Below are 247,804 nucleotides of genomic sequence, written 5' to 3'. Positions count from 1 at the left end.
CATGCTATAAAATTTATCTTTCTGGGGCACCTGGCTGCTCTATCAGAGGAGCCTGTGACTCTTGATCTTGGGGTCATAAGTTTGAGCCCCATGTTGAGTGTAGAGATTACTTAAGTAAATAAAATAAATAAACTTTAAAAAATAAGATAAAGTTGGCCTTTCTGTGCTTGAGATGCAATTTTTTTTCCAGGTTGTCATTTGTTTCTTTACTTCCCATGATTATATTTTATTTTCATGAAGTCATACGTATCAATCTTTTCCTTTAAGTCTTCTAAATTTTGTGTTATAGTCAAAAGGGTCTTCTCTACTTCTCTCAGAAATTCTTTTGGTACTTTTATGGTTTCCCTCTCGCCAGTTAAATCCTTGATCCATTTGGCATTTTTCCAGGTGTAAGATACGAAGTATGGATTTAACTCTTTTTTCCCTACAGATGCTTTGTAGTTGTCCCATATCATTTATTGCATGAAATCTGCTTATCTTCACCAATTTGAAATACCAGCTTTATTGAATACTAAATGCCTACCTGTTTTTGGGTCTACTTGGGAATTTCTCTTCTGCTGATTTGTGGAACTAATTAGACACTAGTACCTAACAGTTTTGTTTTGTTTTGTTTTGTTTTAAGGTAAACTCTGCGCTCATTGTCGGGCTTACATTCATGATCCAGAGGTCAAGAGTCTTATGCTCTACTGAGTAAGCCAGCCAGGCACCCCTGTAACTACTACGACATGATAGTATGTTTATTACTGGGGCAGGCACTTTCAGAAATGTTTTCTTGTTAGTTTTTCCACAAGAATTTTAGACTTGGCTCATCTGGTTCCAAAATAAAATCTCGCTTGTTCTTTTATTAGGATCTCAATAGCGGCACCTGGGTGGCTCAGTCAGTTAAGTGTCTGCTTCAGCTCAGGTTATGATCCCAGGGTCCTGGGACCGAGCCCCACATCAGGCTCCCTGCTCATCAGGGAGCCTGCTTTTCCCTCTCCCTCTGTAACTCCCCCTGCTTATGCTCACTCTTGCTTGCTCTCTCTCTGTCAAATAAATAAAATCTTTTTTTTTAAAAAAAGGATCTCAACAGATGTCTGATCTTAATGATGCAGTCTTGCTAGTCAAGAACATAGCTTATATTTCTATTTGTTGAAGTCTTTTTCTGCATCCTTCTGTAGAATTTAAATCTTCTCTTCATATAGATTGTGCATTGTTATTGTGAAATTTATTCCTAGGAATTTTCGTTTTTTAATTGATTTGTAAAGTCTTTTTTTGACAAAAAATGGTGTCATGATGTCAAGATGTCATCATGATGTCATGATGCGAAGATGTAATGATGTCATTCCATCTTCTAAGATATAATGCTCTCCCTCTAAGATGCTGAAATAGCCCCAGGAGAGCAGTCTACCTCAAATAATCCTGAGAATTACTCATCTAGACCAGCAAGTAGTTCTCAACCATGTTTGCCCTTGCAACATATACTATGGGTGATTTTGACATACACCAATCAAACCTACAGGTGTTCCTTGTTTTTTTAGGGACTCCAAAGAGATGAGAGGCTGTGGTTCTTCAGTGGTTGATGGAAATGTATGTGTACCAGGCACTGTTTTAGGGGCCAGGGACACCATGATGATCAAGACAGCCTGAGTCCCTGCCGTCATGGAAGTTGATCACATAGTCCTAGCCAAACAGAGCAAATCAGCAGGTAATCAAATAAATATAAGGGTGCAAAGTTCCGCCAAGGGGCTGTGAGAGTGGAGCAGGGGTAATTCATCAGGTGTTAACATCCACTAACATCCACACCTGAGGGTTCAATTAACTCTCAAATGCTACCCACTCACACATTACGTCTCTGGTTCTGATTCTCCTTTGAGCTCCAGACCTGCCATTTGCACTTGCCCAATAGGAGGTAGAGTCTAATCCCCCTTCCTTTCGATCTGGACAGGCTTACATCTCATTTGTAGCCAGGGCACTACAGTGGACGCAACTCTATATGATGTCCGAGGCTAGGTCACGTAAGGCAAGTGCAGCTCTGCCTTGCTCTCTGGGACCCTCACTCTTGAAGCCTTCAGCCACTGTGTAAACAGTCTGACAGCCCTGAGGCTGCCATGCTGTGAGGAAGCCCAGAGCAGCCCATGCAGAGACCCTGTGGACAATCTCTAAGGCTCCATGAAGAGGGAGAGGCCCAGCCTGCCCCCCAGTGTTCTATCACCCAGTGGTCCAACTTTACATTAGAAACCCAAGTTAAGGGGCGCCTGGGTGGCACAGCGGTTGGGCGTCTGCCTTCGGCTCAGGGCGTGATCCTGGCGTTGTGGGATCGAGCCCCACGTCAGGCTCCTCTGCTGTGAGCCTGCTTCTTCCTCTCCCACTCCCCCTGCTTGTGTTCCCTCTCTCGCTGGCTGTCTCTATCTCTGTCGAATAAATAAATAAAATCTTTAAAAAAAAAAAAAAAAAAAAGAAACCCAAGTTAAAGAGCCTAGCCAAACTCTTTCCAAATTCCCGACCCGTAGATCTACGAGAGATGATACAATGATCACTGTTCTCTTAAGCCACTGCATTTGTAAATGTGATTTGTTTTGTAGCAATAGTAACTAGCATCTGGCCACATGGTTTTGTACATCTTTTCCTCCTACTTGGAACCCTTCCTGCACCCCTTTTGCCTAGTTACCCTGGACATATCCTTCAGATCTCTGCTGGAGCTACTACAGTGCTTCAGCATGCACTGTCCCTAAACCCTGAAACCTGGGTTCGTAGCGCCTTCATGATACCATGGACTTTTCTTTCCTGTACTCATCACAGTTGCACTTGGAGATTCTTTCTTTGACCAGGGTCTGTCCTCCTGACAAGTCTTCAGCTCCACAGAAAAGCATGCAGTTACACAGTAGGCCAGGCATGGCAAACTTAAATGTCAACAGGAACAGGAAAATAACATAAACGAGAGACATGGGTAGGGTGGGGGCTGCAGTGACATGACAAGAATGTGCCCTCCTGTAGGGTGTAGCTGCCACTCTGCACAGGCTCTATACAGCCAAATCTGCCTCATTTTTAAAGAGATGATAAAAACCCAGATTATTATTACTATTATTTTTTATTTTATTTTATTATTTTTTTCTCAAATATTTTCTCAAATATATTTTCTCAAAATATAATTCTCAAATTATATTTGAGAGAGAGCACACAAGCAGGGGCAGTAGTAGGTAGAGGGAGAAGCAGGCTCCCTGCTGAGCAGGGAGCCTGACGCGGGACTCTATCCTAGGACCCTGAAATCATGACCTGAGCAGAAGGTAGGTGCTTAACTGACTGAGCCACCCAGGCAGCCCCCAAACCCAGATTATTATGTAAGTGTTAGAATGGTAGCAACTAGGGGCGCCTGGGTGGCACAGCAGTTAAGCGTCTGCCTTCGGCTCAGGGCGTGATCCCGGCGTTATGGGATCGAGCCCCACATCAGGCTCCTCCGCTATGAGCCTGCTTTTTCCTCTCCCACTCCCCCTGCTTGTGTTCCCTCTCTCGCTGGCTGTCTCTATCTCTGTCAAATGAATAAATAAAATCTTTAAAAAAAAAAAGAATGGTAGCAACTAATTAAAACTAAAACACAGATGAAAGAAAAAGGAGGAGAAACAACAGCAAGCTGAAGATTTAATACTCCTTGGGGTTTTTTTGGGGGGGGATTGTTTTTGTTTTTCCATCAGGTGAGCACAGATGAAGCACAGGGCTACAGATTGGTCAGACAATACATATGACCCCTTCAGGTTCAGGTGGTCCCCAGCCACTTGACCCCAGGGCTGTTCTCAACACTCCTCGTTTTTTTGAGAATGACAACTCACTTTGTGTAATCAAGGAATTGTATTTAGCTGAGGCATAGGTTAGCTGTGGGGCTGGCTGGGGTCAGGAGGGGGTCACTTAGATTTGTTTTCTCTCTTGTACTGTGAGTTAAATTCTCTTCTAAGGGCCTGCAGACTTCTTGACCCTTGCGAAATAATAAAGGAATTATTTATTTTTCTTAGAGATGAAGGTGGAAATAAGAAACTGTGACCATTAAGTAAATTACACTAAATTCTCTGTATTCCTTCCTAGAAGGCAAATTATATGCATTTATAATAAGGAATGGTAACATGCAATCACATAAAAACCCCGTGAGAGGTTTATTTTTATCTAAAAATTACACTTCGTGTTATCTATGTATCTATTAAAAAGTGGGAAAAGAGGTATCAAGCTGTGAAAAAACATGGAGGAAACTTCGCACATTACTAAGTGGAAGAAGCCAATCTGAAAAGGCTACAGACTGCACGAGTCCAACTATACGACATTTCTGGGAAAGGCAAAAATATGGAGTTGGTAAAAAGATCAGTGATTGCTAGGGTTTGAGGGGAGGAAGGGGGAGGCAGTACCCTAACTCACGTGATCCCTGGAATGACACGTGATTGGTCACGAGCATCGTGGCTTAGGCTGCTCACAACAGCACACTTAGAACTTCACAACTCTAAACAGAGTCCTATCACTCTTAAGATAGGGAAGATGAGACAAGGTGTCAAGCTATACTGATTCTCATGTCCACTGGGTAAGATAGGAAATTGTTCCTATTTAACTAAGGGGGAAAGTGAGGCCTAGCTGTATCAGGATCCAAATCGTGGAATAAAATCCAAAATTGAGATTAGGGGGAAAAACATAGAGGGATCTCCCCCCTCAATATATGGAAGGAGGGAAATAAGTTGATACTGGAAGTCATCTGCCCATCACGTGGGTCCCCACAGGTGATAGTAAAATGGGTCAGAATATCCCCTTCTACCTTTACACTTTTGAAGAGATTGTCTGATTGTGCAGGGACCTCAGCTTTGAGTTTGGAGAAACCCCTCTGTGTCTGCTCCTTTACCCAAGTGAGCTGTGGGATCCAGACTGCTTAGGACTTAGAGAAAACAATTCTGCTTTAGCAGAGGGCTGGACGATATCTGTTGCTTACCACTGTCTTGGACTGGCACTAACTGGACAGTGAAAGTCCTTTGACTGTTTTTGATGTCCTGAAATTCAATCTCCTTGCATTTTACAAGAAGCAGAGTAAGGAGGCCTGGTCTAGAGAAAAGTGTCCTCTGGGCTGGGGGCAAGGTCCCAAAGCCGTTTGGAGAGGCCCCTTCAGCCACAAGACCTCGTATCATGAATTTATGCAAATTAAACTACATTGCCTTGTCAAGAGAGATTGAGCAATGGCTAGATTGAAAGATACTGAGAAAGACAGGCAGAGGGAGAAAATAACCATTTTTAAATAGTGGCGAAGTAGTCTCAGAAAGAGGACGCCTGGGCATCTGTAGCTCTTCCCCTCACTGTTTCCTGGACCTCTCACAATGCCCGCATTATCTTTGCTGAGTGTGATTCTAGAGGTCCAAAATTCCCCACCATTAACCCACACCCCCCTATAAGTTTGCTGCTAACACCACTTAATTTATCCAGAACTGCGAGAAAGCAATAGCAATCTGGCACTTCTTGCCCTTTAACTGACTATAAAAATTACTGATTTTATTTATTATGTGCTTCACCTCACTAGAACGTAAGCTCTATGAGGGCAGGGATTTTTGTTCACTTCTATATCCTCAACTCTTGCAGCAGTACCTTGCACACAGCGGGCGTTTAATAAACATTTACGGAAGGAGAAACTAAGGGAAGGAGCGAAAGAAGGCACGGAGGCGGGAGAAAAGGAAGGGCAGAGACGAAAACGGGAAGAACGAAGGGAGGGGGCGGCGTTAAGAAGGCCGGCCCAGCCTCATTGCGGGTCCCAGGGCCGCCCTCCACTCCCAGCAGAACTACAACTCCCAGCTTGCCCCGGGAGTCAGGGCGGGCCGCCGCGACCCAGGCCAGACCAGGCCCCAGCCCGCCAGGCTCCCGGAGTGCCTTGCGAGAGCAGGCGCCGTCGCAGCGCCCGCTGGGACTTGTGGTTCAGGCAGCGGGTGGGGGGTGGGGCCGGGCATGGAGGCGGGCGGGGGCCGGGGGCGGGCGCAGGCCCCTCCCCCGTCACTTCCTGCCGGGCTGCGGGCGCCGGAGCGGCTCTTCAGCGTTTGCGCCGGCGGCCGCCGCGTCTGGCTCGGGTTCCCCCTTCCTCTGACCCCCCGGCCCGGCGGCGCCCGCCTCCTCAGCGGCCACTCCGCCTCTTCCCTCTGCCGTTCCCTTCCTCCTCTCCCTTCTTCCTTCCTCCTTCCCTTTCTCGCCGCCCCCGCCGCCGCCGCCGCCCAGGACCGCCGGCCGGGGGACGAGCTCGGGGCAGCAGCCAGGTGAGGCGGCCGGGCCGGGCCTGGCGGGGCCCGCGCGGGCGCCGCGGCCGCGGCGGCGGGGAGGGGGGCGGCGGGTGGGGCCTAGGCCTCGGCGGGCCCGCGCGCCTGGCCTTCTTCCCCGGGCCTCTGTCCCGCCCGCGGGGCCTGCCCGGAGGAGGCGGGTCCTCCCCGCCTCGGGGCGCCCCGCGGCCTGGACCCCAGGCGCTCCAGCTCCTCCACCCCTTGCTGGGGCCAGAAACAGGTGCCACGCCGCCTTTCCTAATTCCTCCTCGTGCGCGGGGATGCCGAAGTTATTCCTGGGGCGGGGGGTGGGGTGGGGGTCCCCGCTTCAAGTCCCTGAGACCCAGAGCGTCTAAATCTCCGCAGCCGGATCTGGAGCGTAGTGGTTACGAGTACAGCCCAGGTGTCCAGCACGGGTACAAATCCCAGCTCTACTCCCTTAAGCAAGTCACTTAAACTCTTTGTGTCTTGGTTGGAAAAGGGGGCTAATGCGGTTCCTGCCTCTTCAGGCTGTTAAGGTTCCGTGAAATGGGGCGTGTGAAGCGCTTATCAGAGTGCCAGACCCACAGCGTGTCCCAATAAACCGTCTGCATAATTTATTAGCATGATATTAAGGTATAGCTTAATGGGCAAAGTGGGCTAGAAGTTGACCTACCTACCCATTTGGGTTTTCTTTGAGGCAGAAATGTTTAACGTGCCCACCGCCGGCGCCGGGGCTTTGTTTTGGGTTGTTAACATCTGAAAGGGGCGTACGTTTAATTGGGACACTCTGGAAGTAGGCAGTCTGTAAAAGATGCTGTTATTTCCATCTCCCTCCGCTGAGCCAGCTACAAGATTTTCACCAGCTCCCTCAGTATGAGCAACCTGTCCATTTTTCTGCCATCATCCGGCTTCTTGTTGTTATTTCATTTCTGGGAAAGTTGCTGGCAGCAGCTTTCCTTGAGTTCAGCAAACCTTTCTGGAGCGCTTGCTCTGTGTCAGGCTTTGTGGGGGGGGCGGTGTATGAAGTTGCAAAAAATATGTCTGTCCTTTCTTGCGCTACATCTCTAACTTCTAACTTTTTTTCACTGCAGCTTTGCTTTTATTCCCTCCGTCCCTGTTGGCCGACTTTCCTTTTAAGCCCTTGCCCCACCTCCGTGTTGCAGTATTGCTTATGTGGAAGTTTTCTTCTGTTCCGGCGAAGATGTGTGCTTCAGTCTGTTCTGCCTCTGTTCTCTGGCTGTGGGGACGTTTTTAAGGTCACTCTTCCCTTCTGCTTGTCGCTTTAATTGTTTAGAGGGTGGTGGAAAGAGAGTTAATCCGGGTTTTTGATTGATCTTGGCCTTTCAGGAATCAGTGTGCTTACCAAATATAAATTACATTGCTGCTTGTTGAAGTAAAAACTAAAAATACAGTTGGATTGTAGAGGGAGCAGTTTCGGCCCTCCTGGTGACAGGTGGGATTTTTAAAACAGCAACTTTATTTAAAGATACTGAGTTTCTTTTAATTCTTTACTTAGTTGTGTATGTGTACCTTTCCTTAAGGAAATGCAACTCATGGAGGTTCAAATTTACAAAAAAGTAGTGTGTGTGTGTTCGCTCAACCGAATGATCCTCCTGTGTCCTAGGGTTGTTTTAGGTAGTAAATTTCTTTACTGAATTTAAAGCTGTTTTGATTTACACCTGTCTCTCAGTAACATGTAATGTAAAGTGGCTCCCCGGTTTTTGGCATTTTCCTGTAATTTTCTGACAGTCTTGCCGACATTTCTAGCTTTAAAATCTTTGTTTGGCTGACTCTTCAAAAACACCTAAGAAATAGTTGTACAACACGCATGTCTTCTGCCACCTTGGAAATTGTAGTGTTGGGGAAAGGATGTTTTAATATTGCAGTCTATAACCTTTTTTAAAAACTTTATTATGGAAAACATGCAAAAATTGGATAACTGTAGAGAACCCCCGTGTATCGGTCACTTACTCTGACAATAATTAACTTGTAGCCAAGGTCATCTTGTTTCATGAAGTACCTCCTCCTCCAAACTGGGTTATTTCGAAACAAATCCTAAACATCCTATAATTTTACAAGATTGTCCCAGACTGTTAATCTGTCACAAAATTTACTTTTAGTGGAATCACAGTTCTCATTGTATTTATTGGTCTTCTCATCTCTGTTTACACGATTACTATACAGCAGAAAAAAATGAGCAGCCAAATTAGCTCTTGGTTCAGTGCTTATCCCACTCAGTCATGTCCAAAATACTGCCTTGCTTTGTTTTGTGTACAAAAGCAACAGTTCTTGAGCGGTTAGTGGCTATAACTGAAAAGCAATCAGAAATACAGATAACCCTAAACCTGTTTTGGTGGAGACCTACCTGTTAAACCACTTATAATGGAGAATAACTTTGTGTCAAAGTTAACCTACAGTTAATAATTCATAATGAAATTTTCAAAGTTTCTTTACAGTAGTTGTGTAAATATGCCGCTATCACGTTAGGTTAAGAATTAAGCAAAGGGTATTTGATTGCGAAACTCTGTTGTGGAATTATTTTTAGTAAGTATGAATGAATTTCAGAGCCTAGATGCTCATGTTTTTTTTTTCTTGTCTAAAAAGAGAATCCTCCTAAAATTAAAGTTGACAGGAGTATTACATTTGTCATTGTTACTTAATTTTTAGATTTCTGGTCATGGACCGTTCACAGCTTTTTGGCAGTTGTAATTTGCTTTTAGATTATTGTAATTTCAGTTATGTAGGTTTACTTTGCACTTGATCAGGTGTAGTGAAAACGTATGTTATGTTTTAGTTATTACAGTCTGGGAGATGGAGAGGGATGTGCATACCTCTTAAAATTAGAAAAAAAAGATCTGTTATCTAAGAAGGGGCACAAAATGTGCTTTATTTAAAAAAATGCTTAGTGCTTCCCAGGAGGCTTAAAGTCAAACTTTTTTAAGTATTTGGAATTGTTACCATAAATACAGTTTGTTCAGACTAAATTGCTCTCTTTTAAGATTCAGCCAGAAAACCCATTTATATACAGATTATTTTAAGTTTAGAGATGAGTATGACTCATAGAACTTTCCCCCCTCATTTCTGAAGTCTTATCCATTAACATAATTCTGAGTGTAATCGTTAAATGTTGGCCTATGCTGTGCTGCTTCATCCAGTCTCCCCTCAGTAAGACAATGAAGATATTTAATACAGGAGGCACAGAGCGGCTCTCAGCTTGCAGGGCAGCTTTCTCTCTTGCCCTTTTACTGGATGGAGTGAGAGTGGAATTCACCAGCATAAAAATCAGACTTTAATGAAAAAGGCATCTTTTCGTTGGATGTCATAAGGCAGTTCCAGGGACCCTTTTCTTTTTTTTTTTTTTTTTAAAGATTTTATTTATTTATTTGACAGAGAGAGAGACAGCCAGCGAGAGAGGGAACACAGGCAGGGGGAGTGGGAGAGGAAGAAGCAGGCTCCCATCGGAGAAGCCCGATGTGGGGCTCGATCCCAGGACCCTGGGATCACGCCCTGAGCCAAAGGCAGACACTTAACGACTGAGCCACCCAGGCGCCCCAGGGACCTTGTTTTTATGAGCCTCCACACTGGATCGTCTTACTCGCTGTCATATTTGGTGGCACAGAATTGCTCAGTTTGGGGAAATGTAAATTCTTTCCCCTTAAATGAGAGCTTTTGAGGTTGCTTTCTCTCTCTCTCAGAATGGGATTCTGGAGTGTTCAGAAATGTTTAGAGAATTTTATGACAGATTTTGTTTCACACTAAACCTATAACAGGTTGTTTTAAATTGTAAACTTTTGGTGAAAGAGACCTTTGTAGCTAACATGCTTCTGGTGAAATTTCTAGATGAGCTTTTCCTTAAATAAAACCTCATTAAAATCAAGGTTTAGCATTTATGCTGTTCCAAAAAGTATCATTTACGAGTTAGAGATTGAACTAGAAGACATGTTATTCGCTATCCTTATTTTTCCCCAACCTTTTATTATGAAAACTTTCAAACATAAAACAAAGTTAAAAGAATTTTACTCTATGCCTCTGTATCTACCACCTGCTTTCTGCCATTGACATTTGACTCCGTTTTATCTCGTCTGTTCTGTTTGTCTGTCTCTTCGAATTCATTAATCCATTTTATTTTTCAGTACATTTCAAAATAAATTGCAGCATCAGCACACTAAATACTTGAGCATACATAGCGACCATGGTGAATTTTAAATTGAGGCAGCTCTGTAAGGTGTTTCTAGACCTTTAAAAGCCAAGGGCTTTGTTGATTTTTGTTTCCAGTTTTGCTTTGACTCCAGAACTTTTTGTTTTTTTTGAAGAAATGTTTAATGAATTTTTGCAACAAGGTGTGCTTATGTATAAATCAGGTATTACAAAGCTTGAGTAATATTAGCCAAATCCTTTGTTCTCACCTACTAGGGAGATAATAGGATTACAAATATACAGCTGTGTTGATCTTAACAAATAGTACTAGATGGATGGCTTGGAGATCTGTTTTGCTGACAGTTTAATGCTCTGAAGTAGAAAACCTTACCAAAGAAAATTACTTATTATTTAAAAAATGGTAAAATGGGGAAATTACTGCAAAGAGCTTAATTTTTTAAGTATGTTTATTCCCATAGTAGTGAATAAGGTTGATGTAAAAGTGATTTTTGTCACCAGATAAGAGGAGGTAGAAACAAATTTTCTGCAAACTTAATTTTATGTTTTCTGGAATTACACATGTTCATTTATTTGTTAAAGGAGTATATTCAAGGGGCTTCTTCAAAGTATATTTACTGAAAGCAAAAGTAAGAAAATCTATCCAAGAAAGTATTTGCTTTCGATTAAAAATTAGTCTTCTGAATATTAAATTTGTAGCCCATCTGCTTCTGTTTAATGTGGAATCTAATTTGGGGGAGAAGTGTGATGACTTTGTGAGTTTATAACAGTAATGAAGCAAACCAGGCTATTTTATTATAATATGATACGGAGATCATAATTGTTCTAGAAGATTTTTGTTATGTCTACCAGACTACAAAATCTAAAACAAATTTAAGTGCCCTGGGGTCTTTGCCTCAATGAAAAGGATTGTTCATGAGATTGTCTCTATATTTGATGTAGCTTTAGATCTGGTTGCCCAGTGAGTGGGTTGATTTTAGTCAGCTTGTTCTCTGTTCCCATTTAAAATGTTTTTTACAAGTGGTGTGTATCTATAAGTTTATATTTATAGATGTTTATGTGGCTGAGGCCAGGATTAGTAAATTTGCCGGATAATAATACTTGCTACTATTTATTGAGCTCTTAACCATGTGCTGGGTAGGTTAGGATTACAGGGTGAGGGTTACTTGATGCAGGAAAGGAATCTGAAGGGTCAGATTGAATTTATCTAATGATGTACAAGCTGCTGTTCAGAGAGCTCTTCCTTGGTGCTAAGAGTTGAAGTAGACGCTTTATGTTGTATTTCTGATACTGGAAAATGTCTTTGCAGACGTCAGTTCGTAGTGGCTGAGGCCTGTCTGGGAGGCCAGGTAACTGGAGTGGGGTCCTGAGCTCTTTCTACTGAACCACACTTTGTCTCTAATTATGCTCGGGTGCTTTTTGTTTAGGGCGGTTTTTTTCTGTGTGTCACCAGTGCTTCACCATAGCTAGGATGATTTTTCGTTCACTAGAACTTCAGACCAATTTGGAAAAAAGGCCAATTGGAAAAAATACCAATTTGGTATTGTGGGGTGGGGGGAATTTGTTTAGAAAAGTCTGTTTCAGTAATACATAGTCTGTTTATTAAAATTTATTTAGAAAAATTTATTAGAATTTAGAAGAATTTATTAGAAAAGTAATACTTAGTCTGTTAATTAGAATCAGTAATACTTAGTCTGTTTATTTAGAATTTATTTAGAAAAGTCTGTTTCAGGGGCGCCTGGGTGGCTCAGTTGTTAAGCGTCTGCCTTCGGCTCAGGGCGTGATCCTGGCGTTCTGGGGTCGAGCCCCACATCAGGCTCCTCCACTGGAAGCCTGCTTCTTCCTCTCCCACTCCCCCTGCTTGTGTTCCCTCTCTCACTGGCTGTCTCTCTCTGTCAAATAAATAAATAAAATCTTAAAAAAAAAAAGAAAAGTCTGTTTCAGTAATACTTAGTTTTTAAAATGAACTCTATTCATCATTCCCTTGAAATAGACTTACGGTGTACTTTTGTTTGTTGTGATAGATTGCTACAGCCACATTAACCTAAAACTTGTAGGTTGATTCAGAGGTTTGTGGGGTGGGGGGAATTTATTTAGAAATAAATGGGGAGGAGGATATTTCATTAACCTGTGTGTTGTAGGAGGCTCTCCGCTAAATTATTGCTGTAATCCTTCATGACGTTCATGAAAAATGATTTATGAACTATAGACAAGGTTGTTGCTAAGAAAATTAGTTTCTTTAGAATTATAATTTTCCACTTTATTGGATATGCATTAACTAAACTTCCAGTTAACTTTATAGGGCTCCGTAGTTGTTGCCCTCTTTGCCATGTCTAACATCCGTTTCCTTGCTGATGGTATTGGAAATATTTCATGTAACTTTCTGTTTGGTATTAAACTGCCTCCTGAATAGTTTCATCTTTACTTTCTTTGAATCAATGATCTCCTGAATAGGAAGCCTCTTTGGTTCTCCACCCAGGCAGTAGTCCTCTCTTAATGGCTAGTTTTAAAAAGCTAGATCAGTGAAATTAAACCTGCCCATTGGATTTGGGGTTTTCATGAGATAGTGTGTGAGTTTCCATTCTGTTTCAACCTCAACTGAGGTGACCGTGTAGTCTGTAATGACATACATGTATCTCATTAATCATGAAAAGGTGTCAGAAATGTGTCTTTTCTGGGGATGAAGTGAGCACATGCTGCTTCTTAAATTGTCTATATTGGCTCCCTTCAGGCACGAGCTTTTTGATCTAACTAGATCTTGTCTGATTCTCTCACAGTTTTGCTTTTTGAAGTCCATGCTTTCTATAGATTAAAATTAACTGAGGCATGAATTTTCTACTCTTGCAGATTCCACCCTGATACAAACAGGGCCATTGTCTGCTGATGCCATTGTGATTTTGTACAAAATGCTAGGCAGTCCTTTCCTCTGTCAGAAAGAAGATAATTTATATGTAATGATAAGTCTGATTATGCCTGGAGGCTTATGTTCTTTGTTGCACAATTTAACCAACCTGCTCATTGAAGCTCTATGACCCTTCACCTAGATGACAGTCAAATAGAGTTAGGTAAATAAATTCCCTTTTTGTTTGGAGTATAGTGAACCTTTATCGTCTGGAACATTTGGAGTATGATTACTGCTGGGTACTGATTTCCCTGTTAACAGAATTTACCTACTTAAGCACCAAACATAAAAAAAAGAATAAAGTAAAAAAATTTTTTTTGGATAAAGTTCTTTCTAATTTTGCTGTTTTTGTTTCTTTCTTAAATAGTGTGTTTCGAACATGACTTAAACGTCGTTTTATAGTATCAGTTACAGTGTACCCTAAGAAAGTGACGTTTAACAGCTAAGTTTGGTATGGAATGTCATACTTTACAATCATTTCACCTGTATTACCAGCTAATCCATCCAAGGAGTACAGTTATTATTTTATTAATCATATGCAGTTGGTGGTGGTAACCCCATTTAATATAATAAGGTTGAAGCCTCTTAACATATTAAATGAAGCATGTATTATTCAGCTCAGCACCAGAGTTGGACCCAAACTTGGATCTCCAGCCAAGACTTTCCTCCACCATAACCAGACAGCCCTGTGCTAGCTGGTTTGCCCTTATCCTACGAGTTAAAATGCCACTGTGAATTATTTACTTAAATTTGTGTTAGGTTCAGGGTTATTCTTGTACCAATGTGAATTCCACAAGGACAGGGACTGTATCTTATTTATGAACTCCCTTCTCCCCAGTGTCTAAAATACTGCCTGCAAGTAGTAGGTGTTCACTAATTATTTGTTGAGTGAATAAAGCAATGAATGTAATCCGTTCATTTGCGTTCTAATATGTTTTGAGTGGGAAAGGAAGGGAGTTGGGCTTAACCCCCAGTCTGTCTTCTCTACCACTGCTTGGAGAAAGTAAGTGCTATATAGTTACACTGGTAGTAATCATGACAGTTTCAGATGATCATTTTGAAAATGGTTGGAGGATCTCAAAAACTGCGTTTGGTCACAGAAGTGTGAATGTGTACGTGAGTGTCAGCTATCCTTGTCTTGTGTGAAGATATCTGAAATCCAGATGGTTACAAGCTGCTGTATTTCTCCCCCCTCGTCCTTTCCCCTTTGGTGTAAAGTTGTTGGTGGTTGTTTCTTACCGTTGTCATTGTCTGGCTGTAGCAGCTTCCTTTTTCCATTCTTATTTATTTATTTATTGTATTAAAAATTTTTAAACTCCTGGGTTGGGCTAAAAAAACGTAGATACCCAAACCTAACCATAATCGTTCAGTACAGATGGACTTGAATTGAGGGAAGCCCCCAGGAGTAGAAGGCATGAGCTCTCCTAGGTCGTCTGAGAAATGTCTGTGGGCTGCTCAGAGGCCTTTTCCAGTTTCCATTTATGCTAGTCTTGTGAATGGGTGAGATTATGGAGTAACAGGCCTCTAGATTGGAAAGTTACTGGTATAACATACTAGCTATGAAAAGAACTTGAGTTGTTTAAAATATCGTAAAACAAATTAGAGTTTATTGTTTTATTTCTGAAATTGTTTGGACAGTGAACAGCTACTTTTATCTTCTGTTAACTCACAGTAGCAGTGAGAAATTGAAATGAGTGAAATTATGTTGTAAAAATGCAAAAGGCATCTCAAGGTAAGGAATCGTCTTTGTTGCTGACTACAGTTGACCTGTGAACAACACAGGTTTGACCTGCATGTGTCCATTTATATGTGGATTTTTAAAATAAATACAGTACAGTATTGTATATGTATTTTCTCTTTATGATTTTGTTAATATCTTCTTTTCTCTAGCTTTATTGGAAGAATACTGTATATAATACAATATAACATATAAAATATGTGTTAATCAACTGTTTATGTTATCGGTAAGGCTTCCGGTTACCATCTTGGCTATAAGTGATTAAGTCTTTGGGGAGTGAAAAGTTATACGTCGATTTTCAACTGTGTGGGGTGGGGGGTCAGCACCCCTAACTCCCGCGTTGTTCAAGGATCACCTGTACTACCCTTTAAAAAGGAAGATGCCTTTAGATAAATCAGATCTGAGAGTTTGAGAATTAAACTCTTATGTCGCCTGAAATCCAGTTCTAAAGAGTGATTATGGTTTGGATTTACTAGAGGTAATGTGCTTTTTGTATTTTGCAATTTAATATCAGAATGTTTATGTACAAAGTGCGTTTTTGTAAGTTTTCCTATGCGGCTGTATTTGCATGACCAAGCATATGGTAAGGACGTTTATGAATAAAATATTTAGCTGGTAGTTAAAAGGGGGAAAACCCCATAAGTTTAAAAACCACGCTTGTGTGATCAGACAGTATATGATGCCCAGTTTCTTTCTTTAAAATTAGTTTCGAGGTGTTCACCTCTCTGTCACGGTCATGTCTCCACGAAGTGCTCAACCCAGTTCCCAGGCAGTTGTGTCTTCTGTGGACTCTAGTGTGCTGCCTCGAGCCATGACCTCATGTTTTCAGAAACTTCCCTACTTGTAAATTTTAGGTTTCCCCCAAACTTGAGCAGTATATCTATATCTTCATTGTCAGAAATGACCTACTCTAGTAAATTATTGTTGTTTCTTATTTTCTAGGAGTTTCCTAACCACATAACCTCTCAGAACTGAACCAAAACAGCATTATTCCCGGAGCACCTCTTTTTAAGGTACACATAATTTGGCTCTGTAATTTCAGGCCTGTTCATAATCTGTAATATTTTTGAATTCTTGAATGACTTGTGTGGAAAATGACTTTTACTTCTGGCTGTAATGTTAGGGAAACAGAAGAAATTGTATGCAGCCTGAATTTCTTTTTACTCTTGAGATTTAATTAGAAAGTAAATGCAGGGAAGATTGTTGGCAAGAATGTAAAACCCTTTAGCCAGCACTGCCATGTACTTTAAATGTCGAGACGTGAAAATTGGCCACTAACGTTGTGATTAGACACGACTTGGTTGGTAAGCATCCTACTCATAGCAGCTTTTGTAGCTTGCCTTTGATTTCTCAGACTGTTTACGTAGAACTTACTTTTCAAACTTGTGGAAATAATCCAGCGTTGTTTTCTGTCATGAGATAGGGTTTTGAATCCAGTTCCATTTACTGCTGGCTGCTGGTGATCATCTAGACCACAAGTTTTGTAAGAGTTGAGGGTTTTACAGTTTATATCAAGGCTCTGCAAAATACACTGCGTGCGTCAGTACCGCCTGGTACTTTAGCACTTTCCCTCTGAGAGCTGAACGCACAGCATCATACCATCACTGAGGTAGTGATTAGTAGACAAGTCAAACCCAACTTTCTTTGGGAATGAGCAAATTGAAGCATAAGGAAATCAGGGAAGTTGTATCAGGCTCAGTGAATGGATTTACACTGGGTTTATTTAATGCTTTTCTTTTCAAAGGACTAAACTGTTACCAAACATACCATGCCTCAGGATTTCTCCATCATTTTAGCGCTCCAGTTGCTACAGCTGAGGCTTTGCCGAACATCCTGTTACAGAGTGTTTTGGGGAGACTGAGGCACCGGGCAGTGGATTGCCAAGAACTGGGTGGATAATTGCTGTCTTATTGGGAGTAGAACTGAAAGCCACAACTCAGAAGTTTGATCAGATTTAACGTTGTTGGTTGCTACTTAGCAGCAAGGCTGGTTTCTTAGAAACTGGGTCTTGGCTCTGGTCTGTTTTGCATGAAGATGATGGTAAATGCAGTTGTGTTTCTAGGTAGATGGCACATAGCTCCAGAGTACAATTTCCCTTTTCTGAAAGGAAAAGCCAGTTAACTGCTACGTTGAACTAAGTCCCTTCTTATTGAAGAATAGGTTACACAGTGCTACTCTGAAAAATCTCCAGCAAATCGTGAGTAGTCACTCATTTTGGTTGGTTGAAGACATTTCTCTGTGTTTTTATAAGTTTAGGTTTAAAAGACACTTAGATGTTTGCAAAAAATAGTATATGTTTGACTTTAGTTATTTTTAAGAGTTCCTCCTAGGGAATGGAAGAGGGGAGCTTGATAAGGTTGCAAAGCTAGAAAAGAAAGGAAGGTTTGCAGCTCGTTAGGCTGCAGAGGTAAAGTTTTTTTCACTTTAGTGTATGGTTTGGTATGATGGTTTTTCCAAGATGAACAATTAATAATGAATTCTCTTTTAGGAAGTGTTTCTTTAAATGGACCACCCAGTGGTTACATTTGTGTGGAAAGAAAATCCTCCGTTGCCCACTTGGCACGGAGCCAAGTGTGAGACAGGGCCACATTCAGTCACTGGGATGCAAAGATCTCAAGCAGCCTGGGTTGTTTCAAGGCATTATTTTTGGCTGATTTTATTGTCTTACAAGTGATTGTGCCTCCTCAGGACTACTTGTCCTGTCTTTCGTTTGAGCACCAAGTACATAGCGGTCTTTATTTTTTTTAAAAAAGATTTTATTTATTTATTTGACAGAGAGACAGCCAGCGAGAGAGGAAACACAGACAGGGGGAGTGGGAGAGGAAGAAGCAGGCTCCCAGCGGAGGAGCCTGATGTGGGGCTCGATCCCAGGACTCTGGGATCACGCCCTGAGCCGAAGGCAGAAGCTTAACGACTGAGCCACCCAGGCGCCCCCATAGTGGTCTTTTTGTTTTGTTTTTCCCTCTGTCTTAAGTAGTTTGGTCATCTTTCTTTTAAAGAACCTTTTTATTATTGGGTAATTTGATATGTGGGCCTGCTATTGGATATTGTTTGCTTGACATTGCCGTTGTTATTTGGAAATGGTTATGTAGGAGTATAGCGATTGCCATGTTTCTGTATTTGTTACCGTCCTGCCTATGGGTGTTTAGATAATGTTCGGAGTCAATGAATTGCTGTTCTGGGGATCAGAGCCAGGATGGTGGGTGCTGGTAGGGGGTGAAAGAAGGGAGATGTGGTGGTGGTTGTGGGGGTGGAGTGAGTTTATTTGTAGGAAATATAAAACCACATTGCAACCAGAAAGATGTGTGCAAAAACGATCTTAGAAATAACTGTTGAATGTTAAGGAATGCTGTGGGCATTTTAGGTGTATTTCAAGGCTATAGTAGGAAAAATGGTTTATTCCTTAGCTTTTTTATTGTTGTTGATAAAGTTTCTCTGAGAGTGGAGCCTCTCAAAACCTAGAGAATGGATTAATAGATTTATAGTTGGTTGCTTAAAGATCTCTTTTTGTGTCTTTGAGGGAAAGTTTAACAAATAGCTTTTTTTCAATTTACCGTATAAGGGTTCACATGTAGTAGATGCTTAATAAATTTTTGTTGAATATTGAATGTATATACTATCCTGAAATTGCTCTTCATACAACTGATGCTTTATCCTGGCCAGGAACTGGAGTGCTCTTGTGTCTGAGTACCCATATTACATAAGATTTGATGGGGGACTTGTAAGGGAGAGATTTTTGGTAGAATGTTTGTGGCTATCTTAGTTTGTCCAGAATTGGGGTGACTTTGCCTTTTCTTTTTCTCTTTCTTGTCCTTCTTTTTCTTTTTCTTTCTAACATATCTCGTTTGGAAACATTACTTACTGCAAAGGGAAATGTTATATGTTGAACGTAAAAGTTAGCTACTTCATTATAAGTCATGTGATACTCTAGTTACAAACTGGATATTAAAAATGAGGTTTTTCCATGATTGCTGAAGTAGTTGTTTCATATTACAGTGATATAACAATCTGTTAGTTGAAAGTGAGTAAGACTAAGCACTCTTGCAGATCTTGCAGATAGGTCTGTAAACTATTTCTAGAAGAACCCGCCTTTTTGTATATTAAACAGATCACTGAGATGGTGCACTCAGTATGGCCTACTCTTGGTCAGTCACTGCTGAGTGAGGAAGTTGCATTTGTGTCTCATCACTTTTTTTTCTTTTCTGGAGAGAGAGCGCACGAGAGAGGGGGAGGGAGAGAGAGAATCCCAAGCAGGCTCCACGCCCAGCACAGAGCCCACATGGGGCTTGATCTCAAGACCCCGAGATCACGACCTGAGCCAAAGTCAAGAGTTGGACGGACGCTCAATCGACAGAGCCACCCAGACACCCCTGTGCCTGATCATTTTTTAACACATTATGTATAATTTTTAAAAATGCTTAGGGGTACCTGGGTGGCTCATTTGGTTAAGCGTCTGACTTGATCTCTGCTCAGGTCTTGATCTTAGGGTCATGAGTTTGAGCTCCACACTGGGCTCCATGCTGGGCATGGAAAATAACCTTTAAAAAAATGCTTTTGTAGCATTCGTGTGCCCACATTCCCCTTCCCACAACCCATTAAAAAGTATGTGACACTTGTGAAATGGAAGCTGCCAGCCAAGGTCAGACTATTTTTATGAGAAGATTTTTGTGTCACCAAACCAAACTTGGGACTTGGAATTAGGAGTCTTAACAAAATAAAAAGGTTCTCTATCCTGTCACCTCTCTTTGTGTTCTAGTGCTTGTGTATCTTAATATAAAGATTTGAGAATAAGATGAACATGTTTTGAGAATAAGATGAACATGTTTTCCTGAGTTGGTGTCTAAAGCTCTTGAGATAAAAGAAACCAAAAGCCCTGTCTGTGCTGGAGGCAGGAGGCTGGAGGCAAATAGCCTCACGACACAGGCTTAACAGTTAAAGGTGCTTCCGGTGCTGAGGAAAGCTGAAGTCTTTGTGTTTTCAGTTTTCCACCTAATTTTACTGTGTGTAAAATGTTGTTCTTTTATAAGAAGACTGATAAATCATTTTAATCTCTTTGGAGTGCCTAACTTATCTGGTAGCAAGTAATTCTTAAAGATAGGCTCAAAAGAAAGGCACATTTTCATGTAAGCATTTAGTCTTCAGGACAGGGGTAGTACCGTTGAGCCACAGGAGCTAAATTCGTACAGAAGTAGTATCTCCAGAATTCCGTGGTTCCCCTGAATGCTGCTGTGCACTCTGTAAGTAGCAGTAGTAAAAAGCTTTATTTGTTGTTCACATTTGTGTGGGTAAATAATATATTTTACCCCATTTATAACTATGTCAGCTGCCTGGCTTCTCTTTGGGAGAGGAGCGTCTGTTTGGGTAAAATATTAGCCTCAATTTTTTAGAGCCTTTTGAGATGAAAAGGGGATTTTCTTTTCCTAAGAATATAAGCTACTTATTAGTGAGATTTTATTTTGTGGTTTAGTATATGTGTACTCGAAACAGCATCCTTGGCCCCTCTGTCCACTAGATACCAGTAATTCCTCCCATCCTCCGGTTGTCGACAGCCAAATAATGTATCCAGACCTTGTAAGATGTCTTTGAAGAACTGAATTGTCCCCTCTTTAGAACCACTGCATTAGAATAGATTCTCTTTTCAGGCTTAAAGACACATAGGAGCGTTCATGTGCTAATGGGTACTGTTTGTTGAATTTTAGTATTGGTCATGGTGGACATTCGAAATCTATGGACGTGTACAGCCTTATTAGGGTTTTAGAAAATTTTTATTTGCAGTTTTGAACTACTTGTTTCAACCAGTTGTTATACAGACACAACTCCAGGTGAACTTAAGGTAACATTTTTGGGGCAGTCTTAATTAAAGGCCATTTGTTCCCTTTTTCAACTTCTAGAAAATCGGTATATTTGTGTCTGTGACTGGAGGTGCTGGCTGTGGGCCTGCTGTAGGCAGCATTAGCCAAAAAAGATCTCTTTGGGCCCCACCCTTTCTAAATTTAGTTCATTCATTCAGTCTCATACTCTCAGAGCAACCCAGGACAGGACTGGGTTGGTGCTTCTGGGATGCAGGTAGGCTCTGGAGCAGACACTGTTTTGGCTTATTTTTTGACCTGTGACTAGTGGTCGTGTGAAGTTGTGAGTACACTATAAATAGGTTTTGGTTTTTTGTTTTTTGGTTTTTTTTTTTTTTTTTTGTAGAAGAAAATGCCCTCAAGACAGTTTAGAAAGAGAAGGGGAAAGGGAGTTTGGGGGGGTTGGGGGGCATTGAGAGAGAAGTATTTCTATTTTGGCAGCTGAAGGAAATCAAAACAATGAAACAAGGGCCTAGCTGATTTCTGGATGGTTCTGGACTTGTTTCTTAATGTTGGCAACTTGTCTACCAGGACAGTTATCTAGTCTTTAGTGGATCTCCTCTGTCCTTTGTTCTGAGTCCAAAAGTAAACAAGAAACATTGGTGGGATTTTGGTGAATAAGGTAATGCTTCTGTCTCTATATCCAAAGTCATGTTTGAGCTGAGGTGTTTGGGTGGTGGTTTTTAGTTTTGCAGTTCTTTTTGTTCTCAATAAGAGAGAATGTGCCAGAACTCAAGTAACTTAATTGCTCTGGTCGTTCATCTCTTTCTAAAGGTCCAGCTTTAATTAAAAATTATTCTGAGACTTTTTAAAAAATTAAGTAACAATTACTCTGTAATAGAACTTCGGATTTGTTTGCTGATTTCTGTTTTAGTTGGCTTTTTCTACTCTTTGTTGCTACTGGTCATTTTGGGGGTACTTTTGACTTGCTTAAAAACATTTTCAGCTTTTTGGAGGATGACCGTGAACATAAGCAGAACTGTCCTTATTTTTGACTTATGAAGAAATTTAAATGTATTTAGAAATAATGCCTTTGGAACTTAGAAGATGAAGTAAACCGTCTCCTCTGCTCCCCGGGTTCCACTCGCCAGCCACACCAGTGAAATTACCAGTCTGAAGTCTGTTCCTCTCTTCTTCATCTTCCCCCACTTTTGCTTTTAATCATACAAACACTATAGAGTGTTCTTTACTATTCAAATGATTTCTCAGGATCCTGCATATTGATGTAGATGCAAGTTTTGTTTGGGGTCTGTAACTAAATGAGACCATCTCAACAAACCTCATAGGAAAAAGATTTTTTTACTGTCATAAGCAAAAAGAAACAGCAACAGTGACAAATTCCTGTCTTTCTTCAGTCAGCTTAAAGGAAAACTGTAAGGGTGCCAGTCTGAGCACACGGCCCTTTGGTGAAAGCAGTGTTGACATTCACCCATTAATGGTCTTAGGAACCTAGGATGCTTTCAGCTTCTGATAATTTTGAAGCCAGAAATCTTTACCGTAGCTCATAGAGGATGGAAAGCCTCTCCCTGTTTTTTTTAATTGGCCATTTTGAATATAGGCTGCAGTTTGTAATTCTTAATATTCAACAGTGAATATCATTAAACCCTACTGATGCTCTTTATAAAATAAACATGCAGAGCAGACGGGTATTGCAAGTCATTTAAAAGCAGTGTCAGAAAGTCACACGGCCAGGAACCTCACTGTGTACCAAGGGGAAACCCACTTCTAAGACATCAGCGGAGCTACAGGCTCAGTGGGACTATTTTCATTCTTGAGTAGGTGACACCGATTTTGACTGAATATTGGCAATTACAGATCTCCTCTATAATTTACCTTTTTATTTTCTTTCCCTTACAACCTTTAGGTAGAACTTTAGACTTCATAGCACTGAATTAACCTGCACTGAAAGCTGTTTACCTGCAGTTGCTCACTTTTGTTGAAAGTGACCATGTCTCAAGTTCAAGTGCAAGTTCAGAACCCATCTGCTGCTCTGTCAGGGAGCCAAATACTGAGCAAGAACCAGTCTCTTCTCTCCCAGCCTTTGATGAGTATTCCTTCTACTACTAGCTCTCTGCCCTCTGAAAATGCAGGTAGACCTATTCAAAACTCTGCTTTACCCTCTGCATCTCTTACACCCACCAGTGCAGCTGCAGGTAAGCGTATAAATCCAAGTGTCTTCTTTTTTCAAATGTTTTCTTAGCCTGTTTTTTGATCTGATAAGTAGATTGCAGATATAGGGAGCTCTCACATTACCTTCAAGAAGCAGAAGAAAGTATTAACACCCATGCTTCTTTATTCCAGATGTAAAACACTCGGTTGTATACTGGGTTTTTGGAGGCCTGAGTTGACAGACCATTTCAAAGTATAAGAAAGGGAATTGAAAACTAAACTATAAAACCTAGCTTATTATAAAGTGGTAGCCAGCAGAAAGAATTGAATAGTAAATACCACTTTGGATTTGTGTTGCTGTATGGGAAAATTCTGCTTTTAAAATTATTTCCCAGAACTGACAAAAAATTCTTGTATGTGTAAGCCCTTGTTTTAGATGTCTGTAAGATTATATCCCAAGCAAGGGAGCAGCCAGATTTACTGGAAAGCAAGAGAGTGCATTGGCATTTGTTAATTTTTATCTCGAACAAGTAAGTTTAAGTTGAGGCTCCAGAGGTAGTTCAGAAATCACAGTGAGGACCAATTAGAAATTGAACAAAGAAGCAGAGGTTTTTGAAGAGGAAATAATTTCAGAAGCATTTAAATCTGACTGTTAGGAAAATAAAGATGAACTAAATATTAAATATGTCCGTTGATGGGGCACGTGGCTGGCTCAGTCTGAGCATGCGACCCTTGATCTCGGGGTTGTAGTAAGTTCAAGCCCCACATTGGGTGTAGAGAGTACTTTAAAAAAAAGTTATAAATGAATGTGTTCATTGATGAGAAAAGACTTGAAACACCTGAAAAATAATCCTGAAAACAATATTCTGCTTCCCAACCCTTCCCCAAAGTGGCAAAACCAAGTAAATGGGGTGCCAGCATGGGTGTCTCCATTAGCAGAGTCACCTTCTAACAAATTCTTTCAACCCCTTGTGCCTGACAATTTCCTTTGCATTTCCTCCTTCGTTTCTCATTTCCTTTACTTTGTAAATCTGTTCTTACAGTGTTGGCTCGTCCCGCTCTCAGCTGCATGGCATCTGTCACCCTACCTTTAGGCTTCCTTGGACCGGCTCGCCAGAGAGCCATCTTGACTTGTCGTAATACCCAACAGATTTCAGTTTTCCCCAAATTTGCCATTGGAGACCATCTTCAAAGGAAATGTCACGGGCTGTTTTCAGTCCTCCGGGATTAACTGCTTTTTCTTCTAATGTGTTCTTACATCCACATCCTACTGACTTTGTAAAACGCCTGCCCACCAAGGCCATTTATTTTACTTGTACAATTCTCAGAAGTAGGTAAGGTCTGAGGATGGCAGCCTCTGGAGATAAGACTAGGGGATGCCCCAGGAACGAGAAGGTAGCCGTGTGGAACACGACAGTCGTTGTTTGAGAAATGGCATTGGCACGTTGAGTTTTGTGCAATAACCGACAGGGTCCAGCTGACGGCTGTTGTGGTAACCAGTGTGTCTGTGCTCACAAGACCTCCGTGTTATTCCCGTGGTTGGTGATAATAACAGTGCTTCATCTGATTTCACATCTTGCTTGCTGCCATGGTTTAGTTATCCCCCTGACCTCAGTTCTCTCTCTTGGGAAGACACACTCCTAGGTTCCCTGGCTTCGGCCAGTTCAGAGCAGACCCCAGCTGTCCTTCAGGCAGGCGCCCCCGCGTGGTTTGCACTTGCGGAACACTGCTGCTCTGACTCCTTAGACCTTCTATTTTCCCTCTTTTCTCATGTCCCTGGGACAGCAGCAGTCCTGTATACTGCTAGTTGACTTCATTGCTCTGACGTTATTTTTCAGTTCCTTCTAGCATGGCACACCCCAAAGAGAAAACCCCAATGTGTCTTGTGAATGAGTTAGCCCGTTTCAACAAGATTCAGCCTGAGTATAAGCTTTTGCGTGAGCAAGGTCCAGCTCACTGTAAGGTAAATATTGTCCATACTGCTTATGCATTTATAACCCACCAGGAATGTTTTCTGTCTTTTTATGCTGCTCCAAGTGGTGCTGTGGTTCAGAATATGTACTTTCCAACCACTGAGGCTGTCTTCAAGAGATGCAAAAGTATAGATTTTTGGCAAGTCACTTCTCTTCATCCTTGCAGAATGGGTCAAAGAAAAGACATGCTTCTTTTTGGGATATATGGCTTTTAAAATTCCGATTAGTGTGTGGTTGTGTTTAGGACTCCTAATAGAGACAATTCCCAAGCACCTGTGAATGATTTCCTGTGAGTTTTCCAGGCTCTGGGCCTCCTGGCTGCAGCCTGCCTCTGGCTCCTTTCCTGCTTGTTTGCACGTGTGCCTTAGACTGGGCAGGGAGAGAGGGGAACAGGAAATCCATTTTGCTGCTTGTTAGCAATCCAGCTAAAAGGTTTGAAGATGAGGGGTAGAAATTAGTCTCAGAGTGAGTCCTTTGGATTGTCTCTGATTTCACTTGTCCTTGTCTTTCTCCGTATCTTAGAGAATGGAAGACTGACTGTAATTTAAATTTTGACTATTTGTTATTCAGGAATTCAGTCTTTGAAGCTTGTGTGATATCTGTGCTAATGTAAATCTTGGAACTTGAATGTGTACATATCTGGCTTTATTTTTGCAGCTGCAGCGTGAGAGAGGGTATGGTATCAGACAGAAGGAATCGGGTCTCCTATTTCTGATCCTAGCTTTGCAGTAAAGATAATATAATTAAGGATGAATTTTTGGTCTCTTTATGCCTCATTTTTCTTCACATGCAAACCTCAAGCCTTGAATGATACCAAGTTTCCCTTTTCATTTGACTAAAAGTAACATCAGCCACAACTCTAGGCACCATAGCGTGGTGAGGTGAGTCGCCTTTGGTGTGAGACCAATCTGGGTTTAAATCTCAGCTGCTTCTAGCTGTGTGACCTTGGGCAAGCTGCTACTTTTTTTGAACCTCAGTCTCCTCATCTGTAAAATGTGGATAATACCTACCCAAATAGGTCTACTGTGAGAATTAAATGAGAGACTGTATGTTAAAATGTGGAGCACGATCCGTGGCAGGCAGTAAGTGCTTCAGAAATGGTAGCTATTATTTTTATGCATTTAAGAAACACAGAAATTTCTATGCACGTGAAGCTAGTTTTAAAGCTTCACTCTAGTTTTAAAGCTTCACTTCATTCTAAAGCATAATCATATCTGAAATGTTTCTTTACTTTTGGAAGCAATTAGTGATTTTCTATAACTGTTCTGTTTCTTCTACAGGATTTTTTTTGCAGACCTTAACTTTGGGATTCCCTTTATTAACTGTTTTTGGTACTTTTTGAAATATATACTTTCTCACTTAAACTTTAGTGGTACTGTAGGAAGTTTGGCTGTGTGTTCAATCTGTAACTACCACCCCTCTTTTTTTTAAGCTTCAAGTTATTCAAAGAGGAAAAGTTATTCCCTCTTAGGTGACTGTTAGACTCTTTAAAAAGTCAGTGGTGTGGTATCCTTTTAATTCTGTTAAAACCTAGATTCTAACCTTGCTACCACCCTTCCACGAGGGAGGCAGCAGAGCAGATGGGGAAAGTGCTGGAGAAAGGCAAGACTGTTGGTAAAATAACTGTTTATTTTTTAGCTTTTTCCCCTTCAGCGTCTTTCCATGGAAGGGTCATGAAATGCCCCGGGGACTGCGCAGCGCTGTAAGCTCCTGCTGGTCGGCTGCTCAGACCAGCCACCGTTTTGAGTCCGTGCTATCGGTGCTAAATGCGTAACCTTCTGAACTGCAGCATTAATTCAGGGGACCCCCTGATGGTTCCAGTGGGGTGAGGATTTTATAATTTTTCCCCTTTAGTGGAAGCTGTGTACTGAGGGAATCCCGAAGTTAAGACCTACAAGAAAAATCGGCTGTGAAGGCAAGTCGCACCCATCCCTGTAGGCACCAAATTTCAATGATCTGGACGTTTCAGATGACGTAGATGCATTCACATCAGCGTTTCTCGTGTAAATTATTTGTAGATGAAACAGAGTGATACCCAGTGATAAAGAAAAGCAGAAAAATAAAAGCTGCAGTTGGTTTTGCTAAATTCCAAAGTAGTGAGTCTCAAACTTCACAGTGTGTCGGAATCACTAGGGGAGCTTATTAAAGATATACTTGCCCCGGTCTCCGCTTTTGCTCCTCAGTCAAAATCCACGGGCATGTGTATTTTAGCAAGCTTCTTGGATGAGCACCAAAGTTAGAGAATCACTGTGGTGTGATGGCTCATATTGTTTCACGGAGTATTAATTCAGTTCTGATAAGATTAACATAACCTAATTTTAAGAATGGAGTGTGTATTTGGGTTACCTTTATACTTACAAAGGGATAAAGAGGCTTGCCATTGTCAGCATTTGCTGAGGACAAAATTAGCTATTTTGGATGCCTCCTTGAGTTCAGAAACGTTTCTAGATCTTTGCTTGCTGTGGGTCAGATTTTTTTCTGAAGGTGGAGATCGTGTCTGAATAGTATAGTCTTAGGAGAGTAGAAGGCAGAGTTTTAGAGTCTGGCTGACATTCCCAAATTTATTCAAGTTTTTGTCCTTCTGGGATTGTGTTTACAGACAAGAGACCACAAACGCCTGAGAACATCAAAACGAACGTCTTAATTTTTTATGATCCTACTACGTGTCTAAAACAAGTTTGCTATATTTCTTCCACGAGAAGTAATTGGAAGACAGGTTCTGTTTGGATGACTTCCAAATAGTCAATGTCTACTATTTAATGGAAGACATTTCTTAATCTCTATGCTTACCCTCATTTTTCAAAGTTTTGTCATAGAGTGCTGTTCAATGCTAGTCAATGATATATATATCTTTTGGTGTTCATAAAAACAACAAAAAATGGGAATGAAGGAATAAATTGCCAAGATAATGATCAGGCCTTTTAAACCATGGCCATAAAAAATGTTCAAGGTCCAAGTGACATACTGTAGTCAACATCAGGTATCATGAATTGAGAGCTCACAATTTTCATTTGTAGGTGTTTACAGTACAGCTAACACTTGGAGATCAGCACTGGGAAGCTGAAGGAACTAGTATTAAAAAAGCCCAGCACACAGCTGCTGCCAAAGCTTTGGAAGGAACAAAATTTCCTAAACCCATAGTCCGCCCTTTTCGTAGCGAAGGAAGGAATCCAGGTATTATGCGTGGGCCAAGACAGGTTCCTTTCAAAAGTGTGTTTAGAGGTACCCATTCAGTATGTATATGAATTCTTTCTTAACTAACTTGTTGATTTTGAAAGCACAGTTTCTACACTACCAGTGGCAAACGCTTACCTTTTCAGAATCCTTAACCATACTCTAAATCTAAAGTATTGGTTCCCAATCTCTGGTCCCGTGACTCCTGAGGATCTGGAAAGTAGGTCCTGAGAGGTGGGGGATGTCACCAAACAATTTCCAAGGTTTCAGAAAAGTTTAGCGAAAATACCTTTTGTTCCTTGATAAAGTTGTACAGATTGCCAAGAAGATAGGCCTTATCTGGAATCACTTCAACCCAGTGTGGAAATATCAATTATAACACGTTGATCAGAAGCCCAGATTGTCAGTTACATGTCCCCAGATCATTAAACAGAATGAGAAAATAATTTAAATATTTATTAAATACTATTAGTAGATAATTTTTCTTCAAACAAGGGACCCAAGCGGGGAGAACACTAATAGAGAAGAGTGTCTGGTAAAAGCTTGGGAACCACTGACCTGCCACTGTGGGTGGGAGTGGCTCCATTGTAGCCACGTCACCTGCCAGGCACACACAAGCCATCCCAGTCCCTTTGTATGTAGGAAGGAATCTGAGGGATCTCAGCCACAGCTTTCTTGTTGCTTTTAATTTCTTTGTGGTGTTTCAGATTCATTCTCTACTGTAGGTAAATTTTATGGGTCAGAATTGCTCTTAAGATGATTCAGGTTATATTAAAATGCAACTGTATGAATCATATAAAAAATAAAATTCTTAGGAAGAGAGAAGCTGGTTACTTCTGTGACCCTCTGATTTTGCAAACCCAAAAGATACTCTGATAGATTTCATGCATGCACGAAATTTAGTTGGACCAGTTATAGTACAGAATCAAGTAATTTTTAAATTTTCCTCTACATACACCCTAACGAGGCATTTTAAAGTGGATTTTTGTGTGCATTTAAGTTGAACTTTGCCATTGCTAGTGTTGTTCTGTGTTTGATGTGAAAGTGTTGTTTTCAAATGTGATTGTGCACTGACACTACTTTTTCCAGCCTGGTTTTCCTTTTACATGTTTTTAATGGTTTATGAACTGGGTGAAAAAAATCGGGAAATGAACAGTGTGTATTTTCTATAGTTAATAATTCTGAGATAACTCAACTTGTTCTTGCTCTTGTTTATATGGAAACAGAACTCATTTTCCTAACAAGTATTCTCACAGGTCAAATCCCAATGTAAATACCAAGATTGGAGATATCTGAATATTTTCGGTCCTCATCTGACTTCTCCAGATACAATTTACTTGCCTCCCCCTCAGTGATTCCACACCTTTCCTTGTAGCACACATCTGTTGTATAGTCGTTCTTTGAGAGTGTCTGTGTTATTTGAGTCCTCTGGGGCAAGAATTGTATCCCTTAGCACGGTGCTTTGCATCCAGTTAGTACTTAGTGCAGCATTCTGTGAAATAGCATGCATAAACATACTTCCGAGTGTAAGCCAATAATCCAGCAGGTCAGTACAACCGGAGTTATGTTGGCTAAGGATTCCCAAACAGTAAAATGATTTGGACAGTCGCGAGGGGTTTTTTTAATCATGGAATTTGATATGTGTAGGAACTGATTTCTAATAACTGAAATGAGTGGCTTTCACTGATAACATCTTGTGCTAGTTGTGGCCCCTCTAATAGCTCTTACAGTGTATTTTGTGCTGTTGACTGTGAATTAATATGTAGAAATCACAGCAAATTCTTGGATTTCCTGACCTGATGCCTAGCAGTGAAGTACTTAGGTCCTTTCATGAAATGCATTATGAATCCAGTTAGTAGAAAGCATGTTAGTCTTTCTGATTTTAGTAACTGTCATTCTCAGAAAAAACCAGTTCTCTGTGTTGATTCTGTGTTGCAGAGAGCATAACCCCTACTGTAGAGCTAAATGCACTGTGCATGAAACTTGGGAAAAAACCAATGTATAAGCCTGTCGACCCTTACTCTCGGATGCAGTCCACCTACAACTACAATATGAGAGGAGGTGCTTATCCCCCAAGGTATGTGTCTGTTTTAAATACAGGTAAAAATATATCTCATTTTTGACATGGAAGAATAAAATGTGTAGATTGAGGAGCACGTAATGATCCGGTCATCTTTAGGCTTGCCAGCTGTTGCAGTCGGTCTTAATTGTGCTGGTACTTCTGGACGTGTGTCTTGGTACTCCTGTAACTCCTGTCACTAGCAAGGGCCTGAGCATATCCTCCCTGGCACTGTGGCTATCCCCTGAGAAAATCACCTTTCTAACTGCTTTGTGTAACTGAGTCATATTTGAGCATGATTCCCACAACACCAAGATTCTCAGCATCCATAGATTGGTGGTTTTTTCCTTTTTTTTTTTTAAAGATTTTATTTATTTATTTGAGAGAGAGAGAGCATGAGTGGGGGAAGGGGCAGAGGGAGGAGAAGCATACTTCCCGCTGAGCACGGAGCCTGACTCAGGGCTCAATCCCAGGACCCCGAGACTGTGACCTGAGCAGAAGGCAGATGCCCAACCGACTGAGCCACGCAGACATCCCTAGATTTGTTAATTATTGCTTATTGGGTACTTTTTGACTTCGAAATTATGTGCTTTGTAATAGCCTTGGAGTACAGATGCAGTAAAATACTAATTGAAACCCGAAAACATCTTGTATTAAAAACCTCCTGTTGGCAGTCCTGAGGCATTAGTGGATAGACTGATGGTTGGAATGGAAGTCTTCCTTTCCTTGCCTGACTTGGATGGAGGCAGAGCCATTTAAAAAATACAAGCTCTGAAATGTAAGAAGCCAGGCTCTGCCAGGCTATAGGCTTGTTGAGGTTTCCAGAAATGAGGAGCCTTTCTAAAAAAACAAAAACAAAAAAACCCCAAAAAAACAGAAAACGAAAAAAAAAAAACCTTTTTTCAAAAAATCCCCAGCCTTTTCTGGAGACAGGCAAGTGTGACTCTCAGATACGAGAAAGTGGAGCAAGATTAAGTTTTCTACCTCAGCCAAAGCCTAATTCATTTTAGATTTTATAAATTCGGGTTAGTATTATAAACTGAACTCATGTCATCTGTAAGCTAGTCCATTCTGTGGAACATAAGGTTGCTAACTGAACAGTATTTGCTCATGCCGTGTGCCAGTTCTAATCCAGCATAAGCCTACAAAATCTCTGTGTATATTGATGAGGAGTCCTTATTGGCAAGGAAGCCCTGATGTGATTTAGGACCCATGATGAAGGAAAGACCCAGAATTTGCCAGAGAATGTACAGGTGGCTTACTGATCTGAGATTATAACTCTGCTAACCCCCTTTTTACTTTTCAGGTACTTTTACCCATTTCCAGTACCACCTTTACTTTATCAAGTTGAGCTTTCAGTGGGAGGACAGCAATTTAATGGGAAAGGCAAGACGAGACAGGCCGCTAAACACGACGCCGCTGCGAAAGCCTTGCGGACCCTGCAGAGCGAGCCCCTGCCCGACAGGCCAGAGGGGAGGCGGCCGGGCGAGCAGGTGGGTGCGGAGAGGCATCCTCTCGGGGGCTTTTTCTGAGACGATGCATTGAGAGCTGTCCATAATGTTTGTGATTTGGTAGCTTACATGATTTTGTGCTCTGTAGCTTTCTGGCCTCCTTAAATTTTAGCAAGAAGGATGCCTTCTTTTTTCCTCTGTGGTATAGTTTTGAGTGAACTTGGTAGGAAGATTGTGACTCAGTTGAATTGTGAAGCACATGCATGGATGAATTCTTCGGTGCAAAAGATTATGCTTGTTAGAATCTACTGTGATTTATGGTACCAGCTTAGAGAATGTTCTGAAGCCATTTTGACCAGCTACTCTTTGTTACATCAAAGTGCCGGTTACCTATTGCTGCATAACCATTACAAAACCTAGTGGCTTAACCACCTCTAGGCATTTATTTTGCTCACACATTTGCAGTTTAGGTAGGGCTTGGCATGGGAGGTGGTCTCTGCTCCACAGAGCTTTGGCTAAGGTGGTTCCGCAGGCAGAGGATCCACTTTCAAGATGGCTCCCTCACATGCCTGGAAGTTGGTGCTGGCTGTCAGCTGAGGGCTCGGCAGAGGCTCTGGCCCGAGCACCTCTGTTGCTCTTAGCTAACCCATGCAGAGGCTGCTTCCCCATCCTCATGGTAGGGTGCTGGGTTCCAAGAGTGAGTATCCTAGAAGACAGGAAAGGAAGCAGCTTTCAGTTTCTTAAGGGCTAGGCCCAGAAAGCCCCACAGCATTGCTTCTGCTGTGTTCTACAGGTCAAGCAGCACAGAGCCCAGATTCAAAAGAAGGAAATACAGAACCTCCCTTTTTATTAATAGGTAAAATTCACACAACATAAATTCATTTTAACCGTTTTAATTTAATTAATTAAATTAAATTAATTTAATTCATTTATTATCTCAGTTCAGTTGATTTTAGTACAGTGACAATGTTAAGAACCCCACTTCTGAATGAGAAGAGTGTGAAAGAATTTGGGGGCTAGGTTTTAAAAATCTCACGGTAGGAATAGGTTTTTAACTCCTAGTGACTAAATAGGAGCCTAGGTCTCAGGAAGTCAGTGACTGTTTTTCGTGGTGGTATGTTTCCATTTTCCAGTGTAATCACACATTTTAAAATAGAGATGATCTGTTTTCAGGGTCCACTGAGGACCAAATAAAAGAAGGGACTGTAATTTAGAAGAGGGGGATTTCATGAAGTTGAAGGGATGAGCTTCTCACTGGCGAGATTTGTTAGAGGCAGGAGGTAGTGTAATCTGAGTCATTTTGGAGGCTTTTCATTTTTTGACTTCACTTTGGTGCTAATGTAATCGGAGTCAGATGGGGTAGTTATTTCTCAGTTTTTTGTAGCCAGCAGTTGTTAAACGATCGCTGAACACTGGTATGTGGGCTGTCTGCTTCAGAACCATTTGAGAAGTTTAAAAAAAAATTCCTTGGTCCAACCCACACGATTCTAATAGGAGTCTGTCTTTTGCTTTCTTTTTCTTTTTTTCTCTTTTTAAATGTGCTCTTGGAGTAGCTCTAAAGCTCGATCAGGCTTTGGAAACATCGGTCCTAGGTATTATCAGGGCTTCCCCTTCAGGCAGCTGCCCCACTTTGAATCCTGCTTGGAAGTACTCCTCATATTGTTGAAAAGGGAAGGTGCCCATTGGTGTCTGTAGTCTGACCCCATGGCCCTAGAGCAGCGTGATTGGCTCTAGCCTGAGGGCAGAGGCTGGAGTGGACGTGCTGTCCTGAGCTGAATTTCATGGGCTCATCTGCCGTCTATTCAGAGCTTTGCTGAGAGTAATGTTAAATCTCCTTGTGCCCCTGTTCTAGTTCTGTATGGTTTGAAGTAGAGACAGTGCCCTTCAGAAATGGCTCAGAGACTGGCTTAACCATTGCTGCAGAAATCATTGAGTTGGGAAAGACTTTCTTTGAGATAATAAATGAAACGCTTAGCCTCCTGCCTCAGTGAGCTGCCCTCCGATTTACCAGACCTCCTGGGTAGGTGGGTAGTAGGACGCAAAGAGAGACATTTTTATTTTTTATTTTAATTAACTAATTCATTTTAAGAGAGAGTGAGTTGGGAGGGGCAGAGGGAAAGGGGAAGAGAGAACCCCAAGCAGGCTCCACACCTGGTGCAAAGCCCAACGTGGGGCTTGATCTCAGGACCCTGAGATCATGACCTGAGCTGAAATCAAGAGTTGCAACCCCAGGTGCCTCAAGAGAGACATTTTTAGAAGGTATCTTTAGGTTTTTTTTACTTATAGTTAATGCATGCAAACTATAAATATTTAAAAATTAAATGTTTTGGTGGATGTCAGTGCATATATAAATACATGCACCTGTCTGTTTTACAAAAGTGGTGGAGTGGTATCATATAGTAACCACTTTTTTCACAGAACTGCTTATCATGAATACATTGTCATGCCATTTACTTATAATTCCTTGGAGGACTCAAGTTTAACTGGCATCTAAGCGCTTTTTAATGGCTACAGAGTGTTTCGTTGTATGAAATAGCAGTTTATTTTTTCAACAGAGCCTTAGTTATTTGGGTTGTTTACTGTGTTTCCTTTTAGAAAATAGGTAGTGAAGAACATTGTAGTAGTTAAATCTTTGTGCATGTCTATGACTGTTTTATGAGCCACAGAAATGGAGAGGAATTGCATGGCAGTGTATGTGGCCAAGTTCTCCACTAGAAAGATGGCACCATTTTAGACCTCTGCCAACAGGGTGTGAGTGGCGTGTTTGCCCCTGGCCTGCCAGGATTGGAAATCAGAATTTTAAACAAACTGTTCATTTTGCTTTTGACCATTTGTGGAGCATGTGATTGTGTGGTGGATCAATTCGTCTTCTCTAGAACATGGCCAATAAAGACAGCAATTTCTGCCTACAAGGCAGATATAGTCTGGTCCCTTGATGATAGGCATCGTGGTGGGCCTGAGGAAAAACCACAGCCCTGTGCCTTCCCTGGTGGGGTTTCATTGAACAGCTGACAGAGGTTAGCAGTAGAATCATCAGAGTGCAGCGTGTGCCAGGGTGGACAGTAGCAAGTATTATGAGAGCGTCAGATGTCTTACTTATTTAGTATTTGAGAGAGAGAGAGCACGCGCAGGAGGAGCGGGGGGGGGGAGAGCATCTCAAGCGGACTCCGTGCTGAGTGTTGAGCCCAGTGTGGGGCTTGATCCCATGACCCCAAGGTCATGACCTGAGCCGAAACCAGGAATCGGACACTTAACTGACTGTGCCACCCTGGCACCCCAGATGGTCCCCTTTAGATTGGAGTGATGGTGATGCATTCGGAGAAGTCCTTTCTGAGGAAGTGTCATTGAAGCAGAGACCAGACAGAAGCAGAAGAGCGGGAGCAGCTTGTTCAAGGGCCTGCGTTGGGAACGTGCCTTTTGTTTTTGTTTTTAAATCTAAGGTTTGTGGTAATAAAGAATGACTTATTCAGTGTCTGAGCTGCTAGGAGCAAGATGGCTGATAACTATAGTATTTGTAATAGATAAAACAGGAGCTAGCTTAATGTCCACTAGTAGGGAAGTGGTTAAATAAACAGCTACATTTGAGGGAGGCCCAGGGTGTGGTAGATCTGTATGCACGGGCGGGAAAGCAGGCCCATAACAAATGGGTGGGGGGGCATCGAGAACCAGAGCTATAATCTTGTAGATCGTGTGATCCTGTTTGTGTGTAAGTAAATAAAAGTGCCAACTGTGTGTAGGTATGTATGCATATATGTGTTTGCACATTTTCCTTCTTGAAGGCTGTATCGAGCTTTAAAAATAGTCTTCTCTTGGTGGTAGTGGTAGGAGACAGACTTTAAAAAAAAATTGTACTGTTTGAAGGTTTTTTTTAATACTACTTGTGTAAAAATAAATACATGCAGCTCTTTTGGTCTTGAGTCTGATCTTCACATGGGCCAGGGATGTATTTAGGTGGGGCTTAAACTAAAAGTGGAGACTTTGATTTTCATTATTCTGTCCGGGTCCTTTGGACCTGATTTTCATTTTTGAGCTGCTTTTTCAAGCTCTGTAAGGAGTGATATCGCATGACTTATATTCTTTTCTGGAGATCTTACAAAGAACAAAGAGAAAACATACTTACCTTTTAAAATAGAATAAAGCTCATTCTGTCTTACACTGATCACGCAGGTCCTCTGAACCCTTTTGTAAATCTTCACCTTAGGGAATCTGAATTTTCCTTTGTCTCGAGACGTTCTGCTGTTCGTCATCCTGCATGTCGTTTCAGCACTCTTTGTCTTCCCTTCCTAAACATGCTGAGCAAGGCTCAGATAAAAGCACATGGAATTACGGTGCGATCCCAGGGTGGCTGCTACGGTAGCGGAGTAACTCACCATCTCATCGTCCTCTGCTGGGCCTGCCACACTGCCCGCTGCAGTGCGTCCTCCTTCCGAGAAGATGCAGAAAACTGGAGACACCATCTTTTTCCTGTGCTCTTAGCTTTCCTTGAACTCAGGTGGGAAGTTAGAATTTTTCTTTGCCTCTAATGGCAAAAAGAAGAAAGTTGACAGAGGAAGACCTTCCCGTTATTAGGCAAGTGAGAAGATGAAAGCAGAAGGACGGCAGTGCCCTAGACTCCAGTGGTGATGATGGGATTGAGAGTTTAAGTGAATCTCACACTGTGAGTCTTCAGACGGTATCTTAGTAAGCTCTCCCAAACTCAATTGGCGAGTGAACAGTATATTTCTATGGTGTATGAAAAGGAAATGTGTGTTCTCTTCTGGCCATTCAACAGGAAGGACTTCGTCACACATTATTTTGTGACAAGAACCTGGAACATCCTGTTTTGGTTTTTGAAAAAGTGTGTGTGACAACATTCTTTCAATTTCTATGATGTTCGGCTGCCAGAATTTATTTCTCACCACTTATGGTCCACAAAATAAAAATGAAAAAGGAGATGTGTGTACAAAGGTCATTGGGAGGATATAGATGATAAGACAAGGAAAAAACTCATTCAATCCTTCTTTGGGGGTTGACTGATCTAGAAATGAAAGCATTTTGTAGCTAGGGAGCGAAGGAGATGGCTGCTCTCCCTTCAATACAGTTTTACGAGTAGCGTGTTCTGACGATAGCGCTACCAGAAGAATCAGAAGTCACGATAAGCTAGAACCCACGGGATGGATTTGAAAAGTGGCGCTGCTACAGGTGGGCTGTGCTCTAGGTTCAGACATGCCAGCCGATGAGCAGTTAGGTGCGTTTACAGGACCGAGCCCGTTTGGGTACATAGATGCCTTCCAGGCTACAAACCTGGAATGAAAATTTGGATTTGCTCTTTCAATTTCTTTCTTTCTTTTTTTTTAGATTTATTTATTTTAGAGAGAGCAAGTGGGGGTGGGGGGGAGGGCAGAGGGAGAGAGAGAATCTCAAGCAGACTCCCCACCCAGTGAGGAGCCCAACGTGGGCCTCCATCCCTTGACCCTGAGATCAGGACCTGAGCCAAACTCAAAGAGTCAGACACCTAACCGACTGAGCCACCCAGGTGTCCTGTGTTTTAATTTCTTGTTAAAATCTCTAAGGAAAAGATTCTTGTCCTTTTATTCTGTATGTTATTTGTAAAATGACTAAATATAGAAAAATAGTCTGTTGGAGCCAGATAGTGAATGGTGAGATGACTCTCTTTTTCTGGCATGCTGAGGGTTAAGCATGGTTCAGAGTGTTTTTTTCTTTTCTTAATGTTGCCTAGATTTTATTGCTCAACCATATACTATGGAATTGATGTTAACAGTAAGTCCCACTTCATGAAGGTAAGACTAAGGCTCCACTGTACTTTCCCCATCTTACTGGGAATGGTATTTGTGGATTTGTTTTTGACTCATTTTGCTGCTTTCCCATTGCAACATTTTGTTCGCTACAGATAACATCAAAATTATTTATGTAAAAGAGCAACATAATCTCACTTCCAAGTAAATGTATATCTTTGTTTCCCGTTTTGCATTTTGATTTTACTGACTGCTTTGTCCCCTTTAAAATGCCTTGAGAAACAATGGCTTAGAGCAGCGAATCTCCACTCTGCTTGTAAAATCAGCTGGAGTCTTTTTTAAAAAATAAGCATCTGTCCTTGCAAAGCTCCCAGGTGAGCCTGCTGCTGCTTTGGCTAAGAAACACTGGCTTACGGGTTCTGTTTTTGCAGTAGGTGGTTGTTTTCCATCAGACTTATGTGGAAGCTCGATATGTAAAATAGGAAAGTAGCATATTTGATTAGTATAAACGTCTAAGTTTGAATTTTATAGTATTTGTGAAGGCAGTCACCGAAAACGATTTCTGTGAATTTTCAAAACACAAAATTATACCATATGTTATTTTCGTCCATTAAAAAAACAAGGCTGAGAAAGATACATTCCCATGTTAAAATCATGGCTAAGCCTGCCATGGAAAGGAGAGTGAGAAGAGCTTCGTTGTTTTCCTTAAAAAAAAAAAAAAAAAAAATTGTCAGTAGTTCTTAATGTTGGGCATTTGTTAAATCCAGCGCAGTTGCCTGTTACGTTATCTTCCTGTACTTTTCTGAATGTTTGAAATAGGTCATAATTAGAAGTTAAAACTAACTGGGCTGGTAAAATGAACAACAGATTTGAAAATTGGAGTATATGCATGGCAGCTGAAGTCTTATTTTAGCCGCTGCACCCAGTTTATTTCTAAATTTTGTTCTGGTTGCATGAACGTTAGCATCAGAGTGGAGCCTTTGTTTTAACAGCTCATCTGCTTAAGAAACCTCTGGATATCCTTCATATAAACAGTTATCAGAAACCTTAATTGTGGACAAAAATGAGTTAACCTGTTAGCATAAGTTTAATGCATTGACAGTCTCTAGTATGTTATTATTTGGTACGAAACATACTTTTTTAAGTTGCTTTTTAAAGATAAACAACATAAAGGTTACCATTATAACCATTTTTGAAGTGCACAGTTCTGCAAGCATTGAATATATTCTCAGTGTTGTGCAGCGCTCACTACTGTCCATTTCTGGAACTTTTTTATCATCTCACTTTGAAACTGCGCATTAAACAATAACTTCCCCCCATTTCCAACCCCCTGCCCCCCGGGAACATCTGTTCTACTTCCGTCTCTATGCATTTGCCCATTCTAGATACCTAATATAAGTGGATACTCATCCCTTCTTGTTGGGCTTATTTATCATATTTTCAAGGTCCACCCGTGTTGTAGCATGGGTCAGCATTTCCTTTCTCTTTCAGGCTGAGTGATGCTCCACTGTGTGACCGTTGAACGTTTTGTGTATCCATTCATCTGTTGGTGGATGTTTGGGTTGTTTTCACTTTTTGGCAGCTGTGAATAATGCTGCTGTAAGCGTAGGTGTCCAAGTATCTGTTTGAGTCCCTACTTTTAGTTCTTTTGAGTACATATCTGCTGGTGTCATTGCTGGATCATCCTGTAAATCTATGTTTAACTTTTTGAGGAATCACCACACTGTGTTGCACAGAGGCTGGGCTGTTTTATATTCCCACCAGGAATGCCCTAGGGTTCCCACTGCTCCATGTCCTCGCTAACACTTGCTGCTTTCTGTGGCCATTCTTAAAGGGGTGCGAAGTGGTGTCTCATTGTGGTTTGGACTTGCATTTCCCGAATGATGAGTGATGCTGAGCTCATGTAACTCACTGGCCTTCTTCAGAAAATGTCTGTTCAAGTCCTTTTCCCATTTTTAAATTGGGTTGTTTGTTGCTGAGTTGTTGATATATTCTGGATATTAATTCTTCATCAGATCTATGATCTGCATGTACTTTCTCCTGTCTGTGGGTCGTCTTTACTTTCTCGAGAGCATCTTTTGATGCACAGAAGTGTTTAATTTTGATGCAGTCCAGTTTATTGGCTTTTTCTTTTGCCTGTTTTCCGTCTCCTATCTGAGAAGTCACTGCCACGCCCAGCGTCATGAAGCTTTTTCCTGATATTTTCTTCTAAGAGTTTTATGATTTTAGCCCTTATGTTTAGGTCTTTGATCCATTTTGAGATAATTATTTTATATAATATAAGGTGGGTTTTTTTGTTTTTGTTGTTTGCATGTGGAAATTTGTTTTTCTAAGCACCATTTGTTGAACATGCTAAAATACAGGATGGTTGTTTGTTTGAAGTTTAAAACTTGTTTAAAAATATATTTCAAACCAAACCTCCACAGAGCTCTAAGGCATCTTGCTTGAAGATTTCTGGCTTTAAAGATTCACTCAGGCCCTCTTTCTGCTTAGGATTTAAACAAGAATAAAGTATTTTTAAGTTAATAAAGCCACCAGAAATGCTATGCAAACAGTTCTGACTGAGGCAGAGAGTGAAGTGAAACCTGACTGGAGAGAGAGCGCCGCCCCCGTGGCAGGAGAGAGAAGTAGAGTGTGTCTGGGATGAAGTTACTGGTATAGGATTATATTCTTGATGGTATTAATATTTTTAACTTAAGGGTTTTATTTCTTTTCACTATAGTGTGAGATACTGATCCACGGAGGTTTAAGATCTATCTGGTGAACGTATAGAAATGCACAATCGATAAAATCCTGGCTAGTCCTGCATTTTGCCTATTCAGCGATTTTAGCTGTGGGGTCTCGTCAGGAAGTTCTAGTCTTGGAAATAGGATTTTACAGATTCTTTGATAAAAGAGTCCAATAATATGAAGAGAAATGCAGCTCTTTTGCCACGATTTGCAGGGAGGGGGGCATTGCTATTACTGAGCTTATCTGGATTCTCATTGTCACTGCAGCGGCTGGAAGTCCCCGTTATCAGCTCGCTCGGAGGAGATCTCTGCCCTCCCTAATCCCAGCCCTGGCTGGAGGACTGTAAATGAACCTTGTTATAAAGATAGAGTCTCAGCCTTTATTGAGCAGACTTGATTAGTCTGCACTTGGATTTTTGCCAACAGCAGTAAGGGCAAGATTTTGTACACAATTTCATAATTTGTTCCATTACATCCTTTTTAAAAAAAAGTGGGTTTCCAGGGACTTTATGTCCAAATGAGAAACCTGCATACTTAGATGGAGAGATTTCTGTGAACTTGCTGTGTCCCACACACAGCTGTCTGTATTGACTTTTTCCAAAATGGGGCTTGCCGGTCCTCAAGGAAGGCTTTAGGAGTCAGTCACTCCTCCCGAGCAGCTGTGGGCGTGTGGTTGCGCCATGATGAGCCGGATTCAGATCCCCAAGTCTGTTAGGTGTGGGGTAGGTGTGGGGTTGTTTATGGTGGATTTAGGAAGTACAAGCTGACCCAAGTGTGAAATCATACTTTTATTTATTTTTTAACCTTGTCATTCACTGCCACGTGGCACACCGGTTATCTTGCTCCCTGGGTAGTGCTCACTCCATGAAGCCAAGGTTCAGTGCGTACGGTTTATCGCAGCTGGGATGTTGACAGTTTTTCATAAGCGTTAACTACTGAACAATTACTCTTTCTTCAGGTGAATGGAAGAGAATCAGAAGAAGAAAATCTCAATAAATCGGAAATAAGTCAAGTGTTTGAGATTGCACTTAAACGAAACTTGCCTGTGAATTTTGAGGTAAGCTTGCTTTACATGTGGGACTCTACTGTGAAATACTGCTGGCATTCGTCATCGTAATGAGTTTTTTCCTAAATGACATTGGACTTACCATCACAAACCTGTGAACCTTCAGGTCTAAGACTCAGACTTAATATTTAGCAAAGCAATAGCGATTCTCTTCTTTGGGGCTCCTAATTTAGGGGCAGCCATGCCCCTCCAGACAGTCCATGGATGGCCTTGGTAGGTCTGTGAGCCTCCCAGAATGGTTTTGAAGAAGATTGTGTTTGTGTTCTCATGATTTTTCTGGAAAGAGGGTCCATCGTTTTCATAAGACTCTCAAAAGACTCTGTGACTCCCAAAACATTAATCTCCTTAACAGTCCCTAGGAATCGTACAGTGGAGTGAAAAGGACCTTAGTGTCGTCCTTGCCCCGCATTTGCCCTGTAAGTCACCTCTCTGATAACTTCATTTGTTGTTGGAGACTTTATGGTCTTAAAAACCATAACTAATGGGTTGTTATTCAAAATGGAAAATAAAGTACATTTTGTGCATGTTTCCTTCAAAGACCCAGTGAGTCCAGATAGACGGGGCAGGTGAGGGAGGTTAATAAGTTTCCCGTAATGGTCTGACACCTGAAGAATTCTTTGCAAATCCTTTTGGTTTCCGTACTTGGTTATGCAAGTGTTTTACTGTACAGTGCAGATTTCTTTATCAATTCTTTGGTCTTTCAGAGGTGATTTTTTGTTTGTTTTTTTTTGAGAGAGTGTGGTGAGAGTGGGGAAGGGCAGAGGGAGAAGGAGAGAGGGAGAGAATCTTGTAGAGCTGGATCTCATGGCCCGGAGGTCATGACCTGAGCCGAAATCAAGAGTCGAATGCCTAGGGGCACCTGGGTGGCTCAGTCGGTTAAGCTTCTGCCTTTGGCTCAGGTCCTGATCGGGGGATCCGAGCATCGAGCCCCACATTGGTCTCCATGCTCAATGGGGAGTCTGCTTCTCCCTCTCCCTCTGCTGCTCTGCCCCCCACTCGTGCTCTTAATATCTCTCTCTCTCTCTCTCTCTCTCTCTCTCTCTGTCTCAAATAAATAAATAAATAAATAAACCAAAAGACAAAAGAAAGAAGTCAGACGCCTAACGGACTGCGCCCTCTGAGGCGCCCCAGAACTTCAGAGTTGTAAAGACTAGCCTTTCAGAATGCTTTATGCTTCTACTTCGTTACTTAGGCAAATGTAATTTGAGGTGGGGCATTTGCTTAAAACAATTTTAAGTGGTCCATAAATTTCTTTTTTTTTTTTTTTTTTAAATATTTTATTTATTTATTTATTTGACAGAGGGAGGCAGTAAGAGAGGGAACACCAGCAGGGGGAGCGGGAGAGGGAGAGGTAGGCTTCCCACTGAGCAGGGAGCCCGATGCGGGGCTTGATCATGGGGATCATGGGATCATGACCTAAGCCGAAGGCAGACGCTTACCAACTGAGCCACCCAGGCGCCCCGTGGTCCATAAATTTCTTTTGGCCTGTTTTCTTTTTTTAAAAATTCCCCCTAATGGGGCACCTGGGTGGCTCAGTTGGTAAGCGTCTGCCTTCGGCTTAGGTCATGATCCCATGATCCCCATGATCAAGCCCCGCATCGGGCTCCCTGCTCAGTGGGAAGCCTACCTCTCCCTCTCCCGCTCCCCCTGCTGGTGTTCCCTCTCTTACTGCCTCCCTCTGTCAAATAAATAAAATCTTATAAAAAAATAAAAATAAATAAAAAGTCCCCGTGCGGGGCACCTGGATGGCTCAGTTGGTTAAAAAGTCCCCCTGAAGCTTATTATCCTGTAAAACACTAATTTTGTAGCATTTTTGCAGTTACAAGTGATCCCCAAACTTCATGTCTGACCTTTATAAAATGTATGCCTTCCCTTAATGTGCTAGCGCCCTAAGCTGACTCCTGAGTTCAGTCCTTAGTCCGTCAGCTGTGTGCTGCTGATTTCTGACCTGTGGCCAGCTCTGCTTCCCTGCCTGCCATGGGGTACAGGTGGGCTGGGAAGTTACACTTGCATCGTGGGGCCACCCTGCATCCCCCCACAGCATCCCTGTCCCACCCTGGCAGGTAGGACCAGGGTTATACTGTCCCCTCCTCCCAGAGCGCAGAGCCCTGGACAGACTAGGGCTGTATCTTCTCACCTGGCTCTACGTCCCTTCCAGCCCTTCTCCCTCTGTTGGGATTTGGGGAGGGAGGCCATGAGACAGGAGACATACGGAATGACAGTTAGGGCTAGTTGCTGGGTGGGAACTAGGGAGCTGTTCTCCGAAAAGCCACGAGGTCTTCCTGGGTACTTGTTGCAGGAAGGGGAAGAAGTCCTCCTTTTCTCCTCGTGCTGTGGGAGTGGTAGCGCATGAAAATGGATTTTTAGAGATTAGAGGGATGCCAAGATTGTGGGAGTGGGAGGTGCCTGGTTTCCCGTGTCACCTCAGGGTTACAGAGGTGTGACTGCTGGCGCCAGGGTCCTGGATCGCTGTGAAGCTTGCCACCTGTTCCTCCTAGTTGTTGCCCTGCCTGAGAGTCACAGAGCTTTCTGGAACCTTAGTGAAGGAATGCCATTTTGTTTTTGCTCTGTGGGATTTGGGGACCAGATTGCTTCGGTCCCACTTCCCCTTTGTTTAGATTTCAGATTTAGGTTTCAAGCTTGTGTTCAGGAATATGTAACACATAGCTGGTCACCTGAAGGAAGTTTTGGGAGTGCCCTCTGGTGGGTGAATATCTTTAAGTTAATCATTTAAGACATTCCAGTTCTGCGTTGGTGGGGGCGTTGAGTTAATGTGAGTACTTACGTTAAATAGCTCATCTGTCAAAGGGTCCTGTTACTTCCATTATTAGCTGGAACAAGGGCTTTCATTTTTTCCCCCACAGTTCTGTCACTTGCACCTGGAAGATCACCTGGCACATACTGGATGCTCAGGAAATGTTTGTTGAATAAATGAATGGAAGTTATTTTTTTTACTGTTTTTTATAGTAAAATCTGTCACATAGAAATCTGGGTGAGAAGTGTTTAATAGGAGAAGGCAGGAGCCTTTCCTATGGTTCTTCTGAAAAAAAATGTATATAGCTTGACTGGATAAAATACATAGTTTTAGTTAAAAAGCGTGATGGTGCGGATAAAGTCACTGGGAGGCAGTTGTGACCTCTAAGTGACCTTGCACTAAATCCATCGTGGGTGGGCCTCCACGTTTAGATCTGTGGGCTCTTGATGTGAGTAGGTGATGGAATCATATCCGAGAGGCCGGGTGGGGCTGAGTGTTCGGAGAGCAGGCTGTCAGGGTGGGAGGTGGTGTGTGAGGGGCACCTGGGAGCCCCGCAGTCCGTGTGCGGGGGCCCGAGTCAGCTGGGCCCTCCCAGCCGACCTCTTCCTCTGGGGGGCAGTGAAGGCCGCTCTCCGAGGGGCTGCTGGTTCTCACCTGGGGAGCACAGCACTGCTGTTCTGGGGCTCATTTGGTTTTTCTAGCCATTTTTTGAATATTTTATTTTTAAAAATTTAAAACCTGTGGAAAAGTTGGAAGAATAGGACATGAATTTCTCCTTCACTGGGATGTACTTAGTGATTAACATTTTACATTTGCTTTTTCTCTCTGTGAACGTACATGTTATTTTCTGTCTCTTCTTACTCTTGCTTGGTCATTTGAGACTAAGTGGCAAGTATCAGTATTCCTAATATTTCAGCATGTATCGTTTAAGGACAGGACATGATCTTAAATAAGCACAATCTAATGATCGAATACAGGAAGCTGAGCCTCCCCAGTTCTTATGTAACGTACAGCCTAGATTCACATTTTGCCGTCCGGCCCTCCCCTGTCCTTTCTGGTGTGTATCGTTCTGGCGGCAGCACAGGGTCACACCCGCAGAAGCCGCTCTCCTTTTGTCTGTTAACAGTTCGCAGCCTCTTGACATTTTTTAAAAGGTACTTTGTAGAATGGCCCTCAGTTTGGTCTGATTGTTTCCTCATGATTAGTTTCAGATCATGCATTTTCCCCTCAGGACACCACAGAAGTGGTGTTGGCTCTTCGGAGCCTCACATGAGGCCATTTTTCCTGTGGCCGTGACCTTGGTTTCCTTGGTCTGTAAACCAGCTTCACCTTAAGGAGACTTTCTTTCTCTGTATGATGAACCCATACCCTGCACGGAGATGGGTGAAGGTTATGCCCTAAGAGGTTTCCGCAGTGATTCTCCTAGTCACTGATGGTCCTCCCCAGCATCAGTCACTGCCGTGGTGGGTTTTCTGCCTTCCCGAGCTGCCCCTCCCCAGGAAACACCCCACCTCCGGACACAGATTTTTATTTAGCATAGGTCCACAGCTGCTTTTTTATTCCAGGTGTCCCTTCATTATTGTTGTCAGTTACTGGGGGGGCGCCTGGCTGGCGTAGTCGGTGGAGCAGTGTGACTCTTGATCTTGGGGTCATGAGTTCAAGCCCCATATTAGGTGTAGAGCTTACATTAAAAAAAAAAAAAAGAAAGCAAGAAAAAGAGCCATGGTTCATTATTACGGTCATTCATTTTGATGTTCAGATCGCCATGCAGCTGGCTCCCGTGTCCTTTGATATCCCCCTGTGGGGGTGGTTTTGGAAGGGGGTGGTAGTTTTTTTTGAGGCATAACTTATATAAAGTAAAATCCACCCTATCCAGGTCTGTGATTTGATATGTTTTGATGAATGTATACAGTTGTGGAACCACCACTGCAGTCAAGACCTAAAACTTCTCTAACCCCATAAAGTTGCCCTGAGGCCCTTTGCAGCCAGTCCTTTTCCTCCATCCTCAGCCTCAGGCAACCACTGAGCCGATTTCCACCCCTACGGTTTTTCTCTTTTCAGAACGTTACAGAAATGGAATTCGAGTTTATAGCCTTTAGTCCGGCTGCTTGAACTCAACGTCACGCGAGTGTTGAGGTGTCCATGTTGTCCCGAGCGGTAGTTCCGGTCTTTTTTTTTTTTTTTATAAAGGTTTTATTTATCTGGGGCGCCTGGGTGGCGCAGTCATTGAGCTTCTGCCTTCGGCTCAGGGCGTGATCCCGGAGTCCTGGAATCGAGCCCCACATCAGGCTCCTCCGCTAGGAGCCTGCTTCTTCCTCTCCCACTCCCCTGCTTGTGTTCCCTCTCTCGCTGGCTGAAGCCCACAACCCAGGCGCCTGGGTGGCGCAGTCATTGAGCTTCTGCCTTCGGCTCAGGGCGTGATCCCGGAGTCCTGGAATCGAGCCCCACATCAGGCTCCTCCGCTAGGAGCCTGCTTCTTCCTCTCCCACTCCCCTGCTTGTGTTCCCTCTCTCGCTGGCTGCCTCTCTCTCTGTCAAATAAATAAAATCTTAAAAAAAAAAAAAAGATTTTATCTGACAGAGGGCGCACAAGTGTGGGGGGGGGCAGAGGGAGAAGCAGACTCCCCACTGAGCAGGGAGCCCGACCTGGGGCTCGAGCTCAAGCACTGAGATCGCGCGCTCTGCGCTGCGGCCGCCCCTCATGCCCTGCGCATGCGCCCGAGCGCCTTTTCTGCCCCGCCTCAGCCTCAGCCCCGCGCCGCGTCTTGGGCGCCGGTCTGTTCACAGCTTCGGTCAGTTTTGTTACTGGGTTGTTTTATTACTGAGTTTCGAGGGTTATGTATATATTCTGAATACAGTGCTTTTACCAGATACGTATTTTCTAAATACTTTCTCCCAGTGTGTGGCTTGTCTTTTCATTTTTTGCATAGCATCTTCCAGAGAGCAGAGAGGCTTTTAGTGAGGTTGAATGAGCCTACTTTTTCTCTTATGTTTCGTGGTGGTTGTATGTAACCTAAGACACCTTTGTCCCCCGTAAGGTCATTCTCTTCCTTCCTTCTCTTTCCTTCTAGAAGCTCTGTGGTTCATTTTGAGTGCCGGGTTCTCTGTGTGCCGTGAGGTGTTTTTTGTCCTCCTCTGTCTGTGCTCAGTACCCTGCTCGCTCGCTTCTCACCGCCCCTCTTCAGCTTTTGAGTGAACTTCTTTCAATGAAATGGAAGGTCGTGCAGGGAGATGGTTTAGCCCTCCTTTGACCTTTCCCTGCTCGTGTTTTGGCCCCAGGAGAAATGGGAATCTCACAGAAATGGCCTTAGCCGGTGCGGCAAGGAGCCGGATCCCCCGCACGGAGAGCAGCATGTGGGGGCCGGGCCGCCAGGCATGCTTGGTGCTGCTGGAAGGAGGCTCACTGCTTCTAGGCCTTGTAGGCAGGAAGCCCTGGAAAATACCTGTATTTTCAAAATATCAGTTTATACCTCTGATTTCAATCTAGCCTCACAAGGGTCTTCCTCTCCGTTCCTGATTCCCTGCTTAGACCTCCTGCTGTCCGTCTGTCGAGATGTGCTTCCTGCGCAGGAGAAGGTGCATGTCTTCAGGGCACAGCCCGTACAAGCCCGTGGCTCCCCACCCAGATCCAGATCTAGAGCGTTCCCATAAATCGCCAGCAGTGCCTGGGCCCCTTTCAAGCTAACACCTGACCAGAAGAAACTTTTCTGAAATCACTGTCGCTTCATGTTCTTTGTTCTTAGACTTCATGTAAATGGAATGATGTAATGTGGATTGTTCGGTGTCAGGTCTCTCATCCTCAACGTCTCATCCTGTACGGCAGTAGCTAAGTGCTGCGTGGTATTCCAGTGTGTGAATGTGAAGCTGTGCTTTATCCATTGTCCTGTTGATGGACATGTGAGTTGTTTCCACTTTGGAAACTTTTATGAATAAAGCTGCTAAGGCTCCTTGTGTTACACATATACCCAGAATTGCCAAGTCAAGGGTAGGTGTTTAATAAAAATTGTCACGCTGGGGGTGCCTGAGTGGCTCAGTCAGTTAAGCGTCTGCCTTCCACTCAGGTCATGATCAGGGTTGTGGGATCAAGTCCCACATCAGGCTCCCTGCTTAGCGGGGAGTCTGCGTCTCCCTCTGCTTCTCCCCACTGCACATGCGTGTGTGCTTGCGCGCTCTCGCTCTCTCTCAAATAAATAAAATCTTAAAAAAAAAAAAAAATGTCAAGCTGTTTCCCAAAGTGATTGTACTAGCTAATACTCTGACCAGTTGTTCCACATCCTTGTCAACACTTGATACTGTCAGTTGTTTTACTTTTAGCCATTTTGGGGTATTGTGTATATTGCAGTATTTCATTGTGGTTTCAATTTGCATTTCCTTGATCACAAGTTATCATTTTTTCATATGCTTATTGGCCATTTAGAGATCTTGTTTGGTAAAGTACCTGTTCAAGTCTTTTTTTTAATTGGGTAGTTGACTTACAGGGGTTCTTTCAGTATTCTGGATATAAACCCTCAGATACATATATTGCGAATATTCTCCCCCCATTCTGTGGACTCCCTGTATTTTCTACATGTTGTCTTTTGATGAGAGCAATTTTTAATTTCGAGGAGCTCCAATTTTGTTTTCTTTATGGCTGGTACCTTGTGTTTTCAAGAGCTCTTTGCCAACTGCATGCTCCGGGTCTGAGAGAGAGAGAGCTCGCTTGCGAGAGCGTATAAGAGGGGAGAGGGTCAGAGGGGGAAGCAGATTCCCTGCTCAGCAGGGAGCCTGATGCGGGACTTGATCCTGGGACTCCAGGATCATGACCTGAGCTGAAGACAGTGGCTTAACCAACTGAGCCACCCAGGCGCCCCACTCCTGTGTGTTCTTCTGAGAGCGTTAGAGTTTTAGCTTTCACATTTAGGTCTGGGTTCTGGCTCCAGTTACCTGTTGTTTGTGGTGGAGTTTGAGACTGTGGTTCAGCTTTTCTTCCACGTAGGTATCTAGTTGCTTTTTTTTTTTTTTTTAAGACTTGATTAAAAAAAAAAAAGCCTTTTGGAGCGCCTGGGTGGCACAGCGGTTAAGCGTCTGCCTTCAGCTTAGGGCGTGATCCCGGCGTTATGGGATCGAGCCCCACATCAGGCTCCTCCACTATGAGCCTGCTTCTTCCTCTCCCACTCCCCCTGCTGTGTTCCCTCTCTCGCTGGCTGTCTCTATCTCTGTTAAATAAATAAATAAAATCTTTAAAAAATAAATAAAAATAAAAAATAAAAAAAAATTAAAAAAGCCTTTTGATGTGCTTTGGTATGTTTGCCAGAAATCACTAGACCAAATGTGTGCAGGTCTGTTTCTGCATTCTGTTCTGATTTATTGATCTCTTTGTTTGCCTTTAAAGAATCCCATGAGGACATTGTTGATATAACTTTATAGGAAGTCTTGAAATTTGGTAGTGTGAGTCCTCTTAGTTGTTCTTTTCAAGAGTGTCTTAGCTAAACTAAGTTGGGTTCAATTTTTATTTTCCTTCTGTGTGATCCATTAAGAACTTTACTTAGGTTTCTGTTCATATTCAGTTTTAGTGTTTTTCTCCCATCTTTGTTGACTTTCTGTATTTTTAATATATAAAACACTAAATGCTTCTAGAAGTCAAAACTGTACAAAAAGATACATTCAGAAGTGTCATCCTGTCCCTGCTCTCCCCAGTCCCTCCCACATGCTGTAGGGAACTAATTCTCTCGGTTTCTGCTTTATCCATCCTGTGTTTCTTTTTGCAAAAATAAGCATATAAACACACACATGTGTGTAATGTATGGGTATATATAAATCTTTCTTTTAACACAAAAGTTAGGGTACTGTACAAACTCTTTTTCAGTTTGCTTTTTTTAACTTAGCGTGTATTGGAAATCACTGTCAGTGCTTAGAAATTTCTCATTCTTATAGCTTCATAGCAACCAGTGTTTCATAAGCTCAGGCTTGGCTGGAGGCTCAGAGCAAATACTAAACTTGAACTCTTTGTGTTGCAATTATTTCTGGACTTCACTGGAACAGCTTCCTTTCTGCCGTTTGCTATGGATAACCCAAACTCAGGACGCTCTGTGACCCTGGGGAGACAGGAGCAGTTCTGCTAGGAGGGTGGGAGCAGAACTCGTTTCCCTCTTTATTCCATGCTAACTGTGTGGGGGACTGACCAGACCCAAGAACATTAACAAGTCTGAGAAATAAGGGAAGAAGAGCATTCAGGATTATCACTGTTTACTTTTGCTGACCTTTACGCTGCCTGCATTGATCAGGTCTTGTCCATACCTCCCTCTTCCCTGTGGTTCCTGGGAGGTCGTGTGCTAAGCAGTGTGTCCTGCCGCTGGCAGTAAGTGTCTGTCACGCTTTCACTCAGTCTTTCCCTCTGAAACAGGTTGCCCGGGAGAGTGGCCCCCCCCATATGAAGAGCTTTGTGACCCGGGTGTCAGTTGGGGAGTTTGTGGGGGAAGGTGAAGGGAAGAGCAAGAAGATCTCAAAGAAAAATGCTGCTATTGCTGTCCTCGAGGAGCTGAAGAAGCTACCACCCCTGCCTACAGTTGAGCGAGTGAAGCCCAGAATCAAAAAGAAAACAAAATCCATAGTCAGGGTAAGAACCTTCTCGATCGAGGAGGGTATTTCCATTGCCTGTAGACAACTGGTGGGGGTGGAGGGAACGTTAAAAGGTTTACTAGGTTGCTGACCCTAGTGACGGGATGATCGGTGCTGACGTGCCACCTGCCGGGCCTGGTGTGGGGGCCACCTTGTGTAGTTCCTCCCTGGAGCCCCCAGTTAGGCAATGATGTGGACACCAAGGGGGATCGGCAGAGGCACCTGCAGCTGTGCGCACACATCGTGGGTGAGGGGTGATCACGAGAGCTGTGTGCACCTGCAGCGCCCTTCTGCAGAGAGAATGGCTGAAGTGTCCTTCCTCCATCTCATTCACCACTGCACTGGTGCGAGTGTGAAGCAGATTTGTGGGAGGAAAGACGTCTGGGGGCAGGTGTAGGAGTGAGACATTTCACCCAACACCTCCTTATTCTTTAGAATTTTTTAAGCCATGTCAATGGACTGTCAAAAATTATGCTAGCCCCTTGTTCCCCCACCCAGAGAAGGGACAGGAGTCCATTTGGGCATATTGAGGAATACTAGAGTCTGTTCTATTATGATTGTCAATACACAGTTTTGACCCTTGAACAGCACGGGGGTTAGGGTTGCTGACACCCCCAACCCAACCCCACGATGGGAAGCCTGGATTTAACTTTCGGCTCCCCGAACACTTAACCACTGATGGCCCACTGCTGACCAGAAGCTTTACCAATAACATAAACAGTCAATTAATCCGTTATATATATTATACATTGTGTTATATGTGCGTGTATTAAATGCTGTATTTGCACAGTAATCTGGAGGAAAGTGAACATTATTAAGGAAGTCATAAGGAGGAGAAAATATACCATAGCGTAGTTACCAAAAAAATCCACTTCTAGGTGGACGTGCACAGTTCAGACCCTGTTGTTCGAGGGCTAGCTGCAGTTTCCCGCCTTGTCAGGACCCCGTGCCCGGGGTGAGCGCGCTCTGTCCCGCGGCAGCTCCCTTTTGCTCTCAGCAGATCCCAGAAACCACCCCACATGAGTCGGGGGCCACGGGTCCCTTGGTGCTGAAGGTGGCCACTGGGAAGGAACCAAGGGATTCTTAGGTTCTTTCCACATGGTGTCAGCTTGAGGGTTTATGTTTTGTGTGTGGTTTTTTAAAAAATAGTTTCTGGATTTTGAGTCCTTGTTAAGAAATCTGGGGACCAGTTTTAAAACACAGACTTTTGGGGGAATTTTAGGAATAGTGTTCTGTATTTTTTTCTCTCTTCATTGTCAAGCTGAAATTTATTGTTAAAAAGCAGACCTTTCGGGGTTGCTCGCCTGCCCATAGTGGGATATTGATATTGGTTTGCCATGAAGACCTTTTAAAGTCACCTCAGAGCAGTCCTAGGAAATCATTTAAGCATCTCTTAATTTTAAGAAGGTTTAAGAAAGATCTGATTAATTCTGGGCACTTAGATCAACATAAGAGTAAGGTTGTGTCGTGTCCTGATCTCTGAATTGGGGAGGTCCTTTCTGTGGCTCACGTGGCCCACGGTTTCTGCATTCATCGTTCTCAGCTACAGGGCAGCACAGACTGCAGCCAGGGGATGAACCCGATTAGCAGACTGGCCCAGATCCAGCAGGCGAAAAAGGAGAAGGAGCCAGAGTACCTGCTGCTCACAGAGCGAGGCCTCCCGCGGCGCAGAGAGTTTGTGATGCAGGTAGGTCCGCGCGCGGTGGGCGGCCCTTCTGTGACCACGCCCCCCTCGTGGCCAGACAGGGTCCGGGCGCTGCATGCTGTCCCGAGGAGACCAGGTCCAGTGCCCTGGCCCGGTGGGCCCCGCTCCCTGCCGTCAGACATTAGCAGTATTAAGACCATATTGCTTGTAGTAATTTGATGCCTTAAAACGTGTACTTGTGTGCACATCCCCCGGGCTGCTGAATCTGCAGGTAGCGCAGACGCATGCTCCAGGTCGTGAGTGCTAGGGCAGTGGGGTTGCGGGTGAACATTTCTCATCATTACATCTCCTTGAAGGTTTGTATTGTTCTTTTCAGAAGGTAAATTTTGTAGGTTCTATCAAAGGATCTGTTACTGTTTCTCCTAATCCGTCTGTAGAATCTGGAGTCTAGGATTGGTCCTCCGTAGATTGGGATTACACTTTGGATTAGTGCAGAATGGTTTCCCTGTATTTATGAAACAGTTACTCATATGGGCAGCCTACGTTGTGATTTGAATTTAATGGTGTTTTCTGATGAAAAACCCAATACTTAACTCTCGTGTAGCAGTTTATGACTTTGGAAGCACCATTACTTAGCCCGGTGTGTTCCCCCTACCCAGTCAGAAGGCAGGAAGGGTCATGGTCCTTCCGGGCTACAAAGGAAGATGGCAGCGTGCTGAGAGTAATTTGGCCAGAATCAAAGCTGGTAGATGGCAAGGCCAGGACTCACCCCCAGAGCCCTCTTCACAGGCCGGGGAAGGGTTCCTTGAATCTCAGTTCTGTGACATGGGGCTTTTGGTCTGGTTGGAAGAGGACTGTAAGCAGTGGTGTGTGCTGGAATATGTGTGACATTCAGCTCTCTCTGAGGGGGAGTGGCTGGCGGGAAGGGGCGGGGTGTGTGTGTGTAGACGTGTTACGCACGTAAACTACAGGTTGGGTACCGTACAACTGTCGCCGACAGGATGGGTAGCACACAGTTGACAAATAATATATAAAATACATAACGTTCTTTGCTGTCGCCTTCTGTCTGGCACGTCAGTGTAGCTGTCGCCGACAGCGTGAGGGCCGTGCGCACAAACGCCGACCGCGCGGTTCTGGCCGGCAGGCGCACGTGCTGTCGGCAGAGGAGCGTGGTTTGTCGGAGAGCCACTTGGTGCTTTTGTTTACGTAAACGAGATGAAAGTAAAACACAAAGACATGTTAGAACTTCATTTGTGAACAGTGAGTGACTTTGTTGAATCGGATCGTCTTCAAAGATGGGACGAAGGCTCCCGTTTCTGGTGCGGCTCTGGGGCCCTGCTGTGGACCCGGCGCGCTCGCCAGCTTCGTTTGCAGCCACGCGTCCGCATCAGCCTTTCCTCCCTCTCGTAGGTCTAGAGAGACAGCCAAAGCCCCGGAGGCGCGCGTGCCGCCGCCAGGTGCCCGCAGGTTTCCTGGGGTCCCGGGCCGGGCAGCGCGCGAGGAAGCTCGGTAGCACAGATGCGCGTCGGGTGGCATCCCCTTAGGAAGCGAGGAGCTTTTAGAACGCCTCACGGCGGTCTGTCAGAGTGCTGCTGAGCTTCTGTGATGTCGCGGCAGACCGCAGCGCTCCAAGGTGCCGCGCATCTGTGGCGGCCTCCGCGGGCGCCCCTGGGAAGCTTCTGGCCACTGTTGGGTTCCTGTGCCCGCACGCCGCTGCCTGACCAGTCTTTACTCTAAAGGTGTGAGCACTGCTCTGAGTCCTGACTTCGTCTTCATGCAGGTGAAGGTGGGAAACCATACCGCAGAAGGAACAGGCACCAATAAGAAGGTGGCCAAACGCAACGCCGCTGAGAACATGCTGGAGATCCTTGGTTTCAAAGTCCCACAGGCTCAGCCCACCAAACCAGCCCTCAAATCAGAGGAGAAGGTGACTGCTCGGGGCTCTGTGTCCTTGCTGTCTAATGGCAAGATGACGTCCTCGCCTCATCTAGGGGACTCTGGCAACCTGCAGGGCCAAGCTTCAGGGCGAGGCTTCATCCTCCTGGCAGGAGAACAGCCCTGCTGAGCGGCGTCCTATCCGTTTGGAGCATTATAATGTGGTCAGAAGGGGAGTTGCATGTCCGTGGCTCCGAGCGTGGCTCTGGGTTAAGTCGTTCTTGTTTCCATATCTTTGTGGTCGGGGACGCTTTACTGGAGGGCAGCTCGCTCCTTTCCCCTTGGAGGAGGATGGGCGACGGGGCTGCAGATGAACGTGTCTGGTTCTGTCCTTGTGCTCTCACAGTGAGGCCCGCCAGCCTCAGGCGTCTGCGAGTTGGGGAACAGGCTTTGGGTTTTCTGGGACACCGACAGAGTGTGATTTATGGAACAGAACTCGTAGTTTAGATTCAGGACTCTTTTTTTCTTTATAAATTGAACACTAGATAAAAATGTTCTGCCAAGATTGGTAAGAGTACCCTCAAGCAAGTTCTTGACTGAGCTTGTTGCCCCTGAGCGATCCCGGGATGGAGCCCCTCCCTGTGCCAGCCGTGCCGGCAGCGGGCCGGGACGGCGATCAGACGTCGGCACAGAGCCTGGACTTGGTTTTTGAGTTTTTCGTTCCAAAATCTGGTAGAGGATTCGTAACATTTACCTTCTCGGAAAGGAGACCCGCGTTTGACAAAATTGTTCTCTCCTAACATTTCCCCCGTGTTTGTTATCTTTGAGAAAGTCACCTTTTCTTGAATTGGATATTAGTTCCAGAAGAGTCTTTTAGCTTCTAAAAGCTTCTTTCCCCACCTTGGGCTCTACCAGTCTAGCATCCCTGGCTCTCTCTGGTCAAGCGTTCCCCGGTCCTCCTGTGAGTGCCGAGCGGAGTTCAGCCCCAGGTTCAGGGGCATCGTTAGCTTCCCCTGGTCGAGGATAGGCCGTGGGGGCAGGGTAGCTCTGGGGGAGGGCAGGGGGCTGCCGGGTGGTCCGGTGTGGGGCTAGGGCTTCTCTGCTGATTACCTCTTCATATTTCAAAAGGTTACAAAGCACAGATTAATGCTGGTTGGAGTTTGTATAGTTTCAGAGAGTAGGAACTAAATTTGCAACGGTTTGATTTACGCTCATGGCCGCCGCCTTCTTTTTTTTTTTTTCTTTAAGACTCCAATAAAAAAACCAGGGGATGGAAGAAAAGTAACCTTTTTTGAACCTGGCTCTGGGGATGAAAATGGGACTAGTAAGTGTGATGTTAATACTGTCTTGGTCTGAATGTGATTCTGGGCTTTGCGTGGTTCCTGGAATGACGAGCAGTGCTGAGCTTGTGTCCTCCCCGTGCCGTCGAGCGCCCCGAGGGAGGGCCAGCGGGTTGGAAAATGTCTTTCCCAGCAGCGCATGTGGCCTCGTGTTGATCTGTCTGCGTGTCCCTCCCTAGGCAATAAAGAGGATGAGTTTAGGCTGCCTTATCTTAGTCATCAGCAGCTGCCTGCTGGGATTCTTCCCATGGTGCCCGAGGTCGCCCAGGCCGTAGGAGTCAGTCAAGGACACCACACCAAAGATTTCACCAGGGTAGCTCCGAATCCTGCCAAGGCCACGGTAACTGCCATGATAGCCCGTGAATTGTTGTATGGGGGCACCTCGCCCACAGCCGAGACCATTTTAAAGAATAACATCTCTTCAGGCCACGTACCCCATGGACCTCTCACAAGACCCTCTGAGCAGTTGGACTATCTTTCCAGAGTCCAGGGATTCCAGGTAACTATTAGTCCAGAGCTGCGCGGTCTGGACCTCAGTGCAGTCATCTTTTTTGGGTTTCTCTCAGAAAATGAGCCTTGCACCTCCTTTATTAAATCCAGGTCTTTATGTGGAGGAAGGGGGTGGAGGGCACGTGGTACCCGGTGGTCCTGAGGTGGGTGGAGGGAGTTCGGGAAGTGTAGGACAAGCCTCGATGGTAACAGAATAACCTCGTCCTTCACTAATAAACTTTTAAAAAACCCAAGCTAACCATAATAACAAAGCTTCTCATCTTAGTGATAGTTACAGCAAGAATAGATTCAGTGTTTCTGCCTAGTAGGAAAGGACATGGCTTCTTTCAGACCAGGTGTTTGGTACCTCCTCCCCCCAGACGAGGGTTTTTGGGTAGACATCTAGGTTCCTGGAAGATTTTGGAAGCTGGGGCCTGGGTCTGCTGCCTGCAGCCCTCGGTGCCCCTAGCAGCAGCCCCTCTGATGGTCTTGCTGACCGAGCAGAAGTCGGTGGGGCCGTGTCAGGCTGAGAGCAGGGAGAAAGAGAGGTCCTCTCCCTGTTTGCTGGGCCCCGTGCGTATTCGCCGCTTCCCTACCTGGCCTCAGTTTTCTTTTCCCTTCAGGTTGAATACAAAGACTTCCCCAAAAACAACAAGAACGAATTTGTATCTCTTATCAATTGCTCCTCTCAGCCACCTCTGATCAGCCACGGCATTGGAAAGGATGTGGAGTCCTGCCATGACATGGTACGTTCCCCAGTGCTCCTGGCTCCTGCCTGTTGCTGGCCTTGGGAAGACAGGAAAAGGGTTATCCCGTAGACTTTGGTTGTTTTAGAGATTTCTTATTTTTGAAGGTTTCTTCCTTAGTTTATTGGATTGGTTTTTCATTGTTTATCAGAATTCGTCAGCTTTGACACTCCTTCCCGTCCCTGTGCTGACCTGGGGGGTGGACTTGGATCTCCACGAGCTGTGTCCACTCATGTCCTCCCAGAACAGACCACAGGCCCAAGTTCGGGCAGCTATAGAAAGCCCCTTACTTCGGTCTTTTGTTCAGGCGAAACTACCATTAACAAGAAGTACAAAAAACCTGAGAAAACTGAGAAAAGGAACTGATTAATCTAGGCGAACTGTGGGATGATACCCACCTGATGGAATGTAATGCATCCGCCAAATTAGCGTCTTTAAAGATAATGTATTCTAACAAGGCAGCACGACAGGTTTTTGTTTCCGTGCAGGATACAGAATGTGTAGTCTAGTACCATAAAGTTAAAAATATTAGCAGAAAATATAAAATTAACAGAAGTTGTGATTCAGTGAGGTAAACATAGATAATTTATATTTCACACTGAAAGTTCAAATATTAAGGGAAAGTGTGACTTAGTGGGACTACCTGTTTTGGCCCTCGCCTCCTTGTTCAAACAGCATCTTGTGCTGTGGCCCCGGGTGGCAGTCGTGCTCTGACTCTTCTTTTTTTCCCTGCCAGGCTGCACTGAACATCTTAAAGTTGCTGTCTGAGTTGGACCAGCCGAGTACAGAGATGCCAAGAACAGGAAATGGACCAATGTCTGTGTGAGTGAGCTGATTTACTGGGAAAGGCAGTTCTGTTTCTCATTTGCATTAAATTCAAACCCTCTGCTCAGCTCAGTAGAGAGACACTCCCCTCTATCACTTTTTGTCCCTTTCCCTGAAAGGTTTCCAAGTCGTGGGCGGAGCTCTACTTTTTCAAAAAAAAAAAAAAAAAACTTGAATAGGTAATAGATTCACAGTGTTCAAACCCCACAGTGATTTTTCAGAGATGCCCGGTGGTCAGTCTTGCCCCCTACGCAGCCCTCACCCATCTCACTCTCCCTGCCCCCACTCAGAGATCACGTGTTTATTAGTTTCTTTTGTATCTTTCCTGTGTGTTTCTCTATGCAAATACAATCCTGTATTTCTTGCATTGTTCCTTTCCCCCGGAGTTCACGTACTGCACACACATTCCCCTCATTGCTTTTTTCACTTGGCGGTCTGTCCGGAGAAAACCGGAACCCAGTGGTCATAAACTGGGGCCTGTGCTAGTGGACTTTAGTGTCTGCTGATTTCTTCTCGTTTTTAACATGGGTTAAACTTTCTTACATTTCAAAACTGGCATCATTTTCATTTTTTTCTTCCTTGAAGGTGTGGGAGGTGCTGAACCTTTTCTGGCCACGAACCGTTGTAAAACCCCAACATATATACTGAAAAACTGCTTTGAGAATTTGGAATTTCTGATACCTCCAGTGGGCTGAGAGACGTGCTGGGTAAAGAACCAGAGGCGGCAGTGGTGACGAAAGCGGGAACACAAGGAGGCGGCCGTGGCTGCACTCGCGGGTGCTGTTTTGTCCCCACACACAGGCAGCTGCTGGGGGGCACAGCGGGGCCTGCCAAGTGGCCCTGGGCCCCTCGGTGCTCAGCTGTGGCCGCTGCTGTTTGGGCTGTGTGAAGGAAACTGGAAACAGAGCACGACCCTTTCTCAGAGTGGCTCACTCAAACCCTTGGGACACACCCTGGACACTCACGCCGGGGAGCAGGGGCCTTCGACCAGCCCCAGAGCAGAAAGCACCAGAGAAAATCAAATGCTTCCTACTCAGCGCCAACTAACCGTTCTAGCGTGCTATGGCCCCCCCTCCCGTGGCACCCACACCATCACCACTGCTTTCTCTCCCAAAAGAGATACATATTCTTAGTTTTATTATTTTCTTTTGATTGAAATGACACTATATAAATTTTCATCTGAGAGTTTCTCAATTGTATCTAGTTACATAGCACAGTTTAGAAACTTGTCTGAGACTGACTCCACCAGTAATCTAATCAGCAAAGATCATATCCATGTGTATGTGGTTATACGTTTGGACTTTATTGGACTAACCCAGGACCATCTCAGTGATGCAAATTCGTGTGCCCTCTGGTTTAGCTGAACCCGTCCTGGACTTCTCAGAGTCCTCGATGAAGTCTCCCACGGTTGTATAAATTGGACAATTTAGGAATTTTAAACTTTAATGATCATTTGGTTCCTTTTCTATTTTATTTTTGTTAATGCAACAGGACTTAAACAAATGAACTTGCATCTTTGTTTTAAAGATTATTAAAAAAAATTGTATATACATACAGCTCTTGAAGACACGTAGCTTTCACTACACTACAGGATGTGGTCTCCACGTAGTACGTATAAACCCGCAGATGGATTTCCTTGAGTGCTTGGTACTGTTGATTACATCTCCATGTAGGGCTGAAAAGAATGACCCGTGTTTATCTCTGAAACTGTGTTGCTTTTGATGTTGTGTTACTGTGCACAGAAGTGTGTGCGGTTAAGGTCCTGCATATGGTCCAGATGAAAAGCAACGTAGCCTTGCGAGTTAAGTACCGCTTCGATTCATTGTTTACGCTGGAATTTTTTCTCCCCATGGAATGTAAGTAAAACTTAGTGTTTGTCACCAATAAATGGTAATACTAAATTTTTTTTTGTTAATTTATTCTCAAATGCCACTACTGCCAGGTTGGTTCCCTCCCAACCTGCCTCCTACCCTTTTTTTAAGGAAGAAAGAAAAAACTTTGTAATGCTTGTGACTTCTGTTTGGGCAAAATTCTGAAGACCTGAAATAACTTTATATCAAACCATTGATCAATAAACAGCTACTAATGAATTTTTGGTCCTTTCGAGCAGTAACTAAAGAAGTGAGGGAAGAGGTGAGTGAGGGTGTGGAAGTGCGGTGTGTGGGCACCCAGGCGAGGGGAGGTGCCTCTCCTCCAGACTAGACGCTGTCACCCAAAGAAATGAGCCCGAGGAGGAGAGATTCCCGACACTTCCGGCAGGTGCTCTCGCGCTCCGAGGAGTCAAGGTGAGGCATTGCGGTCAGGCCTGGCTGAGGAGTGGGCTGGTGGCTTCTGGTGTGTAGCTGTGGCAGGTGCTCATACAGATGGTTCACACTTACAAACCGGCCTGTGGGCGGGGCCGCCAGAACGACAGCATTGTCAGGACGTTTGTCAACGCTTCCCCAGTCCTGGAGTCAGCCATTTCTCCAAGGCGCTCTGGTCCCGTTTAATGACGACAGCATCTAAACACCAAGGTGGGGGGGGGGGCGCCTGGCTGGGCTCAGTCCATACAGCATGTGACACTTGATCTGGGAGCTGTGAGTCTGAGCCCCACGCTGGGTATAAAAGATGACTTAAAAAAAAAAAAAAAAGCCAAAGAAACCACCAAGGTCTGGGCACTCAGAGCACTCACTGCTACTTGGGTGTTTTCTAGGCCTTCTGAACAGACGGCGAGCAGAGAGGTCTGTATCAGTGCACACGCGTGCGTGTCCGTGTGTACGCATGTTCGTCTGGTTAGCGTATGTGTATCTGGAAGCCCTGCGTTTACACTGATGCCAGCACCCTGGGGTTCTTCACAGCCCTCCTGGTTTTAGTACCTTCCCTAATTTTGAGATTGTAGCCGATCTCCCAGCCTCTGCAGCCACCTCCTCCGCACTTGCCCCCGCCACTCGTGCCCAGTGTCTCGCTGGCGACCTCCACGCTGCAGAAGGACGATGGGAGAGGATGGTGCAGTCTTTGAAGTAAATCACGACTTCTAGTTGGCTCTTTGGCCCTGACTGCCAAAACTCTAGCAAGGGGCATTTTCCCCCTGATCTCAAGGATGGCCTAAGGATTTCTGGTTTCTTGGAAAGGCTGGTTTTCAAGGGTGATGCACCTTTGGCTTTTTTGGAAGGATGTCCTTGAACGTTCATAGAGTGTAAACTCTCACACCAGTCTGGCCTCTTGGAAGGCCACCCTCTGCTGCAAGGGTTCCCTGCAGCACGCACCCCCCCCCCCCACGCCGCCCTGGTCTAAACAGGCTTGGACAGAGCTGCCCGGGAGGTCTGCACTGTTTTATGCCGGTATGCTCTCTGAGTGACAGAACCTTAGAGCCAGAACAAGGTGCTTCCACCCTGGGGACAATCCATGTGGTCCTGATTTCCCCATCGCAGGCAGAAAAGGAGACAGGAAGGCGCCTGAGAGGCAGGTCTGAAATAACCGAAGGTGCTGTGCGTCAGCCACGAGAAGACTGTGGGTCTTAGGATTTGTGGTGCTTCGATCCTCAGAGGGGAGAGGCTCTTGTGGTCCTTGGGACAGACAGGCTTGCGTCTCTCGGTCACCCAGTGCGTGTGTGGGCATTAGGTCTTGACTTTGTATAGTGCCTCTTATCAAAGGGAGATTTTAATGAGTAAAGATGATCTCCCCAGAGCTGGCTGGTTGGTTGGTTGGTTTGACAGGCCTTCTTGAGCCACAGGAATGTGACTTAGAGTTCTTAGAGAAAAGTGTCCTCTCTGACACCGGGTTTCCTTCCCCCCCACACGGAGCTGGTGTGCATAGCTCTGCAGGGTGAATGTTTAGTGACAGCCACCTTGGCCCGGATCCCAAGTCCGGTGAGAGAGGGAGCCGGCGACTGCTGCGGCCCTTGGGAAGGGCATCCGCGGTTCCCCAGAGGCAGCGTGCTGCCGCCTGCCGCACTGGAGCTGCTGTGAGCTCAGAGCAGGACCCTGGGCAAGCGAGCCCCAGGACAGGGTTGCACAGCTTGTTTGCTTGAATGTAGTTTAACATTGGAAGCTTCCATCACTACCATCTCTGGCTTAAGGGCTTAAATGTCTGTGTGCCCTTAAAAACAGATTTACTTGCCATAAATGGATTTTTTTTAAGCACTTGAACATTGCTGGATTGGCAGGGAGAAGTTAGCCAGTTTTCCTCAATAGGTTTTTAAAAGAAATGGTGGGTTCTTCTAAGAGGCAATGGCTAATTCAGAGATGGGGGCCAAGGGGGTTTCGATTCATGAAAGCAGCACAACGGTCGTCTTGGAGCTTCTCGTCCCTCTATATACTTGTAGTGCTGTGTTTAATGGATACAGGGGGGTATATAGAGAATATGTGAAGCGGTAAATGTGTGAAAGCACCTTATTCTAATTAGACTTCTTTGCAATTTAAATGGCATCCATATTTTATTAGAAAAATCATATATATTTTAGGAAATTTATAGTGCTTTGCTTAATGTGTGCTTAATAGCCCAAGTTTAATTTTTTTAAAAAGATTTATTTTAGAGAGAGTGAGCCCCGTGCACGCATGGAGGGGCAGAGGGAGAATCTTCAAGCAGACTCCCTGCCAAGCGCAGAGCCTGACACGGAGCTCGATCTCATGACCCTGAGCTGAAGTCAAGAGTTGGCCACTTAACCACTGGGCCACGCGGCCAAGTGCTGTCCCCACCCCTGCGAGTTTAATTCTTAAACTATATTTCCTTTGGGGGCGCCTGGCTGGCTCAGTTGGTAGACCTTATGGCTCTTGATCTTGGGGTGGAGTTCGAGTCCCCAGGTTGGGTGGAGAGAGTACTTAAAATCTTTCTAGTAAAATATCTCCTTCACAGTGTTCCCACAGATATTCATCAAAACCTACTTTGACGGACATACCCACTAGGCCTGCAATGACAATGCAGTCTTTAGTGGGTTTTTTTAATTGAAAAGTAAATTGAGGGGTGCCTGGGTGGCTCAGTTAAGTGTCTGCCTTTAGCTCAGGTCATGATCTCAGGGTCCTGGGATCAAGTCCCACATTGGGCTCCCTGCTCAATAGGGGGTGGGGGCCTACTTCTCCCTCTCCTTCTGCCTTGTCCCTCTTGCTCATGCTCTAATAAATAAAATCTTAAAAAAAAATTTTTTTTGAAACCCTCTTTTTTTTTCCATCCCCTTTCACACAGGGGTTCCCCCCCAAGATTTTATTTATTTGTCAGAACACAAGCAGGGGGAGTGGTAGGCAGAGGGAGAAGCAGCTCCCTACTGAGCAAGGAGCCTGATGTGGGACTTGATCCCAGGGGTCCTGGGATCATGACCTGAGCCGAAGGCAGATGCTCAACCGACTGAGCCAGCCCATCACACCTGGGTCTTTTCCCGATCAGGTGTGCAGTGCACGTGCAACGGTGCTGTTACGAAGTTGAGCAGGGCCAGGAGGCAGGCAGGATCAGAGAGGCCAGCACCCGCCCCACAGAAGCCTTCGGGCTCTGGTCAGCTTCAGCTCATCATGGATGTCCCCGCTTAGGCTGCAGCAGGAGCAGCAGCGAGTCTCCCTGTGACCTCGGACAATGCGGAGCGTGGGTAGATTAGTGAGCAGTTGGTCCCATTCTGGAATGAGGACCTATCCAAATCCTGTCATTATTCAGACTGTGTTCTTCTGTGGTATCTGCCTTTTTAATCATGTATTTCCTCTGGCTTCCAAAAAGGCCTCCCCAAGAAAGAGCCAGAGATTTTCTAGGGTTTGGAAGCCCCTTGGGCCTTTGTTATTCCGTGCAAATATCCACTGGAGTTGTGTGGCTGCCGTGTGTCTTGTACGCTGAACCTGTGCTGCCCGGGTTGGGAGGGCTTGCCTGAAACTTCTCTGGGCCCTAATGGGACACTCCTGTCTGGTTGGCTCCTTGGACTCAAGGACAAGAGCAATGTAAATGTGGTCGGAGGGTGAGCCAGACCCCACCTAAGGAAACCAGAACGGTACAGACCTCCCCTAGCCTAGGGGAGGACGACATGCTGGTTTCCGGCTGTGTTGAATGGCTGACTTTGGGGAGTTAGGGCCAAGAGGGTTTTGTTGGCAAGTCTGTGCCCTGAAAGCCCCAACTCTGAGATGGTGTGAAAAACTGTCATTGCTCACTTTGGCCAGGTAGCCTTTTCCCAAGGGCCTGCCTGAGGGAGCAGCACGGTAGAGGGTCAACAACCCTGTGGACGAGGCTTCTGGGCTGTGAAGAGATCACCTCCTGAAGGACCAGGGCGCGGTAACGTAGGTGCGCAGATATTTACATGTGGCGGAGTTGCTGGCTGGAGGCCTTCACCAGCGGGCAGGGCAGTGTGCTGAACTAGACGGCTGTGCGAGCTAGTGACAAGCAGAGCTAGCGGCCGGGGTGTCCATTCTGACCTGTCGTCACCTCTCTGCTGAGACCTCAAGTGATTTCGCCTCTCTGTGCCTCAGTTTCTTTATCTGTAAATTAGAAAATCGCTTCTCTCACACCGTTAAGATAACGCATGTCAGTAGCTGCTCAGAGCACCTGGTGCCGGAAAGGCTTCGTACCCACCTCCGGTGGCTCTTACCGCCAGCCGCGGAAGCCAGCCGCTCCTGGTCCGCCCTCTGGGCCCACCTACTCAGGGCAGCCGTCGGAGAGGACTTTGCCCGATTCCGTGCTGGATGTGTGGAGTCCTAATCTTGCTTGTTCTGTCCTCTCCAGCTCTCACATCTTCCCCCTGGGATGCGGGCCCCAAGCCACTGCAAAGAAAAACTGTAGTGACAGATACCATGAGAGCAAGAATTTGTGTCTGTCTCCGCTGGAGCTGTAGGGAGTGGATGTGTTTTGAAAGAGGTCCGTTGAGGCCCGCAGCTCCTAGTGGGCCCTATCTTGCTCTGTCTCCCTTTGGGCAAAACCAGAGCTGTTAACTGCACATGTGCCTTCTGAGGCCGTGGAGCTCTAGAGCGCAGCTCCCCAGCAGGGCGCACGGCTTTACCAGGTCCGTGTCTCTCTTCGATGGATTCACATTTCCTTCGCTTTATCCTAATCACTGCCCATCAGCTTAAGCACTGAGCATCCCCTCACGTGGTGGAAGGCTGTTAAAAGGTTGCTGGGCTGGGGCGCCTGGGTGGCACAGCGGTTTAGCGTCTGCCTTCGGCTCAGGGCGTGATCCCGGCGTTGTGGGATCGAGCCCCACATCAGGCTTCTCCGCTGGGAGCCTGCTTCTTCCTCTCCCACTCCCCCTGCTTGTGTTCCCTCTCTCGCTGGCTGTCCCTATCTCTGTCGAATAAATAAATAAAAAATCTTAAAAAAAAAAAAAAAGGTTGCTGGGTCCTATTCCAGAGTTTCTGGTGTAGTAGGTCTGGGACTCAAGAACGTGTATTTTTAGTATTTCTAATTTCCTAGGTGACGTTGTGGTACTTCGAGAACCACTGTCCTAAGCAGTCACATTGCTAGTGGGTTTTTTTCTAATCTAGAATAAAGAACTACGAATGATAGCTGTTCCTTTCGAAAGCATCACAAATGCTTCGGATCATTTTGAGAAATGCTGCCTTGGAATTAAACGGAGGGCACCTGTGGTCCCACTGTGGCGGACACTCTCTCCCCTGGCTCTGGACACTGCTGTCCAAGCTCAGAGCCAGTCTGTCCCTGGGACTGAAGGGAGTTTCCTATGCAGCCTGTTCAGGGCGCCGGGGAGGACTGTGCAGCGGAGGATCAGAGCCCAGGGTGAGGTGTTCACGTGGCTGGGGGTTTGGAACGCACAACCAGGGGCAGTCGGGTCAGGTCTGCCGCCCCCACTGTGCTGCGGCCTCTGACGGGCATGCTCAGCAGGCACCACCGCAGCGACTTCCTCCTCCTCCGAGCCTGAGATTGGCAGTCCTGCCAGAGGCAGCAGCTCTCCCTCCACTCGGGGCCTCCACAGTGGGGCCGCCAGCCTCCTAGGACACCGAGCCTGCTCTGCGGAGGGGCAGGACCTGGTGGATGCTGGGCTCTACCTCCCGTTGCCCCGCGGACTCACCTGGGACACATCAGGAGGTCTTCTCAGCTGATGCTTGCTGCAGAAACCCAACTACCTGGGGGCAGTCATCACATCCCCTCTACACTCAGAAGGAGTGACCCTAACTTCTTGCAAGGAGATGGACCTTTTTCTGGTGCAAGGTAAATATGCTGCTTTTTCCTTAGGTCTCCCACGTCCCCATTAAATGGTCTCCTTTTTGCAGCACTGACCTACCTATTGTGGCTCATTCTTCATGTGGACAGTGCTTCCCTGTTGCCACGTTTTTCTCTCTCATCGTCTAATTGAGAAGGGAGGAAACCCGGAAATAGGTAAATGATGTCATATAGTTTATGACTGCCTTCTCCAGCCACACAGGAGCATTTCAGAAACAGCCTTTACCACCTTATCACGCAGCAAGCCCACAGAAGGGCAGGTGGGTGAGGGGCGGTGTCCACCCAGCGGCAGTGTGTACCTGTAGCTTTAACCAGGGCTTCTCAGCTCTTTTAGAGAATCCACTAGAAATGACCAACTTATTTTCAACGGGCCCATGAAGCTCCTTTGCCCTACAAAAGAGCAGTCCCTAAGCATACCCCAGGGTGGCCCCAAAGACACATCTGGGCCAACCAGTACTCAAGTACTGTTTCTCACTTGTTCCCCTTTAAAAGAGACCTACAGATAAAGCCCAGGGGACGAACGGAGCGCCCCCTCTGACAGCATGTCAGTGAAGGGAAAGCGGGCACGTCAGAGTGACCTTATCATTGCTAGTGAGGAACCAAGAAACAGTGGCCAAAATTGAAGATAGACTCAATGTCATTACTGGGAGAAAACAAAAACCTAGGAGGATACAAGAAGCGTGACCTAGATTTTTACTTTTCACGGCAGGGTGGGTGATCTGCCAGTCAAGGAGATGAGGAAGAAGCAAAGGCCCCAGGAGCTGAAAGCTGTTGCCTCCAAGAGTAGAAGGTGGAAGGCTGCCATTCCGTTACCACAAATGCTAACAGTTGGACTAAACCCAAACTGGTTACGGCACACGAAAGACAAAAGGACCAGTGTGGGTAGGGCTGTGCTGTAGAGATTGGCGTGAACCTTTCCACAGCACGGCTGCTTAGTAATTCCACCATCAGGAAGCAGAGACAGACTGACGTATAAAGAATGTTCACCTCAAGATTTTATCATTTCCAACAGTAGTTATAATTAAATTTGGTGATATCTACCAAGTAAATATTGTTAAATGTTTTTCAAAAAGCATATAAAATTATAAATGATCTCAACTTTAAGGGGGGGAAACCAAATATCTGAAGGTAGGAATATGAATTTTTAATTTTTTTCTGTATTTACCAAATTTCCAACAAAGAAAATACATTTATAATCAAATGTTATTTTTGAAAATCAACCTGTTAAAAGGGGAGATGTGCTGGAACAGAAGGAATCTGTGGGCCCAGCAGGAGACTCTCATGAGGAACTTTCCAAGTTAGAAACATTTCCCCTGTGTCTAAAACTACCTTGGGGGGTGAGTGCCTTACCTGGGCTGGGACTCTTCTGGAAAGTCTTTCCACCATCCCCACTCCCCCAGAACTACGACGCTACTGGTAAGATAGAGCAGTGTTCTGCACCTCTTCCAAGACCACCCTAAACAATCAAATAGCTGCTTTTATTTATTTGTACTTACTCTGTATGTTCTCTGCTTAAACTATGCCTTTTTACATCTTACAACCGTCCTGAAGGTGATTACTCTCATTTTTCAGAAGAAGAAATCGAAGTGGAGAGGCTGAGTCATTTACTCAAGGTCACACATAGCAGGTGCGGAGTAACTCAAACCCAGGTTGGCCCGATCTCAAAGTATGAACCCAGCTCTTTATATCCACAGAGAATTGGCATCACCACTGAGGAAGTCAGTCACTAAGACCTGTCAAAAACTCACTGCATACCAGCTCTTAAAATCTTTAAAAGCTAGGTAAACTGTCTTAGATGATGGAATAAGAAACCTCCATTTAAAGCATTTTTAAACATTAGCAGAATTAATGACTTGTGCCAAGTAAAGGAAAGGTACCAGTCTTCCTGTTCAGAAACTATTTTAAAAGGCACATTTATAAAGACAAACCCTCTTCTCAGTTGTTTTAGAGGGAAAAAATTCACAACCTGCTCAGTCCTCTGAGCTTAAGATGCTGAAGCAAGAGTTCTCTGTGACAGGATGTGCTGTGTATTTAACTGTCCCGAACAGTGCCCGACAGGTGCGGTCGGAGCTCAGCTCATGTAATAAGCAGCAAGCACAAACCACCACCAACTGTTTTCCATTCTAGATTTCTTACCTCTATTAAATTATACTTCAAAAGTAGATCCCAATACTATCTCAATATCCTGCCAGTGACCACTTAAATAGTAATATATGATTTAATGCTTCCATTACTATGTCAAGACAAAAAGGAGTAGACTGGTACAAGAACACTTAGATTAAGCTGGAGGGTTTCTCACGCAACACTACAGAAACAGCATGTGAAGAAAAAACATTCGAGTCAGGTGCCTGAGTTATAAATCACTGATGCGTGCAGAAGGAGATGCTAGTTTAATCTGCACTGAACAGACAATTCCAACAGAAGTAAACTATGCCTCTCAACTGAGCTAGTCTGATTACTCCCTAAAAACGATCTGTTCTAGAACCTACCCAGGCGTCCTGTTTGCTAGTGTACACCCACTCCCGTGGCTCATCCTAGACCTCAGGTTCTAACACGCTGCGCTTTGGAAAGTTCCAAGTAACCGCCAATCTGCAGATAAGACAGACACTCTCAAAAAGGGCAAACATGACATACCCAAGAGCCTCGTGAAGCCCGGCAGGGCATTTCTCCCCGATCCACAGAGGGAACCATCCAGCCCAGAGTTCATGCTGCTGCCTAGAAATGGGTCCAGAAAAGTTCTAATAGATAAGCCACAAACCTGTATTAATGTTCCCTTTCCCTGGTAAGGAAAGAGTAACCTGTGTTTAAATTTCAATTTTTTAAATTCTTCACTATAATAGTATCAGCACCAAAAACCTGTCTTTAAGATGTTCTTAGTTCTTAGATACATATTTGAGGGCTTTTTAAGAAAATTTCTGATTAGATTTATAACTATAAAATGTGCATTTCTTGGCAAGTTACACCAGTGATTCTTTACTTATTCACATTTCCAATAAAAGCTTAAGGAAATGACAAAAATACAAAGGAGGAGAGAAACACAAATGGCGATGCCTCAAAACAATTTAGTAACAGAAAAAAGTCTCCACGCTCAGTGTCCGTCGAAATTAAAGTTATCCCAACAGTGCAAATGCCCAACTCATGATCACCACATACTGAACTTGTCCCTGCAAACTGGAAAGTCACCCACTTCTATTTATGATTACACAAACCACCTAATTTGCTCAAGGTTCAGCTTAAAGCAACATTTAATATTCTTTACAAGATGGAATATGTGACAAGTTCAAAAGGAAAACTTGCTTTAATGCAGCTGTGCTCAGATGTCTGTGGGATTTCCTCAGAAACCATCCGGGGCTTAGCCAATCTGGAAAATGCAGTTCAAAGCAGTGTCACGCTGGCCGCCTGAAGGTATCCTTGGAGATACTGGAGTGCCTCCGCATTGAGGCTGCTGCTCACCATCGATGGAACCTGCAAGAGATGGGAACCTGCTGGAGATCCCAACAATCCAACACAAACCCCGTATCTCCAGAACCACCCCAGCTTGGAAGGGCAGGCCGTCCCCAGGGACTCCCGCAGGGACTCTCAAGGATCTCAACTGCTTTATGCCTTCAGAACTGGGTAGGCCTAAAAAGCAGATCCATAAGGAATTACTGCTGTTCAGTGTGGTAGTGGCATTGTGGGGATTAAAAAAAAATCCTTATTGGTTAGTGATGCATAATTAGGTACATATAGGTGATATGACATGATGCCCAAGGAGAAACAAATGCAACAAGAATGGCAGAATACTGGTAATTTTTGAAGGTCCGTATGTGAAAGTTCATTATGCTGTTTCTGTGTTTGAAGTTCTATGTGTTTGAAGTTTTCCATAATAAAATACTGAAAAATACATATTTTATCAGATAATCTGGAAGAATCCGTAAAAGCTGCTGGATAATGCAACTCTACAGCCATCATGTTTACACTCCATGGTCCAGTATTTGAGTGTGTTGTAGTTAAAAAAAAATGCCTACACTTTAATAGAAGAATTATTTCAATCTGGGAAATACATTTCTGTTCAAAGGGTTTTAGAGCACCTGGGAAGAGCATGTGACTCTTGATCTTGGGAGTCGTGCGTACAAGCCTCGTGTCAGGTGTAGAGATTACTTAAATAAATAAATAAAAAGTGTGTGGGGCAGAGGTGAGGGGCGTTTTATCCCCTGCTTTGTCCTTATTCCAAAAGTCACTTGCTTAAAATCTACTTACAGCTCAGCATTTTTAACAAAAAACAAAGGCCTAACTATAGGCCCCAGAGTGAACTGCTACCTTTTGCCTTGCCAGAATGGCAGCCGTGAATCAGAGATTTCTGATTTCTGACAACACACTTACCCTTCCTGGACAGGCGGTAGACAGCTTGTGAAGTGACTGTGCCAGGTGAATTTTGGGATTGTTCACCATGGGACCTACAGGATCATGCTCTTTTTTCCCAGCAAATGCCAACTGTGAGAAGGCGGTCTGATACCCTGGTGTATCTTCAATGTCAATAAAATGTTCTTCATCAGGAATGGTATCATCTTCAGGTAACTCAAAAAGGCCAATCAGAGACTGTAATAAAGGAGTCCTGGATTTGAAGCAAGCAAGCAGACAAAAAAATCAAGTGAATACTTCTGAAGATCTAAACATACAGCAATTCCTCAGAGAGGTACAGTCTCAAGAGCTGCAAGGGACCTTTGAAACGGAAGACGGACATCAGTTCTTAAACCTGTCCTCCAGAACCACTCTTCACTTCTTTTTGGCCACAGCACGCCAATTTCCCTTTTGGAAACTACTCCATCCCCAGAGCCATCCAGCTGGCTGCAAGGAGAGAAGGCCATGTGATGGAAGCTAAACCTGAGATTCACTGCTGCTAAAAGTTAGAGGAAATAGGCCTCGAATCATCAGATCCCTTTCTGGAAGAGGGTACCTGAGTGAACCCAAAATGAGGCAAGGTTCTCGGAAGAGGTCGAGAAAAGCCAGCAGCACCAGTCATCGAGGACAAGCTCTTTTAGCCTATTCAATTTCTCCACTTTCAGATTTAAGCCAGTTTAGTTGGGTGTGTGTCATGAACAATCCTAGAGGTCATGCAGACCAGCAACTTTCACCAGATTCTCAAAGAGGCACATGAACCGTCTCCAATAAAGTTAAGAATCAGGAAACCTCTTTCTAGGCCCAGAAGGACCCACATGTCCTGTCTTGGATCTGATGGCTGCTGGTGGAGAACCTGAGATCAGAACCCAATTCTCAGACAAGCTTGTTTAATTCTGCAGTCATAAGGGAGGGAAGCTGTAATTCCCAAAATGTTATGGGGCACTTACCATAGCTTGGTATACTCTGTGTCCATCATTGGGGGACATTCTGTTAGTAATTTCGTTATGCCAACCGCGCAAATCTTTTTCTCTACATTTCCAGATACTTTCTGAATTTCAGGAATTATGATTTTTTCCAAAACCATTCCAAACATTCTATTAAAATAAAATATTAGACTGTCACTATAATTAAACCGTGAAGTACTTCGATGTTATTTACACTGACTCCTTAGGGCTACTACTTTTAGTCAGCTGAATGGCAGAGACCTAGAGATGACAAAGCAACAATGAAACCTCAAACCTTGACCCTGTGGCCAAGTGCTGCCAACAACTTCTGTGAAATACTAAAGTCTGTGCTTATGTGGAATCTTCACACCTTTCTGCCTCATGGTTTTGGTTTTTTTTTAATCACTCAAGAAATCTTTGAAAAATTAGAAATTAGATAAGAGAAAGAAGAATAAGAATTACCCATGACCCCACTATCCAGTAATAACTAGTTTTAACATTACTGGATTATAAACTTCCCCACTTCCTATGCTTACGTACCTTTAAGGGTATAAATGTTAATGACCATATTGTAAAAATTACTTAGCCAACGCTTTTAATATGTTGTTGCAAACATCCTAAAAGCAAAGTTTTTCACGATACTAAACGATGTAAAATTCTGTTTCTACTTCACTAAAATTCCCTTTAGTGGAAACAGTGGGTATCAGAGATACTGGACATTTTAATGCTCTACGTAAAGAATGCGTATTTTTTGCTTTTTAGAAAGATCACACCAATTTATCCACTAGCAGTTCATGAAACCGGTTTCCTCACAAACCTCTACAGCTGGAAAGCCTATTTTCTGGTACTACTTTTTCAGGCTAATTCATTTTTTATATCTCAGTCAGTCTGGAATTTTTTTTGATATAATACCAATATAGGGATCTCACTTGAGTTTCTTCTCCAAATTGTTCTCTATCATTTCTTTCTATCCTTCCTTTCTCTATGAAATGGGAAATACCACCTAACTACATTCTTTGTATATACACTAAGTGAAAAGCGGTTTTTCACCTGAAAAAAATCACACTACTGGCCTGAACAAAGGCAGGCTCCTGGAGACAACCCCAACCATCCAGAATCACACAGAACGCTGGCTGTGTAGAAGGGGGGGTGGGAGTTAGAAAAATGTTTGCAGGGGTTTTCTTCTTTGCAACTCAACAGTCCTAAGAATATTTTAAAAACCACCAAGAACTATAAAACCATCTATAAAACAGAAATACTGGTTTGTGCTAAAAGAGGTCAAATTTTTTGCTTTAAAAAACAAAATACAGTAAGTAATAAAAACAAACTTACTTTGGTTGTATGCCATCAAATATTTCTTGCAGTGCCAGCGCCCCGTATTTTATGCAATACAAATTAATAAAGACTAAGAAGCCTGTTGAAAGGAGATGCAGAGTATCAGTACAGAGGCCTCACTGCACTAAACAAGCGATTCAGCCCAAGTCTGCCATGTGAAGTAGTCATAACCATTAAAACCAATGGCTGACTTTGGCATCAATATTTGCCTTTATTATGCAATTAACATATAGTACAATGTTTTGATATCTAAACTTAACTTTGGAACACAATATATTTGAAACTGACTTAGTATTTGGAGAATACAAACATCTTAAAAATATTTTACAGAAAAAGCTTATAACTGATAAAAACATTTATATATAACCATAAAGGCTAAAGGTTTTAGCTACTTTCCCTCATTATTTCTGTTAAGAAGAGCCAAATGATTTTAATTTTTTAAAATATTTTATTTATTTATTTGACAGAGAGAGAGTGTGCACAAGACAGGGGGAGAGGCAGAGAGAGGGAGAAGCAAGCTCCCCACTGAGCAGAGAGCCCAAGCAGGGCCCTGGGATCATGACCCAAGCCAAAGGCAGACACTCAACCAAATGAGCCACTCAGGCACCCCGATTTTACTTACTCTTGATAAACTTTGTTGTTTTGGAATTCTGAAGTCTTTGGAATAGCAGAATGAAGATTTGTTTCCTGTACTGATCAACCGACTCACTGAAGAAGTAAATAAAAGCAACAAGTCAGCCTCTTCCGAGTACCCAACAGTCCCTGAGTAATCGTACAGTGAGGGTTACACGCATACTCACGGAGGCATGTGCTCTATTATACTGTTCAGAAGATAAAAACCTTGGTGGTCATTGGCTTTGGATGCAATGAGCTTCTGGAAGACACCTAATAACCCAGGCTACAACAAATTAGATCAAATAATGTTCAGTTAAAGAGGCGAGGATTAACTGCTCCAAAAGTTACACTTTTAGCAGGTGATATTTTGGTTAAAGGGTGCGTGCTGTAATAATTAGCATTTTTGCTTTTGTTTCTACTTCTGAAGCATAGAGAGAAAATATCCCATCACAATAAGCCTTAACACTGTTTCTGAAATTAACCTATTTGGCTCTATTTTATTTTCTACCATGGAGATAGAGGATACCTAATTGTAATAAAATACACATTAGTATTTTCTACTGACTACTTTGTTACATTTAGGAATTTTTAAAAATCTGCCATCCTGTTTCTCTCCACGACCTTACAAAATGACAGTTACATCAAAATAAATCCCACTCACAATTTTGTCAGCCGCAGCACTTGCTATCGTGTTTGAACCACGTTCTAAGAACGCTTGGAGAAGCCTCACTAGAGCAGGGATATTTCCTGTTCTTTCCCAAAGCACTGGCTGAAGGAGATGAGGAAATAAGGCCATATAAGAAGACGGGATATCATTTTTGTGTGTTTCCAGAAGCAAAGACATCACTTGAAAGACGTATGGAATAAATTCTGTTGATAAAAGTAAAAACAGAGCTGTCAGCTTCATTACTAACGGCTCCCACAAAAAGGCACATACTTCATAGGCAGGCTCCATTTTATTAGCCGCTTTATAGTTTTATTCAGTAAGAAACAAACTTCCTTTAACTTACCTTGTACATCATTTTGTAAAATTTCAGTAAACACCAGAAACAAAGCCTCCTCAAAATTTACAACAGCAGCAGGGTTAGCTTTGCAAGTTATTCTTACGGACAGACAGATCGCTTCAAACATGTAGTGATTAAAGTGAGGTCTGCTTGGGTTCTGGAATGAGAAACAGACAACTTCCGAGTGACTATATTAAATATCTAAAATAAAACACATACACCTACCCTTTCAAAAACACATCGAGAGGCCATCTTTTAAAAACATCAGTATTAAAAACAGAAAAACATCAGTTACACTTGCCTGCATACATGTTGGAGTTTTATGCGGACTTTAACATTCAGAAAATAAAACAATACTAATGCCTATTTCTTTGGATTTTTTTTATGGGCAAAAGTCCACTATGAAAAATAATTCAAGTCACAGGGAGATGACTACACAAGCTTCAGTTCCCAGCGCTATAAGGAACTGGTCTCAAACCCGTGTGCCCTCCTAGAGCCATCCCTGTAAGCGGTGGTGGAAGAAACGAGCAGGGACATGTTAAGTCCTGGCTATGCCCCTAGCCTTGTGTGGGACCTTAGGCAAGCCTTAACCTCTGTGGGTCTCAATGTCTGTATCTACAGAGGGACGCTACTGTCTATCAGTGGTTTTCAGCTTTTAAAGCAACATAACCCTATTTTCCATCGAACAAAATCCTTCTTGGAAGGCTACCATATGAAGTTGACGAACTCAGAAGATTGGGGTGGGGGACCGGGGAAGACCCAATGTCTCTTCTCTCTCAATCCTCCAAGGCCCAACGCAGTCCAACACCCTTACCAGAACTCAGTGGGAAAATGATCACTGTTCTCCAAAGTCCCTGTAATAGTTCTATAAATTTATCTCCTTTCCATAGAGTAATTAGGAACAGGCACCTCAAAAAGAATTTTGGCAGCCTTAAGCTGACTTTTATTTTCTAAATCTTAGTATTAATAAATATGAATCAAAAGATCTATAAAATTTTCGATCAAAGGAATGGACTTTACATGGAGGAAGTAAGAGTAAAGGAGATCAGACACAAGGGACTACACCATTGTATAAAAGTCTGAGTACCTTATTTGTGTTCACTTGGTACAAAGCCTGCTTTCCTCCACCGAAGATCATTTCAGATCAATTATCTGTACTTTTTCAATTTTATTCAATGAAACATACTACTTTTAAAATGAGAATAATTCAAATGAAACATTTTAAAGTTTCTGGCCCTACACTTACAAAGCCATGCTGCAATGTCTCCAATCTGATACCTCCCCACACTTTCAAAAGGTACGTAACTGTTGGTCATGAAGAATCCAGAGAACTTTTCTTAAGCCTGACCCGCTGCCAGAGAGTTCTGAGGCTCAAACAGTTTGGACCATAAATTAAAAAGCAACTGTACTTTTAAAACTGGTCTTGTTACCTTACTAACAGCTAATAGCTTCTGTGTAAGCTGAGTGATGAGGGTGGGGATGTAGGGGATTATGGCTTCTTGTAGGAGGGAAAAACTTCTCATGATAGCTGTAAAATATAAAAACAGCAAGAACAAATAGTTAAAATTCAGAACAAAACAGTGATTAGGAGAAAAAAGAAAAAAAAAAGTCCAGACTCATCACCAAAATTTTTAAGACCCTTAAGCAACCCCCAGATAGCTCTCTATATTTAAAAACAATCTAAATTTCCTTTCCTTTCAAAATTACGCCAAGGACGGACAACAAAATTTAGCTACTTTCAGAAGGCCTAAGGTATAAAAGAAAAAAGAGACAATAAGAAATAATAAGTGACTAAAGAGGCAAACACCGAGCAGGAGGATGTGGTAGAATGACTGGGGAAGGGTGAGGGACAGTAGCTGAAGGGAGGACAATTTCCAGTCTCTTTCAATTAGAAACCAGTGCCAGGTAATGTTTAGCCCTCGCCAAATGGACACATCACAGCCTACCAAAAACTGAGAGAAGACCATCTGCCCATCTCCCTCCAAAAACAGATCAGGAGCCCAAGAAAAATCTAAAAATACATATAAAGCTACGAAGGGTCAACACTACAAGAATACTGCTCATTAATAGATGCCTAAAAACATTTGGCATGGGAGACAGACACAGTATCAAGCTAAAAATGTACATAATTGTTTCCGCATAAGTTGAATAGATGTTTACCAAGTACAGCAGCTACTGCACATCGGGCACAGAGGATAGAAAGTTATCCTCTCTCGGCTCCTAAACTTTGCCATGTTTCTTCTACCTGAGCCAGACTCCCCTTCCAGCTAGCTAACCACTGCGTATCCCTCACTCCCTAGACAAAGTGATCCCTGAGCTGGGTCAACGGGTTTGAGGATGGATCAGTGCCCCTCCTCTGGGCTGCCAGAGTCTGTTCACTCACTCATCCAGCAGTACTTATTGAGAAGGTATTACATCCGGGTGCTCTCGCACACCCTAGGAACACAATAACGAGACTACACGGCAGTGAACCTCACAGAAATGGACATGAAACAACAGCAGTTATGCATCACCGTTGGGAGAAGTACGGTGCTGAAAACACACACAAATACACACCTAGACACACTCTTATCCACACAAACACATGTACACACACATACACAACATACCCCAGGGGCCTGAACCGCCATCAGGGACAGTTTATTTGAAAAGCATTTCCTATGAGTCAGACACAGCTGGGCTGTTGGAATGCAACAGTGACTAACACTGCCCCTGAAGTCAGAGCTGTCACCGCAACGCTCTCCCAACGTAGCAGCAGGCAGGTGCTTACAGCTGCCTGTGTTCTTGGCAGTAGCTCTATGGAGGCAGGATGCGTGTGGAGCCTAGCAAGTACACCCGGGTTTCACGCCAAGACCTAGCCTAGCGTGCCAGCAATAAAAGTCTGATCTGATCTCTGCCATCAAGAAAGTCAATCTAGGGAAAGAAAAAGGGAGTCTGCTATTTTTCCTTTAACAAGAGGAGCTCTATATCAAAATAGGGTAAATTTTTTTTCTGAAAACACTGTTAAAAGATTTTCCATTTAAAAATATCTAAACCTACCTAATGCTTAGCCAACAGTATCTGGTTCATAGACTACGTAACCTGAAGTACAACTCAGAGCATTCACCCCTGTAATCGGAGATGGGATTCTTACAGTCTGTACACCAGGGAAACGGCCTACCTTTCATAATATATTCATTTTCTGAAGAGCCAGGAAGTGTGAGAGCTTTGAAAAGGTTTGTTAGCAGAATCTCAACAAACGGTGCGATTTCTGCGGCTGTAAAGCTATAGATGAAAAAACAGCTTTCAGTCACTGCCAACTCTTGAGCTGATCACTCTGGAATACCCTAGGGCAACCACTAAATCACACTTCTGGGCATAAAAGCGAGCCATCTCCCACCACTGACAATCAACAGACAGCTTAGGAAAGCAACTGTTTACATGTGTTCATGTTAAGTTCCTAAAAAGGCATATCTGGAATCAAACACAAACCAAAATCCAGGCAAACCTGACATCATCTAAAGCTGTTCAGGTCACCCTTGGTTCATACCTATCAGCACCGAGAACACAGCTCAGACTCTCGGGGTCTCAGTCATCTGCTTTTCCTGGAGCAGGTGCATAAATCCTGCATGAGTTCTGAGCCTGAAGACAAGTACTGGTTTGACTCACCTCAAAAGATGTCCTTTCAACCCTTAATTGGCTCTAAGAATATCTGCACTTCAAGTTCTTGATGAAGAAAAGAAACTAGAACTGTTTTCCATCTCTTACCCAAAGCTCAGTTTCAAGAAATAACACTGCTGAAGGATGGCCTGAAAGACATGCAGACCATCCATTCCTCTACATTTTCTCCTTGGCTCAGGCCTGAAAAGCTACTCTCTGAGACCCTAGAGAACTGCTTTCACTCAGTTGCGTCCTATCTCCACACGGAGTAATAATGCAAAAACAGCCACGTAAAAACAACTTTGTCGCATGATGTTGCTAAGAACACTCCCTTAATGAAGGCCCATTTCTGAGCTGCCTTCTGAGTAACTGTTTAATTTTAATCTCAAGGACACTGAAAATTTTAACTCCCCAAGTTGCCCTCTATGCCTTGGTTGCAAGGAGAAAGCACATAAATTTCAGGAGTTTCTTTAACTCCTATACAGGATCCTTGGACACCCATTTCTTTTTAGAATCTCACATTATTTTCCTTTGCTCCAATTTCCTATTTAACTTTTTGTCATCATGTATCTATTTATAGTCCTTTTGGACTGAGACACAGAATAATGAGGGAAAAGTACACATTTATTTTTCAAACTACTAATGACATTATGGATACAGTCAAAGAGATCTTTGACCAGCACAGAACAGTTCCCACCCTAAGCTGAAAAAATACAAATGGCTTAGAATCAAATACTTACAGAGTGGTGTTGTTAGGCCCTCTCATGGTAAACAGCCTCTCAAGGGCATGTGCGGCATAAGTGTGAACAACAATACTTTCAGCTTGAAGGTGATTAATCAAGAGAGGAATAGAGACTAAAAGATGTTCTTTTGGTACCTGAAAAACACAGTCACATGCATGCTTTAACTCGATGCGGTCTTAGAAGGGCTTGCTGATTCTGGAAAGTGTGTTTTTTCAGCTGTTACAATGGGAGATGATACGGTTGAGAAATCAGAACTTCTACTCCATGTAATGGCTCAATTCACATTCACTTTTCCAATTCTCTTTCTCTGAGCATTAAACTATGGTCAGAGGAAAATCTTGTAGATAAAAACACACACTGTAAAATAATAATATTATGGACAAGCAAACTAAGATTTCATTATTAAGAACTATGCTTTTCACTAACAGGTATTTCTTGGCAAAGTCATTCAAGCTGTCTGTGCCTCATTTTCTCTTCTGAAAAAAGGGGTGGTGCAAAAATAAGAATATTAATCTTCACTAGAAACTTCTGGGGCACCTGGGTAGCTCAGCCCATTGAGCGCCCGACTCTTGATCTCAGTCAGGTCTTAATCTCAGGGTGGTGAGTTCAATACCGTGTTGGGCTCCATGCTGGGTGTGGAGCCTATGAAAGAAAGAAAGAAAAGAAGGAAAGGAAGAAAGGAAGAAAGGGAAAGGGAAAGGAAAGGGAGGGAAGGAAAGAAGGAAAGAAAGGAAAGAAAAGAAAGAAGGAAAGACAAAGAAAGACAGAAAGCTCTAAAAATTTAGAATTCCCATTCATTACTCTTTAAAAAAAGAGAATAGCTTCAGGGTGCCTGAGTGGTGCAGTGGGCTGAGTATCTGACTCTTGATCTTGGCGCAGGTGGTGGTCTCGGGGTCATGACATCGAGCCCCCCATCGGGCTCCGTGTTTGGCACAGAGTCTGTATGACTCTCTCTCTTTCTCTCCCTCTGTGCCCCTGGCCCCTGCCGCATGCGTGCGCTCAGTCACTCACTCTCTCAAACAAATCTTTAAAAATGAATAAATAAAATAAAGTAGAACAGCTTCACAAGGTTGCATGTAACCCTGGTAAATACATGCCAAAGACATAAAAATTATAAATCACGAAATTACAGAATCACCCACAAGAAATAAACTGTGAATATTCTAAGGATACTACACAACTATTAAAAAATGAATTACATTTTCTAAAATGAGTACGTCTCAAAAACAATATTAAGCACAGTAAAAAAAAGAAAACCACATGTAGAACAAACCTATTGCATGATATCATTTATACAAATAAAATTTTAAACCTATAGAATACTATGGGATGCCTGGGTGGCTCAGTTGGTTAAGTGTCTGCCTTCGGCTCAGGTCATGATCTCAGGGTCCTGGGATCGAGTCCCACATTGGGCTCCCTGCTCAGGGGGGAGTCCTCTTCTTCTGCCCCTCCCCCCTGCTTGTGCACACTTTTTCTCAAATAAAATCTTTAAAAAAAAGACAAGACACATAATCAACCATAAGCAATGTGTATACCTTTTTTGGATCCCAATTTCTTATGAAAATCACCTTATAATGATTTTTGAGACAAAGGAGAAAATTAAGCATGGTCTGGAATCCCAAGTTTGTAAGAAGTTACTGTTTCGTTAGATGTGGATGGCAAGTAGGACTGCACAGAAGGGAAGAGAAGCTGGGATACAATAAAACTCTTAAGAGATTAAGTGGCATACAACATATAAATCAAAAGCTACTTACTTGATTCCTAAAAATCATAATGTATTTGATACCATCAGCTTTAAGGACAGGAAATTCATTCACTATTAAAAAAATAAAGCCACAGTTATTTAAGTGCTAAGGACTATTACTCCCAGATTGGTGACATTATCGGATTTTTGAAATATAGTCTGGTAACCAAAATGTCAAGTAACTGAAGCTTAATTAATTATATAAAGACCTACTCTGTAGCTACTCGTTCTGGTAAGATTATGATTAATTTTGTTTTCACCTCTTGTGAGTCATTACAAATGGACACGCACTTACTACTTACAGTAACTGAATAAAAATGATTCAGACCACAAGCTAATGACAATGTATCATCTTTTAGCTAGAAGTGAAGCTATTCTGAATCAAAAACATGTTTCTCAGGCTGGGATTTGCTTTAATGTATGTGCTACCGAAGCAAGCACTGGCTGGGATTTCCTTTAAACTGCTCTAATGGTGGGAAAATAAATTAGTGAAAAAAGACAGAATATTGGTCAATTACTTAAAATTCTTAAAGCTAAATGGCAGTAAAACATGCAGGTCCATTACAACAGTCTCCCTTTTAGTGCATTTAAAATTTCCATACAAAAAGTTTTTTGTTTTTTGTTTTTAAATTTAAAGTAGGCCCCATGCACCATGTGGAGCCCAGCTCGGGGCTTGAGCTCATGACCCTGAGATCAAGACCTGAGCTGAGATCAAGAGTCAGACACTTAACTGACTGAGCCACCCAGGTGCCCGCCATACAAAAAGTTTTTTAAAAAAGGAATACATAATGTATCTTGATCAACATACTTTCATAAACATAGGAAGTTATCCTTATCAGTTTGAAGTACTTCAAATTTACTTCAATTTTTAAGATTTCATTTTTCAAATGAGAAGGGAAAGAAAACTGAAGTATAATTCCTAGAGTAAGCAGCACCAGCAAAACAAAGCTGAGCTACAATTTCATCTTAGTTGTTCCTATTTTCCTTCTACACAAGCAACATCTTTAAAGAAAGTTAATTTCAACTGGGCAAGATGTGGGGAAACCATTTGAGATTTTATTCAATAAAAGAAATAAGGGATGCCTGGGTGGCTTATTCGGTTAAGCGGCTGCCTTCAACTCAGGTCATGATCTCAGAATCCTGGGATCGAGCCCCACGTTGGGCTCCCTGCTTAGTGGAGAGCCTGCTTCTCCCTCTGCTCGTCCCCTGCTCATGCGCTCGCTCTCTCTCAGATAAATAAAATCTTAAAAAAAAAAAAAAAAAAAGGAATAACTGCAACAAGGATAGGAGCCAATCTTTTGAGTATCATGGTGCTGTAGTGCCCCTATTACGACTTTTGCCCTCATGTTGCTTATTCTGTAGTGTAAAATAACAATGCAGGGGTCCCTGGATGGCTCAACCGGCAGAGCACGTGAGTCCCGATGTTCAGGCTCTTGAGTGTGGCCACACGTTGGGTGCAGAGATAACTTTAAAAAACAAAACAAAACAAAAAAAAACCTCAAGTAAAAAGTGTTGTAAGTGGGATAAAAAACTTTTCGCAAACTCACCGTTAGCTGATTTTAAATCAGGGAGAATATGATTCACAAAGAACTCAGTCAGGTTTACAAGTTCATTTGCTTGTGTAATTCCATGCTGAAAAACAAATTTTTAACAGGGTAAATGACATGAAATGCCTGTATCCATCTAACACATAGAAAATTTAGGCAACTTTTTAAAGAACAGATTACAGGGGCGCCTGGCTGGCTCAGTTGGTTAAGCGTCTGACTCTTCATTTCAGCCTAGGTCATCATCTCAAGATCATGAGGCCTGAAGCCTGCTTAAGAATCTCTCTCCTCCTCTCCGCCTCTAAAATAACTAACAGGTTACAAATTGAGATGAACACTTCAAATCACAAACTGCTTAAATACAAAAAAAAAAAAAAAAAAAAAAGACTACTTTAATAGACAATAAAGAAATCTCCCTAAATTAAGGAACGGCTAAATTTAAATTTAGCACATTATATACACTGAGTCTCAGCTAGGGAAACAAATGGTATCTATCAGTTTTCTGTCCATAAGAAAATTAAGTGCTTAATATAACCAGTGTAAAGTCATCTTGGGAAACTATATGAATTCTAATCAGAATAGGTTATCTAGGAAGGAAATGTATTACTTCTGATTTCTGTGGTTACTACACGAAGTCTATTTTAGAAACAAAACTATACTGAAAAGATTCACCTTCTGTGTTTGGGCTTTTGATGCCAAAGATGTCACTAGGTAAATGGCTGCATCTTTGTGTTTCCAGTTGACAGATGGGTTTTTTGCATATTCCTGCAGCATGGAATTAACATAACCAGAGAAGATTCCTGTCACGGGTCCTTCAAAAAACTTGCACAATCCTCGTACTAGATCACAAGCAGCTCTGCGTCTAGTATCAATATCTATAAAATCAAACGGAAATCGATCATAGGAGAAAGAAACGACCACCAACCAACGGATCAAGATTATAAGGCAACAGATTGTCATCTGACCGCTCTTAGCAACACCAACAATGAAAAAAACATTAAAAAAGAAGAAAAAGAACATTCTTTTGTTCATAAGAAACACAAAATGGGAACTAAAAAGGTTACTGTCGTAGTTACACACTAATAAGCATATAAAAAAGAGAAGGCAGATGATTCAACACTGGACACTATGCTCATGCTCTTTAAGGTGTACAAGGTTAGAGGAGGAGAGGCAGCTGAAACAACATACTTACCCTGACTCCCGCTCCTCCCCACAGTGACCAGAAAAAGCAACATTAAAAAAGCCTTGCTATCAGACTAAGTTAAAACCCAAAATACATACCAGATCCTTCCAAATCTCTTCTTATGTACTCCTCAGAATTATCTTCAAAGGCTTCTTCATCAGCAGCTACAAAGAGAGATGGCACTTCAAATAACCCCTCAAAAAGCATGACAAGTCATTGTACTTTCATAGCCAAGTATGCAGAAGACTACGTAAAACTGCCACATTTTCCAGTAAAATGTTCCTTCCCAAAAAGGGGAATACATATATATATGTATATGTGTGTATATATGTATATATACATATATATTTTTTTAAGAATTTGAGAGAGAGAGGGGAGAGTGAGAGAGAGAGAGAGAGAGAGCATGAGCAGGAGGAAGGGGGAGAGGGAGAGGGAGGCAGGCTCCCCGCTGAGCAGGGAGCCCAATTCAGGGCTCGATCCCAGGACCCTGAGATCATGACCTGAGCCAAAGGCAGACGCTTCACCAACTGCACCACCCAGGTGCCCCTACTTCATATATTCTTAATCATTACTTAAGAGCAGTAAATGCCACCCTAAAAGGTTAGGTAATAGGTAATTCACACAGCTCACTTGTTCTAATGTGACCAGTGTTCCCCAGAATTGGACTTTATCACCAACTTGAAAAAGTTCAATGTTGCAGCTAACCTTTAAGGATGCCAACTTCTTATTCCGCTAGAGAAGGACATTAAAAAAACAAAGAGCCTAACAACCATAATCACCATTATTTCATAAAAGTCATTTCAAACCAGAAAAACTAGGATAGGCAACACCAAAATAAAGATTTGTCCTTTACAGTTTTATGAAAACATAAAAGGAAATTTAAAAAACCTCATTGTATTGTCCTTGATTCCTCTTTTAGTTCCTGATAATTTGAGAACCACTGATCTAATAATTATTTTGACATAAAACACAATTCCTCCCATATTTACTACCTGTTCTTCCCAGCTGTAAGAAGAAAAGACAGTTTATATACAAATACAGAGTCTTAGGACCCTCTTAACCTTAATCAGAAACTAAGTGGGCTTCAGCTCTGCATTTAAAGGTTATCAATCACTTCCACGCTCAATTGTTTGACAACAGCTATTTGCCTCAGTGAAACACTAAATCAAAACCAGATTCTTTCCTAAACTGAGATCCTGGATGTTTTACTTTCTTCTCAATATAATAGGAACTTTTTTTAGCCTTATTCAGTATTTCTGTGAAAAACGCTCTGCAGTAGAAACAAAGCTCATCAAAGCAACACTCACAGATGTCTTTTGTTACCACTTTTTTTTCCTTCTGTCTTGGTTTAGAAAATGGGGAATAAGTGACTGACAGAAAGTTTTAATTAGCAATAAGAAAAAATTAGACTGAATATATTATAAAAAGCAACAGGGAGCAGACTTAATAATAAATTTATACTAATATATGCTTTAAAAAACCAAGCTTTCAATCTCCTGAAAAGGCCTTAGACTTTGCTATAATTACCTCTAAATTCCATGTTAGGCACAATAACCTTCTCACAGATACTTGTCAGCGTGTTCTGGTCCTCAAATAGATTCTTATAGTGAGGTCTCTCACAAACTGAAGCCAGAAACTGAATTGCATTACTTACTAACTGGAATAAAACACAAAAATAGGCATTTTTAAAAATAGGCATATTTTTAAGAGCAAAACTGAATCATTTATTTCTTGGGGGAGGCAGGGAGGGAATGTCTTATTTGTCTGCACCATCATCTTACCAAGTCATATTTAACCTCTTGACCTGTTGTAACTAGTAAATTCCAGATGGCTGTGACAAAACGAGGCAGGTACCGTTGAAATTCTTCATCATACTTCTGTGCATAGAGTGCAGCATTATCACAAATCTGGGATTTTAAGAGCTCCAATAAGCCAGCTTCCTCTTCATCCTCACATAAGAAGAAACAGAAAACTCAAACATCAAACTTTAATGTTACCATAAATATAGAGTAGCCGTAATTCCTAAAACTAAAAATAAAACCTAGGGTTGTAATCTACATCAATGCCACCCACTGCCAATGTATTCATTTAGTCTTTCAAATAAATAACAAATGAAATGCTTATAATTTATTAATTACAGAGTGCAGCTCTCAAAGTTTTCAAATTAAATAGAGACTTTTCCTCTGGTTGTGGAATTATGAAATATTTACATATTCAATTAAAAATAACATATTCCTAGAGAAATCTGAATGATAAAAAGGCCATATCACAGTTTCCTTTGTAACATGGTCAGCTATACTGTCTTACTATCTCCTCCCAAAAGGTTCTCATTTCAAATACATTAAGATAAAATAATACTATAAGATGATGGGGCGCCTAGGTGGCTTAATCAGTTAAGCGTCTGCCTTTGGCTTAGGTCATGATCCCAGGGTCCTGGGATCGAATCCCACATCGGGCTCCCTGCTCAGGGGGGAGTCTGCTTCTCCCTCTCCCTTTGCTCGTGTGCTCTCTCACTCACTCTCTCTCTCTCTCTCAAATAAATAAAATCTTTAAATAATAATAATAATGATGCTACAGGATTCTCACCAATAATATTCTGGTTATAAAATATTAAACAGCAATCTAATTTAGTGGTCAAACTTGTGGTCTGCAGGCCTGCTGCCTATTTTTGTAAGTAAAGTTTTACTGAAACACAGCCATGCTCATTCCTTCTTTATATTTACACAACTTACAGTATTGCCTATGGCTGCTTTCATTCAACTACAACTGCAGAGCTGAGAAGCTGGAACAGAGACTGTACAGCCCACAAAGCCAAAAATAAATTTACCCCCTAAACCTTTATAGGAAAAGTTTGCCCACACCAATCTAAACCATGACTGTCACTTATATAATGATTACTGTAATGGCAATCCACAAACACCTTTTGAGCTGTACTATGTGCCAAAGAACTCAAATTTAGAAGAGCGAACAGGTGGCTCCCCAAGGCATAATGTAAGGGATGTTACACAGTGAGGACATAAGGTAGTACCTGGCTGAACGGGCCAACAGCTCCCTGTAAGAACCCTAGGTGAAAAACTTCCTTTAGATGTTAAGTGTGAAGAAGACCTTTGTTTTCTGAGGGCATTTTTTCCTACTGGACTGAAATAATTATTTCATGGGAGCCATATTGTTTTTTGTTGCTTTTTAGTTGGTAAATCTCAGACAAAATTTGCTGTACACCCACAGAAACAATTCTCTCTCTGCACCCCACTCCCAAAAACTGATTTGAATCACCTATTCTAATTTTATTTGAAATGGAAACATTCTTAGTATTTTGCTCTTTATGTTTTCTGTTTCTTGGAAAAAGAGGTAGATCATAAGTCTATCAATAAACAAGCAAATGAGAATACAAAGTGTTATGATGAAAAGTACATATTATTATAAAACCCAGACCAGAAACCGTAACACATTACAAACCTTCATAATGTCCCCATGTTCCCATGCTGCACTGACTTTTTAAGAAGAGGCTATTGGTACAAAGGTTTAAGTTTTCTTAATATCTTCAATGATAGCTTTCTATTTCATAAAATGTTCACACTGTGAACACTCTGAGGCCTTACTTTCAATCCTGTAAAGAAATAGCCTTCTCTATAAATTGTGAATCTACCTATCCAGGGCCACAATAAGAGTAATTCTATGTGCTAAAAATAACCAAACATAGGGGCGCCTGGGTGGCATAGCGGTTAAGCGTCTGCCTTTGGCTCAGGGCGTGATCCCACCGTTATGGGATCGAGCCCCACATCAGGCTCCTCTGCTATGAGCCTGCTTCTTCCTCTCCCACTCCCCCTGCTTGTGTTCCCTCTCTCGCTGGCTGTCTCTATCTCTGTCAAATAAATAAATAAAATCTAAAAAAAAAAAAAAAAACAAAAAACAACAACAACAAAAAAAAACCAAACATAAACTGAATTTAAATAAAAAATAATTTTAAAAAATAACCAAACATAGAACATCCCACATAATCAATGATTACTTATATTCTTGGATTCTACCTCTTAACAGTGCAAGAGTAAAAGAATTTTTAGGAACCAAGACTTAAATGTCCAGTAGAACATCCAACTCTCGATCTCTGGTCCCTGAGTCTGAGCCCCAAGCTGGGCACATAGTTTACTTTAAAAATAAGCAAACAGGAGAGCGTGGGTGACTCAGTTGGTTAAGCATCTGCCTTTGGCTCATGATCCCAGGGTCCTGGGACTGAGCCCAACATCAGGCTCCCTGCTCGGTGGGGGAGTCTGCTTCTCCTTCTCCCTCTGCCTGCTGCTCCCCGTGCTTGTACCCTCTCTCTGTGTCAAATAAATAAATAAAACATTTTAAAATTAAATAAATAAATAAATGCTCTCAGGACACCTCGGTGGCTCAGTTGGTTAAGCATCTGCCTTTGGCTCGGGGTCACGATCCCAGGGTCCAGGAATCGCATTCCACATCAGGCTCCCTGCTCAGTGGGGAGCCTGCTTCTCCCTCTGCCTGCTGCTCCCCCTGCTTGTGCTCGCTCGCTCTCTGACAAATAAAGAAAATCTTAAAAATAAATAAATAAATAAAATGCTCTCAAATAACTTTTCGTTTTCTGAAGTCTAACTATATTCCAAAGTTTTCAGAGGGTACTCTTTTTATTTTACATTTTTAAAAATTGAGATATGATCAAAATCTAATATTTCAAGCAATTCTTCATTTAAAACAGGGCTACCTGTGAAACATTTTTAAATACTTACATCCGTTTGTAGAAGCTTATTATCTAATGTTAAGAGGGTATGAAAATTGTTCATCCAAGTTTCCATATTATCTTCAAAAAATTCAGGGAGGTCCTAAAGAACAAACACTGACTTGAGACTTTTGATTAAAATGAATGTTATTTTAGTAAGCTTTGCCCCCATGCCAAACATTTCCCACATGCCAACAGCCTCAAGTCCACACTCCTCAGCCTGAGCCAACCATTAACTATTTAGATAAGAATTCTCTATTCCAGTTGAGTCTGGCAGCTGAATAAATCATTGTCTCTTTGGTTTATACACTTTCAACTACAAATGATGCCACCTAATTCCTGTCCCAATTTAAATTCACTTATTCTTTTAAGGTCCAGCTAAGGCTGAATGAAGCCTTTCCTTACAAAAACTCAAGTACCTACCAGTATCTTCCTTTTCCTTTCTCAATTATTGCATTTATTGTAAGATGACCACCAATTCAGACTTACTGTCTTATATAGCTAAGACTGATTTCCTGTGCCACAGTACTGCCTTCTTAATGAGATAAGCCACCCCAAGGATAAAGATTATGGCCCCTTTCTTTGGTTTTCCAGACTATGCCTAACAAGGTACTAAGAGCCTCATTCTATCTGACTTCTAGGAAGTAGAATTCAAAAGAAAGTGTAAACAAAAACAGTGATATCCTTTAAGTAAAAATTTTTCAAACCGGTGTCCATCTGAACACTGATGCAGATACACCATTTTGGGCTGTTCTTCTCCTATTCTGCCTATTCCTGTTGGAGAACGCTCTTCCTACCACTCTGAGTGCAATCATGTTACTAGGAGAAAGTCCAGGTACTCGGCCCTGGTTACAAACAATGAAAAGGCCACACTGTTCCTCTTGCATCTCAGCATAGTAATCTGCACCATGAAGACCCCTCTTCTCATTCCTAGAGCACTGAATCTCAAAGTATTGATTCAAGAAAAAGAACAGAGGCCACTATCTCAGCAGCAAGACATTTTCTACTAGAAGCCTATGGCTATGTATCCTCTGAAATGCCACTGGTTCTTATACCTCCCAAAACCTGGTTTTTTAGCGTTCTGTCTCCCCTGCTTCCAATAAAAGCCTTTTTCTTATAAGCTAGCCATAGACCTCTAACAAAAACACTGTTCCTCCAGTGTTAATATCCACTTAAATGAATAAAAGAGAAAGGTCGAGAATATGACCTCTCCATGTCTTCAATAATACAGTATACAGGGTGACTGTCCAAAACAGTGATTTAGGAAGTAGGGTCCTCTAAGTTATTAGACTATAAGAAAACGCTACCTTGGGGCGCCTGGGTGGCACAGCGGTTAAAGTGTGTGCCTTCAGCTCAGGGTGTGATCCCGGGGTTATGGGATCGAGTCCCACATCAGGCTCTTCCGCTAGGAGCCTACTTCTTCCTCTCCCACTCCCCCTGCTTGTGTTCCCTCTCTCGCTGGCTGTCTCTATCTCTGTCAAATAAATAAATAAAATCTTAAAAAAAAAAAAAAAAAAGAAAATGCTACCTTTCCCCATGAAATGTCCTAGAAATATCTCTAGGAATGACTATAAAACAGAATACTACTTGTAGACAAAGAGTGGGGGGGAGTCAGAAAAAAACTGATTCTTTCAGAAAAGTCAATGCTGGCAAAGAAGTCTTTATTAATTGAAAACCTGTATATTTGACATCAAAGAATCATAAGTGAGAAATATAACAAAACTTACCTGAAAGTTTAAACTGTAGAACAATTTTGAGATAAGGATCAGGGAAGAAAAAAGAATCCTTAGGGCAGAGGCATCATTTGCATGGGTACTGCAGAGTTCAATAGTAGCCTTAGGAAGGAATTTAGGGACATGGTTTTAGTGTACTGTCAACTTTAGTGAAACAGGCTGAGACTACTTATATCCTCTCCAAAATTTGGCTTTTAAATAGTAGTGTACAGTCATTGAAGAGATTCTGAAAAATATGTTACAACAGTATATATTTTTAAATTGTCCACAATAGCATTACTAAAAGTCCAATGTTAATATTTAGACTAGATCCTTCCACTCTCCTTCGTGCATATAAAAATATTACCAAACTGTCTTTATATGCTCTCATTAAATGATTCCCTTGGCATCTAAGTTGTTTCCAATTATCTGTTATTCTACCTGCAATAAACAGGCTTATCTATAAAACTATGCACACCTCTAACTTTCACGGTATGAGAGTCTAGAAATGTATTACAAAAGCAGATCAGTATGTTATGAGCACAGATTTTGCAAGCCAGACAGACCTGGATATAATTCAGACTCTGTTGCTCATAATGAGCATTACTTTGAGCAAGTAAGTTATTTTACTGAGCCCCAATCTCCTCATGGATAATCTGAAAATAATGCCTGCCTCAGAAAGAGACTACGAGAATGAAGAAATATACATGAAATACCCAGTATTTTGCACACTATGTAAAAGACACTCAACATGGTACTTCCTATATTCTGGAGTAAAGAAATACGAATATTAAGGTTTTCCAAATGAAATGTCAAACTCCAGACAATACCATCTATAATCCAAAGGACAGGACATAAGAGTGTTCATTTCACTGCACTCTGGCTAACAGTTTTAACATCAGTAAAAAGAAGTAAGAATCTTTACCAACCCAATAGGTAGAAAATATTGATTACATTTTGTCCAATTTTATTTTTTTAGATAAAAATGTATCATCAGTAAGACATCCTAACCATGAAAAATCCTGTGTACACTCTACATCTTACAAAGTTGTGAAAATCACAAAACTTTCCTTTTTGAAAAAAGGAAATGAGCAGCTTTTCCAGAGTTAGCAAACTAGGCTTGAGGCTTAGCTCCATTTTTATTAGCTGTGTGATACTGAACCTTCTTAAAAAAAAAAAAAAATATATATATATATATATATCTTTCAATCTTACGGGGTTCTCACAGAGACGAAGAACATGTTTAAGAAAATAGCCTGTGCACTATAAGGGGACGTACAAACACATAAATTAATCCGTTCCACTACACAGTCAAATTAAAATGAGGAGCAATTCCTTTAGAGACACAAACTCAAAAACGTACGTAAAATAATACAATAGCCTGGGATTTGCTTTTAAACATTCCTACAAAATGAGGGGAAGGGAAGAAAAAAAAAGTAATACTGTTAAACTTGTGTAAGAGATAGTGGGGGTTCACTAGATTGTCTTCTCTATTTCCGTGTAGGTTTGGAATTTTTCAAAGCAATGTTGCTCTAAATATTACCTATCAAATAGACTTTCAAAGCATTCTCTTAAACAGAATTTACACAAATAATTAAGCGATTTAAAATATTAAGTAATTTTAAAGTATCACCAAGATGTTATTCCATTACCTTAAAAAGATTAGTCAAAGGCAAAGCAAAGGCATCCAGAACAAGTTTAATTTCAGTCCATAACTCATTTGACTTAAATTCATGGCGATATCTAAAAAATTAAGGTAAAATAAGTAAATTTACAAGTTTCTGTATACTAACTTCAGGTCTTCCAGAACAGATTAGAGAAAAACCCATGGCTAGATAGCTTTCTGAAATTCAAATGGATTTCTTGGTTTTCTTTTTAAAGGAATCAAGCACCGTTTATTAAGACCTTATTTCACAGTAATAGAGCTACATGAAATAAACATCCCACTTAAGAAACAAACACAGGGCGCCTAGGTGGCTCAGTTGGTTGGGTATCTGCCTTTGGCTTAGGTCGTCACGGTCCCAGAGTCCCAGGATTGAGCCCCACGTTGGGCTCCCGCTCACTGGGGAGTCTGCTTCTCCCTCTCCCTCTGCACCTTCTCTCCCCCTCTCTCCCAAATAAAAAAAAATCTTAAAAAAAAAAACAAAAAAAAACAAAACCAATAATGAACTGAGAAGCTTGCCAAATTCAAAGGAATGACAATAATCACAAAAATACAACTGTTTATATAAGAAAAAGTGTTTGAAAAAAGTTATTTTAAAAACATGAATTTATGGGGCGCCTGGGTGGCTCAGTCGTTAAGCGTCTGCCTTCGGCTCAGGTTGTGATCCCAGGGTCCTGGGATCGAGCCCCGCATTGGGCTCTCCGCTCGGTGGGAAGCCTGCTTCTCCCTCTCCCACTCCCCTTGCTTGTGTTCCCTCTCTCGCTGTGTCTCTCTCTGTCAAATAAATAAATAAAAACATGAATTTATGAGGGCACCTGGCAGTCTCAGATGGTAGAGCATGTGCCGTTTGGATGTTGGAGTCATGAGCTGAGCCCCAGGTTGGGTGTACAGATTACTTAAAAATAAAATCTTTAAGGAGCGCCCGGGTGGCTCAGTTAAGCATCCAACTCTTGATTTTGGCTCAGGTCATGATCTCAGGGTTGTGAGATCGACCCCCATGTCAGGCTCCCTGCTCAGTAATAAGCTGGCTTAAGATTCTCTCTCCCTCTCCTTCTGCCCCTCCCTCAACACGCGTGCTCTAAGTAAATAAAATCTTCAAAAAAATAAAATCTTTAAAAAAGGAAGTATGAATTTATCAATACCTTTTAAATAAAGAATGTGCTGTACGAAGGACTCCATTAATAACATGGAAATCTCCACTCTGAAACCGATTCACCATTTCTGTCAACAAGTCAGGCCATTTCTGAGGAAAATCTTCTCTGCCAATAATGCTAATGGCATCACTTAACTGGGGGGAGGAAAAAGATTAATTAGATGAAAGTTCCACAAACAAGCCTCCTCCTTGAACAGTAGGGCCTTACGTTACCTGCTTCTGAATTTGCTCTGGGCTGCTGAGCATCAAGTGCACTATGTTGGCTTTAATGGCTACTCGGTCAGCTTCACAAATTTTGTTTGGTTCATCTTCAACCTAAAAGCAAAACATCAACAGCAAGTAACATAAAGTCCATATCCATGACCATATAGGTTTATAGAGAAAATAGAACCACTTTCTTTTTTTTTCTGGTTTTCTAAGAAAAACATAAGGGAAGGCAGGGCCTTCCTTATAGGAATGGCTCAGATTCCTTCAACAATCTGACGAAAGCATAAACTCTTCTGCAGAAAAATATACATTCCCTGATGCCAATTAAGAATCTCTGTTCTGGGGGCGCCTGGGTGGCACAGCGGTTAAGCGTCTGCCTTCGGCTCAGGGAGTGATCCCAGGGTCCTGGGATCGAGCCCCACAGAAGGCTCCTCCGCTGGGAGCCTGCTTCTTCCTCTCCCACTCCCCCTGCTGTGTTCCCTCTCTCGCTGGCTGTCTCTCTGTCGAATAAATAAATAAAATCTTTAAAAAAAAAAAAAAAATCTCTGTTCTAAACGTAAACTTATCAGAACACGTGGTGAAAATCTTTATGGATCTACACTGCCTAGCCCACATTCATCCTCAGAAGTTTCGCTCTGACTTGCACCTTAGGTCAGAGTATTTTCAATGAAAACTTCTTGACCATTACCAGTTTAAATGCATCCAGGACTACATCACTCAAAGAGGTTCTAGAAGTCTCACTAGTTTTACAAATCAAGAGAAAGGAAGAGGGCTAGCATGTCTGCAAGGAGAGGGATGGATGTTTAAACATTCTGACTCACCAGCTGTTTCTTCACTACATGAAGTTAACACCTGACTACACAAGCTTAGAAACAGTATTTACTACTAAACTCTTTCATGAAATGAAGACAAAAGGAGAATTCTAAATATTTAGGCAGATTTAAGGTTGACATTTTAGAAAAACTGACCATTTTTGTCAACCTTAATACTTTCTAAATTTCATTACTGCTATCACTTCAAAACAATTCTCGTTTTTTCTTTATCCTAAGCAAGCGTTTCCTCAACCTCAGCATTACTGGCATTCTGGGCCCAGACCTTTGTTGTAGGAATGGTTTTGTACACTGTAGGATGGTTGGCAGCATCCGTGGTTTCTACCCACTAGATGGCAGTAACACTCCCTGCCCGTGGCCCACCAGGAACAACCAAAATGGCTCCAAAGATCTCTGTGGGCAAAATTACCCCCATTAAGAACCACTGTCCTAAGGTAGGGAAAATACCTTAATTTCTTAATTTCTAATTTTATACCAGTTATTAAACTTGCAGTACAGGGGCTCCTGGGTGGCTCAGTCAGTTAAATGGCTGCCTTTGGCTCAGGTCATGGTCCTGGGGTCCTGGGATCCAGCCCCGCATTGGGCTCCTGCTCAGTGGGGAGTCCGCTTTTCCCTCTCCCTCCTGCTCCCCCTGCTTGTGCTCTCTCTCTCTCTCTCTCTCTCAAATAAATAAAATCTTTTAAAAAAAAATAAAAAAATAAACTTGCAGTACAATGGAATTCACCTTAAAATCAGAATATATTTCTATATCCCTTATCAAAAACTCCAAATCTAAATTATTTTGCATTCTACAAATTCTTAATATAATTAATGTGGTTTTTCTACTGTATTTAATTTTCTTCCCCTCCACAATAGAAATTGCTTCAATTATTCAGTAAGGTTGTGTGTCTTCCTACACAATATCCCTTCAGTTGACAATGAGCTAACGTTTAAATCTAACCACTCTTGGGGCACCTGGGTGGCTCAGTCATTAAGCGTCTGCCTTTGGCTCAAGGCGTGATCCCGGCTTTATGGGATCAAGCCCCACATCAGGCTCCTCTGCTGGGAGCCTGCTTCTTCCTCTCCCATTCCCCCTGCTTGTGTTCCCTCTCTTGCTGGCTGTCTCTCTGTCAAATAAATAAATAAAATCTTAAAAAAAAAAACAAAAAACTAACCACTCTAGCAACCTGGGTTAGGAAGTTCAAGTAATCTATATGACCTCAAATGAAACAACAGGAACTTTGGAAAAGCATCCAGTTTAATTTTTGCCAAGTATTTCAGAATTCCAATATAGACAAACATGTCATCTGTGAACAAAGATAGTTTTAGGTCTTCCTTCCCAGTCAGTAATACCCTTTACTTCCTCTTCTTATTCCAACAGCAAGGACTTCCAGTACAATGTTGAGAGGGAGTGATAAGAGGGAACACTCTTGCTTTGTACCTGATCTTAGTGGAAAAGCTTCAAGTTAATCACCATTAAGTAGGATATTCTCTCTAGGTTGTTTGTATATAGTCTTTAGCAAGTTAAGAAAGTTCTCTTCTATTCCCAGTTTACTGACAGTTTTATTATGGATGGGCACAGGATCTTGTTAAATGCCTTTTCTCTATCTACTGATATGATCATGTGATTTTTCCTTTGTCAGTTTATTAACAGGATTACATTAACTGATTTTTGAATGCTGAACCACCTTGCATCTCTGGGATAAATTCCACTTGGTCATGGTGTGTAATTCTTTTTACATCTTTTTGGATTTGATCTGCTAATATTTTGTTGAGGAGGGTTCTGTTTAATTTTATCTTTAACCTGTGTCTGAATCTTTCAGGAGCATTGCATACAAATTTATTAGATTGTGTGTTCACAAAATACTTACAATTCTCCAGTTTCTTTTAATATAGTTCTTGAATGTTACTGAGGCACAAACTTTGATAACATTATCCTGGGACTTTTCCAGCAATGTTAAAAGCAACAGTGGGTAGTTCTGATTTCCTTCTACAGATTCAAGAAACTTCTCAGCTGTAAAAGAATTTCCGTGTTAGAAGATTTGATATTATGGGGCGCCTGGGTGGCTCAGTCGTTAAGCATCTGCCTTCAGCTCAGGGCGTGATCCCGGAGTTCTGGGATCGAGCCCCACGTCAGGCTCTTCTGCTGGGAGCCTGCTTCTTCCTCTCCCACTCCCCCTTCTTGTGTTCCCTCTCTCCCTCTCCCACTCCCCCTGCTTGTGTTCCCTCTCTCACTGGCTCTCTCTCTTTCAAATAAATAAATAAAATCTTTAAGAAAAAAAAGATTTGATATTATAACCAAGTCTTTTCATTTTATATCTATGTAGATCTCTGATTAAATGCATCAAAAAATCAGGGCGCCTGGGTGGCTCAGTAGGTTAAGCATCTGCCTCCAGCTCAGGGCATGATCCCAGGGTCCTGGGATCGAGCCCCAAATCGGGCTCCCTACTCATTGGGGAGCCTGCTTCTCCCTCTCCCCTTCCAGCTCCCCCTGTTTGTGCTCTGTCAAATAAATTAAATCTTTAAATAAAAGAATGAATGAATGAATGCATGAATGAATAAATACAAGGCCCCTGAGTTAGGTTAACTTCAGATCGCACAGCTAGAAGATTTCATCACTAAAAGTTTTAGTCCAGTCCTTATTCTATCACACAAGCCCTCAGTTTTCTTCTCGAACTAAACATTCCCAGTATGAACAGAAAATTATTCAAAGATTTTACCCACATATTACAACTCCTACCACACTTAATGGATAAGAAATCTCCCAAGTTTAGGGGTACCTAGGTGGCTTAGTCAGTTAAGTGTCTGACTCTTGGTTTTGGCTCAGGTCATGATTTCAGGGTTATGAGATAAAGCCCTGCGCCAGGCTCTGCGCTCAGTGGGGAGTCTGCTTGAGATTCTCTGTCCCTCCACCTGGCCCCTATGCATGCACCCCCTCTAAAATAAAGCCCCACATCGGGCTCCCTGCTCATTTAGAGTCTACTTCTCCCTCTCCCTCTGTGCTTGTGTGTTCTCTCTCATAAAATAAATATTTTTTTTCAAGATTTATTTATTTGTCAGAGAGAGCGAGAAAGAGCACAAGCAGGGAGAGCTGCAGGTGGAGGGAGAAGCAGGCTCTCTGCTGAGCAAGGAGCCTAATGCCGGACTCGATCCCAGGACCCTGGGATCATGACCTGAGCTGAAGGCAGTCACTTCACTGACTGAGCCATTCAGACATCCCTAAATAAAATCTTAAAAAAAAAAAAAAAAGGAACTCTCCAAGGTTACTGGTTGCACAAGTGAAGGTTTATAGCATTTCTTCATAAACTTCATTGAAAAGGTCTGCCATTGGCATCTATTATTTTCCATAATATGATTTAATACCTCTCTTCTTTCTGAACTGAGTCCCAAGAGTTTGACATCCATCCTCAAATCTTCCCTGCTTTGTGTCCATCATGTCTTTTTTAAAAGATGAGGAGTGCTAAACTGAAAAATGTTTTTCAGGAGGGGACACGCTATGGTTTTGTAGGAGTCTGGAAGGCTTTGGTTGTTTCCTCTCAGTGGTTAGCACTGCACACAGGGCAACACACTAGATCCATGATCTTCAGGGAAAGCCCATGTAGACTACCAGGTCTCTTTCTTAAATTGTAATCAATATCCTGAACGAAATCTCATGAGTTTAAGTCAAATTATTTCTTTCTGTGTTCATTTCCTTCAACCTGCTCACAGAATATTCACAAAGACATGTTTTTACACACTCAAGGAGCCTCAAAATGTCTTCCAGTTCATCTGGACCAGTCTCATCTCCATAACCAAGGGAGCACAGTGCTATCCGTAAGCTGGATCTACTACACATTTCAACTTCCAGATCATTTTCTAGAAACACTGAGTAGGTCTAGTACCAATCCTTTAGAAATGCTATGTTCATAATTCATTCCAGAAACATCAATTTACTCCTATACTCTGTCCTGAATTCATAAAACAGTAACACCCTCGCCTTGCAAAGAGAAAATTATTAAAAATAGTTTTTAATAGACAGGGCTTGCAGAGACTTTCTGGGAAAGTCTAAGAAGATTAGAGCCATTAATTTCCCTTCCTCTAAGAACACGTTACTTTTTTAAGCACTAATGGGAAAAGCCACAATTCTCCCTCTCAGAAATCACAAACACTATTCTAGAATAGAATGGATGCATTAACAAGTTTACAATTCTATTATATATAACTGCAACACACACACACACACACACACACACACACACATTCACTTGTGTCTTTGTGGAGGCGTTCCAAAATCCTCTTTCTGAGCATACACATTAGTAAGTTCTGAAGAAGCAGAATGATACCTAGTTAATATGGCTCACATCGAGAATCATCAACTGACTACCCACCCACAAGACACATCCAGCCCTCAGAAGGAGTTTGCTTGGTTTGCATGGTATTTCACATTTTTTGGAGTCAGATCCTATCATTTAAAATGAGGACACTTCACACTTCATAGAAATGTATTTTACTTTTCAAGCAAAGCTGGAAATCTGATCTTGCAATAGTGGTTTGAATCCCCGAAAGTTAGCTTGTTCTAAATGCCCTTAACCAAGGCATATAAATCACATGAAATTACCAAACCTCACTTCACCTGCCTCCCTCATTTTTACCTTCACACATTTGAGTCCTGTGGGCATCTGAGTTTATCATTCTAAGCTACCACTAAGTTTCTAACAGAAACTGGTCAAACATAGGAGGGAGGAACCCTAGGTCTTAAAATGTATTAATTAAAACAAACCCAATTGGGGATTAAAAGACAGCATCTCATTATCTGGTTTAATTCATTTAATCACTTTTTAGGCAATTAACTCTCATATCCGTGCCCTAATTATTATATCTCTAAAACAGGCAGGTATGGGGATTTTCAGAAAGGTGAAGGGACAAAGTATTCTAGACATACTAGTACTTTTTAATCCCAGAAGGCATCAAATAAAAGCTATTTTAACTCAAAAAAACAAACCAAAAACACTCCACATCACCATATGTTATAGCAGCTGTAAGCAGCCAACCACACACTTTACAGGTAGAGAATGAAAAAGAAACTATGCCCGAAAATTAAGTGTTAAATCTTTTTTTTTTTAAACAATTTATAAATACAGATAGACTATGCAAAGGTTTTCATCACCTGTCCTTAAAGAATAAATCAAACCACAAAACAACATTCTCTTTACCTGGACGTCTGATGGCAGGATCGGGATCAAGAGTTTTCTTTAAGTATTCTGTTAGTGTTTGCAAATTTGCATCACTGAGCTCCATTGCCATAGAACCTAAAACAAAACATGAGCTTTGGTAAATTGGTCACACTGGGACACAATGATTTACATAAAAGAATACTTTTATACTATGGGTCTTCCCCTCTCTGAAAGTCATCCATTTCATTATGTCTTAAGGCAAGGTTCCAGAAGATGGACTTTTCTGAGACAATGGTGAGCTAATTTTGAGATGAAGAAGAAAACACATACCAAAGTCAAAAAGAGGCACAGAAAAACAAAGGTCTGAAGAATTGATCAAAGTCACCATAAAGTTTATCAGATTTAATGCTAAAAAAGAAAAAAAGGGCAAACGAGGGGTTTTAAAAAAAAGACTCACTAGGAACTTAAAAAGTCCCACCATGAGAAATTACAATTTTAAGCAATAAATAAGGATCCCATAGAGAGTTCTAAGATTAAATAAACTATAAATTTCTTTGTGTACAACATGCAATCACAAGGACAAGAAACCAGATGCTAAGATTTGTACCTGGGGAGAGATTTCTGGGATTCAGAAGATGACACCTATGATTATAATTAAAAAGCAAATTCCGACACCAAAACCAAAGATAAGCCAGTGGGACTACATCCAACTAAAAAGCTTCTGCACAGGGGTGCCTGGGTGGCTCAGTTGGTTAAACATCTTCAGGTCAGGTCATGATCCCAGGGTCCTGTTCAGCGGGGAGCCTGCTTCTCTCTCTCCCTCTGCCACTCCCCCTGCTTGTGCTCTCTCTCTCTCTCTAATAAATAAATAAAACCTTAAAAAAAAAAAGCTTCTGCACAGCAAAGGAAACCATCAAAAAAATGAAAAATATGGCTTACCAAATGGGAGCATTTGTAAATTATATATCTGATAAGAGGTTAATATCCAAAATATATTACAAACCCACACAACTCAAAAAGCAAAAAAATAAAAATTATACATATATAAAACTTAAAAATGGGCAGAGGATTTGAATAGACATTTTTCCGAGACATACAGATGGCCAACAGGTACATAAAAAGGTTCTCAACATCACTAACCATCAGGGAAATGCAAATCAAAACCACAATGAGACTTCACCTCATTCCTATTAGAATGGCTTCATCAAAAAGATAAGAAATAACAAGTGTTGGCAAGGATGTGCAGAAAAGGGAACGCTTGTGCACTATTGGTGGGAACGTAAATTGGTGTAGTCACTATGGAAAACTGTGTGGTGGTTCCTCAAAAAATTAAAAAAAGAACTACCACATGATCCAGAAATTGCACTTCTGGGGGTGCCTGGGTGGCTCAGGTGGTTGAGTGTCGGGGCTCTTGGTTTTGACTCAGGTCCAGGTCCTGATCTCAGGGTCATGGGATCCAGGCCCGCCCTCCAGCTCTGTGCTCAGCTGGGAGTGAGCTTGTTCCTCTCCCTCCCGCCTCCCCCCCACTCTGTGGCCGCATGCAGGCTCTCTCCCTCTCAAATAAATATATAAACTCTTGGGGCACCTGGGTGACTCAGTTGGTTAGGCATCTGCCTTCAGCTCGGGTCATGATCCCAGGGTCTTGGGCTCAAGCCCCACATCAGGCTCCCTGCTCGGTGGGGAGCCTGCTTCCCTCACTCCCTCTGCAGCTCCACCTGCTTGTGCTCTCTCACTCGCTCTCAAATAAGTAAAACCTTAAAAAACAAAATAAATAAATAAAATCTTAAAAAAAGAAAAAAAGGGGCGCTTAGGTGGCGCAGTCATTAAGCATCTGCCTTTGGCTCAGGGCATGATCCCAGCATTCTGGGATCGAGCCCCACATCAGGCTTCTCCGCTGGGAGTCTGCTTCTTCCTCTCCTACTCCCCCTGCTTGTGTTCCCTCTCTCACTGGCTGTCTCTCTCTGTCAATAAATAAAATCTTAAAAAAAAAAAAAAATTCCATTTCTGGGTATTTATCCAAAGGAAATGAAAGCACAAACTCGAAAAGATGTCTGTACCCATATGTTCATCCCAACATTATTTACAACAGCCCAGACATGGAAATAACCCAAATGTTCACCAGTGGATAAAAGAACACGTGATATGTGTATACAATGGAATATTATTCAGCCATAAAAAAGAGTAATCCTGCCACCTGTGACAAAATGGACCTTTTTTTTTTTTTTAAAGTAGGCTCCATGCCCAATATGGAGCTTGAACTCACAACCTCACAGATCAAGAATCACATGCTCTACTGACTAAGCCAGCCATGTGCCCCTGGATGGACCTTGAGGGCATTATGCTAAGTGAAATAAGTCAGAGAAAGACAAATACCCTATGATCTCATTTAAATGTAGAATTTAAAATTAAAACAGGGGCGCCTGGGTGGCACAGCGGTTAAAGCGTCTGCCTTCGGCTCAGGGCGTGATCCCGGCGTTATGGGATCGAGCCCCACATCAGGCTCCTCTGCTATGAGCCTGTTTCTTCCTCTCCCACTCCCCCTGCTTGTGTTCCCTCTCTTGCTGGCTGTCTCTATCTCTGTCAAATAAATAAATAAAATCTTTAAAAAAAAATAAAATTAAATTAAATTAAAACAAAAACAGGGGTGCCTGGGTGGCGCAGTCGTTAAGCATCTGCCTTCGGCTCAGGGCGTGATCCCAGTGTTCTGGGATCAAGAGCCCCACATCAGGCTTTTCTGCTAGGAGTCTGCTTCTTCCTCTCCCACTCCCCCTGCTTGTGTTCCGTCTCTCGCTGGCTATCTCTCTCTGTCAAATAAATAAATAAAATCTTTAAAAATAAATAAATCAATTAATTTAATTAAATTAAAACAAAAACAAAAAAACAGACTGAGGGCTCATAGATAGAGAGAACCAATTGGTGGGGGTTAGAGGTGCACAAAATGGGTGAAGGGGGTCAAAAGGTACAAAATTCCAGTTATAAAATAAGTAAGCCATGAGAATATAATGTACAGCATAGTGACTATAGTTAGTAATACAAGGGACACCTGTTTAGCTCAGAGAAGCATGGAACCCTTGATCTCGGGTTTGTGAGTTTGAGCCCAAGTTTGGGTACACAGATTACTAAAAATAAATAAATAAATAAAACAAAAAAATTATACTGTATTACAGGGCACCTGGTTGGCTCAGTTGGTAGAACACTTGACTCTTGATCTCAGGGTCATGAGTCCAAACCCCATGTTGGGCGTGGAGTCTACTTAAAAAAAAAAAGTTCTGATGACAAAAAAAAATCTGTAATTATGCGTAGTGATGGATGTTAACTATACTTACTGCGATCATTTCACAATACGTACATGTATTATGTTGTACACCCAAACCTCATGGTAATATGTCAATTATACCTTTATATCTCAATAAAAAAGCAATTATTTTATTAAATATTCAAAGCTTAAACAACACCAAACATAAATCACAAAATATACTGCCACTCACCAAAAAAATTCACATTACAAATTATAAGCTAAATATTTGGCTTATATACACGTAAGTGATAACATAAAGCGAAGAAACACACAGAAGAAATCACACATATATATAAATTACAAGAGTGCGTGCACACATCATTCCCCATAAACGAAAAAGCTTGAGAACGCTATAAAATAGGACTTCGTGATCTCCGAGTTCTTGGTGAGTAGATAAAATTATATGCAAAACAACAGAACTTTCTGTGGCAATAAAAATGTTCTAAAACCGTGATGTATGGTGATGGATGTGCAACTATGTAAAACTAATGACACTCACCAAAAAGTACACAGTAAGTTATACTTCAATATAGCTATTTTTCTAAACTGCACTTTTTTTTTTAAGAGAAAGAAAGGGTAGGGGAGTGAGAGAATCTTAAGCATGCACCATGCCCAGCACTGAGCCAAAACAGGGCTTGATCTCATGACCCCAAGATCATGACCTGAACCAAAATCAAGAGTCAGATGCTTAACTGACTGAACCACCCAGGCGCCCTTAAAACTGCACTAGCTCCCAGAGAGCCAAGCCTTCTCAGGGCAACCATGCACCCAAACTTAATTTGGGGCTTCTGTGACAAAGAAGAAAAAAAATTATGTAATAATTTTTGGAAAATGTAATAAAGCTAAGTGGAAACAGGTCAAATACACAATTCAAATTATGTGAAAAAAATTTAGGGGCACCAGGCTGGTTCAGTCAGTAGAGCATGCAACTCTTGATCTTGGGAGCTTTAAGTTCAAGCCCCACATTAGGTATAGAGGTTACTGAAAAATAAAATCTTAAAAAAAATTTTTACATAGAAAAACTAAAAATACACTCCAAAATGTAAATAGCAGTAATGTCTATGTGATGAACTTTGGACATTTTTGTTCTTTTCATATTCTTCTAGATTCTTCTAATATCCTATAACCACCTATATGTATCACATTCGCAATCAGAGTTAAAATTTTATTTTATATATTTTTTAAAGACTTTATTTATTTATTTGAGAGAGAGTGAGCGCACAAGCTGGAGGGGAGAGGCAGAGGGAGAAGCAGACTACCTGCTGAGCAGGGAGCCCGATGTGGGGCTCAATCCCAGAACCCTGGGATCATGACCCGAGCCGAAGGGAGATGCTTAACCAACTGAGCCATCCAGGCACCCCTTTTATTGTATTTTTAAAATGACTCTGTCAAAGGTAAATCCAGGCTCTCAAAGGAGCTTCCATACTAGTTGGAAGACAAGACAAAACCGCTATGCCAACTACAGACCTATAATCCCTTTACTGCAGTTTTGAAATCTAAAAGTCTAAAATTGGAAGTCGTTTTTTTTTTTTTTTTAACTAGGCTCCACGCTCAGCATGAAGCTCAATGCTGGGCTCCAACTCACAACCCTGAGCTGAAATCAAGACTCAACTGATCCACCCAGGTGTCCCTGAAAGGTTTTTTTGTTGTTTTCTAAAGTTTGTGACAAACTCATTTGGCAGCAAAACCTGGCCATAACTGCCTAAGGCTATAAATAAAGTATCTCAAAAATTTGTTTTACTTAAGAAATACCAATGTGTTTGATTGCAGAGTGCTATCCCACACCCCACAGGAATGCTGCATAATCCACAGCATGTACATCCAAAAAGAAACCCTGAAACACATTTGTCCTCTGGAGTAGCGGTGCCAAATGAATCACAGACAGTAACTTAACTGCTAGGAAGTTAGTAAGAGAGTCACTTGGCCTACATTTGCATGTGGGCCAAGATTTCCAAGAGACTGTCTTGAGCTAAACTTGAAGGATGCGGAGAACTGGAAAGGCAAAGTAGAATGAAGACCCATCTCATACAAGAAGCAGTGTGAGCAAAGAAACAGACAGGAAGAGTATATAGCTCCTTTGGAGAATAGAGGAATTGGAGGCTGAGATCAGATCACAGGTTCCTCAAAACTGAGCTGAAGAGTTTCAGGATTTAATGTACAACAGGAAGTCACTGAAGGTTTTTTGAAAGGAATCAAAACTTAATGAAAGTGGAATATATGAACTTTGGGCTGGCAATGGTTTCCAGAATGGAGTTGAGAAGAATAATCGAAGATGTGTTAGGACACTTTTTTTTTTTAAATGGGGGACCGGCACAATGTCAGATGTTTTGTATGGTTTATATCATTTCATATAATAACCATTTTACATACAAGGGGACTCAGAGAGATTAATTAACTTGCCTCAAGTCACACATAGTTAATAAAAATCAGATTCAAATCAGCCTGACTCTGTAAGGTCTACTCTCTTCCTAGTAACCAAGGCTATCTCTCGGGGGAAATAATAATGACAGGGGACTGAACTAGAGTAGAAACACTAGGAATAGTCATAGAAAGGACATCTTGGGGGGGGGGGTGTCACCTAATGCTATCAACAGGGCTATAGCTAACGCTACACTTGTGCAGGATATCCCTCCACAGCCAGAAACTACAAGCTGGCTGGAGAATGATTTGTTTGAAACTATCTGTATTCTCCTTATTAGTCTTTTCCTTTAACTGGAAAACTTTTTTATCATAAAGGAAGCCAATATTCTTATTTAGTAAATTCCTCCACCTGTCTATTCACTTCCTTTGACCCAGTGCAAACCACTCAATGGCATGAATATCAAGTACCACTCAACCATACACACAATTTATTGAGAGGCTACCCTTTCTGGGTTTTATATCAAAACTTGGGAAAATGCAGGGGCACCTGGCTGGCTCAGTCAGTAGAGCATGTGACTCTTGATCTTGTGGTTGTGAGTTCAAGCCTCATGCTGGATGTAGAGATTTCTTACAAACAAACAAAAAAAAAATTTTTTAAGACTTTTAAAAGATATTTAAGATGTTATTTTTAAGTAATCTCCACACCCAATGTGGGGCTCAAACTCACAACCCTGAAATCAAGAGTTGCGTGCTCCTCTGACTGAGCCAGCCAAACGCCCCTTAAATATAAAATCTTAAAAAGAAAAAAAAAGTTTGGAAAATGCTACACATTATATTCTCCCTCTTTTGGAGATTCATTTTAAAGGCTTCAGGAACTCACACAGTAAATTATCAGTTCAATGTTGCTTAATCCAGAGTTCCCCCCCATTACTTGGCCACAGAACTACTTTATTATATAAAACTTTGGAAAGGGGCACCTGGGTGGCTCAGTTGGTTAAGCGTCTGCCTTTGGTTCAGGTCATGATCCCAGCCGGGGTCCTGGGATCAAGCCCTGCGTTGGGCTCCCTGCTCAGCAGGGGAGTCTGCTTCTCCCTCTCCCGCTGCCCCAGCTCATGTGCTCTCTCTCTCTCTTGCTCATTCTCTCCCAAAAAAATAGAATACTAAAAAATAAAACAAACTTTGGAAAGCAGTGATTTAATCAATTCATTTCCCATTCTCTTTTTGTGCTGAAATGCTCAATCTATTATGAAATCACGAAAGTTTGCTGTTGCCAAGAAAAATCATTTACATTGGTGTATGTGAGCTAAAAACAACAACAACAAACTTATCTTTCTTTGCCACACAAATTTGTTCTACCTTTTGAGATTTATGCAAGGCAGCATGTTAGAAACTGTGTATGTGTGTTGGGAGGATTACAGAGATTAACTGGATCTATTCTGTTGAGTTTTTTTTTTTTAAATAATATCCTTTATTTATTTATTTTTTTAAGTAGGTTCCATGCCCAGCACAAGCCGAAGCAGGACTTGATCTCACAAGCCTGAGATCAAGATCTGAGCCAAGATCAAGAGTCTGATGCTTAACTGAGCCATGCAGCAGCCCCTATTCTATTGAGTTTAATACACTCCTCAATAATTCTGCATTTCTTGAACTTTTTTTTTCTTAAGATTTATTTATTTTAGGGAGAGAAAGAGCGCATGCACGCCTGAGAGCAGGGGATAGAGGAGAGGGAGAGGAAGAGAAAGAATCTTTAAGCAAGATTCCTTACTGAGCTCGGAGCCCCACATGGGCTCCATCCCAGGACCCTGAGATCATGTAGAGAAGAAACCAAGAGCCAACCATTCAACCAACTGAGCCACCCCAGGCACCCAACTAACTTTCTTCATTATGTTCTTAAAGCATTATACATAATCTCAGCCAAAATCTCTTATGTTTCACATAATTATCTATATTAAAAATTCAAACTCTTGAGGCCCCTGGGTGGCTCAGTCGGTTAAGTGATCAACTTGTGATATCGGCTCAGGTCATGATTTCATGGGTCTTAAGATTGAGCCCCAAGTTGGGCTCCACAGCGGGGAGTTTGCTTGAGATTTTCTCCCTCTGCCCCTCTCCCCACATGTGTAAAATCTCTCATGTGTGCACTCTTTCTTTCTTTAAAAAAAAAAAATAAATCCTAAAAAAAAAAAAATTCCAGACTCTTTACCATGGCAGAGTCCCCTGCAATCTGACACCTGTCAACCTCATTTACTTTCTTTTGGCTTCTTTTTGACTCAAAGTTCAAGCCACAAAAGCCTTCCCTCTGTTGCGTGAACCAGCCAAGACAGTTCTCCATGCTGTAATAATGCTCTTCCTTCTAATCTGATATTGGGTATTGTTCAGCTGTCAGTCCACTGTCAACTCCCCAAAGGGCCTTCTACCATTATCATCTACCTTATTCCCATTATACTATTAACAGCAGTAACCATCATCTGAAATATCTTTGATATACTTGTTATCCTTCCTGTAAGCTCCTTAGGGCAGGGACTTTGTATGTCTTGTCTCTGTAAGCCCAGGACTTTACCATTGTCTGGCACACAGGAGATACTGAGTAAGCATTTGCTGAATGAACTAAAGGATGAGTCAATACGTCAGTCAACTAGCTAAAAAGGAGTTCCCAAGGTGTATTAGAGACTATTCTTTGAGGATCTGTTATGAGGAGCCCTAACTTAACAGGGGAACTATTACATCTGTAAGATAAACAAATGACAACTTATCCACCATAATTAATTTCTGTTCATTCAAGTTTTTCAAGGAAGAAGTGAATCTGAAATCTGTCCTATATTACCGTCCATATATGCCAGTGCTTATACTTTTGTTTCAGGGCTTTGCACTACTATTCTACCTGCCTGAACAGCTCTGCCTCTGGAGAGCTGAGTGGCTCACTGCCCACTTCATTCAGGTCTCTTTCCAAGGTCATCTCTTTTCAGAGATGCCTTCCTGGGCCATCCTATCTAAAAGAGCACCCATCTCAGTCACTCTTCATTCCCTTACTTGATTTTTCCAAGTTCCAAATTTCACAAGGCATACTACTTTGCTTTCTTGTAGGGGCTTTGTGTTTTGTTCACTTCAATCTCCCTAGAGCTTTACAATAGTGATAGGTATCTACTACATATCTCTTGTGCTATTTTCAAAAGTTGCACACCTTTGATTGATTTTTTTCCATCAAAAACATTCCATCATTCTACATATCTGTTCTGGTCAATTGCCTGTGAATACAGGAAGAGGTGGAGACAACTGATTCTAAGACCACATGATAGAATGATCCTAAAATGACAAAGTACTGAGACCCTAAAATGACCCTAAAATTCAGGTACTAAGCAGGACTATCTGTTAAAAAAAAAAAAAGTGGGGGCGCACAGGGATATATAAATATGCATGCAACAATCCCTGAAAGTCAAACTACTACACAGATCCTTGAGTTTAGTACTAATTAAGGAATTAAGTATTTGTTAACAAACCCTTTTTGTATCTCCTTAGTGATAATGTCTAAAAAACCAAATGGTAGGGGCGCCTGGGGGGGCCAGTCGTTTAAGCGTTTACCTTTGGCTCCAGTCATGATCTCAGGGTCCTGGGATCCAGCCCTGGGTAAGTCTCCCTGGTCAGGCTCCCTGCTCAGTGGAGAGTCTGCTTCTCCCTCTCCCTCTGCCCCTCCCCCCACGTGCATGTGGTGCTCTCCCTCTCTTTTAAATAAATAAAATCTTTAAAAAAACATTGTAAGCTTAGCCCTGATTTGGGAAAGCATGACAAATCAGGTAATTTAGAGAATACTCCACAGGTATTCCCAATATATCGGCAAGATCAAGGTCTAATTAAGCGATCTAATTTGGCCACAGGTGAAAGTACTATGGCTCTTTAAAATATTAGCAATATGTAAATGTAAAACTGTTATTCATTTTAAAATATTCAAACTAGAAATGGGAAATTCACTATTTTGCCTTTATACGAGATACGTTACTATTCCACAGATCTTTAGAAATTCCTACCAATTCAGTTGAAAAAGAAAACGCATGTACCACAATAAATCAGTGATGAGAGACTTATCTAAATTCCAAGTTCTTCTTGTTGAATGAATGGCTGGACCTAAGTCTAGCCTCTTCCCACAGGCCCTCAGTTATGGATGAAGACTTTTGGAATAAAAACTTTGCTTTCCAAGGCCATCTCACAGACATCTGTGACATAAGCTGATCCAAGATCTGTGCCTTTTCCTTAGATAGTTCCTCCACATTAGAGAACCATTCCTGAGTCCTTACATCTGGGGAAAGGGAAAGAGATCCAATGAATGAAAACTATCTGGCACACACATAGCAAGAACATACCCCAAAACCTCGACCCCCCCACCCCACTTTCTGGAACAGACCACTTAGAATCATATCCAAACTGTACATTGTCTACAAAGCCCTGTATGATCTGTTCCCTGAATACCTCTTCTTTCTTCATATACTACTGTAGCAAGCTGGATTTTCCTCCAATATACCGATATTCTAAATTTGTTCCTGTCTTCAAGCCTTTGTATTTTCTATTCCCTCTGCCTGGAATGCTCTGTCCCCTTACCTTTTCATGCCTGATCTTAGCTCATATGTCCCCTCTCCAGAGAAGCCGCCTTCTTCTTCTTCTGTTTTTTTTTTTTTTTTTTTTTTTTTTTTTAAGAGATGGGGAGAGATGGAGGGCGGGAGAGGGAGAAACAGAAGGTGGGGAGGGACAAAGAGAGAATCCTAAACAAACTCTACACCCAGCACAGAGCACAACACGGGACTTGATCTCACAACCTTGAGATCATGACCTGAGCCGAAATCAAGTCGGACCCTTAACTGACTGAGCCACTCAGGTGCCCCCAGAGAAGCCTTCATCTGTCATATTGCTGTCACTTGTCACTATCTGAAATTATCTAGGGGCGCCTGGGTGGCACAGCAGTTAAGCGTCTGCCTTCGGCTCAGGGCGTGATCCCGGCGTTATGGGATCAAGCCCCACATGAGGCTCCTCCGCTATGAGCCTGCTTCTTCCTCTCCCACTCCCCCTGCTTGTGTTCCCTCTCTCGCTGGCTGTCTCTATCTCTGTCAAATAAATAAATAAAATCTTTAAAAAAAATTATCTAATTCATTTATGTGTATTACTGTTTCTTTCTCCCATTAGCATATAAGCTCCCCAAAGGAAAGGACCTTGTCCATTTTTATTTCTTCACTGCATTCCCAGAGATTAAGTGGATGCTCTATAGTTAGTAAATGAATGAACAAATTAATTCCAAAGTTAAAGCACTGCTCTCAAACACATTCAATCCTGTATAGGAAACCTTCTGTCCCAGCCCCCAAAGAGCAGAAATCAAAGTAACCAGATGTGAAGAGAAAACTCCCTTGCATTGAAAGAAAGAAGTCGAAGTGTCTTGGAGGGATCAGGTGAATCAAGAGTCCCAGGAATTATGCAGAAAGTGGAAACACACACAGGTAAAAAAATTCAACTAAGGGGAGGGGGTTTAGGGGGAGGAGAAAAGAACACAGGTGGGATCCAAGAGTAAAAAATCCCCCTTCTATGCCTCCAAGGAGTAACAACACTTGTGCATCTACCATGTAGTAAGCACTCATCACCAGAATATAGCAGTAAACAAGACAGGCAAGGTCCTTGCTCTTGAAGTTTACAACCCAGCAGCAGAGAAAGACAATTAACAACTCTAAGTAATTCTGGTTAATGATAAATGCTATTAAGTAAAAAGTTGAAAGAAGTCCTCAGAGAAGTTGATCAAAGAAGGTGTAAGGGGCATGAAACTTAAAGGACAGGGAGCCAGCCTTGCAAAGCTCTGATGCTGATAATTTCCAAGCAAACGAAAGGCACGTCCAAACGCTCTACGGTGGGCACGAGCTTGGAACATTTAAGAAAACACAAAGTCAGCAGTATGGCTACAGTGGCTAAGAAGAGATAGGTGGAAGAGGCAGACAATAGTCACTTCGGGTGGGACTTCGTAAACCACGGTAATAACTCCGTGGATCCTCAGAGCCACTTTGCGAGGCAGATTGTTTTCAACCCCACTTCGCGAATAAGGAAATGGGGAGACTCCGAGGGATGAAGCGACTAGCCCTAAATAGCACTCCCATGGAGGCCAACTATGGAGCGAACCCAGGCCTTCTAATTCCAAAGCTCATGCTCCGAACTACCACACTCTCGCGTCTCCCCCAAGAGCGGGACCTTACATTCCTGGGCAGGTGCATGGACTAGAACGTAATCCTCAAACAACTCAGCAAAGGGATGCCCATTTACAGTTGGGGAAACTGAAGCACAGGGAGATTAAAGGTCCCCCTTCCAATGAGAACGTGAGTCCCGGGGACCGGGAAAGAGCCCATCTGGGCGGCGGCCGGCTCCGGCCCAGCAGCCCAGCCGGACAGGCCTCGCCGCGGCACTCCGCTCACGTTGCGGGGGGCCGAACGCGACGAGGACAGACGCGCGGGCGCGACCAATGAGAGGCGGCCTTCCCCAGCGGCCCGGCGGCGGCGCGACCAATCCGCGCGGCGCTGGGGGGGGAGGGGCGGGCGCTCGGGCTGCTCGCGTTAGGCCGCGCCTCGGGGGCCCTCGCCCCACACAGGCCCGAGGGCCGCTGGGCTTGGGCCTGAGCCCCGGAACGCCGCGAGGTGAGGCGAGACCCGTCTGTGCAGGCAAAGACCTCTCCGGAGGGCGCCGCCCGAAGCAGAGGCCCACATTCCGTTCTCGCCCAGAGGCGCGGTCCTTGCTTCCCAGCGCTCGGAAGTGTGAGGAGCGCCTCATCCCTCCCCCAGCGGGGTCCCAAGAGGCCACCCTACCAGGCCGTGCACGCCCCGCGCCTCACCTCTTGGGGATACGGGAACGGAGAAGGGAATCTCAACCGCGAACTGTAGCCGGCACTACCCAACCCTGCTGCCGCTCCGCCTCACATTCAAACCCCGGCAAAATGGCGCGGCGGCGAGGCTGCGGCCCGGGCGCATGCGTGAGCGGGGCAGAGGCGGGGGGCGGGGCCAGGAGTGCTCAGGCCCCACCCAAGCTCGAATGGCCAATCGCGACCGGCTCTGTGTTTGCGCTGACGTCACAAGCGACAATGCCCTTTGGCTCAGACCGCGGCTTGGGGCATCACAATCCCTATATTCCTGAGAACGAAGAGGAGTTCAGCGAGTGGCCGCTGGAGTGCGACCTAGCCTGATCTAGGGCTGCAGTGAGGTACGTATTAGGTCTTCTATAACTGGAACGAACTGCTCAAAGCCGTGCCCATAGCCTTTCAGACTGAGGAGACCTTTCTGCCCCTCGCAGAGCGCAGGTTTTAGAGGGAGACGTGGTATACACGAAATCATTTGAGGTTTTGATAAGCGCTACAACAAGAAAATTTAAAACAGGGTGATATGACAGGCAGTGACTTGGAAGGTCATTGGTTGGTCAGAGAAAACCTCTGAACAAGTGACACTTGACCTGAATTTCAACAAGGAGACAGCTGTGTCAAGATCCTCCTGGAGAGCATTCCAACAGCCTGAGCTCTGAGGCAGGAGTCAGCTGGGCTGGGGCTTAATGAAGTGCAGAGAGGCAGGAGATGAAGTTAGAGAGGCCGGCATGGGCCAGATGATGTAGACCTCATAAGCCCTGTTTAGACTGGTCTCACTTGCATCCATTAAGGGATGGCCACCAAATCTACACTTTAAAAGGCCCACCAGTTGCTGTGTGGGAATGGACTGTATGGGGATGGGGGCGAAGAGCTTGAAGCAGGGAGCCTGGAGGCATCCAGGAGAGAGATGTGATGGGCCGGACTCAAGTGAGTAGCAGTGCATATGGAGACAAGTGGACAGCTTCAGGATATGCTGTAGGGGTAGAGCCTGTAGGATCTGGTGATCCGTAGAGTGTGACAACGACAGGAAGCAATGGGGACTTAGGGAAATCCCAGCCCTCACTTTCAGCCACCAGCAGGCCCAGGCCCAGCTGTTTCAGAGCCCATCCCTTGCAATTGCTAGCTTGCTGACTCGGGGGACTGAAAGGCATGTATTTAGTTATCACTCGAGGAAACAAATATAAGAACACAGAATTATATAGGCTCTGAGAACTGCAGAACTCTCAGCTGATAATGACTCTGTCCAAACCTCTGCAGTAAGAGATGACCAAACTTGAACCTTAGGATGACCCCAGTGTCCCCCTCCGTCACCACCCCCACCACACACACACACACACACACGCGCGCGCACACACGCACACGCACGCATGCACGCACACACACCACATGACTGCTTGAGAAAGCTCAATGCTGCCAGGAGAATTTACTGTCTGTTCTAGCCAACACCTGAGTATAGGCCCCAACCTCCCTTTCTTAGAGCATTTGCTTAAAAGGACTTAAAATTGTGAATCCTTCTTCTGTCCCCTTGAGATGTGTATGTATCTCCTGCAATTCAGGAGTGTCTTTCTCAATGACCTGAAAGCCATTACTTTGAAATATAATCATCAGGAAGGTGAGGCCTATTTCTCATTCTCTGTGGGCAGATGGGAGCCTAATTGCCAGCTAGCAGACATAGCTGGCCTGATGACATTTACACTGACCAATGCTTTAAGTTTTCACCTGGGCCCTCACTCTTTCCCCAATTCCCTCATTCTCCTTTAAAATGCCCTATCAGGGATGCCTGGGTGGCTCAGTCAGTTAAGCGGCAGCCTTTGACTCAGGTCATGATCCCAGGGTCCTGGAATCAAGTCCTGCATCTGGCTCCCTGCTGAGCAGGGAGGGAGCCTGCTTCTCTACCTCTGCCTCTGCCTGCTGCTCCCCCCCCACACTTGTGTGCTCTCTCTCTGACAAATAAAAAAATTAAATGTTTTTAAAAAATAAATAAAAAATAAAATGTCCAATCAGGGGTGCCTGGGTGGCCCAGTCGGTTAAGCCTCCAACTCTTGGTTTCAGCTCAGGTCGTGATCTCAGGGTTGTGCCTGGCTCCATGTTCAGCGGGGAGTCTGCTTGAGATTCTCTCTCTCCCTTTGCTGCTCACATGCTCTCTCTCTCTCTCTCAAAATAAATAAATAAAATCTTAAAAAATAAGATGCACAGGTGGAATCAACTCTCTCCCCCACTGTGAGTAGTTTCTGAATAAAATCGTTTTTACTGCTTTAACAATGTCTGACTTTATCGTGGGCAGCACCCTGGCTATGAACCTGTAAAAGCCATTCCTGAGATAAAATGCAAAAATTGCTCTGAGTGAAAGAGTCACAGATGTAACTTTTTTGTAAAATTATTCAACATCTTTTATCACAATCCACAAACCCTGGAAGTTCTGGCCCCTGCCAACCTGTCTGACCTCATCACCTTTCTCCCTCTTCCTCTCCACCCTCACTCAACTTAGCCACCTCGCCTTCCTTTCTGTTCTTCCAAGCTCCCAGCTTATTTCCACCTCAGAGTGTTCATACTTGTTCATACTTGCCCCTCCCTGTGCCTGGAATGCTCTTCTAGACCCCTGAATAACAGGCTCCCTCTGTACATCCAGACTCCCACTCAAATGTCACCTCCTCAGAGAGGCCTTCCACGCTATCTGAAATTGCCCACTCTCTACACCCGGTAACTCGACATTTAGGTTTGCCAGATTTATTTTTCTAAACATTTTATTTATTTGACAGAGATATCACAAGCAGGTGGGAGGGGTAGAGGGAGCCCGACTTGGGACTCGATCCCAGCACCCTGGGATCATGACTTGAGCAGAAGGCAGACGCTTAACCAACTGAGTCACTCAGGCGCCCAGGTTTGCCAGATTTAGCAAGTAAAATACAGGACACCCAGTTCAGTGTGAATCTCAGAAAAGCAATGCATGATCTTTTAGTATAAATATTGCATGGGACATACTTCTACTAAAAGATCATACCTTGTTTATCTGAAATTCACATTGTCTCAGGTGTCCTGTATTTTATCTGGCAAACTTAGCCTCAATAGATCATTGTTTTCTTCATAGTGTTTATCATTCTTTGCAATTGTCTTTGTTAATTGCTCCCCTCACCATCAGCTTAAGGACTCTATTAGAACAAAGACATTATTTATCTTCTTTACAGCTGCCCCCCCAGCACCTAGCGCATAGTACCTGCTTAGTACGTATTTATTGAATGTTGAATGAAATGCCCTATATAAATAAAGTCCATTGAGAAAGGTGTAAGTTATTAGGACGCTAGTGGAAAAGATGAATTTTTACCATTGCAGCAATAGCACGAGTAATCAATCATACTAATCTTTCCTGGACAAAGATTTTCCACCAATCCTGGTGAGAACAATCCTGATGATTTAACAGTTTTTCATCCCTGAGAGCTAATCACGAAGGAGGCTGGCTGGCGTCTCGTGTAGGTCTAGCTTCTCTTCCAGTTTCTGCAGGAAGCCCTGAGGTGTGCCAAGGTTATCATGTCTGCAGACACAGCTCTAGTGGTGCCCACTCCCCTTGCCCTTTGCAGCCGCAAGGAGATCCATGCAGGTGAGGGGCACAGGAAGGTTGGTGTGTCCTCCTCCAATCCCCGTGGGTGATACCTGAAGGCTCCCTTGGGAATCTCTACCCCCCCACTCTCCCCCAGCCCATCAGTACACACACTCCCAGGTTTGCTACAACTGCTAACGTACACATGGTGAAAAATTCACACAGTACGAACATGAGAGGATTTGGTCTTTAGCTAATTAGGACATTCGCTGTGGGTAATATTTTATGTTCTCCATGTCCTTATTTTAATTTTGCTTTATCAGATGTTCTCTGAGAGCCATGTTGGTCTCCCATCATGATTCTGGCTTTGTCATTGTTAAAGTGTACTCAGTTGTCTTTCGTTGTATGTTTTGAAGCTATTAGGCAGATAAGGTGCCTGCCATTTCTTCCTGATGAAGTCTATCTACCATCTGACGATGTGAAATATTCTTCTTTGGTCCTTTCAGACCTCTCCTCTTCCAATTCTATTTGTCTGACATCAATATTATTAGACCTGCTTTCTTTTGGTTAACAATTTCTTGGCATATCTTTTTATCCCCCCTGCTTTATTGAGATAGAATTGACATAGCTTGACACATCTTTTACCAGACCTTTACTGTCACTCTTCTTTGATCCAGTTGTATCATACTAGTTAAGAGCATGGGGCCGCCTGGGTGTGTCTGCCTTCAGCTCAGGTCATGAGCCCAGGGTCCTGGGATTGAACCCTGCATCGGGCTCCCTGCTCAGCAGGAAGCCTGCTTCTTCCTCTCCCTCTGCCTTCCACTCCCCATGCTTGTGCTCTCTCTGTGTCAAATAAATACAATCTTAAAAAAAAAGAGAGAGAGAGAGAGAGAGCGAGAGAGCATGGACTTGACTACCCAGCTTAAGACCTTCACGCCATCTGTATAACACCGTATAACACCGGGCAAGTTACTTAGAATTGAGCTGTCTGATCTCTATTATAGTAGTGATAGTAATAATTTGCCTCTCAGGGGGGTTGAGAGTATGGCAGATCCAGGAAAGATGAGGCCCGTGGAAGAGCGTCTGAAAAATGGTAACTGTCCGAGGCAGTGTTAGCTCTTATCTCCATCCCAAGACCGGGCGACAATGCACTTTTGATGACCTCCCATTGTTCCCAGTCCTGCGTTTTCCCAGGTGGCAGGTACTGCTGGAGACCTGGACAGGCCTTTGGACCCTTGCCTTGGCCCCTGTCCTTTAGAGGGTGTGGTGCTGGTCCCGCTCCAGCTGCCCACAGGTGAGGGGTCCATGCGCCGAGAGGGCGTGCTCACCCAGAACCCTTATCACCGCCTTTCAGACCGTTCTGGGGACCCTGGAATTCCCCACTGAGAGGCCCCAAGCCCTCTTCCAGGGTCTGTGGAAATCTCTTGGCTGGGTCACTCCTGAGAGCAGATACACAACAGCTGTGAACACCTGCACACTGGCGGTGTGACTTGGGGACAGATGTGTTTTCGGGGGGGTTTGGACGGAGCTGCATATCCACGCATACACATTCAAAGCCTTATGGTACAGGTTGAGCTCGGAGCAGGGAGAGAAAGGGGGCAGTACAAGGGCTTATTTCTTTCCATGCTGCTGTGTTCTGGCCTGGAACTCTGAGAATTCAGTCTTTAACTTCCAGGTATTGCAAAGGTTTTATTTGTCAAGGAAGGAGGATGGAATGTGTTTTCAAACACTATTTTGACATATAACTTTTATTTACGTATTTATGTATTTATTTTAGCAATTTATTTTTTGTGTGTGTTTTTAAAGATTTTATTAACCTATTTGAGAGAGAGAGAGAGAGACAGAGAGCAGGAGCAGGGGGAGGGGCAGAGGGAGAGGGAGAAGCAGACTCCCGCTGAGCAGGGAGCCTGAGGACACAGGGCTAGATCCCAGGACCCTGAGTCATAACCTCAGCCGAAGGTTACGCTTAACCAACTGAGCCATGCAGGCACCCATACTTATTTATTTTAGAGAGAGAGCGAGAGAGCACGAAAGGGAGGGGCAAAGGGAGAGGGAGAGAATCCCAAGCAGACTCCACAGCTGAGTGTGGAGTCTGATGTGGGGCTTGATCTCACGACCTGGAGATCACAACCTGAGCCAAAATCAAAAAGTCGGACACTTGGGGTGGCTCAGTCGGTGGAGCATGTGACTTGATCTTGGGGTCATAGGTTTGAGCCCCATGTTGGGTGTAGAGATTATTAAAATGAATAAGTAAATAAATACACTTTAAAAGATGGACGTCTAATGGTATCTATTTCATACAGTTGCTGTGAAGTTTAAAGGATTTCCTGTATGCAAAGCACTTAGTACAGTGTCTGCAGTGCTGTAAGCCATCAGTAAATGTTAGTTCTTTAAAAAGTGACATTAATAGCCTGCTTATTGCTGATGCCCAAAAAGGGGGAGAAAGTTAGCACAAATCCTTCTGTACAAAGAGTTCTTCGTTCCAGCTTCCGTGATCTGTCCACTGGCCTCTCCTATAGAATGATGCTTGGTTTTTGCTTGCTTCTCAAAAACCCATAGCACTCTGCACAAGGAAATCAATATGCCATTATTTAAGGTCAAATTCACTCAAGCTAAGAAGTTTACCAGAACACAAGGTGCTTCTTGAACATAAATCAAGATACATTCTTTAAGCAAATCTAAATTAGGTCAGTGAAGAAGAAGCTATAGAAGCTTTATGCAAAGCTGGGGAGTCTCTGGGAACGGCGAACACTGACTTATATACAAATGACCAGTTTTCAGTTGAGCACCAGATTGGCTTGTGTCTGGAAACAGACATGTTTAAAAATACTGAAGTCACTTCTGCCAGAATCCTGGGGGAGTCCTCACCCCTTCTTCTTTTGCTGTGGGTATGTCGTTGCATTTACTAAGCTGGCCACACCCAAGATGTGACACAACTCACTCAAGGACAATTTAGCAGGTTTCTTGAACTGGACAACTGGTGTGTTACACAGCTTGGCAAAAAATCCAGGGATCACTCTGGTCCTTTGAAAAAGAAAATGTACTTTTGCCTAATTTGTGCTCCAGTCTGTGGGCAGGGAGGATACAGGCATAATGCTGAAACTACCTTGCAAAATGCTTAAATAATAGCACTTTAAATAAATGATGTGGAGCTGGTCCTTCCTCAACCGGTGACCTCAGCATGCCCTTTCTAAAATGGGTAAGCAGAAATGCCTTTTTTTTTTTTTTTTTTTTTTTTAACAGGAAGGCCAGAGAAAGCTGACAGTATCTGCCGCAGACAGACTCTTGGGTCCTACAGCACCACACCAGAGAAACCTTCTTAGACTCCGAGTCAATTTAGTTCAGGGTTTTTCAGCCTTCAGCACCAGTTAGACCTTGAGGCTGGGTAATTCCTTCCAGTGGGGGCTGTTTAGCAGCATCCTACCCAACCCTCCTGCTGTGACAACCCAAAATGTTTCCAGACACTGCCAAGTGTCCCAAGTGCCCCCCTGGGGACAGAATTGGAAACTCCTGGTTGGCAGCAGGTTGAAAACCACTGCTCTAGGTAAAACCCAGGCACTACCTGCTATGGTGAGATAAAGACTCTTCAGAAACCTTTTCCTTTTGCTGTTCACTGGAAGCACCTGCTATGTGGGACCACAGAGAGTCGCCATTTTATTCCAATAAATTAATAAAGATGAAAAAGTATTAGTCAGTTTCAGCAGGGGAGTATTTTAAGCACAATGGTGATTTACAATTTTAGGATATTTCAGAAAGAATGGATTCTGAATTCAGAGGCAGTAGAGCCAAGCCATGCCTTCCTACGTTGGCACCCTTTGTGAACCTCAGAATTGCCTTCCACTCAGTGTCCAAGTTGGCTACCCTGTGAGTCATCCTTTGCAAATCTGCCCTCAACACCCGCAAGAGGAGATTTTTGTCTTCTTTTGGGAACTCACCCACTGGTCAAACTAATTAATGAGTTAAAGTGAATTCAAGAGATAAATAAGAATCTTCTCATGACTGGATTTTTTCCCCTTTCATTGGGAGGGAGGGGGAAGAAGGGAACCTTACTTAATTAAAACCCACAATTAATATTCTCCTATTAGAAATTATTTTTGTTAACTATTGAGGCCAAATTTTACTACCAGTTGAGAACCATAAGCTTATAGCTGCCATAAGAACAAATGTACCCAAAATTATAGCTTGATTTTATATACACACATACAAATTACTATATTAAAAACAAATTTACTTTTTAAAACTTTATTGATTTACCACCTGATTAAAGCATGGGATTTTAACAGTATTATACATAATATTTTTACATAGAAAACTTTACATAGCATTTCATATTATATAATTCAGCTTATTCTTTCAAAAATGTATACATCCATTGGGCAAGGAATGCTTTTCATTAAATTACCAATATTAAATGCACTTAATCATTGTGTATAGATTAAACAATAGTAGCTATTAACTAACTTTTAGGCATTTTAAGGAGGTAAAACATACATTTTGCACATAAAGAAATATTTGATGCAAATATGAAGATAAAATTTTTTAAAAATTAGAACACTGAGAAAAACTACACCTTTGATGAGTGTCTTTTTTTGAGAGCAAGGATTTCCAGATAGATTCATTCTTCTAAATAATCAGCTTTGGTTTCTTTGTTTCTCCAACTGCAAAGCTGCTGATAATAAAACTCCAGGATTTTACATGAGTTCAGGTTATGTCTACTTTAACCCAAATGTTAAAACAGAACCCAGGGAATGCAGTAGTAAGGATCTAGCTTCTGTCTCAACCAATATCCATTTGCATCGTAACAACAAACATTTGAATGGGACGATCTAATTGCCTCTGTCCGCAGGTTCCTTTGAGAACTATAAAGACTGTGAAATGGAGAGCCATAATTGCAAAAGAACAACAGAAAGGTCTACGGGTTTTTTGTTTATTTATTTATTTTTTTTGTTTTTTGCATTTTGTACAAAAGTCACCTGTCAGAGGAAAATGCTGTGTTTCCAGATATTATGATACAATTTCCATAATGTAGCTCTTTGGTTGTACATGAGGAGTAACAGGAAAAAGGTGTATTTGACTCTAAAGATGCATATTAGAAATCAAATTTCCCATCCACCGTTTGTTGTTAAGATGCCAGAGCTGGTGATTTCCCTAAAGGACAGTGCAGAAAAACAAAATTGCTCCAAGTAGCAGTGTTGGAACAAAAACTTCTCTAGAGACCCAGCACATATAATCAACACTTAAAGCATCCTGACAAAGAAATAAGGCCTTGGAAATGCTCCATCTTTTCTAATTTTGTTCGTGAATGGCGTCCTGGCCTGGGGCTGCAGTCACACACACTCTTCTATCACTAGTGTTTGAGTGGCACAAGCCACATTTACCATGAGATAGAACAGATTTATTCACAAAGTAGAATTTAGGCTGAATGGCTTATTAGTAGAGGTAAGGAATTCCTCTGTACGTCACGGGCCACCGGCAAGAACAATTACCCCAAATGGTTTGACATCCCGGTTTTTAAAAGGTCCATGCTGGTACGATTCAAATGCCTCATTCAGAAAATCCAATCTTTTAAAAGACAAAGTTAAAAAAAAAAATTCAAAGCTGAATATTTGGGCATGGAACAAAATGTGGTCAGACACTTCCCACTCTGCAAGAGGTGGCAAGAATGAAAGAGAAGGCAGGAAGACACTGGTGGTGGGGTCACCGCTGAAGAAAATGGCACATGAGAACCTCAGGAGGAAAGGAGAAGTCTCCAGTCAGGGACGCAGTGGCACGTTCCTGGGCATGCCTTCAGGACAAATATGGATGGAGAGCATGGACTTGTTGAGGCTGTGACCGACCACAGTACCGGGGAGGGAGTCTTGGCAGCAGCGTAAAGACGTAATACATCCCAGGACAAGGTCAGTCAAAGGTGCTGACGTTTTCCATTCACAGTAAAATACTCGCCCACGGTCCCTTCCTCCTAAATGATACAGCTCCTCTTTAATGTATGTAAGTAACATAAAAACTTAAACCTGCTCTTTTTTTCTTTGGTAGATAAATTAAAATACTTTGGGGGAAAGAAAAAAAAAATAGAGTACTGCTGGCCCAAACCAAACATTTCTCAAGGCTGTTAAAAACAAATTTAAGAAATCAGTTTCTTAGGAAACAAAAGCACCAGAAATCCTTCTCTATAAAGAAAAAAAAAACAGCCGATTTTAGATAGGTTCCCAACTTGCTAACTTCTAAGGCACCAGAGTTGACATCAATACAACCCAATTTCCAGAACTGAGGGGCAGGCAGAAGTCTGAATGTGGTAATGACTCCGTGTAACACTGGTTCTCCTGCTGAGCGTGGCTCTAGGGGAGCCCTGGGTGAGGGGGCGGAGTGAAGCATATGTTCTCTTTCTCACTGACTCAGAATAAATCAAGCTTCCAAACAGACTGCTTGCAGGCGGCAGGCCTGTTTGTTGCAAACTTTACATAAGCTGCCGCATCAGGATTCAGTTCTAATTGCCGTTAAGACTACTGCACCTTTATTAACACAATAAGGGCCCCCAGAATCCAACCCTGCCAAAGAATGCAGCTCCGAGGCTTGAGTTCATGGCAGTAGTTGGGCACAGGCCATCTCCTGCCACGGTCACAGTTCAGCCGTGCTGGTCCCACCATAGCACAGGCCGACTCTGGGTCAAGGACTCATGACACGTGGCTGAGGAGTTTTGCAGACGGCCTTTCTCCCGCACAGCCGCCATCCCTCTCTGGAGGGCCCTTGAAAGGGGACTGTGCAAAAGAGGGACACTACACTCACTATTCTGAGGTAAAAATAAAGGGTTTACTCAAATATAAATTAACTCTGTTAAATTATTACTTCATTTTTGTTACTACTTCATATATTAGATTTCAGAGGGTGTGAGATGGACAATGTATTCTGGAAATTTTCATACCCATCCACAAATACTTACTTCCAAGGAAGGCTAATCGTCTTCATTACATTTTTTACTTTTCCCTATAGACTTTTTCTCCCCAGGTTACTAAAACAGGGAGAGCCAGGAGGCACTACCTTTTTAAAATTTTTAACCTTGCAAGCTCTTAATTCTAACTTAATTACTAAACTCTGCTTTCAATGAAATCTTCAATAATAGCTTTTCATAAAGTACTGTAAAAATCACTCAGACATTAACAAAACAAAAACAACACTTTTCCCCAAACTTTCTCCAAACTAATCTAACTACAGCTGACTCACAACTGACAAAAACACTCAAAATTCTCCAACACACTCAAATGACAACAAAAAATCCAGCATAATTAAGGCGGCATTTAGCCGTTACAAGAAATTTTATTAACATACTCTCTAATAATCACGAACCTCTACAGCTATGTTCAGTATTTTCAAGGACAGCGACTTCTTCCGACAGAACGTGTACAGCCAATCATGGGACTCTGCTAGGAAATGGCGCATGTGCGGCGACAGGCTTGACAGGTGAGTCAGGAAGACGGAATGACAGAGATGAAACAGACTCCCCACCTACTGCGTTAACTGGGTATGCAACACTTTAATGAAACAGCACAACGGCTCAGCCAGGGACTGACGGGACCCGCGTCGAGGCCAGCTTCCACCAGGCCATTCTGAGCTCCCAGAGGCCGACTCCCTGTGCCTACGATCTGACCCTCCACGAGATGTGCCAGGCAGAGGTGGCGTGGTGAACGTTCTGCAAAGCTGCAGTGGTGGCCCGCGGGGGCCAGGGCTACCACACTGGGGACAGTGTTCCTGGTACCTGTGATGGCTCTTCCGGAATCCATATCTTATAGACAACACCTATCCGTAGAAAGAACTTGCGGAGAACTGCTCGGAGCTCAGGAATCAGGTCAAACTGCATAATTTCACACAAGTAGGGGTAGTACATAGAAGCGTGTGCTTTAAACTTGAGGTGGGAGAGAAGAAGAGAGGTCAGATTAGACAGGGAGCTACTTTTTCTGGCACTAGTTTCTCAAAAGTATTCATCTCATCCTGGAACTTTTTGCAATATTGGTGCTTTTTCTTGCTATTAAAAAGTTGGGGGGGAAATTTGCAAATTAGAACATCTTTTAATTATGCTTAACTGAAACACAAATTTTTTGGGGACAGCTTTGCTACCAAGTCAACATTCATTTTAGCAAAGCAGATCCCCCCTTCTGAGCCAGGGCTTCACTATCTGGACCCTCTTCTAACACAGCCGCGCTCAAAATCCCTGCAGCAATTTAACTGCTACGTGCGTGGTTTCAGCGTCAGCCTTTCTCAGGATGCTATGGCACCCTTGTCTGTAATGAATGAACTTTCCTCTAATGAATCTAGAATGGTGCTAGTTATGGGACCATTCTTGGAAGAATTGAAGAAATCGTTACTTTAAATTCCGAACATAAAGGAACCCAAACCTGGGTCTGAGTGGGGACATTAGTTTCCTGGTTTATACCTTTTCATCGTTTATTTTGAGGGTTTTTGTTAGAAGTAACAGCAGAAGACTTGTCCAGGCCTCCCGATGGCTCTCAGAATTCACTGTGATGAAATAGGCAAGGGCCTCACTGCACACGCTGGAAGAATCAAGAGAGAGTGAGACACGTCAGACAGAAGATTAACCTCTACACTCACTGGAGTGGAGAACTCTTCGTTCTTGCAATGAGTACTTATTTACTGGGCACCTGCTCTGGCTGTGCCATCCGGAGCAAATCACTAAGCCTCAGTTTCTTCGGCTGTAAAACAGGGATAAATAATTGTACCAAACTCGGGGGGTTGCTGTAAAGTTTACATGAAACCCGCGTGTTCAATGTTCGCTGAGCCCAGGGCCTGCTCCCAGCTTAGGGCCCCATCAGCGTTTGCACACAATGAACACAGAGCCGATCATCCACAGCTGACTACACACCGCCTCTCTCTTCTCCTGTTGCATACAGTTGCTACTTTTTTTTTCTTTTAAAGTAATCTCTACCCCCATGTGGGGCTGAAACTCAAGACCCCGAGATCGAGAGTCGCATCCTCCACCGACTGAGCCACCCAGGCGCCCCTCTAAGACATTTTCTTAAGAAGATTCTGTAAAAGTGGGATTACTGTGTCAAAGAAAGAGACTGAATATTTTAAGGCTCCTGATTTTAATGCCACCGGCTTTCCGGAAAAATCCCCTCCCTGCACGTTCCCACTAGCAGTGCAGGAGAGTGCATGTCTCATCACATGGCTGTCAGCACTGCATGTTAATGGGTTTAAATCTTGAAAGAGTGAAAAGGGCTTAGACAGAACATCTCGCTCACAGGAAGCTGGGTGGCGAAGATCTACTCTTCTGTCTGCGGCTCTTTCCATGCCATCCCCCCACTGCTGCATTTCTGCATAATCCAAGTTGGAACACCCTTGTAATTCACATGATTCCAATACATTCCTCTTGGAAAGAAGAGAGGGTGGGAGGTTAGAGCTGCCATTGCCCTCAAGGGACTTAGGACTTCACTCCAGGCTTGCTAACTCTGAGTGCTTTTTACTGCCCATGTTCCTGTGCCTTAAGAAACTTGTGAATGAAAGAAATGAGGTCCTGCCCTATTCAGCCCATTAAGAAAAGTGAAATACAAGTGTCAGCAAATAGAAGAAAGAAGCAAAAAGGAAAACAGTTTGTGAAGGCGTCAGCACGCAGGTATTTTTCTCTTATTCTCTTCAATTCAGAGTATTATTGTGATGCGTTTTGTGTTTTACAGATAAGACATTTAATCAGAAACCAATTTTCTTACGTTAAAAGTCGTTGCTGTATTTCCTCCCAGGAATCCCGGCGGTTCTCATCGACATACATCCGGAACAGGATCCTCAAACAACAGGCCAGGCTGCTGGTTTCTTGTTTTAGAAGATTAGGTTTAGATTTGCCCTTAAAACCTAGAGATTAGACAGTCATATAAACAGTGCACACTTCTAGGATAATGCTGAGAAATCATGCGGGAATCTAAGCTAGTTACTTTTAGGGAACACTGAAAGAAATATTTCACATTCTTTTTTTCAATTGAAGTATAATTGACACATAACATTACTCTTAATCACATTTTCTTAAAGCAGTACCAATCAGCCACAGAGATGTGTAAACCACTCTCACAAGCAAAACCTTATCACAGGCGAAGGCATAAAACATCTAGACATGTTAAAGCCACAAAGAAAAATGACATCATAAAATTATGGATAAAAATAGGTATTTGGGAAGAAAATCAATGGTTACCTGGTAATGGTAATAATACAAAAATCATACAAAGTATCACTTCTGTGTGAAGTCCACAAAATGAGACTCCCACTGTCGCCTTGCATGTATCACTTACCTCCAGGGTTTATGTGTTTATTTTTGGAGGGGGGAAAGAGAGAGAACCCCTAAAAGCCTCAACAAATGTATGAATGCTTTCCGTTTCTCCTAGACTAGCACCATTTTTATATCACCATATTTAACTACACCATTTTAACCTAATGTAAAATGTCTTGGTTTGCTAGATCTATTTCAATTCATTTTTCTATCAATTCATTTTTCCATCAAATACTTCCTGAAAATCTCCCATGTGCCAGGCAGTATTCCTGGTACTGGGATGGAATGTATCCATCATGTCCTTCTTTTCCCCTCAAGCAGGAAAATATCTGGCAAGTTATTCCAGCCAGGTGTACAATATGAGGAGTTTCCCAAAGGCTTTAATGTTTTAGAACGATGACCCCTGCGGCCACCTGTCCTAGCCGCTGTGTAGCCTTACCTGCTCTCCACAGGACCGTCCGTTGCTCGTAATTGGAGTTGAAGGCCTTTGAGAATGAGTGGGACTCCTGCAAGCAGTCCAGCAGCCTGAAGAGGTGCCGGGAAGACATGCACTTGTACATGCCCTGATCCTCCGTCTCTATGCGGATGTCGGCATCCAGCGTGTCTTGCTAGAGAGGGGGCGGGTGGGAGAGCTAAGTGAGGACGGGCTGCTTCTGGACTTGGAGGCAGTCCTCACTCGCCAGAAGTCATCCTCTGTCTGAGAATCACACACATCATTCCTCACCACCCTGAACAATTCTCTGTTGGACTCTGCTCACTGGCCGGGGGAAGAATTATGCCCAGGGCCTGCATGATTTCAGGCTTTGCCGGCCCAAGTTTCTGTTCTGTCAGTACTGCCTTCGCAGCACAAACATGAGTATGTGCTTCTCCAGTTATTTCACTACAGGCTGCACTGTCCTCTCTTTATATACCTTATAACGAAATTAGAAAACGAGAAAGTCACTGTACTGTATGTGACAGAAGGTCCAGTTGCGTAACACACTGTGAAGACAGGAACTGCTAAGCGCAGCCTGGGTGGGACCTTTAGCTTCATCAGGTGACTAACGAACGTAGCAGCTCCACAACTGTGTTTTCAAATGTGAAGGGAAAAAAATATAAATATAGGTATAAAATGCTAGAAGTTTTTGTTGAACATGGTGCCTAAAATGGGAGACATACTTAGGGATTTTATATTTGTTGAGCCTTCTAGGAATGGATCTATCATTTTTATAAGCCAGAGACCACAAAAAAAGTAGAGCTTGCAATATTCCCCAAATTGATCTATAGATCCAGTTCAATCCTTATCAAAATCCCAGATTACTACTTTGCAGAAATTGACAAGCTGGTCCTAAAATTCATATGGAAACACAAGTGACACAGAATAGTCTAAACAATGTTGATAAAAGCAGCACAAAGTTAAAAGACTCATACTTCCCATTTCATTCAAGACAGTGTGGTGCTGGCATAAAGACGGACATACAGGTCAGTGGAAAAGAACTGAGAGTCCAGTAATAAATCCCTGTATTTAGGGTCAAGTGATTTCCAACATGGGTGCCAGAACAATTCACTGGGGAAAATCAGTCCCTACAATAAATGATGCTGGGACAACTGGACATCCACGGGGCCAAGACAAAGGTGAATGAACTAAACAAACACAAAATGAACTAAAAAATGGATCAAAGACCTACATGTAAAAGCTAAAACTATAAAACTCTTAAAAGAAAACACAGGACAAATCTTTGCGACCCTGAATTAGTCCATGCTTTCTTAGATATAACCCTAAAATTACAAGCACTCAAGAAAAAATATTAACTCAGACTTCATTAAACTTAAAAATTTTTGTGCTTCACAGGCTACCATCAAGAAACTAGAAAGACAATGCACAGAATAGAAGAAAATAGTTGTAAATCATATATCTGATAAGGGACTAGTATCCAGAATATAGAAAAACTCTTACGATTCAATGTTAGAAAGTTAAAATATCCAATTTAAAAACGAGCAAAGGATTTGAATAGACATCTCTCCAAAGATACACAAATGGCCAATAAACACAGAAGATGGTCGACGTCACTAGTCACTAGGGAAACGGAAACCTAAACCACAGTGAGATACCACTGCACACCCACTGGGATGACTGTGACAATAAAAAAAAAAAAAAAAAAAAAAAAAAAAAGACAATAACAACCATTGGTGAGGATGTGGAGAAACCAGAGCCTTCATCCATTGCTGCTAGGAAGGTAAAATAGTCTAGCTATTCTAGAAGACAGTCTGGCAATTCCTCAAAAAGGCAGGCACGGAGTTCACCTATGACCCAGCATTTGCACTCCTAGGTATGTGCTCAAGAGAATTAAAAACATGTCCACATAAAAACTTGCATACAAATGTTCACAGTAGTGTTATTCATCATAGCTAGACAATGGGAAGAACCTGAATGTCCATCAACAGGTGACTGGATGAACAAAATGTGGTGCAGCCATACGATGGAATATTATTTTATGTATGTATACTCACATCCACATATATGTAACAACACCGGTGCTACATGCTACGGCTACAGGCTACAACGTGGATGAATTTGGGAAACATTCTGTAAGTGAAAGATGTCAGATACAAAAGCTCACGTTTTATGTGATTCTATTAATATGAAATATCCAGGTTAGGCAAATCCATAGAGACAGAAAGTAGATTAGTGGTTGTCAAGGGCTGGGCTGACGAGGGAAGGGGGAGTGACTGCTAATGCTTAGGGCATTCCCTTTGGCAGTGATAAAAATATTCTGGAATTAAACTGGTGACGTTTGCACAACTCTGTGAATATACCAAAACTCTGAACACTCATTCACAGGATCTGCTGGCCCTTGAAGCACTTACATTTACAACCTGTGGTGTAATGTTACTGTCCAACCTTTGGATATCCAATCCTCTGTCTCCGAGAATAACATATATACATAAAAGGTTGTACACACAAAACAAAAAAGTAAACTTCAGAGGAAAAACTGGTATCTTTATCCATATATTTTTCTCTCTCAGTTATTTATGGTTAATAATTACACACCAATTATGAGGAATAGTCTCCCTGATTAATAGTAACACTCTTTTTTCAAAGCACCAGGGTGGGGATGGCATCTGAGCGGTGGGGTGCTGGTAAATTGGCTTTCTGGGAAATTTTAAAAAAAGAAAAAAGAAAAGCCCCGATTTTTAGTGTTTGCTGATTTCTGTGGTATAAATATTTCCATCGCAGCCCATTTCTCAAGCCACCAATATGCCACGACTGAAGGCAGGGCTGGGGAGAGGTGAGCCCGATGGGCTCCGGCAAGCCACTACCAACTGGCTCCAGCGCACCACTGCATCTGAGCGAACTCCCCCCCAACAAGCACATTCTTCTCGAAGCTGGTCCTGTTACCTGGGCAGCAACCATGTGTTCTGCATCTTCCTTTTTGCTTGTTGCAGGGTAGAACACGATGTTGTCGATGGTCTGTATCAATTCCAACTGGACCACACACTTGATGAGGAGGCTGGCAAACAGTTTCTGATCTATATTAGATGATAAAGATTAACCCTAATAATGATTCAGCCAGTGCTGAGTAAGTATTCACCGAGCTCCTACTACGTGTCAGGCACGGTTCTTGATGCCATGGCAGAACAGTGAGTAAGCTGGACAAAAACCCCACGGCAGAGACAGACAATAAACAGGATATTTAAGTCTAAGGTACAGCATGCCAAATGCTGATGACAAAGGTAGGGATGGGGATGAGGGAGAGATTGTGTCGGGGTGGGGCTGCAAGTTGAAACAAGCTGGTCAGGAAAGGGCTCTCTGCAAATGTGATACCCGAGCGAAGACCTCAGGGGAGGAGAAGTCAGCTATGCAGGGACCCTATCTTCCAATAAGCATCTCTGCCACCTGCAGGGACTCCTACACACAGCTCCAGACTGTGCCCTAAGCACTCCAGGCCCCAGGTTCCTGCAGCAGCGAGACTCTCCGAAGTAGCTGACCATCAGTCTTGAGGGGGTGGGGCTCTTTTCTGTTCTTAGTTTCCAATCACTTTCTGTCTGCTCCGGAAGTGGCATCCTCTTTCTGTAACTGCTTCTGTTTCCCTCAAGAGTCCCCTTTTACCTCTTTTAGTGGTTAGCCATCCTTGACTAGCTAATAATTCTTCAGGTAGAATCGTCTCTGTTCAAATTATTGGTGTGGTTTCTGCCTACTGACTAGACTGGCTAATATCTCCTCCCTCCATCTTTGTCTTCTCACTCCCCGGGCTCAGGGGCGGCCCATGTCGGACACTTCACTGGTGTTGATTTGGCTATAATAAAAGTAGAGATTCCTTATTCAACTTATTGTTATAGAATCAGAATGCTGAAAACATTAAACAAAGTGCTCAGTGATGGCAAACAAGGATGGGTCATCTTCAAGTTTTGGAAAGTGTGAAAGTGTGTGTGTGTGTATTTATATAAATTCTCCATGTAGAATCAGCTCTAATTAAAGAAGAATATGGTGGCGTTGCAGCACATGTACATTTAATTTATGCCAATTCAGTGACGTCACCTTGGACCAAAAATGACAGGGAAAGAAACAGTCCAAGTGGTGTGAGACTGTGCCTGCTCCCCACTCACTGCGCTGACGCCCACAGGGCGGGCTGGGAAAGGGGAAGCATGTTCCCAGGAGGAAGGGCAGGGTTCTCAAGTCCCAGGCCCCTCTCAGAGTACAGACCTCGTGCTGCACCAAGAGTGGCTCTATTTAGAGAGCTGTATACGCGCACCCTCCACACAAGCCAACCCTTTATCTTGCTCGCCGGCCCCTGCAGGGACCCTGGCTGTGCCGCAGATACTGAGAAACAGTGTGAGTGTCCAACATGGCGCCTTTTTAATGGATTCCAAGGGTGGTTATGTTTTATGCCTCCAAGATAGTTGGTGACCACACGTGGCTGTGTCTAACACACTGCTTCGGAAGTTAACGGCAGTGTCAACACCGACAGCCTAGCGTGTGCAGAAGTGGGTAGAACTGCTCTGAAGAAAAACAACAGGGCCACAGCTGGAAAAAGACCAGACCACGAAATGAGGAATGTTCCTTTCTCAGTCAGCTGAAAGTGTGCCCGAATCCCAACTTCACTACACAGTGGCAAGTCATGTCAGGTTATCTGTCTCAGTCCCAGTTCACGCAAATGTAAACAGCACCTCCTCAAAGGGCTAAAGGGACGATGACATGAGATCACACACATGAAACACAGTGCAGTGCCTGCCTCACAGCGACTGGGAAAGCCATTTTTTTTAAATGACAGGCAGTAAAGCATAACCACAAGTCACAGAGACAAACTGATAAAAGTAATCTGAAACTCATATCCAGAAAAGGAATCTCTAACACAAAGAAAGCTCCCCCAAACCAATAAAAAGACTAACAGCCAGTATAAAAGGAGGAACGATTTGAACAGATGATGAAAAAATAGAAAGGCTCTTAAACACATGAAAAACTGCTCAGTTTCACTCATAATTAGAAAACTGCAAATTAAAACTACTCCAGAGATAGGAAATATCACCTACGTGTCCCCGAAAATCATGTAGACAGGTACAACCTTAATGGGCAGGAATCTGTAATTATCTGTCAAAATGGCAAGTGCACTTCACCCAGCAGTCCTATTGCTAGGAATTTATTACACGCATAAACTCATGCATGACACGTTTATTAGGTGATTCAATGTAGTACTGTTTGTAACAGAAAGAGATATGGAATAATAAACATCCATTAGTAGGAACCCAATTAAGAAAATAATAGTACACAGTACTATTACTATGTACTATATATTCTGGTACAGGATAGTACACCTATATCCTGGGATCGCCTATAATAAATAGTATAAGAGAACGTGAAAGCTTTTTAGGTAGTGATTTTGAATGGTCTCAAAAATACACTAAGTGAAAAAAGAATAATGCCCAGTATTCTGTAATTTGTATAAAAAGGACAGGAGGATCCGTGTGTGTGTGTGTGTACATATGCATGTGTTTATGGATATGCTATTTCTTGCATATGAATACACATGGATACAACTGGAAACGCACATAAGAAACCGGTGACACTAGCTGCCACAAGGAAGGGACTGGCAGACTGAGGCACGGGGTGGAAGAACCCTTTTGTAACTTCTGAATATTTGAATTATATAAACGTGTTACCTATTTAAAATAAATAAATGAAAACAACTAAAAAAAGTGGCCTTACTTGCATATGGTCTACCTTTCCAGCTGTCATCGGTCGGGTTAGAGAGTTGGCTCTGGCCTCTCTCAGAGGCGTTTTTATCTATGCTGCTTAGAGACTGGCGGTCCAGATCCACATCCTAAAAGTAATGCAGACAGAAATACAATGTTCACTTTCTTTACCCACAATTCAGTATTTGGGCAGAGATGTGCCCGTTCTGACACTGCTGGCCCAACTTGAATTTAAGTGCCTTGCGTAGCTTGAAGTAAAATTATACTGCCTGCTTTATTAGGCTATACAGCAGAGAGTATGAATTTCACGTATTTTCTCCCTCCCATTAAAATGTCACATTTTCTTATTCCTACTTAGAAGGAATATGACACGGGGCGCCTGGGTGGCTCAGCTGGTCGAGCATCAACTGTTGATCTCAGCTCGGGTTTTTTTTGTTTTTTGTTTTTTTAAGATTTTATTTATTTGAGAGACAGAGAGAGTGAGAAAGAGAGCATAAGCAGGGGGAGGGGGAGAAGCAGACGCCCCCGCTGAGCAGGGAGCCCGATGCGGGGCTCGATCCCAGGACCCTGGGATCATGACCTGAGCCGAAGGCAGTTACTTAACCAACTGAGCCACCCAGACGCCCCTCAGCTCAGGTCTTGATCTTAGGGTTGTGGCTCCCAGCGTGAAGCCTGCTGAAACAAACAAACAAACAAACAAACAAACAAACAATGTGACAAATTAATGAGGACAAGCTCAAAAATAAACCAGTGTGATAGCTAGCTTTTTGAAAACCTTGACAGAAGACAGTTAACACACAAAAAATGTTTAAATAACGTGCTTCATTTTTTAAGTTGCTAAATCCCAAATGCCTTTTTTTTTTTTTTTTTAAAGTAGGCTCCACATCCAACGTGGGGCTTGAACTCACGACCCTGAGCTTAAGAGTTGCATGCTGAGGGGCGCCTGGGTGGCTCAGTCGGTTAAGTGTCTGCCTTTGGTTCAGGTCATGATCTCAGGGTCCTGGGATTGAGCCCTGCATTGGGCTCCCTGCTCAGCAGAAAGCTTGCTTTTCCCTCTCCCTCTGCTGCTCCCCCTGCTTGTGCTGTGTCTCTCTGTCAAATAAATAAACACAATCTTAAAAAAAAAACAAGAAAAGAGTTGCGTGCTCCTCTGAGTCAGCCAGGCACCCGCCCTCCCCCGCAATGCCTTTTAAAATCTAATGGCCTTACAATTATTTGGGAATAGAAGTTAACAATACAAAGCCCCTGTACACCAAGGTACTTTAAAGTGAGACTTGAATCACAACTTCTCTATGTGGCCTCACACAGAAAATAAGAACCACTATCTCACTGGTGTGGAGGAAAGAACTCTTTATTTAGGAGGATAATAAATAAGGATAATTATACCAAGGCATTACTTCTATCAGCAAAACACCAGAATTGAGAGTCCAACAAGGGATAATTCGTTAAATAGATTACAATAATGTATAGCCACTGAAAAATCGGCTCTCAAAGAATATTTAAGAATATGGAAAAATGTTATGTGCCAAGTGCTTCCAAATTTCAAACCTGTGGATTAGATGTGTACCATTACACAAAGAAAAAACTAGAAATCTAAACTGGTTTTTATTGGGTGACTTCTCTACTTTCTAAAAGAAGATGTTAACGAACATATATAGATTTAAATCTTTTCTGGTCTTTTTTAAAAGTAATCTCTAGGGGCGCCTGGGTGACTCAGTCCATTAAGCGTCTGCCTTCGGCACAGGGCGTGATCCCAGAGTCCTGGGATCACCCCGCATCAGGCTCCCTGCAGGGAGCCTGCTTCTTCCTCTCCCACTCCCCCTGCTTGTGTTCCCTCTCTCGCTGGCTCTCTCTCTCTGTCAAATAAATGAATAAAATCTTAAAAAAACAAAACAAAAAACTCTACCCCCAACATGGGGCTTGAACTCACGACCCTGAGATCAAGAGCTGAATGTTCCACCAACCGAGCCAGCCACGCACGCCTAGTTCTTAAATCTTATAACCTTTTTTTTACTCACTTCCCATCAGAAAAGCACGAACTCTTTGGGTTGCTTAATTTTTTACTCTAATACAAGATCAGAGAAAAGACAACAACAAAAAACCCTACCAAATGTTTTTCTGACGAATCTTCCTCCATTCCTACAGGTCTCCATGTCAGCAAACTGAAGGGAATGGAAGAGAAGGAAAATGACCCACGTGAAAGGCAACGTGAAGCCCTAAGATGTCTAGCGAGCACAGACACAAACAGCACTAAGCACATTCGCACTCACACGTGTGGGATGGTTGTTTTGAAGATATCCAGCATACAACTGCATGTCTCATCCCAGACGTCGGGACTGAATTTCTCCCCGTTGGATATGACTAGGTTTTCTAAGCAATTGGTACCTGACCGAGCCAACTGTTCATTATCTGCAAAATAAAGCCACATCTATCATCAAACTTCCACTGCTGTTTTGATTCCCACCAGGGCACTGACATTTTATAAAACTTTTTCTGTTTAAGCAGGCTATAAAGAGATAAAATTATCTATCACAGCTTTACTGCTAGGGATGGAAGAAGGTCAGTTTGCTAACTAATTACCCAGCTTCTTGTATGATGAATGGTAAAAGACAGAAATATTAGACCAGTGTTTCTCCAAATTTAGTCCCCTGAACACTGCCATACTGGTATCAACTGTTTTATCATTTATTTTAAAACTGAGTCACTTTTTGAAAAAACTTAACACACTGGCGCTTTGTCCTAAGCCAAAACCATCTATGGAATCCAGGTCAAACGTGCCACGTGGCTATTCTTCCTAGCGCACACCACCTCAACGCTTAAGGACTCAAATGAACAATGCCCACTGATGAAGCTGTTGATACGGACCCCCACAGCACATTTTAAAAACACTGCAGAAAATTTCAAATATAGACAAAAGTAGAAAAAAACAGTAAAATATACAAAGGCACATCTTTTAAAATATAATAATAATTACATCCCATCTTTAAGAAATGCTTTGTAAACTGGCTTGGGGAGATTGTTTTTATGCTCTAGTTAAGTAAAAATATGCATTTTCACCAATTAAATTATATATTGTACTCCGTGGCATTACATTCTTGCTTTTACATATTGAACAATTAATCTCTCATTAAAAACTAAGTCAAGAAGAATGACGCCCAGAGACACAGCGAGTACCTTGTTTGACACACCACTGCAACTGTGCAAACACATCAGAAAGAAGCACTTCATTCAGAGCTTCATAAAACTGGGTGAACACATCACAAATGGCATAGAGCGCGTGATTGCAAGTTGTTGTCATCCACTCGGATTTCTGAAAAAAAACAAAAAAAACAAGATAACGTTGAGAGGCCACTCTCCTTGTGGGGAGATGGGCACTCTTCCCCATCACGGGCAAAGCTGTTCTGGTGTGCAACCTGGCAGTACGGATGCAGGAACACGGCTGACAGGAATGGACCCAAAGGAAAGAATAAGATCTCTGGGTGAAGGCCTATGAATAAAGATGTTTACACCACACTGGCATTTACACACGGAAAACACAGATACGAACAAACACCCAGCAAGGCGGCAACTCAGTTAAGTACATTTATATGACAGAATATCAACAGTCATTCAAAGTGACACTGACGAAAACTTGTAATGATTTGGAAGAAGTGAATATGAGATATGCTAACTACACCTTTTTACACTAAAAGTTCACCTCTGGTATTTTCATGGCACTATTTCAAGTATTTAATATAGAAAGAGATCTAGGAAATCATCGAAAAGGGAGGGGTCCCTACTGCTAAACAAGATTCCAAAAGTGGAAATCGTAAGGGAAAAAGATTCCTAGATTTGGTTAAAAGCTAAAATTTTCTAAAATGAAAAGAAAATGAGAATAACAAAGTGGGCAAAATCATCTGCAATTTACGTAAGGACATGTTATTTTATGTACACACTAAAAAGCTCCCAAAACAATCAGAGAGAGGTAACTAACCCAACAGACGGGCTAAGGATGTGAAAAAGCAATTCATAAAAGAAATCTGAATCAGTCGTGTGAGAAAAAGTGTGCAACCTCACTAGCAATTAAAAAGCTTTGAGGCAGGGGTACCTGGGTGGCTCAGTTGGTTGAGTGTCAACTCTTGGTTTCAGCTCAGGTCATGACCTCAGGGTCATGAGATCCAGTCCCGTGTGGGGCTCCACGATGGGCATGGAGCCTGCTTAAGATTCTCTCTCACCCGGGGCACCTGGGTGGCTCAGTCAGTTAAGTATCTGGCTCTTGATTTTGGCTCAGGTTGTGGTCTCAGGGTGTCTGGCTCCATGTTCAGCAGGGAATCTGCTTCTCTCTCTCCCTTCCTTCCCTCTCTCCTCTCTTTCCCCCTCTGCCCCCAACTCCCACATGCACGTGCACTCTTTCTAAAAATAAAACAAAAAAACTTTGGGGTGCCTAGCTGGCTCAGATGGAAGAGCACATACCCCAAAACATTTTTTAAAAGATTTTATTTTATTTTTATTTTTTTATTTTTTAAAGATTTTATTTATTTAGATGACAGAGAGAGCCAGCGAGAGAGGGAACACAAGCAGGAGGAGTGGGAGAGGAAGAAGCAGGCTCCTAGGGGAGAAGCCTGATGTGGGGCTCGATCCCAGAACGCTGGGATCACGCCCTGAGCCAAAGGCAGACGCTTAACGACTGTGCCACCCAGGCGTCCCAAAAGATTTTATTTTTAAGTAATCTTTACACCCAACGTGGACTTTGAACTCACAACCCCAAGATCAAGAGTCGCACACTCTATCGACTGAGCCAGCCAGGTGCCCACAAAAATGCTTTTAATGGGTTTTTTTCAGGGATCAGAGAAATTCCATTTTTGTTGTTGTAGTTTTAAGATTTTATTTATTTATTTGAGACAGGGAGAAAGAGCATGAGCACCAGGGGGAAGGAGGGGTAGAGGGAGAGGGAGAAGCAGACTCCCTACTGAGCAGGGAGCCCGATATGGGGCTCGATCCCAGGACCCTGAGATCATGATCTGAGCTGAAAGCAGATGCTTAACCATCTGAGCCACCCAGGCACCCCAGACATTCCATTTTTTACTGACTGCTGAGAAGCAGTCCCTGTTGAACTGGCAGGTACAATGCCCGAGGGCAAAGCGAGTGGGCCATGGTGACTTATTTCCTCTCGTCCTTCCCCAAATGGGGACATTTTCTTAGCACTAGTTGACTCTGGTGTAACAGTGCTAGGAAGGGGGTTTCCATTTTATTTTTTAAGAATTTTTTATAAGATTTTATTTATTTGAGAGAAAGAGCGAGAGCGAGCACAAGTGGGGTAGCGGCAGGCAGAGGGAGAGGCAGGCTCCCTGCTGTGGGGCTCCATCCCAAGACCCTGGGATCATGACCTGAGCTGAAGGCAGACGCTTAACGGACTGAGCCACCCAGGCACCTGGGGGGTTTCCATTTTAAAACACACCTCCGGGAGCTCCAAGTGTAAGACTTACACAGGGACGATGACGCAACACTGCAGGGGACGAAAGCAGAGAGGCCTCCCCCGCTGTATCCAGGACACTGCGTCAGTCACCACCTACCTCTGACTGCTGCTCAGGGAGTTTCATGTTGTCAAAAATCCTGAACACGATTCTGAACAGGTCCTGCCACCAGTGCTTTTCAAAGGTGTGGCCGTAGCTCTTCATGATCTCGAACATGACCGTGAGTCCTCTGGAGGAACAAAGCCAGGTGCAGGGCGGGAATGGGGGGGAGCGGGGAAAGAACAGCAGAGAAGAGAGTGGGAGAGCATGGGGTCAGGCGAGCAGGTGACTGAGGCTCATTCTGTGACAGAAGGGGCACCGTCCCGGGACATGGTTACCTCGTCCGAACATCTAGCTTGCATCTGTTAATGATGCAGGAGAGCTCAAACAGGATTGGGAACCAGCCTCGAACCCAGACCCTGTCGCCAGGAGCCACATTCATGTCGTCGCTTGTGTATTCTTGTAGCACCTGCCGGGAGAGTCACCTCTCAGACGCAGACTAAGCAAAGGAAGAAACTCAAAGGGAACTACATGAAGATTAAGGCCCCACACATTTTCCCTTCCTAACAATGTCCACTCAGCAAGGGCAGGATAGGGAATCCCCAGGAGGCAAACACAAGCCTCTCCCCAGTGCACACGAGCGGTTATGCCTACCTTTGTGGGTTTCAGAATAAGCTGAGTGGGCAGATCACTGCTGAGCTAACTGAGGCACTAGGACGTGAAGTCGGCTGCCCAAGGTCATGCAGCTAGGAGCTGGCAGTCCTCCCCAGTCTGCATGTAAAACCCACTCCCTGCCCTACCTCTGGGATTTCGAGCCCTTTGATCTGTAACCACTCCTGAAGCGAGGTACTATCCGCTGTTAATAAAATTTCTTTATCAGCTCTGGTTACCCAACGTTAGGCAATTTCTCTCTGTGCCCCTGTCAACTCCCCCATACAGTGGGGACGTAACTGCCAATCTTACAGGTCTGATGTGAAACTAAATAAATCAATACACAGAAAAGATCTGAAGGAGAGATCTGAATAGGCTGTCATAGTTTAGATGTGCTTATTTCTATCCCATTTCAGTGTCTGAGATTGTCATTTAAACCAAGCGGGCCTCTTTGGAAAGGTGAGTCATAAAACAAAAAGCCCAAACATTTCTGGGAGAAAACAAAAGGTGATTTTTAAAAATGTGATTTCTCAGCCATGTCACAATGCTAAAATGTCATTTCCTTAGGCGGGCGGTTTGTTTGCTTTCAAACAGAAAGGTCTAGCTTCTTCAGCTTTGCCAAAATTCAAAACTAAATACTACCATTTTCTACAAAAACAATTAGTAGAATACCAGGTAAAAGTTCAGTAGGAGTAGAAGTAATTTCATACGCAGAAAATGAGAGAGGGGGTGGAACCCCAGCAACGGGCAGCATTTTGAAGTGAACGCCCAGTTCAGGGCAAACATGCACTTCTAAAAGTGTAGCTGGAACTCTCTTTGCGATTCCTTTTCCCCTCAGCGCCCATGAGGGAGGTGAGGAAATAATGTACCCGAGGCCTCTCGGAGACATATTTCCCACAGAAGCGGATGAGCCGGATCGCCTCCATGCTCGTGTCGGGGAAGGCAGCATTGCAGGCAAACTCCGACAAGCACTTCACAGCGTCCTGAAAGGAATCGATGGCTGCAGGGAAATGGTGCTGGAAAATCGTTGCTGCGGAAACAAAGCCATGTTCTTTATAAGACCAGGAGACTTAGAAATGGGGATCGAATGAATACCCCCCAACCCCGAGGGGACTACTTCTATGAACATCTAAGAAAAGCATGTCACTATCTCTAGTAGACAGCATTTCTTATTAAATTATTCAGGAATGAATCCACTGAGCACTGTCTGGGCTAAACTGGTTCCTGAGCTCCAATTCATTAATTCATTCATTGATTCATTCATTCATTCATCAAACATTTACTGAGTGCCAACTATGTGCAAAGCACAGTTGTGGGCCCGGGGACAGAGGTGACCAATCAAATTTCCTGCCTCACGATATTCGTGCTCCAATGGGCAAGACAGACAATCACCTAAGCCAATACATACATAAAATATAAAATAATCTCAGGTTGGGTGAGTGCTGGGTGAGGGGACAGAAGGCCGTAGGGACAGCTTAGGCTGGGGGTCAGAGCAGGACTCTCTGACGAGGCCCTATCAAGTATCCCTAAGGAAGTGACAGAGGACAAGCCATGAGAAAATCAAGTTTCACCAGGACGTCAAGGGGTCCATTTCAACTTAAGCTATTTTAGGATGGAGCTGGAGGAAACGGATAGGATAAACACTGATCTGCGTGTGAAGCTGGCCCTCAGTGGTCTGCCAGAAGCTGAGCACCGAGCAAAGCTCTGGCCCTGGGCTGGTGATCCTGAGCGTACTCCTTTAATTCCCTGGCCGTTCCCATCCCAGGGCCACGCCGCGTGCTACCTGAAGGAATGTTGTGAAGATAAAGGGAGATGAAAAGGTCAATGAGCTAAAGGTGAAAGGCAATTCAGAAGTCTAAGATTTTTCAAAATCCTACAAACATCACCTAAGACAAAAATCCAAGTAGCAAGAAGCTTCTTCTTTTTTTTTTTTTTTTTAAAGATTTTTATTTATTTATTCGACAGAGATAGAGACAGCCAGTGAGAGAGGGAACACAAGCAGGGGGAATGGGAGAGGAAGAAGCAGGCTCCTAGTGGAGGAGCCTGATGTGGGGCTCGATCTCAGAACGCCGGGATCACGCCCTGAGTCGAAGGCAGACGACGCTTAACGACTGAGCCACCCAGGCGCCCCAGCAAGAAGCTTCTTAAGAGTTAAAAGATCTCAAAAAAGATTAAAGCTGATCTAATGCTCTATCACTTTGACGAAGACCAAGAAGAGTACACAGCCTGTGGTTGATGACAGGCAGGACCAGGGCCGTTTGGTCAGTCCAGAGGGGACAGACACGCCACCAACTCTGGGTTGGCCTGTCTGGGGGTGAATCCTGCCCCACCATTTCCTAGCTGTGTGACCTCAGGCAAGTTGTTCTACTTTCCTTTTCTGTCCCTCAGTTTCCTCTCTGGTAGAGTGTGGGGAGTAACGGTATAGCCAGTTCTCGTTACTCATGGTAGCTGTGCTCCACAGAGTCGCTGTGAACACTGAATGTGCCCACAGTGAAGAACGACTGCTCCTAGGGGACGTATGGAGGTACGGCCCACGAGCCTCTGGTCACAACGTTTTAATTAACCAATCAATACATAACCTTGTTTCACATGTGTTTCAGTTTAAAGACACCGTATTTTATACATAGCGTTGGGTTCATCAACACTGAACTTTTGGCCAATAGCACTTTAACTCAAGACTGAAAGAAGCTTCTTGAAAACATGTATTTTCTCTATAAGGCATATCACAGCCTTCCTGTGCTCAGGGACACAGGAGAGCACTCCAGCACCATACTTCAGAGCCATTTTATTTATTTTTATTTTTTAAGATTTTATTTATTCATGAGAAAGAGAGAGTGAGAGGCAGAGGGAAAGGGAGAGGGAGAAGCAGGCTCCCCGCAGAGCACGGAGCCTGCTGTGGGACTTGATCCCAGGACCCTGGGATCATGACTGGAGCCGAAGGCAGATGCTTACCCGACTGAGCCACCCAGGTGCCCATTTCAGGGCCATTTTAAACGGTGAAGTCACCAACAAAAAAACAGAAATGCAAAAAAACGTGGCAGTAAGTAAACCACGGAAAGGATATTTACTTATTTATAGTGAGAGAGCTGAAACAAGAAGGGAGAGGGTCGCCTTGTTAGCCTCGGCTGGGAACATGTGCCCGGGTGACTCAAGTGCTTCCCTGCTGAATGCACGCACATGTCCACAAACGACCACAAAAGCGCTGGAAGCACTGGTTTTGTGGTTGTGGATAATGAGAATCAGCTATTTATCCTTCACGGGGTTTTTGTGCACATGTCCAAGCACATGTTAAGAGCTGAGAACACCACCTGGCACATTATCATATCACAGCCGACCTGAAACAAGGAAGCCTTTCTGGGGAGTAAACAGACAGGAAATAAGTGGTCACCCTTTTAGACTTACAGGTGGGACATGAGAGCTACTTACTGACGATGTGGCCTGTGGTCTGGAAGGCCAGCTCCACAATGTTCCCGTCGTGATCTGAGGCTGCCTGGTGGAACACAGCAAAGATGTTCTTCCAGCCCGAGCGGATGTTGGCTGCCTGGGAGTTCACCATCTGTGCAATGCAGCGGATCACCATGTCCCGGATGGTCGGAGACCTAAGGAAAGAATGGGGGAGCCATGTCGTACGTATTTTGAATGGTGGGAAGAGAAATGAACATGGCATCACTTAGAAGCAATGCATTAGAAAATCCGCATTTTTTATTTTTCTATTTTTATTTTATTTTTTTGGAGCCCAACACAAGGCGTGATTGAACTCACGATCCTGAGGTCAAGACCTGAGCTGAGATCAAGGCTGGGATGCTAACTAAGCCACCCGAGTGCCCCCCAAAACCACATTTTTAAAAGCGCACAGTAATCCACATTCATTTTTTAAAAAAAAATTAAACTAGATACAACAAAAAGAAAAAACATTAAGACAATCACCATGGCAGACAGTCAGCTGCTTTCCCAGCAGCTGTCCTCCCACCTCCTTGGTAACAGAACTCTGATTTCATGCAGGCAGCAACATGCCTGACCTCAGGGAGCCAGTCACAAACAGGACAAGACAACATGACAATCTTGTCTCATGTACCAGGTCCTTGATGCCCCAGCCTCCCTTGTAGCCAAGGAAGCTACATGACCTGTTCTAATTACATGTAAGAGAAAATCTGTGGAAATGTGAAGGGGAGGGGTTTCTACTATAGTTTTGTTTTTGTCTTACAACGAATACATATGGTAGGCTCTGCACCTTTTCCTGGTATTCCCATTCTGAACACAGCATGATGCCTGGAGCTAGACCCTCTGTTCAGCATCACAAAACAATAGGCTCAAAGATAAAAAGTGATCCTGTGGATGGACAAAGGGACAGAAAAATGCTGGGTCCTCAGGCGCCTGGGTGGCTCAGTCAGTTAAGCGTCTGCCTTTGGCTCAGGTCATGATCCCAGGGTCCTGGGATCAAGTCCCGTATCAGGCTCCCTGCTCAGCAAGGAGCCTGCTTCTCCCTCTCCCCCTTCCCCCCTGCTTGCTCTCTGTCTCAAATAAATAAAACCTTAAAAAAAATAGCAAAAAAGAAAGAAGCTGGGTCCTCAATGACAATTTGGGCTATGGAACCAAACGTGGGTCGGCTTGCCTCTGACTTCTTAAGTAAACAATACACAGCTTTGTGGTTCAAGGCATTGTTGGTCAGTTTTTCTGGCTGAGAACCTTTACACTAACAATACTCATAATTCTGCCACCCAGAGATGACCATGCCTAAATTCTTGGTGCATGTCCTTAGATTTTTAGGCAGGGATATATGTGTATAGTAAACACATATACATGGATGGGAATATACACATGCAATTTGAGAGGCAAAATTTTAAATTTAATTATTACAAAACAAAACCTGAAGACATAAAAAATGGCCCATTTTCTGAAGCAGCTGCATGGTTCAACATGGTGTTACCTGGATATTTGCAAAAGGTTAGTATGTATGTCTTGCAACCTATTAAGACATATGCAGTTATGGGGTGAGCTCTATTATCACACAAGTAACAAGAAGCAAGGCCACACAAACCTATCTCTTCCATACACCACTAGCTTTGAAAGCCGTTTAGAGTGGCTTTGGGATTGCAGACTTGACTTGCAAATTTCATCTGGCTTAGGGTAACATTCATGTTCATCTGCGGGATCCATACTAACTGATAATCGGTCATTTAGAGAAGGCAAGGAGAAAGTCAAAACCGAGTTAAAACATAGCTCCGAGTCCACAAAACAGATACGTCACCCACAGACAACAAAGGACTGCCTACATACCTTGGTGACTTTAATACATAATACAACTGAATTCATGATTGCCTCCTCCATGGCGAAGAAAAGCAGCTCGTTGGGAAGAACTACATGTGCTTTTTAAGGATTTATTTATTTGAGACAGAGAGAGAGGGAAAGAGCATGAGGGGTTGGGGACAGAGGCAGAGTGAGAGAGAGAATCTCAAGCAGACTCTGCACTAAGCGTGGAGCCCAGCACTGGGCTAGATCTCATGATCCAGAGATTGCGACCTGAGCTGAAATCAAGAGTCGGACACTCAACCAACTGAGCCACCCAGGCGCCCCTCTACATTTAGTTTTTAAAATGCCTTTTGGGGGGTGCCTGGGTGGCTCAGTTAAGCGTCCGACTCTTCATCTCGTGAGATTAAGCCCCATGTAGGGCTCCATGCTCAGCTCCCTACGCTCCTCTTCCTGCTCACATGCTCTCTCTCCAAATAAATAAAATCTTAAAAAAAAAAAAACAAAAAAACTTTTCGGGGTGCCTGGATAGCTCAGTTAAGTGTCCAACTCTTGATCTCAGGGTCATGAGTTCACGCCCTGTGTAAAAAATAATTAAAAAATTTAAAAAATATAAAAAATAATTAAAAAAATGCTTTTCGGGGTGCCTGGATAGCTCAGTCAGTTAAGTGTCCAACTCTTGATCTCAGGGTCATGGGTTCACGCCCTGCATAAAAAATAATAATAAAGGGTGCCTGGGTGGTTCAGTCAGTTAAGCGTCTGCCTTTGGCTCAGGTCATGATCCCAGGGTTCTGGGATCCAGCCTCACTGGGCTCCCTGCTCAGTGGGGAGTCTGCTTCTCCCTCTCCCTCTGCCACTTCCCTGCTTGTGCTCTCTCACTCTTGCTGTCTCTCAAATAAATAAAATCTTAAAAAAAAAAGTTTACTAAAAAAAATACAATAATAAATTAAAATAAGAGGATTTTTGCCTGATTATTAAAAGTAATATGTGATGACAGTAAATATTTTGGAAAATGTAGAAAAAAAATAATGAAACAAAAAAATTCCTTTATGTGACAGTATGATATTTCACAGGGAGAGACTGATAAACTGTCCTTATTACACTGTCCGACTCTATAACCTGCCCTTTTGACCGAACTATTAAGCATTTCCTATATCATAAACATTGTGAATGTCTTGAACAGCTGCACAACAGTCCATGTTTGGCTGTACCAACACTGACTTAACACTTTTATATTTAGGTGGCATCTGGTTTTTTAAAAATTACTTTGTGTGATTTACAACGTTTTGCTGTATTTCAAATTAATTCCTTAGAAGAGTTACAGAAGTACAGAATTAGTGAATCAAAGGGCAGAGAAATGTTAAGGTTCCTGCACACTGCCCAAATGCTTTTGAAAATGTTATAGCAAGTTACAGTTCCATCAACAGTGTCTGAGAGTGGCTGGCAATGTGTGATTCTAAACTTGCTCTGTCCCTTTTCAAATGCTGGCTGGACAGCCATGGCATGGGCAGGGAGGACCTGGGATTCTGGCCATCAGTGCCACCAGCCAACTAGGCCAGCTGCCACGCCAGGCCTCCAACTCCTCCGCACTCAGAACAGTGTCCCCAAAGGACGGAGGGTATTTCTGTGCGTACGCTAAAATCAGGGGTGAGGGGCGCCTGGGTGGCTCAGTCAGTTGAGCGTTCAACTCTTGATTTCAGTTCAGGTCATGATCTCAGGGTCATGAGATCAAGCCCCGCGTTGGTCTCCATGCTGGGGGTGGGCCTGCTTAGGATTCTCTTTCTTCCCCTTGCCTCCTGCTCTCTTTAAAAAAATAAATAAAATAAAATAAAATAAAATAAAATAAAATAAAATAAAATAAAAATCAGGGTGATGCCAGATTCTGGAACGGGCTTTATTTTCTCTTAAAATGAGCAGTAAGGTGATGAAGAGAAAAACCAAAAGAGAGAGAGACATACCAGGGAGACTTTTCTGCTGCTCTTTTGTTACCCCAAACGATCCACACTGGCTTACGGCCTTTGAACTCGTAAGCTTTCATTTTCTTAAAAAAAAAAAAAAATCTAAGCAGATCTCATGGACACATTTTAGTGGTGGGACAGACACCTGAAAGTCATCCTTGACATTTCTTCCTCTTTTGCCCCACAGCTAATTCCTCAGTACATGGTGTAGGCTTTCCATTTGAAAATGTGTACAGAATCCAATCCCATGGTGCCTCACCCCCTTGATCCAAATCTGAACAATTACAGTGGCTTTTCATTTTCCACGGATAAACCTAAGAAGATCCCTTAACGTATGTCAGACCATTTCACCTCTCTGCTCAAAACCCTCCAATGGCTTTTGTCTTTGACAGGGAACAAGGCAAAGTGCTGACCAAGGCTGACAGCTCCTTCATGACCCAGGCACTCTGCTGCCACTACAGCTTCATCTTCCAGGACTTTCTGCTTTGGTTACTCTGCCCAGCTACCCTGGCCTCCTTGCTCCTCCTTATCATGCCAAGGATACTCTGCTGCAGGGTTTTTGTTCCTGCTCTTCCCTCTGCTCACAACACTCTCCCCAAGATCACATACAGCCACTCCTGGCTTGTTCCTCACTTTGGTTAAGGGTCAACCTACCAAATGCATCTCGGCTGACTGCCCCATATAAAGGAGTGCTTCTACTCTTATCCCCTTACGTTGATTTAAACATTTATTTTCTTGTTTATCTATCTCACTGGAATATAAACAAGTTTTTTTTGGTTTTTGTTTTGTTTTTTAGATTTTACTTATTTGTTTGACAGAAAGAAAGAGAGAGCATAAGCAGGGGGAGTGGGAGAGGGAGAAGCAGGCTCTTTGCTGAGCAGGGAGCCCAATGCGGGGCTCCATCCCAGGACCCTGGGATCATGACCTGAGCTGAAGGCAGATGCTTCACCGACTGAGCCACCCAGATGCCCCTAAACAATGTTGTTTAATTTCATTAAGGAAAACTTCAAACACATATAAAAGTAAAGATGATATGGTAATGAACACCCATGTACCCAGCTGCACCGATGAAAACAGGGGCCAGAGGAAAACAGGCATTTTTGACTGTTTTCTTTAGTGCTGTATCCTTGGCACTCAGAATAGTACCAGCAGCTGGCAGGCTGCAATAGAAATAGGCCAAGTGAACGCATGAACAGGGTGACTGCTTCAGAGGGACAGCTGTCCTGATCTCTTCTGTCACCCTCCTGGGGCAGAAAGGATGGGTCACATAATTCTTGACCTTGTTTTAGGATGCCTCCACAGTGGCTCTTTCTCTGAACAACGTCAGCCCCCACCCCAGTAAGAACGCATGGCATGTTTCTACTAGTTGTGCCGGTGTGATCTATCCTTCGGGGAAAGGTCACACACAGATCTGAGTTTTGTACTTAGAAACGATACATGTGAATCAGTCTGTTCATTTTACCTGTTTCCATCAACAAAGGAAGAAAATATTAATTGTGTGATTAGTGTTAGGAGGTCTTTTTAGGCCTCCAATGGGGAATCTGACAATGCACATACCTGTTTTTCTTCATGATATGCTCAAAGGGCCTCAGAAAATCTTTCTGGAAACGAAAGTTGGCTAATTCTCCCTTCTCGAGAAACTTCATAGAGAGTTGCCTTAAGGAGTCAACAGCAAAGATCGCCACATCTTCATTGGGGTTACAGCCAACCTGAGCAGGAACGGGAGGGGAGGTGAGATAGGCACAGTACAACAATTGTGAATGTGGGGTTCTGAACGTCAAAAATGGACAGCCTGCCTTCGAAATAAATGCTATGGAAAAACACACCTAAGGAGAAAAGAACATGATGTTTCTTGGCTATGACCTGGGCCATTCTGTTTTAATGATGAAAGATCAGTACTGCACATTTAACTAAAAGTGCTTTCAAATGTGCTATTTAATTTTTTAAAGACTGTGGCAAAATACACATAAAACACAAAAGTTACCATCTTAACCATTTTGAAGCGCCCAGTGTAGTAGTGCTAAGGACATCCATACTGTTGCGCCCATCTCCAGAACTCTAGCAACGCTGGAACTCTATACCCGTTAAACAACAATCCCCCACGTGCTAATTAATTTTATCCAAATACACAGAAGAAGTCAAAAGACTTTAAAGTCTCTATAAAGCCTTTTCTTTTTTAAAAATTTTATTTATTTGAAAGAGAGAGAGAAAGCGGGAGAGGGAACACAAGCAGGGGGAGTGGAAGAGGGAGAAGCAGGCTCCCCGCTGAGTAGGGGGCCCGACGCAGGGCTCTACCCCAGGTCCCTGGGACCACGACCTGAGCCGAAGACAGACGCTTTAATAACTGGGCCACCCAGGCGCCCCTCTGTAAAGCCTTTTCATACTTGCCCACATCTGTCGCCTGAAGCAGATGATTATAATTATCATCAGCCTCAAAAAATTCAGCACAAATATTGAGGCTTTTCAATTTCCTTAAAATTGTACTTGTCTATAGTTTACCTACTTTTAGAGTCTGGAGTTATGAGTATATATTTGGTTGGTGCTTCTCATATTTTTCCCTCAAGAAGAATCCCTCAAACAGAGCAAGGGAATGTTTCCCACCAGAACCCCTGCCAAGGGATCTGGGGCATCTTGCAGCAGCCTGCTCCAAGCAGGAAACTTCACTGGCACGTGGTCTGACCTGAAAAGGTTTTATTTTTAACAGAAGTAATGTTGCAATATCACTTGTAATAAAGAAAAATTGGAACATCAATAGGAAACGGTTATGTAATGGTATGTTCACAGACATGGAGTAACATTCGGCAGTTAAAAAGAAATACATTCAGCCTTTAAAACAAAAAGAAGATTCTGTCACATGCTACAACATGGATGAACCTTGAGGACATGATCCCAAGAGAAAGAGACCAGTCACAAAAGGACAAGGGGGCGCTTGGGTGGCGCAGTTGTTAGGTGTCTGCCTTAGGCTCAGGGTGTGATCCCGGCGTTCTGGGATCGAGACCCACATCAGGCTCCTCCGCTAAGAGCCTGCTTCTTCCTCTCCCACTCCCCCCGCTTGTGTACCCTCTCTCGCTGGCTGTCTCTGTCAAATAAATAAATAAAATCTTTAAAAACAAACAAAAAAAACCAAAAGGACAAATACTGGGACGCCTGGGTGGCTCAGTTGATTAAGCATCTGCCTTCGGCTCAGGTCATGATCCTAGGGTCCTGGGATTGAGTCCCCCATCAGGATCCTTGCTCTGCAAGGAAGCTGCTTCTCCTTCTGCCTGCCGCTGCCCCTGCCTGTGCTCCTTCCCTCCCTCTCTGACAAATAAATATTAAAAAAAAACAAAAACAAAAGGACAAATACTGCATGATTCCAGTTGCATGAGGCAGCTAGAGTAGTCAAATTTGTAGAGACAGAAAGCAGAATGGTGGTTACCAGGGACTCGGGGAAGGGGCAGGGCAGAGGAAGGAATGGGAAGCTAGTATTCAATGGGTCTGGAGTTTCAGTTTTGCAAGATGAAGAAAGAGCTCTGCAGATCTGTTACACAAAATGTGAATGTACTTAACAGTAGCAAACTGTACATTTATAAATGGTTAAAATGACAAATTTTTATATGTATTTTACCACAATTTAAAAAAGAACAAATTCATACATACTAATATCAGAGTTAAATATTTAAGATTCCTTGCTAAGTGGAGGAAGCACTTAGTGTAATAGTAATTATGTTTTTTTATCAAAAAAGCAAAAGAAACCAAGACAATATTATCTGTATCTCTAGGAGTATATACACATACACGTGCAGAGAAAAATGTCTGGGAAGATAGATAACAAACTGGTAATAATTAGTTTTGGGGAGGGTTCAATAGGGGAGTGGTGATGGTCAAACGTGGCTTCAGCTGTAATTTTTTTTTAAGGTGTTTATGTAACATTCATTAAATTAAATACTAATAAAAAGAATATTCTTCTCCTAAACATCAGGATTCAGGAAATCCTGCAGCAGGAATACACTCCATACCTATGGTGCAACTTTGCACAGCCCGGGACACACATGTGTCCTACTTTAGAAGAGAAACACGGGACTGTTCCCAAGACTGCCGGAATGCCAAGAGCTAAGTTACAGCCGTACTCAGCCATCCGTTTCTTCAAACCTACAAGATTCTTATGTGCTCCACTTCCCAAGGGGAAGCAGAACATCTTCCTGAGGTGGTACAACAAATGAAGAGCCCCAGAGGGAGCAACTGAGTTGTCCACAACTTTGTGCTTAATGGCTCTGATGAGTGGAACAGACATTGGTAATGAAGGTGACAGCCATGAAATGTCTCATTACTATCTGTCAGCCTACATCCCAAGCTGCCCGTAAGTGGCCCACAGATAACCGAGAACTGACACCTGAAGAGTCTTGAGAACAGAACTGCAGGTGGGAAAAGTTACTTGTACAAACGATGTTCTCTCCTGAAGAAGTCCCACTGGACATGAAGTCTAGACTCTGAGAAGCTGGGAAAGGTTTACCAAGACACTTTTGGATTATTACTTCTGAGAGAAAAAAGGATGCTATGGCTGCTAGTGGACAGATTTCATGGAATAAGTGAGAAACGTTTGCTCCAGCTTAGTGGTCACCAGCTTGGACAAGAATACAAGGTGAGGTACAGTAATGATAATGGTCCGCATTCCCTTTCTCAAGCAATTTCACACTAATTAAGTCAGCTGGTCCACTAAGAAGTTATTTACTCAGAACAGTGAGAAAGCTGGTTGCTGAGCTAGCTGGTCACTGTAGATGACAGTGCTAGCATCCACCAGTCACTCAACAAACAGTTGCTCTGGGTCCTGTGCCGGCTCATGGCTGTGTCCTTCCTGAGGGTTCAGATGAAAGGTCACCTGCTTCTTTTTATAAGTTTCTTCCATTCAATGGAGAGAGCACAGTTCTCTTTTGGATAAACTGTTTTTTACTCATAGTACTTTTATGCATCTGTATTACAACTCCTCATTCTCCAGGAGTAAGAAAAATGCTTTGAAACCAGGGAGTATGCTTTGGTAGGAAACAGTGCTATTCAGCTGTTAGCTTTCCTGTAAGAAGTTAATGGCATCACAGATGCACACACACGCACACACAAATACACAATACACACACGGTCTGATTTTTAAAACTTTGTTTGAGTGTGTGCCAATATGTAGGCAATGAAGCCCCTAGCGGAGAGAGAAGAGTGTAGTCTGGTTTTCTCTCAGTAGTTGTCAGTTTCATAACACACCAATCTCTAACTTGTTCCTGATGGAAAAATAAATGTTCGTTTGCTAGGGGCACCTGGGTGGCTGAGTTGGCTGAGCGCCGACTATTGATTTTGGCTTAGGTCATGATCTCAGGGTTGTGGGATGGAGCCCCGTGTCAGGCTCTGTGCTCAGCAGGGAGTCCACTTGAGATTCTCTCCCTCTGCCCTTCCCCCAGCTGGCGTGCGTGCGTTCTCTCTCAAATAAGTAAATAAATTAAAAAAATAAAATAAATGTTAGTTTTCTCAACAAAGGTTTCTGAAGAGTGGTGGCAACGAAAGCCAGCCTATAAGAAGCAGTGACATTAACAGTGAAACTATATGGAACATAGCTTAACCTTCGGTCGTTCAGAAGACATTAGACGGGGGCGCCTGGGTGGCACAGCGGTTGCCTTCGGCTCAGGGCGTGATCCCAGCGGTGGGATCGAGCCCCACATCAGGCTCCTCTGCTATGAGCCTGCTTCTTCCTCTCCCACTCCCCCTGCTTGTGTTCCCTCTCTCGCTGGCTGTCTCTATCTCTGTCAAATAAATAAATAAAATCTTTAAAAAAAAAAAAAAAAAAGAAGACATTAGACGATTTTGCCATGCATTCAAACACCACTGTTTGTCCAGTGACCATAGTGATGTTTGTGTTGTTAGCCTATGGATATGGATATTAAAGTATTTTTAATGCCACTAAGATTTTAATTTCATATTCCATGAGTTCTAGCAGTATGTAAATATGCTGCACAAGGGAAATGAATTATAAGTATCCTCTGCTTCTCGCAATGTCACACTGCACCGCTTTGCTTTTCTTCTCAAAGATTTATTCATATGCTTGGGGGGGAGGGGGAAGGGGAAAAGGGAGAGAGAGTGCCAAGGTGACTCCTCACTGAGCGCAGAGCCTGATGTGGGACTTGACCCCACCACCCCGAGATCATGACCTGAGCTGAAACCAAGAGTTGGACACCTAACCGACTGTGCCACCCAGGCGCCCCATGCACCACTTTGCTTTTATGAAAGACCTACCTTAGTATCTATTTTCACTAACCAAAAAAAAATCCAAAGAGCAGTTTTGCTTTTATTAAACGAAAAAAAAAAGGTGAAAAGTGAAAGTGACACTTAGCATTCATTTTGCCGCGAGCTGTTATAGAGGCAGCACGCACCCCAGCGGCAAGACAAGTGCTGCCAAGCCCCTTCCCCACGAACTCCACTCAGCATCTCAGCATTAAGCCACCAGAGCTTTGAACTGTGTCAGTGAACATCTGGGCTTTATCTCAGTTCTGTGCACCGCGAGCAAGATGTGTCCTAAGGTATCAGAAAAGCCTAAGAGAGGTTATTTTTGGGGTGTGGCAATGCTCACAATTTTTTCATATAAATTAGTGGTTACTGCCTCTCTGCTTTACACCATTTCGGCTTATAAAAGGTTTCATAGCAACATTCTACTTCTGGATAGCAGAAAAATCTGTATAAGTACCTAAACTCTCAATTGCTTCTTCTTTGAATATAGTTGCCTGCCTTTTTCTGGACACTGATGGAGTGGTTTTTGAATTTGGAGAGTTACCTTATTGAAGTGATCTCCAATCACATGCCATATTCGGGACCACTGCAGCCGGATCCGATTCATGTTGTAGTACGATATCTCCACAATCTTCTGCAAGCTGAACATGCGGGGGTGGTGCGGGGAAGCCAGCTCGTCCATGGACACGGCGCACAGCCAGCGGACAAAGTCAACTACAGGCCAGACCCAACGACACACGCGAGGCTTCGTTAGTAATGGCCAGACAGGCACAACATGAGGATTCTATAGTTGTCACACGTGAGTGACAAATACATACCTATAGCATTGCCATCCAGTCTGGTAGATCCAGTAAAAATTCTAGGAAGATAATTCCAGACACAGTAAAATAAACGTTAGATTTGGAAGCTGCGTTTCAATTTCAAACACTGAAGAAAAGTCAAAAATGAAGCATTTCAGGTCTGGTACCTCCACTAAAATAAATGATTGAGGCATCAGAGGTACAAAACTGGTCAATGAACCCAGAGCATAAATGCCTATAATGGTAGAAAGAAAAAGCGACACATCAAAAGGGAGCGTAAAACATAACAGCACGTGGTGTCACAACAGTGGGAGTGGGGGAGTGAGGACCTCCAACAAGCTGCTCCTCCGTAAGACAAACAAACAAAAAACTACCCAAACCAGCTCTTTCAGGACTGAACTCCGGAAATTAGCAAAGGCTGGTAAAATGTTTATTCAAGAAAAATGGCTCAATCTTGGTATAGACAGAGACTATTACGGTGTTTTAGGTTGGCCTATTTCCATTACTGTCTTCCCCGTTCCACAGGAATGTTGAAAACTAACAGCTTTGAAGTCGCAGTAACTGTGAAACCAGCAACCTAGCTCCATATGAAAGAACAGAACAGTCCTGAAATTCCCCCCAGAACACCAGTCTCAGAACTGACATTACATGACCTGCCTGGCAGTACCCTGAAAACCCCCATTTCCAGGATTTGTCTTTGACTCAGACCTCATTTGGTGCAGCCCTGTCCCTGGGGCTTTTGTTAAAAGCAATCTGTAGTAACGACCTGAGGTGGCAGTCACAGCTGGGGAAAAACAAGGACCTGGCCAAAAACCTAAAAGGAAAAGCTGGGAATGAGACATCCACGGGAGGCTCTATTTTATTTTATTTTTTTAAAGAGTTTATTTATTTACTTCAAAAAAGAGAAGAGGGAGAGAGCGCACAGAGGGAGAGGGAGAAGCAGACTCCCTGCTGAGCAGAGAGCCTGATGTGGGACTTGACCCAAGGGCCATGAGATCATGACCTGAGCCGAAGGCAGACACTTAACCGACTATGCCACCCAGCTGCCCCAACCACAGGAGGCTTTAAAACGCTCCACCATAGGCCTGGTGTAAACTTCTATGGCAACAGCACAGAGGAGAGGGCAGAGAATGGAGCTACATAGGAGCCAAGATGTTTCACACCACACAAATTAAGTGGACAGTAATTCAGAGTCGAATGTTAAAAGTTAAGATGTTATTAATCATGATCCCCAAGGCAATCAGTAAGAAAAACACTGAAAAATTACAGTAAAAGAAACAAGGAAAGTAAAATGATACACTAGAAAATTTCTTAACACCTAAGAAGGCACTGATAATGAAGGAATGGGGGAACAAAAACGACATAACACATATTTATAAAAAGAGAAAAAGAGCAGATCTAAATTTCACCCATCAACAATTAAATTATAATTAAATGTAAATAGATAAAACACTTTCATCCAAAAGAAGAGATTGGGGGAATGGACTAAAATAAACATGATCCAACCATCTGCTGTCTGAAGTGACTCACTTTATTTTTACTTCTTTTATTTTACTATTATTGTTTTTTTAAAGTAAGCCCTATGCCCAACGTGGGGCTTGAACTCATAACTCTGAGAGAAGAGTCGCATGCTCTACCAACTGAGCCAGCCAGCTGCCCCGGAGAGACTCGCTTTAGATTAGAAGACACAAACAGGTTGAAAGTAAAAGAATAAAAAAGACATAGCATATGAAAAAGCAACCAGAAGAGAAATGGAATGGCTGCACCAATATAAGACAAGAGATTGAAAAAATCATTACTAGAGACAAAGAACATTTTATAATATAAAAGGTTTAATCTGTCAAGAAAACATAAAAACATATATGCATCTAACAACAAGGCCCCCAAATCATAAGGCAGAACAGATAAAACTGAAAGGTAGAAATGGACAACTCAACACTGCCCAGGATCAGCATATCTATATAGACAGAATGAAGATTAGTGGCTATCGGGACTGGCAGGGGAGGCAATGGGGAGTGACTGATAATGATAAGCACAGGCTGATGGAAATGCGATGAAATTTGATAGCGGAATAGCTTCTCGGCCTTCTGGCTAAGACCAAATGTGAAATTTAATAGTGGTGATGACCACACAAGTCTGAATATACTAAAACCCACTGAATTGTATACAGACATTTTAAAGATTATTTATTTGAGAAAGCGTGCGTGAGCAGAGGGAGGGGCAGAAGGTGAGGTAGAGGGAAAGAATCTCAAGCAGACTCCCTGCAGAGTGTGATCTCATGACCCTGAGATCATGACCTGAGCTAAAATCAAGAGTGGGACACTTAACTGACTGAGCCACGCAGGTGCCTCCTGAATTCTACATTTTAAAAGAATAAGTCTTATGGTATGTGAATTATATCTCAATTAAAAAAAATGTAATGGTGCACAAAATGATGCTGGGAAGACTACTATTGTCCATGATCCAGCTAAGGCAGAGAAACAGAGAAGAAATAAGTGTGGTTAATGGAAGAATAAACACTTTGAACTTTTAGCCTAAACCTACTGAAAAATGTGAGGAAAACCCATCAAAACTATGTTACAGACAGTATCTCTGTTGGAGAGAAGCAGGGAAGCATCAGGAACAAGGTAATCAACATACCTTGTTAAAGAGTTTAAACTACTAAGAGGATTGTTCTGAGAACAATACAAATTATGCCCCAAATTCTATACTGCTATCATCTCAACACTGTATTTAATACTATGGGACAGGTCATTAACCACATGAACAGCAGTGTACATGACTATTCAAGGGTACTTTTCAGGAGTTTGTTCATTTTAGAAAATTCATATTTTAAATACTGCTATCTAATGAATGTCTTCGAGTAAGAATACCTATATTTCTCATGGATGTTTAATTTCAAGTAAACAGGTATCATGGAAAGGTTCTAAGAAAAAAGAAATGCAAACTATGTGGCCACCTCTCACTCATAGATAGGCTTTATATCTTAAACCCTTCTTGAAATTTTTAAACAAGTAATTTCTGCTAAGGAAACGAGGTAATCTAAAACATCAGCACAAGCAAAAACTCTTGTTTTTAAAAAGGTCACGAATTCAAACGAACATGAAGGTTATTAGTAGCTGTGGATCGCGTGTGCTACTTCTTAGTTCGAGCGATCTAGAGCTCACAACACTTACAAGAGTCAAAAAGATTAGGAATCCATTAGTACACACAGAGGATGTGCCAAGCTACTGGACAGTCCAGCTTCACTGCAGAACAAAATCATTACCTGTCTACAGCTACAACCACACTCTGTGAGCTGGTCTCACCAACCGATTCCTGGAAGCTGGCCATCTGTCTTTTATCCACTCCACCACTCACCAAATTACCTGAAACACAACGCGCAAAATCAACATTGCTTCTAAAACAGTCGAGTATTTAGAACAAAGCATTCTGTGGCATCAATACGCAGAGACAAGTCACATAAGAGAATGGTTTGCAGGCAAAACAAAACAAAAACACCCTCAACTGATGACAGAATAAAATTAAACGTAGGTTTTGGCATTCGGCGTTTAAAATCCGTTCTTATTCTTAAAACACAAGCTCCCTTGCTTGTACCAACCACCTTCCTTTCTTAAGTCTTTCACATTTTTATAGTATTGAATGCCTACATTTAGGAGAACGAATACAAAGTTAAGCAGCACTAACTTAGAGCTCCTGGAAGACGGTACGGCTTATACCTCTCAACGTCCGGCGTGCTTTCCCAGATTTCTCTCCAGCCATCCCTGCGTGTGCCCTAGAAGCGGGTGCTATTACAGCCTCCCCCTTCCATACACTCTGTGCTTTTAACTGTACCCTGTCCTATTCCGATCAGTGTACGTGGGACCTAGGAGCCTGCCCTCTGCCCTGAGACAGCCTGGGTTTGAAACCTGCCCCTGCTATTTCTTGCTGTGTGGTCTCGCTCGAGTCACTTCACCCCAGCGTCACCTTCCTCATTTATGGGATGAGGATGGTAACAGTGCCAATCTCACTGTATTGTTAAGAGAATTAAATGAGTTAAAATGCATAAACCGAGTTTTTAGAATGTGGTCCAGCACATTTGTTTGCCTTATTTACTGTTAGATACCGACGGAAGCCTCTCGATTCAATGAGAAACCATTCTACTTTCAGGAGAATGAACGTGGAAAGAGAAGTTGAATCTACTTTTCAAAATCGAGAGATACACATACCCATTCCTCTAACACTAGGTACTAAAGCTGTAGCCTTTCTAAAGCCAATGGCTTCTACCCCCAATACACTAGTATGCATAGAAAGAAAAGTAATGCACCCTGCTGATTTTGATAAAATAGGCATTTACTCAACAGTTTAATCACAGGTAAGAGAGCCAAAGCAGCACTTCCACTTCCATTAATAGACATACTGTCAGCGGGCACACAAGGAAGAGCTGGTTTACGTGACAGTCCTGCTGAGATAAGAGGCGTTTCATTCTGGTTAACTTGTGACTCCGTGACGGCCAGCCGTGGGGCCTGGTGTCTTACCAAGGCCAAGGCCCATGAACTCTTCTCCCGCCAACGTATGGCTCTTCAGGCTCCCTTCTCTTTCACGCCCAGATCCAGACAGATAGCGGGTTTTCACACCGGTTCCTATCAGCTGAGCGAGCTCCAGCTGGCTGATGCATTTCAAGATCTAATGAAAAGAAGGTGTGAAGAAGTGAGTTTCCATTTCCGGCCTGAAAAGGTCACTGCAATCTTAGTCATTCGAGAGCTCTTTGAAATACACAGCTTTTCAGGTGAGAATGAAATCTGAGGGTCTTAGGGTGGTTTTCCTAGTCCTGGTGAGGCAACCCACTGACTACAGACCTGGAAGAGAGACATCACTATTTTTTTTTTCCAAACTGTTAAAAGTAAAAGAGAAAATGACCAAAAGAAAAGGTGGTACAAGGGAGTTATGCCATATAGATGTTTAATTATGCAAATGTGATAAGCACTCGAGAAAGAGAGAAAAAGCTCTTTGGAGCAGGGAATCCCACCCACCGTGCTACCCAGCAAGTGGGCCATCTGGGCTGACTTAGCCCCCCTCACCTCCTTTCTACTCTACCCCTCAGACACAAAACACTAGCCTCCCTGCTGCTCCGATAACTTGACATGTCTCGTCCTACCCCCAAAGCCTTTGTACTTGCTGCTCCTTATGCCTAGAACGTATTCCTTATGCTCTTCCCCATGGCTCACTCCCAGCTTAGATTCTCGGCTCAGACACGTGTCCCTCAGAGACCTCCCTTGACTGCCCTGAGACTGCACACCACCTTCTCTACCACCATCCCCTGGTCACACTTTTCTTCCCCTTAGCCTTTACCACTTTTTGGCATTATGCCATGTATTTGCTTGTCCTCTGCCTTAAGTACCCACAGGGCATTAATGCTGTCTTGTTCGCTGCTGAATCCCCAGCACCTAAAATAGCTGGTGATTATTATCCAGATAACTGAATGAATGAGAACATGCCCTGGAATGGGTGTGCAGTCGGAAAAAAGACTGCAGGTTCTGGCCCCACGGGGTGGTTCTGGGGTGGACAAGACCCACCTGCACGCAAGCCTTCTCTCGACTGGAGCTTATCTGAAGAAACCGAAATGGGTCTCGACTTCTACTGGAGGAAAAACTGGCCGCCAGAAACTTATCGAGGGACAGCACAGAGTTCTCCGGGTAAACCCTTCCTCAGGGATTTTCATGGGAACTTCTAACTAAAGCTGAGTTTTGCCCTTCATGTTGACTTTATGATCCAATCTCAGAGTATGGAGTCCACTACACCACTGAGCACTGCTTGGTATTGTTACTTATAAACTTCCTGTTGACTGAGAAAGGTACTTAATTCTACCAGAAAGAGCCATCCCCTGATTGCTCCACATACAATGATACTACTAAATTATTATCAGTAAACTATTATTAACTCCCTCCCTTTTCCAGAAGCTGAGGAGGGCCAGAGTCTCAAGTATGTCAACAACTTGTGGCCGAGGACTTCTTGGCTCCAGCCTGATTTCTCAAGGTTTCTGACCATCAAATAGGTGGTGATTCATTTTAACATTCCCAGGTGCTGTTATATACCCGGCAACCAGGAGGAACCCCACGGAGATCAGCCTCCTACGTTAAAAAAAGTTCTAGGGGCGCCTGGGTGGCTCAGTCATTAAGCGTCTGCCTTCAGCTCAGGGCGTGATCCTGGAATCCTGGGATTGAGCCCCACATCGGGCTCCCTGCTCCGCTGGGAGCCTGCTTCTTCCTCTCCCACTCCCCTGCTTGTGTTCCCTCTCTCGCTGGCTGTCTCTATCTCTGTCAAATAAATAAAATCTTAAAAAAAAAAAAAGTTCTATAAGAGAAAGCAGCTACTTATTCACTACATATTGTGACTCCTCAGGAAACAGGAAATTACTTCTTAAAAACAAAGCAAAGCAAAAACAACAACAAAATGGCTCCTGGCTGGCTTAGCTGGTGGAGAATGTGACTCTTGATCTTGGTATCCTGAGTTTGAGCCCCACCCTGGGCACAGAGATAAAGAACAAAAACCAAAACCCAACCAACCAGCCCTCCCTACCCTCACCCCCTACAACTCCATCTTTTCTAATAAGGAAAACTCCAGCGTTGCGATGGAGAAAGGAAAGGCTGGGTGAAAGGGGACAAAGGTACATGCCATGATGAGCGGGGGGGGGAGGCTAACACGTACTGAGCCCTCACCACCTGCCAAATGCAGTTCTGAGCCCTGCACAAGACCTCCCTTCACCTCATGGCAACCCCACGAAGGTGCGGCCTGGGAATGAAGGGACGTGCACGCCACACAGGTAGGCAGAGCTGCACACCTACACCAGACCCCGGCAGTCCAGCTCCGGGCCCTCCCCCTTAAGGACTTGACCCCGTGGGGGAGGAGGCAGCCATGTCCCCTCTAGGTGCCCACGGTCCCCGCCACTCTGCACACTCACCTCTACTCTTTCAGTTTTCTCCCTAAAGCAAGAAGCAATATGTGCGGACACCAGAGAAATCAGGTAATGTAATTTAAGGGAAAAAAGCAGAAAAGAAATCGCCTGCATAATGCTATCACTCAGGATGTTAACACTTTTATCCTTTTCAGATACGATCAGGAGAGAGATCAGGCCCCCAGCGTTTTCTAAATCTACACACTGACATGCACGCCCAGGAGCACAAGGGCTTGGGGCAGCGCGCTCACGTGGAAGGAAAGCTGCTGCAGGAGCACTCCTGCGAACAGGAGCTGCTGGGGAGGGGGCGCTCCGTGACGCGGCGCATCTGAACGCACCCACCACAGCCCCAGAAGCTTTCAGAGACGTGAGGTCATTTGTGGATAAAGGAAAGCCCAGAGTTAAATCGAGGCTTGACTCTAGTTCCAGAACTGGACTGACCAAAGAGAGAAGACGGACACTGAGTCAGAGGAGTGCTGGGAGTCCTCCTAACTAAGCAAAGGCATTTACCAGGCTTTCAAAGGAAACGCACCTCGTGCCAGGAATTCCCAAGGTAGTTGCCATCGGTGTGCGCCACTGTAATGAGTGTCTTTATGGTGTCGATGTTTTTCTGCTTCATTTCTGTAATGCTGGAGCTGGCCGTCAGAAGGGAGAAGCGAGCAAGAGCCTGAACGTAGGCATCTCGCTCCAGCTGCAACGGAAGTTCAAGCAAGAGAGTGAGCTGAGATTCTACCCTTAGCGTGCCCATCTGCACATCCACGGGACTGTGTGTGCACCGGGCTCCTGATACCTTCGGTACACACATCACCTAACAGGCTTCAGACACATCAATATGCCAGTTATTCCGTGCTGGCGTCCTCCTGCTACTGAACATCCCTGTGTGCCACATGGCCGAGAGCCGGCTCTCTCCTTTGCCACTGACCTCACACTTAAGTTCTATGTTCCGTTCCCTCTGGAGGGAGTAGGAGAAGAATCTGATGAATGCTAAGACTGCCACACACACTCTAGTTTCTGCAACAATCTTGCAAGGTAGGCCTATTTTCTCAGCTCTACAGAAGAGGAGACCAAGAGTGTCTTAGAGAGGAGTTAGCTGGGCAACGTCACGGGGCTAGAGAAGCAGCAGGGCTAGGTTCTGCAACCCAGACTGTCTGATGTCGAAGCCTGAGGTCTTCGTACAGAAGAAAATGTCTAACTGCAAAATACATGGGAATAGAAGATTTGAGTTTTTCAAAATAAATGGGGGCATCACTTACTTAGGAAGTGATGCATGGGGCTGACAGCCTCCTAATTTCCTAAGAGTTTGAGAATTGTATTTTGTTGAGTTGCTTGAATTTTTCTAGATTCAAAGGTTTACAGACATACTCATTTTGTAGTAAACTATTTCCCCCAGAGAAGACTTGGAAACGAAGGACATTATAATAAAAACTGAACTTAAAAGGAGGAGTAATATTTTAGCACTAGGGCAGGCAAATTAGGTAGATGGATAGGAAGTCTGTTTTGTCAAATCCAATCAAGTAGCTTAGACCCCACCTACTCACTAAAGAAGGTTACAATCCAAATCTCCAATTTTCCCCCTGAGACTGTCGTCAGCACAAGTCTGCGGGCTTCCTCTCTGCAGGCATGAGTAGGTAGCTTGAGATATTTTTGGCTAATTGGAATTGTCTGATAGTTTCTAAGTTTTGCCAAATCTGAAAGAACACAGCCCACCAGCATCTCTGGAGCCTTGCTCACTTCCACCCACCTGCATTCCAAAGATGCAGGCAATCCGGATTGCACACCGGATGCCCTCCAAACACAGTGAGGCTACCTCCGTATCATCACAGTTCTGCAGCCCGATGCTGTAGGCTGCCAACAGTGGCGTCCACACCAGCTGGAAGGAAGCGAGGTTTCCATCATGTCTAGAGTTTCAGCATGGGAACAGCTTAGAGGCCACACTGTGAGTTATGAGCAGAGCCAGGATGCCAAGTTCACTGCTAGTTTGATTTCAATCTACTCTATTCACAATATAAAATGGTTCCTCCTCAACTGGGGTCAAAGGTGTCACTACAGATATGCTCCTTACTAAATGCACAGTTCAAAAGGAAGGACGAGAAGTACGTGGCTAGCGCGCCACCACCACGTCTACCTGTGCTCGTGGCAGACATCGCTCATCACCTGGAGAGCCCGCTGCCTGCGCCGTCTATTCAGGGCACAAGAACCCTTCTCCGCACAGTGCAGCAGGCAGGCAGTGCCAATCAGAGGCTGGCATGCAAAATAAAACCTACACGCAACTCATACTCTATGAGCTTAGTTTCTTGAAAGGTTCCTAATTCCTTTCGACTTTACTTTTCCTCCAATTTTCCTGTGAATTCCCTGGAAATAAAGGGTCACAAAAATCTAGAACTGATGAACTAACAGGATATTGACAGCTACTATAAAAACACCTTAGAGAAAAATTATGCGTTAGGTATATAAGGCATGTATCTTTTCTAGAATTTTAAAAACAGAGAGACTTCAGGATATTGTCTTTTACTTCCAACTAATTTCACCTGGTAAACTAACCCTGAGGCCATGGAGGTGAAAAGTCAAAATAAAATGGTCTCTTTTGTCTGAATAATTCTTTTTCTTTTCTTTTTTTTGCCTGAATAATTCTTAATTCATTCAGTCCCCCAGTACCCCCAATAGCAACCCTGTATTTATCCCCATTTTACAGATGATGAACACAGAGAGGGACTCAGTAAGCTGACCAAGGTCACAGAGCTACACAGTGGCAAAGGCAGGATTCAAACCAGCCATTCTGACCAAGGAGCCCACACCTGTGGCCGGCGATGGCACATCCCCTGCATCATCAAAGGGCCTCTGGGAAGGACTCACTTGAGTTACTGTGCACCCAGACCTGGCCTTTCCTCTCGTCCACCTCTTCATTACAGAGTCACTGGTTAGCTTCTAGCTGGCCACCTGCAGAATCAGGCCGAGCCAGGGCCTGGCTTCTCAGGATACTCACTTTGAACATTGGCCGGACGTGGTCCAGGTGAGTGGCACTTGTGAACGGAGCCTTGGCATGGCTCACAGCCTCCATCAGAGCTTTGGCCGTTCTAGCCATTTGTTCCATCTCCAGGTTGTACAGGAGCCGTCTCTGTTTTTCACTAGCTACGCCTACAAAGAAATGAGAGTCTCACAGTAGCTGCTGACACCGTCTGAGCGCTCGCTATGGGCTAGGCACAGTTTTAAAAGATTTACAACGGTTAAGTCACAAATCCTCCTGAGCACCTCCACGAGTGTGCTCCGAATATTACCATTTTCCTGAAGGGGGAAATGAGGCACAGAGAGGCTCAGCACCTTGCCCAGGGACATCGGCCAGTACGTAGTGGAGGTGGGCCTTGACCCCGGCCGGTGTGGCTCTGCAGCCCGTGCTCTCAATCTCTACGCTCTGCGGAAGCCGAGAGTGTCACAGGCCTTCCCTCACAGAATTCTCAGCAAGGCTGGCACAATCACCGCTGGCGTTAAAGCAGTTTTAAGGAACATTGTGTGGGCTAATTTAGCTTTCAGATTACTCATTTTAAATTCCTTCTTGTGGCTAATCACAAATCTAGCAAGAAGATGGGTATGAGAGAATCAACATAATCACAATAACTGATTTAAACACATTTACTATTCAGGTATCTAGACAGGCAAATTAAATTTATCATCAGGGAACTTAATCACGCAATCCAATACACTTGAAAATTAGAATTAATAGAAATAATTTGTCATTAGACCTTACTCTGCTTAGTAGATTTGGTTGCGATCGTATGCTCTTTTGTTTCTTTCATGGCAATTTTCTTGCCTTCTATTTCTTCATAGATGCTTGAGAGATATTCTTCCGGGAGATCTTTACTATCATTGATACCCCGATTCATTTTAATGTATTGTTCTTTTGTCATTTTATTTTTTACCTGAAATTACAAAAAATTAAAAGCCATTTAGAAAACATCCAATGGCCCAAATAAAACTCCTTATTTAGCTACTACAATATATAAATCATTAAAATATTTTACCTGAGGGCTGTGCAAGTCGGTGGTTAGCATGATAATTGAGTACGCTAGGACATACGCAGTGTCGGCACTAGCAAACAGGGTTTGCCTGGAAGAGAAGGTTTCAGATGTAAGAGCACACACAGAGAAGAGGCTAATGGAGACACGCTGCACTGAAAGCAGGCCGACTGTTTCAAGTGAGGCCAAACTAGTCATGCTTTTATCACCATCGAATAATAACTAATGACCTTGAGTGTAGAAACAGCTAATTAAGAAATTGTGTCAGGTTTTAGGTTTCTTTCAATAAAGCACTTTTATTTTTTTTTTTAAGATTATTTATTTATTTATTTGACAAAGACAGCCAGCGAGAGAGGGAACACAAGCAGGGGGAGTGGGAGAGGAAGAAGCAGGCTCCTAGTGGAGGAGCCTGACGTGGGGCTCGATCCCAGAACGCTGGGATCACGCCCTGAGCCGAAGGCAGACGCTTAACGACTGCGCCACCCAGGCGCCCCTGAATAAAGCACTTTTAAGTCAAGTTTTAAAGAAGATTCTTAAGGTGCAGCCAGAACCCCGGATTAGGGTGTGGCAAGCGAGGCACCCAGAGCACAAAATGCAAGGAGACCCTCACTCTGAACATGACAGTGAGGCCCTCTTACAGTCTGCACCCTTGTGCCTCACCTGCCTCATGCTGGTCCTGTTCCTGACAGCATCTACTTTGTGCTAGGCACTGGGAAGCAAGAGGACGAAAACTGCTGTTCAGGGGCGCCTGACTGGCTCAGTCGGTAGGGCGTGTGACTCTTGATCTTGTGTTTGTAGGTTCAAGCCCCATGCTGGCAGCAGATATTAAAACAAAACAAAACAAAACAAAACAAACAAACTTAAAAAAAGAAAACTGCTGTTCAGCTATTAGTTACAGCTTACATTACCCACTGTAATACTGAATAGCAAAATTTGAAGAAAAATATTTATGTTGTTCTACACAACATGCCGGTGAAGTCTGACTTCTTTGCCTTAGACAAGAAAAGACAAAAAATGTGTGGATACACAGCCTCAAAATAGGTGAGGCTAAAGCTACAAAAACTGGTCTGTCCAAATCATCCCCAAAAGGAAAGGCAGAAACTCTGAAGAACCTAACAAAAGGTCTGTATTCTAAGATGAAACAATCTAACATGTTTAGCCATTAAGAGAAACAGACCAAGGTCCACACAGGAGATACGTTCAAAATAAGTAACATCTCTTCTGTCCTCAGGGCAAATTCTAACGTCCACTGGGTTAAAATGACCAGATGCTGCCTCTGTTGACCATGCATCTAATGGGAACAGCTTGCTGTGCACCTGGAGGATTAGAACCAATAAATATGAAAACCAAGTTGACCCGAGAGGCAAACTGTTATCAAAATGTCTCTACTGAACAATTTTCACGTCATGTTCACAGTATATTCGGACATTCTTCACTTTATGCCCAGGGGAAAGAGTGTGAGCTTTTGAGTTAGACAATCCATGTTCAATCCTGCTCTGCTACTTACTAGCTGATTAACTGGGGACAGGTTGCTCAATCTCCTAGAGCCTCAGTTTCCTCTCTAAAAAATGGAGACACTACTCCCACGCTTACCATTAATTAAATGAAATGTATGTAAAACCCATGGCATGGCTGACATACAGGAGACGTGTTTTTGTTTGTTTTTTGTTTTTAAAGATTTATTTTAGAGAGAAACAGAGCATGCACGTGTGCACGCATGAGGGAGGAGGGCCAGAGGGAGAAAGCCTTTTTTTTTTTTTTTTAAAGATTTTATTTATTTGACAGAGAGAGACAGCGAGAGAAGGAACACAAGCAAGGGGAGTGTGAGAGGGAGAAGTAGGCTTCCCGCCGAGCAGGGAGCCCGATGCGGGGCTTGATCCCAGGACCCTGGGATCATGACCTGAGCCGAAGGCAGATGCTTAATGGCTGAGCTACCCAGGCACCCCCAGAGGGAGAAAGTTGTCTTCTGCTTTTTTTTTTTTTTTTAAAGATTTTATTTATTTATTTGACAGAGAGAGACAGCCAGTGAGAGAGGGAACACAAGCAGGGGGAGTGGGAGAGAAAGAAGCAGGCTCCTAGCAGAGCAGTGAGCCCGATGCGGGGCTCGATCCCAGGATCCTAGAATTACACCCTTGGCCGAAGGCAGACGCTTAACGACTGAGCCACCCAGGCGCCCCCGAGAAAGTCTTAAGTAGACTTCCCACTGAGCCTAGAGGCCGACTCGGAACTCGATCTCATGACCCTGAGATCACGACGTGAGCTAAAACCAAGAGTCAGAGACTCGACCTATTGTGCCACCCATGTGCCCCAGGAGATGTTTAATAAAGGTTAGCTCTCTTTTTAATTTCCACTTCCTAGAGAAACATGAACTGCCTACCAAAAGAAGACCTAAGATGAAATCGTGTACTTAGGCGGGTTTTATTAGTTATGCAGCCACTTTTAATAACCTGCCCATCAGTATGTAATCAAAGAAAAGACAAAATTCCTTGCGATCCACCCCATATGTTAAATCAGGGAGCTGTTCTTAATTAGGAAAGAGGTGCCCAAGGGCCTCTTCTCAACTCATAAAATTACTCTTATCAAAACAGCATGGGCTTTAGCTGTGTGAACGTGGGCAAGTTACTTAGCCTCTCTGGTCCTCTATCTCCTTGTCTGCAGAAAGGGGACAGAAACAAAAGCTGTGAGGTCTTATCTGAGATATTCCCTCAGCACAGTATCTGGCACATCGTAACAGAAACTTTGGTTGTTTGGCACAAATTTAGAAAGATTAAACTCAACTCCCAACCAAACTAAGATCAGTGCTCTGAGGCAGGCAAAAAGATGACATGGAAGGGACTTCAACACAGCACTCACCCCTGGTTGCACTCTATGTATCTTGCAGCAAATTTCTCCATTAATCGATCAATCTTCTGGGCTTCCCCAGGTAGACGGAAACCTTCTAGAAACGTCCGCAGGGCTGAGACAAATTCCTTTTCGCAGAAGTCAAGTTGGTCCACGTAGGCATACATCACTTCCTTGTTGAACCTTGTGCTGTCTCCCAGAAAATCACCTACTTGGGTCTGAAACATACACACCCACTCACATCTAGAAACTGTCATATGTGAACCCACAGTAAAACACAATTCAGGGAGAGTGGTGGGGGGGGGGGGCAGAATGCCCTGCTCTCAACACCCAGAACAGGCTGGCCTGCTAGAAAAGCTAGGCGACTCCAAGCCTGCCTGCTGCCTACCCACCCACCCATTCCAGGCTCAGTCTATCCTGTCTCAGACAGAACAGGAGGAGGAGGCACAAGAGACTTAAAGATGAAAGAATGATGGGACACACTCAGGGGGGAGGTTAGCTGCAGACAGGCAGCCAGAAGTTTCTAGCAGCCAAGGGACACTTCAGGTTCTGACACTGTTCCACCAAGTACACAACTACCTCTTGGGAGCTTTTTGCAACACTGGCCAAAGGAATAAGTAGGACTGCTATAAACAGGGGTGTGGACAATAGCCACTGCACTCAGGGTCCGCCACGCTCTAGGTTCAAGCTGATGAAACCCGATAAAACCTACACTCAAGCGTCCAACCCCCAGTCTTACAGAATCAAGGCGCTCCTCCTGGTGCAGGAATTGGGCAATGTCTTCAACTGATGTTCCCAGCATGCCCTGCTCCTGGAGAAACTGGATGCCTCTCTTGGGTTTCTTGTTGAAACTGTTTCAAGAAGAGACAAGACATGGGTTACTTATTTCAAAATCTAGAGGATAAAAAAAGCTGGCATCTGAGGCATGAACAGTCATTGCCTATCAGCTCAGGAAGGTCCTGTGAGTCCTGAGCCTTCTCTGAATTCACCTTTAATTTCTGACCTAGCTACAGCAGAGTCTGATGGCTGTCATCCAACATCTGTTCTCCTCCTCTCCAACAGTAAGAAAGCCCTAGATGTTTAGCTAGGCACACAACCACCTGGAATAAAAACTACATTTTCCTGCCTCCCTTAAAGTACGGCCACGTGATAAAGTTCTGGCCTGTGATATATGAGCAGAAATGGTGTGGGTACTTCTATAGGAAGGATCCTTAAACAAAACTGGCTTGGCTGGGAGGTATATTCTTTTTGCACTTTCCCCTTTATTCCCTAGTATATGTGTGATGGCTGGTGCTCTAGCAGTCACCTTGAACCATGAGGGAACACTGAAGGGGAAAACTGTGTTAAGCATCCAACTCTTGATTTCGGTTCAGGTCACGATCTCAGGGTTGTGAGATCAAGCCCCATGTCAGGCTCTGCGCTGGGTGTGGAGCCTGCTTAAAATTCTCTCTCCCCCTCTGCCCTCCCCACCTAAAAAAAAAAAAGAAAAAAATGATGGTGAAGAGAAAGAGTAAAAGAGCCTGGATCTCTGATGTCCATGAGAGCCAATATAACAGCCCTAGGCTGTCCACGTTGGGATTTCCTTTAACAGTGCTTAAGTACGGCTTCTGTCTCCTGTTAAAGGCAGGCACACTTCACTATGGCTAAATTCAGTGTGCTATTTACCAGGCCCTGCACTGGAGAATGTTATGTGCTGGGGCAAGAGCCGCGCAGGAAGGACACAGATCAGATGCGAGCGAGAGCAGTCTGCAGACAGGCGGCTACAGAAGACTCCCTTGAGGAAGAGAGGTTTCGTCAGACCTGAGGGAGGAAAAAGACCCAGGAGTATTCCAAGCAGAGGGCACAACGGTGAGAAGAGTTCAAGGTGTTTAAGGGACTGAAGTGCACCGTGTGACTTGGGTACTGGCAGGAGATGAGGTCAGTGGCGGTGGGGACGGGATCAGGCTTTGATGAAGAGAGGGAAACCTGGAATGATTTTAGGCGGGGGAGTAATAAGACCAGATTTAAGTTTTTAAAAGAGTAGCTGCTGTGGGGAGAACAGACTGGGGGCGATACAGGGCCAGGGAGAGTGGAAATGAGATCAACACTTCACTTAGTAAGTATTATAACATCAACTTTTAAACCAAACTGAATTTACTAACTTAATCATTCAAAAGTTGGACAGGATAGGAGACTGAGTTTATGTATTTGTGTGTGTGAGAGACTGGAAAGAAACACATTAAGATGTACCAATGCTTGTACTAATGATGGTGTGCTTATGAGAGAATGTCATTTTTCAAAGATACACGGCTGAGGTATTACGGTGGGTGCAAATTACTTTCAAATGGTTCAGAAAAAAATATACATAGATAACGCTAACAAGGCAAGAGTTATTTCTTCCGTATGTTGGAACTATTCAAAAGATATAGTTGGAAAATTGCTACCAATGGTGATTTCCTTTAGATAATAATTTTGTGACTGATTAAACATTCTTGCTTCATGCTTTTATTTTCTAAATTGGTTTAATTTCTTGCATTAGATAAAATAAAAATTAAAAGACCAGGCATCGACTACACAAAGCTATTAAATTTCAATCTCAATCTGCCTCCCCCTCTTCTACTCTCTCACTCACTCACTCACTCTGCCTGGCTCAGTCAGGCTTGGCTGCGAGTGCCAGCACTGGTCTTTGTAACAGGCATTCCCCTAGTGCAGTCAGTCCCCAGGTTCCCAGAGAACACGTGGCTTTGTCAGAGGCCCCAAGAGATTCAGCCAGAGTAGCAGCCATACTCACAGCTCGATGCCGTGTTCGATAATTTCCTTTTGTTGCTTGATGACCTCAAACTGCTCCGGATCATCCTGGACAGCCATCTGGGTCCCCGAGGACACTGTGGACTCCATGGATGTCACACTGCTCCGTCTTGCCATGTCAAGGCCTTTCCCATCCCCCAGTTCCTGATCTGTGGGCCTCTCCTGACCTGCAACGACATAAAAGCAAAGGAAACCAAATCAACACACGGGATACAGACACACCTGAGCTCAGGTCTGGCTCTGTAGTTCCCTTTCCCAGAGCTGTAACAATGACGTTTCTACCCTAAGAGTCGTAAGCATGAAACTTTGATATCGCTCACGTACTTTACTTAAAAATTTATTTTTGTGGAACCTGATGAGCTAATTTCAAAATTCACATAAAAGAACAGAAGTACAAAAACTGTCAAGACACTTGAAGAACAACGAATAGGAAGACCTATCCTAACAGGTATCAAACTCACTCAAGAACTCAAGGCATCTGAAAAGTGTGGTATTGGTGCAAGAACAGACAAATCCATAGAATGGAACAGAAAATTCAGAAACAGACTTACACGGGGAAATCTGGTGAATCATAAAGATGGTGCTTCAAGGTGGTGAGGGGAGGAGAGACGACTAAAAAAATCAGAACAACTGTCTCTCCATTTGGGAAAATGACATCAGAGCGTAACTCACACTATTCCCCCCCACCCCCAATTCCAGATGGATTAAAAAGCAGAAGCTTTAAGGTAGTCAGCAAACTAAAGTGTTTTGCTAGTTCTAAGAAAGCGACACAAGGACGACTTTCCCAACAGCCGTGATGGGAATGGAGGTGGTGATGCAGCAAGCCTTCTCACCGAGGCTGGTCTGGTGGTTGGGATTCACATACAAGTCTTTGCTCCACTCCACCATGCACTTGAGAATGGACACGAGGCACTCCAAACCTTTCTTCCTCAGACTGAGCTCCTGAAGGACAGAAGGGACATGGCACAGAGATTTAACAGATAAACTGAGTGCAGACATCTATGGGACTCTTAGGGAATTCTGTGAGAATACGAGATAATCACTTGATATTCAGTGCTATTGAGCACAGAACCCAAGGAAAAGTTAACAGGTGATTAAGTATTAAGAGTTCATTGCAAAAACCCTGAAAATCTCTAAAGCTGTTCATTACAAACACCCTAGTAGAAAAATAGTAGGAGATGTGTGCTTTCCTAAAAGGAACAGTGTTATCTAGATTTTTTTCTTTTTAAGTAAACTCTATGCCCAACACGGGACTTGAACTCATGACCACCACATCAAGAGTTGCATGTTTTACCTACTGAGCCAGCCGGGTGCCCCAAGTGTTATCTGGATTTTTAAAAGGAAGTTATTTCATTGCTTGTGTAATTTGAAAAACACTTAAGACACTTTCCTTTTTAACAAACCAATAGGGTTGGGGTGCCTGGGTGGCTCAGGTGGTTAAGTGTCCGCCTTCGGCTCAGGTCATGATCCCAGGGTCACTGAGCCCCGCATTGCGCTCCCTGCTCAGCAGACAGCCTGTTTCTCCCTCTCCTGATCCCCTTGCTTTGTGCTCACTCTCTCTTTTTCTGTCAAATAAATAAACAAAACCTTTAAAAATAAATAAATAAACCAATAGGGTTGTGGTGCCTGGGTGCTTCAGTTGGTTAAGCATCCGATGCTTGGTTTCGGCTCAGGTCATGATCTCGGGGTCATGAGACTGAGCCCCACATCAGGCTCAGCACTTAGTACAGAGTCTGCTTGGGATTCTCCCTCCCATTCTCCCTCCCCCTCTATTCCTTCCCTCCCCTCGCACACATGCACACATGCACGCTCTCTCAAATACATAAAATCTTGGGAAAAAATTGCTTAAAATACATAAAAATTAAAAATCAACAGGGTCTTAACCAGTGACCTCCCCCCCCCGCCAAAAAGAGAAAGAACTGTACATCATGCAACAAATGAGTGGTTCTGTACACATTCTTACCCTCTTTTTTTTTTTCTTTTTTTTAAAGATTTTATTTATTTGACAGAGAGAGAGACAGCCCGCGAGAGAAGGAACACAAGCAGGGGGAGTGGGAGAGGAAGAAGCAGGCTCCCAGTGGAGCAGGGAGCCCAATGTGGGGCTTGATCCCAGAACGCTGGGATCACGCCCTGAGCCAAAGGCAGACGCTTAACGACTGAGCCACCCAGGCGCCCCCATCCTTACTCTTCAAACACTCACAAATGCGTTCCATTTTAAGGCTTGCCCTACAAATAAATAAAAATACTAATTTTTTAAAAAGTAGCGTTTCTTAAATAATTGTATGTGAATCACAGACAACCCAAATATATGCAAATATTTTCTACTCAAAACAGTACCTAAGGAGGCACAGATCTCTCTGTGAGTCTAATGACAGCGATGGACCTTCTAGGGAAAATGCCCTTACACCAAAATTCTACACGATTCCAGGCAGCTCACAGACCTTCTGACCAGTTCGTTCAGAGACCTTAGCTTAAAATCCTCTTCTCTGTGTGGGCCCTCCAATGAGGCAATTGGATAAGACACAATTTCCTTTGCCCTACTGGAGCCTAGGATCCTGTTTTCATATAAGCTTTGGAAAGGTGACTGAGAGTGAACTGACTTCCTACAGGTCTCGGCTCAAATGTCACCTTCTCAAAGAAACTACCTTTGTGACCCCATTAAAAATGACAGCACCCTCATTTCCAGCACCCCCTTATCCCTGCTTTAGTCTTTTCTGCAGCTTACTTCTCCACTGTTGGCTTGTAAATGTGACCACAGCAGTTGTGCACATTCACGCGCACTGCGTTTTGTTCCCCTGCTGAATCCCAGCACCAGGGACAGTGCTGGCCTGGCACACCGCGGTGCTCAATAAATGTTTACTGAGATGAACGCACTTTATTATTTTTTTCAAATAAAAATGGGTCCTTAAAAATAAAAATCCACGCTGGCCATGGAGCCTAATACAGGGTTTGAACTCACAACCCCAAGATCAAGACCTGAGCTGAGAGATCAACAGTCAGACACCTAACCAACTGAGCCACCCAGACACCCTGAAACAATGCACCTTAAATATAAATGGGGGGGGGGCACCTGGGTGGCTCAGTCGGTTAAGCGGCTGCCTTCTGCTCAGGTCATAATCCCAGGGTCTTGGGATGGAGCCCTGTGTCAGGCTCCCATGCTCTGCAGGGAGTCTGCCCCTCCCTCTCTCTCTGACCCTTTCCCCCCCAGCTCATGCTCTCGCTGCACTCTTGGAGATGGATAAATTAAAAAATCTTTAAAAATACATATATAGGGGCGCCTGGGTGGCACAGCGGTTAAGCGTCTGCCTTTGGCTCAGGGCGTGATCCCGGCGTTATGGGATCGAGTCCCACATCGGGCTCCTCTGCTGGGAGGCTGCTTCTTCCTCTCCCACTCCCCCCTGCTGTGTTCCCTCTCTTGCTGTCTGTCACATAAATAAATAAAATCTTTAAAAAAATAAATAAAAATACATATATAAATGGGTGTTTTCAGTGTTTTTACCTGTAGAGGTGTCATTCCCAGCTCATGTCCACTTCTTCCCTGAGCGATTTTGGATAAATCATTCACGAGGCGCTCAAAAATGTTAGCGGCATTTAAATCACAGTCGTAGTTGACATAAATATCTACAACACACTGGGCGTCTTGAAAAATAACAAAGAGATATGAGAAATTCTGATACAACAGACACAGCAGTTACGTTTTTTTATTCAATGAGATTCCTTTTTCAAAAATGCTTCCCACTGAATCACTGACTCAGATAGCCAAGCCTCCCTCAGGAAACGTGTGTCAGATGTACCAGAAGTCGGGGGAGGCCCTCTTCTGAGGCCTGCCCCAGCACTAACTGGAATCTTGAGCAGCTCACCTCTCCAAGGCTCACTTCCCTCATAAGAATGGGATAACGATTGCCCGATCCACCTCTCAAGGTTGTTGTCACGTATGGAATTCTATTTGATGACAGACGAGTGGGAGGCTTGGTTGACAGCCACACAATTGTACGGTGATAAGGCAAAACCGAACCGACCTTAGCATCCAACCAAGGGTTGGCAGCGCCAATACCTTGGACTCTGTGACTAACAAAGTGTTCGGTTTGTAGGTGGATTTTGCAGGATTAGGAGGCTTCCCAGGATGTGGGACTTTCTGTGTGGAGACCACAAAGTGCAGGGCAAACCAGACTGAGCTGGTCATCCTCTAAGGGAGAAGTGGAGCCGGACTAGAGGTTAGGTTAGCATTAGCCTTTAAGGTGAGGCTTTCCAAGTGCTGTATTAAAACTCTAAAAGCAGGAGGTAAACAAAGGTCTCAATCTGGATTTTGGAAAAGTATTTCTGGGTAAGTCAACGGATGAGCACCCGCAGAGTAAAAATACCTGCACAGATCCTTGTCAGAGTCTGAATGACCATCCACCTGTGCTCAAAAGAACTTGTTGATGTTTCTAATATGTTCAGGAAAATCTCTTTGAAAAACACCTACATGACATGAAGACAGAGGGGGACACCAATTAATACCATTTAAATTAGGGCTCAAAACCCCCAAAGGCTTTAGGGAACAGGCAGCTCCGACGAGTGAGGTAGCCTGGAGAGAAGTAAGAGAGCAGTGTGCACACACACACTGCTGAGGCACGTCGGAGGCCTGGCCTCCCGTGGGAATGGCTAGCCGGGCGGGACCACTGCGACCTGGAGGACGGAGGCCCCCCTAGAGGAGCACATGCTCCTCAGCAACCAGCGAGAGCTGAGCCTAGTGTTACAATCCCGAGAGAAACCAGAAATCTGGATTTTCATGTAAAATGAAAGGAAAATGACTTCTCAATTTGCCAACTAATTCAGGTTATCTCAAATAATTTAGAGGCTAAACAATGATGTTTAGAGGACTGAGCCCAGCACATGGGCCACTCGATTTAAACTTTTGGTTAAAATGAAGGCATGCAAGATTTGGGGGCAGGAACTTTTAGGAAAAGGTATTCTCTCATTCATTCAAAAAAGTTCTTCTCTGGGGTGTCAGCAAGTAGACCATGTAAGTCTAGTTAACTCTTTGTGTAGAAGCATTATACAAAAAAAAAAAAAAAGAAACAACAAAAAACCAAAACAAAACAAAAAGAACCCCCACAAAAATCATTTTGGACCCCATACCTCTATTTGCATTTTCAAGTGCATTTTGAAGTTTGACAGAAGAGTAAGAAAAATGGCAAGAGAGAGCTCGAAGACATCAGGCACTGAAGAGACACCGTTTTTGGACAACGCCACACAGAGATACTGCTTGATTGCGTTGACGAACATCTCATGAGTCCTGAAGACGGGGCCGGCGTTCTGCAGCACGGACAGGAGCAGCTGCAGGGAAACCACCTTGGAACGCAGCTCGTGGGATCTGGCACAGGAAGGGAAGGACGGGGACAGCGCTAAAAGATTCGATTTTAAATGGTGTGTTTCTTGAGAAGCCCTCGCTCCTCTACCAGCGAGCAGAATTTTCTGAGAGCCAATGAGTTAAGAATTGGCACCTAGATGCCAAGAGCCAGAGGGCAGATGGCATGAGGTGGGTCCTTCTGGGACCTGCAGGCCCATGAGGACAAGAGCAGCCAACTCCTACTATCCTTTTCCTCTCCCTGCCATAAAACAGGGTATTTAGCAGGAACAAAGTAAGTATAAAGCGACTCCAGAGAGCTGGTTCTGCAACTGACCATCACAGCTGTGAGACTAAACCCTGCGTCCTGCTCTGTCTCTGCGCACAAACAGAAACAGTGCTCTTGATCCACCTGCCTCACATTCTCCACCCTCCCCACAAAGCCAGAAAGACAGAAATTGTCCTGAGTCACCTCCTTAATGGTCATCATGTCTCAACAGAAGAGCTGAGGATTATTATTAGAGACTAACAATAAAAGTGACAATAAAACACAAAGTGCAGGGCCCCCCACTCAGGATGCGATTATATCACTTTATGTAACTGATCCTGTATGACGATTTCCCACATCCCATTTTTCAGGGGAGGTTCAGTAAGGCAGATGGCTGTGGAGGGGCTTTCAAGCGAGCCAGGAGTATAAATGCGGCTCTCTGGCCCCAAAGCGCTATCCTCTCTGCAGTAACTGGTTCACTCCGAAGAAAGGTTTGGCTTCTCTGGGTTGCAGCTGGGGCTTAAATCTGTACCCATGGAGCAGAGGTTTTCCACGAGGGCAGGGAAGTGAGGTTTGTCCACATCCCGCCTCTGCCCACCCTGCACCAGATTAAATTCATTAGTCAGGGAAAAAGAGGGTGCACGTTCAATATAATAACTCTTTTTTGCATATAAACCAAGGAAAGCAACACTGGGCAAAATCTTGGTGTGGACACAGAGACAATCCATTATGAAAGAGCTGTAGGGACAGCAGGAGTCTGAAAAGCTGTAAATTCCTGCATTCACACCAACCAAGGGACAGGGCACTGGGGTTTCCTGGAACCCCCAACATCCTCCTGGGTCGTCTGGGTCATACGCGGCCAAGAACTACTGTCTGCTTACTTTGGATCTGGGGGGCCTTCAGCAAGGGGTTTCATGGACAGCTTGCAAAGGGAGCGAAACACCAGGAAGGCGTCCTTCTGCAGGATGTGAGAGAACCTAGCGGCCACTTGATGTCCCTGTGCATCTGATTCCTAGGGTTAGAAAAAAATAAGAGAAAAATCAAGGGGTCAAAACAAAAGAACTCTTTTTCAAATATAAGGAATGTAATTATCTCATGGAAATTTAAAATTCTGTTATTTATTCAATGGGGAAGTGAGGAATGTGGGGGAGGGGACAATATGCCAAAATCAGAGCTATGGGGGAGTCATTTTAGCAATTCTAAAACCTTGTTCCTTGTCCTTCAAAAAGTGGGTATGGATGGCTTAAAATGATAAACGAGCAAACGTTAAACCGTTAAAAATCTAACACAAATACAGCTGACCCTTGAACAACACGGATTTGAACTGCATGGGGCCACTTACACGTGGATTTTTTTCAATAAATACAGTACAGTACTGTAAATGTATTTTCTCTTATGATTTTCTTTTCTCTACTTTACTGTAAGAATACAGTATATAATACATATATGAAATATGTGTTAATCCATTGTTTATACTATTGGTAAGGCCCCGGTCAACAGTAGGCTCTCAGTAGTTAAATTCTGGGGGAGTGAAAAGTGAAATGCAGATTTTCGGCTGCATGGGGAGGGGGAGGTCAGTGCCCCTAGCCCTCGCATTATTTAAGGGTCATGTGTATAAGTAATTATATTAGCTTGGATAGCAGTATTTCTAAGAACACTACTGCAGGATAGATGGGGGAAAAATGATAGGCATTTTAAAATATACTTCTTTAATTAAAAAAGTAAGCTACATTAAAAAAATAAAAATAAATATTTGTAACATATGACAAAGACTAATATGCTTGACATACAAAAAGTTCTTATAATTCATTAAGGAAATACAGAAACCTTCCACCCAATGGAAAAAAAGGCAAAAATACATGAATAAGCAATTCGCTAAGAAATGCAAATGGCAGGTAAACCTAAATAATCTTATTACTAATTATTAAGGCGGGCTCTTTCTCCCATCAGACCAGCAAAATTTGGAATGAAGGCTATTGCCCAGTTTTAATGAGGGAATGGGGAAATGAGCGCTGATAGCCTACAGGTGGGCAGAGACTCGAGCATTACCTTCCCAGCGGGCTAATGTGATGTTAAGGAACGAAAGCCTTAAAGCTTCCAACTCGTGACCCAGCAATATCACTTGGAATTTATCCTAAAGAAAAAATTAAGGATGTGCACAAGATTTATCTATAAGGATGCTCATTATAGAAGTATTTCCTGTGATAAAAAAACTGAAGTAACATAAAAACCTAACAGGGAATTGGTAAAACAGATTATGGCAATCCACAGGACAGAATTTGACATGACCGCTAAGACAATTAGTCAGGTCTGTATGCACTGATGTGGAAAGATGTCCATAAAACAAAGCAAGTCACAGCCTAGCATATTAGGCAAGAGTCCTTCGTACAGATTTGAGTACATCCCTGTAAGTGCATTCTTAATGGAGATGACATAATCCAATGGGGACTGCTACAGACTGAATGCTGTGCCCTCTCCACCTCCACTCACAGGTTGAATCTAATTCCCAAAGTGATGGTTTCTGGAAGTGGGGCTTTTGGGAGGTGATTACATCAAGAGGGAAGAGTCCTTGTGAACGGTATTAGTGTCCTTAAGAAGACAGCCATTTATGAATCAGGAAATAGGCCCTCACCAAACACCAAAACTGCCGATACCTTGATCTCGGACTTCCCAGCCTCCAGAACTTTGAGAGATAAATTGCTATTGTTTATAAGCCACCCAACCTATGGTATTCTGTTACAGCAGCCCAAATAGACTAAGACAGGGACAGGTATTGGTTCTTGGTGGAGGGGTCTCCGGGGGGTGGGGGTGGAAAAAATCTTATTCTTTGTACGTATAGAGCACAGATACGTGTATAATCATAAACAGATACCCAGTTCCAGTCGTTTTAAAATTCATGAAAGGGGGAGGTGCATCAGAAAAAGCAATCTATAAAAAGGCTGGGGGGGGGGGCGCTGCTAATGTGAAAGATTGAGAAACACCAGTGAAAAGGTGCAGAGAGTGGGTTCAGGTGGGATGTTAACATCATATTTCTCCCTGTTTCGCGTGTTTATACATAGCATTTTCAAGAAAACAACAAAGCTATTTAAAAAAAAAATAATGTGGCGACAGATCTATGGGTCTGAAAGGATGTTCATAATATACACTAAGTTTCAAAAGCAGGTTACAAAACAGAAGCATGTCATGTGATTACATTTAAGTGGAAAAATATGAGGAGAGAAAAATCTAGAAGGACATAAAATGTTAACAAGGGCTATCTCTAGGTTAAGGGATTATGGATGACTTTTATTTCCCTATTTTTCCTTCTCTGCATTTTCTTCTTCTTCTATAATGAATGTATAATGAGAGAGAAGAGAAAAGCCCAGAAAATCTCAGTTTTTAAAAGTCCGAATACACAAGGTTTAATAACGATGCTATGTATACCCAACAGCAGCACATTCCAAGAATGGGACCTCCTAATCCAGAGCGTATCAGGCCAGGACTGTGTGACTAACTGAAGAGGGTCAGCTGGTTTTCACTCGTGTCTTCTGCTAGAGACTTAATTCTGCATCTTCTAAAGAAGTAAAACTCCGCACGGGTCTGTATAGGAGGAGGATCCCCAACGTACCAGATTATCCGCCGACGACAAGGACTGCCTGTCGTCTGCTATCCCGTTGGTCTGTGAATTGTCATCAGCTGCTGGGGGAACAGCACATTCCTGGCACTCCAGTTCACCCAGGACCCGCTCGGGTTCTGTCAGGCCGTGCTTTTGTGCTGCTTCTTAAAACACGAGTGCAAAAATCATCACCAAATTAGTACTTATCCCAAAAGGTCTGACACCAGGGAGAAGCTATTCACATCACCTTCCAGCTCCTGCTTTTTCCCCTTTCTCTTTGCCACCGCCTTGGAGACTGACCTAATTTTGAAAAAGGCTTGACCAAAGTGGTGCTTAGGCTTTACAGGTGTCTATTATCCACGCCCCACTCCCCAGAGGTTTCATTCATACTGCAGTCCATGTCAGTGGTGCCTCTAGAGCTGAGCAAGATAGCAGCCCTGCCCATCCCTGTCTACTTCTGGAAAAGGTTAGAAGCAGCCGAACATGAAAAGCACAGATTTTTAAAAAATGTTACCAATACAGGGGTTAGAGCAGAAGAGCCATGTAAATGAAAAGAGTTGGCAGTTATGAGCGAAGACCTCAGTCACACGGGGGAAAAAAAAAAAAAGTAGACCTGAGCTTCCTGGCGGCCATGTGAAAAAGGGAAAGATAAAGAATTAAAATTATTCTATTTTAAAGACATTGCTACCAGAACATACATTCTACATTCTATTAAGTATTTTTATTTAATTCTACATTAAATAAATAATGAAATCTATGAATACAGATTGGCGGTAATCAACAAAAGGATAGGGCTTAGGGGCGCCTGGGTGGCTCAGTCGTTAAGCATCTGCCTTCGGCTCAGGACGTGATCCCAGGGTCCTGGGATCGAGCCCCGCATTGGGCTCCCTGCTCCGCTGAGAGCCTGCTTCTTCCTCTCCCACTGCCCCCGCTTGTGTTCCCTCTCTCGCTGGCTATCTCTCTCTGTCAAATAAATAAATAAAATCTTTAAAAAAAAAAAAAAAAAGGTTGGGCTTAGAGCAGTGAGTCAAACTTCTTTGACTGTGACCCTCAGTAAGAAATACATTTTAAAAATCATGACTCCTGGGATGCCTGGGTGGCTCAGTTGGTTAAGTGTCTGCCTTTGGCTCAGGTCATGATCCCCGCATCCTGGGATCAAGCCCCACATCAGGATCCCTGCTCAGTGTGGAGCCTGCTTCTCCCTCTCCCACTGCTCGTGTTCTCTCTTCGCTATGCCTCTCTGACAGATAAATAAAATCTTAAAAAAAAATCATGACCCAGTATACACGTGCATATGATAACTGAAGAACACGTTTCATGAAATAATGCTTAATGTTACCATGTGTGATGCAGTTTGTATTCTATTTTCATTTTATTCTCTTGCTTAGGAAATGCCAATTGTGGGGCACCTGGATGGCTCAGTTGGTTAAGTGTCTGCCTTGGGCTCAGGTCATGATCCTGGGTCCTGGGATCGAGCCCCAGGCACCCTGCTTAGTGGGGAGCCTACTTCTCCTTCTTCCTCTTCCTTCTGCCCGTCCCCCTGCTTATGCTCTCTCTCAAATAAACAAAATCTTAAAAAAAAAAAAAAAAAAAAAAAAAAAAAGAAATGCTGATTGTAACTCCTTGTTAAATTAATGATTTCTTGACCCGTTAATGGTTTATTGACACTGGAGCTAAGTGTTCAACACATAGCCATTTACCTAAGATTTGGGGGGGGAAAAAAAAAACTCATCCAATAGTCATTCTGACTCTCCGAGTTTAATTCCACTGAAACCACACCATAAAACTGAGGGAGCTATGAATGAAGTCTAACAAAACGAACAAAGCTTCCCTGTGCATCTGATAGCGCTGACGCTGGGACTGTCCCCTTGACACATCAGTGGCTAACCATGAACATTCAACAGCCATGGGCACCACCTCAGGATTCACAGCCACTCCTGGAAAAAGCTGGCTATATCTGGGAGTGGCCTCTGTCTTCCACGTGGAGCACCCAAATTCAGCATCATCAGACTGTGCTGAACACAGCCCCGATGAGAATAAAATTAATCCCTAAAAAGACGCTTCTTTTTTAGGTATTTAGAAATATCTTTCACAGATATTTCTGAATTCCACATGAAAGACAGGCAGATACGAGCAGACTCAGTTTCCATGACTTCACTGGGGGTGGGCACTCCACCACTAAAATTAACTGGCCAAGGACTTTTTTGGAACAGCGAGGAGGAGGACAGGCTGAGCTCTTGGTTCTTACCTTTAACAGCAGACGTGACCACATCTTCTAAGATCTCCTTCACCACTTCCTGGGCTCCGTCATCAGTCCCTACACACACCCAAAGACACAAACACGAACATGTGGGTATTTCCCAGGGAAGCAAAGGAAGGGGGAAAAGGAGGTCACATCTCAGGAGGCAAACGGGGCAAACAAGTCCTCTCCAAAGCCAAATCTCATTATGCCAAAAGAAAACAAGTCCTGTGCAATCTGGAAACTCTTAGGCAGCATCTGCTATGACTTTGAGTTTCCCTCTGTGGATCACTCTTCCTTCCTAAGGCCCTCTCCACCACCCTCGAGTTGGAGGCAGGAGCTGGACCGTACCCAGCTATGCTTCTTAGCAGAACAAAAGATGGAGCTTTCTCTTGTGCCTTTACCTCGGGCACCCCAGAGCCTTGGGAAGTGACACGCCTCCTGCTGCTTCGCTTCCTCCACACTCAGAACCCAGAACTCAGCATGAGACTTCTAATGCGGTCGCTGAGGATTTACTGTATTTTAAATCGAATTTTTCTGTCGACTGTTAACTGCTTACGTGGAAGAGCTTCGGCACCAGCCGTTCTGGGAGAACGAATCCACAGTCTTGGACTAGACTTTAAGGAGTAAACATGAGTGATTTCTCAAACATCACATTGACCAAAAAGGCCAACACATAAAACAACCAAAATAAGCTTTCACATTCTTCCCGAATGAGGCCTTTCAATCCAGCCCCTACTTTTATGAGTTCTGTGTTTGATCCACAAGGTCCTGGAGAGCAGTACAAAGTATTTCCATTTCCACTGAGCAGCGGACCCACCCAAACTACTTATCTGCCCCTCCCCCGAAGCTTCTCCGAGGAACGACTGATAAATAAAACCACCACCGTAACTATTTAGAAGGATAAGTCAATCTCTGTGGAAAACGTGGATGTTGCATGCTTTTCTTAGAGGGTGAAAAAGAACTCGAACGGAAGTTAGGAAAGTGGGTGGCCATGGTTATGATCTCGGCACCCACGTCTTCGTCTAAACAACGTGGCTTAGGCTAGATGGGTGTGTGAGCACGCTTCAGGCGCTCTCGGGCCACCTTCGTCATGTTTGCTGTTTTCACCAACACGAGGATCAGTACGTCACACACGTACAGTTACCAGCGCTCTTCATGCTGACTCACCTCAGGCAAGAACGTTCACAAGACCGCAGGCTTCACGCACCAATTATATTTTCTGAACATGTTAAAATCAATGTGTAACTATGAAAATCAACACTGTTTACCAACGAGCTGCCTAAAACCGTCTCATCTACATATGACAGGGTATTTCCAAGTTCCTTTCCGGGTCCAACACTCTCCAGCGCCACGATTTAGTACCAGGATGACGACAGCTGCTCGTCTGTACCGTACATTCCACCCCGAGCATGCCAGCATGCCGAATGCGTGTCACCGGGGGAGCTGCATCAGAGACTGTCAGGTGGAGGCTGCTGGGGACACCTGGTCTGCAAGCAGGCGCTCTGCAGCCTCTGCACTGCTTCCCCCCACCCAGCTTTACGGAGGTACAATCGACAACGAAGACCTGCATGTATACTGAAGGTGCACAACCCGATGATCTGATGTATGTGTACACTGTGAAATGGTCACTACAATCAAGCTAATTAACACCCCATCACCTCACACGGCTACTGTTATGCTCGTTCTTCGTGTGTGGTGAGAACACGTAAGATCAACACTCAGCAAATTTCAAGCCTACGGCCCAGTACTGTTAACTACGGTCACACTGCTACACGTCACATCTCTGGAACTCCGCATCTTACATAACAAGCTCTGTAACCCTGACCAGCATCTCCCCATTTCTCTAACCACCCTTCTACATTCTGTGCCGACGAATCTGACTCCTCTAGGCACCTCATATATGTGGAATCATGCAGTATTTGTCCTTTTATGACTGGCTTCTTTCACTTGGCGTAATGTCCTCCAGGTCCATCCATGTTGTTACAAATGGCAGGATGTCCTTCTTTTTAAAGGCTGAGTAATATTCCCGTGTGTGCGTGCATACGTGTGCATGTGTGCTTTATGCATTCATCTTCTGACATTCACGTCATTTCCGCATCTTGGCTATTGTGAATAATGCTGAACAGGGAAGTGCAGATGATCTCAAGATCCTGATTATATTCCCTTTGAAGATATACCTAGAAATGAGCCTTCTCCATCACAAAGTAATTCTATTTTTAATTTTCTGAGGAACCTCCATACTGTTTTCCATATCGGCCGTACCAATTTACATTCCTGCAACAGGGCACAAGGGCTCCCCTCTCTCCACATGCTCCCCAGCACTTGTCCTTCATCTTTCTGATAACAGTCATCTGACAGAGGTGAGGTGGTATCTCCTTGTGGTTTTGATTTGCATTCCCCTCATGATTAGTGAAGCTGAGCACCTTTTTAAGTATCTGTTGGCCATTTGTATCTGTTGGCCTTTTGAGAAATGTCTGTTCAGGTCCTTTGTCCATTTTTCAATGGATTATTTGTTTTTTTGCTATTGAGTTGTAGGAGTTCCTTGTATATTTTGGATATTTACTCCCTATCAGATATATGGTTTGCAAACAGTTTCTCCCACTCCACAGGATGCATTTAAACTCTGTTGATTGTTTCATTGGTTGTGCTTATGGACTGTTCTGTTTTGTTTTTTTAATTTGAATTAGCTGCGAACACTTAAAAAATTGGGAGACATGTCATAAAAATCCAGATCTGGCTTCTATTAAGAAAAAGATTATCTGGCAACAATAGGCCACAGTGACTGGAACCAAGAGCAGCTGCCCCCTTTAGCCAAGGCGTGAACTCTAGAGATGTCCTGGTGCCTCAGTCCTTGCCACTGAGGACAGGTGTCATTACAGTGAGCAGGAAATTGACACAGGACTCTGTCAAGAGTGGGGAAAATGGGACACTGACAGGGTTGGGTGTCTGAAAGACATCAGAGAGAAAATGTTCCCTTGTGGAAGTGACTTCAACACGGTGAGGAAGAGTGAAGGCTCCAGAGCCAGTGTGTCTGGCTCAGGTCCCTGCTCTGCCACTTCCCAGTGTAGGGATTAATGTCATGTCACCTCTCCAAGCCTCAGTTCCCTCAGTTCCCTGAACAAGGATGATTTCAACCTCACTTACCTCATGGGACTTTGTGAGAATTGAATAAAATAATACCTGGAAAGCATTTAAAATGCTACTTGAAGAGTGAGGACTCAAATGTTAATTTTTCTTTGGCCCGTAGAGTATGATTGTGCTAAGACATTCATGATGCCTTCATGAGAGAGGCCCTCTCATTTCTCTTTCTTTCTTTTTTTTAAATTTAAATTCAATACCCAACATATAGTATATCATTAGTTTTTGATACAATGTTCAATGATTGATTAGTTGCATGTAACACCCAGAGCTCATCACATCACATGCCCTTTTAAAATATTTATTTTAAAGAGAGATAGACATAGAGCACATGCATGACTGAAAGCAGGGGCAGAGGGAGAGGAAGAGAGAGAAAGAGAGAGAGACAGAGAAGCAGACTCCCCACTGAGTGCAGAGCCCCACACAGGGCTCGATCCCAGGACTCTGAGATCATGACCTGAGCCGAAATCAAGAATTAGCCCCTTATCCTACTGAGCCACCCAGGCACCCCAAGGCCTTCTCACTTCTGCCACTTGCCTGGCCCTGGAGACTAGGTCCATATAGAAGTTTCCCAAGGAGGGGCATCTGGGTGGCTCAGTCAGTTAAGCGTCCAACTCTTGATTTTGGCTCAGGCTGCGAGATTGAGCCCCACATTGGGCTCCGCGCTGGGCACTGCTTGAGATTCTCTCTCTCCCTCTGCCCACCACACCCCCCACTCTCTCTGTCAAAAAAACCCAAATAAACAAACAAAAAACTAGACAAGAAATTTCCCACTAACCACACAGAAGGCAGTTTCGGTTACTTAAAGCCATCACTATTTTTCATTCTAAAGAGAAAAAAATGTCCTTTTTACAGGCTTAGTCAGTTGAGCATCTGCCTTTGGCTCGGGTCATGATCCCGGGGTCCCTGCTCGACCGGGAGTCTGCTTCTCCCTCTGTCCCTCCCTGTTCATGCTCTCTCTCAAATAAATAAATAAAATCTTAAAAAAAAAATAAACAGCATCAAGACCACCGTTTTTTGAGGGAATAACAGTGTTTAACTCATTTTCTTTGACAGGCTGGATCCCTAACAGCACCTGTGCAAAATCAAAATATTCTCAGGCGAGGAAGAGGTGGGAGAGTCAAGAAGCCCTAATTCCAAAAGAAGGTTCTCGTAGAGGAAGCTGCTGCTGAAGAGCCCCTAAGAGGTCCAGAAGTAGCCAGGACTCCCCACAGTATCCCCGCTCTGCTTCCCTTGCTGACGTGTCAGCCTGGGGTAGGTCTCAGAAGAGACCTTCCTGGATGACAGAATAACCACTAAGAGGTCTGCTGTGTTTAAGCTTCAAGCACGCTGTCAAAATGTTAGAAAACCAAACCAAACCAAATCCTTGCAAGGTTCAGAGTATAATGCTGGTTCCCCAGGATGTCCAGCACTCACACCTGGCCATTACTGATTGGCCATTTCACAAACTCTGTCCCTAAGAAAAATAAGAGGGTCACCTTGAATAGGTTCAGATAAAAGAAACCCTTGCTGCCATTCCCTCCCTAGCCAGCAGGAGAACCCACCCCTGTGGTGGGCATCGCCAGTTACTAACTCATACCCTGAGTCCTTACAGAGCTCTAATTTTGTTTTGGAAGGGGCTGTCCCTATATTTCTTCGCCATCCCAGCAGAAAGGGTGGCCATGTGACCAAGTTCTAGCCAATGAGGGGTAAAGCATAAATTACTGGGGATTGCATGGGCTCCTTAGGGAGGGGCATGACTCAGCTGGGAGTCTTGGAGTCCCACCCTCTTCCTCCCTCCTGCAGAACGTGACAGCATCTGGAACCATGAGGTAACCTAGAGGATGAAAGTTACATGCTAAGAATAATCAGGAAAAAATAGAAGGAATCTGAGACACACCCTCCCACACCCCTGTTTTCTGTCCAGTGAAGCAGGGGACCGTGGGGGATGTGGGTAGGTGGGGTAATAAGATGCATTCACTCATTCATTCCATCAACGAATTCAGTGCCTGTGTGTTTGGCGCTGTTCCAGGCATGTGGAATACATCACTGTTTAAAACAAAGATCCTTATCCTCACGGTGCTTACATTCTAGCTGGGATAATAACTGTTATGCTATACACTACAGCACTAGGGGAAAAGCAGAGTGGGAGGAGGCAGATGTGGAACTGGCAGGGACAAATGTGAACATATGGTGACGATAAAATGTGACATGCCTGTTTCCTAGAAACTAGGGTTTGGTTGTGTCCAATGTCCAAGCACTTGGTAATATGCAAGAATACTAAAGGAAAAAAAATCAGGGAACAAAGCTGTTTGCTGTCACATTCCAGCCACACACCAACACAGTTCCTCGATAGGAAGAAACACTTAGGCAACCTACTGTCGCAAAGTAAATGTCCATCAGGCAGCTAACACAGGGGTCGTAAACCCCTGAGCTGGAGCTGCCCTGCAAGAAGGCTGTGTCAAAAAGGAGGGAGACCTGGGGGCACATTTTGTTATTTTTATAAAGTACTGGTCTGAAACATATTTTTGTTTTGTCCACAAAAAACACTGAAATTCCTAAAGCAGAGGATCTGGGATTGCTAACATGGAAAATAGGCTCCCTTTATTCTACGCACTATTCTCACCACCTTCACACCTGATTACCATCTTAACTATTTGCTCTTTTTCTTTAACTCATTTTTTTAAGCGGAAACTTATTTGAAAGCTAATAATAATAACACACACATAGGTCCAAGCGCCAGACACTGCTCTCATTTAATTCTCACAAACCTGTAGGAAAGGTACTAGCTGTGGCCTGATTTTACACATGAGGACCGTGAGCCTTGGAGAGGTTAAAGATTCCACTCAAGGTCACGGAGCTACTACACCGTAGAGTCATGATCTGAAACCAGGCTGTCCAATCAGAATCTCCATATTGGCTGAAGGAGGATAACTTTGCTCTGTTCTAGAATACTTAAGAATTGTGTTGTTTTTTTCCCTTAAAGAATGAGACACAAGAACAAAAAATGAGCTAAGAAATCCCTAAACACACAGGTACCTGTGTGCCTACAACAGCTACTCATTAGCTATATAAATGTAAAAACGCTGGTGTCTCATACATGTTGGGAGTCAAAAAGTCAGAATCTTAAAAATGATCTTAAAAAAATAAAAGAAAATGGGAAGTGACAGTTTCTGGGCATAGGATTTCTTTTGGGTGTTAATTAAAATGTTCTAAAATTGACCGTGGTGACGACTGCACAACTCTGCGAATGTACTAAAAATAACTGAATTGTACATTTTAAAAAGCTCAACTTATGGTATACAAATTATATCTCAATAAAGCTGTTTAAAAAAAAAAAAAAAACTGACAAGAACAGCCAGGTAACAAGGAGTGTGAATGGACAAATGGGGTGGGGTCCCCTAGGAAGACTGCTGGCTGTGCCCCCAAATTCACATAAGCTAGAACGTCTCAGGCTCAAAAATCTCATTTTGTAAATTTACACAGAGTAATTTAATCCCTGTCTTGGACAGGCTGATAAGACTTATGAACTGACTGCTGATTTATCAACTTAGGATGAAAAACTAGTAAGGAGAAAGAGATGCTTAAGTCTGTTGGTGAACTGTCTCCATCCATGCAAATTTCACTGGAAGGCAAATGATCCCAGGAAGGCCATGGGGAGGATTCTCAGTAAATTAAATAGGAAAATACAGGGGCGCCTGGGTGGTGCAGTCAGTTAAGCGTCCAACTCTTTTTTTTTTTTTTTAATTTTATTTATTTATGTGACAGAGAGACAGCCAGTGAGAGAGGGAACACAGCAGGGGAGAGGGAGAGGAAGAAGCAGGCTCCCAGCCGAGGAGCCCGATGTGGGACTCGATCCCGGAACGCTGGGATCATGCCCTGAGCCGTAGGCAGACGCTTAACGACTGCGCTACCCAGGAGCCCCTAAGCGTCCAACTCTTGATTTCAGCTCAGGTCGTGATCTCGGGTTCCTGGGATCGAGCCCCATGTAGGGTTCTGTACTCAGCACAGAGTCTGCCTGGGATTCTCTCTCCCTCTCCCGCTCTTGCACTCGCTCTAAAATAGATAAATAAATCTTTAAAAAATAATAATAAAAACAAATAAATAGGAAAATGCATGTCAAGTGCCCAGTTAGCAAGCACGGTGCCGGCATGGTGACTGGAAGGTAGGGGTGGCTCCAGGATGGTGATGACGGTGACGCACCTCACAGAAGGGCAGGGTGTGTTCCCTCCATCACAGAGACACTAGAGCCCAGGCCTCTCAGTGGGCCTCCACGGCCTGGACTCCAGCCTAGGGCACCGTCTCCCTGCATGGAAATCTCCACCACCTGTCTCGGGCTATCCTTCCTCCTCAGCTTCCAAGGCTGCTCAACCTTCTTTTGAAGGACCTGTTCTTTCTTTAGAGCCGTATCTTGAGAACCAGAAGCCACTCGCTCTTTTTAAAGGTAACAGCACACTTCCGTTCCAACCCACTATTTTCGAGTTTGCTATTTGATTCTTACAGGCAGTCTGATTCCCACATTCTTGGGAGAAGCCTCGTGGGGGGCACCAAGTACTGGCAACAAAACCCACAGTGATATACTCTGTGCAAATCACTCTTTGCTTTATAGCAGAATTTTAAGTTACTGTGTTTTTGCAAAACCATCTTTTAGAAGTCAAGTTTTTTCCCCCATTCATTCAAAAAAAATGTATTTACTGAGTGTCTGCCATCAATGCTGGGCACCATGCCAGTGCTGGGAATATAATGGTGAACAGAGTGATCTAGATCTCAGCCCGGGAATAAGCGAACATGAACTCTTCAGTGATCTCAGGTAGTGATAAGTGCTATGAAGAAAATAAAAGAGGCTGATATGGCAGAAATGGGGGAGCTGCAGAGAAGGTGAGCAGTCTGAACCGAGAGACCTGAAGATAAATGGGGGCGGGGGCAGGAAGTGCAAAGGCACCAACAGCAAGCACGGCACTCTCAAGACACTGTGCTGTCAATAAGGGGGAAAGAGCTGTAAGAGCAGATGGAGAGGCAGACAGGGGCCAGGTCACACACGGCCTCGGAAGCCATGGGGCAGGGCGGGCACAGATTCCACTCTGAACGGGATCTGATAGGAACTCACCAAAGGGGTTTAAGTAGAGGGGGGCTCTGATCTAATTCATGCTTTTAAGAGATCACTTTGGCTGCCATGCAGAAAATGGGCTGTAGTGGAAGCACTCTGATGCAGCTAGAGAGATTTGCGTTTTTATCTGCACAGCTATGCTTACTACATATCAAGTGTTTAAATGTTAATATTTATTGACTGACCACAGCCTGATAAGGGTTACAGTAAAAACCTGGTCCTTGCCCTGAGAGTTTAGGAAAGCGAAGATAGCGACAGATCTGGAGGGTGGGCCAAGAGTTTCTCAGCACCTTCCCCCAGATACAGGACTGAGGACTGAGGAGACGGCAACTCTGTGCTCACCCGGAGACGTGTGCCGCTCTTGGTGGCAACTTTCTCTTTTGTCCTTTCCTTGAGTAAACTGATTCAGAAAAACCTTGCAGCAACAGCACTTGGTCTGTTCCTGTGTATGCCAAGCACGCTGATAAATAACAGAGGAACAAAAGCTGCTCACACATGCGTCCTCTCACAGGACACACTACCAACGGACACTGTTGTCAATAAAGGGACAGAAGACATGAGATAAACTAGAAAGACGGGTCAGGTATTTCATGTAGACCAAGCAGCTAGAGTGAAGAATTACTGCACAAAAATCATTTGGAAAGGTACATTCCTGAAAAAAAAATACGAATTTGAGAACTGATTCATACAAACTGCCCAGGGAAACATGCAAACACTCTGAAATAATCTTATGATAACCCAATCCGCCATTTCTTGCCTAATGTTTTGTTTAAGACTATAATCAGGTGTGGGATGTCTCTTTCATTTAAAAAAGCAAACAAAAACACGTAAGGTACTAAGTCACCACAGAAGAAAACAAAGTTATCTCTCTGTCCATCTCTAAGTCCACCCCCCCCCCCACCTTCCTGCTCCTTTCACAGATGTCTGTGAGCAGCCACTAGCTGCCAGGCTGGGAGCAAGGAGCAGAGATCCCGTGTATACATGACAGAGGGGGTCCCCATGTCCTTCTCAGGGCAGATAAGACAGACACTGAGTAACTAACTACCTTAACAATTAACTACTGGGAGATAAACACCCCCAACCGAAGCCACTGCACTGAAGCTGACATCAAGAAGTAGACGCTTGCTGCATTCCAAGGACTATTTAGAGAAAACCACACAGCTGACACAGGACATTAGACATCATGCTTTGGTGGCTGTGCTCCTCAAGAGACGAGCAACAGGGAAGGGGGAAGGCCCAGAAATAGACAAGCTGCTATCAGAAGTTCCCTGCAGATGTTACCAGACCCCTTCAACTGCCCCTCAGCCACAGATGGGTCCCTCTCACGGCGGGAAAGGAACAGTGTCCAGGGTGTACCTGACAGCGATGGGCCTCTTTCTCTGGGTGCATCTCCATTCTCTGAGCTCACTTTTCCAGAAGCACTCCTGGCATGTTCACCGTTGGTTAAATCTGTCTTTTCAGGAGTCGTTGGTTTGCTCTGTGCCTGGCTCTGCTTCAAATGACTGAATTTTGGGGACACTGTTGCAGCTTGGATCACAGGGGACTGGGGTTTTGACGGGATTGGTCTTTCCAATTCTCTGGCCTCCTGCAACTACAAGGCAACAAAAAAGGGATTCAATCTAAATGCTCCCAGCACTGGGGTGCCTGGCTGGCTCAGCTTCTGGAGCATGTGACTCTTGAGGTCAGGGTTGTGGGTTCAAACTCCATGTTGGGTATAGAGATAACTAAATCTTAAAAAAAAAAAAAAAATTGGTCCCAGCATTTTGAGAAGGACCAGAAAGTATGCCAGCCTGAAGAATAACATTTTAAACAGAAGGATAACATTTAAAAAAGGAAATGAACTCTTTTGACAAACTCGAAGCAAATTCTGAATGCTGATTCCAAAACCCAAGCTAGATTCTCTCTCTGCTTTTTAAAGCAAGAACAAAAACAGAATTCAGAGGAAGAAAGGATGCACTTTAAGATGAAACCGTTCACAGATCGGGTGTGCCGCGTCCCCAGTAGCTGATGACCACCACCACTCACCACTTGGTTTTCCATGCGCGTGAAAATGACGTTCAGCATCTGAGTGAGGGTAGCCTTGGCAGTGGTTTGATTGATGAGATTTTTGCTGGCCAGATAGATATTGTAACATGTCCTGACTGTCTGCAGGATAGTGCCCTCATGAATTTCAATGTGTGGGGATGTCACCGCTGTCAGAAGAGCCTAAAACAAAAACCCACAACCTTCACCTTCACAAACATCCACCTGCCTCCCATCCTCCCATAGCCAAACTTTTCTACAGGGTGTGGCTTAGTTTTGGTTTGGTTTTGTGAATTTTAAGAAGATGGCTCTGCAAACCATAACTCCCTACTGCTCTGAGCTTAAAGATAATTATTAACACTATAAAATCCAAATTATTTGCCGTAATTAAGTTGTGTTGAAGAGGGCTTTCTATCAATATACTTTTTTAAAAGCCAAAAACACAGTTCTCTTAGGAGGAAAACTGCTCTAACTCGATCTCACCTATATTAATCATAAAATATACAGGTTTTGATAGGCAGTCAGCGTCCCAGTTCCCTAGAGGGTTTTCAAGGGAGCTCCAGGAGTTGCTAACATGGAGCCATCCCACACAAAGTCAGGACTGAAGATCTGGAACGCTGGCTACACCCATCCTGATCCTGTTCTCCCAACAAGCAGACGGTACTACCACATGCCAAACCACTTCTGGCAGCAGAAATGGACCAGAGAAATGGAAATGGAATGGGGGGCAGGACAAGAGGACAAGGGGCAGAGTGGTCTAAGATTATTCAGGACCCACTGAGAAATGGCAGACTGGGAATCCAGAATTTCAAGGAGAAAGACCAGAGGACTTCAAGCCGAGTCAACTGACAAGCAATTTACATTGTTATTAGTGGAACTGTTTACTTTGAAAACACCTGGTTCCACTTTCCTTGTCTCAGTCTGTGCTAATAAATTCTGACACTTAACAAAAGATCTAAGCGATGCTTACACTCTTCTGTTCCAGCTCAGCACCACCTGAGACAACTAACACATGGTAAATTAGAAACCCCAACGCCCAAGGGAGACTAGTTTTCTTATTCAAAAATCCAGACCAGGCAAACAAACAGAAATACCTTAATTATTTGTAACTGAACTCCTTCATCGGTCTGAGGGCCCTGAAAACAGTTGCAAATGGTTTCAACGATCCTGTCGATGAGCCGCTTCCCTGGGGCTCCACTGTCGGGGGCGTTGCCGGTGATGTGCCCATATGCAATGAGTTTCTAAATACAGAAAGAACAGAGATGAGAAGTTTCTGCCTGGCCAGGACTGCGGCTGTCCATGTCAGCAGAAGACAGGCAGTAAGCTTGGCCTTAACTTCTGGTTCCCTCAGATCCCCCTGCTCCCCTGGGGCATGGCAAGCACAGCCACCCAATGGGTGCCGTGTCCACCCTGCCTCCCATGGCAGAAGAGCCCCAGGAGGGTGAAAGGCTGTCCAGTGGAATAGGCAAGGTGTAGAACAGTCACCGGTACACAACCACTAGTGTGAAAAATTGATGGACTAAAAGCCATACATAATGGAGACAGGAAGTAGTCGGTAGTTGGCTGGGGCAGTGGGGGGAGTTAGAAGGAAACAGGGAATGACTGCTGATGAACCCAGGGTTTCTTTCTGAGGTGATCCAGACGGTCTACAATTAGATTGTGGGGATGGCTGCACAACTCTGTCAATGTACAAAAATCACTGAATTGTACATTTGCAATGGATGACTTGTATGCATGTGAATTATATCACGAGCTGTTAACAAACCATATATATTTTTTTCTTTTTAAAAGGAAAGATACATAAGAAACAGCTGATAACGTGTTTTGCTGGAGGGGGCACTCAATTCTGCACCTATGTTATCAAACGTGTGTCAACCCAGTGGCTGAAGAAGTAGGGGGCTGCTTGGGCCACATCCTCTTGGTTGGGCTACTGACTGGCTTGGACAGGGGCTGCCTTTCAGAGGCCTGTGCCGTCTCACTTAGGACCTGGATTTCACCATGGAGAATGTGAAAGCTGGAAAGGAAGTCAAAGGTCAGGGGCAAGATGATTTCCAAGTGTGGCTGAGACTCAGAATCAGCTGAGGGAACCCATCACAAATACAGACTCCCAGACCTCAAAGCAGACCTACCAAATCAGAATTTCTGTAGGACAGCCTGGTAATCAGTGTTTTTCTCTAAGCTGTCCAGGTTATTCTGAGGGTTGAGCAGCTAAAAGAATCACTCATCAGACATAACCCCTCTAGGATATGCGCATTCTCTGCTTCCACTGACTTAAAGAAAATGCTATTCTGTTCTTTATCCTTTTCGGTTCCTAATTTGTCATCTCCTTGCCTCTACACGCACAGAGTGACACACGGATCTGAGGTTGTCTATGGTGCCACCACCACTGTGCTAGGAAGACCTGCCGCTCTGCAGAGGCCCGACTCCATTTCTCAACAGCTTTCCCCCCATCGTTAGCTGTGGAAGCACCGCCTTCCAGTAAGCAGAACAAAACAGGTTAAGAGAGAGTGGCTGAGAGTAGAACATGATCCCGCCAGATTGTGTGACTGAATAAACAGGAGAGGCCTGCACACCCTCTGCCGATCAAATCCAACCCCAGAGGTCACCACACAGGGTCAGGGGGTGGGAGCAGGAGTGGGGAAGGTGCAGAGGGTGGGAAATGTGTTTCTGAAAAACAGCTCAAGATGCTCTTTACCTCAACCCTCTTCCTGCTGCAAGACACGCAGGCTTCCCAAGTGGGCAGCACTGGCGCCTGGTACGTCAACTCTTGGTTTTTGACGTTCCTTATGCCTTAGCCCTAATGGATGCATAAGCCCATCTGGAGCACCGGATTATGAGTGGGATGGTTCTGAACTCCTAAAACGCGCATGTTGAAAAGTAGGCCCATAGAACAATGGTGCTGCAAAGCAAGGATGGAGGTGAACTGTTGAATTCAAATATGAAAAAGGCTTAGAAAGAAGAGTTCTCTCTGCTCTATAGGCTCCTAAGAGAGCACACTCCCCTTCAAGCTGAACAGGTTTTTAAAGCATGGCTTTACTCCCGTGTCTGTGCAGTGACACAGGGCCAGAAGAAAGCACAGTTCCTGCGTCCCTGGATATTTCTAGGTCTGCCCTCTTACCTCTCCTTGGGCCAGATATTGTCCTGGGCACTGGAGGTACAACAGGGAGTAAGACGGTACTTCTTCTCCCAGAGTTTATATTCTCCAGGACAGGGGCAGACCGAAGCCAAAAGTCCTGGCTGGGATCTCCAGGGCCCTGATTTGTAGACATCTTAAAAAGAACAAGTTGCACTGATAATGCATAGCATTATCTCATTTTTGGAAAATAAAAGCTATGTGACTGTGTGTGTATTTTTGTAAATGCACAGAAAAAACCCCGGAAACAGCAGAGGTCCAGCAGCATGAGTGTGCTTGGCAAGCTCACTTGAGGAAAGTGCTTTGCACAGTGAGTGGGGTGGAAAGTTACTGGCAGGTTTAAGTAAAGGATTAACATGATGTGGTACATTTCTAAAGGTTCCCTCCAGTTCCTGCGTGGAGAACAGCCATAGGAGTAGAAGCAGGGGACAGTGAGGAGGCTGTCGCAGCTGTCTGGGAGGGAGATGCTGGTGGCTTGGACTCTCAGAGGGTGACATGGCTGGAGGGTAGAAATTCCTGCTTTATTCCTTGTCAATGCAATGAGATGGGAAGTGGGCAGAGGAGGGAGGCCTTTGGGCAGCTGACTCACTGACCCTTGTGTCCAAGGAGGCTGCGTGCACGGGGATGTTCACTGTTACTCTATTTGTCAATGCCCCTCTGTAGGGGAAGAGATAAATAAAATGATGGCATAACATATCATACATCAGTCAAAAGGATGCACGTAGCCATATAGCTAGATCTTAAAAACACTGTCGAAAGTGAAGAGCAAGCTGCAGAACACCTGAAACTTACTTAACATATCAAATACACTTCAATGATAAAAGCTCTTTAAAAATTAATTATTTTAAAGAAAAGTACTAAATACATAACGATAAAGAAGAGTGCAGATACGGAAGAAATTGTGAGGGTGAAACATGATTGACTTGTGTTTGAAAAACAGAGTCCTCATCATAACCTACGGAGGCAAATGACACTATTGCTAATCTATGTCTGAGGATCCTGGACTCTGGAAAGGTTAAAGAATTTGTCCCAGGTGTCTTAATGACATGTTAAGCCAGTATGTAAATGCTAAGCTATCTGTGACCCAAGTCCGTACTTTTTAGCCTTGACTTATTTTCCTTCTTTATGGACAAAAAGTTACATTAGGGTAGGTCATATGAAGTTCCTGATACCTGTTTTTCACTCCATGAGAATGACAATTTCATGTGTTTCAACCTAAAACATTATTAAAATGAGAAAGAAAGTCCACATATCTAACTAAAATTCTAAAGATGCAAATAAATTAGGGAAACTTGTCAAATTCATAAAATAAAAATCTACCACCCATAGGCAAGAAAAAAAAATGAAAAACAAAGGAAAAAAGTATATGCCCTGCACAGGCAACTGGGCTACGGTCTTAAAAAAAAAAAAAAAAAAGTTCTAAAAAAAATTTTAACAGAGAACGTAGCTATGTACAACTTTTATAATTATTAATGGATTTTAAAATGTGCTTTAAAAATCCAAAGTTTTCTAGAAATAAGAACTAAAAGATAATGCTTGTGGTATGAACAAAGGACAGCTGAGATCAGTAGTTTCCTACAGCCCTCACTGGGACTTAGAAAGAAAATATTACAACTCTATTCCTACTTTTTAAATCTTTTTCAAAGTTCTATTCTTGTATGTTTTATAATATATGTAATATAGTAACAGTAATACATATACATAATCTTATCACTGAAGAAATATGAATATATTAGAAGGATATTCTCAAAAAAAAATCTGGTTATTGACATATGCCCAGGCAACCTTGGAGATCATGCACTGAGTAAGGCAAGACTGAACCTAATGCCGCTCCCCCCTGGTGGGAGGGGGGGGGGAAGAGTGTGCAGCAGACTAGGTGCTGAAGGGAAGGAATAAAGAGAATCTTTATCGTTTGGTACAAGTGAGCAGCAGCAGAACTCTAGGTTGCTCTCAGCAGGGAGAGGGAACTCTAAGCTAACTGTGTCAGGACAAACCAAACCCGGAAGCACCTTTGCCACCCCATCACCTCTCCAAGCTCAGAGAAGGATGCCTTTAAATGCCCAGGGCAGAATGTGGATGTGTCTGCAGCTGGCTTCAATTCTGCTCAAGCCAACCTTTGCCCCTGGACACTGGCCTTCCATTTCCAAGACGGAAGTCACGTCTCCCACACTGGGGAAAAGCCAGTTGAACAGGCTTTGCAAGGACAGCCTCCAAGAGCAAATGAAATTTTTCATTCAGTATTCCAGGGAGCACTGGGTCACTTTCTAATGTCATAAAAAGAATGACACAGCTTGCGTTTTGTATAATGACCAAAGAAATTCGAGTGTACCTACTAAATCACAGAGAACTTCCATTCTAAAAAAAAAAGAAAAAAAAAAGAGCTAACCATATGTCATCGGCCTCAAGACACTCTTACATTTACATTTATAGCTCAAGTCAGGACAGTGGGCTGAAGTAGAGCAGGATGTCAATGTTTCCGTTCCAGAGTTCCAGAAACAGACTATTTCCAGGAAAATGCAGAACATAAAATATAAACAGTATATTTTTAATCAAAGGGCCAGAACCACACGGTAACAGTTAAGAGTGGTGGTCAGCAACCTTTTTCTGTAAAGAACCAAATTTTTAGGCTTTATGGTCTCTGTTTCAACAACTCAACTCAGCCGCAGTAGTGGGAAAGCAGCCAGAGATAATAAACAATGGGCCCAGCTGTTGCTATGGACTCAATATTCGTGTCCCCCTGGTCCTATGTTGAAGCCCTACTCTCAGTGAGATGGTATGAGGAGGTAAGGCCTTTGGGGAGTGATTAGGTTTAGATAAGATCATGAAGGTGGGGTCCTCATGATGGGATCAGTGTCCTAGAAAAAGAGACTGGAGATCTAGTGTGCTCTCTCTGCCATGTGAGAACACAGCTGACAACTCAACCATCTACAAAGCAGGAAGAGGGATCTTACCAGGAACTGAATCAGCGGGCACCCTGATCTTGCCCTCTCCAGCCTCCAGAACGGAGGGAAATAAATATCTCTTGCTTAAGCCACCCAGTCTGTGGAATTCTATTTCATTAGCCTGACTATATTAAGACAGCTGTGTTCCAATAAAACTTTATTCACAAAAGCAGGTGGCAGGCCAGATTTGGCTTACAATTGTAGTTTAATGACCCCAGGTTAAGAATTCAGACGGGGTGGGAAGAGTTCTAAATGCTCACCCCATTCCACCACTTCCTGGGCAGGGGGAGCTCAGTACTGCTGGTCACTTCATTCTCTCAGCCTCCATTTCCTCAATTCCGAAATGAGGATGAGAGTTAAGTAACCAGAGTGTTTCTGGGAAGATTAAACACGATGTTGCAGACAGAGCACAGGGCCCAGCACAGGCCAAGTACTCAATAGCCACTGTTCTTAGTACATTGGTAATGTTAACTGTCAGCACCAGCTTCAGAACTAGACCGTAACACGAGAAGAAAACAACTAAAATTAAACTTATGCCAAACTTCCTCAGAAAATTTCACAGCAACAAATATTTTAGGATAGAAGGAGGACTTGGGCCTGCCGTTTAAGAATTCTTGGCTCATTATACGTTTCACATAGGACAATCTGTACAGAATTATACTGAATGAGAAAATAGCTTTTCATTTGGAAGAATTGCTTGTGAAGAAACTGTCACCAACTTTCAAATACAGATATATCAAAGAAGTGAGATTAATAGAGTAAATATTAGACTGGAGATGCCAAAAATGTGGCATGCCCACCGCCACTTGGCAGCCCGCGCCTCAGCAGACATCACCAATTGATCACCATACTTTCTCAAGAAACCCAGATGAAGCTTCAGATAGCTTTTCAACACAGCTTCTGAGCAATCATAATATAGAACCTATTCACTATGCCTGTTCTAGAAAGTACTGGTAAATTGTGGACCTCTAAATATAATTTTTTAATTTATCAAGCTTTTGATGTGCAGGTTGCCTGCTGGGGCCAAAGATAAAAGTGAGGTAACCAGAAACCTCAGGAGTAGATCTCTTTAAAAAAAAAAAAAAAAAAAAAAAAAAGAATTCTGGACCAGGAATTAAGACACCTAAGTTGTAACCTTTTTTTTCTTTCATACCTGCATTATTACTGGACAAGTTATCTTTTTTTTTTTTTTTTAAAGATTTTATTTATTTGACAGAGAGACACACAGCGAGAGAGGGAACACAAGCAGGGGGGAGGGAGAGTGGGAGAGGGAGAAGCAGGCTTCCACTGAGCCGGGAGCCTGATGCGGGGCTCAATCCCAGGACCCTGGGATCATGACCCGAGCCAAAGGCAGACACTTAACAACTGAGCCACCCAGGCACCCCTGGATAAGTCATCTTAACTTCTCTATTCCTATTTCTTCATCAGCCAAAGGTAATTTATCACAAGGTCACTGTGGCTCTCATATAGTCAATCCTCATCATTCTCAGATCCTGTATTTGCAAATGTACCCACTCAACTATAATTTATTTGTAAGCCCCAAATCAGTACCTGTGGCGCTTTTGCAGTCATGTGTGACACAGAGCAACGAAAAAAATCAAATTACTTGATGCATATGTCCTCAGCCGGGGTCAAACAAGGAGATGCTCTGTCTTCTCGTTTCAGCTCTTATACTGTAACTAGTATCTTTCCGGTGGCCTATGTCATGCCACATTTTTTGCAATTTTTTTTTGCACTTTTGTCCATTTTGTGGATGTTTCTGTCATTTAAATTGGTCCCTAAGACCCATGCTGAAGTGCTGTCTACTCTACCTAAGAGCAAGAAGGCAATGATGTGCCTTATGGAGAAATTACGTGTTAGGTGAGCTTCGTTCAGGCCTGTGTTATAGTGCTGTTGACCATGAGTGCAATGTTAATGAATCAATAAGATATATTAAATAAGACGTCTTTAAACAGAAACACACAAAGAACAAAGTTACGTATTGCTTTATGTACTGATCAGTTGCTGAATGTGTTGATACCAGAGGCTCCCAGGCACCTTATCCTGTATTTCCTGTGGGAACAATGGTTTAGTATTTGCTTATCCCGCGTTCATAAATGATGAATATTGATTATATCTATTTCTCTACTCGATATTCTGAATTTCAATGCCATCAAGAAAAAGGTGGCATAAAAATACTGCACGTGCCCAGGTGTACCCACATTTCCAACTAATCCTAAAGGTTTCAGTTAGAAAAACACACGTAAGAGAGTACAAGAAAGTATTTCCACGGAAACACATTCTTGTTCTGGCTGCGGAGGTCAGACCCCTTACCATCCCTCCTTCTTGAGACCTCCATAAAGAACACATCGGATTGCTCCTTCCTCCATCACCCTGGAAGCACAGTTCCTCTGAAAGGACTGCCGATGGCTTGGAGAAAACCCTCTTTACACAATCAAGTTTGAACACGGTACCTGCAAGCAGTCGAGGGATGTGCTGACCACCCGTGGGGACTTGGACTGGCAAGCTAGCTCAAACGGAAGGAAATACTTGTCAGCTTCAATGAAGTTTGCCTTTGGTGGTGCGGCGGCGCCAAGCCTAGGGAAAAAGCAGGAGAGCGCCACAGAAGGGAAGTGAAAAAACAAAAATTTTGCTTCTCATATACCTCTAACTTCCCATCCCACTTGTGATTATTTAATGGAAAGTGCCCACAAACTGCATCTGCGGGGCAAGACAATTAAAAACAGAAACACATGCATGAGGACAAAAGACAAAGCGTCACAGGGAGAAGCAGGGTCTCTGATTAGTGAGCTATGTTGACAGCATCCTGGACTGAATCTTGGCATCAGCCATGTTCTGAAATGTGACCAACTGGCTTTTTTAACTATGAAGACGAGAAGCAGCCACTTCTGGGGCAAGCTGTCCTCCCGCCCAAGGAGCACGACATACGGGCTAAGGGCTCTGCCTCATCCGTCAAGAAAAGGTACAGCAGCATTAACTCGATCCACTTTACCCCTTCCTGCAAACATGCAGTTACTGAGTTGGTAACCTGTTAACCCAGCATCTGTTTAAACACATACGGAGTCCTGCCATGTGCCCGGCACTCCACATGCTAGGGGAGTGTGTGCCACCCAGGAGCTAAGAAATATGAGAAAACATGCACATAAAGGGGTTCCCATGGCCACTACCTACTCCCTTAATACTGTATTTCAGCAAGGAGAAAAGCTTACCTCTGCTTTTCTATTTCTGCTTTAATTTCATCTGGTGGGGAAGAAAGAAAGCCATGTTAGGAACATGCAATATTTCTATAAAAGAAAACTTTACTAAAAGATATTTGGAAAATATTAAAAAGAATGCTTATGAGCTTTTAAAGAACACAATGCTAACATGAAAGGATAAAAAGTGACAATGATAACAGCTAACATGGACACAGTGGTTATTCTGTGCAAGGCATTGCTCTAATTACTTTACATACTTTCATTTACTTAATCCTCAAAACAATCCGATGAGGTAGGTGGTGTTTACCTCCATCTTACTGAGAGCTGGACTTCTCAACCAAGACACTACTGACCTTGTGACACCGAGAACCGGTGACCCACGGGGCTGGCCTGTGCACTGCAGAATGCTTAGCAGCGTCCCTGGCTTCCACCAGCCGGATGCCAGGAGCGACCACCTGCAGTCTGGAAAAGCAAGAATGTCTCCAGACATTGCCAAGTGTCCCCTGGGCAAAACTGTCCCAGTTGAGAATCACTGATTTCGATGAGAAGCCTTGGCACAGAAAGGTTAGGTAACTTGCCTCCTGTGACGTATCAGGAACTGGGGAACCAGAATTTGAATCCAGGCATTTTGGCCCCATAGTCCAACGTTCTAGCTATTTCCCCATTCTGCGAAATGTATGTTAACAATAGCTACCACAATATTATGGTCATGTGATAACATTTCAACTATGTAAAAATATGTATAGAAGATTGGCAACAAATAGAACAAAAAGGTGTGTTAGTAGAATGACTATTTTTTCTTTTTTCACATTTTCTATAAGCACATATACTGTTATTTTTAGACAGGTTGTTTTTTTTTTAATTGTGGTAAACACACCTAAAAATTTACCATCTTAACCATTTTTAAATGTACAGCTCAGGGGCGCCTGGGTGGCATAGCGGTTGAGCGTCTGCCTTTGGCTCAGGGCGTGATCCCGGCATTATGGGATGGAGCCCCACATCGGGCTTCTCCACTGTGAGCCTGCTTCTTCCTCTCCCACTCCCCCTGCCTGTGTTCCCTCTCTCTCTGGCTGTCTCTATCTCTGTCAAGTAAATAAATAAAAATCTTTAAAAAAAAAAAAAAAAAAAAAAAAATGTACAGCTCAGTATATTGACTACATTCACATTGTTGTGCTAAGCCATATGTAATTTTTATGAATTAATTAAAAAGTTTTACCGTGGAGGTTATAACAACTACCCAGTGAAGGTTACAGAAATAAAGTGTCATTATTTACAAATCACAACCTCAAACAGATAGTCTTATTTCCAGGAGAACAAGGTTCTGTGCCCTTGAAACAACAGAACACCCCATCTAGACATAAAGAGAATTCTCCCCCACCCCCTCGGTCAGATGTATTCCCGCAAGTTAGGCTCCGCAGGCTCAACGTATTATCAAAGTGGGCCACTGAAATAAGTCTGCACTGAATGCCATGTATTTAGATAATCTCCAAAAGGGCAGCATTTTTACAATCTGTTGAGAACCAATGGTTTGGATACGGCATTAGTTATCCCAGCAACACAGTTCTGGTAATCACAAATTTCCTTTCCTTGGAGAACTCCTATTCTAGACTGAGCTAGGAAGTGAAAACTGAACAACTAGACTCACTAGAGGTGGCAATTTCTAACCTTCAAGCCAACCGTCCAATGTCTTCTTACTACACACATAAGAAAATGGGTGAGAAACACCCAGATGATTAATATCAAGTGTTCTGCTCACAGACCATAAGGGCTGTGACACACAGGGTCTGTGAAAGAGAGCTCTGTGGCATGGTTCCTTCCCTCTAGGGACAAGAATTCGCTGAGGAAGTAGCTGTGGCTTCCTCCAGCAGAGGCCCCCAGGCTGTGGGAATGGCCCAGGACACTGCGAGGCAAGCTTGCAGAAATCTATATCCATAGTATCAAGGCTCTGCTCAGTGCTTAAGATCGTGTCACAAACCTAAGGTTTCCTTCCAACCATGGCTACTTTGTTAGAGTTTAGATGTTCAATGTATCTGAAGCAATTAGGCCTTCACTAGAGTCTGTGCTGGCCTCTGAGCTCCAAAAGAGTCTGTTTTGGAATGTCGCCGGTGCTAACTCACCAATGGCTAAGGCAGGGTCTGACCTACAGCAGGTGGCCAATAAGTGACAGTTCTCTTGCTCTTTTCTTAAAACAGGAGACAGAAACAGTGCAAAATCTCCAGTGCCACCAGTGGCACCAAGCAGAGCCAACGGGAAAAAGAAAAGGGCAGGTGCCCATTCAGTCCTCACCACAACCCAGGAAAGCTGGAGCACTCTTATCCCATAACTGTTATCCAGCTGAAGAATCTGGGCACATGTGAGGTCACCTGTGCACCATCCTAGCCACCAAGTCCTACTGTGTGTCAGGATTCATAACCCAGGCTGTTTGCTCCAGAGCAATACTCCAGAACCCCTCAGTGATGAGACAGAGGAGGAGGATGGCTGAAGGAAGAGGAGCATATGGCAGGGCACGCCTGCTCTGGTTTACTGCTTCACATTTTAATAGGCATTGCTTTCCCAACGGCCAACTGGGCAATTAACAGTCATAAATGAGCAGGCTGGAGAGCAGGGAGACCTGAGTTTCAATTTGCAATTGAAAAGCCGCACTATCTTCCCAGGAAGTCCTTTCTGGGCATCGCTATCTATGAACCCCTAGGGTCAGACTCCCCCCCCCCATTCATCAGTGACTTTGGCACTGACCTCTGCTCCACTCCCAAGCTGAGTCCAACAGCCCCCTTCACCAACCTCAATATCCCATCAGTGGTCAACTCACCCAAAGTGCAACGTCCCTGCAAACCTTCAACTCTCCCCCACACACCTGACCTGCCACGTACCTGCCTCCTCTGCAAACCAGGGCTGTCTTCAACTCCTTTAACTTCCCCTCAAGGCCCTCCACCTCCCCCACTCCAAGCCAGGCTGATGTGGCTGGTCCCACTGAGAATCTTGTCCCTATGTGGATCTGTGGCACTTCCTGTTCCATGCCCTCCATTCTCCTTTCCTTCCAGACGTCCTACTCAACTACTCTCCGCAGGGCCTTTCTTTGGCCTGTCAGATCTTGACGAGTCCAACACCTCAGCTTTCCCCATTCTTCGGTTTCCAGGATGGGTCCCATTAGCAGGACTATTATCACAATGATAGGCAATCGATAGCCATGACTCTCTCTGACCTTTAGTCTTACCCAAACTCAGATTACACTATCATCTCCTTCTGACCTATCTCCACCTAACAACCAGACCTCTGACAACAGGGCAGGTTGGTAGGGCTACAGAGCCATAACCACCAACCACAAATGGAACCCTAAATCATGCCAGCTGAGCCCATCTCCTCTATCCTCACAGACTACTGCACGTTTCTCTGCTCTCCTCAAATACCCGATCTCCCCTCTTAACCATCACCCCTCCTCTTTACTCAAAACCCATGGAGCGATCTCCTACTTCATGCAGAGATTAGAAGCCGCCACAAGGAGACTTCCTCAACTTACCATTAGAGAACCTACCAACTGACCCAGTTCTGTACCCAGCCTCCACTCTCTCCCTGCCAGAAGACAGGGTCCAATCCCTCCACCTCTGTAGTCTCCCATCCCTATCTGCCTCTCGGGAACTTCACGCTCTCCTTTCCATCTAAAATCTGATCACTTTTCACGATGCTGGCCCACCAGCACTACCATGCACACTGCTCCAGCTCTCATCCTTCCTCCCACCCCACATCTTTCTTCACACAGCAGCCAGAGGGACTCCCTTCAAATGTAAATGAAATTACATCTGCTCAAAACGAGATTATCCATAACCCTTATGATATAAATCAGATTACATCTGCTCCTTTGCTCAAAACTTTCCACTGGCTTCCCATCTCACACTAAGTAAAATCCAAAATCTTGACCTTGGCCTCCAAGCCTCCGTAAGATCTGGCCCCGGGCCCAACCTCTGATCTCACCTTCTACCACCCTGCCCCCCAGCTGGCTTGTTGCATGTTCCAGTTTCAGGGACTTCACAATTCCTATTCCTGCTGCCTGGAATGCCTCCCTCCCGCTCTTCAGTTCACTGTTCAAATGTCACCTTCCCTCACCACCCAAAACTGCCATCTCTGCCCCCCCACCCCATAATTCTGTATCTCCTCACCTGCTTTACTTTTTCACTACTCTGGTTTATTTTTCCAATCTCTCTTCACAGTATTTACTGCCCTTGACATATTATTTATCAGTTCATTTGTTATCTGTCTTCCCCAGGAGAATATAAACTATGACAACAGGGACTTCTGTCCGTCCTGTTCACTGCTGAATTTCCAACACCTAGAAATTCCTAGGCGGAGAGTAGGCACTCAATATTTGTTGAATGAATAAACCGTCCTTTCTCTTTCCTGCATTATTTAACCTCTCACTCAACTGGCTCCCTTCCCAAGTTTAAACCTTTAAAGAAAGAAAAGATAAGACAAAAAAACCTTCCATGATCCACATCTCCTCCTCCCCTTTACACTAGAGCTGAACTTTGGCAAAGAGCTGTCCATGCTCACTGCCTATATTTCCTCACCTCCCACGCAGGCCTCAGCCCACTAGGTCTGGTTTTCACCTTCACCACACACCCAAAGCAGCTCAAGTTAAGGTCACCAAAGACCCCATGTTTCTCAATCTGATGGGCATTTTGCTACTCTCCATCTAACCTGATCTCCTTGCAGCACTTGATCTTTTTTTTTTTTTAATGATTTTTTATTATATTATGTTAGTCACCATACAGTACATCCCCGGTTTCCGATGTAAGGCTCGATGATTCATTAGTTGTGTATAACACCCAGTGCACCATGCAATACGTGCCCTCCTTACTACCCATCACCGGTCTATCCCATTCCCCCACCCCCCTCCCCTCTGAAGTCCTCAGTTTGTTTCTCATAGTCCATAGTCTCTCATGTTTCATTCCCCCTTCTGATTACCCCCCCTTTCTTTATCTCTTTCTTCCCCTACCGATCATCCTAGTTCTTATGTTCCATAGATGAGAGAAATCATATGATAGTTGTCTTTCTCTGCTTGACTTATTTCACTTAGCATTATCTCCTCCAGTGCTGTCCATGTTGTAGCAAATGTTGAGAACTCGTTCTTTCTGATAGCTGAGTAATATTCCATTGTATATATGGACCACAACTTCTTAATCCAGTCATCTGTTGAAGGGCATCTCGGCTCCTTCCACGATTTAGCTATTGTGGACATTGCTGCTATAAACATTGGGGTGCATATGGCCCTTCTCTTCACTACGTCTGTATCTTTGGGGTAAATACCCAGTAGTGCAATGGCTGGATCATAGGGTAGCTCAATTTTTAACTTTTTAAGGGACCTCCACACTGTTTTCCAGAGTGGCTGTACCAACTTGCATTCCCACCAACAATGTAGGAGGGATCCCCTTTCTCCATGCAGCACTTGATCTTAATGGCCTTTCCCACCTTGAGATGTCCTCTACTTCTGCCACCATAGACACACATTCTCATGGGTCCTCTGTTTCTTGCCCCAAGTCCTCCCTACTGCCCTTGCAGGCTCTGCCTTCTCTGCCCAGCCAGGCAGGCAGGGGTTCCTCCGGCCCAGGCGCACCTCCTCCGCCTCTCCTTCTCTGTCCACTCCCCCTAGGCCACCTCATCCTCAGTTACGACCAAGGCTCCCCTGACTCCCAAATCACGATTTCCAGCCCAGGCCTGCCTCATGAACATCAGGTTGTGCCTCCATCCGCTGACAACTCTACCAGTCCAGCTGGATGCTCAAAGGCAGGGGAGCCTCAACACATCAAGTCCCAACTCAGATCAACCTCCTGCCCCCAGTTCTCCCCAGATGGTCTTCCCACACTCCCACCTTACAGAACATCCATCCAACTGGGTGAGTACCAATCCTCTTCCTTATCCAATGTTCTTATCCAACCCATCAACAGGTTTTGCCAGCTTCACCTTCTGAGCAAGTGGGGAATACATTCACTTTGTCCGGCTTCTGTCCTTACCACTCAGGTCCAGACACCAACATCTCTCACCTGGAAGATGGTAACTGTCTCCTCATTGTCCTTAGGCCATCCTTCTGGTCTTTCTCTAAAATGTTCTGAACACAATGGCCCAAATGATCTTTCCAAAATACAAACCTAACCACCCTGTTGCCTTCTCCCCTGTTTAGAACTTTTCAGTGCTGTCTGGCTGCTTTCGGTCTGAAAATCAAACTCCTCACCATGACAACCTTGGGGTCTTGGCCTACCCCTCCCACCTTATTCTCAAACACTCTCCCCTCTCATTTACTATGCTCCAACCACACAGTGGCCTCTTTCCGTTTCTCTCGTTGTTTGTTGTTGTATTTTAAATCACTTTTTTCTATTTTGCGATAACTGTCAATTCACATTTTAGTTTCCTTAACAATTATACTTCTTCCTGCCACAGGGCCTTTGTACACACTGTTCCCACCTGCTGCCAAAATGCCTCTCACCCCAACCTATTTCTTATTTATCATTTGGATCTCAAGACTTCCTCAGGGAAATTTTCCCTCACCCCTTTGTTCACTCCCCTGCAGGACCAGGTTTCTCTCCTTCACAGGACTTTTTAGGTTGTTACTATGATCCAGAGGATGTGATCATTTGAATAATGCAATTCTTCCCCATTCACTGAAAACTCCATGAGAACAGGGTCCTTGTCTGTTTCCCTTACATCATGACACCAAAAGTGACACCCAAATAAATACCTTCTCAATGAATGTCACCCTTGTTTAGCCAACAAACAAAAGGACCATATAAATAACAAATATGCACTGACCGCTCCCTGGGACCAAGGAAAAATTTAAGAATTTAACAGCACAAGAAGGCCGTTCTCCCCACAAATCTATAAAACTTAACAAAATACCTAATAAAAAAGCTAAAAGACTTATTTACAACCAAGACAGTAAACTGAAAGAAGCTTCTTATAGGAGGACTCCAGGAATGAGTCAAGGTTTTCTAAGATAACCTTGCTGGAAAGACAGTCAAGTATTTTCCTGGGAGGCCCCCGAAGCCTGGTGAAATTGGTGAGAACTAAATACAGTTCTGAGCTATTTATATAGGAGACTCCATGTACTTGCTGATTAAGTACACGTTTTCACAAGTCTGCTCTTTTCCATAAAGAATAGTCTTACTGTTTTCCCCAGCACTGCTTACAGAGTCTCCCCTGAGACTTACAAGTACAGGACAGAGCTCTAAATTCATCCAACCGCTTGCTTCACCAGCGTCAAAATGCCAGAGACTAGCAAAAACATCCATAAACCAACATAGACGGGAGGCAGAGAACAGCAAGCATTCAGTTCCTTCTCCTTTAAATATGGTAATGCCAGTGCCTCTGAATTTTAGCAGGTCAGCTGTACTGGTTCACTTACCCCTCGCTATAATCCTGGGACATAGGTACCGCCACCTTTATCATTTCAGGAAACTGAGGCTCAAAAGAAGCTAAAGTGTCAGCCCGGGATCACAGAACTAATCGAGAAACAAAGTTTCCAACTCAGCTCTCAGTGGATTTTCTGCCAAACCAATAAATAAATACTTTTCAGTAATCAAAATCCAACGTTTATAGGCTGCTTCTAGGCAGATGACCCCCTCCTAAAGAATTGTTATAAAGCTTTTCAACAAAAAGTAATCCGTCAAGGTCCTGAGTCCTGGTTATTTCTCAAAATTTTACTCTGCAGCACATGTAAACAAAATGTCTAATCAAAACACCAGAATTTGCTAAAATTAAAGGCTTTATTCTGTATTTCAACGGAAAGCTTTACTTTATTTGCTATGACAATTTAGGGATTTTTAAATATTTTTCAAATTTTGCGCTTAGGTTCTTCCTAATAGTGGGAAGAGTTATTTTGAACACGTTAGAAAACACAACAACATCACACGGAGGACAGAGTGATGTACTGTTTATCATATGGATGTGTAAATGTTAAACTGTTTTGCACATTAATATACAACTAAGATTTATGAATGCACTCTCTTAATTGGCTCCTTCCCCATGACACTTAAACTAGTTCAAGTTTTTTCCACTTTAAAAGGAGGAGGAAAAAAACCTCCCAGGATCCACATCTCCCGCCTCCCCTTCACACCACGGCCAAACTCTGGGAAACAGTTGTCTGTGCTCACTATTTCCTCACCTCCCACGCATGCTTCAACCATTCCATGTTGGTGTGCACCTTCACTGTCATACCCCAAGAGCTCAAGCTAACATCACCAGTGACCCCCATGCCTCTAAATCCCATATATTAAACAGAGTGGCAAATCTAAAACTGGATTTTATGATTTCTATGTCAGGACAGAGCTCTCCCCCACCTGGCTGTGCAGATGTGGGCAAGATGCTCTCTGAGCCTTGGTCGCCCTTTGCCTGTGGTTCCCAAAGACAGACACCAATTCCACATCACAACTCCAGAATTAATCAAAGGCAGTTTACTGCTGAAGAGATATGTCATAAATCAGAACACTTCATAACTCAAATGAAGCTTATGAGACATAAGCTCTTTACTCTCATTTCTTTCTTCCCATTAGTCCCTAAGTTAAAGTAAACCAAAGATATATGCAGCAAAAAGCTCCAGAAAAAAAGCTGTCATCTTTTTGACTAGAGGTTTTCAAATACACCCCAAAATTCAACTACAGAAAATACGGTCTCGCTACTTACCAAATGCTTTACTTAATGAAACTTCAAAACTTTGCTGCAGTGCAATTATTGTTTAAAGACTCCATCAAGTATTTTATATTCACTAACATTCATATGGAGAAGCAGTACAGCATGATAGTAATGGTTAAGATCTGAAGATCTGGCTCTGAAGCCAGATTGCCAGTGTTCCCTCCTGGATCCATGGCTTACTGGTTGAGTTATGCTGGCCAACTTCTCTGGGCCTCAATGAGGATAATAATAGTAAGAACTAAACTGCATGTAAAGCACATGGCATTGTGCCTGGAACATAGAAAAGCTCAGTACATGGTAGATAGCAATAGTTATTACATAACATGTGATTTTAAAAAGTGACTCAGTTGGTTGATAAATGGTGCATTGATAAGTGTAGTTTCATCATGGTAATTAATACATGTTCCATTCTGGTGAGGGATGCCGATAATGGGACAGGCTATGCATGTGTAGGGGCAGGCGGTACATGGAAATCTCTGTACCTTCTGTGCAACTTTGCTGTGAACCTAAAACTGCTCTAAAAAAAATTATTTTTTAAAAAAAATCACTCTATTTCATATGAAAGCCATAAATGTTTACCATTTTTATATTTTCTCGATAATGACTAAGAATGACACTTACTAATTATAGAGCACTCAGCCCTTGCTTAGCACTCTGTGCAGATTAAGTTATTAAGACAGTGCATCTCTTATCATATATACACGAAAAGAGCACCCTTAGAACAATTCAGTTATTAACATTTTCCAGATTTCCAGACAAATCTTTCCATACTCAATTTAAAAACCTTCAGATTATCTTGTCAAGTCTCCAAACTCCGTAGAGTTTAAGAGCAGTACTATCATTTAAAGAGGGATCATGAGAGAAAACGGCCCTGAAGACAGTTATGAAAGGGAGGTTTAAGAATGTACGTATGTGCCCCAATGGAAGCCCGAAAAGATTCAAGATTATTAATATACATCAAAGCTTCGTTAACAAGGTAAAGAGTGACAATATCCTTGGGGTGATGACTCCTCTTACAGGGTATTTTGTTATCTCCAGATACAGGTTGGAAGGACACAATCCCCTAACTGGGCAGTCCATATCCGTGCATTTGGCACTTAGTGCAGATAAACCACTGATATTACTTCAAACCTGTCCATCCCAATCATCACTGCTTTTACAAGGGACAAGCCCTGTCTTTCTTGAGCTTAGCAAGTTAACACTCCAATAAACATAGCCTCCTGGTCACGTAATTACATTCTTATTTATTGCATCTACAAACCAAATAGAGCAATAAGTCACTCCTGAATGAGGAACCAACGCAGGTTAAGGACATCAAGCTAGAGCGCTCAGTGTCTGTGGTTTGTCGCAGCTTAAACTAATAATACAAAACGACAGCAAGCCTTTATAGAGCACCTACTACATGCCAAGTTCTTCAGAAATGTCAACTAACTTCACCTTTATAATAACTCAATGAGGAAGGTATTAATACCTGTCCAAGATCACAAAGATAAGAAACGGAAGGCAAGCGATTTGAAACCAGGCAGTCTTGAGTCCAGAGAACACACTCCTAACCTCTCTACTGCGCAGTCCCTGTATCCCTGATCCCTTCCCCCAATACAACTGACGACGGAATACCATCACAGCTGTTTCCTGCAAGTGCTCTCTATCATCTAAGCATTTCAACTTTGAGTGGTCATTTACGGTTCCTCTTATCAAAATTCAGGATAATCTACACATGGTAATCTCTAAAATGCCAGCCACATTGCAACACTTCTTATACACAAGCTCATACATAGGCTTGTTTCAGCTATTCCGGGCACAAGAGATGCAGAATGAACTATCCCACCGTGTACTTTGCTATAGGTTTTCTATTGCTTATAAATAAAAGCAGTCATTTCTATTTAACAGCAACGACACAATCACTCTCTTAAAAAAGATGGCCAGTTTAACTAACACTGTGCATAGGTTCCCTTATAATAGTTCCTATTACCCAATTTGCTGACAATGATGAGCCACCATGTCCTTTGGCTACTCATTTAACAGATGGCCAAATTACTTCTTATATTAGCTATTTCTTACAACTCACTACTACACCATTGAATGTGCATTCCACAATTTGGGTTGGACAAATCTGAACTTCTGAACAAAGATATGATGCAAAAATATCTAATACGCTCTCAATGCTTTGACCCTTTATGACCCATAAGACAATTTTATGAGTAGGTTTCAACAATGAGATACACAATTTGGTGAAAATTTTACGTCAAGTCTTCTGAAGGAGGAATGAATACTTTTCTGCCAGATTACTATTTTTAAATTTCTGCAACAATACTCTTAAAGTAATACTGAGAGGACGGAATCCAGGCAGATTTCAAAATGGAGTTCTAAGTATTGGGCTTTTGCCTAACAAACTGCTTTGTAGTGCTTATCCTGCATTCCTGATAAAACAATATCCAACAGTTAGCCTTGGTTTTCTGAATAGAAAAGCTTTACAAATCTAAATCTCAGTAAATTCCTCCAACTGATCCTGGATTTCACAGGACTAACATCTGTTTCCAGATTACCTAAGCAACAACAATCTCTCCATCAATTGTTCTTGACCCTTGAGGGAATGAGGGAATATCAGACCCTTCTGAGAATTGGATGAAAGCCATGGACCTTCTTCCCCAGAAGTGCAGAGTTCACAAGGTCGTTCCTAGGCCCCAAGAAAAGAACGCCATCTTCTACCTTATAACAAATGTAACGAGAAAAGTGATGGCAACTTCAAACTCTCCGACAGAAAAATCAAATTTTCCATTTAGTCAATTTATTAGGAAAAAACAGGTCGTTTTAGATTCCAAACCAACATCGGGGTGGTGAATCAGCTTGAAGCTAGCCCTGGGCAAATGTATTGATCCTAACTGCCCAGAATTCTCCTCTCCCGAAACTCCACATGGTGGATACTTCTTGCCTTTCAGTACTCAGCTCAAATGTCACCTCCTCAGAAAGGATTACTTTCTTGACAACCTATCAAAAGCAGTCCTCAGGCCCTCTTTATCACATCTTGCTGTTTAACTTTCACAAAGTATTTATCAGTATTCAAAAATGTCTCATTTTCTTTCTTTCTTTCTCTTTTTTTTTTTTTTGCTTTTCCTTTTAGACTGTAAGCACCACAAGGGCAAATACCTTGCCTGTCTTGTTCCCCATCACAGCGCCTAGTAGACAGTGGGCATTTGATAAATATTTCAATGATTAAAACTAAAAGACAGCATGTTGATGTTAATTAACTACCAAGGTTTTAAGTAGCTATGAGGTAGGGTTCTCTCCCTCTCTCCATAATCTATAGGTCCATTCAATCAGCACCTACTATGTGCCAGGCACTACTGCGGATGCAGGAGATCCAGAAGTGAATAAAACAGACGAGTCTCTCTGCCCTCACAGACCCTCTATTTCAGTGAACTGCCCGCAATAAGCAGATCTCTTGCCCCTACCAAGGAAGTGTAGCATACGACAAAGTCATGGGAGAGCCCCAAATGAAAACATTTTCCAATCCGGGACTTCCAAAGCAAGCCTCAGGGGTTTCCCTAAACCAGTTGAGCAGCTCTTCCCACCTGCTCTGCTCACACGGGGGAACCCTAACTAGAAGAACGCAAGTAAAGAAAAAACTTGGGGCAAGGGCTACTCCCTCTGAGGGTGGTGAGAGGAGGAACCAGGAAACAGGACGGCAAGGAGTCGTGGCAAGAGCCCTGGGCTGGAAGGCTGGAGAGGTAGCACCAGGTTGTCACTAACTTGCTAGGTGACCTTGGGCCAGTCCCGAGGCATCAGTTTCCCCGGGGTATCATGAGGGGGCCGGGAAGGTGGGATTCGAGGTCGGGGGAGATGGAGGCCAGGAGGCCGGGCGGGGTAACGGCCGGCGTGGGGAGGCCGGCGCGGGGCCGGGCCGGAGCGGCTCACCCACCGAGCGCCACCTGGCAGGCCCTGCGCAGCTGGGAGTGCTGGGGCCGCTTCACCTCCTTGTCGGCTAGGATCTTCTCCAGGGCCCGGGACACGAACATGCTCTTGGTCTGGCTCTCCTGCATGGCCCCGGCCCGGCGGGGGCTGGCAGCCCCGCGGGCGGGCGGCGCGAGCAGGCGGGCGAGAGAGGCTGCGGGCCCGGCGTCCCGGCCACCACCGGCCGCGTCTGTCCGCGCCGCCCCGTCAGGAAGCGACGCCGCGGCCCCACGGCGCCGCCATGTTGGAGCGCGTCACGTGACCACGTGACTGGCGGGGCCGCTACGGCCGCCGCGCGTCCGTCGACCCCGTGACCTCCGGCGGGGCGGGACCTGTGGTTGGGGGCGGGGCGCGGTGGGCACTGAGGGGCGGGGCGAAAGAGGAAGGAAGGGAAAAAGGTGGGGGAGGCGAGGGGAGGTGGATGAAGGCAGGAGGGGACCGGCAGGACTGGAGAAAGGGGAGAAGGAAGACGGGTGGAGAAGGGGGTGATTGAAGGTGAAGGGGTGAGGGGAGAGGGGAGGTAGGAAGAGGAGAGTTCAGGAGAAGAGAAGAGGGGAAAGGAGGTGAGAAGGAGAGAAGATACAGGGAGGAGGGGGAATTGGGAGAAGGGAAGAAGAATGAACTGGAAGAGGAAGTGGTGTGGGAGCGAGGTGTAAGAGAACGGCTGGAAAACAAGGAGGGAGAAGGAGAGGGGAAAGGAAAGAAGGGGTGGAGGGAAAGGGGAGGTGAAGGGAAGGCCGAGAGAGAAGGGGTATTCATGGACGCTCTCCAAACACAGGATCACGCCGCGCGTGTTGGCGAGGTGCGCACCTTCCGCCCCACTTTCCCATCGCTGCGGTGGAGCCCACGCCCGGCTGTCCAGTTCAGTGAACTGTGTGTCTCGTGCCGCCTCCGTGCACCTCCTTTTGGAGTGTGTCCGTCCACGTTCATAAATCTGTGGTTCTCCTCGGTGCTGTGCGCGGGGCAGGGGTGTTTGGGGTGTCTGACAGGAAGAAACGGAGATCACCAGTGTCACACAGCCTACAAGTGAGCGTAAGAAGGCAAAAGTCTGGCCACGGGGCCCCTTGCCTTCTATCGCACCGCCAGTGATGTCACAACACCATTAGTGATGCCCCTTGGAGCCCTTCCAGGGAGCCTGAATCCTTCTCCCACCCCCCAGGGAGCCGTGATGCTGGGCAGGGCTGCTGCAAGGATAGTGTCTTTCTTGGAAACCCCAGAAGCTTCCCGGGCAGGCATGTTCAAATACTCTGGTCTCAGCTCAAACATCTCAGGAGGCCCTCCCTGACCTCCTGTTGTACAAGAGCCCCCCTCCCCCCCCCACGTTTCTCACAACGCTTTTTGGCCTTTTGCACTTGTTGACTTACATGTTGTCAGACTAGGGTGTAGGCCACAAAGGGGCAGCGGTCTCCCCAGCACCTGGTCCAGAGCCAGGTAGAATGTTTCAGGGCCATAAATTCCATTGCTGTAATGCTACTTTGCAGCTCTTCTCATCAGGAAGTGAAGTTTGCTTCTCCACCCCCTTGGACTCGTTTTGTGACTTGCCTTGACTAATGGAATGTGGTGAAAGTGAGCCTGTGCGTCCTGAGGCCTCAGATGCTCAGAAGCATACTGAAAAGGGAGCACATGAGAGAGAGGCCCAGTCGTCTCAGAGCTCCCAGTGGAGCCCAGCCCCCAGCCAACTCACCAGCTGATTACAGCAGCTTGAATACCCCTCGTGGGGCAGCAGAACTGCCCAGCCAACCCGCAGAATAGCAGAAAGCAACACGTTATTGCTAGGTTAACCCACTCTATTTGGGGGTTGTTTGTTACCCAGCCATGCATCCCTGAGACACCTCTCAATCCTTATGTGTTGAATGAATGAGTAAATGAGTGGACGTGTGAAACTCTCAAAAAATGCCGTACAATCCACAGAATAGTGTGTTTTGTGCCATCACTTCCCTGCTGAAAAACCCACACTCTCAATTGCCCTTGGAATTGACTCTAAGTATCTCACCATGCCTGACTTCTCTGCCCTCATCTCTCTCCCACTGCTCTGGAGTCCTTTTTGTTCCCATTTAGGGCTTGGCTTATGCGCCTCCCATCAGTGCTTCTCAATGAAGCCAGTACCAACCCTAGGGACATTTTGAAATTTTATTGTCATGAGAGGAGAGTGGGACTGCTTGACAACATCCCACAGAGAGCTGGACAATTCTAGGTAGTCTCATGTAGCTGGAGTAGACATTCTTGGAGGTGAAAAACCTATTAATTGTCATCTGAACCTAGAACGTACATCTGCTTGACACGTAAACACAAAACATTTTTCATAGTCTTAATATAAATCTAATTTTCCGGGAACGCGACTACTACTGTAATTCAAGAGAAAACTGCATTTTGTCTGGAACTTTACCAAATGTTGTTCTCTGTTTCAAAACTACATTACTACCCGACACAGGGCTCGATCCCAGGACCCTGGGATCATGACCTGAACTGAAGGCAAACACTTAACCGACTGAGCCACTCAGGTGTCCCCAGGATTTAATAATTTCATCAGCAAGTAATTTGTGGGTGACTTCTGTATTTCTGTGATAGGCACAATAATGGTCCCCAAAGATAGCCACATCTCAATCTCCTGAACTTGTGAAACTTATGGAGCAAAGTGGACTTTGTTTCTGGTTTTTTTTTTTTTTTTTAAGATTTTATTTATTTATTTGAGAGAGAGAGCACGAGCAGGGGAGAGGTAGAGGGAGAAGCAGATTCCCTGCTGAGCAAGGAGCTTGACATGGGGCACCATCCGAAGGATCCTGGGATCATGACCTGAGCCAAAGGAAGACACCCAATTGACTGAGTCACCAAGGTGCCCCTGTTTTGTTTTCGTTTTTTAATAATCTCTATGCCCAGCATGGGGCTTGACCTCACAACCCCGAGATCAAGAGTCACATGCTCTACCGACTGAGCCAGCCAGGTCCCCCACAAAAGGGACTTTGAAGGTGTGATTAAGTTAAGGGTTTTAGATGGGAAAATGATCCTGAGTTACCTGGCTGGCTTAATACAATCATAAGGGTCCTTATAAGAGGGACACAGAAGGGCCAAAGTCAGAAGAAGTTGAGATGTTGGAAGCAGAGGTGGCAGTGAAGTGGGGCCACAAGCCAAGGAACACAGGCAGCCTCTAGAAGCTGGAAAAGGTGGAGAAATGGGATCTCTCTTGGTGCCGTCAAAAGGAACACCACCCTGCTGGGGTGCCTGGGTAGCTCAGTCGATTAAAGCGGCTAAGCATCTGCCTTCAGCTCAGGTCATGATTCCAGGGTCCTGGGATCAAGCCCTGCATCCCCTGCTCAGCAGGGAGCCTGCTTCCCCCTTTCCCACTCCCCCTGCTTGTACACACACACTCTCTCTCTTTCTGTCAAATAAATACATAAAATCTTAAAAAAAAAAAAAAAAGGAACACCACCCTGTTGATCCATTGTACACCCTGGCCTCCCAAACTGAGAGAATAAATTGGTGTTGTGTTAAGCCGCTAAATTTGTGGTCATTTGTCACAGAAGTTAAATTTGAATTTCAGATAAACAATGAGTACTTTTTTTGACTTTAAGTATGTCCCATGGAATAACTGGGAGATTGTTATATTTTTTTTAAAAAATCACTGTTTACCTGAAATTAAAATAGAACTGGAGGGAAAAAAATATATATGTAACTGGAGAGGTACCTGGCTGGCTCATTTGGAAGAGCATGCAACTCTTGATCTTGGGGTCATGAGTTCAAGCCCCACGATGGATGTAGAGATGACATAAAAAAAATAAAATAAATTGGGGTGCCTGGATGGCTCAGTTGGCTAAGCGTCTGCTTTCGGCTCAGGTCACGATCTCAGGGTCCTGGGATCGAGTCTCACGTCAGGCTCCCTGCTCAACGGGGAGTCTGCTTCTCCCTCTCCCTCTGTGCCCTCTCTTTCTCTCTCTCTCTCACTCTCTTTCTCAAATAAATAAAATCTTAAAAAAAAATAAAATAAATAAAGTAAAATAAAACTGGATATATTGTGTTTTATCTAACAGTCCCCTCCCAGTCTCACTTTGCCAGCGGCCATATTGGACCCACGAGGCAGTCTGAAATAGAAGTTTTTCTCAGCAGAGCAACAAGAGAGAAGGCACCTGGGTCCCTGACATTCTGGAGAGCCATGCCTGCTCTGGGGTGCTGACCTATTGGCTTTTACACGAGATAGGCACAAGCACCTTTGATTTTTGGTTCCCTGTCTCTAGCCGCAGAACCCAGTCCTAACCAATAAAACTGGCAACCAGCAGCGTCTCTTCTGACTCCTGCTTTCCTCTGAGTAATGTCTCAACTTGGTAGCATGAACCAGTCACCTAAGGCCCTTGTGGCTATGCCTACAGCTGGCCTTTCCAGCTGCCAGTCTGGTTCCTTCCCGCTATACACAGACTCTTTATACGCCTTCCCGTCCCGGATGGCCTGTCCCTGCCCCCACAGAGCTTCTGTGTGTCACTGTTCTCTTTGAAATGTTTATTTTCTGTGTTTACTTTAAGGCAATACTCAAACGCAGCCTGCCCGATTCCTGCAGCAAGGCTGGGGAGGGTGCTTGAGGCAGAAGCCCTGTTTGGTGGGGGCCTTAAATTTAGGGAAAGTCTCAAAGGTAGACTTGTAAGATTCTCTCCAAAGGCAGTTATGTATGTAGCAATTGTATTCTGTTTGTGTACATGTGTCTAGTTGCACTAAAAAAAATGTTAACTTGTTCGGTGTAAATATTTAAGACACCACGGCTGTGGGGTTTTGCTGTTTATTTGTTTGCCTCTGGATCATGGTTTGGACTCCCTGAGAAGAGGACCCTGAGACAAGGATTCGAGTGTGTTTAGGAGGTGATCCCAGGACACAGCAGCAGGGGCGTGGGGAGGGAGACAATACAGGTGTGATTTCCAGTCACCACCAAGGGTGATCTGGGGCTCCATCCCCCTGGAGAATCTGGGAGCCAGTATAGATGGGCCTTGGATCCCAGAGAAGAGATCAGAAAGCTGGGGCATTCGTTCCTCTAGTTCCCATCCATTATTGCCTAAGGGCTGCTTCTCGGGCTTGGATTCTGACACTGTGTCCTGCACCCAGGCTGACCAAGCCCCACGGCCCATGGCAAGCAGCCTCGTCCAGCTAGGACAGGGGAGTGCCCAAGGCAGATGGCTGTTTGGGTACTTTTTTGTTTTTAAATATGCCAGACCCTTGGCCTGAGTGCTCTCCTGGGTCACAGAGGTGTGCTCGGCCGAGCACAGGGCAGACCGGAAGTGTCAGTGGGTTGATACCCTGGGGAGAGCCACCTAATGACGAACAGAGAGGTCTGCGGCATGTTCTATCGTTTCCCAGAGGTCCTCAGTGCTCGTTGGCCAGATAGCACACCCCATCGAGGCTTCCTTTCCCTCCGTGTCTCACTTCCCCACTTGCCTGCTGGTTCCTCCCAAATATACCATGGGCACCCAAATCCTCACTTCAGAAGGTGCTTCTGGGGAACTCAACTGTGGGATACAGAATGATAGCTGCCCAAGGGTACCCACGTCCTAATCCCCAGGACCTGTGAAAACGTGACCTTATGTGGCAGTGGGATGAAATTAAGGATCTTGACATGGGAAGATTATTCTGGATTATCTGGGTAGGCTAACATTAATCACAAGAGTCCTTATAGGGGCGCTTGGGTGGCTCAGTTGGTTAAGTGTCTGACTCTTTGTTTCTTCGGCTCAGGTCATGATCTTGGGTGGTGAGATTGAGCCCAGCAACCACCTCTGTGCTCAGCAGGGAGTCTGCTTGAGATTCTCTCTCAATAAAATAAAATAAAATAAAATAAAATAGAATAAAATAAAATATAAAACCCTTATAAATGAAAGAGGCAGAGGCAGAGAAGGGAGAGGGGACAGAAGCAGAGGTCAAAGGAATGTTATTGCTGGCTTTGAAGATGGAAGGCAGGCTGCCTCTAGAATTTAGAATAGGCAGGAAAACATTCTCCCCTAGAACTTCTAGAAGGGAACACTGTCTTGCAGCACCTTGAATTTAACTCAGGGAGACGTATTTCAGACTTCTGACTTCCAGAACTGTCGGGTAATAAATTTGTGGTATCTTACACCATTAAGTTTGTGGCAATTTGTTACAATTTACCCCAAAACTTCGTAGCTTAAGACAACAATTTATTATTTCTCACAATTCTGTGCTTGCCCAGGATCAGCTGGGAGGTTCTTCTGTTGTGTGTGCTGTTGGCTAGATCTGCAGTGAGCAGGGCTCACACATGGCCGGGACATCCAGAATGGTTTGCTCACACATCTGGCACCTTGGGGAGGACAGCTGAGGTGCTGGGACAGCTGGGGCAACTGGCCTCTCTCCTTGTAGACTCAGGGTCTGTCCCTATGTGACCTCACCACATGGTCCCTGTCGGCAGGGTAGCCAGACTTCTCGTGCAGTGGCTCAGGGCTCCCCAAAGTGCAAAACCCGAAGCTACCAGACCTTCTTAAGGCTGAGTCTTGGAAAGGCACAGCATCCTTTCCACCTCATTCTATGGGTTAAATCAAGGCAGGAGATCAGACCCAAATGGATGTTCAAGGAGCTACACGGGCCGTGTGAATACTGAGAAGCTGGCTGATGGCAGGCATTTGTGACAACAGCTGCCACACTGCTCTTTCCCCAATTACCCGAGGGTCTCCTGGGACTGATCATAGTGAAGAAATCCCACCCACTGGGTCTCAAAAGAAGTATGGTGCACTGGTGAGGAGTGCGGACTCCAGACATACATGGTCTGGGTTCGAATCCTGCCTTTGCCTGCTTGCTGGCTGGGTCACCCTGGGCCAGTTACTCACCCCCTCCCAGCTCAGTTCCTTCATCAATGCCTTCTTCGTGCAGTGCTTGGCTCCTGGAGTTTCTTGTGAGGAGAAAATGAGTTAATGTGTATCCAGCCCCTAACACACGACATGGCTGGCACATAGCAGGTGTTCTGTGTTTGTTCTTATACAGAGGGCCAGTTTTTTACTTTATCTGTGTATAGCTGTTGGGCAGAGCCCTGTCTAGAGTTCGGGAGGGGATACAAAGAGGAAAAAGCAGGGTCTCTAGAATCGTATGCTCTATTGTTATTGGGGGGTGGAAACTAAGACACAGTCAAGGGTGAAACGACACAAGAAATGACGTATCACATAGGCAAATAGCTACAGAAAGAGAATCAGTGGTTTTCAGGCACTACGGGGGAGGAGGGATGGGAGTGACTGCTCACAGGAGTTTCTTTTGCAGGTGATGAACATGTTCTAAAATTAGATTGTGGTAATGGTTGCACAACTCTGAGTATACCAGAAAGCCCTGAATCGTACACCTTTAAAGGGATACATTGTATGATATGTGAAGTCCATCTCAACAAAGCTGTTTAAGATGAAGAAAATACAGTGGACAAATCCACAATGCAGAAATCTGAGAGCTAAGAGCGGCTAACTCATCCGCTTCTTCCTATCGGCCAGGACTGTTCTATGCGCTTGACTTCAGTGAACTCATCTAATCCTCACAACTACCCCAGGAGATAGGTATAAATATTACCCCCTTTTACAGAAGAGATAACTGAGGCTCTTTGAGGCTTCTTCTTTTTTTTTTTTTTTAAGATTTTATTTATTTATTCGACAGAGATAGAGACGGCCAGCGGCCAGCGAGAGAGGGAACACAAGCAGGGGGAGTGGGAGAGGAAGAAGCAGGCTCATAGCAGAGGAGCCTGATGTGGGGCTCGATCCCATAACGCCGGGATCACGCCCTGAGCCAAAGGCAGACGCTTAACCGCTGTGCCACCCAGGCGCCCCTCTTTGAGGCTTCTTGTCCAAGGTCACACCGTTTAGGAGAGCCACAGAGGAGGGCAGGAGCTGGATACGGGTGGTGCTTTGGCCTGACTTGGGTAGAGAGGAGAGGGGCAGACATTTCCTTGTTCCATCACCTTACGGTTCTTGCGTTCTGTTCGAGGCCCTGGGGACACTGCAGTGAACAAAAGCTCAAGTCCTCACCTTTATTGAGCTTAATTTCTAGTATGGGGAGACATGATAAACACGTAAACTAATGTGGGGGCTGGTTAAAGCCTTATTTGTGTACTTTAAATTTTTACCAGGAATTTGTTGTGGCGGTAGTGTTTAAATATGTCCACAAGTTCTTTGACAGTCCGCCTTGAAACTCAGCGGGCTTTTGAGACTGTATCAACTCATGAACTATGGCTGATGTGGCACCATGTGGCTTCTGAGGCTCGGTCATGAAAAGGTGATCTAGGGGCGCCTGGGTGGCTCAGCTGGTCATGTGTCTACCTTTGGCTCAGGTCAGGATCTCAGGGTCCTGGGATCGAATCCTGCATCAGGCTCCCTGCTCAGTGAGGAGTCTGCTTGTCTCCCTCTCCCTCTGCTGCTGCTCCCACTGCTTGTGCTCTCTGGCTCGCATGTGCGCTCTCTCTCAAATAAATAAATAAATAAATAAAATATTTAAAAACAAATAAATAGGGCGCCTGGATGGCTCAGTTGGTTAAGCATCTGCCTTCGGCTCAGGTCATGATCCCAGGGTCCTGGGATCCAGCCCCATATCGGACTCCCTGCTTAGGGGGAGTCTGCTTCTCTCTCTCCCTCTGCCTCTCCCCCCAGCTTGTGCTCTCTCTCTCTCTCTGAAATAAGTAAATAAAATCTTAAAAAAACATAAAGATGATTTAGTTTCCACCCTGTTCATGGGAACACTTGTGCCTGAACCCTGAAGTCACCGTGTAACCAGGCACACCTGCCTGAGCCGGTCACCCTGTGAGGAAGCCCAGAATCGCCCACGCAGAGCCCCCACGCAAAGAGCGGGATTCCGGGCCACCCCCTACAAAGAAAGAGAAGGATGTTATAAACCCCAACTCCAAGACTGCACCTTCCAGTGGGTATTCCTCATAAGCAACGCCAGCCTCTCTGAAACTGCTTGGTATATCCACTCGTCTTTCCATAGAAGGGGAAGGACGACCCTCCACCCCACGTGCATCCTCAACCTCGATGCAATTTGTGTCTCAGCCACTGGAGGGCGACAATGTTCAAGGAGTTCAGATGGACTCCCCACCTGGTCCTGTTTTACTCCTCTCTGAAAAAGAGGTGGGGAAAAGTTTTGGCCTCCTCATTTTGCCTTAGACTCATTCTCATGAGCTGCCTTGGCACCAGGAGGAAGTCTGATAGCTATGTCACGTGTGAGTCTGGCACTGGCTTATGGGATCCCTCACCACAGTGTTCCATGAGCCCACCTCTCAAAGCACAGGGACTTTCCCGTCTGTATTTTCATTGCCAGCCTTAGGGGAAATCTGATACACTGATACTTCTACCCTATGACCTCCCCCCCAATCTATGACCTTCTCTATTGTCGCCTTTCCTCATTTCTGTGCTTCCAGCAGTGGGGGCTTACGCCTTCCTCTGTGGGACAGGAAAGCAAAGAGGACAGTTGTTTCTTATCTTGAGTTCACCTACAGCTGCTCCCCACAACTCCTTCCCTGAAGTTCTCCAAAGGGATATAGGAGCTTGGTGGGGAGGTGGGTTCTCAGAGCCTCACAGACCCTAGCCCTGTGGTCTCTGCTGCCCCAGGTACATCCTTTTGTTCCTTCATGATGGTGCTCGGACCCCATAAGTCTCCTGACCTTCTGAGGGCCGCTGCTTCCCTCCCGAGCAGCTCAGGGGGCAGGCGCTAAAGGGTTAATTTCCAAGATGGCGTCTGCCAGAGGGGATGGTTCTCAGGGCCTCCGGGGGCGCAGGAGGAGAGGGGACCAAACCCACCCACTCTTCTTGTTAATGCCCCAACTGGAAGAGATTATTTGACAATAGAACTTCTGTTCCTAAAGGTACTGAGACTCTAGGAATTGCAAACTCTCTCTGGTCTGGTAAAAATGATCCCCCAGGCTTGGGCGTGTGGAATTTACCTTGGCTTGCTCAGGTCTCTGGCCCTCACCTGGTCTTCCCAATTTCTGTTTCTGAGTTCTCTTGTTGTTTGTGCCTCAATTAAAGCCATTATCCTGTTTCCACACACACACACACACCCCACCAAAAGATTTTATTTATTTATTTGAGAGAGAGAGAGAAAACAGGAGCAGAGGGGAGGGGCAGAGGGAGAGGGAGAAGCAGGCTCCCCACCTAGCAGGGAGGGGAGGGGCAGAGGGAGAGGGAGAAGCAAGCTCCCCACCTAGCAGGGAGCCCCAACGTGGGGCTCGATCCCAAGACCCTGGGATCATGACAAGGACTGAAGGCAGACACTTAACTGACTGAGCCACCCAGGTGCCCGCATTACACTGGTTTTTGTTCTTCTCGGAGCCTGAAGGTCCTCAGAGTCAGAACCTCTTTTTGCACATCTCAGAATTCCCCAGAGTTGGGGTAACCAACATCCCCCTGCTTCACACACACACACACACACACAAACACACACGCAGCCTGGCTAGACTGTGAGGAGGTGTGTTGTATTATTATTATTATTTAAACCCGTTCATGGTACTTTGTGGAAAATAACAGTGTTGTGAAATTTGCATAACTTTAAACAACTGCTGTTTATTCTGATATTTTCATCTCTTTGCCTTGTTGGGGGTAGTGGTGGTGGTGGCAATTCACACGTTCTTTCTTTGTGAAGTAATGATGAAAATATTTCTTTGATCTGTAAGTAAATCATCTTATGTAGGTTGCCCAATCATTTGTTTTGTTTTGGGGAATTTTTACCGGCCTTGAGAAGTCCAAAAGCCTGGGAACTATTGTCCGACCACAGCTGGCAGAGTCTCCAGAGCAGAGAACATCCAATTCCCATGTGACACGGCAACGCCACTCTGCAGTGTATATGCAAGAGGTCTGAAAACAAGGTCCACGGAATATTGTACGGGAACGCTCAGGGCAGCACTATTCACAACAGCCAAACAGTGAAACGACCCAAGTGTCCATCGATGGACGAAGGATAAACAAGATGTGGTGTCTCCATACAACGGAGTATGATTTGGCCATAAAAAGAAACGAAGTATTGTGTTGACGCACACTGCCATGGGGATGAACTTGGAAAATGTCACACTCGGTAAAAGACGCCGCATGTGAAAGGACGAAGGTTGTATGATTCAACTTCTATGAAATACCTAGAAGGTGCAATAAGTTAGAAGTTCCCACGGGTTTGGGGGAGAGGGCAATGGGCAGTGATTGTTCAATGGGTACAGAGTTTCTGTTCGGAGTGACGAAAAATTTGGACACAGTGTTAATGGTGGTACAAGTTTGTGAATGTAATTGATGTCACTCAACTGTGCCCTTAAAAATGACAAATATTAGGGGCGCCCGGGTGGCTCAGTTGGTTAAGCCACTGACTTCCGCTCCGGTCATGATCCCGGTTCCTGGGATTGAGCCCTGCATGGGGCTCCCTGCTCAGCGGGAAGTCTGCTTCTCCCTCTGCCTCTGCACCAACCTCCCCCACCTGGGCTTGCTTGCTCTCAAATACATAAATAAGATATTTTTTTTTAAATGACAAATTTTATATTACATGTATTTTACCACAATAAAAAAAATGAAAAAGATGCATCAACAATCAAAATGTCTACCAGCTAGTGAGTGGTTAAAAAAATGTGGTCTGAGGGGCGCCTGGGTGGCACAGCGGTTAAGCATCTGCCTTCGGCTCAGGGCGTGATCCCGGCATTGTGGGATGGAGCCCCACATCAGGCTCCTCCGCTGTGAGCCTGCTTCTTCCTCCCCTACTCCCCCTGCTTGTGTTCCCTCTCTCGCTGGCTGTCTCTATCTCTGTCAAATAAATAAATAAAATCTTTAAAAAAAAAAAATGTGGTCTGGGGCGCCTGGGTGGCACAGCGGTTAGGCGTCTGCCTTCGGCTCAGGGCGTGATCCTGGCGTTACGGATCGAGCCCCACATCAGGCTCTTCTGCTATGAGCCTGCTTCTTCCTCTCGCACTCCCCCTGCTTGTGTTCCCTCTCTCGCTGGCTGTCTCTATCTCTGCTCGAATAAATAAATAAAATCTTAAAAAAAAAAAATGTGGTCTACACATACACATAGAACAGTATCAGCAGTGAAAAGGAACAAAATACTGATCATTGACAGCTTGAAGACTACAATTCCGTTTATATGAGTGTCCAGAAAAGGCGGATGTGTAGACAGAGAAAGGAGATTAGAGTTGCCTGGGGCTGGGGTGGGGGATGGGGAGTGACTGCAAATGGGCTTGAGGGATCTTCTCTTTGTTCTAGAATTGTGGTAATGGCTGCACAACTCTATTCGTTTCACAAACATCAACGAGTTGTAGAGTTAACACAAGGGGATTTCATGGTATGTAAACTACATTTCAATAAAGCTGTTTTTAAAAAAGAAGGAAATGACCAGTGTCAGTGAGGAGGTGGAGAAATTGGAACCCTCGTGCCTTGTTGGTGGGAATGTAAAATGGTGCAGCTGTTAGGAATCCAGTATGGTGGTTCCTCAAAAAAATTAAACATAGAACGACCATATGATCCAGCAGTTCCACCTTTGGGTATCTACCCACAAGAACCGAAAGCAGGGACTTGAACGGACATTTGTGCACCCATGTTCATAGCAACATTATTATTATTTTAAAATATTTTATTTATTTATTCGAGAGAGAGAGCGAGCACGTGATCAGGGGGAGGGGCAGAGGGAGAGGGAGAAGCAGACTCCCTGCTGAGCAGGGAACCCCACACGGGGCTCGATCTCAGGACCCTGAGATCATGACCCGAGCCAAAGGCAGAGGCTTAACAGACTGAGCCACCCAGGTGCCCCTATAGCAGCATTATTCACAATGGCCAAAAGGTGAAAGCAACCCAAGTGTCCTTGACAGATGAATGGATAAACAGTGTAGTATATACGTACAGTAGAATGTTATTCAGGCTTCAAAAGGAAGGGAATTCGGACGCAGGCTGCAGCCTGGATGAACCTTGAAAGAGGTGATGTTGAGTGAAACAACTCAGATAGAAGAGGACACGTACTGTCCGATTGCACTTCTAGGAAGTCTGTACGGTAGTCAGACCTATAGAGACAGAAAGTGGATTCCTGGGTGCGACGGGCTGGGAGGGGGTCAGTGTTTCCTGGGGGACGGTTTTCAGTCTGCAAAGATGAATACGTTCTACAGCTGAATGGTGGTGACGGGGGCACAACAGAGCGAATGCACTTACTGCCACAGAGCTGGACTCCAAAAAACGGCTAAAATGGTAGATTTTATGTTCGGTGCATTTTACCACAATTAAAAATAGAAAAGTAGGGAATAAGCAACTGTGTCACATGCTGCTGAGTGGTCCAAGTTATGGACAGAGACATCACAAGGATAGGAAACTACAGACTAATAGCCTTATAATATAGATGCAAATATTCTCAACAAAATACTAACAAACTGAATCTAGGAACATATGAAAAGGATTACACACCAGAAATGTATCCCAGGAATGCGAAGTTGACGTAACATTCAAAAATCAATTAATACGATGAACCATATCAACAGACTGACAGATAAAAACCACATGATCATCCCACAGGTACAGAAAGAGCATTTGACAATATCCAACAGCCTTTTATGATAAAAACAAAACAAAACACTAAATGAACTATGAGCAGAAGGGACTTCCTCAACCCAATAAAGAACATCTGCCGAAATCCCATAGCTAAAATTCTCCTTAATGATGAAAGAATGGATGCTTTCTACCTGAGATCAGGAATGAGACAAGACTGCTCCCACCACGTCTAGTAAAGACCGTACTGGACAGTCTAACTGAGTCAGTCAGGTAAGAAAAAGAAATAAGAGGCGTCCAGATTGGAAAGGAAGAAGTAAGACCATTCTACTTGCAAATGACACCACCTTGTGTGTTATGAATGGTAAGGCATTCATTTAAAAAACAGTGAGAACTAATAAAGCAATTCAGCAAATTCACAGGATATGATTGATGTAAAAATTAATTAAATCTCTATAAAATACCAAGAAAAACTTTGCAAATGAAATTAAGTAAAAATTCCACTTACGTTAGCATCAAAGAGAATAAAGCATTTAGGAATAAATTCGGAGAGGAATTACAAAACTTGTACTCTGAAAGCTATAAAACCTTGTTGAAAGAAATCAGGGGAGACCTAAGCAAGTGGAGAGAGATCCCATTTTCGTGGACTGGAAGACTTAATATCGCTATGGTGGCAGTATTCTCTAAATTGATCTACAGATTCAAAGCAATTCCTATAAAAATCTCAGCTGGCTGCTTTTCAGTTAGCCAACTGATCCTAAAATTTGGGTGGAAATGCAAGGGATCCAGGATAACCAGAACAACCTTGAAAAAGCACAAAGTTGGAGGGCTCACAATTCCTGAGTTCAAAACTTACTACAAGGCTATGGAAATCAAGACAGTGTGGTATTGGCTTGAGGATAGGCATGTAGGTCAATGGAATAGATTGAAAGAGTAGAAATAAATCCTTACATTTATCAGTTAGTTGCTTTTTGGCAAGGATGCCAAGATAATTCAGTGGGGAAATATAATCTTTTCTTTTCTTTTTTTAATTTTTATTTATTTATCTTAGAGAGAGAGAGAAAATATAATATTTTCAATAAGAGGTGCTGGGACCACTGGATATCCACATGCAAAAGAATGAATTTGAACCACTTCCTCATGCCATATGCAAATAATAACTCAAAATAGACCACAGATCTAAAGGTCAGGGCTGAAAGTATAAAATTCTTAGAAGAAAACATTGAAGCAAATCTTTGTGACCTCAGATTGAGCGAAGTCTTCTTAGATATGACACCAAGAAAGGACGAATGACTGAAGAAACAAATAGGTAAATTGTACTTCATCAAAATTAAAAACTTTTGTGCCTCAGGGGACACCACCAAGAGACTGAAAAGATAAGCTACAGAATGATAGAAAATGTTTGCAAATCATATAGTGATAAGGGACTTGTATCCAGAATGTATTAAAAACACCTACAATCCAACAATAAAAAGGCAATAAACCAACCTACGAATGGACAAAAGATTTGAACAGACATTTCTCCAAAGAAGACATTCAAATGGCAAATAATCACGTTAAAGGATGACCAACATCATTAACCATCAGGGAAATGCAAATCCAAGGTACAAGATACCACTTCCACCCCCTGGTTTGGCTAAAATAAAGAAGACGGCCCCTGGCTGGCTCAGTTGGAGAGCATGACACTCTTGATGTCGGGGTTGTAAGTTAGAGCCCCACACTGGGCGTAGAGATTACTCAAGAATAAAATCTTGAAAAAAATAAAAGGAAAGAAAAATGACAGACCATCCTAAGTGTTGGTGAAGCTACGGCGAGTTTGGAGCCCTTATACGTTGCTGGTGGGAATGTAAAATGGTGCAGCCACTTTGAGAAACCTTCAGCAATTCCTCAAAATGTTAAACATGGGGGTGCCTGGGTGGCTCAGTCCATTAAGTGTCTGACTCTTGATCTCAGCTCAGGTCTTAATCTCAGGGTCGTGAGTTGAAGCCCTGTGTTAAGCTCCACACCTTTTTTATTATTATTATTAAATAATACACACAGGGTTAGGGGTGCCTAGGTGGCTCAGTTGGTTAAGTGTCCAGCTCTTGATTTTGGCTTGGGTCATGGTCTCAGAGTTGTGAGATCAAGCCCCGTGTCAGGGCCCGGGTTCCAAGCTGGGCATGGAACCTACTTAAGATTCTCTTTCTCCCTCTGCCCCTCTCCCAACCTCGCTCTTTGGGAAAAAAAAAAAAAAAGGGTAGGGGCACCTGGGTGGTGCAATTGTTTAAGCGCCTGACTCTTGGTTTTGGCTCAGGTCATGATCTCAGGGTCATGAGACAGAGCCCCATGTCAGGCTCTGCACTCAGAGTTCCGTCTGCTTGAAATTCTCTCTCCCTCTCCTTCTGCACCCCCTACTCGTGCTCACTCTCTCTCTCTAAAATGAAATAAATAAATCTTTTTTTAAAAAAAAGTAAAAACAAAACAAAACACAGGGTTACCATTTAACCCAGCCACTCCACCCCTAGGTATACAGCCAAGAGAAGTGAAAACATATATTCATACAAAAAACTTATATGTGAAGGTTCATATAAGCCTTATCACAATAGCCAAAAATTGGAAGCAAGCAAAATGTCCATCAATTGATGATTGGATAAACAAAATGTGGTCTGTCCATAAAATGGAATATTCTTTGGCCGTAAAAAGGTATGAAGTGCTGATGCATGTTACAACAGGAATGTACCTTGAATACATTAGGCCAGGTAAAGAAGCTAGTCTCACACACAGCATATTGTATAATTCCTCTTATGAAATTTACAGAAGATAAGTGCATAGAGTCAGAAAGTAGGTGAGTGGTTGCTTAGGGATGGGGGTGGGGGAAGGGAAGAGGAATGAGGTGTGACTGCTAATAGGTATGATGTTTCTTTTTTTTTTAAATTTTATTTAAATTCCGTTAATTAACATACAGTGTATTATTAGTTTCAGAGGTAGAGTTCAGTGATCCGTCAGTTGCATATAATACCCAGTGCTCATTCCATCAAGTGCTCTCCTTAATGCCCATCACCCAGTGACCCCATCCCCATCCCCACCTCCCCTCCAGCAACCCTCAGTTTGTTTCCCATGATTTAGAGTCTCTTATGGTTTGTCTCCCTCTCTGATTTTGAGGTATGACGTTTCTTTTGCGGGTGATGAAAGTACTCTAACATACATGGCGGTGATTGTTGTATGACTCTGTGAGAAACCGGTGAATTGTACAATTTAAGAGGGTCAGCTGCATGGGTGTGAATTATATCTCAGTAGAGCCATTAAAAAATCAGTTAACAAATATGGAAAGTAGATAAAAAGGCCAAAATCTATGAAGAAGTAGTGATGATAGAAACTGCCTGTCAGTTAAACTTTAAAGCAAGTTTATTAAAGGAACATTTTAAAAACCAATTGTAGGAAAGGATTTATTGCAGAGTTTAAATGCTCTTTTTAGTATGGAAAAATTTTAAACATACAGCGGAAGTAAAGGGAAACATATGAAAACTTCCACGTCTCTATCACCTAGTCCAGCAATGATCAACTCATAGACCATCTGGTTTTAGCTATACTCCCACCCACCCCTTCGCCCCCAAAGTTTGAAACAAATCCCAGAATCAAGTTACTCCATTAGTCAGGAATATGGTTAAGGATACTGTCCACCACGTCCCGTGTGAATATGTTAAGGATATTGTCCACCACGTCCCGTGTCTTCCTCATGAAAACCTGTGGGTAGACTTTCTCTTTAATCCGCATACAGGAGAAGATGCGCACTTAGTCACGGATTTCTTTCTGCTATTGTCATTAGGACGCTCAGAGACAATTCCTAGCCAGACACCTGAAAGGTCTTTCTGGCAGGCAGTTTTGTGGACCAGCTGAACCCCCCACTTTATTTCATTTTCTCACCTGTGGGGGAAACTACTAGTGGCCTATCTGTTATCTATTCTCCCTTCTTTCCTAGTAAGAAAGAGCCCTGATTATATTTGGGGTGACATTGTGCTGAGCTAAAAGATAGCATTTCTTGGTCCCCTATGTAGCTAGGGCTAACTCCTGGCTAATGATTTATAAATAGAAGTTTGGGGCTAGGAGTTCTAAGAGGCTCCTTAAAGAAAGCTGGGATTGCAGGGTTTTCTCCCTTCCCTCCTCCTGCTACCTGGAATGTGGCTGCAGTTGCTGGAGTTCCTGTAGCCATCTTGCACCATGAGGTGGTCTTGAGGATGGAAGCCACGTTCTAAGGATAATAAAGCAGGACAATTAAAACAGCCTGTGTTCTCAATTCCGTGAAGCTCCCACATGAGTTCCAGACTTTCCTCCCCCACGTTTTATTTATGTAAGAGAAAAATAAACATCTATGTTGTTGAGGCTGCTGTTATTTCTGGTCTCTCTGACCAGCGGCTGAGGACAATACCTTATCAGATAGACTGCTCTTTATTTTTTCTTCTCCCTGATTCCCTCATCTATTGATTTCATCTTGTACGTATTTTTATAAAACCACTTTAAATCCTTTATGGACCTAGAGTCAAAATAAATAATTTATTAAACGGCAGCATGACACAATCAAGCCCGTGGATTCTTACTTCAAAGAGCAACAACAAAAACCATTTGCCGACAAAAAGTTAAACTGTGTCTTGTGATTTGCAAAACTGAAGTTTGAATCGGGAAGGAAATCCATTGCTTATTACCAGAAAGATGGGCACCACATGGAAAATCAATTCCCAACAGAGAGAGTTTTTAAAATTTGAAAGGCTGAACAAAAATGGACCATATGTCCCACCGCGGAGGAAGGGCGAGGCCATCCCCAGCGTGTCAAGACAAAGGAATATCGGGTTGCCACAGTGAATGACAAATAGACCGTGATGCGGAAATCAGGGAAGGTGCTCCACAAGGTGACAGGAAGAGAGAAAGACAGGACTTGGCCGGTGCCCATGCCTGCTTCGTCACCTAGTGCAAAAGTATGTCTCTGGTATCTCTAGGCTCAGAGGAGGTTACGCAGTTAACAATAATTGGTGATTCGAGGACTGGAGGGTGGGGCTCTTATTTCATGGAGCTGTTGATAATTCAGTGTTTCCATTTAATGCGTGCATACTGAGAGTTAATAGATGTACCCAGAGGTGATCTTAAAAGTGCGTAGCAGGGAGGGAGCCTCAGTCAGGGAGGAGGGTGCAGGAGGACCCTGCCCGCCCTGGGGCTCACCCTTTAGGTGCCCAATTGTAGGATGGGCTGGGGGGGGGGGTCCCAAGAGGGGAGTTGAGTACATCCTGGAGAGCCAGGGAGTCCTTGGGAGATGGGGAGTGGTGCTATTTATCTACCATTACAGAAGTATTTCGGTATTTTAACAACTAGTGTGGTTGCACTTGTACCAAGTAAACATCAGCTCCAATTATACAGAAGTTTAAATATTTGTTTCTTAAGTGAAAATTTTAAAAGTGAAAACAGATTTAATTATGTGTGTAGAAGATGGAATAGTAAAACGTTACTACCAATAACTCCTGCTAAGCACTTTATAATTCACAATTTCATTTAACCCTTTCACCAGCAGCCCTGAAATGTGCTCTTTTGGTTACAAGTGACTGAAATCCAATTCCAATTGGCTTGAGCGAAGAAGGGAAGCTACCAAGGTACGTAACTAAAAAGTCTAGTGGAATTCAGGCATGGCTGAATCCAGGGGCTCAAGATAACCCCAGAATTCAGTTTTCCTCTCCCTCCATCACTGCCCTGCTTTCCCTGGGGTTTCTCAAGTAGATTATCTCTCCATGTGGTAGCTGTGGTAGTTCAATGCCTATATTACCCTTCTAACAACATCAGCATAAAGAAAGCTTTTTATCTCTAATCATCCTAATGAAAGTTGCGGGATTGAATCTCAATAGACTGACTTGGATAACAAGCCCATCCCTGAACCAATGTCTGTACTCGGTTCTGGAATGCCACTAGAACATTCTGGCCAGTCACAAGTCCATCTCCGGATCTGGGGCAGGGTCAACACATCTTGAAACACATGAGAGTGACCGAGTTGCAAGGAAAAGGGGAAAGCTGGCCAGACACAATATCAGATGTCTACTACAAGTGTCCCCATTTTAGTAACAAGGAAACTGAAGCCTAACTGTGTGTGGATCAGCAAGGAGGACAGCCAGGCTGGAATTCAGTGAGCGAAGGGAGATCACTGGGAGAGGAGTCAGCAAGGACAGGGGTGGAGATCATGTAGGGCCTTAGAGCCTGTTGGAAGGACTTGGGCTTTTGCTCTGAGGGGGAAGGAAGCCTCAGAGCAGAGGAGTGAAGTGATCCCATAGAGATTTTAGAAAGAATCATTCCAGTTGCTCTGGTGTTCAAAGGTAAAATACTGTATTTCTTTCTCTAGCCTTTCCTGTTTTTTCGTGTAACAAATGTGAAATGGACATGGGACCCAGGCCCCTCCAATTAGCACATTCCACTTCCCTGGCCAGTGATTGTGTCTGGAATGGGCACGCGACCCACACGGGTCCAGCACGATCCAGTCCAGGCACCTTCTGCTGTAACCATTCAAAGCACTGGTGTTGCCAAAGATATGAGTTTCGCCACTAAGAGCCACCACATAGTAAGACTCCACCTGAGAAAGGTCAACACGAAGGACACAGGACAAGTGATGGGGAGGAAGAAAGTCTAACCTCGATGACATCGGCTGACCCCTAGATCCAGCCCAGCCTGACGTCATTCCAGCCCTGGATTTCTCAGTTCTGTGAGTCAGTATATTTCACTTTTCATGGATGCCACCTTGAGGTGAGGCTCTAATACTCACAACTGAAAGAATCCTGAGAGAGAGGATGTGTATACTGACAGCCCCACTATGCAGTTGTTCCAGACAGAAGCCAGGATGCTTTTGACTAGTGCCTTGCTCCCTAACAAGTTCCCAGTTGACTGAAATGAAGAACCTTTCCCTGTCTCCGTCCAGATCACATAGACTCCTGCACAAAGACAGTCTTCAACGTCATTCCCAAGTGCATTTCGCCCTTTGTAGAGCCTTTGGTGGCTACTCCCTAAGTGTGTCCAATAGTTTGCTTGAAGATGGGACTCCCAACAACAAAAAATGTTAAAAATCCAAGGTGGCTGGGAAACCTGCCTGCCTCCCAGGCCAGATTACACATCCCGGAGCCCCCCCACAGACCCCTGGCCAGCACCGAACCAGGACGCAAAAGGAGAGTAAACAAGAAAAGCTTTATTCCCTTCTTGGATTTGAAGGAGGAGTTTGCCTGATACGATCAGCACTTGGCCACCTCCTACCATCTTTCATGTCACATCGGGTTTCATTGGTGTCCTCTAAGGGCTGATCCCACAGCCAGAGCTGTCTCCAGAGGACTCTGATTGGCTCCCATCCCATCCACCTGAGGCCAGGTAGATGATAAAAACAGTTTTCGGTCCTCTGTCTCAACAGGAGACCTGGGCTGGAGCCCTCTGAGGAAAGAACTTCTTGACCCAGGGACTGAGAATAGGTTACAGGATCGGTCACCCCCATCTGCCACCTCGCCCTCCCCAGAGGTGTGTCTTTGTGTGAGGAAGAGGGGGAAGGGCCCCAAATGCTTTGCTCAAGTCCCCTTGGGGTGAGAGAGCAGGGAGGCGAGCCCAATATATTATTAGGAGACATGCGATCCTGCTGTTCTCAGTGTGGCGTCTGGGCGGCTCTGCCCACCTGAGCAGCTCGGCACTCCCTCATGCCACTCTCCTCCCAGCACCTAAGTTCGCGTCCTTCCCAAGCTGTTCCCGCTACCCCCTGGGCACTTCCAGAACACCCTGCCTTCTTTGCCTCTGCTGTGCTTTCTGCCCGTCCTGGCTTAGTGAGCTCCCATTCATTCTTCAGGACCTAGCTCAGGGGGTGCCTGTGATGCCTTCCAGATCCCAATCCCTCTTCCACCTCTTCTCCAAGCCCGAACCACATACACATCAGCATTTGTCTCTTTTGCGAATTGTTTAAATTCCATGGAAAGGGCTTCTCAATTGCCATCCCAGGTACCCTTTTGAAAACTTGAATTTTTTAGCTACAGATCTGAATGGATTAAATCATATCCAGAGTCGTCACACGGCTTACCCAGTAGCTACCCTGTCTGAGAGCCACTGGCTGCCCTGACCTCGCTCTCCTATATGCTCACGAAGCCACTCTTGCGCTCACATAAACGCACAGTTCTCCTCCCGCACCAGCTCGCGGTCCTGCCACGCCTCTGCGCTCCTGTCCACCTTCCCAGTGCAGCTCAGGGCATGTCCCTGCTTGCCCCGGGGGCAACCCAGCCTATCTCCCCCTCCCCCACTCCTACCCCTACTCTTTGCCTTACCACCCAGGGGTCCCTCCTCTCTCTCTGAGGCCAAGCCGTCTCCAGCGTCAATCAAGGCATCCCCACTTGCTGTTCCCTTAGTCTTGGCCTAATTCCCACTCAGCCTTCGGGGTTCCGCTGGAATGTTACCTGCTGGAGGAGCCTTCCCTGACCCCCAGTCTATACTGAGCCGCCTGGTGACACATTTGTATTGCCCGGGCTTCTGTGGGCAGAGTGGCAATATGAACATATGCACAACTCACGCAAGAGTTCTTTCCACTTTCCACTTTCTCTAAATGCTGCTCTTTTCGAGTTAGCTGGATAAGGCTTGTGTCATCCCCGAGCCTGAGCAAGGATATCAGCCCCCGGCTGAGCTCGCCTTTGGCATTCAGTTCTTGGAAGGACAGATAATGAAGCTTTCTGGAGGTGCCCGACACACCGCTAGCACATCCTGTTGTGCCGTCAAACTGCCTTCAGAGACTCCTTGTTTCTTTGGCTTAATCGTAAACCACCTGAAGGTGAGGGTCTCTGTTCTTTTCTGCAGGTCTCCCAAAGCCTGTAATGCAAGTCTGGTCATCGTGAACACTCCTGTTTCCTGTTCCTGAAACTCACCACCCCCAACACAACACACACACACACACACACACACACACACACACACCTCTTCCTCCGTGGTCCAGAGGACAGGTGTAGTGAGCTGGTAACAACAACTTTGGTAGGACAGCTCAAACCCCCGTTTAGAGAAGCAGCCTTAACTGTAATTGAAAGAACTTTTGGAAAATCCTGGGTTCAAATGTCAGTCCAGCTATTTAACAGGTGGGTGATCTTGGGTAAGCACCTTAACCTCAGATTCCTCATTTATAAAAGAGAAACTCAAAATGCCCAATCATAGGGTCAATATAATAGTTAAATGATTCAATACGTATAACTGTCATGTGAAAATACGCATAGTATGATCTCATTGTATAAAATGAAAACCTTCTGTGTGTGTAAAAGTGTGGGAAAAAGTCTGATGGGACTTATCCCACTGATGGAGTGGTTACGTCTGGACAGGGTGGGCTGGGAGGGTGGGGAAGTATTTTGCTCCTTTGTGATGGTTTTATACTTTCCTGCTTGAATTTTTAATGGAACCGTGTTCACGTGTAATACTGGTTGCCGTAGATTGGGCTACAGCAGAGCAAATATTTACCTCCTCCCCCTCCACTGCCGTGGGAGGAATGTACTCCTCTGTCTCTCATCTTTGGCCTTGGCCATGGGACTGGCTTTGGTCAATGGGACATTAGTGGACATGATATACAGCAAGGCTTGCCATGAACTGGGAGAATGGGGCTCGTCCCCGTGGTTTTCAACACGAGCAGAACACGCCATGGGTGACCTGCTAGTTCCCCAAATTGAGTGGCTTGTGAAGTACTCTGAACCAAACCCACGGCCCGGAGGCCCAGCTGGGATGAGACGATCAATAGTGTCCCCCTGGAAAAGCACAAGTGAGTATATGTTCTGTAGCAAAAACTGACTGATACACTTGACTTCTTTTTAAAAGAGAGGGGACAGGCGCCTGGGTGGGTCAGTCAGTCGAACGTCCAACTCTTGGTTTCGGCTCAGGTCATGATCTCATGGTTGTGAGATCAAGCCCCACGTTGGGCTCCATGCTCAGTGGGGAGCCTGCCTCAGATTCCCTCTCTCCCTCTGCCCCTCCCCCTGCTATCTCTGTCTCTAAAATAAATAGATAAAATCAAATCTTTGAAAAGAAAAAAAAAAGAGAGGGGAAAAAAGGAAATAGAAAAAAATGAAATCAGGAAACAGAATGCCAAGCAAATAGCTGTTGAATAAATGCTGGGTCTTCTTCCATCCCCTAATCCTCCCTCAAGGGCTGGTTCAGAAGACTCTAGAAGTCCTTCCAGGCCCGAGTTTGAATGGGTGGCCCTTCCTCATGGTACTTTGCACCCACGACTTATTCTGTCTTACAGAATACTTAGTTATTCCCATGCCTGTCTTGCCCCCTTGAAGAATGTCCCTGCCTTCAAGGAGCTTACAATCTACTGGCACGGACATGAGATAAATACAAAGGAATCTTCTTTTTTCTCGCTTAGGCCCACTTCCTCTGAGCCTCTCACAGCCTCAGTGTTTCGCGAAGCTGGGCCAAAGATCCTAATGTTTAAGGTACTTTTTTGTGTCCACTGTGATTACCAAGCACAATTCAAAGCGGCATCTATTATTATCCCGGTATTGCAGTTGAAGGAACGGGAGCTGAAAAGGGACGAGTATCCAAAGTCAGGTACAGCTTGTGAGGGAGATTGGGCCAGAGTTGGGCTTCCAGCGGGGGTCTGGACCCAAAGCTGCATCCTGGGTTCTCGTTGTAGACTCCCTTCTGCACCCAGAGACTTCCTCAAGCACTTAGTGAAGGGTTTTAGGTTAAATGAACAGAAATAAGCAAGATTTTGTGGTTGGTTATTACACATCACGAGCTGATTAATAAATCTGAGAGGTGGGCACCCGCTGGGCTTGAGGGCAGCTCCGTGCACATTCACTGTCTGCACAGAAGCAGGACTTCTTCTACTCATTGAGCTGACAAAGGCTCCAGGTAACTCTGCAGGAGCTCTGGCTGCACAGAAGCAGGACTTCTTCTACTCATTGAGCTGACAAAGGCTCCAGGTAACTCTGCAGGAGCTCTGGTTCCTTCCCTCCTTCCTTCCTTCCTTCCTTCCTTCCTTCCTTCCTTCCTTCCTTCCTTCCCTCCTTCCCTCCTTCCTTCCTTCCTTCCTCCCTCCTTCCTTCCTTCCTTCCTTCCTTCTTCCTTCCTCCCCTCCTTCCTTCCTCCTCCTTCCTTCCTCCTTCATCTCTTCCCTTTCCCTCCTTCTCCTTCCTTCCTTCCTCTTCCCTTCCTTCCTTCCTTCCTTCCTTCCTTCCCCTCCCCCTCTCCTTCCTTCCTTCCTTCCTTCCTTCCTCCCTTCCTCCCTTCCTTCCTTCCTCCCCTCCTTCCTTCCTTCCTTCCTTCCTTCCTTCCTTCCTTCCTTCCCTCCCTCCTTCCTTCCTTCCTTCCTTCCTCCCCTCCTTCCTTCCTTCCTTCCTCCCTCCCTCCTTCCTTCCTTCCTCCCTTCCTTCCTTCCTCCCCTCCTTCCTTCCTCCCTCCTTCCTTCCTTCCTTCCTCCCTCCCCTCCTTCCTTCCTTCCTTCCTTCCTTCCTTCCTCCTCCTCCTTCCTCCCCTCCTTCCTTCCTTCCTTCCTTCCCTCCTTCCTTCCTCCCCTCCTTCCTTCCTCCCTTCCCTCCTTCCTTCCTCCCTTCCCTCCTTCCTTCCTTCCTTCCTTCCTTCCTTCCTCCCTCCCCTCCTTCCTTCCTTCCTTCCTCCCTCCCCTCCTTCCTTCCTTCCTTCCTTCCTTCCTTCCTTCCTCTTCCTTCCTTCTCCCTTCCCTTCCCCTCCTTCCTTCCTTCCTTTCCTTCTTCCTTCCTTCCTTCCTTCCTTCCCTCCTTCCTCCCTTCCCTCCTTCCTTCCTCCCTTCCCTCCTTCCTTCCTTCCTTCCTTCCTCCCTTCCCTCCTTCCTTCCTTCCTTCCTTCCTCCCTTCCCTCCTTCCTCCTTCCTTCCTTCCTTCCTTCCTTCCTCCCTCCCCTCCTTCCTTCCTTCCTCCCTTCCTTCCTTCCTTCCTTCCTTCCTTCCTTCCTTCCTTCCTCCCCTCCTTCCTTCCTTCCTCCCTCCCCTCCTTCCTTCCTTCCTTCCTTCCTTCCTTCCTTCCTTCCTTCCTCCCCTCCTTCCTTCCTTCCCTCCTTCCTTCCTTCCTTCCTTCCTTCCTTCCTTCCTTCCTCCCTCCCTCCTTCCTTCCTTCCTTCCCTCCTTCCTCCCTTCCTTCCCTCCTTCCTTCCTTCCCTCCTTCCTCCCTTCCTTCCTTCCCTCCTTCCTTCCTCCCTCCCTCCTTCCTTCCCTCCTTCCTTCCTTCCTCCCTCCCTCCTTCCTTCCTTCCTTCCTCCCTCCTCCTTCCTTCCTCCCTCCCTCCCTCCTTCCTTCCTCCCTCCCTCCTTCCTTCCTTCCTTCCTCCCTCCCTCCTTCCTTCCTCCCTCCCTCCCTCCTTCCTTCCTTCCTCCCTTCCCTCCTTCCTTCCTCCCTCCCTCCTTCCTTCCTCCCTCCCCTCCTTCCTTCCTTCCTTCCTCCCTTCCTTCCTTCCTTCCTTCCTTCCTCCCTCCTTCCTTCCTTCCTTCCCTCCTTCCTTCCTCCCTCCCTCCTTCCTTCCCTCCTTCCCTCCTCCCTTCCCTCCTTCCTCCCTCCCCTCCTTCCTCCCTCCCTCCTTCCTTCCTTCCTTCCTCCCTCCCTCCTTCCTTCCTCCCTCCCTCCCTCCTTCCTTCCTCCCTCCCTCCCTCCTTCCTTCCTTCCTCCCTTCCCTCCTTCCTTCCTCCCTCCCTCCTTCCTTCCTTCCTCCCTCCCTCCTTCCTTCCTCCCTCCCTCCCTCCTTCCTTCCTTCCTCCCTTCCCTCCTTCCTTCCTCCCTCCCTCCTTCCTTCCTTCCTTCCCTCCTTCCTTCCTTCCTCCCTCCCCTCCTTCCTTCCTTCCTCCCTCCCCTCCTTCCTTCCCTCCTTCCTTCCTCCCTCCCTCCTTCCTTCCTTCCTTTCCTTCCTCCCCTCCCCTTCCTCCCTCCCTCCACTTCCTTCCCTTCCTTCCTTCCTCCTCCTTCCCCCCTCCTTCTCCTTCCCCTTCCCTTCCTCCTTCCTTCCTTCCTCCCCTTCCTTCCTCTTCCTTCTCCTTCCTTCCTTCCTTTCCTTCCTTCCTTCCTTCCTTCCCTCCTTCCTTCCTTCCCTCCTTCCTTCCTCCCCTCCTTCCTTCCCTCCTTCCTTCCTTCCCTCCTTCCTTCCTCCCCTCCTCTCCTTCCCTCCTTCCTTCTCCTTCCTCCTTCCTTCCTGCTCCTTCCTTCCTCCCTTCCCCTTCCTTCCTCCTCCCCTCCTTCCTTCCTCCCTTCCCTCCTTCCTTCCTCCTCCCTTCCCTCCCTTCCTTCCTCCCTTCCCCTCCTTCCTTCCTCCCTTCCCTCCTTCCTTTCCTCCCTCCCCTCCTTCCTTTCCCTTCCATCCTTCCTTTTTTCCTTCCCTCCATCTCTCCCTGCCTCCCTTCTATCCTTCTTTCCTCCCTCCCCTCCTTCCTTCCTCCCTTCCCTCCTTCCTTCCTTCTTTCTTTCTTTTAAAGATTGATTTATTTATTTCAGAGAGAAAGAGAGCACAAGCGGGAGGGGCAGAGGGAGAGAATCTTAAGCAGGCTCCACACTCAGCACAGAGCCTGATGTGGGGCTCGATCTCACGACCCTGAGATCACCACCCGAGCCGAAGCCGATTGTTCGGTGCTTACCCGACTGTGCCACCCAGGCGCCCCAGAGGTCCCGGTTTCTTACCACCGAAGCTGAGCGCTTCCCCAACTAGGTTGTCAGCCAGGAAGTGGGTCAGGGACAGGCCCAGGCACCAGGGAGTTGGGATTTGAGCTCTGACTCTGCCGTTCACTCGCTGTGCACCTTGAGGCAAGTCAATCCACGTTTCTGGGCCTTGAGGGGTGGGAGCTGGTAAAATTAGGGCCAGCGTGGCCCACAGGCAGGTTGATTTGGGGGGCACGTGGCCTTATTTTGATTCATCTTTGTTTATTTGGCAACAGTAATAAGGTGTTTGTGAGGAAAGAGCCACTGATACATAATTGCCCGGAGTGGATCTTGGTGCCACTAGGAGGGGACAATTTGGCAAACTGATGACATGTTAAAAATGTACACACAGAAATTCTACTTTGTGGAATTCGGTCCGCAGATACACTGGCACATGTGAAAAATGACATACATTGGAGGTCACTCAGGCAACATTGTAATGCAGCAGTTTTGGAACACAGCCCAGTGCCTCCCAATGGGGGATGGGTTAGATCAAATATGGATCACCCACACGTTGGAATACTATGCAGCTGGAAAAAAGGCAGGGGACTGCCTAGGTCCTGATAAGGAACGTTCTCTAAGATGTACTGTTAACTAAAAAAGCCAGGTGTAACCCAAGTGCTCATTATGTTCTCTTTTGGCTAAACAAAATAAGTATATATGCATACGTTACTATTCGCTTGTATAATTATAAAGAAACCTTAAGTATTCAGGAAAAGTTGGGGCACCTGGGTGGCTGAAGCCTCTGCCTTCAGCTCAGGTCATGATCTTGAGGTCCTGGGATCAAGTCCTGCATCGGGCTCCCTGCTCAGCGAGGAGTCTGCTTCTCCCTCTCCCAGCTGCTTTTGCTCTTTCTCTCTCAAATAAATAAATACAATCTTTAAAAAAAATTTAAAAAATTAAAAAAAAAAGTATTCAAGAAAAGTCAATTAACTGTTACCTTTGGGAGTAGGAGACTGGAGTGGGAAGGAGACTTCTTCTGTTTACCTTTTCAAAATGTTTTGGATTTTGAAAAAAAAATACACTTAAAACATCAGATGTTTTCAGATTTAGATGATCTAGAAGCCCTGAGGGCAAGGGCCAGCTTCAAGCTGGGTGGTGGTTGTTTCCCAGATGGGCTGCATGCTCTCTGGTTTGCCACAGACCCCACTACTCCCCATTGTCTCCCTGACCCCAAGACCTGGGCTCTGTTGCCATCTATCATTTTGCTCGCTGTAGCTTTTCTTAAACTAGAACTAAGAGAAAAGCAAAATGCTTCTTAAACACAGGTCTCCACCAAAGGTGGCAGGCTTATTGTACAAAGATGTGAGTGTATTAAATCACTACACTACATTTACACTCAAAAATGGTTAAGATGGTAGGGCACCTGGGTGGCTCAGTCGGTTAAGTGTCCGACTCTCGATTTCAGCTCAGGTCATGATCTCGGGGTCCTGCGATCAAGCCCCGTGCCGGGCTCTGCACTCAGTGTGGAGTCTGCTGGAGGTTCTCTCTCCCTCTCCCACTGCCCCTTGCCCCAGTGCTCAGTCTCTCTCTTTCTCATATAAATAAATAAATCTCTAAAAAAATGGTTAAGATGGTAAATTTTATGTTACCTTTATCTTACTGCATTTTTTTTTTAATGAGGCAGGCTCTGTACCTGCAGGTAGATGCATAGATGGTTCACAGCACCGACAAAAGTTCCAGAACCAATTATCAGCAGCCCAGCGTGGCCCGTGTGCCAGCTCTGGGGCCTGTAGGATGGAACGGCCAATCTGCTTCTCTTACAGACATTGCCTGTGTGGCTCCTCGAGTGTGTAACTCTGAAGTCGGTGGTTCATGTTCTCTCCTGCCTCCATGATTCCTGAAAGACTTCTGCCCCTAACTTGCTGTGTGACCTTGGCCAAACCACTCCCCCTCTCTGGGCCTCTCCTTCTCCATCTGTTAAATGAGAAGCTTGAAGTGGATTATCTCAGAGGCTCCTCAGCCCTGAGAATCTCCCGGCTGATTTCTCCTTGAGCAATTCTTCTGTCACTGTCTCCAGAGAGGTGAAGTGGGCTTGGGCAGGGGAGCGGGGAGGAGAGGCCTTCCTTTCATGTTGGGGATGCATGGGCTGCAGTGGGAGGTTCTCTTTTCTTTCTTTCTTTTTTTTTTAAACCAGAAAGTTATTTTAAACCATAAGTGGGGAGCTGCTAAAAGCCACACGCCTCAGATCTCACGTGCTACAACCTCTTCTGGAGAGAGAGCAAGGAGAATTCCTAATTCTTAGTGTTCTCCTCTCACCCGCATCCCGAGGGAGGGCGACTCCTTCCATTCATCCTTTGCTCTGCTGAGTCACAAAACCGAAAACACTTGTCTTCTGTCCTCCGGCAGCTGCTAGGCTGCTGTCCCCAGACCAGTGCCCCTCCAACTCTCAGATGCATGCGGCTCCCGGGGACTCTTGTTCAAATGTCAGGTGCGGCTTCTGGTCTAGCAGGTCTGGGGTTGGGGGCGCACTGTTCTAGGAGTCTCCCCCGTGGTGCCCATGAGCAGCGAGGTCCTGAAGGACGGCACCCAGGTTGCTGTGAGCTCAGAAAATCCGGCTGGAAAGTCACCTGAAAACCACTAACCCGCTCCTTCTCATTTTGAATGTCCCCTGCTCCCCTCTTTTAAATAATATTCTTCAAGCGTGTGATACATGCACAAAGTAAAAATATATAAGCAAATAAATCTAATGCTTCGAAAAGGCACACACTGAAAAGTTAGTCACCCTCTATCCTGCCCCCCATCATTCCAGTTCCCGGAGGCACCCTTGTTACACAGTTTCTCGTATCTGTCCTCCCGAGAGATAGTATGCACAGTGGTCATTGTTAGCCTAGCTGTTCTTTATTGACCAATGCCTGTGTCCCTGGCACTGAGCAGAGCCCCTTACGGAGATGACTTAATTTAAGCTTCCTAACAAGCCCAGCAATGAGGACCCAATTGTACGGGTGAGGAAGCTGAAGCATAGAGAGGTTGAGCATTTTGCTCTTTGTGACACAGCCAAGGAGGGCCAGAATCGGTCTGCCTGGCCCCAGGCCCTGGCCCTCTTTCAGGTTTCAGTGTCTCTGTAGACTTGCGCCCGCCCCCTTTTGTGACAGCCGAGACAGCATATAATGTTCTGAAACTTGCTTTCCCCCCTTACCGATTTATCTTGGAGAGAGCTCCATCACAGTACCCGGAGAGCTGTCTTTTGACCAAGAGCGTAGAATTTCTTTGCAAGTATGGACCTTATTCATTTAACCAAGGATGGGAGAAAGATGGGTCCTTCCAGTCCTTTCACTACAAACTGCTGTAACGTGTAGGTCTGTGCATACATCATGCCACGCATGTGTGAGGGTATTTGTACGGTAAACTCTCGGGCCTGGAATAGACGTGTTAAAGGCCATGTTCCTCTAAAGTTGGGTTGTTGATGTCAGTGTCATTTGCTTTCCAAAACACCTAGAGCAACGGGCTCTCACCCCAGAGCCTCACCTACTCCGTTTGATGAACTTTTGGCTTTTTCTACTGCTGATTTTGAGCTGACCTGCAGGAAGCAGAGTTGGACGAGGCTGCCCTTCCCCACGTGATGGTCAGAAACACCAGCTGAGGTGTGTGGCTTTGAGGTCATGTTCCATAGTCCAAGACTCTGTTCCTGGGGGCGGGTCAGCCTGCTCCTCCGGAGAGCAGGGTTTTGTCATCAGGGATTTAATGGCTTAAAAATAAAGGGGATCGGATTGCACTCAGGAGCCCTGGGCAGCCTTGAGCCCTGGCAGTAACTCCAAACCCTTTCCCCCAACCCCCAGGGCCACAGCTAAGAGACTGGAGGAAGCCACAAAGAATAATGAAGTTTGGCTTCTCAGCCCCCCAAAAGGCAGAGGGGTCCTGGCACAAAGGTGAAAATCAGGGTTCAGCCCACGCTCTGCCACCGCCCCTCCATCTAAATGACCTCCCTTTGAGGCGCCTGCATAGCTCAGTCATTAAGCCTCTGCCTTCCGCTCAGGTCATGATCCCAGGGTCCTGGGATCGAGTCCCATATCGGGCTCCCCGCTCAGCAGGAAGCCTGTTTCTCCTGTTCCCATTCCCCCAGCTTGTGTTCCCTCTCTCGCTCTCTCTCTGTCAAATAAATAAATAAAATCTTAAAAAAATAAAAAAATGAATGACCTCTCCTTACTGTAGAGTGGTGGTCAACCCACAGACTCAGGAGTCCCTAGACCTGCTTCCTCCACGTTTGAGCTAATGCCACCTTAGGTTAGTGATTTAACCTTCTGTATCCCAGTTTTCCCATCTGTGAACCTGGGGTAACGACAGGTAGCACGATCGTGAGAAGTAACTGCCTTAATGTGCGTAAAGATTTTGGAACAGCATCTGGCACAAAGAAAGCACACAATAAATATTAGCTCTTCTTTCATTATTCATATAATTTATTTACTTACTTGCTTTTTTGTTTGTCTAGAGTGTCAACTCCAGGAGGGCAGGGAGCTCAGCTCCTTATTCCCAGAGACGTCCCATGTCCCAGCACAGTGCTTGCGTGAAGTAGGTCCTCTGTCGCTCTTCACTGGAGGAAGGAATGAATGGATACTTTACTTCCCCTCCTTGAGCCTCAGTTTCCTTCTTTGTAAATGAGAGATTCTTTTTTTGTTCTCTATGCTCATCTCAACTGTTTTGCTAATCTAGGGTGGTCATCTATCCTTGCTTTTTGCAGTTGGAAGAAAAAGTCATAAAAAATGGATAAGCCCTTATTCATAACTGCTGATACTTAGAAGCAACCAACATGTCCTTCAGTAGGTGAGTGGATGGACAAACTGTGGTTCATCCAGACAATGAAATATTATTTAGCGCTAGGAAGAAATAAGCTATCAAGCTAGGAAAGGACATGGTAGAATCCTTTTTTTATTAAAAAAATAGAAAAAATTCATTTACGGGAGAGAGAGTGAGAGAGAGCATGAGCAGAGGGGAGGGTCAGAGGGAGAGGGAGAAGTGGACTCCCCATCGAGCGCAGAGTCCAGGACCCTGGGATCAGGACCTGAGCTGAAGGCAGACGCTTAGCTGACGAAGCCACCCAGGTGCCCCAGGACACAGTAGAATCTTCAAAGTCTGTTACTAAGTGAAACAAGCCAGTCTGGAAAGGCTACATAGGATATGATCCCGACTGTATGACATTCTGGAAAAGGCAAAACTATGGTGACCGTGAAAAGATGAGTGGCTGCCCAGGGTCTGGGGGGAGGGAAGGAAGGGATGAAGGCAGAGCACAGGATTTCTAGGGCAGTGAGACCATTCTGTATGATACCGCAATGATAAAATATGTGTTATTACATGTCTGTCCAAACCCACAGAATATACAACACAGAATGAACCCTACTGTAAGCTGTGGGCTTAGTTAACAATGATGTACCAATATGGCTCTAATGTTGGCTCTCCATGTTAATAAACATGCCGGGCTAACGCAAGATGTTGGTAATAGGGGGACCTCACGGGGGTGAGTGGGTATAGGAGAATGCTCCACACTTTCCCCTCGATCTTTCTGCACCGCTAAAGTGGCTTTTTAAAAAGTGTATTAATTAAAAAAAAAAAGTATAGGCTCAGTTTGAAAACTTTGATTAATTGGCTTTTTTTAAAAAATTGTTTTGGTTTTATAGCTATTTGACCATCCTTGGTTCTCACCCACACTGACTGCAGCTTTTGGGGACTGGTGACGGGGACACAGGTAACCCAAGTACAGAGCTTATTTGATGACTCTCCATCCTGTCATGACATTTTCTGGAGAAGTGCACACAGATACAGTAGGGGGTATTCCTTTATTTCTCTGGTCTGGGTCCGTGCACGCATCTGGAGCTCCCATCTCTTTCACGACACATTTCTGGAGCTTGTTGAGGTTCCAAAGAGCACGCTTGTTGAAGCCCACTGCTTGGATGTGCTCGTGAACGCTGACACCATGTTCTCTGGTCATCACCTTCTTGAGGGCAGAGGGGCTTTCTTGTTCCCATCCTTCTCTGCGGGAGCCATTCTGCCAGGCCCAGGTTGGAAAGGAATAGCACAATGGATTGTTGATTCACTGGCTTTTAAATCACACACACACACACACACACACACACACGCATGCATACGCACACATACACACACCCAAGCCCTACCTGGCAAGTGTAGTTTCCAATTCATTGTTTTCATATATGCTTTGAGTTTTAGGACATGTGTTCAAGACCTAACACAATGTTTCGAGCATAATGATGGCATCGTACAACTTGGAGATTTCACAGATGAGGAAATTGAGGCCTGGAGAGAGGAAGGGACTCGTCCGAGGTCGCATCAGAGAGGTGAGAGAACTGAAATCTACCCCAGGCCTGCTCACCACCACCATGTGGGCCTGACTCAGTTCCATCCTCTATAAAATGGGGTTACAAGAGCGTCTGCCTCCTCCGATTGTTGTATAAATGAAAGCATATGTGAAGTGCTTAGGAGAAAGCCTGGTGCATAGGACATGCTCAATTAAAGCCAGCCATTATTAGTATTCATTGTAGTGAGGGGGAGGAGGAGGAAGAAGAGGATGTCAGTTTGTATTCCTCCTGTTTGAATTTTATCAGGGCAGAATCACCAGACTTTAATAAGGATATATTTTGTTTTTATTTTTTTACTTTCTATAAGCTTCGAGATGGAGGGTGGGAGGGAGGTTACTGTCTGAAGGCCCTTTGAGCAAGGCACAGGGTCCACTGTAGGCTTTCTTCCTTTTCTGCTGGGAACCCCAGAAAACTGAGTGTAGAAGTCAAGTGGTGAGATAGCAGTGGGGGTGTTGAGACCCTGTTGTGGTGCCCCCCCCCCCCATTTAGGGAACTTGTCCACAGAATGCTGCAATTAGGAACTGAGAAACGGGAGGTCGCAGAGACAGCGTGTCCCATGATCAGAAACCCCAGAGCTGTGTTTTCAAAGAAATCTTCCCCCAGGAAACTCTAGGGAAGCTGTTCTTGAAGTCAGAGGCCCCTGGGGTGTCATCTTGTCCAGGCTTTGCAAACTCAACCAGCTACAGCACCCTGGCAGGGAAGGTTCTGGACGGGAGTGAAGTGGGGAGCACTGGCTTCTCCCAGGGGTGGTGCCACTTCCAGACGGCGGTGACCACCAAGGAGCAGAGCCCCTGGTGGCTGGACGCTCTCAATTTTAAGTCTTGTGTGGGACAAACAACACATGTCAGATACGGTTCCTGGGCACTTCTGAAGTCCACCCCATCCCTGGGAAAGATGGGGAAACTGAGGCCCAAGCAGATACAGTGAAACAAATGTTCAAGGTCCCCCAAAGCCAATATTTGAAGTCCATTTCTGTCAACCTCCTTTCACTGCTGTGCTGTCCTGGGACCAAAGGGGGTCACTGAGAGTCTGTGATGGCTTCTCTTAGGGTCACAGAGGCCTGGCCCAGACTTTTAATGTGCAGAGAGGGCTGGATGGGGCCACAGGGCTGCTGGAGGTGCAGTCAAACCCCATCCTTCCTTTCGGAAAATGAGACCTCCTCTCTGGGCCCCAGTGAAGGGGCAGAGGCATCCCTTTCTTTTTAAGAAAAAAATTTAAAATTGTGGCAAAATATACCTCACACAAAGGTTACCGTCATAACCATTTTTAAGCATCGGGTTTAGTGGTATTAAACATATCCACATTGCTGTGTAAACAAAACATCCCTGCCACCCATCTCCAGAGCTGTTTTCATCTGGCAGGCCTGGAGCCCTGTCCCCACTAAACGACAACGCCCCAGTGCCCCCTCTGCCCAGCTCCTGGTGCCCCCTCCCCACTTTCTGTCTCCATGAACTTGGCTATTTTAGGGACCTCACAGAAGTGGAGTCATATAATATTTGCCCTCGTGTGACAGGCCTGTGCCACTTGGCTTTGAGTCTTCAAGATTCCTCCATCCTGTAGCCCGAGGCAGAATCCCCTTCCTTTCCAGGGCTGGATAACGTTGTGTTGAATGAATAGACCACATTTCGCTTATGGAATTATCCATTGATGGGGACCTGGGTTGCTTCAGCCTTTTGGCTACTGTGAATAACGCTGCTGTGAACGTGGGTGTATAAATATCTGTTTGAGTCCCTGCATTTATTTATTTCTTTATTAAAGATTTTACTTATTTATGTGTGAGAGAGAGAGCGAGAGAGCACTTGTGCAGAGTGGGGGGAGGGGCAGAGGGAGAGGGAGAAAGAGTCCTAAGCCGACCCTGCACTGAGCCAGGAGCCCGACGTGGGGCTCTATCCCAGGACCCTGAGGTCACGACCTGACCTGAAACCAAGAGTCCGATGCTTAACCAACTGTGCCACCCAAGTGCCCCTGAGTCCCTGCTTTTAATTCTTTTGGGTATATCCCCAGAAGAGGAATTGCTGGATCATATGGTAATTCTATTTTTCAGTCTTTGAGGAACGGCTGTACTGTATTTCCGGGGCTGCCTCATTTTGCATTCCCACCAGCGAAGCACAAGGGTTCCAATTTCTCCACGTCCTCACCGACACCTGCTGTTTTCTGTTATTTCGATAGCAGCCATCCTCATGGGTGTTTGGTGAAGCAGGGCACCCTGATTTCTGTCTGGAAGGTCTTCCTGAAGGATGGTTCCAGAAGACCAGAACACTGGTCTTCCAGGCGGCATCTCATGGGGCGCAGGGAGGTGGTGAGGTGACCAGATTTGTGCTTAACCAGTGTTGGCGGAACACCTGCACGGGTTTTGTTGTTGTAGTTGTCTGATTTAATGGGCCTGTTAAAATTTATGACAATCACCAAGTTTCCTAAGAACCTCTTTATTTCCATGAAGCATAAGTGGTTTTGTGCAATAAAACTGTAAAGTACTTAGTACGGTCCATAGCATACAGGAAGCGCTCAATAAATGCGACCCAGAGACAGGGGTTGGGGGGGGGATGAAATGGATGAAGGGGGTCCAAAGGTATAAAGTTCCAGAGAGAAAATAAGTCGTGGAGATGTGACGTACAGCGTGGTCACTATGGTCATATTTGAAAGTTGTTAAGAGAGTGGATCTTAAAAGTTGGGATCAGAAGAAAAAGATTTGTAACTGTGTGGGGATGGATGTTAACTAGATTTCTGGGGGTGGTCATTTTGCAACATTTACAAATATCGAATCACTATATTGCATGCCAGAAACTAGTATAATGTTATATGTTGAGTATATTCCAGTTAAAAAAAAAAAGGCAAGACTTCGGGTCCCTGCGTCAAGAAAGATCACCCCAAGGAAGGGTTTTGGTGGTTTGTTGGCGGTGGGGTGGGGGGAGTTAGGACCCCCCCCCCCAGGGTTACCCCAAGGCTGTCCCTGCGGCTTGGCTAGTTTGGCCCAGCCTCCTTCTGGACCCTGTCTGTCACCTCCTGGCACCAGGAGTAAGGCAAGACGACACCACTCTGGCTCCTGGGAGCCTGTCCCCCAGGACAGGGCTGAGAAGCCCCCCGCACTAGCTCAGGCCTGTGTTCTCTGCCCTTCTATCTAGTCTGGGGGCAGATTCACCCTGACTTCTCTGCTCTGTTTTCTCTCCGCCTCCATCTCTCTCTCTCTCCTCACCCCAAATCCGGCTGCTGCTGGGGGCAGGGGAGATGCAAATTCATCTGCCGCTGAG

At 44.2% G+C, this 247,804-nt stretch overlaps 3 protein-coding genes and 2 long non-coding RNA genes across 13 annotated transcripts; 3 read left to right on the top strand and 2 right to left on the bottom strand.

Moving 5' to 3' along the window:
- Positions 1-5,987: 5,987 nt before the first annotated feature.
- On the top strand, positions 5,988-59,522 carry STAU1 (staufen double-stranded RNA binding protein 1). Of its 8 annotated transcripts, none has more exons than XM_040638446.1 (14): positions 5,988-6,239; positions 15,959-16,029; positions 27,965-28,121; positions 30,060-30,198; positions 31,487-31,673; positions 41,054-41,152; positions 50,280-50,510; positions 52,056-52,199; positions 53,938-54,084; positions 55,281-55,356; positions 55,552-55,871; positions 56,485-56,607; positions 57,344-57,429; positions 58,018-59,522. In XM_040638446.1, the coding sequence occupies exons 4-14, from the start codon at positions 30,098-30,100 to the stop codon at positions 58,031-58,033; spliced, it is 1,530 nt and encodes a 509-aa protein (XP_040494380.1). In that variant the 5' UTR covers positions 5,988-6,239; positions 15,959-16,029; positions 27,965-28,121; positions 30,060-30,097; the 3' UTR covers positions 58,034-59,522. The 8 variants fall into 8 exon arrangements, with proteins under 8 accessions (XP_040494380.1, XP_040494381.1, XP_040494377.1 ...); XM_040638447.1 differs by lacking the exon at positions 27,965-28,121 and adding an exon at positions 24,813-24,937; XM_040638443.1 differs by lacking the exon at positions 27,965-28,121 and adding an exon at positions 22,730-23,018 and having other exon boundaries at positions 50,298-50,510.
- Positions 59,523-62,657: 3,135 nt separating this feature from the next.
- Positions 62,658-66,594, top strand: LOC103669687. Its single transcript, XR_570375.2, has 2 exons — positions 62,658-65,538; positions 66,260-66,594. It is a non-coding gene; the product is annotated as an uncharacterized LOC103669687 (long non-coding RNA).
- Positions 66,595-68,592: 1,998 nt separating this feature from the next.
- Positions 68,593-110,769, bottom strand: CSE1L (chromosome segregation 1 like). Of its 2 annotated transcripts, XM_008698033.2 has the most exons (26): positions 110,617-110,750; positions 107,822-108,060; positions 98,153-98,248; positions 94,832-94,974; positions 92,158-92,259; positions 91,934-92,079; positions 90,781-90,871; positions 89,144-89,251; positions 87,427-87,519; positions 84,463-84,630; positions 84,209-84,338; positions 82,780-82,845; positions 82,171-82,373; positions 81,502-81,586; positions 79,965-80,026; positions 78,208-78,344; positions 76,989-77,092; positions 75,259-75,356; positions 73,835-73,985; positions 73,486-73,694; positions 73,010-73,107; positions 72,832-72,917; positions 72,207-72,288; positions 70,878-71,024; positions 69,913-70,144; positions 68,593-69,015 (listed from the first exon to the last, which is right to left on the bottom strand). In XM_008698033.2, exons 3-26 carry the CDS (start codon positions 98,241-98,243, stop codon positions 68,926-68,928), a joined length of 2,922 nt encoding a protein of 973 aa, XP_008696255.1. In that variant the 5' UTR covers positions 98,244-98,248; positions 107,822-108,060; positions 110,617-110,750; the 3' UTR covers positions 68,593-68,925. The 2 variants fall into 2 exon arrangements, with proteins under 2 accessions (XP_008696255.1, XP_008696253.1); XM_008698031.2 differs by lacking the exon at positions 107,822-108,060 and having other exon boundaries at positions 110,617-110,769.
- A 77-nt stretch (positions 110,770-110,846) lies between these two features.
- LOC121104618 lies at positions 110,847-120,241 on the top strand. The gene is made up of 2 exons (XR_005836969.1): positions 110,847-110,981; positions 117,416-120,241. It is a non-coding gene; the product is annotated as an uncharacterized LOC121104618 (long non-coding RNA).
- A 1,211-nt stretch (positions 120,242-121,452) lies between these two features.
- On the bottom strand, positions 121,453-211,339 carry ARFGEF2 (ADP ribosylation factor guanine nucleotide exchange factor 2). The gene is made up of 39 exons (XM_040638440.1): positions 211,118-211,339; positions 198,535-198,565; positions 197,779-197,902; positions 190,345-190,491; positions 189,254-189,433; positions 188,585-188,819; positions 179,011-179,079; positions 176,775-176,926; positions 174,049-174,179; positions 172,692-172,926; positions 171,932-172,031; positions 171,070-171,209; positions 168,404-168,512; positions 167,554-167,737; positions 165,523-165,634; positions 164,796-165,001; positions 161,949-162,033; positions 161,675-161,846; positions 160,916-161,067; positions 159,674-159,802; positions 158,465-158,623; positions 155,516-155,663; positions 154,267-154,366; positions 151,017-151,057; positions 150,743-150,912; positions 145,513-145,664; positions 140,177-140,349; positions 137,620-137,780; positions 136,438-136,568; positions 136,160-136,289; positions 133,782-133,917; positions 132,878-133,016; positions 132,715-132,769; positions 130,621-130,735; positions 127,816-127,946; positions 124,876-125,044; positions 123,889-124,027; positions 122,598-122,715; positions 121,453-122,069 (listed from the first exon to the last, which is right to left on the bottom strand). The coding sequence occupies exons 1-39, from the start codon at positions 211,236-211,238 to the stop codon at positions 121,893-121,895; spliced, it is 5,358 nt and encodes a 1,785-aa protein (XP_040494374.1). The 5' UTR covers positions 211,239-211,339; the 3' UTR covers positions 121,453-121,892.
- Between the last annotated feature and the right edge of the window lie 36,465 nt (positions 211,340-247,804).

This window comes from Ursus maritimus, unplaced genomic scaffold (genome assembly GCF_017311325.1).
Source record: "Ursus maritimus isolate PB19 unplaced genomic scaffold, ASM1731132v1 scaffold_22, whole genome shotgun sequence".
Taxonomy (NCBI): Eukaryota; Metazoa; Chordata; class Mammalia; order Carnivora; family Ursidae; genus Ursus; species Ursus maritimus.
Note: the sequence above shows the minus strand (reverse complement) of the source record. Positions and strands in the feature narration are given on the sequence as shown.

Coding starts and splice junctions, on each gene's coding strand:
- STAU1 (XM_040638442.1), top strand. CDS start 22,814: ATGTCTCAAGTTCAAGTGCAAGTTCAGAACCCATCTGCTGCTCTGTCA. Junction 31,674..41,053: donor GGAGGCGGCCGGGCGAGCAG/GTGGGTGCGGAG, acceptor CTCTTTCTTCAG/GTGAATGGAAGAGAATCAGA. Junction 54,085..55,280: donor CCCTCAAATCAGAGGAGAAG/GTGACTGCTCGG, acceptor TTTTTCTTTAAG/ACTCCAATAAAAAAACCAGG.
- CSE1L (XM_008698031.2), bottom strand. CDS start 98,243: ATGGCAATGGAGCTCAGTGATGCAAATTTGCAAACACTAACAGAATAC. Junction 82,846..84,208: donor GCCTAACATGGAATTTAGAG/GTAATTATAGCA, acceptor CTCTCTTTGTAG/CTGCTGATGAAGAAGCCTTT. Junction 77,093..78,207: donor GGGCCTAACAACACCACTCT/GTAAGTATTTGA, acceptor TTTCATCTATAG/CTTTACAGCCGCAGAAATCG.
- ARFGEF2 (XM_040638440.1), bottom strand. CDS start 211,238: ATGCAGGAGAGCCAGACCAAGAGCATGTTCGTGTCCCGGGCCCTGGAG. Junction 158,624..159,673: donor CCTGCATCTTTGGAATGCAG/GTGGGTGGAAGT, acceptor CTTCCGTTGCAG/CTGGAGCGAGATGCCTACGT. Junction 150,913..151,016: donor ACTGGATGGCAATGCTATAG/GTATGTATTTGT, acceptor TCTGGCCTGTAG/TTGACTTTGTCCGCTGGCTG.